General features: G+C 36.6%; 1 long non-coding RNA gene and 1 pseudogene across 1 annotated transcript; one reads left to right on the plus strand and one right to left on the minus strand.

The window, feature by feature from the left end:
* Positions 1 to 522: 522 nt before the first annotated feature.
* On the plus strand, positions 523 to 153,132 carry LOC117083159. The gene is made up of 4 exons (XR_004436975.1): positions 523 to 612; positions 66,398 to 66,616; positions 136,479 to 136,598; positions 152,978 to 153,132. It is a non-coding gene; the product is annotated as an uncharacterized LOC117083159 (long non-coding RNA).
* Positions 41,568 to 42,041, minus strand: LOC117083157 (annotated as a pseudogene).
* Positions 153,133 to 288,358: the final 135,226 nt, after the last annotated feature.

A 288,358-nucleotide genomic window follows, 5' to 3' on the forward strand; every position in this document is an offset into this window, starting at 1 on the left:
GAAAAGTCCTAAAGAAGTCTTGCAGTGAATTAAGCTATATTTAAAATATTTGCTATGCTAAAATGTAACAAATGCTTATTGGTCCAAATAATAATACTGGGATCAATGGATGGGGATCGGAGAGAAGGAGATTTTAGTGCAATATGAGCAGACACTTACAGAAAGTCAATGAGGTATAATAGGAAGTACACTGAACTTGGAAAGCAAACACTTTGGTTTGTATCTCTGCAACAACATGCTATTGTACTGGCTGTGTGGTATCAGAGAGATCAGTTACCCTCTTTAAATCTTAATTTCCTGACTCATAAAATGAGGATTATTAAAAACAATCTTCTCTTTCTACTATACAATCACATGACTATCAAAAGTAATGTCAATGAGACCCTTTTCTAAACTGTAATGTGCTGTTCAAATGTGAAATTATCACCTATTAGAACTTTATCTTAATGGAACTTTATCTTGCCAAGTAATAGGTTCTCTTTCACTTGAGTCACAGTGGCCATTCACACTGGGTCTTCCACTTTAGCTGGAGGTTAGGATGAGTGCTCTCAAGGGTCTCCTCAAACTGGGAGATCATCTGGTTTTATTCACGTGAAACTTTTCATTTTGCAGGTAAGGAAATCAGAGAAGTAAGGTAACTTACCCCAATGTAATTGCTAGAGCCAGAACTCTCTTATCATAAATGACATCATTTTTTTTTTTCTGGGATCATGTGGGCTTTGATCTTAGCTTTATCTTGGCTTCCTTTAGCACTTTCTGTCATCTTATTTTGATTGCTGTTTTCTTGCTTACTGACTCATGAGCACATGCTTTTGACTTCATACACAATAATTCCTCCACACTTTGAAGAGATCTAAGTAATAGATCTCTCAATATTCTGATGGCTCGACTGGTTTTTAGAAGAGATAAATCACTCAAATGACTGTTTCACTTGATACTGAAGCTCAGTATGTGTTCTAAGCTGAAGTTAAACTTGGTATGGTCATCTAGGAATTGAACTAGCATTGATACAATGTAACGACAGTACTAGCTATATGAAAGACTAAAACATTAGCGAATGATTTTATAATAATCCACAATGTCCGACTATATAAATTGAAATAAAGAAAAACATCATTACCCCTGTAACATCTATAAATATTAATAAGTTTAAATTTCAAAGAGTGGTATTTTCTAGTGTCTAAGGCAATATTTTTCAATGAAATAAGCTTTCAGTAGATATTTACTTTGATTGGTTTCTAATATGTAAAATAATTGAAGAGAAGATGGTTTTCTCACTCAAATTTAGCAGTCTAATATGATGGCAATGGAGTGGGAGAACAACAATAGACTTAATCAATTACCAATGACTTGGTCTCTAAGTTTGTCTCAATCAATATGTATCTTAGCATGACTCAAGTTACTTTATTTAAAAAGTCTGTGTTAGAGAAATGAAATTACTTGATTTTCTTTATTATTTGTTGGCCATCTTCACTGAGATTATCAAATCTGTTAAATTGGAAATATTTTTCTTTCTCTGAAATCTCACCATTAAAATACTGTGATTCTCAAACTCCCAATTTGGAAAAATTAATTTTCATATTATTCTAAATTTAGAGAGGACAATATTATGTAATTTTGATAGAACAAAAAGTCAGAAATATACAGTGAAATTATAATATATTGATCTGTTTTAACAACAAACCATACTTGCTAATATTGAGAAAAAATATAGTTAGAAAATGCTATTCCTTGCATATTGGAGAAAACATTTTATGTCTGTAGCCTTTATAGCCCTCTGTTTACTAGTCCATTGAAAACTTTCTCTGGGTATTGGAAAATGCAGGAAAAGACTGTTGACTGACTCATGTATCAATACTAGGCAGCCTTTTTAAATGGTTTATTACATTTCTTATACTTGTGATTAACAAGTATGTGAATGATATTGCTATCTACAAATTTTATAACTGGATAATGTTTCTTAAAGCTGAAGTTTTATTATAGTCACATGCTTGAAAATAACTTCATGAAATCTCAGCATTTTCTCCATCCATTGATGGCTTAGCATATAGTGTGGTCCTTAAATGTTAATTATTATTATCCCAGAAATGGGTGAGCTGAGTTAGACGTATGTAACAAGTCACAAGAGACCATGTTTGTTCTTTTCTTGAGTCTTTACTCAATATCTTGCAAGCTACATAAGGAATTTACTATTCTCATAGAGAAATTTTAACTTTTAAAATATTCTCCTTTTGTTCTTTATTCTTTAGAGTGCAAATGTTGGCTGTCACAACACAAAGTAGTTTATCACTTTCTCTCAGAGAAAGTATTCCTGTTTATCTGCACAGATGTGGGATTAATGACCAGTACTTTTGAGTTTGCCCACTTAAGCTATCTGATGCCCACAACAGCTGAAGTGCTCAAGGTTCCTGCAGCCAATATATAGGCAATTCTACACCCATCAAGCCTAGAATTGTTATCAGACTTTGAATTGAAGAAACTTTTGCTGCTCCAGTTTTTCATACAGAATTTCAGAAAATTATTATTGGAATTATCTTTGAATATTTTACTCATATTGCAAATAGGATGCTAGACATTGGGAACACAAATAAAATATAAATCTTAATTTCAAGGCAATTAAAATCAGAGAGAGATACAAACATATTACTATTTATTTGTAATATATTATTTACTATAGTGTCACATTATATCATCAATAACTTGATTAGACAGATGGAGAGCATCATATCATGAGATAGGTGAGTAGGAAGTTTTCAGTTAAAAGTTGCACTGTCAGCCGGGCGCAGTAGCTCACACCTGTAATCCCAGCACTTTGGTAGGGTGAGGTAGGTGGATCATCTGAGGTCAGGAGTTCCAGACCAGCCTGTCCAACATAGCAAAACCCGTCTCTACTAAAAGTACAAAAATTAGCTGGGCATGGTGGCACATGCCTGTAGTCCCAGCTCCTTAGGAGGCTGAGGCAGGAGATTTCACATGAACCCAGGAGGCGGGAGTTGCAGTGAGCCAAGATCATGCCACTGTGCTCCAGCCTGAGAGACAGGCTAAAAAAAAAAAAAAAAAAAGTTGCAGTTTAAAGAATAAGGTTGAATTTGAAGATGAAGAGAATGGAGAGGAAAAGAGGGAGAGATGTGAAGAGATAGAAAGGGACACTTTAAATATATAGGAGTCCAGGCAACATACAAATTATAAGATTTATGGGACACTGGGTAGCAAGCTTAGCAAGCCAGATAGCAGAAGCAAACAGTACTAGGTGATTAAATAATTTTCTTATAAGTTCTTAAACTTATAAGAAAGCCAAAATTCTAAAACTTATAAGAAAGCATTGGATGGTCTCACTCTGCAAGCTTACTTGAAAGCATTTGAAGTTCTCACTCTCACTACCCAACCTATAGGGACACTTATCCCTTTTCTGAACTCTGGCAGCTACATTAGTATTACATATTTAATTTATTATTGATACATGAAATTCCTTGTCATATCTTAAAAATTCCTTTGTCTTAAACTGCAAATTAAGCCTTATTGCTTTACTTTTCACATACATAAACTCTTTGAGGGCAGGGTTTGAATATAATAATATAATGTACACCCTACATTGCATACATGGATCACACGTAGTCACTATTTAATAGTACTTTGTTTGTTAAACTACATACTTTGTGTGGATATTTGTTTTGATTTATTATCCCCAAGTACTCTTGAATTTTGTTCCCTCCAAAAAAGACATGAGTTCTAACACCCAGTATCTCAGAATGTGGCCTTATTTGAAGACAGTCTTTAAAGGGGTTAATCAAATTAAAATAAAGTCATTAGGGTGGGTCCTAATCCAATATGACCAATATCTTCATAAAAAGAAGTGTAGCTACATCAAGGGAAGATGGAAGATGACCATCTGCCAGCCAGTGTCCCATAGAGCAGATTCTTCCTAGCAGCTCTCAAAAGGAACCAACCCTACCAACACCTTGATTTCAGATGCCAGCCTCCATATCCTCTAGACAATAAATTTCTGTTGTTGAAGCCACCCAGTCTGTGGAACTTTTTATGGCAAAAGCCCTAGTGAACTAATACATCCTCTAAAATGACTTCACAGTCCTGTTAAAATCTTTCAAGCATGCATTTTTTTTAAAGTCACTTAGGACTTAAAGTTTGTCAAATCCCCTCAATTCCCGATCTCACCAAATAATTGCTCAATCTCTGCTTCTATTGGCATTAGAAGACCGGACCTTACTGATACATAGGGAAAGTGTCACCACATACTTTACCATTTCAAATGCAGCTCACGCTCATGAAATAAGTTTTGTAAGTACCCTCAAAGGTTATTTGTCAAATTGCCAGCTGTCAATCATCTCTCAATTACCCACGTATGAATTATTCAGAGCTGGTTTAATCTCAAGCTGATTTCTTTTTGCCTCCAAGCACACATCTGATCTCACTCTCTGTTCTAGCAGTTGATATGTGCTTAGGGAATGCAGACTAATGTTAATATTAGCCTGAGCAAACACTTAAAAGGCTAAATCTGTGTCTAAAAGAAATTAATGCATTTCTCAAAGCAAACATGTATCATCTTTGCATTATCAGATGTTTTGGATTATTTAATACCACATCTTGTTTCCTTGATAATCAAGAGTCTAACAAGCCCTATGCTTACACTGTTTATAACTTTAGGTTATAAATCCTTAATCATCATGTGATTTTTATTTCAGTTTTCTACATGTTCAGGACAGCATTACAGTGCCTACTAATATAGGTTAGCAACATGATATGGTTTGACTGTGTCTCCACCCAAATCTCATCTTGAACTGTAGTTGCCATAATCCCCACATGTCGTGGGACAGACCTGGTGCGAGGTAATTGAATCCTGGGGGTGCTTATCCCCATGCTGGTATTCTTCTGATAGTGAGTTTCCATGAGATCTGATGGTTGAATAAGGGGCTTTTCCCCCTTTTGCTCCACACTTCTCCTTGCTGCCACCATGTGAAGAAGGATGTGTTTGCTTTCCTTTCCACCACGATTATAAGTTTCCTGAGGCCTCCCCAGCCATGTGGAACTGTGAGTCGATTAAACCTCTTTCTTTTATAAATTACATAGTCTAATAAATTACACAGTCTAATAAAAAAACAGCTAATGTTTTTATTAGCACGATGAGAACAGGCTGACTCACATTGCAAGACTGAATTCTATCCTGCAATCTTAATTACTTACATCGGAAGACCTTATTGTATTCTACTCTCAAGTCTGAACAACTCCTGTCTCTTTGGTGACTGCCCATCCTTGATGCACAAGTGAGTCCAAGTTGCCATTTCATGCAGCATTATCAACCATCTTCCCAGTCCTTATTTCTGGTCCGGGGATAGATAACGGATTCAAGATAGATGGCTATAATTTCTTTCCTAAGAATTTGGAATTGGGGCTCAGTGAATGAATCCATCTCTTCAGGTACTTAGATCTTATTATGTAAATTCAGAATCTGTGGATGGCAAAGTTGTCTGGCTTTTGAACTGAGAAGCAGACAGTGCAGGTCAACAAATAAGAGAAAAAGATGAGGTTTCCAGGCTCTGACTGGTTTCTTCCAGATGCCCTGTTGCAATTCTGGCCTTGAGTGTTGTGAAACTTCTCCATATCCTTATAAATTCTAACTGTTTGATAAAATGAAGCCTGGTTATGGTTGTGTTTCCCACAGCTAACAAAGCAATCATCCGGCCAAATCCCCTTCTTTTAAAAATGAGACCATTGGAGTACAGGAAAGCTAAGTTGTGGGTCCACATTCACAAATAATTTGTATTAGGACTAGGAAAAAGGCATGTAACTCCAAATTCCCAGGCAATAGTTTGTTTTGAGATAACTGTTCAATGCAGTTCTCAATCCTCAAAAATAGTAGAGTTAGAGCCGAATAATAAATTTATCTCTTACTAAAAATAACTCAATCGTTGTCTAGTATGCACGATTTACATTGTAGGCCCTTGAGATATAGCAGTGGACAAAACAGATGAGGTGCCTGATTTCATGAAGCTTATATTGTGAAAATTATACTCTATCATCCAGATGGTTGAGATCCTTTAAATTTTCCTATAAGCATGAGTACATTTGCAGAAATGCATCTTTTTGTGAAGTCTTCCCTGAGACAAAGTTTATGAATATGCAAAATGGCTGGCTGCAGCCACAGGTACAGTTTGTTCCCCATGGAACGCTGAGAAGCCAGCTGGTCCCCAGGATACAACAGGAAAGGGAAATACAACATAAGGCGTTGTAGGGCATATTTACAGTTTGTGCCCCATGGCTCAGTCCTATCCAATATGTCAGCAAACTGAGAAAGTTTAAGGAATTTTATCTCCTCAGAGAAAATAGTGGTTGTAAATATATACTAGACTTTTTGCGCTTTTTTTTTTTTTTTACTTTGGTCATGAGTCTTTCACTAATTGCTGTAGACCTCCTGGCATCAACCAACTGACATTTATGCCCTAGTATTTAGGATTCTCAGTATCTCAAAACTGTAAAAGCTACATTTGCAGGCACAATCATTTTAACTCCTTAACCTCACACTTAAGATTCCCCATGGTCAGGCTACAAGGTGCCTCGTATGTATTACAAGAATTTAGTAACTGGTAACTGAAAGAATGAATTATTTCACTGTTTTCCTCCAACTCCACACACTCAGGTCAAGCCAAAATATTTACTCTTCCTGCGTACTTCCACCACCACCACCCACCCCCATGGTTCCTTTCCACCTGGGCTTTTGATTCTGCCATTCAATGTCCTGAGAGTACCTGCCTCCTATCTCTGAGCTGTGACAACCTCTTCACCAGCTGCAGCTCTACCTGTCTTCACTGATGGTGAACTTGTTTAAAGAAGCTGAATAAGTGGCTCAAGCCTGTAATCCCAGCACTTTGGGAGGCCGAGACGGGCGGATCACGAGGTCAGGAGATCGAGACCATCCTGGCTAACACGGTGAAACTCCGTCTCTACTAAAGATACAAAAACTAGCCGGGCGAGGTGGCGGGCGCCTGTAGTCCCAGCTACTCGGGAGGCTGAGGCAGGAGAATGGCGTAAACCCGGGAGGCGGAGCTTGCAGTGAGCTGAGATCCGGCCACTGCACTCCAGTCCGGGCGACAGAGCGAGACTCCGCCTCAAAAAAAAAAAAAAAAAAAAGAAGAATTCAGACATGTGCTTGCCTTACATTAGTTATTCACTACAGCACATAGCTATGTGACCCTATTCTGACCAATGGGCTATGAAGGGACATTTGCTAAGAAAGAATTTTCCTTCATGATAAAATTAAAGTGTGCAAAGAAAGCCCCTTCCTTCCTGTTTTGTCTGTAGAAAATAATTACAGTGAGAGGTGAATTTGCTGAAGTCAACTTGCCACTCTGACTGGGAGGTTGAAACCATCTCTGGGAAACCCAATCAGAGTCCCACCATTATTTGGCTACTTGACTGATCTAGGATCCAGGTGCCAGGTGTGTCCAGACTTCTTGTTACAAGGGAAAAATGAATCTCCACTCTAAAACCACTTCCAATTGGGTATTTTGGCACTTGCACCAAACCCAAGTGCACCTTCTCTTTTTTTTTTTTTTTGAGACGGAGTCTCGCTCTGTTGCCTAGGCTGGAGTGTAGTGGCATGATCTCGGCTTACTGCAAGCTCCGCCTCCCGGGTTCACACCATTCTCCTGCCTCAGCCTCCCGAGTTGCTGGGACTACAGGAGTCCGCCACTATGCCCAGCTAATTTTTTTCGTGTTTTAGTAGAGACGGGGTTTCACCGTGGTCTCGATCTCCTGACCTCGTGATCCGCCCGTCTTGGCCTCCCAAAGTGCTGGGATTACAGGCGTGAGCCACCGTGCCCGGCCAAGTGTACCCTTTTATGTTTAGCCCTCTATATCTTTTATTAAAGTTATTTCCTTATAACTTACATTTATATCATACATTATAAATTACTAAAGTGTTGTTCTCCCCATGGTTAAAAAAAAGAACAAACTGAAGCTAGAAGCTATGTACTGTTTGAAGGCACACAGGTGGCAAAGAGCAAGGCTAACTTTAAACTCATAGCATCCTTGAGGTATGGCTTCTCTTGAATAGTTAGCCAGATGCTGGTGATTTTTACCAATCCTATATTTTCATGGATTGCTCTTTTGCAATTAGCCTTCCTTCCAGAAAGCTATATTTATGTCAATGTTTGTTCATTAATGACTTCATAATTCATATAATAACTATGCCTGGCTGTGGCTTCCCTGTGGAGATAATTCTATAAGTAGCCCACATATTAAGACAGTACAGTATTCCTCAGATACATAAGAAGCAGGATAGCTTAGTAGTTACACCTAGTATGTAGTAGGTATGAGTTAAAGTGTTGGATTCATACCCTGGCTCCACTTTAATTCACTATGGGGCAAAGAAAAGGTAATGGTAGAACATATGTTTGAATCAGCTCTTTCTCTAAAGCCCACTGTAACACCCTATTAGCTGTTATTGTTGCATAAAACCATTTAATAATTGATGTTTTTCTAACCCCAAAATCTGGCAGACATGGCACAGTATCTTAGGTATAGTTGATATTCAAAATGTGTTCAAATGAATGAAATTTGTTAAGTAAAAGTCACCCAACCTTTCTTGTACTGAGATTAGTACTTAGTAATCCAAGTTGCCTCAAGAGAATATACAAAGGCGAATAGTAAATACTGAGTTCTTTATTTTTAGCAGTCTGGCCTTGTTATAATTCTCACCTCTCTCTCCCCAAATCATAGGAATTATGGTTAAGGTAAAATATCTTTTGTAGCCCCCCAAATGTTATAGCACAAGAGGTTTAATTGAGTTTTTAGTAATATAAAAACGCATGATTGCCCACAGCATTTCTTTCAGGCCTTAATCCCATGGGCTCAATCTAACAAGTTTTAAGTTTTTTGTTTTTGTTTTTGTTTTTTCACTGTGTTAAAGCTCATCTTAGCAGGTTTCTTTGCTCTATCTCTACATATACTTTTGAGTGTGTGGGGCCACAGTTACTTTCAGAGTCTTATTTGCTCAAGAAGACATAAGAATCCAGTTCTTTCAAGAAAAAAGCAAATTAAAAAGTTATTAAAGCATGTATCGCCACTTGACAAGCCCCTCTGGATCCATTTGAGCTTATGACCATGGTGAGTCTTCAGAAAGGGTTTTATTTCACAAACCACTGAGCCCTTTCAAGCCACATGCTGTTTGATAATTAGGGACTATATTATCTGTGATAGAAACCCAGTACTGAAGAAAACAGTGAAAGAGACTAATATAGACAACCAGCTGTTGTTTTCCTGCCACTGTACTGGTTGACTTAAACTATGTTGCCATCCAAATTTATTTTGAGCTAAAACTCTTTTACTCACAGTAATGCAATGGCAAACAGAATATTGTGACGTCTAGGCTATACTGCCATATCAATAGCCAACATTTGTGTGGTCTTTGCAATTTACAATGTACTTTTACATCATTTATCTTATTTAAACTTCACAATATCCTTGTGAACTAGGAAAATGTGACCTCCTTTTGGAGGTTAAACAGATAAACAGACTACATGACTTGTATAAGGTCTGAGGGTGGATCTGGAACTATCTGGCTTCTACTTTCTTCTTCATTGTCATCCTCATTATCATCTATGCTTCAGGATTTGGGTACTGTAGAAACTTCAGGTGGATTTTTCTTATTTTTTTATGTGACCTGTGCTGAAGTTTCTACCTTTGCCTATAGCAGAGTCATTTGAATAACACTACCCAGAGCTCCTCCTCTAACTACGTTTGACTGAAGACCATTGGTCCTTTGACCCTTTGTACATGGGGTCAGCTCAAGTTAATTGGCAATTCAAAACCGTCATTCTCTGAGCTAATAGGAACAAAAGGATCTTATGGAAGCAATTCCTAGGAGATACTTCAAAGCAAGGCAACATGGCTGTTTTAGAAATTTCTCCCTTGGTAATTGCCTTCTCACCATATTTCACTAGCTTTAAATTTGGAGACTGAAAGATGAAGTTTTACCAACTGAAAACACATCTAGGAAATTTTTAGGAATCACCTCTCTAATAGTTTATTTAGGAAAGTTCTCAGTTTTATTAATCTTTGTGTTGCCTTTGAAGCCAAACCTGCTATTATTGCAGATCCTGCTTCCTGGCAGTTGGAACACGTGTTTATAATCATTACTTCCATTTCTTTTTTTTTTTTTTGAGACGGGAGTCTCGCTCTGTCGCCCAGGCTGGAGTGCAGGGGCCGGATCTCAGCTCACTGCAAGCTCCGCCTCCCGGGTTCCCGCCATTCTCCTGCCTCAGCCTCCGGAGTAGCTGGGACTACAGGCGCCCGCCACCTCGCCCGGCTAGTTTTTTGTATTTTTTAGTAGAGACGGGGTTTCACTGTGTTAGCCAGGATGGTCTCGATCTCCTGACCTCGTGATCCACCCGTCTCGGCCTCCCAAAGTGCTGGGATTACAGGCTTGAGCCACCGCGCCCGGCCTACTTCCATTTCTTGAAGACAACCTTTGGACTTTACTGATTGCTTTATCTTAGTTAATACTCACCTGACATCCCTGAGTTGTCATTTATGACACTGGCAGACAATTTTAGCATCATTGTCTTTAACACATTCAGAAAATGAAGAATATGTGATTATTTAGTGAAAATATGAGTACTGGTATTTTTAGTGTTTCTGATGCTTCCTTTATGTTCATAAGGACTATAGAGAGATTGCTGTTGATTTTTTTTCTTTCTTTTTTTCTCTTTTGAGATGGAGTCTCGCTCTGTTGCCCAGGCTGGAGTGCAGTGACGCCTCAGCTCATGCAAACTCCGCCTCATGGGTTTAGGCCATTCTCCTCCCTCAGCCTCCTGAGTAGCTGGGACTACAGGTGCCCGCCACCTCGCCCGGCTTGTTTTTTGTATTTTTTAGTAGAGATGGGGTTTCACCGTGTTAGCGAGGATGGTCTTCATCTCCCGACCTCGTGATCCGCCCCTCTCGGCCCCCCAAAGTGCTGGGATTACAGGCTTGAGCCACTGCGCCGGGCCGAGATTGCTGTTTTTACACTGTTACCTTCCCCCACTTCTTGAAAAGGCAAAGACAAGATAAGTATCATAGGCAATACTGAGAAATATATTTCCAAGTAAATATTTTTCCTTAATTCTATCCCTGTTGTTTCTTCTCTTGCTTTCCTTCCTTTCTTGTTTTCTATCTTTCTCCCTCTAATTCTTCCTGGTATTGGCTCTGATGCTGTACAGAAACCTAAAAAAATGTGGCACTAATTTCAGAGAAAACGTGGTTCAATTAAAAATCTTGATTCCAAGTTTAAACTAAGATTATAAGCTACAGTGTGGCAGAAATGATCTAAAAACCAAGAATATTTCTCTTACAATATATGTGCTTCATTAATACTTCACAAATCTAGGGTCTTTTTTAAACCAGTTTTTTGCAGGGATTTCTTAAGTTTGGAATGTATGCTTTGGAAGAAATTCTGAAAGTTTACTAAAGATACTTAGGACAGCTGTAAAAGGAAGGCCTCAGCCCGGAAAATTAAAGTGAAATAATGAGTGTAGAATCAGTCTCATGTGTGTTGCTGCTAGACATATAGTCACAATGACTTTCTCTCCATTTCTGGAACATGCCTAGCATGTTCTCATTTGTCAAACCTTACTACTTTCTAGCCTTATACCTGCTATTTTCTTTTCTGCTATCTTTGTGTAAATTACTGTTTCTCAAACATCAAGGCTCAACTCAAATGTCATCTCAGAGAAGCCTTTCTTTGGTCAGTCTAATGTAGATACCTTTGTTATTCTCAATCACCATATTTTATATGTCATTCATTGCAATTATTTTAATTTTTACTTGATTTTGTCTTTCCCAAGGTTGGGATTCAGAAACTGATATCCCCAGATATGGTGCTTTGACAGGTGGTTTGACATGGGGAACTGAAGAAGCCTCAAGTTCTCTCCGACCTCCTCCCAGCCCCCATCTCTCCCAGGGCACAGCATGAAGTTGTTCTCTGACGTTCCCTTATCTTCCTGGACCCACCAAAGAAGAAAACAACTAGCCTTGGTCCCCTCCTTGAGTTTTCATTGCCTAAACTCATACTGCAGGGAGACAGATCAAAGTCCATCAATGCACCTGGACAGACTTTGTCATAGGCCATTGTCTGTTTTGCAAACCCACAGATTTTGTGCCAAACCATTGTATATTCTTCAAGTCCACTGAACTCTCTGAAAAATCATTTACTGCCCCCACCCCCCAAAATCATCCACATCTCCCCATCTCCCTTTCCCCTAAGAAGGGTATATAGCTAGCTGTGTCCCGTTGTGGTGGGGTAATTACTCTGTGATCCTCCTCTGTGTACATTAACATTTGCATGCCTTTTCTTCCAATAATCTGAGTGAAGGGAGGTTTTCCCTTGGCCCCTACACCCTCAAAATGTAATTTTCATGAGGCTAGATACACCGTTTATATTGTTTCTATTTTATTCCAGCAACCAAATTGGAAACAAGCACATGGCAGGAACCCAATAAATATTTGTTGAATAAATGAGTGAAGTATTTCCTCACAATTATTCTGAATTATTGGTATTACTGGTGGGGAGTTGGGCTAGGGAATACAAGGAGATGTAAAATGCTGGAGCTGTTCTCATGTCTGCTTAAACTTGGGAGGTTTTTTTAAAATAAAATTTAAAAATTTTATGTTTTGCTTAAAAATTGGCTTATTGGGTTTTGCTTAAGTATTGGTTTAATTTTTTGGTATTAATGGTCTATTGAGGTATAATTAACCAGTAATAATCTGCTTCATATATAAAGTGTATACATTGACAAGTTTTGACATATGTATATGTCAAATACATGTATACACATGTATACAGATATCATCATTACAATTAAGATCATGAACATAACAATCACACCTTGCAAAAGTTTCCCCTGTCACACTGTCTCACTCCCTCTTTCCTGCCCTCCCCACACAGCTAGGAAGACATTGCTATGTTTTTCTATCATTAAAAATTAAGTTTCTTTTCTGAAATTTTATATGAATGGAATTATTGAGTATGTAGTTGTTTGGGGCCTGACTTTTTGCCTTCAATATAATTATTTTTTAATCCATCCATGTTATTGCATATGTCAATGGTTTATTCAGGTTTGCTGCTGAGTAACATCCTGATTTATGAATATACCACAATTTGTTTATCCATTCACTGTTGATGGGCTTTTGGGTTCCAGTTGAAACCATGACAAAACTGCTATAAACATTCATCTACATGTTTTTACATGAACATACTTTTATTTACACTGGGTAAAAACCTCACAGTATAATGGCTAAGTCATATGGGAGACATATGTTTAAGTTTTTGAGAAATTGAGAAATCATTTTCCAAGCAGTTGTACCAGTTTACATTCCCATCAGTGTGGTATGAGAATTCCAGTTCTTTTACATTTTTGACAACCCTTATTATAGTCAACCTTTTCAATTAGTCATTCAGGTAGAAATGTACAGGTATCTCATTGTGGCTTGAATTTGTATCTCTCTAATGATTAATGATGTTGAGAATATTTTATGTACTTATTTGCCATCTGTATATTTTCTTTGGTGATGTGTCTATTCAAGCTATTTTCCATTTTTTGACATTGTATCTCTTTTTGTTATTGACTGACTTGCAAAAGCTCTTTATATACTATACCTATGAGTGTTGTCAGATATACATTGTGCAAATATGTTTTCTCAGCCTGTGACTTGTCTTTTTATATTTATAACAGTGTCTTTTGAAAAGCAAAGGTTTTAAATTTTAATGAAGTCCCATATATTGTTTCCACTTTATATATCTTTCTATTTTTGTTACGTTTAAGAAATCTTTGCCAAACCCAAGAAACTAAGATGTTTCCTTGTTTTCTTCTGGAAATTATATAGTTTTAGCTGGCATGTTTAGAACTATGGTACAGTTGGTTTATTTGAAGTAAGTTTTTGTATATGGTATAGTTTTAATTTTGTACATGATATAGTGTTAATTTTTATATGGTTAACTGATTGCAAATGGCTATTTAATTGTTCTAGAAGTATTTGTTGAAATGATTACAATTTTTCCATTGATTTTCTTTAGCATATGTATCAAAATAATTGGCCATATGTGCTTGGCTCTATTTCTGAACTCTCTATTCTGTTCTATTAATCCATTTGTCTTTACATCAATGCTATACTGCCTGGATTACTATAGTTTTCAACAAGTCAAAATTTAGTAGTGTAAGTTTTACTTTGTTTTGTTTCCAGCATTGTTGGCCTTTTAATTTTCATATGGATTTTAGAATCTGTTAATTTCTATAAATAATCATGTTAGGATATGGCTTGAGATTTAATTAAATCAATAATGAATTTGGGGAGAAGTAAAATTGTTGACAATATTGATTCATGTGATACGTGAACATTTATTCAGATCTTATCTAATTTCTCTGAGCAATATTTTGAGGTTTACGTTGCACAAGTCTTTCACAATTTTTGTCAAATTTTTCCCTATTTACATTTCTGATACTAATAAATGGTATTTCACCATTAAGTATAGCGTTAACTAGCGGTTAATCATTTTTATTGGCCATTTCAAAGAATCAATCTTTAGTCTGATTGATTTTTCTCTATTTTTGATGTTTTCTGTTTGGTTACTTTATGTTCCTTTTTCTTATTTTAGGTATAATTTGTTCTTTTTTAGTTTCTTAAGATGATACTTTGGGTCATTTATTTGAAACTTCTTTTCTTTTGTAACATAGGGGTTTAGAGCTATAAAATTTTCTTTAAACACTGGTTTAGTGTATCCCACAAATTTTGATATGTTACTTTTTCATTTTTATCCAAATTACAATAAATTCTAGTTTTTCTTTTTTTTTTTTTTTTTTTTTGAGATGGGTCTTGCTCTTTTGCCCAGTGCAGCAGCATGATCATGGTTCATTTCAGGCTTAAACTCCTGGGCTCAAGTGATCTTCCCACCTCAATCTCCAATATATCAAAGTAGCTGTGCTAATTTTCTAAAAATATAGTTGGAGTCATGGGGTCTCAGTATGTTGTCCATATAGGTCTCAAACTTCTGGGCCCAAGCAGTCTTCCTGGCTTGGCCTCCTAAAGTGCTGAGATTACAGATGTAAGCCATGGCCTGGCATTAATATTTCTTCGACCCATGAGACAGTAGAAATAATAATTTTTTGGCTCCATGAATTTGGAGATTTTGAAAATAGCTTGATTGGTTTCTAATTTAATTTAAATATTGTCTTTGAACATATTTTGTATTATTTGAATCAGATCAAATATACTGGTGACTTGTCCGTCACTGAGAATGTGGTCTGTCCTGGTGTACTTCAAAATAATGTATATTCTACTATTTGTTGGGTAGAATTTTCTAGTAATTTCAAATTGGTCAATTAGTTCAAATTGATTGATATCACTGTTCAATATGCTTTCTAACTTTTTGTCTATTTGTTTTATAACTTATTAATAGAAAGACATACAGATTTTCAACTATGACTGCAGATTTGTCCATTGCTTCTGTCTGGTCAGTTTTTGTCATGAATGTTGAAGCTCTGTCACTAGATACATAAATGTTTGGTTTGTTGTCTCATCTTACTGAATTGATCTTTCATCATCATCCAATAACCCTTTTTATTTCAGGTAGTGTTCATTGTTCTGAAATCTATTTGATCTGATATCAATATAGGTCCACCTGTTTGGTGTGGATTAATGTGGGAATAGTCTGTTTTCATCCTTTTATCGTTAAGTTTTTTGTATATTGGAGATGTGTTTAAAATAGTATATCTACTTTCAGCCAAGGTATGTTTACCCTGTCTACCACAAACAATTAGAAAACTGGACAAAACATATGAAACAGTTATTTCCAACATAGAACATCATGCAGTGCAGAGCAGTAACTCCCGAAATAGTGGAAACAAGTCAAGTGAGTTCTTCAGTTAAAGCAGCTTACTGCATGGAGACTGTTTCCAGGCAGCAGTAGAGAAGCAGAGAACTAATACGGAACTCAAAGGACACACTCTGAGCTGCAGAAATGGAGTTGAAAGTGAAAGGTTGATGAACCTATAGAAATAGAATTAGACACTGTTTAAAATGAAACAGAAAAAAAAAAACTAAAAAATAAGCAGAATATTATTGAACTGTGGGATAACTTTAAGTGACCTAATATATGGGCAACTGTAGTTCCTGAAGGAGAACAAGGAGAGTGAGAACAAAACAGAACAAATTTTAAAGATATAATGTCTGAATTTTTCAAAATTTGAAGGAAACTAGAAATAAAGAGATCTGAAAATTCATATACATCCCAAGCACAAGACACATTAAAAAAACTACATTAAGCCACATTGAAATCAAATTTCTGGAAGCAACTGATAAAGACACTGTGCTAACAGCAGTCAGAAAAAGAAAAAAGACACGTTACATACTGAGGAGTAAGATAAGAATGGCAGAAGAGTTCTCATAAGAAACAAAGTGAGCCAGAAGACAGCGGAATAGCATCTTCAAAGTACAGAAAGAATAATCTGTCAACCCAGCATTCATAGCGGGAATATCTTTCACTAATGAAGACAAAATAAAGACTCTTCAAGCATAATCATTCAAGAAGCATTTATCACCAGCAGACCTACCCTTGAGGAAATGTTAAATAAACTCCTACAGGCAGAAGGGAAAAGATTCCATACGAAAATCTAGATCTTCACAGAGGAATGAAAAACCATGCAAACAGGAAATTGATGTATAAATATATGAGGTTTTTTCCCCCTATTTTTAAAGTATATTAAACATATGACTATGTAAAGCAAACATAATAACAATGTATACGCTAGTTTATAACACATGTAAAAATAAAATATACAAATAATAGCACCAAGGATGGAAAAGGAAGCATAACATTATTATCTGTTTTTAAAATTACATCCTTAAAATGGTATAATATACCTTATTACATTAAAGGTATATCCTATTAACTCTAAAACAACTACTAAAAAGGAATTATTGATCTACCAAAGAGATAAAATGAAATTATAAAAGCATAAATAATCCAAAAGGCAGTAAATGAGGAAAAGTAGATTAATAATATTTCACAAATAGAAAAATAGATTGTAAGATGATACATTGTAACCCAACAATGTCAATAATCATAGTAAATGTAAATGGTCAAAGCACCTCTATTATAAAGACGGAGACTGTCAGAGCAGATTAAAAAGTAAAACAAGCAAGATTCAAGTACAGTAATGTCTCCTTCAATAATAGAGGTACATTATGAGAAATACATCACTAGGGAATTAAGTCATTGTGCAAACATTATAGAGTGTACAGTCATTTTGCAGTAAAAGGAGATGGGTTCCAGGATTCCTCATAGATACCAAAATCCATGGATTCTGAAATCCCTTATATTAAATGTCACATGATTCATATAGAAACCATGTATATTCCCTGTATACTTTAAATTATCTGTAGATTACTTATAACACCTAATACATTGTAAATTCTATGCAAATAGTTGTTATATTGTAGTTTAAATTGGTATTGTTTTTATTGTTGTGTTGATTTAGCTTTCCAAATATTCTTTATCTGTGTTTGGTTGAATCTATGGATGCAGAACCTATGGATATTGGAGGACTGGCTCTGCTTACACAAATCTAGGTGATATAGCCTATGACATTTCTATTCTATATGGTAGCCTTTTGCTCCTGGGCTACAAACTTGTACAGCATCTTATTCTACTCAATACGGTAGGCAATTGTAACACAAAGGTGATCATGTATGTATCTAAATATAGAAAAAGGACAGTAAAAATGCAGGATTATAATCTTACGAGACTGCCATTCTATACATGGTCAGTCATTGACTGAAACATCGTTACTCAGCACATGACTGTGCATGCTGCTTACAGCTATATTGCCAAGGTATTCCTTTTACATCTTTAAATGTTCAAATAAAATTATTAACTGTAGAAAAATAAAACACCAAAAAAAATACTAGATTTGAATTGTGCACCTTGCTCAAAATAAAACTAATGAATTAAAAATTTGAGGATAAGATTTGAGCACAATTTTGCAAAATTAGCTTAAAGTAGTGGGCATGGGATAAAGACAGTTTCTAACCCCCACCTACTTCTCTATCTCTTGCTCATTATTTCTTCTGAATTTACCCTACAGTCTTGTTAATTTGCACTCAATTCTTCAATTTTCCCTTTACCTGTCTTTACCATTCCTTTGTGCCTTTGCATATACTGTTCTATCTGCCTGAAACCTGCTTTCTACACTTCTATATCTAGGTAAGTTGTGCTCATCTTTCAAGACTTCGTTCATATCTTCTCTTTGAAGACTTTTTGATTTCTCCAAGCTATGTGATTTATATTTATACTTACATAACGATACATGGCTTTAAACAAAGCATTCTCTTTTAACCCTTGATACAGCCCCTGAGTCACGCATTACTTTTTTTACCATGAAAAAAACTTGGGACGAGAAATTAGATGAATTGTAAAAAATCTTATGTACAACATATGACAGAATCAAGACTTGAATAGCAGCCTTATCACTCATTGTAGTGTAACACAGTAGGTTCACAATAATGGACAGGATATATGTTGTCACAATGTTCTTTCTCACTGAAGTTCTTATATATTCAATAAGCAAATGGAAATACTCTCTGAGCTTCTTACAGGGCTTATGGTAGGTATGTAAACAATGCTTGCTTCAGTCTCCATTAAATCACTTTAAATGAGATAATGTGAGTATACAGAATAATGCTATTCAAATGCTAAATGCTTTTGTGAGCAAATGAGATTTTCTGCTTAAATTCTTCTATCATATTTTTCCTATTTTCAGAAAGAAAATAGGGGCAATTACAATAATGGAAATGCTAGTGACTGGATTTGTCAATAGCATTGTTGAACTAAGTTAACAAACATCTTAACTTTTCATGAGCAATTATATAACTAAACTGGTTTACATAGAATGATATCAGAATTACCTCATCACATTCATTTTTCTTTTCATCAGGAGTGACACTGTTGTAGCAGAGCAGTTATTTTCTAGCTGGTGTCTATCATCACATATAAGATTATAACTGTGAAACTGATTTTTTCCCATTATAATAGAGTGGATGTACCCTGCTTAGGTTTGAATGTAGGGCATTCCATGAACCTCAGGAAAAAATAGCTGGTAAGGAAAGGGAGGAACAAATAGGCCAGAACTAAGAGGTATACATTGGCTATGGGACTGGCTTTTCCAAAGATTCAGATGAACAGAGCAAGTCACAAATTCCAGTTGGTAGACTTAGCTACAATTTTTCCTGGTGTAGACTTTCAAGGGGAAATGATGAGATTGTAGAAGCATGTCAAAAACGATTGTAGGCACCGATGATGCTCATCAAGTAAATGGCAACACTTTCATTTGGTTCAGATTCCCATTAACCACTTTGTGATGGCTAACTGTTTGGACTGGATGTAAAACAGGATTCTACCCAACAATTAGAAACATGGAGAGAGCTACAATGTACATCTGACAAGCAGTTCATCTCTAGACATATTATAGACTTCAAATTAAGAGCCTAACTTCTTAAGTTTGAGCTCTTCATGTTTAAGGTATGGTCCTAATTGGGTTTAATGGAGCAGAAACTGCTAATTCAAGGACTTAAGTACTTACTGATGATATAGTATAGATAGGCAGCAGGCAATAATTGGTCATGCTATTTAATTATTTACATTTTTGGAGAAAAATAATGTAAGTTCTTGTCCTAAGTAAAGACAGTCTCTGTGTAGTTTTCATCTTTCAAATCAACTGACAATAAAAAAGAGAAAGAGTAAAAGAAAAAATGAATATTTTTCATAAACTAGAAAATAGAAATAATGCCAAATCACAATTAAGAAAAGCCTAAAAATGCATTGAAAATTAAAACTAGACACAGGAAAACACAATGATGTTTGTAAATATTTCAGAACAACTATTCAGAGTTGTCCAAAAGTATATTTCATACCCTGAGGAGGAAAATAAATTCCTCTCTTTGAATATCATCATACTAGTTGTGTAAGATGTGCTGCTAGAGCCTTCCTAATCTCTGCCCTCCACAATATCATAACACGTGAGTGGCAGGGCCAAATAAGGAAATGCACAGAAAAGCCACATGGCAGAAGTCAGAATGTCATTGTGACAGTGCCAATTAAACCTGGATGGGATTCGGTTTACATCATTAGAAGGACTCATGACAAATCAGTTTCCACTCGGAGCAAGGCCAGAATACAGACATGCCATGGAGCAGGTTATTTCTGAGAATGTGTTCTGAAGCAATGGACTAACATCCTAGAGGCTGGCTGATCCACCCCACATTCCCAACTACTTCCTGACACCATTCTTCAAAGATTATCTGGTCTAGAAAAAAAGTACTCCTATTTAAAAATGAGTAACCATTGAAATAAAAGAGGACACAAACAAATGGAAGAACATACCATGCTCATGGATAGGAAGAATCAATATCGTGAAAATGGCCATACTGCCCAAGGTTATTGAGATTCAATGCCATCCCCATCAAGCTACCAATGACTTTCTTCACAGAATTGGAAAAAACGGCTTTAAAGTTCATATGGAACCAAAAAAGAGCCTGCATTGCCAAGACAATCCTAAGTCAAAAGGACAAAGCTGGAGGCATCACGCTACCTGACTTCAAACTATACTACAAGGCTACAGTAACCAAAACAGCATGGTACTGGTACCACAACAGAGATATAGACCAATGGAACAGAACAGAGTCCTCAGAATAATACCACACATCTACAGCCATCTGATCTTGACAAATCTGAGAGAAACAAGAAATGGGGAAAGGATTCCCTATTTAATAAATGGTGCTGGAAAAATTGGCTAGCCATAAGTAGAAAGCTGAAACTGGATCCTTTCCTTACTCCTTATACGAAGATTAATTCAAGATGGATTAGAGACTTAAATGTTAGACCTAATACCATAAAAACCCTAGAAGAAAACCTAGGTAGTACCATTCAGGACATAGGCATGGGCAAGGACTTCATGTCTAAAACACCAAAAGCAATGGCAGCAAAAGCCAAAATTGACAAATGGGATCTAATTAAACTAAAGAGCTTCTGCACGGCAAAAGAAACTACCATCAGAGTGAACAGGCAACCTACAGAATGGGAGAACATTTTTGCAATCTACTCATCTGACAAAGGGCTAATATCCAGAATCTACAAAGAACTCAAACAAATATATAAGAAAAAAACAAACAACCCCATCAAAAAGTGGGCAAAGGATATGAACAGACATTTCTCAAAAGAAGACATTCATACAGCCAACAGACACATGAAAAAATGCTCATCATCACTGGCCATCAGAGAAACGCAAATCAAAACCACAATGAGATACCATCTCACACTAGTTAGAATGGCAATCATTAAAAAGTCAGGAAACAACAGGTGTTGGAGAGGATGTGGAGAAATAGGAACACTTTTACACTGTTGGTGGGATTGTAAACTAGTTCAACCATTATGGAAAACAGTATGGCGATTCCTCAAGGATCTAGAACTAGATATACCATATGACCCAGCCATCCCACTACTGGGTATATACCCAAAGGATTATAAATCATGCTGCTATAAAGACACATGCACACGTATGTTTATTGCGGCACTATTCACAATAGCAAAGACTTGGAATCAACCCAAACGTCCATCTGTGACAGACTGGATTAAGAAAATGTGGCATATATACACCATGGAATACTATGCAGCCATAAAAAAGGATGAGTTTGCGTCTTTTGTAGGGACATGGATGCAGCTGGAAACCATCATTCTTAGCAAACTATCACGAGAACAGAAAACCAATCACCGCATGTTCTCACTCATAGGTGGGAACTGAACAATAAGATCACTTGGACTCCGGAAGGAGAACATCACACACCGGGGCCTATCATGGGGAGGGGGTAGGGGGGAGGGATTGCATTGGGAGTTATACCTGATATAAATGATGAATTGATGGGTGTTGACGAGTTGATGGGTGCAGCACATCAACATGGCACAAGTATACATATGTAACAAACCTGCACATTATGCACATGTACCCTAGAACTTAAAGTATTAAAAAAAAAAAAAAAAGAGTAACCACAGCAACAAACGCTATGGAAGCTACAGAATCATCTGCATAAGACTTAAGAGGGATGAAAAACAGCCAGGAGAAAAATAATTCAAGCCATAAAAGTTATACAGCAAAGCAAATTTAAATTATGAGTTATACATAAGTGCTACTGGAAATACAAAAAAAAAAAAAGTCAAATTTCAATGTTTCAAGGAGTTTAAACAAGATAAGAAAAACAACAAAATTATGAACTAAAAAATAAGCTGAAAGGCCTTAGTGAAGACATGGAAGAGATAAACACTAACATTGGGAAAGCAAAAGTCACATTTGCAGGAATAAAATGAAAATCAGTTACTCTTTAAAGCACAGCAAGGGTGAGTAAGATCAGCTCCTGAAAACTGAGTGGAATGAAATTGAAAAGAAGATGTGCTTAACATGTTTGAGAAAAATAATAGATATAGAAGATAAAGGAAAGTCACATACAAATAGTTTAGGGATAAATTGAAGAGAAAATAATCAGTTACATGTATAGAGGAAGCAAGAATAAGGGTGAAACCAATCAAAGTATGTGGTAGAGGCCAGGGTCGGGAATAGGGGAGATAAACAGACATTGTATAGACACCATATCAACCAGGGAACAATCACAGAAGTAGAGTCATTGAGCCAGATTTATTGTATGGATTGGACCATCTACAATTGTGGAAGCTAAGTCATGTATGTAAAACCGTTGCTTCTGTGCTTCTTGCTAGAGCCTGAAATACCCACAGGGAAGATAGTTGGGAGGAAAGCCAAACATGATGTAGGAAAAGCAAGGACAAAGGGGGAATCTCTGAGAATGGATTGGAATCGACACTAGCCTCTCACCACCTCCAGTCCTCTGGCTTTGATAAGGTGGGGGTGGCCTGTAGGAGAAACTGATGTTCTTCATCTCAGAGCTGAGCACACACCTGGCCTGGGATTTAGAGGAGCTGAAGGTGGGAATGTGGCACAAACTTAAGAAGCTAAACTTCAGCTTCTGTCCCACAGCAAAAAGGTAAGATGGAAAAGATGCAACAGCTCGGGAGAGCCACCGTGTCTAATTCCCTGCACCAATCTTCCGTGTGTAAAAATATATGTATATATGGCTACTGCTTCAACGTAAAATGTCTGTGGTGTCCCATGCTAACCAGATACTACATACAGCACAGGGATCCAGAAAATATTGTTCCAGGTTGGTTAAGCGGATACAGTATAAATCCACCATGACCTATTGGAGTACTAATTGCCATGTATAAATAGGTATCTTTAAAAGCTGATGAATCAAGAATTCCAAGTACCAACACATTTTTTCAAAAGTTAAATTTTATAAAGATATCCAGATGAAGTTACAAAATGTAAAGAAAATCTTTCCAAATATTAGGAAGAGGAAAAAATTTTCCCTCTTTTCTCTCTGTTTCTTTCTCTCTCTCTCTCTCTCTCTCTCTCTCTCTCTCTCTCACACACACACACACACACACACACACACACAGACACACATACATACACACACAGAGAGACATACAAATCTTTAATCATGGCAATAACATATATTGGGAAGAGGAGAGCTATAAAATCAGATTTACCAAAGTTAGATTCCTGGCTCTTCTTCTCATTATTTATGTGAATTTAGGAAAATCAATACATACAAACTCAGTTTACGCACTCCTAAAATGGTAATAATAGTACCTTCTTCAGGATGAGAGAGTGAGTTAATACATGCATGATACCAGATAACGTTGGATCATTCTCCTCACTAAATTTATGGAAACTTTTACCAAAATTACTAAGTTGTGCAATTTGGGGAGTAGCACAGACAAGCCCTACAGCAACTGGGTGAGAGAGTCATTGCTGAACCTCTGTGGCAGGAATTATTATGACGTTGAAGCCTTTTTACTGAACTCCATGAGTGTCAGTTGAGTTCCCAACCATTTCCAGATCATCAAGAAAAGTCTAGTTTTTAAAAAGATACGGCAAGAAAGCTCACAGTCAGGAATCTGAGAATTGTGCTCAGGCCAGTGTCATAAATGTTTCTCAGAAGTAGAAAAGCAGAGAGAAAAATGTTTCCCTCAAGAATCACGAGATGATCTCCACTTCCTCCATGGAAAATAGTCCTCTTCAACCTGTATTTTATTGCTTAGTTTCTATTTTGATTTTGAAGCCACAGATTAATCACGCAATTTTGGCAGAAAATGAACGACTAGTATGCTTGCTGCAACACAGGACTTGAATGTAGCAAGTACATGGGCTAGTTTTAGTTAAGTTTTAGGCTCTAGAAAATGCATTTGAATCTGAGGAGAAAAAAGTAAGTATATATGTGGCTTTAATTTCAACCATTCCTTGGAAGACTTTCTACAATGTTGGCTGCATTTATGAAATAGTTATATTTATTTCTTTTTGGAATACATATTTTTTCTCTTATAAACAACTATATATAATGTAAGGGCAATCATAATTTACCAGAGAAAGCCACATGATGCAATAAACCATCGGAGCACTCTTTTGGCCTCTGTTATGATTTACTGTATTCAAAGCTTTTGGTGAATTGTGTGGGTGGTAACATTATGAGTTTTTCAATATATCACTAAGTATATTTAGAATGCTTAATTGAAGCTTAACCTTTATTTTGTTCAGTACACGTTGTTTCTAGCTAATAGTTTTGGGGAAAAGAATCCCCTAGGTCAAAGTCTTATATTTAGCTGCTTCTGTTTTCTTTTAAAGCTAGAAAAATGAAGGGTGTGAATGAATTGATATAACTGGAAATCAACAGGGTAAAGAATAATTTTGATGATTTCTTCTTGCCATTGCAATTATATCTAGTACACTTGATGATGAAATAAACAAATAGTTCAAACAAAGCCATTAATTTTCTTCCTATCTACACAATTTTAATTAGAAACATTTAATTAGACTTGGCTAAAATTTCTCAAGAAGATTGCAAAATGCATATTTAAGCTACTTGTACACCAGGAAAAGTGTTTTTTGGCATTTACTAAGTACAAGAAATAGCTGCCATGATCGTAGGTATTTCATGGAAAACATTCTTATCAAAATTATCTTTTATCCCAAAAAGCTTTCACTGGAAAACAAAGTTCTCTGAGTTTATTAGTTATTAAGCTTTGATATTTTAATTGTTATAATAAATAAGATGCCTTTTTAATATATTAACTGCATTTTATATTATGTCATTTTTATGGCAAGCAATAAATGTGTTTGATGTTCTTGATACTATTTCACCACTGAATTTTTTAAACTTTCATTATCATGAGCATTTCTGACATGAATTAAAATGACATGCAAATCTGTAAGCTCATTTCACTGAAGCAAAAATGCTAAATTGTTGAATTCATAGAGCCTTTTAATCTTTAGGGGCAAACATGGTTTTCAACTAAATTTGATAGAACTCAACCAATTGTTTTAAGTAGTTCTCTTTTATTTCTCTCATTCTATAACCATTTGTGTGTAGAAAATATACAAACAGTTGCTTTTCAACTTAAAAAATAATAAACATTATTTCCACTAGCATGTTGAATTATTTGACGACACTGTACTAGGCTTTCTAGTTAAAGAAACTTATATTACCTAATTACACCCAAGAGGTAAGGTCCTTATATGACTCACCAAATATTTACTAAAAAATTGTTAAATATGGTTATTTTGAGATGTCTGTGTTTCTAATTGCAGTTAATAATAAATTAAATAAAAATTTATATTTTATCTTTAACAATCACATATCAGTACTATATTCTTATTCTCAACATCTTGGGAAAGATGTTTAAGTTTAACCAGGGTGACAGTCATTTTGGCATTTAAGAGTACAGCTTATTAATATTTAAATCTATGCAATTAGGTTTCACTTTTTTCAAATGCTTTTTGTTATTAGGACACAGTCGAATTTTTAATTTTTTTCTGAATTTATAAAAGTATCTATATGGTTGTTTAAAATGTACTTCAGAAACCTATAGCAATGGGAATAAATCCCATATAATTGCCCCAAAAGGTACAAAATGTTAAATACTTTGATGCATATTTTAACAGATTTTTACCCTACATATGTTTAATTTTTCAATAACATAGTGAAACTACATGTACATATTCATTTGCAACTGGTTCTTTTTATTCAATAAAGTATTTTAATCATGAATGAATTCAATATATAATGGATTTAAAGAAAAAATACATGGTTAGTCTGAAAACTGCCTAAGAATTACATGGTTTAGGCCGAGACGGGCGGATCACGAGGTCAGGAGATCGAGACCATCCTGGCTAACACGGTGAAACCCCGTCTCTACTAAAAAAATACAAAAAAAATTAGCCGGGCGAGGTGGCGAGCGCCTGTAGTCCCAGCTACTCGGGAGGCTGAGGCAGGAGAATGGCGTGAACCCGGGAGGCGGAGCTTGCAGTGAGCTGAGATCTGGCCACAGTACTCCAGCCTGGGCGGCAGAGCGAGACTCCGTCTCAAAAAAAAAAAAAAAAAAAAAAAAAAAAAAGAATTACATGGTTATTCTAAAACTGAAAAAGTCAGCTTTGTTCTCTTTTTTACTTCTTCAGTTTATCATCGTAGACACACAGAGGAAGCAAATCTCAATTCACTCCTATGGAGTGAGCATCACTTTTATCTTCATTTTACAGCTGGGGAGTCAGAGACAGATTTGTCTGATCCCATACTTTCAGGAAGATAAGGAGCCAGGATTTGGAAAGCGGCAGCTATGGTGTTGCCAGTCCATTTTCCTAAGTACTATGTTCCTTACCACTCGTATAAAACAACCCTTTCCACAATAACTGAGCTCTGCTAAGGTCACTAACTAGGTAAATGAATAATATGTGCCTACACTTTACCCCACCCACCGACCTGTTTAAGACACACAGTACAACTTCATGCCTGGAAACATAACCATTTACTTAAGTCCCAAAACATCACAGATGCTCGTTGATGACTGCCCTTCTTAAAGTTAATTCTGTAAATGTTAAAGTATTATCATCTACTAAGCCTTTCCCAAAGTGTGTGTTCCATGAATAGTCTATGGAAATCAAAGAGCTGTTATTTACTCAGAAGTTATTTGTAGGGAGAGGAGGAGAACTCATGAAAATATACATTGTGAGACTCTAAAAAAGGCATCAAATATACTGATCTTCATTTTGTCTTTAAAATACTTAATAATATATCACTTTTCTTTTTCAGAAAATTCCTAGGTACAATGGTTCCGGGAAAAAGATTTTGGGAAATGCTTATCTAATCTGTAATCACCAAAGAACGTAAATTTAGAGTTAGAAGAGAATACAATAAAATAGATGCAAATCACTGCTTCATGCTTTTTATATATTTTAACTTGCTTGTCTCAGTTTGGCATTTGGAAAGTGAGAATAATCATAAAAAATATTCCATAACATTTTGTGAAGATAAAATAGCTAATGTATTATGGCAGATTTATGGAGTACCACAAATTCATTGGTACTCCTTCATTAAGAGATAGAAACTATTTAGTGTGGGTTAGTCTGTACCCACATTTATCAATAGACTATGGTAGAAATGATGCTATTTCCTGTAATAAGGCTGGCAGTTTTTAACTTGGTCTCATGAAAAAATCAAGCTATCATTTACAAAATACTGTGATACCACCATGCTGTGAGGCAGCCCCAGACATGTGGGGAGGCTCTGGAGCATGAAAAAGCATGTGAAGAAAGAAATAGAGCAGTCATGATATACCCCAGTGCCAGACCAATAAGTGAAGAAGATGTCTTGGAAGTGGATATACTCCAGGCCCAAATGCTAGAAATGAAACTATTTGGATTAAAATTGAACTATCCTGAGAAGTGATGTCAGCAGAAGTTTTAAACTATGAAGCTGGGGAAACATACTCCTCCATAACAGCAATGAGTACTAACAAAAATTGTCAAAATCAAATCTGGAAATTAAACAAAGGCTTACAACTATCTGGTAGCAGTCATTCAAGAAAAATGGATGTATCTGAGTAACAACAATGACTTTTGTGCCATTGTAATTTGTCGTATTCCTATCCCCCACTCTCCTGCTCCACAGTTCACTTGCAAATGAGCAGCCTTGGAATTATTGTAGTCATAAAAAACAGAATCAAGGGACAATTAAGATACCTGACAAAAGAAACAGCTTGGAGGCTGGGCACAGTGGCTTACGCCTGTAATCCCAGCACTTTGGGAGGCCAAGGTTGGAGGATCACCTAAGTTTGGGAATTCGAGACCAGCCTGACCAACATGGAGAAACTCCATCTCTACTAAAAATACAAAAAATTAGGCAGGCGTGGTGGCGCATGCCGGTAATCCCAGCTACTTCAGAGGCTGAGGCAGGAGAATCACTTGAACCTGGGAGGTAGAGGTTGCAGTGAGCCAAGACAGTGCCATTGCATTCCAGCCTGGGCGACAGAGCGAGAATCCATCTCAAAAAAAAAAAAACAACAACAAACAGCTTGGAAACACTTCTCCTGCCAAAAGAACCCAAAACCTTCACACTTTGAACAGATCTTTTGAGGGGAAAAACTGAAAGTTGGTACAGAGAATATACAGACACTGTGGATAAAGAGGGAGGAATCTGGGAACTCTGGAGTCACCAAGCTCCAGGATCAGCTGTCAGTACTGAACAGGTCCTAAGGAAAGGGTGAGTGAAGGAGCTCCAAGGGACCACAATCCTGCTAGGCCCTCTGCGATCCTAGCTACAAGAGATCCCTAGACCTCCATAGACATTTGAATTTGCAGGGGGAATTGACCAGAGAGCAGGCAGAGATACAGCTAGAATCTTGGCAGAGCCCAGAAAGTTTCCTGGTGTGCAGTGCGACTGCAGCAAAAGGCAGCCAGAGACCCCCATCTCCCAAGGCTCTCCATCTTGCTCTGAGTGACTCCAGTCCCTGCTGACTGTTGGGCTGGGAGAGAGAGGGGCTGCCTCTCCCACAAGTTCAAGGTACATCTGATCCAGGCAACCTCTTGTCTGCAGGCCCCTCCCAGACTGACTGCCTGGACACTCCTACAGGAGGGGCGCCCACAGCAGCCCTCCCCGGCCTGCCTGAGTGTTTTGCAGGTAACCTGAGAGCAGTTAGGCATGCCCAGCACAGCCTGCACTTGACCTTAGGAGGACAGAGGGCAAAACTGCAGGTCTGGTCCCAATTCCCTAGGATTTGAGCACACTACCCAGAGGTATCAAGCTGAGATCTGCAGCCTGAGTTCAAGTTGGGGAGGAGCCTCCACTCACAGAACATCAAGCAGAGTGTAGCATGGGTTCATGTGTGCTGGTGCAGGAGCTGAGTGTCCCTCCCTCCACAACATTAGTCTGGGAAAGAGCCTGCTAGCCAGCCACAGCCCCTTTCCCAGGGAGATCCATGGCCTGGAACACCAGGAACATCCCAGTAATCTGGGCACAGAGGCATGAGACAAGTTTAGCTGGTTGGGCCTGCTCCTGGAGTCATTGCTGGAAGGGGACTCGGTGAACAGGGTGCAAGCAGGGCAGTCCCCACAGCTGTCTGCTGGGACAACAGCCCCAGACCACAGGTGCCACACCAGCTGCACATTTACAGTACTGGCCGTACTGATCACGAGGTCAGGAGATTGAGACTATCCTGGCCAACACAGTGAAACCCTGTCTCTACTAAAAATATAAAAAATTAGCCAGGCATGCTAGCAGGCACCTGTAGTCCCAGCTATTCAGAAGGCTGAGGTAGGAGAATGGTGTGAACCCAGGAGGCAGAGCTTGCAGTGAGTCAAGATTGCATCACTGCACTCCAGCCTGGTCAACAGAGCGAGACTCCATCTCTTAAAAAAAAAACAGTACTGCTGCCCTGCCATGGGATCCTCCAACCTTGACACACTTCATCACTAGACCACCCTCAAACATATCCCACAACACACTCTGACTTTGCCAAGCTCAGAGAACCAGCAGGTCCCCAGGGACTTGCAGGTCTCCTGGTGACCTAAACTTAGACTCATGTTCCTGTGGGACATGAGAACACAGACCGTCAAAGCCCCATGTGGGCCTAAGGAAACATGAGCAGGGCACCAGCAATTGCAGGGGCTCCACCAAAGCCTGGGAACAAACTTGGTGAGGGACTCATCTCTCATCCTCCATGTCCCTTCTCCTGAGCACTGCTGGGTATGCACTGGAATACAAAAGAAATGTGTGGTTAAGAGCCCACCTACTGGCCCTACTCTTCAGCACTATCTGCTGGATCACAGTATGAATGATGACACCAAAAATTCTTTCAGCACAGTTGAATGCCTGTGAAACCCAACATGGGAAACTACCCACAATTAAGGAAACTTTAGAGAACCTTGACCCTCTACAAGCACTCAGAAACAAAGCCAATTGATTACCCACAATATACACTGCAGCCAAATCCTCAAGGTAAAAAAAAGAATATGAAAATAAAAGGTCCCATCTAAATGATAGCAATTTCAAAAAGAAAAAGAAACACCAGAACCCTCAGGTGTTTAGGAATTAGTGCAAGAACGCTGACAATTCATAAAGTCAGAGTATTTTCTTACCTTTAAAAGATTATAGTAGCTCCCTAGAAATGGATAGTAATAAGATTGAAATATCTGAAATGACAAACACAGAATTCAGAATTTGGATGTCAAGAAAGCGCAGCAAGATTCAAAAAAGTTGAAATCCAATCCAAAGAACACAGAAAAATGATTGAAGACTTGAAAGATGACATAGTCATTTTAAGAAATAACCAAACTAAACTTCTGGAATTGACAAATTCAGTACAGGAACACAGTTGGAAGCCTAGCAATTGACTAGACCAAGTTGAGGAAGGAATTTCAGAACTGAAGACCAGTCCTTAAAATCAACTTAGTAAGACAGAAATAAAGAAAAAGGAATCTTTTAAAAAATGAACAAAGTATCCAAGAAATATAAGATTATGTAAAGGGACCAAACACTTGAATCATTGACATTCCTGAGAGAGAAGGAAGAGTAAGCAAACTGGAAAACATATTTGAGGACATATTCCACAAAAATTTTCCCAATCTCGCCAAAGAGGTTGACATGCAAATTCAAGAAATTTAGAGAATCCCTGTGAGACACTATACAAGAAGACAATCCCTAAGACACATTCACCAAGGTCAATGCAAATGAAAAACTCTTAAAGGAAGCTACAGAAAAGGGTCAGATCCTATATGAAGGGAACACGAACTGGCTAACCGTGAACTTCCCAGAAGAAACCTTACAATCTGTAAGAGACTGTGGACCCATTTTCAGCATTCTTGAAGAGAAGAAATTCCAACCAAGAATTTCATATACCATCAAACTAAGTTTCATAAGTGAAGGAGTGATAAAATATTTTTCCAGAGAAGCAATCACTAGAGGAATTTGCTACCACTAGATGAGTCTTACGAGAGATCTTGAAGGGAGTTCTAAACATGGAAGCAAAATAAAGATACCTGCTACCACAAAAACACACATGAGTGTATAGCTCACTGATACTCCAAAGCAACTACACAATCAAGATTACAAAGCAACCAGGTACCAACACTGCGATAGGATGAAAACCTCATACATCAATAGTAACCTTAGATGTAAACAGTCTAAATACACCACTTAAAAGGCACGGAGTGACAAGTCAGATAAGAAAAAAAAAAAAATAAGAGCCAGCCTTCTACTGCCTTCAAGAGACCCATTTCACATCTCACACGTAGTGACACCCATGGGCTCAGAGAAGCGATGAAAACAGAAAACATGCAAACAGAAAACAAAAATGTACATAGGTCACTATCATTATATCAAATAAAACAGATTTTAAATCAACCACATTGAAAAAAAGGACAAAAAGTTCATTACATATTAATAAAGGGTTCTATTCAACAAGAAGACTTAACTATCCTAAATGTGTACTTACCTAACATTGGAACACACAGATTCATAAAACAAGACGTAGGTGGCCTTACAATAATAGTAGGAGACTTCAACACACCACTGACAGTGTTAGATCACTGAGGCATAAAATAAATTTTGAACTTAAATTAGTCACTTTGCCAATAGACCTGATAGAAATGTATAGAATACTTCACCAAAAAAACACAGAATATACATTTTTCTCATCTGCACATGGAGCATATATTAAGATCAACCACATGCTAGGTCATGAACCTAGTCTTGATAAGTTTTAGAAAAATCAAAATCATACTAAGCATACTCTCAGACCACAGTGGAATAAAAATAGAAATCAATGCCAAAAAGATTTTGCAAAACCACACAATTACATGGAAACTAAACAACTTCCTCCTGAATGACTTTTGGTAAACAACAAAATTAAGGCAGAAATAAAAAAAATCCTTTTAAGTAAATGAAAATGGAGAGAAGTTAGAAAGATTGCAAATTAACAGTCAAACATCACATCTCTAAAAACTAGAAAAAAACACTATTTCTATCAAACTATCAACATCATCTTTCACAGAATTAGAAAAAAAGTATTCTAAAATTCATATGGAACAAAAAAGAGGTCAAATAACCAAGGTGATCCTATGGGAGAAAAAAAAAAAAAAGCTGGAGACATCATATTACCTGACTTCAAACTGTTCTACAAGGCTGCAATAACCAAAACAGCATAATACTGGTACAAAAACAGACACATAGTGTTGCGGGAAGTCAGGGACCGCAAACGGAGGGACTGGATGGAACCGTGGCAGAGGAACATAAATTATGAAGATTTCATTTTAATGTGGACATCTATCAGTTCCCAAATAATACTTTTATAATTTCTTATGCCTATCTTTACTTTACTCTCTTAATCTTGTTATCTTCGTAAGCTGAGGATGTACGTCACTTCAGGACCGCTGTGATAATTGTGTTAACTGTACAAACTGATTGTAAAACATGTGTATTTGAACAATGTGAAATCAGTGCACCTTGAAAAAGAACAGAATAACAGTGATATTTTATGGAACAAGAGAAGACAACCATAAGTTCTGGTTGCCTGTAGAGTCAGGCAAAAAGAGCCATATTTTTCTTCTTGCAGAAAGCCTATAAATGGACGTGCAAGTAGGAGAGATATCGCTAAATTATTTTCCTAGCAAGGAATATTAATATTAATACCCTGGGAAAGGAATGCATTCCTGGGGGAAGGTCTATAAATGGCTGCTCTGGGAATGTCTGTCTTGTACAGTTGAGATAAGGACTGAGATATGCCCTGGTCTCCTGCAGAACCATCAGGCTTACTGGGTGGGGAAAAACTGCACCCTGGTAAATTTGTGGTCAGACTGGTTCTCTGCTCTTGAACCCTGTTTTCTATTGTTTAAGATGTTTATGAAGACAATACATGCACTGCTGAACATAGACCCTTATCAGTTGTTCTACTTTTTCCCTTTGTCCTGTTCCCTCAGAAGCATGCAATCTTTGTTAGACCCTTATTAGTAGTTCTTCTTTTTGCCCTTTGAAGTATGTGATCTTTGTACCTACTCCCTGTTCTTACACCCCCTTCCCTTTTGAAACCCTTAATAAAAACTTGCTGGTTTGAGGTTCAGGCAGGCATCATGGTCCTACCGATATTTGATGTCACTCCCAGTGGCCCAGCTGTAAAATTCTTCTCTTTATACTGTCTCTCTTTATTTCTCAGCCTGCTGACACTTATGGAAAATTGAAAGAATCTATGTTGAAATATTGGGGACAGGATCCCCCAATAACATAGACCAATGGAACAGAATAGAGAACCCAGAAATAGAGTCACACTCTTACAAGCAACTGATCTTTGACAAAGTCAACACAAATAAGCAATGGGGAAAGACTCCCTATTCAATAAATAATGTGGCAAAAACTGGCTATCCCATGCAGAAGCATGAAACTTGACACCTACATCTCATCCTATACAAAAATTTACTCAACATGGATTAAAGTCTTAAATTTAATACCTGGAACTATAAAAAATCCTAGAAGAAAATCTAGGAAACACCATTCTGGACATTAGCTTTGGGAAGGAATTTATGACTAAGTCCTCAAAAGCAATTGCAACAAAAACAAAAATTGACAAGTGGGACTAAAGAGTTTCTGCACAGCAAAAGAGACTATCTATGACCAGAAACTATAAACAGACAATCTATAGAATGGGAGAAAATATTCACAAACTGTGCATCTGATAAATATGTAACATAGAGAATTTATAAGGAATTTAAACACATCAACAAGAAAAAAGGAAATAATCCCATTAAAAAGTGAGCAAACTGAGAAGATAGGAAGTGAAAATGTGAGCAAACTGAGAAGATAGGTAGTGATATATAATTTTTTTTAAAAAAGGGAGCAAAGGACCTGAAGAGTCACATGTCAAAAGAAGACATACAAGCAGCCAACAAACACTGAAAAAATGCTGAACATCACTCATCATCAGAGAAATGAAAATCAAAGTCACAATGAGATACCAGTCAGAATGACTATGATTAAAAATTCAAAAAACAACAGATGCTGTTGACTTTGGAGAGAAAAGGTAATGTTTATATACTGTTGGTAGGAATTTAAATTAGTTCAGCCACTGCAGAAAGCAGTTTAAAGATTCCTCAGAGAACTAAAAAGAGAACACAGTAACCCAACAATCCCATTACTGTATATATATATATATCAAAAGGAAAATGAACAATTCTATCAAAAATACACTTGCACTCCTATTTTCATCACAGTACTACTCACAATAGCAAAATACATGAAATCACCCTAGGTGCCCGTTGATGGTGGATTGGATAAAGAAAATGTGGTACATATACACCATGGAATATTATGTAGCCATAAAAAAAAAAAAGAATGAAATCATGTCATCTGCAACAACCTGGGTGCAGCTGAAGGCCATGCCAAAAACCATATGTCCTCATGTATAGGTAGAAACTAAACACTGGGGACACATGGACATAAAGAAGGGAACTGGTTAATACAAGAGCAGGAAGGGAGGGAGCAGTGCAAGGGTCGAAAACTTGCTTATTGGGTACTATGCTTGTTATCTCGGTGATGGATACAATCATACATCAAACTTCAGCATTACATGAGATACCCCTGTAACAAACACTCACATGTACCCCTGGAACCTAAAATAAAAGTTTAAATTAGAAAAAAATTGAGAATTATATCAACCACTAGGATAAATAATTTGGAGTTCTCCCAAAGCCCTATTCTCCAAAAAAATTGTCATGATTTGACCTGTTTTGCAGTTCCCTGGAAACCACCACTCAGTGTTTGTCTTTTTTGATCTATTTCAAAACTTACTGATGGCAAGCAGCTTTTTTGGGGATGGGCATTTATAAAAACAATGTCATTGCAGTTGTCTAAAGTGCTGATAACAGTTGGAGCAATCAAAAAGCTTACCAAAATCTGAAAAGAAAAAAAATTGGTGAACAATATGCCCATAGAAGTCTATGAAAAGCTACAAAATAATGGAATCTAGTAGGCCATCCTGCATATGTGTAGGACTGTCCATATGCCTGGAAAAGACCTGAGAAGTCCTACTCTCATACCTTTAGCTGACCTTGAGGCTCTGTGCAAGGAAGAAGTAAAAGCTGAAGCAGAATTACAAACTGACTTCTTTATCCTTGAAGGCATACCCAAATAAGATGAAGTCCCTGGAAAATAATGGTAGATTTATGGTTCCATGCATTTAAGAAAATGTCTGTCCAATCACTAGTTGACCACTAAGCTAACTGAGCAGAGATTTCAGAGGCTCCACATGACAAAACGTATAAAATTAGTTTAGAAAGTCACTAAACAGACCAAAAGTATGAAAAAGAAGCAACAACAACAATAACAAATAGTAATAAGGGGCAGATTCTGATTTTGAAACTTACCACATTGTATTATTTATGATATCCAGGTTTTGTTAAACAATATGAGACATGCAAGGAAACAAGAAAGTATGTTGATATACAAAACAACAACAACAACAACAAAAACGCAATCAAAGAAAGTGTCACGGATGAGCCCAGCTACTGGGCTTATTACAAAGACTTTAAATTTGCTATTTTAAATATTCACAAAGAACTAAAGCAAGCCATGTCTAAACAGTCAAAAGAAAGTATGAGAATGATACTCACCAAACAGATAATGTGAATAAGGAGACAGGAATTTTGTTTTAAGAAAATAATCAAATAAAAATTCTGGAGTTGAAAAGTATATTAACTGAAATAAAAATTCAATAACAGGGACTCATCAAGGAATTTTTTTTTCTGGCATAAGAAAACAATAGCAAATTTGAACAAAGTTAATTTTATTATCTAGTCTATAAAAAAAAAAGAAGAAACATGAACAAGACCTTAAAGACTTCTGGGACAAAAATCTGGCATACAAATGAACATAGGCATAATGGAATTCACAGAAGAGGGAGAGGGAAAGGAACAGAAAACATATTTGAAGGAATAATATTTAAAAATGTTTCAAATTGATGAAAAAATCAATCTACACAACTAGGAGTTCATTATTTCCAAGAAAGATAAACCCAAAAAGATCAATGGCCAACCATACAATAATTAATCTGTCCAAAGTCATAGACAAACAAAATTTTGAAAGCAGCAAGAGAGAAGTGACCTTACTCTGCACATGGCATTCTCAATAAGATTGTTTATTTCTCTTCAGAACCATAGAGGCCAGAAGACAGTGGTATGACATGGTCAAATGCATGATCAAAGAACTCTATATCTGGCAAAATTGTCTTTCAAAATTAACAGAAAAATTAAGGCATTCTCAGACACATAAAAAGACTTTAGGGATAGAAGACCCTCCCTATAATAAATATAATAAGGGGACTTCTTCAGGTTGAAATGAAAAGACTTTAGATAGTTACTTGATTCCAAATGAAAAAGAAAACATCACCAGTAAGGGTAACTATATAGATAAATATAAAGAGCAGTATAAATTTATATTTATTTGAAATACTTTTATTTAGAAGATAACATTATAAAGCATATAAAACTATGCTGATGAGATTACAGTATATCAAATATAGTTTGTATGACAAAATAGCACAAGGAAAGTGGAATGGAATTGTTGATGGCTGTTGGGAAACCTCTGTTCTTCTCTTCTTGTTTGAAATAATTTCAGCAAGCGACACACAGCAAAAGAGATTGCAGCATAGAGCAGTTTATTGAAAAGGAGAAATAATGCTCTGAAAGTTAGGTCCAGAATACACAATACACCCTGAGAGATGATTCGAATTGTACTGCTTGTGAGGATGAGAGAGTGTTGACTGTTACTGGAGAAACTCCCTTTATGGGAGTCTTATATGATTATTCATAAGGGGATTGGAAGAGGTGTTACTAGTAAGCATGTTCTGGGTAGTCCTCTGGGTGCACATGTGCAGTAGCTGTACATGCTTGTTCATACATCATATGTCTCATTAGCACCTTAAATCTCCACATGGGGTGTGCTTTTTACTATCATAGTGAGCAAAGGGTCAGTCTGAGGACAGGTAAAATCAAAATATGCATGTTGTCTACAGGGGAAATTCCCTACTGTAGATAGTTGTGCTTGAATGAGTTTGACTACAATGTGAATGCTGCAGTTTATTGTATTGACTGTGCAGTCACTATAGTTGCCACATAGCAAGGACATGTTTACTTCCTTTACTACTTATCCTGCCTCAGAATGAAGCTGTATAGGAATAAAATTTATACTATTGAAGTCAACTTGGTACTAATCCAAACAAGATGTATATAAATCAAGATGTTAATTTTAATTTTCAGGGTAACCACTAACAAAATAACTCAAATATAGTGAAAGAAAAAATAAAGGTATTTAAATTATACATGAGAAAATATATCTACTTAATACAAAAGAAAAAAGTGATAGAAAATGGAGGAGGAAAAAGATATAAGACATACAGAAAATAAATAGAAAAATGGAAGATATACATCTTTCTTTTAAGTAATTATATTAAACATAAATGGATTAAATACTCCAATTCAAAGGCAGGTTGGCAAAATGAAAAAAAATAAAAGAAAGAATGAGCCACCTATGTGTTATCTATAAGATAAATATTTTAGATTAGAGACACAAATAAGTTGAAGTTAAAAGATACATGAAGATATGTCATGCAAACAGTACCCCAGAAAAAGCTGGAGGACTTGTATTGCTATCAGGCAAAATATTAAGTTTGTGACATAACTATGTATTACTTTATGACAAAAAATATTACTATAAGCAAAGAGGACATTTTATAATAATAAAAAGTTTAGTCTTTTTAGAAGACATAACAAATTTAAATAACTGAGATCATACAAAGTATGTACTCTAACCACAGTAGAATAAAATTTTAAATCAATAACAAAAGAAAATTTGGAAAATTACAATTAGTTTGAACTTAAGCTATAAGCTCCTAAATAACCAATAGATCAAAGGAGAAATCATAAAGAAAATAGAAAGTACTTCAAGATGAAAAAAAAAACACAACTAAAATTTATGGGATACAGCTAAAGCAGTGCTTAAGAGGAAATTTATAGTTGCAAATGCTTGTATTTTAAAAAATTAAAAGTCTTAAATCAATAATCTAAACTTCCACCTTAAGAAACTACAAAAAAAGAGCAACTAAATCCAAAGTTAGCAGAAAGAATAAAGTAAAAGAACTATAGTGGAAATAAATAAAATACAGTATAAAAAAGAGAGGAAAGAAAAACAAAAGTTGACCGAAATAATCAAAAAAGTTGACAAACTTTTAGCTAGACTGATTAAGAAAAAAAGAGAGGACTTAAACTGACAAAATAAGGAATGAAAAGATGTACATTATCACTGTCCTTACAGAACTAGTATTTTACAAAGGAATACCATGAACACCTCTATGGCAACAAATTAGATAACCTCGATGAAATGAACAAATTCCTGGGAAGACACAAACTAATGAAGCTTACGCAGTAAGAAATCAAAAATCTGAATAGATCTACAACAAGTAAAAAATAAAATTAAAAGGTAATAAACAAGAAATCTCACAAAGAAAAACACAGGACCAGATGGCATCACTGATTAATTCTACCAAATGATTAAAGAATTATCATCAATCCTTCACACACTGTTCTGCAAAGTAGAAAAGGAAGAACTAGTTCCCAATTCATTCCATTAAGCTATTCTCTGCCACCAAACCCAGACAAAGACATCACAAGAATAATAAAACAGAACATAGACCATATCCCTTATGAATTGAAATGTAAATATCCTAAAAAGTAAACTGAATTTGAACTGCCCATGGGAGACTTTCCTAAAATCTTGACCCACAATATCATGAACACAACATTTTTTATACCATTATATTTAGGGCTATAGTAGAATAGCAGCAAGTAAGTTTATATGTATGCATGTGTGTATTATATATAACTATACTATATTATTATGTATTATACATGTAACAATTATAGAAGATTAGACAAATCTAGTAATATCTAATTAATATTTAATTTATTGCAAATCTAATAACAGTTAATTTGTTGTTTTTATTTAACAGTAATGGGAGTTGAGACCAAAATATATGTGAGTTGTTGAAAGTCATTTAACCCCTACATGATCAAGTCTGAATTTGAACCCAAATATCCTAGACAATACTTCTCTGGAAGCTGGTATTAGGTGGATATTGAACCAGTTCTTCATTTGTTTCAGATCTCAGAAAATGTAAAACTTTAGAAAAGGATATGAATATTGTACATAAAATAAGGGGCAGACATTTCTTTTTCTTCATTTTATAATCTAGAAATAAAACCAACATAGGAAATTTATATGCATGTTTGTATGTTTGTGTTAAAGTATAGGAACATATATTTTATTTTCAAGGAAGAAATTATTTTCTAAACAAGGACAAATCTCCAATCCTCCAAGTATCCATCAGAATGTGATTCAATAGGTTTTACATAATCCTAGTTCAGATGTAACTTAATCACTAGTCATTATTTTGATGTGGGCCATACGTAGGACTCAGCTGCTCAGAATTCTTAGCCAACAAGATAAGTCCTTGACAGGTTGCAATGGACTTGTCTATTTTATTTTGTTTTTTTAAAACAAAACCAGTGTTGAAAAGAGAAACTTGGTTAGAATTTCCATCTTTTTTTATAACGGATACTTTGCAAGAAAAGGAAACAAAAGGCTGTGAATAAGGAAGATTGTTAAGTTATACTTCTATGCATTTTATCCTTCCCTTCATTACACAATATTTATTGAACATCTATTACTTGTTAGGCATGCTGGAGACAGGCAGTAAACAAGACAGCCAAGTTCTCTATCCTTATTTTATTGCAGGAGAGAGAACCAATCAAAGATCACAAGGAGACAGGATGAAAGAAGGAAACCAGCCAAGTTACTACTAAGTAGCGCAACTGAGAGATATCTGTATTATCTACTGACCTTATGATGGCATCAGTAGAGATGGAAGGATGCGAATAAATATGAGAAATGCTTGGAGGCTGAACACAAGTAGTGCAATTTGTGTATTATGTTTGTTTGTGTTATATTGTTTTATGTTTCATATCAGTGATATTACTTAAAATATGCTTAACCACATATCTCTATTAAAACCAAATATAATTTGCTCTTCATCATTGTACATTTTTAAGTATTTTAGTGATAATACATTTTAATAAGTTTATTAAATCATTTTCAAAGATTTTCTCAAACATAAACTTAATGGAACTTACTTTGTAGATTATTAACTTTCAAAGTCACAGAAAACAAAATGGAGAGAAAAAAATCTCAGGTTTGGTAAGTTGCTAGATACGGAGAACTTTGGTTCTCTCTTGTTGCCCTAAACACAAGTGGCTGAACATTTTTAAACTTAATGCCTAATAATGGAAATGAAAGTGATACCATTGGCATTGGCCGTTGTTTGTATTTCTGCTAGATAAGTCACTTGAATGAAATGGCCAAATCAAGTTTGTGATATGGACACAGATAACACCACCCATGGTATCAAAGATGAGTACCTAAAAGAGTTTGTAAAAATTACTGATAGGCTGAATTTATATTTTTCAAATGATATGCATATAATAAATTAAAATGTCAATATTTTAAAATAGTCATAAATTTTTGTTTATTTATTTTTATTATGATTGTTTTTTCCGCTGAAGTCCTTGTCCTTTATTGGGCAAGGGGTGAGGGAAGCAGACAGACTGGTTGGAGGTAGTAGACGGGTATGTGAGGACAAAATGCTACCCGAAAGCTAGCCAACCCATACTCCACTGAAATGGATGCTAATGCCCTTCAAACTATGGGCATTGGTTTCACACACATCATCTTCCAGGGATAAAAGAAGGGGTTCTTGTAAAGCTTCTTGTTACCCTCAACCATGGAGGCAAGTTCTGAGTTCTGGTTTTCCTAGGACACTAACTCTAGTCACAAAGATCTCTGGAGTGATCAAGCATGGTGGAGTGGCAGCGTGAGTGTTTCAAAAGTATAAGTAGAACCAGAGAGTCCTGCCCAAGCCCTGTTACATCAGGGCCTGCGTATGGCCTCCCAGCCCAACCAGAAATTGACAGAGAGGCATGTATATGGTGAAAAGATATACACATATTTAGAATTAGCCAACTGGACTCAGTTTAGATGATCCCAATTTTGTTTGCAACATCCAAAGCATCGTAATCAGGCAGTCGAACACAAGCCTTCTTCTCTCTATCAGGCCGAATCAGGGTGTTGACCTGACCTTGGCCACATCAATGTCATAGAGCTTCTTCACAGTCTGTTTGATCTGGTGCTTGTTGGCTTTAACATCCACAATGAACACAAGTGTGTTGTTGTCTTCTATCTTATTCATGGCCAACTCAGTGATCAGAGGAAACTTAAAGATAGCATCGTGATTAAACTTGTTTCTCCTGGGAGTGCTCTTCCGAGGATATTTGGGCAGCCTCCAGAGTCGCAGTGTCTTGGGCTTCCGGAAGGTGGGTAATGTGTGGATCTTCTTTTTTTGTGTGGCTGTGGACACCTTTCAACACTGCCTTCTTGGCCTTTAAAGCCTTCGCTTTGTTTTCGGCTTTAGGAGGAGCAGGAGCCTCCTTCTTTGCTTTCGGCGCCATCTTGTGAAAAGGGTATTTGTTTATTTTAAATAATTAGTTTCTCTCTTTGCACCTACTTGAAATTATCAGAGAATGGAAATAAGATGAAATAAATTTAAATTATAAAACTAACATTTTAAAGTATATTTTGATTGTTGCATCCCGCTTGTAAGTATTGAAGAGCTGTAAGTTATCTAGTTCTACACAAAGCTCTGTGAATAAAAAGCATAAGGCAAAGTACAACTTTTCAATGTATCAGAAAAAAATATATATTCAAAATGCCATATGCGAAGTGTATGCTCAATTCAAGGTGTTGAAACCATCAAGCCTCATGCAAGCTTTTTCTTAGCTTCTGTAATATCAAATAAGCCCTGCTATATGTCTTGATTTACCATGAAAGTTAAGTGTCACATTTTAGGCAAATAAAAATTATTAAAATTTGACAGCTGGCAAATTATGCTAACATCTGGTAACAAATCATTCTTGACAGTTCAATAGTACACTTCTTATTCCATAGCTATTAATATTATAAACAGCAAAATGCAAAAATTATAGCACCCAACTAACATATTCCCTGAAGTGATAGAAGGAATGCACTGTTTATCTTAATGTGTAAGAAATGTCATCTTTTCACGTCTGAGGTTTGAAGTAGATTGGAACTAAATAACTATAAACATGGGTGGCATCATGCAGTGCCACAAGCTAAAAAGAGATTTGAAAATTTCTGAATTTGGAGTGACATGATGATACATTTGCAGTATGTGGGGGGAGTAAAGTAGTAAGAATAGACTGTAACCAATAATAGTAACAATAAAATGACATTACATGCTTATTCATCACTCATCTGGTATAATACCACTTTCTTGGTTAAGTTGGCTAATAGTTATATATAACGGAATTTCTAACTGGTACTTTAACAAAATCAAGTTGTAGAATCTAGTAAGTGGTTAATTCCTGTCTGGCTCAAATACCTGGTGTTGGGATATGGATGTTCCTTGCTCTCACTCAATTTCTTAAAGAGGGAAAGGAATTTTACTTTCAGCTTTTATTTTGATAGTGGTGGTTTGACCCATAAGTCAGTCTCATTCACTTAGAAGTGTTACAAAAAAAGGAATATAACACATAAAAATATAAACTTAACCAAAACTTAAATTGTGTTTACAAAATAAAAGCTGAACTGGGATGTGGGCATCTGGATTGTAGTTCTGGCTTGGTGGTCTAAAAATCTCTGTCCCTCCATGAATGCAATTTTTTTTCTTTTTCTTTTTAACTTTTATTTTAAGATCAAGGGCACATGTGGAGTCTTCTTATATAGGTAAGCTCATGTCACAAGGGTTTATTGTACAGATGTTTTTGTCACCCAGGTATTAAGCCTACTATCCATTACTTAGTTTTCTTGATCCTTTCCCTCCTCCTATGCTCCACCCTCCAGTAGGCCCCAGGGTCTACTGTTCCACTCCACATGTCCATGTGTTCTCATCATTTAGCTCCCACTTATAAATGAGAACACGCAGTTATTTGGTTTTCTGTTCCTGTGTTAGTTTGCTCAGGTTAATGGCCTCAGAGCTCCATTCATGTTCCTGCAAAGGACATGATTTCATTCCTTTTATGGCTGTGTAGTATTTCATGGTGTATATGTGCCACCTTTTCTTTATCCATTCCACCATTGATGGGCATATATGTTGATTCCTTGTCTTTGCTCTCGTGAATAGTGCTGCTGCGAACATACGCATGCATGTGTCTTTACGATAGAATGATTTATATTCCTTGGGTATATACCCAGGAAAGGGATTTCTGGGTCGAATGTTATGTCTGTTTTTGGGCCTTTGAGGAATTGCCACACTGTTTTCCAGATGGTTGAACTAATTTACACTCCCACCAACAGTGTATAAGCATTCATTTTTCTCCACAACCTCAACAGCACCTGTTAGTTTTTGACTTTTTAATAATTGCCATTCTGATTGGTGTGAGATGGTATCTCACTGTGGTTTTGATTTGCATTTCTCTAATGATCAATGATGTAGAGCTTTGTTTTCGTATGTGTTTTGGCTGCATGTGTGTCTTCTTTTGAAAACTGTCTGTTCATGTCCTTTGCTCACTTTTTAATAGGGTTATTTGTTTTTGTTTTTTCTTGTAAATCTGTTTAAGTTCCTTATAGATGCTGGATATCAGACCTTTACCAGATGTATAGTTTGGAAATATTTTCCCCCATTCTGTAAGTTGTCTGTTTATTCTGTCAGTAGTTTATTTTACTGTGCAGAAGCTCTATAGTTTAACTAGATCCCATTTGTCAATTTTTGCTTTTGTTACGATTGCTTTTGCTGTCTTCATCATGAAATCTTTGCCCATTTCTATCTCCAGAATGTTTTTATTGCCTAGATTGTCTTGCAGGGTTTTTACAGTTTTGGGTTCTACATTTAAGTCTTTAATCCATTTTGAGTTGATTTTTGTATATGATACAATTTTCTTACTGTAAAATTAGAAGATTTAAGGAACATAAATTCTATAGTCATTTCTAACTATGGAATGCATGTGCTCTTAACTTAGATCAAACTCCAATTGAATTTAGAAAATCTAGTCAACCAGGAACTAATTGATTAAACTTGCTGAATGATAAATGTAGAGAATTTTACTCACTCATACTTTTGTGTGTATCAGTCACTAAGATCATATAATTAAGCAAAAGCAATGGTAGCTCTATTTTTCAATATACATACAATTTTTAAAGAAAAATACAGCACCAAGTACAATATGAATTAACATAAGCATTTTATACCTTGATGAGAGACCCCAAGTATAAAATAACACTTCTAAAATGGTATCCTAAAAAACTATTTTATATATAGATATATTTTAGGAAGCTCCTGTGTTTTGTTTCTTCTTTGGCTGTAAGATTGCAGAGTTGAACATTCTAAAAATAATCAATGACTGAGAATTCATTTGCTTTACCACATTTATAGATAATTTATGGATGGTTTTTCACTTCTCTAACACTCAAGCCTTAATTCATTTTCAAATACATCAAGTGTCATTTTAAGTATACAGTGGGCTCTTAATGAAATTTTCTGTGTCTTATCTTTTAAATGTTTCAGAGATTTTTATTTTAAACTTGGTAAAAAAATCAGAGTAACCTTCATACATTTTTTATATTCTATAAGCTGAAATTAAACCACAGTTTTTAAAAAAGAATTTAAATTCCAAACCATATTGCTTTATTACAGCAACAGAAACTTGTGCCCTAAATCAAATGCCCTATAATAATATAAAAATGTTGTATTTTCACTTTTTGCAATTTTAACAAAAGCTGTTCATTTGAGTTAAAATGTCATTTTATTAGTAGTTTTTCACTATGCATACTTGTCATTCTTTTTCCTTTTCTCTTTTTTTTGTGGAAAATTTAAGATTTGCAGAGGAGAAATTATAAAAACTATACTCTTTTGTTGTTGCAGTTGAATGCTAGATTAATAGAATAGTGAATCTTCATAGTTGATGACTGCATACTTAAACATTAGACTGTAGGGTCGGTAAATTTAGTTTTATTTTACAATAAAGTTTATTTAGATTGACTGTTTATGAAGAATAGCATCCTACTTTCTCTAAAAGTTTTTTTCTTTGACTGAGGAGGTTACTAAATTAAGCTGCTCACTTGTGAGGAAGATCTGCTGGTTCAAATGCCGGAGCAATGGGCCACCTGCTATAACAGAGAAACCTCATTGTTTTAAAGAGGTTAGCAAGCCTAATAGAAACTTGGTTACTGCCATGCTCTCATAGACTTGAGATTTTCTCTTGCTTCCTTCTGATATCCACCTTTGCTTCTGGCCTGATACATTTAAAGAATTTGGGAAAGAGAATCACTGAGAAGCAGGGGTTCCACTGCCACTACTATTTCAATAGCGGAGATGGTGTGCTATAGAAACTTGGAGGATGGGTTATGTTATTAGTCCACATTCTTTATCCCTTCGTTATAGGATCTTTGAGGTGCCCCCTTTCCGGCCAGAAAGTTCTGTGGCCAGTGGTGCCTTTGCCTGAGTTTTGCTTGAGCCTGCTGGGCTCATTCTGCCTACTCAGCCTGGCAGGCTGTGCTCAGCTCATGCTACCAGCCTGGATCCCATGCCTCCACAGAAGACTGAGTCAGGCGTGGAATGGTGAGAGATGTGTGAGCAAGCATTGGGTCTGGTCACACTGTGCAGCCAGGCAAACCAGCTGCTGCCACAGGGTGGGCAGCTCCAGGTGCTGGCATGGGCTTGGGCTCTCTGCAAGGCTGCAGCTGGACCAGGCACATAGCAAGCAGTTTCTCTTGACTGGCACTAGGGAATGTGGTGGTGCCTGGAAGCTTGGAAATGTCAAAAACTGCAGGGCTTCAAAGAGGTAGTCACAGCCCTGGTTTGGGGAGTTCCCAGGTCTGGGCTCCCCGAAGGGCTGCAGCTTTTCTCTCCTCTTCCCCGTCAACACGGAGAGCAAGAAGTATGTTTCAGACCGGTTTGTGTTACCGCAATTTTCGCCTTGCCATTTGGCAGGTCCTGAATTTTTGTCCTGCAACCAGGAAGAATGAGTTCTGCAGACAAGCGAAGGGTGAGCAAGATGAAGAGGAGCTTTATTGAGCTATAGAACAACTCAGTCTCTCGCAGGGGGCATCTCCTTTCCACAGCCAGGGTGTCCCCTGAAGTATTCCGCTCCCAGCAGAGAGGGTAGCTCCTCTCTGCAGCCAGTCCTTCCGATGTCTGTAGCTCTTAGCAGAGAGGAGCCCCTGGAGTGTGTAGCTCCATTCTGCAGCTAGTTGTCTCCACATCTGCTCAGCTCTGGTTGAGCTGGGGCTTTTACTGTGCAGAAGCTCTTTAGTTTAACTAGATCCCATTTGTCAATTTTTGTTTTTGTTACAATTGCTTTTGCTGTCTTCCTCCCCTTCCTGGAGGAAGTGTGTGCTGACTGGTCTACAAGCAGCAATGGGCGGGGCCAGAAAAGGCACCACAAATTCCCATTCCAGTCCAGGGGACTGGCAGCCTGGACCCCAGCCTTCAGGCCCTCTGTGGCCTGAAGGTGGAGCCTCGCTAGGGATCCACCCCCTTCCACCCAGGAATCTGTCTGCTTCCTGCTGCCTTTCATGGTACCCAGGCTGCAGGTGCCAAGGGGCAGCCAAGGTATTCAGCTTTATGGGACAAGCTAGAGCAATGTAGTGAGGAATGGAGATGTAATAGTTGAGGGTTTAGCAATTTTAAATAGGGCGATATTGACAGACCTCAATGAGAAGAGGGTGTCAGGGTGAAAAATCAGAAGTGAGGAGACTTCTGGTTTCAGCTCTGACATGTAAAGGACTTGGAAGTCATTACTGTCATCCTTAACAACAAGAGAAAGGCTGAATGAACTGAAAATCAGTTACTTTTCTTGGACCCATCAGATAAGTAAGGTTAAAGGGAAACCTGCCACCCTGAAATATGAAGATAGATGTGAATCCAGAGAGTTACAGAAGAGACCTACTCATCTGGAGTAGCAGCTGCTAGAGACATAAATTAACATCAACCAAATAAATGGTAATTTTGTTAGATTGCTGGAGGCTGAGTGTGAACTAACATGCTTATGGTGTTGGGTCTAAAAACAAACCAACAAAGCAAGGTCACCTAGATTTTCTCCCATGTTATCTTCTAGGAGTTTTATAGTTTTGCATTTTGCACTTAAGTCTCTGTCTAGAATCTTTTTATTTTCATATGGACATTCAAATCTTACAATACCTAGTTTTGGAATCTGTTCTCTTTTCTCCATTGAATAATTGCCTTTGCTTCTTTGCCAAAGATCGGTTGACTATATTTGTTTAGGTCTATATCTGGGCCCACTCTATTCTATTCTGTTGATCTACTTTTTCTATTCCTCTGGTAACATTGTGCTGTCTTGATTACTGTAGCTATATGGTAAGCCTGGAAGTCAGATAGTGTCAGTCTTCTTCTTTGTTCTTCTTCAGTATTGTATTGACTATTGCAGGAGGTTTTTCAGTTGTTGATTCTTTTAGATTTTATACTTACACAACCATGTCATCTGTGAACAAAGACAGATGATTTATTTCTTCGCCATTTATATTTATATATACTTTAATTTTCTTTTCTTATTTTACCAGTTATGACATTTGGTACAATGCTGATAGGAGTGGTAAGAGAGAATGTGCTTGGCTTGTTCTTATTCTTAGTAGAAAAGCATACTGTTGCCCATCATGAAGTATAATGTTTGCTCTGGGTTTTACGTAGATACTGTTTGTCAAAATGAGGAAGTTCCCCATTATCTTAGCTTGCTGAGAATTTTTATCTTGAGTGAGTGTTAGATTTCATTAAATGCTATTTCAGCATATGTTGGTATGGCTATATGATTTTCCTTTTAGTCTGTTGATGTGATGGGTTACATTGATTTTCAAATGTTGAAACAATCTTTCCTATCTGGGATAAATCTTTACTGATGGGGGGGGAGTTTAATACATGATTGGATTCATTTTGCTAATACTTGTGGAGGATTTTTGCATCTATTTTCATGACAGACATTGGTTTGTAGTTTTCCATTCTTGTAAGGTCTAAATGGCTTTAATATGGAGTAATACTGACCCCATAAAATGAGTTAGTAAGTTTTGCCTATGTTTCTATTTTTTTGGAAAATATTGTAGACAATCAATATGATTTCTTCCTTAGGTATTAGAATTCATCAGTGAAGCCATCTGGGCTTGGTGCCGCGATACTATTATTTGGAAGGTTATTAAATATTAATTCAATATCTCAAGGCCTATTAACATTACCTACTTCTCCTTGTGTGAGTTTTGTAGTTTGTTTCAAGAAATTCATCCATTTTATCAAAGTTATCAAATTTGTGTGTAGAAAGTTGTTCATAATACTCCTTTATTATTCTTTTAATGTCCATGGAATTAGCAGTGATGCCCCTATTTCATTTTGGCTATGAGTAATTTTGTCTTCTCTCTTTTCTTGTTTTGTTAGACTTGCTAGAAGTTTATCAGTTTTATTGATCTTTTCAAAAACACAGTTTGTAGTTTATTGAGTTTCTCTATTGTTTTCCTGTTTTAAACTTCAATGGTGTCTGCTATAGTTTTTATCTCTTGTTTTTTCTGGTTGCTTCAAGTTTATATTTGTCTTCTTTCTCCACTTACCTAAGGTGAAGCTTAGATTATAGATTTATATTTTTGTTTTTTTCCTAACACATGGATTCAGTGCTACAGATACTCTTCTAAGTACTTTTGCTGCATTACACAAAATAAGGAATTATAACTTATGTTATTTTTATTTAGTTCAAAATATCTTTGATTTCTCTTGAGACTTTTTTTTTGCCCCATGTGTTCTTTACATGTTGTATGATCTCCAAACATTTCACTATTTTCCATCTTTCTGTTAATAATTTCTAGTTTAATTGCTACTGATTTCTAGCATATTTTGTATGATTTTTATTCTTTCAAATTTGTTCAGGGTTTGTTTTACGGATCAGAATGTGGTCCACCTTGGTGAATGCCCCTTGTGAGCTTGAAAAAAATATGTATTTTGTTGTTGGATGGAGTATTCTATAATTGTCAGCTAGATTAAGTTGATCAAAAGTGTTCTTCAGGTCAGCTCTATTCGAACTTTTGTTCTGTGACATTGTTAAAAATGAATGAAAAGGCAAGCCACAGACTGTGTGAAAATATTTGCAAAACATATGTTTTATAAAGAACTTGCATCTAAAATATACAAATAACTTTTCATATATAACAATCTAAAAAATCCAATTAAAACATAGGCAAAGATCCGAACAGGCACTTTATCAAAGAAAGTACACAGATGGAAAATGAACATATGAAAATATGTTTAACATGATTGCCATTAGGAAAATGCAAATTAAAGTAATAATGAGGTACTAGTCCACACCTATTAAAATAGCTAAAAAAAGAAATTCATGACAATACCAGTTTCTGGTGAAGATGGTGAGCAAGAGGACCTCTTGTTCATTGCTAGTGGGAATGTAAAGTAGTGTGACTGCTTTGGAAGACAGTTTGGTAGTTTTTACGATTAACATAATCTGAACACGATTGAACAATTATTCTCCTGGATATTTCCCCAATTGACTTGAAAAAGAATGTCCATAAAAATCTGCACATATAATTATCGTAGCTTTATTCATAACATCAAAAGCTACAAGCACCCCAAATGCCATTCAATATATGAATGGATAAACAAACTGTGGTACATTCATACAATGAAACATTACTTAGTGATTGAAAAGAAATGACCTATTAAGCCATGAGAAGACTAAGAAATCTTAAATAAATGTTTGTAATGAAAGAAGTTTGTAAAAGTTACATACTGTATAATTCCAATTATGTAACATCCTGAAAAAGGCAAGACTATACAGATAATTAAAAGATCATGCCTGAAAGTTGGGAGAGTGAGACAGGAGTAAATATAGGAATCACAGGCAATGTTTTAGGATGGTGAAACTATTCTGTATGATAATATAATTGTGAATATATGCATTTGTCATAACCCATTGAAATTTACAGTGCAAAGAGTGAACATATCTTAATGTGTGCAATTTTTAAGAAAATCATTTAAAGGGGCAAGAAAATCCCAGGACAGCATGCAAAATGTAATAAAATAAAACTGGATTACTTACATATGAAGCAACATCTTATATCAATGATATTAATACAGTTGGATTTATATCTGCCATTTTATGTTTTGTTGTTTTCTGTACATTTCCTAAATTTTTGTCCCTCTATTCCTACTATAATCCTTTCTTTTGCATTCAGTGAATGCTTTCTAAACTAACATTTTAACTCCTTGAATAATTTTTTACTATTTTTTGAGAGATTTTAAAAAATGATGGCTCTTTGATTTACCATACACAACTTATCAAAATCAGCTCCACTTTTACGCTAGCATGTTTCCAGAGGCATATAAAAATATCACTCCTAGCTCTCGCTCTATTCCCTTTCTTCATTTTTTGTGTTATTGTTATACATTTTACATCTATTAATGCTAATCCAACAACAAACACATTGTTATAATTTCTTTTTGTTTTATTTTTGCCTTTTTAAAAGTTTTAGATTCAGGGGTACCTGTGCAGGTTTGTTGTATGGGTATATTGTGTGATGCTGAGGTTTGGGGTACAGAAGGCCCTGTCACCCAGGTGGTGAGCATAGTGCCCAATAGGTAGTTTTTCAGCCCATGCTTCCACACTCCCAGTAGTCCCCAGTGTCTACTGTTCCCATCTCCATGTCCATGTGTATCCAATACTTAGCTCTCACTTATTAGGGAGAACATGCAGTATTTGGTTTTCCGTTCTTGTGTTAATTTGCTTAGGATAATAATAATTATTATTTTAAAATCTGTAGTCATTTTTAGGCCAGTATAGTTGTGCTTCCATCCACCTACTTTGTACTATTACTAATTATTTGCAAATATATTACACTTCTGTATGTTATGCCCTATAATGCATTGTATACATATTGCTTGATGCAATTACTTTTTAAATCATTTAGAAAAGAAAGCAGAAATATGCATTTGTACCATCTTTTATAATTACATAATTACATTTACTGGTACTCTTTGTTTCTTCATGTGGATTTGAATTACCATCTGGGGTCACTTACTTTCAGCCCAAAGACCTTTCTTTAGTATTTCTTGTAAGGCTAGTCTAATAGGCTTGATATGATGTGATGAAAATGGCACTTTACCTCAATGGGTCTTCCTCTCAAAAAGTTGTAACACAAGTCAAATCATAAGAAATGTCAGATAAATCCCAATAGAGGCATATTATACAAAATATAAATTTTTTAAACTGTCAAGGTCATTAAAAACATGTAGTGTCCTGAGAATTGTCACAGCCAAGAGGAGCAGGAGTGGACATTGTTACTAACTGTAATGTGGTATTCTGGATGAAACCCTGAAAAAGAAAAGCATACTTAAGTAAAAACTAAAGAAATATGGATAAAGTATGGGCTTTAGTTAATTATACTATATCATTGCTGGTTCATACATTATGACAAACATACCATACTCATGTTAAGATGTTAATAATAGGAGAAAATGAATGTAGGGTGTATGGGAACACTCTGTACTACTGTCACAATTGGACAATACATTTTAAACTATTCTTAAACATAAACTTTATTTTTAAAAAACAAATAAGATAGGGATTCTTCAGTAGGTTAGCTATCTCTGGATAAGACATCCCTAAGTGATAGATCAGCTGGTGTTAAGACGGAAATGTGTCTAGGGTGTCTGGGGCACAATGAAGAGACCAGTGTGACTGGAGTGGCATGAACATGAGGGAAAGTCGTATTGGAAGTTAGAGAGGTAACAGAGGATAGGAAGAAACATCTTTTCATGTTTAGAGGCCACTTCAAGGACTTAGATTTTATTGTAACTGAAATAAAGAATCATATATGGGTTTTGAAAGGGTTACTGGCAGTTTTATTTGAAATAAACAGCAGAGAGGGAAAGAATGCAAGGGTGGAAGCAGAGATACTGGTTGGAAGTCTTACAGTAATCTGGAAGGAGTTGGTTGTTAGCAGTGGGAACAATAAGAAACACTTGACTCTGGATATATTTTGAATATGGAGGCAGTAGGATATTCTGACTAGCTGTGGGGTGTGAGAGAAAGACATATATCAAGAATGACTATAAAATTTTGGGGGTATCTGCAAGGTTAGAATTGCCATTAGCTGTGATCCAATTGGAGAATGTTTGGGAGAAAGGTTGGAGGCTCAGATTTGAGCTTGTTTGGCTTGAGATGTATATTTAACATCTAAGTAAAAGGTATCAGGAAGCAGAGGGGCAAAGAAACCTGTAATTCAGTAGTGAGATCCAGGTTATAGTTATAAATTTCTAAGTAGTTAACATGTAGATAGTGTCTAATGCCATTAGATTGGATCAGGTCACAAAGGGAATAAATAAGGAAGTCCAAGAAGTAATTTATTAGAACATACACTATAAAGAGGTCAGGAAAAAGAGAAAAAGATGCAGAAAGAGCTGTCAATGACGTAGGAAAAGGAGGAGGAGGGGAGGAGGGGCAGCTGGAGAGAGGTAAGAAGAAAGAAAGAGAAGAAAGAGGAAAAAAAAATATTTCCAGGAAGAGAAATGTCTGCTGCAGCAAATGCTACCGCTGGATTAATAAGAAGACTGAGGGTTGGCTTTGAGTTCAGTAATATGAAAGTCACAGCTTGGGAAGGGGGTGGTAGAGTATACACCTCACCGATCACAGAGAATATAAACCATTTCAAATAGCTTTACTGAATATAGGAGCAAATAAAATGACAAGAACTAGAACAAGGAAAGTGTAGTAAAGATAGTTTTGTGTAGATGAAAAGGATTGCTGTCTCCTATACAAGTAGAGGACTGGTCTTGGGTAGGAGTGTGGACAGTGCACCTATAGTAAGAAATGTGAAGGCGAACCAGGTTGGTACTGGTGCTGCTGAGGTGGGTGGACGTGATGGTGAGAGTCTATGCAAGATCTCAGTCAATGGTTTTCATTTTCTACCACTGCATTATTAATGCATTACTATTTCCTCCCTAATTTATTTGAGCATCAAAACAATGTTGTAAAATATATATATATATATATATATATATTTTTTTTTTTTTGAGACTGATTCTTGCTCTCTTGCCCAGGCTGGAGTGCAGTGGCACAATCTCAGTTCACAGAAATCTCTGCCTCCCAGGCTCAAGCAATTCTCATGCCTCAGCCTACCTTGTAGCTGGGATTACAGGCATGCACCACCATGCCCACCTAATATTGTGTGTGTGTATTTTTTGAAGAGACAGGGTATCACTATGTTGGCCAGTCTAGTCTCGAACTCCTGACCTCAAGCAACTCGCCTGCCTTGACCCCCCAAAGTGTTGGGGTTACAGGCATGAGCCACAGCGTCCAGTCTCAGATAAGATTATAATTGTAAATTACCGTGTGAAAAAGGTGATTAACCTTTATACCACATTCCATTTTTGATACATTCAGACAATGAATAGATATCATGATGTCACAGACAATAACATCTCCTCTAAATTGAACACTTCCTAAGAGCAGTGTTCTCTTTAAATTAGCAATTCTTAGACTTTTTTCTTTCGGCAAAACATTATAATGAGATGACAGATTCAAATTACTCTTTCTTCAGTGGAAAAACAGATCATTGGAATTAATGGCAAAACCAATCCTCTCTGAATGAAATATCTTAATAAAATATTATCAGGGCTCCCTGGAATGTAAATAAATCATTGGCTGCTTCTGGAACATACAACTAAAAACAGACACAAAATCCATTGCCAGCAAGGCAGTTACTGATCATCAGTAATGCCTGTGAATCATCACTTGATCCCTAACCAATGCTCAACATAAGGTAATCAATTAATGATTTGATGAGCACATGAATGGATGGAACTAAATCTCATGGTACCCTAAATAGTGACCTACAGTCAAGATTCTCTAATGTAGTTAATTGAAAGAGAATAAGGAGAAAATATCTATTTATAAGAAAAGTTATTGTAAAGGCTTGCCTGTAGAATGCACCTTTCTCATCAAAGCAAAGGAGATAGAAATTTCCTAATCAATGTAACCCCTCCCCCAACCAAAACAAATAGAGAATAGGAAAGAGGGAAGTGGGAGGGAAAAGTAATTGAAGAAATCATGTGGTTTCCTGTAACTATTTGTCAATTGTCAGATTTCCCCTCGCCTTTGACTTGACTTGCATTTGTCTACACGGACCCGAGACAGTGACTTACTACTGCATAATTGATAATGCTAGGTCTCCATCTGTAGGGGCTTCTAGATTAAGGAGCGATATAGATTAAATTCTCACATGTGGTATTTGTATACTCACCTACAAACATACACATCCATGAGTGCTTGCTTAAACAGTCACTGATTTTCTTTACATTCCCATAACATATTGATAAATGTCTATAATAAGATCAAAATAGTTCTAAATCCTGGGAAAATCTTATGGGGGAAAAATGCATTTGCATTGTCTCCCTGGATAGAGGAATGTTTAGCCAGAAGTTTCTTGCTGATCTGTACCATTTGGCAGATCAGAACTATTTCTAGAGGAGTATGTGACATAATATTAGGCAACTCGGAGTGTAACCAACAAAACAAAATCAGATATTTGGAGAAGTTAATAAAGCTGTCCCTGGGCTCCTTCTTGTACCCCAGGAGTCCTCACAATCTGTGCTGTGAGCATGTGTTCCTGTGACATGTGGCACAGCTCACTTCTGTGGTTATTACAGTGACAATAGCAACTGGGTGAATGTTACTGTACGCACAGCTGCTTCCACTAATTCTAAAACTCCAAACCACAGAGAGATGTCTCCCAGGGATTGTGGAATGAAGAGCAACCATTCTAGTGGGTATAATTGAAAACAGAATGTCCTTTTGCACTTTAAAATCAAAAGCTGTGATAACAGATCCACCTAAAAATGACCTGGAAAATTGAATGTATAGATTCAGACGCACATGGCAGGAAAGCAGGAAAAGGACTTAATTGAAGAGATTGAAATAGATGAGGGAGGTAGCCTTGGACCCAGGATGCGTGGTCCTCTCTTCTTGGAAGCAAAGAATAATATAGAGAAGAGGGTGTTCCTTCTTAGCAAAGCGAAGAGACATAGGTGTTCCACAAATGAGCCACTTTCCTCTAAACTTCAATCCTGATGGCTTGGCTTGAGGATAACGTAGGTGCAATGTAATGCACTGCACATCCAGGAACATTGACTTCAGAGAGCAGTAATTATTATTACTAATGGGAGGCATTACTTTTTTTCTATTTTTTTTTTTTTAGCAGCAACGACATTTCACTTCTCCCCTAATCTAGGTGAAAAAATATATATAGAATATGGTTCGTTTGTTTAAAAAAAAAAAAAAGAATGACTCCTTGGGAAAATGCTTTCTGTTGCTGCATCCCAGTTCTGGGAAGAGTTTCAGGGGTAAGGTACTCTGCACATACTTTTTTCATCTTGCCTCCCAGTCTTTATTATTTCTGCATCATCAAATTCCTTCTTTCATTTTAAATTAGTTGGTCTGAGGAAAACATATTCTTCATGCTAAAAGTCTATGAGAATTTCCATTTTATTTCACTATGTTGAGCTAGGGTATATATTCTTGAGCAAAGGTATTATTTTCTACTTTTAAATTAGGTTTAAGCATGTTGATTGAACTAATAGCTAACCAAGTTCTACTATGTTCCAAAGTACCATGCTGAATACTGGAACATGCACTATAATTAAATATAAATATATACTCACAGTCCCTAAAATCTATAGCATCATCACATTTAAATGAGAAGGTAGCATATGTAGAATAGGGTAGCGTTAAAATAATGGTTTCTTTTGAAAATAAGGCCAGCAAGATGCCTCTAAAAGATCAAATTGTGGAGAAAAATGACTCTTTTTTTACATCAAGAATTACTTCAAATTTTTATTCAAGCTCTCTTAACTTTCCCTAAGCTGATAGAGCAGTAGACAACAATCGGTAAAAGCTATTTCCTGAAGCTCGTGCTTGTTATGAACAACAATCTACCTTGTAACTGTTCAGTATTCTTGCTCTGTGGACCAGCTACCCAGTGGGGCTGCCTGGATGGCCCATTAACTGTGCTCAGTGCATGCTTTATCATTACTAAACGGCCTCAATTCCCAATTACAGGGTAACGGCATCATTAGTTTTTCCATCGTTATTTAGTCATAATGATAAGAAACAGAAAATATTGTAGAAAACTGGGTAGAATTTGGACACTTTACAGCCCTGGTTTTTATGAACATATCCATATGCACCTGCACACCTCAGTTCATTAACAGAGACAGAAACTCTTTTTCCGATGCTCACGGTTACTAATAAAAATCAATTGCAATTGAAGGAGAAAGCAATGGGGAATGATCATGTTACCTTTTCTGTTTGTTGTGACTCTAAACAGAAGCTGTATCTAGGAAAGTTCAGATTTAAAATATTTTTTTTTCTTTCCTACAGGGTTTCTAACATCTAAGAAGCAGATCCTTAAGAAGAAAAAAAGTCACTTTTCAACAGAGTTATATCTCAGAAAAACTCATATTCACCTTCCATTTACTGGAATATTATCTTCTTATGTTAAATTTAAAAACAAAAATATTTGGACATCTGGTCCTGATTAGATCAACATCAAAAACCAATCTAGGAAGAAAATTGTTAAAGTTTATTTCTCCCTGCTTTGTAAGAGATGTCATTTCTAATAAAACTATGGCTAGTATTTATGATTGGTTAATACATTTTTCAACTAACTGATTTCACTTTGGATTTATGCCACCATCATAACTCAACTTTTTAGAAAGTGTTTTATGTTCTATGGTGAACACTTCCCATCAGTGTGGCATATTTTAATAATCATAGTTATAAACTAATACTTTTGTAACAGTTTGCAATTTTCAGATATGCAATTTGCAAATATGAGATAAGACCTCATATTATTCTCAAAAACACTCCATCTGTAGTGTAGACATAGTAGATATTGTTTCTATCTTCAGATGAGGAAATGAAGCCTTTTGACTTCTTCATTCAGTCTTTGAACTTAGTCTTTTTAGTATCATTCTATCAGAGCTTTATCTATCCATGTCTATATATTTGCCATCAAATTTTTGTTTCAGTTTTTGGAAAGTTTCTTTAGATTATTATTTTCTTTTTTCTAAATTCACACTCTTCCTGTCTCTGGCTGTAGAGGGCCTCCTTAGATGTGGTGGACTTTTTTTTTCCCCAAGGGCTTGTGTACCTGGCAGGTATACAGATAACTTTCCCAGTACCAAGAAGCATCTTTATGGATGTCAGTCAACAACCTCTCTACCAGCCCCAGAATGGACCTACTCAATTCAAACCTTGTTTTGAGTTCCTGTCTCCTATTGGTAGCCAGGGAGAACAAACTCACATTTACCAATTATTATACCAAAATGCAGTTTTAAAATTATAGTGGCTAATTGTATTAAATTTTTCTCTTCTTTCTTGATTTCAGACTACTGGTCTAATTGCTTATGACAATCATTTTCTGACTTATAAATTAATAATAAATTGTTTTTATAAATTAATTCTAATAATTAATATATAAAATATCCAAGATTTAAAGGAGCTTTAAAGAGTGTGATAGGTTTTTTTTTTTTTTTTTTTTTTTTAGGTAGAGTGATTCATTCTTTGTTTATTGGTTTTGAGCTTGTATTTTGCTGTTAAAACATTTTATTTTCTGCTATTTTTACATTTTCAATTACATTCATGACATTTGAGATTACTAATTATTTTCTGAACACATGAAGAATTACTCTAAATGAAGCATTACTGTGTGACTTTTGGTTAGTTTGATGTACATGCTATCATCATTTCTAGTTTTACTCTTCTAGTGAGATTTTGATTCAAAAGAAAAAGAACTACTTTAACACAATCATTGACCCTTATGTCTTATTCAAAGTTCAACAAGATTCTCTTTAAAAAGGTAAAATTTGCAATATTGCTCTCTCACTTCGCCCTTTATTCTATAAAGCTTCACAAAGATGTTTTTAACAGCATGACCAGCTTCATTCCCAGGTATGCTCAGAAACATCTAGTTTTGTCTATAAGATGTAGAAACCTTTCTATATTTATGAGTTACAATGAAATAGTTCACCTCATTGAGGAATTGTGATGAATTATTTCTGATTTTACACATGAGCATTGATAGCGTTAAATTTAGAAGGCAGTATCTTCGGAATTGACTTTTACATCACAAAGTGCCCATTTGGTTCACATATGAGACTTATTTAAAGACAAGTCTCCACATTGTTACTGAATATTCTTAGAAAATATGTAAATCACAGGTCTATAACTGGGGCTGAGTAGTATCACAAGTTCTCTTCAGAATAATATTGGGTTCCATGCTCCATTTATTTATGTTTCCTTTAGAGGAACATTACAGAACAAGGAATAACAATAGTATAAATAATAAAACAGGCGTAATGATTAAGTTCGCAAAAATGTGAGTTAAAATTCTAGCTCTGCTACTTACCAGCTATGTGCCCTGTCAAATCTCCAAATCTCATTCTATCTACCCAACAGGCCACTGGGGTAAAATAAAGGAAAGTTGTGTAAAGCACTTAGTACCTGATGTATATTTATTGAATGTGCTCAACATATGGTAAATTATATTGTTATGGTTTTTGCTGCTGTGGTTAGATATTTAGTTATGCATTTTGATGTTGACAGCATGATATATATGAATACGATTGTCTTATGGAGATAAAACTTTAAAACTCTTAAAGTCTTTGGAAAATGCACATAAACTCAAAGAGAAATTCCATTTAGAATAGATAAGAATATTCTATTTCTATCAGCTTAGCCTCTTCAATCTAAAATTCTCGAGAATACTCAGGATTTCTAGTCCTTCAGAATTATTCCCCCTTCAATCTTGCTTCTCTTTTATTCTTACTAAACATTTTAACTGCGTTCAGGTACTCAGCAATCCACAATGCTCATCCTTCCTTCTTAGGATGTCTGATACGTAGAAAATGCCTTCTCTGTTTCAATCATGCTCTTTCTTGCTTCACTTAATTGAGTCTAGTTCTATGTCATGAAAGTTATGCAAGATGAATTTAAACTCAGTTCTATCTAATAATACTTTTGATATGTTTTTGTAAACAGCTATTATGTATCTCTTCCCCTTCGTGTCCTCTCCTCTTTATAAGACATACTTCCTAAGTTAAGATGGTTTCTCATCAATTCAGTATCTCAGTAACTCTTTGCCAAGGTTCTTCATGTTTTCACATAAGTAGACACAATACCTGACTAGCTCATGATAAAGAACCTCATCTGGCAGCCATCGTTGCATCACTGCTTCTTTTCTTGTATGTTTGTCATCACTACATACTACCAAACACAGTGTGCCATTGGCCAATAAAAAAGAGTTACAATTTCTTATCTATTTAAGTTACATTCTACTCAAACCTTATCCCCACCATGAATTCAATGGTCTTATTGCTGATCTCACAGACAAAACATTATAGTTACCTATTTCATTTTTTCATTATTACATTTGGTCAGTTGAAATCTCTTTCAGATTTTGATCTTTTCATGTAAAGTATTTGATATAGTAGAACAGATTACTGTCTATAAGTGACATTACAGCCTAAACCTCTATCTAGTTGATGCTTATTATCATCAATACTCCTTTTGATTAATAAAGTGGCTGCAAATTCACCTGATTAAAGAGGAATAGGATTTAATAATGAGTAAGAGTTTTTTTTCTCCCTATCCCTTCACCTCAGCTTCTATCATCTTCCAACCTCCATTTAAGAGAATTTTATCTTTGCAGATAGTCTCTGATCTGTGATGTAAAATCAGGAAAAAAGGCATTGTAAATGTGGGAAGAAAGGGAAAGAGCAGAATTGATCTGAGACTAGAGTGGCATATAAAAGAAAGAGTATGGACTGATGGAAATATAGATTGGAAATCATTTTTAATTACTTTTGTTGGTTGAGCTGCTCTTATATAAATCTTAGAGAAACTGGTATTTGTGGATGGCAAGTTGTACAATTATCCTGCATGCATTGTTCCATTTTATCTTTAGAAAATAATTTTTAAATATTTTCAAATGCACATCTATCTTCCAAAATTTTGTAAATATTTTTATTTCATAAAATGTAAATTTTATGTAAAAATTTTACCTCTAATAAACATGTAATACGTAAAAACAATTTCAAATGGTTTTCTAGGTCAGAAAAACCCATATCTGCTGTACTTAGTTGTTGTTTTGTAAGTTTTTTTTTTTTTTTTAAGTTACAGATCCATGGACTTGTTTGTACCAACAAATAAGAACATCATACTGTCTGATGAATTGTGGATCATTTAGTCTGTGCTTTCACTTTCGAACAAAGGTCCATCTAAACTTGCATATAAACTAAGTTTACTATAGTTTATGCCTTTGTCTTTTCTTATTTCAAAATGCAAAATGGTTTCAATAAATTTGCAAATAAAGTTCAGAGACATTTGTAAAAAACTGATTTGAGAATAGAGACTACTTTAATATAAAAGTACTTCATAAATGGATAAATCTCAATGAACTTTTTATGACATATTCAACAGTTAATTCTTAGCTGTAAGGGGGTAAGTTTTGCAACAAAATTGCAAAACTTAAACCTATTTACTTTTATAGAATGCTCAAATATAAATGTTAATATCATTAACAGATTTCACCTGGGTGGTCTCACCTACTGCAGACCATCACACACATGATACAGAACTTTTGCACATTGTTGAGTGAACTGGGAAACTGAAAAAATAACTTGGGATTTAGATCACATAAATGATTTCTTAAATATTGATCAACACCTCCATCTTCATTTGTGTATGTTGATACAACAACATTATCATTGCTTTTCTTTCTTTCATGATGGAATATATTAATGGAAATATGCAAGCATTATACTTTTATATATACTATAGGCATGTATTGTATAAAATTTCCAATTGAGCTGATTTCTAATTCTTATATGAATACACTATGAGCAACTTAGTTCCCTAAAAGATGTCACATCTGCTATCATGTCTCAAGCTACCTTTGTCACCTCTGGGTTTCAGTTATTATGGCCCTGGGCAAGTTACTTCACATCTCTGTGTCTTCATTGCTCAGATGAGATGACTGGTCTAAATGATCACTTCTTGCTTTAATGTTTTATTATTGGATGATATCACAGTGAGTATCTAGTTCTTCCTAGCAGCTGGGACTTAACCAAGACAGGGCAAGTATTTTAAAAAATGACAAAAACAAAATAAAATACTATGCTTTCACTGCCACTTTTTCAAAGTGGCATCCTGTTCTTGGGAATGAGAATTGATGATGGCAATTTAAATATGAAGAAAAACAAAACAATAGAATTCTCTGATGTTAATTGACCCATTGGGTGTATTAGCATAATTTTGTTATGGGCATTTTGGAAGAATGTCAGCATTAACTCCTGAAGAAAAGGGGCCTAGGGCAGGATATGACAAAGAAAAGAAACTACAGGTAGTTTAATTGTGAAAGGATCAGCAGGTGCCAAGGAAGAAAACCAAATTATTCCTAATATAAGCAAGATATAGTAGAAATAAATGAGACATAGGAAAATAAGAGCTACTTAGAGTAAATTGCTCAAAGACCTTAGAGCCATCATAACCAGCTTAACGTAATACAGAAGAAATAGTTTTGCAATAAATCTCCTCTATTAATTTTATTGCAAGCCAAATGTAAATCTTCAGTTAAGTTCCTTAGGATGAAAATCATCTTTAGGATATATTTCTATTCATCATCTTCACACTATTATAAAGGAATAATTTTGGTGACTAGAAATTAAGAAAAGAAAATGGGGCAAATTGTTTGCCATTTCAAATGATCATGAACATGTAGATTTGTTTATAAGAACAGCAAGAGCTGATATTGGGCAAAATTGCAAATGAGCAATGCCTTTTTTATCCCTGATATTTGCCCCTCTATTTCTTTTCACCCCCACTGTACCAGTATTTTTATGACAACTACACTCCATATGCATTTATTTGCACAACCTAAGCTCCACGGGCCTTGTGTGACCTTCCCTCGCCTTCCAGACTTTACAATATGGCTCACATGGTTTCATGTTACATTTTCATGCTCATAAAAGTAAGGCTGATTCAACAGATAGTTTTAGGCATGTAGTATTAGCTGGGCAAAGATTCAGTGCCTGGATATAGTGAAGAATGAAACAGCCCAGGTCCTCAAGGACCTTATAAGAATAACAGCTTGTAGATTATAGGACTATAGACAATATTCAAATAACCATAATTGTATATTAGATGGCAATAATGCTGCAGGAAGACATAAGCCAAAAAGAATAAAGGGGCAGAAGGAATAGTCTCTAATGTAAAGTAGCATTTTAGAGGGTACCCAAATGAAGAGAGAAAGCAAGCCAGGAAATACATGGAGAAAGAGCAAAAAAGCCAAGGGGATCATAATTTCAAATGTATTTGAATGACATGGAAAAGCAGGAGACCAGAAAGGCTAAATCAAAGTGGGCAAAGTATAGGAAGTAAGAACGTTAGAGAGGTAGCCAAGGCCAGATCTTATAAGATGATGTTGTAGTCCATGGTGAGAAGTTAGGATTTTTGGGGTGAAGCTACTACAGGGTTTTGGACAGAATATTGACAAGATCTCATCACATGATGATGTATATGAATGGACTGCATAAGAATCAGGGTGAAGTAAGTAAACCAATTAGGAGGTTACTGCAATCGTCCAGGCAGGAAATAGCGTGGCTTGGATTAAGGTGTTAACAGTGGAGGTGGTTAGAGGGAGTCAGATTTTGTATATATTTTAATGGAAGACCAATATTTTATGTTGTTTTATTGTATTGTATTGTATTGTATTGTATTGTATTGTATTGTATTGTATTTTAGAAGTGGGGGTGAAGGCTAAGGGTGTGAGAGAGATTGGGAAATCAAAGATATCTTCAAATATTTGTCCTGAGAAAGTGGAAACCAGAGTTTACTGCTTATTGAAAGGAGAAGTACTATGTAGTCATCAAGCAGATTTAAGCAGGGATGGGGTGGATAGAGAAAACCATGCCTCAAGCTAGCTCTCAGGTTTTTTCTCCCTCTCTTGACTTAAGTTTGTCTCAACAAAATAGGCTTTCTTGCTGTCACTTGAAAGTAATATGCATTTTACCTCTTTAAAGCCTTTATACTTGTTCAATCTGGGGAACGTTATTCTCAGAATGCCTATAAGACATCCATGTGTAGATGTTGAATGGACATTTGAATATATGAGATGGGTTCCAGGAGAGGTCTGAACAGCAGGTACACATTTAGGAGAAAACAGATCATGATAACAAGACCACAGAAACACAACCAGTTACATAAGAGGGGAATAAAGGAAGAGCAATGACCAGGAAACTAACAAAGGGATTTAAAAGGAAAGGGCTGAACGTGTCAAATTCTTCTAATAGGTTCAGATAAACACTGAGAATTTACCATGAATTTGGCCACTGTCTCTTTGATATATTTTCTATAATTTCTGTTTTACTCCTCTGCCTCCAAAAAAGAGATTATAATTTTTCTAAATGACTGGCTTGTTTTTTATGTTCTTCCTTTAAAAAATAATCATATTGCTCCTATATCATAGCAAACACCTAGTATATTTTAGGTGTTTATTATATAAAATTTTAGACAAAAGGAAAAGCGAAGGAGGAACATAGGGAAGGAGGGAGGGAGGGAGGGAGGGAGGAAGGAAAGTTCCTGGCCTGAAATGTTTTTCTAAGTACCATTCCTTTTCTTCTAGGATATTGCTAGTTGACTAATACAAAAAATTAATTTTGAGTAAGTCATTAATGCCCAATAATGGTTCACTGTGTTTTATTTTTCTTCTCAAGTTCACGCAACTTTTAGCAGGAGAATTTCTGAAAATAAGGATTTTTTTAAACATAAAAAATTAAATCTATGATTGTGTAGCATTTATTTATTTATTATTTACTTATTTATTTATTTAATCACAGAAACATGTTCTCCCTATGTTGCCCAGGCTGGTCTTGGACTTCTAGGCTCAAGTGATCCTCCTATCCTGGCCTCCCAAAGTACTGGAATGAGCCACTGCACCTGGCCCATGTAGCATTTTAATAAACTAGAAAGACTTTTGTTTTCATATCTTATAACGTTTATGAAGATATCCACTGACCTTTTTATGCATTTGTTATTGGTCCTTCTTGCAAACTATGATGCTGTGTAATTTCTGAGCCATACTCTGATAGTTGTTTGCCTCAACTAAATTATAGCTGAAAAATATTACAGAACAGGAGTGAGAAGATGATTATTACAACACTAGACTTCAAGATTAAACAAAACAAAATTTAGTACTTTATAAAGTATTTATAAATACTTAAATAAGTTTTCTGACTTTTAAATCTAGGAAATACTTTAAAAAATAAATTTAGATGTCATTTGTCACCACTTGAGGAGCTTCATTTCTTTTCTGAACAAGTAGAAACAACTCAAAATGATGCTTTTTACACCACCAAGTCATTGTCAGAAAGCTTCATACTACCACGATATCAGGAGAACCCACTCCCGATGTTTAACATGGGTTCTTTTCTATTTCCTAAGTGTCTCTGCTGGTTTGAGAAATAAAAGGAAAGAGTACAAGAGAGAGAAATTTAGAACTGGGTGTCCCAGGGAGACATCACATGTCGGTAGGATCCGTGATGTTCCCTGAGCCATAAAACCAGCAAGTTTTTATTAGTGATTTCCAAAAGAGGAGGGAGTGCACGAATAGGGCGTGGGTCACAGAGATCACATACTTCACAAGGTAATAAAATATCACAAAGCAAATGGAGGCAGGGCGAGATCACTGGACCGAGATCACAGGACCACCAGATGGGGCGAAATTAAAATTGCTAATGAAGTTTCAGGCACCCATTGTCATTGATAACATCTTATCAGGAAACAGGGTCTGAGAGCAGACAACCTGTCTGACCAAAATTTATTAGGTGGGAATTTTCCTCCTAATAAGCCTGGGAGCACTGCAGGAGACTGGGGCTTATTTCATCCCTTCGACTTCGACTGTAAAAGGTAGCATGTCTTAAAGGGGCCGTCTATAGGCCTACCTTCAGGGTGCATTCTCTTTCTCAGGGATGTTCCTTGCTGAGAAAAAGAATTCAGCGATATTTCTCCTATTTGATTTTGAAAGAGGAGAAATATAGCTCTATTCTGTCCGGCCCACCGGCAGCCAGTTCAAAGTTACCTCCTTTGTTACCTGAACATCGCTGTTATCCTGTTCTTTTTTCAAGATAAACAGATTTCATATTGTTCAAGCACACATGCTCTACAAACAATTTGTACAGTTGACACAATCCTCACAGGGTCCTGAGGTGACATTCATCCTCCTCAGTTTACAAAGAAGAAGACGGGATTAAGAGATTAAAGTAAAGACAGGCATAGGAAATCACAAGGGTATTGACTGGGGAAGTGATAAGTGTTCATGAAATCTTCACAATTTATGTTCACAGATTGCAGTAAAGACAGGCATAAGAAATTATAAAAGTATTAATTTGGGGAACTAATATATGTCCATGAAATCTTCACAATTTATGTTCTTCTGCTGTGGTTTCAGCCAGTTCCTCTGTTTGGGGTCCCTGACTTCCCACAACACCACGCAACTTCTAACTTGGAAAAAAATTTTCAAATATTTTCATACATGCAATGAAAGTAATCATTAGCATGACCCTAGAAAGGGTCAGCTTTGCCGAAATTACTGGTAAATTGATCCACATTTACTTTGGTTTCCTATATTATATGCTTCTGTTCAGATTGTCTGAAGCCTAGATAAAACACAGTGATGCCTGCTGTCCATTAAATGCTAGCCAGTGGAATTTGTGCTATGGTGTTTATTATTCTAGGAACAGAAACAATCTAAGAAGCATAAAGGCAGAAAAGTGAGAAAGGTTGTGATGCCTTGAAGAGTTGACTTAGAGCATATCAAGATGTACTGTGGTGTCATAGAGTCATGGGAAAGAAACTGATGTCACAATGGAATAGTAGGCTAAGATCACCATGAAAAAGATCCAGTGCACTCTCCTAAAGAGACTGAATGATGATCCCAGGAACCAACGTGGCAGGTAAGTTTCTTTTCCTTTACCAACTCTGCTTTGTAGTGGTTGCCTGCTGATCTCTGTTGAGAATTTCCAACATACTTTCTGTTCAGCAGTAAAAATTGCTGTTAGTAATCAGAAAATCTGTTGGTCAATGGCTTGATATCTGCTGTATATGCCAAGTTCACTGTATATAACAGGAACCATCTATCTTTTTTTAACCAAATAATGAAATATTAAGGATTTGCTCTTTGGAAGGACACTGCTGGGAATGACTAGATGGAATGGAGGAGACAGATATTAGAAATAGAAAAGAAAGATTGGACGATACAGCACTTCAGTTTGAGAAATACAAAGGTGAAAAAAGATGTCAGAGATCAGGGGAATGAAATTTATATATTAAATACATTATAATAGATATCCATTCAAGGAATATTTGACAAGGTCACATTGTATTAATCTAATAGATTTTCCTGGAGAAAAGGTTGAATGTTTTCCCAAAATCCATTGATTCCCCTATACCTCTAGACTAGTAGTTCTTATTTTTCCCAGCGTCCATGTTTTCAGTAAGAATAGTAATCCTCAACAAGCATAGGTGAGACAATGGACTACATGGACCACCTGTCTCCCAAGTTTCCACTTTCTAGTGGGAATTAAAAGTGAGTTATAACAAAGAATAGAGAGGGTTGAAATCGCAATTCAGGTAATCATAGCACATCATTTAGAAGCAAATGACAAACAAAGATTGATCCATGAATAACGGTTGTTGAAAATTAAGACCAAATCAGCATAGCAATGATAATAAAGTATGTCACTGAAATTTTCAAATGCTTATGTAAGGGTCAGTTTGCAATAATGCTAAGCAATGTGTGGCGATAGAAATTCTAAAGGAAGATGGAAAGAAGACCTGCGAAAATGCTAGTGACTCCTTAATTTTAAATAGTCAAGATATTTGGATAATTCTGATAATTAAGAGGGGTTACTTACAGGTGGCAATGTGCTAGCAGCCCTCACTCTCAGTGCCTCCTCAGCCTCAGCATCCACTCTGGCTGTGCTTGAGGAGCCCTTCAGCCCGCCACGGCACCACGGGAGCCCCTCTCTGGGCTGGTTGAGGCTGGAACTGCCTCACTCTGCTTGTGGGGAGGTGTGGAGGGAGGCGCCAGTGGCAACCCCGACTGCGAGTTCTGCTCGCGGGCCAGTGCGAGTTGTGGCAGGCACAGGTGTGGCCAGGTACATGGAGCAACCGGCTGGAGCTGCCGGCCCAGGGCAGTGAGGGCTTAGCACCCGAGCCAGCAGCTGCCGAGGTTGTGCTGGGTCCCCCAGCAGTGCCGCCCGGCATTGCACTCAAATTCTTGCCAGGCCTTAGCTGCCTCCCCACGGGGCTCGGGACCTGCAGCCTGCCATGTCTGAGCTCCCCTGTCTGCAGTGGGCTCCCGGGTGACCTGAGCTTCCCTGATGGGTGCCGACCCCTGCTCCATGGCATCTGGTACCATCGACCACCTAAGGGCTGCAAAGTGCAGGCGCAGCCCGGGACTGGCGGGCAGCTTTGCCCGCAGCCAAGGTGCAGGATCCACTAGGTGAAGCCAGCTGGGCTCCTGAGGCAGATGGGGACTTAGAGAACTTTTATATAAGTCTAGCTAGAGGATTGTAAACACACCAATCAGCACTCTGTGTCTAGCTCAGGGTTTGTAAATACACCAGTTGGTACTCTGTATCTAGCTAACTCTGTCTAGCTAACCTAGCGGGACTTGGAGAACTTTTCTGTCTAGCACTCTGTGTCTAGCTCAAGGATTGTAAACGCACCAATCAGCACTCTATCAAAACGGACCAATCAGCTCTCTGTAAAATAGACCAACTTAGCTCTCTGTAAAATGGACCAACCAGCAGGATGTGGGTGGGGTCACATAAGGGAATAAAAGCAGGCTGCCTGAGTCAGCTAGCAGCAAACCAGTGAGATCACCCTCCACACTGTGGAAGCTTTGTTGTTTTGCTCTTTGCAGTAAATGTTGCTGCTGCTCACTGTTTGGGCCCAGGTTGCCTTAATGAGCTGTAACACTCACCGCGAAGATCTGTAGCTTTTCTCCTGATAGTGAGACCACGAACCCACCAGAAGGAAGAAGCTCCAGACACATGTGAACGTCTGAAGGAACAAACTCCAGAGGCACTATCTTTAAGAACTGTAACACTCACTGCGAGGGTCCATGGCTTCATTCTTGAAGTCAGTGAGACCAAGAACCCACCAATTCTAGACACATTATTAGAAGTATTCCTTAGCCATAGATAATTATATAATAATACAACCACCACCACCATCACTGCTACTAAGTGGCATTTATTAAGAAATTATTATGTTTCAGGCATAGCCTTCACTCTTAATCAATGCTCTGTTTTGCATCCTGTGTCTTCCCGAACAAAGGTATTGTTTTTCAATCACTTTGTGAATCAGTTTAGGATCTACTAGGAGGAGCCGGATAACTGCAGTTCCTACTTGGGAAACACTGCTTGAAAATCCCATTCACACTCCAGTCATGGATGTCTCATAAATGGAGTTCAGTGGGTTTGAATTCCTGCCTGCCGAAAGCCCTACTTTTGCCACTGAGAGAGTCCTAATTTAATTTTACCTGACAAATAATAACCATTGCTTTATTTTTATCTGAAATGCATATGAATTCTTGATGATATATATATTAAGCTTTCCAAGAGGAGAGGATTAATGTTGAGGTTATTTTCTCATGTATGGGGCTAGACTGAAAAAAAAAAATCCTTTTAATCACCATTTTACTGTCATTTCTTCAACTTCCTGTAGCTATCTAATAGAACCTATCCAGAAGAATAAATGAAGCCATTTTTATATCACATGATGATTGCTTTCATAATTTCCAGGAGGAAACGGAGAAGCTATTTATTGGTCTCTGGAATTTAAACATTTAAAAGGAACCTACTGTTATATGTATCATCCTTTACAGGAAATGCAAAGCTCTTTAAGACAGACAATGAACAGATAGCTTCATAAAAGACACTGCAAATTTAATAAGCTACGCTATCTTTTGCTGATTCCTATTTACTATTCATGAAAATGGGATTTGGGTGACTTCTCTTTTTACATCTTGTAACAGGAATTTCAAGAGAATGAGGAACAAACAGTATGAGCTCCATGTCTCAAGACATTATATTTTTAAATTAATTTTCAGCCTCTTTTAGCACTGTATTCATGAATCACAGCTCCTTTAGGTGTTTTGCAGCATGACTACCTTTGTAGTTGAGTCAGATAATACACGTGTGTCTATTTGTTTGTACAACGATAAAAATTATAGTCATACCTTGAGTCTATAAATTTATGTCCATATATACCTTCACATATATCTCTTTATATATGTGGGGGAGATAAATATATTTATAAATTTATTTTATATATAATATATTTACATATATTTATATATATAAATTTATTTTATATAATATATTTACATATATTTATATATAAATGTATTTTATTTGTAAATATATTTATATATAAATTTATTTTATTTATATATATATAATAGTATATATATTAGGAAGCTAAAAATAAATGAGGATATATATATGTATATATATCCCTCCCCAAAAGGAGTTAAAACCATTCCACCTACAAATAAACCTATGTTTTCTGATTCAGTCTCATGGATAATGATCAGTCTTTGGGTATTTACATAATTCTTTGGTTCTGGTCCCTTTGAAGCTAGGATATTACAATGAATTTCCAGAGAGCCATTTTAATATATCAGTAACAATTGATATCAATGCATATTTCATTTCTAAATATTTTAGCACACAGAAATTTATTTTCTGTTTAATGTTTCTTTTTGCATAGATACTAATGGTTTTATCAGCAACATCCTGGAACATCTCTGACTTACATTCTTTTATTCTTACATTCAAATCATGTATCCCTTATTATTTATGCATAAAACCCTGACTAATACTTCTGATAAGACATTTTCTTTAAATTTGTCTTCTTAGTAGCTTTTTCTCATATTAAACACTCAAAATTATTTTAACCATATTTTTTCTTAACTGTTATATTCTTTATGAAATAATGTTCCTAAAAAGTGAATCAGTTGTCACTTCAAATTTCCCTAAAATTGATCAGCTAAATTATTAACATTAAAAACAATGGTCATAGTATAAAGTTTTTAAATTTTATAATCTGATCTATCAATCATTTTCATTATGGCTTCTGGGTCATAAATTATTCTAGTACCTATCCTTGCAATGCTAAAATAATATCATAAGTTTTACTCATTAATACAGTGTGACTAGGGGTTTGAGATAAAAAGCTGAAAATAAATGAGATTCATATTCATCAACATGGCCAAAATGATACTTATATGTATATGTATTTAACAATTTTAAAGTATATACTACAATTACTAAAGAAAATTTTGATGAAATGGAAGGGAAATCACTCACATTCCTCTGAGAAAATTTTAGAAATAAAGTTCAATGTGATAGATAGATTAGATTGTGATTTCTATTCATTTGAATGGGTGACACATGGCTGAATCTGAACTACATGTTCCGAAAATTTACCCCTTCCTGGTTTAACAAAGGAGAGAGTGGTAACTACCATAATTACCAGCTATTTAAACTAATCATTTCCATTTTGTTCATGTGGCACTTTTATTGACTGGACTGCTTTAGGAAAACAGATCATCTGCAAGTGGATTGTAAAACCATGGCAGTTTTTGTGGCTAGTGAAGGTGGCATTCGGCAGGTGGTAAACAAAAAATTAAGGATTTTGCTTGGAGAAATACTTATTTTGCTTGTTTTAGCGTGTTTGTGATTTTTATTTCCATTGAGTGTGTGTGTATGTGTGTGTGTGTGTGTGTGTGTATATATACACATAGTGAATTGAGTGTTTGTTAATATCTATCTTCCTCATGAAATAAACATGAAGCTTAAGCATTGGGCCCAAAAGAGTACTTTTTAATAGCAGAAACCAGTAAGTTGAATCTCACAGAATAATGAAATTTGAGACATGCCTAGAAATTTAGAGATCATTTATTCAGGAACTAGATATGTTTAAGAAAATTCTCAAAACCACACACCTTAATAATAATGTTCATTTTGATCATTATTAATAATATTGGTATTATTATTGTTGTTAATATTATTGTTAATAATGATATTGTTGTTAATGTTCACTTTGATCATTATTATTAATATTCAAAATGAATCTTAAAATAGCAACCTCAAGCTTTGGTGAGATAGCAATTTATGGCAAAAGGGTAGATTTTCTGCATCTGTAATTTTTCCGGCCTCCCGCAATTATTGACAATGATTCCATTCAAACTAGATAAGTTGGGTTAGATGAGATTACATTTGGAAACATTCACTTTCAATACAAACTTCCTGGTTGAATCAGTAGTTAGCAGAAGTGCTTTGCTATAAAGCAATTCTGACACAAACTTTTAAGCAGTGAGTAATAACACTTTTTAATAACATGAATTTCTCGTTATCACCAACATTGATGGTGCACAAATCACGCTGTTTAGGTACAATCAGTTATTTTATGGCCAGCAATCAAAGCGCCACCATTTTTTGCCCACAGAGAAATGTTTCATTGCTCGACAAAAATGCTACAAGGATTAATGATAAATCAATGATAAATAAGATTGATATGAAGTATTTCCCGTAGTATGAAAGAAATATGCCTTATGGAAAGGAATCATTATTAGAGAGGCTGACTCTGCACTAATGTATGTCACTGCCCCAAAAGATAGTTACTACTTCGCAAGACATAAAGGAGTCACTCAGATATTTTCATATTGAATAGTCCCTTTTCCCTTCTTTGATGATGGAGAATGGATGAAGGAAGCCTTAATTGATATCAAAGAGAATAGCAAATCAATGAAATAGAGAACAGTGATCCTTGTACCACAGCAATAGTGGTGGATATATTTTATCTTATCTCATTGATAACCAGATTCAACCTTTCTGACACACACTATTAGAGCCTGAAGCATCCTTTCTATGAGATAATGAATCCCAGGGTTGGTAGAAATCATAACGAGAGGAATCCCCAACTGTTTGTGCTGCTTCCTTCTGGCTGAGAGGAGGTGTGAATTGTCTTCCCTCCTTGGGGATGTAAAATTCTTGTAGAGTTTGTCACCACTCTGGAAAAAATGAAGAAAGCTCAGAGAGTGGAGAAAGTTCGGGTTCAAGTTGCTTTTCTCTCTTTCTTTCTTTCTTTCTTTCATCTTTCTTTCAGAACTTATTGTGTTAAGAAAATCTCACCTCTCATTTATTTTTTATTGTAATCTAAAGTAATGTTGCATTAAAGGAAAAAAAAGGTGGAAATATTTTAATAGTCCCACAGGAAGTGTTTACATTCCTGAGGAAATGTTGTAATTTGCAGAGATTATTTAGTTTCTGATTAATTTGTACAGGGATAAAACAAGTTTCATGAGTGCCACTGCAACAATTACATGAACATCTAGAAAACAAAGCAAGATTCTTGCTACCTCAGAGAGGAACAAAGATTGAATATTGAATTTGTACAAAGAAATCCCCTCTTCTTAACTAGGATTGTCACGTGATTTTCAAATTAAAGAATGGAAGAAAATGGCATTAAAATGGAAATAGAAGCTCCTTAGTTCTGAAGACGAATTCTGAAAGAGTATAACCTGTGTTTTCCAGTCCTTCAGAATGACCTTAAACATACCCAAGAGACTTGAGTTTGATAGAGGAAAGCTTGGTGATGTTGAGCTCTCTTAAACACAGGGATGGAGTATGAAAGATAAATAGAAAATCTCCTTCTTCAAAGAGTTTCCAAAACAGTTCAAGTGGTGATGACAGTGTTTTTGCAAAAAGCAGACACTAATTAGAAAACCTTCTAGGTCTTTCTTTGATGTGTAGCTGTAATTATTCTAAAGATCTGGAAACTCGCAGAGTTAAAGGGGAAAGTCTAAATAACTTTTACTCTATTCAGACATAGAAGACGTATGTTATTTTGCTGTAGATAAGAAAATACAAACATGGGCCGGGCGCGGTGGCTCAAGCCTGTAATCCCAGCACTTTGGGAGGCCGAGACGGGCGGATCACGAGGTCAGGAGATCGAGACCATCCTGGCTAACACGGTGAAACTCCGTCTCTACTAAAAATACAAAAAACTAGCCGGGCGAGGTGGCGGGCGCCTGTAGTCCCAGCTACTCGGGAGGCTGAGGCAGGAGAATGGCGTGAACCCGGGAGGCGGAGCTTGCAGTGAGCTGAGATCCGGCCACTGCACTCCAGCCTGGGCGACAGAGCGAGACTCCGTCTCAACAACAACAACAAAAAAAAAAAAAAAAAAAGAAAATACAAACATAAAAGTAGTTATTATTTAGTAGCAATTGTTTTAATATAAGGATGCTATTGTAACCTAGGTTTCCCGGGTTTTGGGGTGCACACTGTGAAGAAGTGTTCACTTACAACTGTTGCAACTTGAGCTTTTGTTGTTTCAAAGAAATTCCACGAAGCTCAGCCCTGATAGAACTTTACCTGTAGCCAATATCATTAATTATTTTCCTAAGCAAAAACAGTCCCTTCCTTGAACGAAAAGTGAGGATATTTTCCTCCAGTTCACACTTACTTACCTGTCAAAAGAGTCTATAATTTTTCTTTTTCTTCTCCTTTGGTTTTAACTTCAGCTCCAAGTCTCATCTCAAATTCTTTAGGCTGTTACATTCAGTGAGAGGCTGATTATTTTTATTTTCTTTTCTCCTAAATTTCAAATAACGTCTTACTACTACAATTCCTAGCTAAAATTCTGCAATGTCTCTGGAAAGCTCCATGCCTTACTATCTTGATTTAGAGTTAGTTTTTTATTGGTTTCCAATTTTTCGTGAACTTTCTGGGACTTGCCACCTTTATCTCTTGCTCCTCTTCTTTCCCAAGTGGCTTAATAATGACTAGGGACCTTAACAGAACCAAATTTATCCATTTTAGTGAAGGCACATATACAATAACAACAAAACAGAGACAAAATGGGTCTCTGACTCATTGAGAGTGTAAAAATGCACATTTTTGATAAATTTGGCAATTTGAAAACATTTGGCAATTTTTGAACAATGTTTAACAATTGGAGCGGTAACTCTACTTTTTAGGACTTAGCCTATGAATGCATAGTTGTGCAAAATTAAAAAGCAATGATACTGCCTATTGAGAATCAGTTAAAATGATGAGACACTGGAAATAACCTGACTGCCCATAATTGGGACATTTGTTTCCTAACATTCATTGTATCTAAAATGAAAGATCATCAAACTATGTCTTAGGAAAACTTTAGCCAAATGTCCTTTGATAGATCTTAAACCTCTGAAAATAAAAAATTTTGACAACAGTAGTTCTCAAATGTTACCAAAAAATGTAGACATCATAAATCACAAAAACAAATTAAACATTAATCATAGTAAATGGTAATAAGAAAAATATCCAAAACACAGGAGAAAAAGCAAAAGGATAATGATAAGTCCTTTCCATCGCATACTAGGCCATTTCCTTGTAAGCCTATACCAAAGATTCATCTATAGCTTCAGAGGAATGGAACGCAATAGCATAGGGCTCAGAAAATTTACATTCTGTGAAACTTATTAGATGCTACGATTTTACCAAAGTTTTATGGCTGGTTCATTGTGTATGTTTGTTTGTTTTACTCTCTTGTAGACATTAACCTGATATGTATTTCAGTAGTTTTATTTGTTTGTTTGTTTGTTTCTCCCACAGACTATGGAAAGCGCATTTCTGATTCTTTTTTCTTTTAACCTGCTTTTTCACCCTGCTGGCTCCCTCATCAATAAGTAAAATAAAACAAGCTTGAGGTGAGATAATAGAGCTCTGAGAGGCAACTATGATTCCCAACCATCACTGCAAATGGTATCTTCCTAGGAAAGGATGTCAGTGATTCAAAATAACTCCCATTTTGAAACAAACATGCAAGTATAAGCAAAACTTATGTGCTTACCTCCTATAATGTTGAAAGTTCAGATATGGTAATACATTTTTAACATCTCAGAAGCCTTACTTAATAATCTAAATGTTATACTATACTTTCAGTGGAGGATAAAGTTGCAAAATCCCTCTCAGTCTCTACATGGGAAGAGAGTCAAGATGCATTGTTACGTAGAAAAATATTATTTCAAATAGCCATTCTATCATGATCTAAATCTTAGAAAATATATATAAAAACAAGACTAGAGAAAACACACTAAATTTCACATAGACACATATGCATCCCCAACCCCGGAAAATATATATCCAACCACTACAGTGGTTATCTATAGGATCAAGGATTAAATGAAATTTCTCACTTTTTTTATTATACTTTTCTACAAGATATAAATTTTATAAAGGAATGGAGGAAAAATATTTCAAATAAGAGCAGGCAGAAGGATAAGAAAAAAATCCTGAAAAGCCGTATATATTAGACAGGAGAAGCTTCTCTACCTGTCTCCCTCTGCCCATTAATCTCCAGCCTATGTTTTATTAGATAGTGGAGAAAAATGTTTCTTTTTAGCTGTAATAGTACAGCATATTCTTAGTCAGAATTATTTAAATTCTACCAGTATTTTGTAAATTTTGTATCTTTAAAACTAAGTAGTGTACAAACAAGATTTTTTAATCAACTCATTTACCTTTCTTGTAAAATTTAATTCAAACATAATATGATTAATGTCTCATGTAAGTATCATTTCTGAATTATTGGAATAGATAAAATATAAAATATCACAGTATTTACTTTTATCATGGAAATAAAAATTAATTTTTCTACTTGGTTTGTAAAATATAGATTGATAAATATATGAGAAAGTTAGGAGCCACCTGACCAAAGAAAAGACTGTTATTAAAACTAACTCCTGACTCATAGCTAAAGTTGGTTTTACTCATCACCTCATTCTGCCTATATAATCATGTTTATTATTGTTGCTAATTTAGGGAAGTAAAGACAGTGCATTTGTCTGAAAATCTTGTGTTAAATGGTAAATTAGAATCATTACACCAATCATTATGGAATAGGAATGGACTTTGGCATTTTAAGTGGAGTCGTGTCTATTTTACAAAGAGGATCTCTTATCTGAAGTGTCACATTGATTTTTAAGAGAAATTCAGATGCATGGTCAAACATTTAGCTGTTCTACAAAGTGACAAAATGATTCTCAGCAACTAAGCAGAAAACAGTCATTTATTGTCAGATTTAATGGAAATTTTATTTGAGGCTAGAAAAACACCTGATGTATGCAGTAAATCCAAAAGCAAATATTTCTACTTGTTTCTCTAATAAGCCTCATTACCACAGTTTATAAATATTACAACCATGGAGCAATTATCTGTAAATTATTGTGAGCAGAAGCAATGGTTTTTGAAAAGGATTTCTAGAATATCCAATTCCTAAAAAACCTCAGTACTGGTGGGCAGCACGTAAGAATTTGAGAGTAAAGAAGAAAAAATTATTTGTATCCCTGGGAAAGCCCTGGCGTTGTCTCCTTAATAAGATCACAGGGGGATCCAATAGTTGCCCTTGAATCTTGCTCCTCTTTCCACATGTCTGTTCTCTGTACCATCCCTGTGGAGCAAAACTAACTGTGCAGACCAGATTTCCCCCCTGGCAAGCAGACATGTGACCAACATACACCTATATTATGAGCCTAGACCATTTAAAATCCTGAAAACATTTTTTTTTTCTCTTCATGGAACACATAATTTTTGGGCTTGACTTTGAAGACTGATTTAAGATTTGAACACTGTAACACTATTTTTCAATCCATAATACCCTCTTTTCTAGAGGCTGACTTCAAGGATATTGTTATAGGTTAAATTGTGTCCCCCCCAAAAAAGATATTTTAAAATCCTAATCCCTAGCACCTCATATTTGGAAATAGGGCCATGAGTTTAAAATCCTAATCCCTAGCACCTCATATTTGGAAATAGGGTCATGGCAGATGTAATTAGTTATATTAAGAAGATGTCATTCAGGAGTAGGTGGACCCCGAATTCAACATGACTGATGTCCTTATAGGACACATACATGGGGAGATGAAGGTAGAGATTGGAGTTATGCAGCTGCTGGCCAGGGAACACCAAAGGTTGCCAGCAAACCATCAGAAGCTAGGAAGAGGCAAGAAAGGATTCTTTTATAGGTTTGAGAGGGAGCACGGCCCTGCTGCCACCTTAAGCTCAGACTTCTTGCCTTCAGTACTAGGAGCAATACATTTCTATTGTTTTCAGCCACCCAATTTGTGAAACTTTGACATAGCAGTCCTGGGAGATTAATACAGAACTGTAATATAAATAAGTCAGTACTAGATTTAGCTCTGGTTATTACATCACAAAGTTTAATGTTCTGAACCTTCTTCAGTGAATAGGATCTAGATAATCTACAAATTCAAACTAACTTATTACTCTAATTAAACTCTTTATTACAAAAATCTAACTTATCCTTTAGCTCTATCATCCATTCCTTCATTTTACTCGGCTGAGCACCTGCTCTGTGCCTAGTTCTTGGGTGTACCATCTTGGACAGGAAGTCTGCCCTGTCTTTACAGAGCTGAGATCCTAGAGAGAGAGATTTAGTCAGTGCCAATTCTTTTCCCCACACTTATTATTCTCAAGCACAGACAAGTTCTATGATGATATGCTTGAGATATTTTTCGGGTAGTCACAAAGTGCTGGAGCCTACTTGGCCCCTGAACCATTGGGGATGAACTCTTAATCAGTGAGATAGGATATGGTGTATAAATATCCCAGCTCTCTTGCCCCACTCTGAAGCATGTTACACTGTTGCCTAGACTTCCCTTTTCAGATTGCGCTTCAGTTGTCCCTAACAATAGTCTGCCCAATGAAGTATCTGAATTAATTTCCTTCCTTCACTTCTCCACTTTCTTCCTGGTGTTTTCGGGGGTAATATCCAAAATAAGCTACTTGAATTTCCATGCTTGACACAGGATCAGCTTCAGGGAATCCCCTGAACTAAGGTAACTGGCAAATAATTTTAAAAGGCACAAAATTGAATTAATTGCATACTTTCCAACTGTAATGGGTGCTATAAGGTAACAAATAAGAGCTTTCAATAGATGATGATGAGAATGGGAGTGTGTTCCTTTCTTCAGTCAGGGTGATCAGGGAAGTTTCTCTGAACTGGTGACCATTAAGACCTGAGGGAAGGAAAGAAGTGGCCATTTGAAGAGAGGGAGCAAAGGCATTACAGGAAGCTCTATCAACAAGTGCAAAGGCTCTTACATTACCGAAGAGCTCATCATCTTCAAAGAACTGAAAGAAGTAGGGAGTAGAGCATACATTAGAAGGAGGAATACAGTCTAAGATAAGAAGACTTTTGTTTTCCGTATGCAGTGGGAGTCATAGAATAGTTTATGGCAATGCAGGAACAGAATTGAATTTACATTTTGAAATCACTTTTACCACTGGTGGCAAACCCATTGCAGACTGGTCAAAGTAGAGGTAGGGAGAGAGAAATCAGTTAAAATAAGAGGTGCTAGTGAAAAATATGAAGAAGGTGGCAATCAAGATGGAAAAGTGAGAGAAGTGTAACTCACACATTCTCTCAAATGTGGGTAATACTGTGCATAATACTTTGAAATGAAGTGATATTTTTGTAATCATATATCTCAGACCTCTTTTTATATCAGCCTGCAACATTCTTTTTAACTGTTTTGGAGGTTTTCTGAAATTGAGTGAAGATTTAAGATATAATTTTTAAGAAGTGACACGATTTTCTGATGGATTTAAGAGGGCAGAGAATACATTTAAGGAAACAAGGGTTATTAACAAATTTCTAGCTTCTGTGGTAACTGTGGTGTCCTTCAATCTAGTAGCATGAATATGAGAATAGGAAAGACAAATGGAGAAGATAACAGAATAGAATGCAGGCAAGTCACCAAAGGGGAGTTTAGAGCTCTATAGTTTTATGCACATCATCTACAAATTGTAGTGCCTTATACATAGTACATAACATTTTTTTGATTTTTAATTTTTTTAGTGAATGAAGATAGGAGTGCTCTCTGAGGAGCTTAGACATGTTAACAAGTAAAACAGACACATACACAGTTAGGATTTATTAAAAACTTACAATATGTCAGAGGGTTTACAGGTATTATCTTTTTCATATGCCACAAAACTACATGAAGTACCACTAAAAATCCTGAGGAAGTTAAAGAATGCCAAACACTCTACCTAAGGTATTCTAATGTAAAATAATTACTATCAATTGATGAATGAATAAAGTACCATCAATGAGAGCACAAATGAGAGAACTATGAATTCTGACTGAGAAATGACAGGAAGTTGTATATATGAAAATTTAAAGATGACATGAGGTTTTCAACAGAGAAGGAAAGGGTATTTTAGGGAAAGGAAATTATTTCTGTAATGGAAGAGAACAAGAGCCATCATCAGATTTCTATTTCAAATACATTTTCTGGCTTAGCATTTATTCCCATTACATAATTTTTTGAGTAAATTCACTTTAATGTTTGCCCCTTACTAAACTGCATGCTTCATAAGTGCCTGGATTTCATCTGAGTTGTACAACATGAGAAATAGGTAAAAGTCAGTAATCATTCATTAAATGTACACGTATGTGAATGAGTGTAAAATAAGTCAATGAGTGATTAAAATAACAAATAAAGTAATCAAGGAGTCAGCCGTGGTGAATATGCTGTAGTTACCATAAACTCCTCCAGGTGGGAAGAGTGGGGCAGAGTACAGTGCGGAAGGTCAGAATACAAGCCTGGAAGGAGACTGGCTTGTGTGAATAGCTGCTCTGTCTCTTAATTTCTGAGTAACTTTGGAAAAGTTACTTAAAAGTTAGTTGAAGCTTGTGAACTTTAATTCCTTAAAAATTGATAGTGATATAGGAGTTAAGAAGAAATTACTTAGATAATGAGGGTACGGTGGTCCTCAGTAAGGTTTTCCATTTAATGAAAAGCAACCCCCAAATCATTTTCTTTTCAAATAAAGAGCAGCCTATAAAATTGAACTGCAGTCATAGATAATAAAGCTGGAAGCTTGCACGAGTGAATACTGGCAGTTGGGCCAATACGAAAAGGCTACCTGGGACTAGGCATGTTCAAAATGGCAGCCCCATCTTCTCTTCTTTTTGTTAAACCAAGTGTAGGGTAAGAAGAAGACAATATGGCGCTGGCCAGGCAAAGACCCTATTTGCATAATAAGATTAGAGTGAGGCAACCAGCATTCCCCACAGTGCTATGTAAACGTCACACCTGATGAAATCAATCTGTGGACCCTACGTAAATCAGATACTGCCTCCTCAAGCCCGCCTATAAAATCTAGTGCAGTCTACCCAGGCCAGATTCTCCTTTCAGAAGCCCCTCTCTCTCAAAAGGGAAAGAACTGTTCTCCTTCTCTTTCTTCTGCCTATTAAACCTCTGCCCCTAAACTCACTCCTCAAGCGTGTCCGTGTCATTAGTCTTCTTGATGTGATGTCAAACCCCAGGTATGTACCCCAGACAATGATGCTGCTGCAATAGTAATAATAGTACTCTACTCACTGGATTATGTTGAGGATTACAGGAGACAGGACATTTAAAATATTGAGTATAGTATAGGTATTAAATAAATTTAAGTTAATTAACAGAGGGGAAGGGTTATCTAAATTCGGGTGACTAAATAAAGAGATCAGTGAGAGCAATGACAAAGACAAGGAAATGATAAGGAGAAGTTGGAGGCTTCTATTAAATATAATCTGTAAGACTTGAGGTATAACTACCGTATAAGGTATAGAGTATAAGGATGTCATGAGAACTATGTTTTCCAACTTACAACCCTGAGTGGATGTGTACCATGCATTGAGATTGGAAATTTAGGCGGACAAGCATGTTCTGGGAAAAAGAAAGTAATTCCATTTGGAATATGCTAACCTGGAGATCACCTTGTAATTTATATGCCAAACATACAGAGCACCTACTCTAGATCAGGTACTACCTATTGAGCATTTACTTTAGGTCAGGTAATACCTACTGAGCGTTTACTCTGAGTCAGGCTCTACCTACCAAGCATTTACTGTGGGTCAGGTACTACCTGCTGAGCAATTACCCTGGGTCAGGTACTGCCTACTGAGCATTTACCCGGCCAGGTACTACCTGCTGAGCATTTACTCTGGGTCAGGTTCGACCTGCTGAGCATTTACTCTGGGCCAGGTACTGCCTGCTGAGCATTTACTCTGGGCCAGGTACTGCCTACTGAGCATTTACTCGGCCAGGTACTACCTGCTGAACATTTACTCTGGGTCAGGTTCTACCTGCGGAGCATTTACTCTGGGTCAGGTTCTACCTGCTGAGCATTTACTCTGGGCCAGGTACTGCCTGCTGAGCATTTACTCTGGGCCAGGTACTGCCTGCTGAGCATTTACTCTGGGTCAGGTACTGCCTGCTGAGCATTTACTCTGGGTCAGGTACTGCCTGCTGAGCATTTACTCTGGGTCAGGTTCTACCTGCTGAGCATTTACTCTGGATCAGGTACTGCCTGCTGAGCATTTACTCTGGGTCAGGTTCTACCTGCGGAGCATTTACTCTGGGTCAGGTACTGCCTGCTGAGAATTTACTCTGGGTCAGGTTCTACCTGCGGAGCATTTACTCTGGGTCAGGTACTGCCTGCTGAGCATTTACTCTGGGTCAGGTACTACCTGCTGAGTATTTACTCTAGGTCAGGCACTCTGCTTTATACCTAGAAGGGTAGAGAACAGTTTATATAAAGGGAGGAGGTAAGTGATGGAACAACCATGCTTCAAGGGGTTTCACTCTAAAAGGAGAGATAAATACACACAGATTAATATCAAAACGGCAGATTTAGAATTTGAAGCTTAGCATTTTGACTTCTGTAACCTATTTCTATGGTTGTAAACGGTGATCCTCATAGGTTTTTTGCAAAATAACCAAATGTGTATTTTCTAAGTTAAAGCCTTCTGTTTACTTCTCTCTGCTGCTAAACCCTGAATACTTGACCTGGCCTATCAGGCCCTAATTACCTCTCCTGGCTCATCCAGTATCATTCACCACCCCACCCCACCATCAATCCTTGAATTCACTCACAGTGTTCCTCTTGTGGTTTGTTACACCAGTGGTCCTCAAACATTTTTTACTCTGCATGCCTTGCAATAAAAATTTTTGAGCAATAAAAATATAAATAAATTATATATTTATAGCACACTTTATATGCAAATGTAGCTGAACTAATATTGTATGTGTCTTATAAGACTACAGAAAATAATCATATTAAAGGTTGAAATAAATAAATGTAAATAGAAGTTCTAACACTCAATGAATATATTGTTTTTGAGAGCACTATTTTAACCATGCTGAACTCCTCCCTCAAGGCTGCACACTCTCCTCTGCCTAGAATGCTCTTGCTTTGTGGGTAAGATTAATTCCTGCTCATCTTTGAGTTTAAATGTGACTTCTGTCTGCCCCATTCATCCCGGTCTAGATTAAATGCCCAATTATGTATTTTTTCTAGCACTCAGTAGTTTCCCTCCCCACAACATTTATCATAATTGTAACTTAATCTGTATGTAATTTTTGATTAATGTCTGCTTCCTCACTACACTTCAAGAGATCCATTTGCTTAGGGTACCTTACACACGATTGCATCCCCTACCTCGTTGGTTATTCAGTCCCACCCACTCTTTAGTGAGTTTTGATGACTGAAACTAATGTCATGCACTTTACAACATCATTACCCTTTATTCAGTATCACCTTGTGTTCTCCCATAAGAAGATCATCAAAGCTTCTGCAATGCAAGAAAATTATGTATAAGGCATTCTTTCAGCTTTTTCTCCTAACGAGACTTTGAGTCAGAAACTAGTGAAATAACAATTCTGTCCAAGTAATTCTAATAATTACTTTTATGGAAGCATTAATTCTAGGGCAGTATACCACAGGAGATAAGAGCAAGGGCTCTGGAGCTCTGATTGCATGGGTCAAAATCTGGGTAGCAGAACTTACAAACTGTATGACTTTGTGTATGTCACTTAACCTCTCCCTGTTCAGCTGCCTCATTTCTAGAGTTGGTATTATTGGGTTACCTTTGGAGTACATTATTATGTCTAAAATTCTCAGAGATGTGTCTAAAAATAGAAATCACTCAATAAATGTTCACCTTTATTAATATACACTAAACAGCCTATTCCATAAATATCTGGAGTTTTGATTTAATTGTATATCAACAGCAGCTTCACTTTGCGTGTATAATCCCCATCTAAATTTTCCGATCATGGATATGTAAAGCACTTTAAAAGGTATTTCAAAAAATTAATTTAAAGAAGTTACATGGTATTTACATTTCAAAATTTGGGTAGAGTACATTTGAACTCATTGTGAATACAAGCCATTCCCTGGGCTGTGACATGGGGACATTTTATTAAAAGAAGCAGAGACTTTTATTTATTGCTCATTTCTCTTCATGGTTCACAGCTTGTAATGATTTGAACCAACAAAGTATCCATTATCAGTGTGTGTGCATAAGCATATAGTAAGTACGAAAGATATATATTCCAGTATTAAAGTCTCCCTTTTCTTTCTTGCTCATAATTGATGCACTCTTTCTGAAGAGGAGTTTGCAGTGGTCTGAACAAAGATCACAATACAAAAATAAATTATAATATGTATCCCTTGGTGTCTCACTCATAAATTATTTCTCTCCAGTGATGCTCTTTCATACCCAGTGGTAGATTTAAAATTTCCTTCCTGGATATTATTCATATAGGACATTGTAGTTAAGGAGCTTGCCTTTTATAGCTGACAGGCTAGTAGAGTCCAGGCTTCAGATGAGGGAGGAGAGGGTGAAAACAGAGACCCTCTCTTCTTCCTTTCCCTATTTACTGTCACTCATTACATGTTTTTGACATGACTTCTATAAATATTATCAATGAGTGATCTGGGGAGTGGAAAAAGAGGAAAAAGAGACTGTGGAAGAAAAGTTGAAGAGGATACAATACAACTGCAATTCTTATCCTTTTAAACAGGGACTCTAACTGTGCTCCAACTCTGCATGTTTCATGTTTAATTTGGAAGCAATTGTTCTCAACAGAGGTCATACATTTCATCATTTGAGAACTTTAAAAAATGATCATGGCTGAGATACTGATATATTCTTCTTAAAACTTTTTCAAGATCCCCCCGGTAATTCTAACTTATAGCCAAAGTTAAGAACCACTACTCTAAATCATCAGATCCATTCAGTGAATTCAATCAATTCAGTCCAATGAAATGCAGTCAGTTATAGAAATGCAGATGACCTACAGAACAGAGGTACTCCTGGGGTTAAAGAAATGCAGGAAAGGTATAGAACAAGTCTGGGCCTGAGAAGAGTGCCCTGAAGCCAATGCACAAGCTATCCCTAGTGTTGTGAGTCTAAGAACAAGAGGTGTGCTGGAATAAGAAACTGAACAGGTTTCTGGAGAGTGCATTCTAGTACCTAATTTGAGCAAACATTTCAAAAGTCACAAGAGATGGGCAGGAAGAGACATAGAAATGAAAATCAAAGTATAATAATAAGCTCAATATTGGGATCACAGACAAAAACCAGGAAATCCAATGGAACTGAAAAAAATGATTTAAGACAATAAGCTTAATTAATCTAGGCAGAAAACTTTCTGAGCCATGAAGGACAATTTGGAACAGAGACTGTGCTTCTGAATCACTTTTTCTAAGGGTTTGAGCAATGCAGAATCTGTAGGCAGAAAATGGCTACAGGAAGACTTTCCTAAATCTGTTTTCTTAAATTATTTTGCAGTCAAAATGTCAGAGGTATTTGAACTAGAGTGACTCTGTCTTGAATAGGGGTTAGATAAAATAAGGCTGAGACCTACTGAGTTGTATTCCAAGGAAGATGGGCACTCTAAGTCATAGGATGAGATAGTAGGTCAGTGCAAGATACAGGTCATAAAGACCTTGCTGATAAAACAGGTTCCAGTAAAGAAGTCAGTCAAGGCCAGGCATGGTGACTCATGTCTATAATCCCAGCACTCTGGGAGGCCCAGGTGGGCAGATCATTTGAGGTCAGGAGTTTCAGACCAGCCTGACCAACATGGTGAAGTCCCATCTCTACGAAAAATACAAACATATATATATATATATATGTATGTATGTATATTATATATATGTTCAAGACATATATATATGTATATTAGCCCAGTGTGGTGGCATGCGCCACAGTCCCAGGTACTTGGGAGGCTGAGGAGGAAAATCACTTGAACCCAGGAAGCAGACAGAGGGAGACCACGTCTCAAAAAAATAAAATAAAAGCTGGCCAAATCACACCAAATCCAAGATGGCAATGACAGTGACCTCTGGTCATCGTCACTGCCTATTATATACTAATTATAATACATTAGGATGCTAAAAGACACTCCAACCAACCCATTAATAGTTTACAAATGCCATGGTAATGTCCGGAAGTTACTCTATATGCTCTAAGATGGGGAGGAAATCTCAGTTCCAGGAATTGCCCATCACTTTCTTAGAAAACTCATGAATACTTAATCATTTACATTTTATTTAGCATATAATCAAGAAATAACCACAAGTATACTCAGTTGGCAGCCCATGCCCCTGCTCTGCCTATGGAGTAACCATTCTCTTGTTTCTTTACTTTCTTAATAAACTTGCTTTTACTTTACAGTATGGACTCATCCCGAATTCTTTCTTGCACAAGGTCCAAGAATCCTCTCTTGAAGTCTGGATCAGACCCCTTTCTGGTAATAAAAACACCCATATAATTGATTATGTCTTAGCCTAAATACACTAGCTAACAAAATGTTTGGCATTAAATAAACAATAGACCCTTCAGTGAACTTAATTCTTCCTTGATTAACTTGAGAGCCTGATTGGCAACTGTTCTCATAATGTCGAAAATTAAGCAGATTCATGAAGAATGGACAATAATATCACTTAAGAATTGGCAAGTAAAAAATAGAGTATTTGCTCTTTGATGTTGTCAACAACAAGCAGGACATAAAGAATTTAAAATATACTTTGTGACTGTTTATTATAAGTGAATAGCTTTGAACTACAGAAAGTTACTAATAGTATAAAAATCATCATAACTATACAGTGTCACATAAGAGAGGCAATGTAAAGAAAATAAAGACACTTTAAGAGAAAGATCTCACAAACAATTTTTAAGATCCTCATTATTAAACAAAGATAATGATAGAAGGAAAATTGAATCAATAATCTAAAATATTAGTAAATAATGCTACCCCCTGGTTAGAAGTAACAATAAAGCTCCCTTTCAAATCCCGTAAGTTTTATTTTAATTTTACTAAGGGATATAATAGATGGCAATAGCAGATACTGCAGCTGTTTATCCAAACTCCTCTTTCCCATACCCTTGCCAGTAGTTGCACCCTGATATGGTTTGGCCATGTCCCCACTCAAATCTTATCTTGAATTGTAGCTCCCATAATCCCCACATGCTGTGGGAGAGACCTGGTGGGACGTAATTGAATCATGGGGGCAGGTCTTTCCCCTGCTGTTCTTGTGACAGTGAATAAGTCTCACAAGATCTGCTGGTTTTATAAAAGGCAGTTCCCCTGCACATGTTTTCTTGCCTGCCATTATGTAAGATGTGCCTTTGCCCCCCCTTCACCTTCTGCCAAGAGGCCATCCCAGCCATGTGGAACTGTGAGTCCATTAAACCTCTTTTTCTTTATAAATTACCCCGTCTCGGGAATTTCTTCATAGCAGTATGAAAATGGACTAATACATAACCCCACCTCCTAGCCTCACCACTGTGTTTCAGAAGCTGACCCACCCTTAGAACAAAGTCAGGATTGTCTAGGCCAATCATGACTCTCACAACTCTATGTGGCACTTTGAATGGAAGCTGCCATATCACTACCAGCTTCAGGATAAAGGTAACAGATGGAGGACTGGAGAGTAAGAGAACTACAAAGAGTATGAGGTGGAGCCCAGCTTAATGATAATGTAAGCTAATAAGTGCTTTACTTATAAAATGTGACATAAAGAATGTAATTTTGCAATGAAAATCATATACAATTATCTGTGTTAAGGTTATTAAAAATTCATCATATACAGCTGGCACTTTAAGGACTATTGTGTATGGCTGCAAAATATTAGGTTAAATTATCACTTGTCTTTGGAGACCCATGATTTACCCACTGAGGCTGAAGAATTAGGATAAAATAGTAAGAAAAGTCACACCATTGGGGTGTGGTGGCTCCTTACAGGAGTGTTGGGTAAAGATCTAAAGGTAAGAGATGGGCTCAGACTGAAGATGACCCACCTGAAAGCAGAAAGGCAAAATCATATAGTTTTTGAAAGTGGAAACTTTCTTCCTCTACACCTCCCCACACAAAAAAAATGAAAATTGTCTGAGAATATAATCTTTGGAGTCCTACAGAGTTTTTTTTTAAAGGCAGTCTTGTCTACTTCAAGGTAGTCAGTGCAGAAACTGGGTAATACCAAAGGCCTGTTCTTTAAAATGGTTTATAGAATGATCAAAATTTGACAAGTCTTATTCAAGACAAAAAGAAGTTGCAAAAAATTTTAATGAATGAAAAAGTGGACATATTTAAATAATGTCACAATTTAAAACTCTGTGACAACGAAATGTCTATGACAAAGACAACATGACATACTATTTATGACGCAGTCTGTAAATTTAGATGAAATGAATGATTGAGACTATTTGTTGTTTTAAAAGGCTTTATTAAAAACACATAAGATAAATTGATCAATAGTGAATTTAAAATACTAGGAAACATAGTAGCATCTACCTCTGAAAATTGCATAATATCTAAATTGACAATATGTTAAACAGATGTTAAACAAAATTCCCACATTATATAAACTTTTTAGACCACACATGAATACATAATACTCCAAGTTCATTTTACAGAAATGGAAAAAGAAAAAAGTCATTTGTAGACAAAACAGAGCAAAGATAGCAGAATAAATAAATGTATAGACCAATCTCACTAATGAACACAAATGTATTCTAATTAAAATATTAGCAAATAAATTCCTATGGAGCCAGAAAATAATAATATATCATCACTAAGTGTGCTCTGTTCAAGAAATGCAGGGTTTGTTCAGCATTAGAAAATCTACCAAGTGAATTTACTACATTAAATACCTACATGGGAGAAAAAAATAAGACTGTGTTAAAAAAAAAATGTATCACCAAATCCTGATTTAAAAAATTAACAAGTAAAACTTTTACCATACGAGAAATAGAATGGAATTTCCTTGATAGCTATCAGAAAACTATAGAGCAAGCATCTCATTGAGTAAACATTGGAAATACTCTCTTTAAAATCAGTAACAAGAAAAAAGTACTTACTATCGCATTGTTAATAAGCATTGTATACAGCCCCTAATCAATTCACCAAGTCAAGAAACAAAAAAAATTATATAAATATTGGAAACAAGTAATAAGAAATAAATTGCATACTTTATTTATTGTAAAGGATAAAGAAAATCCCATTACTTTTAGAAAACAGTAAAGATGAAATTTTCTGTGCTTTATTGCATGCTAGCAATGATAGAACGTATAATAGATGATAAGATCTGCTTCACAGTAGCCACAAAACTATAAAATGCATAAAGATAACCCTAATAAAAATAAGTATAAAGCCTATAGGAAAAAAACTATAAAATTTTACTGAAGGACATAAAAGAAGATTTGAATAAAATGTGAACTAAGCCATATTCAGAATAGGATGACTCAGTATTGTAAAGTTAAGAATACTCCCTCAAATTAATCTGTAAATCTACCACAATATAGTAAAAACTTCTATTAACATTATTCATGAAACTCAAAATGTTTCTTATAAATTTCATTTAGAAGGGGAAATATGCCAAGAGAAGTTTGTATAAGACAAATGGGGAAGGAAGACAGAGATTTGCCTACTATATTTTAAAACTTATAAAAATATAATAAGAAAATGTAATATTGGTATAAAAATAGAAAAAGAGACCCTGGTTCAGCAACAAACCCGTGGAAATTTAGTGCATGGAAGAGTAGAACTTTGAATTGTTGAGAAAAAGATGCACTAGCAATAAACAGTGCTGGGTAAATTGTCTACCAATAGGAAGAAAGAAAATTCAATTCTTATCTCCCATAATTTACCAAAATAAATTCGATTATATATAAATTTCCAAATGTAAGAAACAAAGTTACGAATATATTAGAAGAAAATATAGAAATATAAGAACATATTATTATGACTTAGTGTTAAAATAGGAAAGGTCTTCTCAAAGAAGACATAAATGCATGTGTATATATATACAATATAACACAAATGTCATAAGAAATGAATCAGTAAGTTTAACTATGTGATATTTAAATCATTCTACCATAAAAGACATTAAACCATGTTAAAGGCAACAGTAGCAGAGGAAATAATGTTTGTAAAAATATATACATATTTTTGTGTAAGTATCTTTGGGTGATTATGTGTGCGTGGGGGGGTGCATATGCAAATGTATGTTTATATGTAATGTATGTGTTTACTATTTAAATACAGACAATATATATTCATCTTGTGTGTGTATATATACTTACGCACACATAAATCAATAAAAACTATATAAAAATCCAAAAGAATAATGGGTAAAAGATTTGAACAGACCAAACAAAGAGTTAGAAAAACAAACCAAAGATACTTAATTTTGTCTGGGCGTGGTGGCTCACGCCTGTAATCCCAGCACTTTGGGAGGCAGAGGCAGGCAGATCATGAGGTCAGGAGATCGAGACCATCCTGGCTAACACGGTGAAACCCCATCTCTACTAAAAATACAAAAAATTAGCAGGGCATGGTGACACGCCCCTGTAGTCCCAGCTACTTGGAAGGCTGAGGCAGGAGAATCCCTTGAACCTGGGAGGCGGAGGTTACAGTCAGCTGAGATCATGCCACTGCACTCCAGCCTGGGCAACAGAGTAAGATTCCGTCTCAAAGAAAAAGAAAAGAAAAGATAAAAGAAAAAAAAATGATACTTAACTTCACTACGAGCAGAAAAATGTAAATTAAAATAACAAAGAGATGACACATCCATTATATTTCCTACTAAATGGGCAAAAATTAAAAGCCTAACATCACATTTTGCCATATATATCAGGAAAGTTCCATCTAAGGAATCTCCTTTGGCAATATATTAAAACTTTTAAATATACGTAATTTTTTACTGCAATTTCATTTCTTATAGCATATTACAGAGACCACACATTTACCCAGGTGAACATGGAAGCACGGATGTGTTCATGATAACACTGTTTGCAAGAGAGAAACAATGAACACAAAATAATGCTGCAGTTTAACAGGGAGGAAAGTTTTCCAAACGTATTATATGAACAAATAAGTTTGTAGAACAATATACACAGAACTTTTGATTTTTACAAGAATGTAAATATATATGTACATATATTTATGTAACTATGCAGCCAGGTACTGTACCCCTTTTCTCTATCACGCTTGTCAATTTGGCCTGAAATATATTCCTCATCACATGTTCCTTTGAGATTTTATCTTTCTATTTGCTTACTATCCAATGACTCTCTCTTCTGACCAGAATATAGGTTCCATGACAGCAGGATTTATATCAATTTCATCACTAGTATCCCCTCAGTAACTGGAATAGCAGTTGACTCATAAGAGGCTCAGCAAGGGTTTTTCAAATAAATGGAGAAAGTTACATGGCATTAATGAACTAATTGATTACACAGCTGGTGAGCAACTAGGATTGGTGACACTCTAATGAAATATTTGTTATGCTCAATAAAAACCACAATGTCTATTAACATGCACTTATACCTTTAACCACATATTTACAAATCAGAATATATGAATACATATCACATGCTCTTTGGGCACTAAAACTTGTAGTAGCCTTTAGAATAAAGAATGTACCTATCCATGCTTGACAAGTATTTTTTTTTTTTCAAAACAGCTTTTTGGGAAAGAACACAGCTGAAACAGTGTTTAGAATTTCCAAAAAGCAAAAAGGTGATTTTTTTTTTCCTAATGAAACAAAAATTCTGGCAAGTATATAAGATGACAAAATCATTTTGTTTTACAAACTAAGAGAATTGTACTTCTTGAAAGCCATCAAGCATAAGGAAGTTAATATCAATTTAAGAACAAATGTATCATTGGTCCCTACAGAAGAAATACAGTATTTCTTCTGTATTGATTGTATTGATGTATTGATTGATGACAAGTATGTTATAACTTTGGTGGGGTGGAGGGAAGGATTTCTAAAAAGGATTCAAAGAATTAACACTTTTTTTATGATTCCAAGATAAGAATTTGCACATTTTTTACTCACTGCCATATATGTGGATTTTGCTGATCTAAAATAATCAACACACATATCTTTGTTGAAATATTACCTATTACTGTCTAAAATTGTTTGTAATTATCCAGAATAAGTGATAGTTTGTGTTTTTGCATGTGTTATTGACTCTTCGAAAAAGCCATGTCTCTTAGATTTCACTAGCATGACAGGTAATTGCTTTAAGGAATATGTTACATTCTATATTTCAGTTTCTTAGAAATGATATTAGGTACATAGCACTTACCCTGGCTGTAAGGATTTGTGGCCATTTGATTATTTTGAGGCCAAGCATTCGGAATAGCACACCATGCATGCCATGCACCCCTTTTTTTATTTAACTATATTTAAAGGATTTTTACCATTTTTTTACTTTTTGAAATTATAACTACTTAGTAGAATGCCTTTGTTGCATAAATCTCTAGAATCTGTCCTGAGACTCCTGAAATGCACTGATGTCATCTCAAATAAACCAGTTAATGAGATGGCAAATCTTGCTTGCTGATTGCTGTTCTTGTTTATTCTTCAAATAATTTTTAAATTCTTTGTTCACCACTTTTTAAGGGATAGTGTTGATTATATTCTTCAATAAGCAATGCTTTTATTCTTGCTTTCTAAAAGAGATACAGATGAGCTTTGTTTTAATCTCATTATTATGCCTCTGTAAAGCAATTATTTAGAGACTAAGAAGAAGTAATCTGAAAGGAATTGTGATATTTTCCAAACCTTGGAATTCTTTTGTTTATGGTAGTAATCATAGCTATCATTTATTGTGCAGTAACTATGTACCACACATTGTGATAAAAGCCTTGCCTTTTTGTGTTTACAGCAATTCTAAGGTATTATTAAGTATTGTTACCCCTATTTTGTTGATGAAAAAATGAGGTACAGAGAGGTTAACTGACTCTCCTATGGAATTACAGTCAGCTAGAGGTGGAATCAAGATGTTATCCAATTCTATGATAGAATTGTAATAGTATTCCTCAAAAGAAGATTGTTTCTGTTCCAAATTAGCTTGAAGAATGTGTGGAAATTTTATGTCTAGGTGGAGGTTTGAGGGGATTATGAACTTTTAAAACTACGGAGGAACTTGTCAGTTCACATTGAACTCTGCCATCGTTTTTGTATAATCAGCTGTGAGTTTTACTTTCTCTAGCCTAGAGATACACAAAAGTTCCCAAAGATGGTAATCCTTTCTAGTTAGGAGTCATTTCTCTCATCTTCTACAGCAACTAAAGAAACTCTTGTCATAATTGCTTGTCATAATTTCTTGCCATTATAAAGAGCCAATAATGCATTTTTATTTTACTTAATATATTTTACTTTAGTTTATAAAGCACAAGCAGTGTGCAAAATGCAGGGAATGCTTAGGTACAAGGTCTAGCACTGCCCTCAAAGTAGCTCACAATCAAGTGGGGAAGAAAGACCTATGCACAAATAATGCCGAAGAATAAACAAAGTCAAGGTGAATTTCTGGCAAGCAGAGTGTGTGTGTGTGTGACAAGAACAGCAAAGGGATGATGAGTATAAGATTAGTATGGATTCATCATCATCTCACTTTCAAATAAGAATACCAAGATTTGCGTGGTGAAGGAGGAGGTGTTTTAGCTCAAGTCTGAAGTCCTTGGCTAAGGTTATAGCAGAAGATGACCTTGGGTGTGTCTTAGGCTGGGTGTGGATTAGGCTTTGGGTGTGGGTTAGGGTGTGCCACTTTGTATCTTCTGATTTAGAATGTTCTCTGACTATATGAATGTTCTCTGCCTACATTATAAAAGCTACATGAAGGAGTCACATACATATCACATCCTACTATGAAAATAATCTCATAAATCCATAATTTTAGGTAATTTTCCAAATATTTTGCAGTGATATTACGTAGTGATTGAAGCATAAGGAGTGCAATGCATGCTTGAGGTAGGAGTATATGAGCCTCAGGTGGGAAAACATTTGGAGATGAATGTAATATGTATTGATTTTGATGTTTTAAATCTGTTTGCCACTACACATCTGTAATGATGTAATAAATATAATGAAACTTCTATGTGAACCACGTCTCTCCAGGATATGATAAAGATTTACAATGGAAGAACTTATCCTTTAGAGGAGTTAGAAAACCACAAGATTTTGCAGTGTACTTTTAAATGATAGGAAAGTATTTTATAGTCACAAAATCATAGAGTGATGACAGTGTTGCTTGGAGACTGGGTTTGAAATTTTGTCTGAATAGCCATTTATCTCTGTTCCAGCCATGTGCTTGATTTGTGTTTTGCACACTGAAATAACATGTGCACGAAACTGATCACCATAACTGGTGATTTGGAAATTCTGTGTGTGTATGTATGTGTATATGTGTGTGTGTGTGTGTATAGCATAGACTTACATACACACACACACATGCACATCTTCTAACAAGTACACATTATTACAGGAGGTGATCTCATCTAAAAGAAATAGCCATGGAATGAACATAAGACTTTAGACAGATATTCCTGATATACATGCAAAAACATGGCACTTAAAATTACGTTAGTGGATTAATCGCCAGCTTTGTAAAATTTAATGCCAAATGATAGGGAAAACAGCACCAGGTTTGGCAGGCAGATGGAGAATGAACTGTTACGTCTCATCCGTCTCCAGTTCCTATGATTATATGATTAAATATTAGTGTCCAGAGACAAGGGAAATGCCAGCTCTTGAAATACCAAGTGTAGGCCAGAAAAGACTGAATAAATACTTCATTGAGACAAATCCAGAAGATTAATAAAGAGGTCAAAAAATGGGGTAGGAGAAGACTCTTTCCCAGGTAGCTAATTAGAAATGACTCAGGAACTGGAGTTGAATCAATTGGAAGAAAAAGGTTACTCAGGAAAAATAATTTTGAAATATAATTCAATAGCAAGAAGTAATTTTTGTGAACAAATATTATTTCCTGCCACTTATATTTTATTTATTACTATGCTGAGACAAAGTAGACCAAAGAAAAATGGATAGATAAGCAAAAAGTCTCCTTCTAAGGGACTTTATAAGAGTATTACAAAATTATAGACTCCATCCCACCTGATAGTGAAAAATTATTTATAGCAGTCTTCTCAAGGGAAGAGACAGACAGAGGGCAAGAATAATAGGGAAGCTTTGTCAAACTATATGTATCTTCTGTCCAAAATGTTAATACACATCTTAGTGGCAAGGAGTGTTTTCCCTTCTCTTTTTCATTTTGAGAACCTGTATTATAAATATAGTAGCATGCTGGATACCTGAGCAAATGCAAACTGTCATCATTTCCCCTATCTCAGGGACTATGTATGGCAATTTATATATGGTGTTAATGTCTGCATTAGCAGTAGAAAGTAGGTAATATAATTAACACAATTTTACAGTCACAGTAACTGATGCTTACACAGCTTAAAGAATCTGACCAAGATAACAGGTTTAGAAAGTTGTGGAGAAACTAGGACTAGAACCATTGTCATTCTGACTTCAAAGTCTATGCTTTTATCCATTATCTATTAAACTATACTAAGTGTTGATAGAGGAAAAACAAAGATAGATATTGAACTGAAAAATTTACTTTAAACAGTGTTCATTTATACCCCTCCAACACACATACACTCATTTTATTGTAAAATTTTTAAACTTTATATATTCCTGATGCCACAATATCCCCACAAACAGCTGTGAGGGGACCTAGTGACTTTCAAACACAGCAATGAAATCCCCTCATGTTTTTTGTTCTTCCACCCTAAACCCTAATGAAGGCACTTGGCTTCCTGTCCTCACTGTGTGCATCCCCACCTGCTTGGTTGATCCCTCTGCTTGGGAGCTGCTTCCATATGGCCCTGCATGGCTTGCCTTGCCTCCTGTCCCTAGCACCTGTGAATATAATAAATTCTTTAATTGAATATGCCTCTCTGAGTGTAATTTCCTCAACTGTGCTGGAATGATCTTTTACAAAATTTATTTATTTAGAAACAGGGCATTGCTCTGTTGCCCAGGCTGGAGTGCAGTGGCATGATCATGGCTCACTGTAACCTCGACCTCCCAGGTTCAAGCAATCCTTCCAATTCAGCCTCCCAAAGTGCTAGGATGACAAGCATGAGTCATCACGCCTGGTCTGGAATAATTTTCAAAGAACACAGAAGGGGGACCTATATATACGTAATTTCGTATGTTTTATATATTTATAGTATATGTATAATTAAGTTACATTTATATATTTTATATATTATATGTAAATAGAAATAAATAGAATTTCTATTCAAGTTCATAAGAAACATGGCCTCTTTCTAAATATTGTTATTTATTCACATATGCCTCCACAATACTCCCAGAATAATTGTATAGATGGAATGCTAATGTTTTTATCAGATTTAAATTCCAATGCCTCTATTTGCAGCTAGACCTAGATAAAAGGAAGTCAGTTACATTTTTAAGGCACAAAACTTTAATTATCTTAAACTTTGTAGTAATAAATTTTTAGAAATTCATAAAATCATAGAAAAAGCTGACAATGTTCTTATTACTATTACCAGGAACTGATGAGGCTTTACATCGTAAGATACTTGCTTTAATATTCCATTGTAAGAAGTGGAGAAGTTCTTTCATTTTTGTTCCCATACTTTTTATGTATTTGTTGCCTCTCTAAGAGATAAAAATATTAATACTATCATACTTTTCCTCAGCTTCCCTTACTCTAACTCCAGATTTTTAATTCGTGTTAAAATTATGATGTTAATTTCACATTATACATGTTTATAGCCCTTATATTGTGTTCTGTAAAAATCCTTCTCAGAGTCATTTGGTGTTATTTCTATATTTAAATAAATCCAAATGCTAATTGCAAGCGAGTTTATCATGTTGTCTTTATTGTTGAGTTTTTGTCTTGATTTACCACCTAACTGATTGGATTTGTTGTGCAGCAGGTTGGCTTTTTCTAAAAAAGACTGTTACAAAGTTTCCTGAATATTTTGTATTAGATAATTTCTGCCTACTTTTTTTTTTTTTAAGATGGAGTCTCCCTCTGTCACCCAGGCTGGAGTGCAAAGGTGTGAGATCAGCTCACTGCATCTCCGCCTCTTGGGTTCAAGCGATTCTCCTGCCTCGCCCTCCCGGGTAGCTAGGATTACACGTGTGCCCCATATCCAGCTATTTTTTTTTTTTTTGTATTTTTAGTAAAGATGGGGGTTTCACCCTGTTGGCCAGGCTGGCCTTGAACTCCTGACCTCAAGTGATCAGCCCTCCTCAGCCTCCCAAAGTGCTGGGATTACAAGCCAGAGTCACTGCACCTAACTATTGACAGTGGGGTGTTAAAGTTTCCCACTATTATTGTGTGAGAGTCTAAGTCTCTTTGTAGGTATCTAAGAACTTGCTTTCTGAATCTGGGTGCTCCTGTATTGGGTGCATGTATATTTAGGATAGTTAGTTCTTCTTGCTGCATTGATCCCTTTACAATTATGTAATGCCCTTCTTTGACTTTTTTGACCTGTGTTGGTTTAAAGTCTGTTTTTATCAGAGACTAGGATTGCAAACCCTGCTTTTATTTTCTTTTGCATTTGCTTGGTAAATATTCTTCTATCCTTTTATTTTGAGCATACGTTTGTCTTTGCATGTGAGATGGGTCTCCTGAATACAGCACTCTGATGGGTCTTGACTCTACCCCATTTGCCAGTCTGTGTATTTTAATTGGGGCATTTAACCCATTTACATTTAAAGTTAATATTGTTATGTGTGAATTTGATCCTGTCATTATGATGCTAGCTGGTTATTTTGCCCATTAGTTGATGCAGTTTCTTCATAGAGTTGATGGTCTTTACAATTTGGTATGTTTTTGCATTGGCTGGTACTGGTTTTTCCTTTCACATTTAGTGTGTCCTTCAGGAGCTCTTGTAAGGCAGGCCTGGTGATGACAAAATCTCTCAGCATTTGTTTGTCTGTAAAGGATTTTATTTCTCCTTCATTTGTGATGCGTAATTTGGCTGGATATGAAATTCTCTGTTGAAAATTCTTTTCTTTAAGAATGTTGAAGATTGGCCCCCACTGTCTTCTGGCTTGTAGGATTTCTGCAGAGAGCTACGCTGTTAGTCTTATGGGCTTCCCTTTGTGGGTAACCCAAGCTTTCTCTCTGTCTTAATGTTTTCTCCTTCATTCCAACCTTGGTGAATCTGACAAATATGTGTCTTGGGGTTGCTCTTGTCAAGAAATATCTTAGTGATGTTCTCTGTATTTCCTGAATTTGAATGTTGGCCTGTCTTGTTAGGTTGGGGATGTTCTCCTGGATAATATACTGAAGTGTGTTTTCCACCTTGGTTCCATTCTCCCCATCACTTTCAGGTACACCAATCAATCATAGGTTTCGTCTTTTCACATAGTCCCATATTTCTTGAAGGCTTTGCCCATTCTTTTTCATTATTTATTCTCTAACCTTGTCTTCATGCTTTATATCATTAAGTTGATCTTTAATCTCTGATATCCTTTCTTCCACTTGATCAATTTGATTATTGATACTTGTGTATGCTTCATGAAGTTCTTATGCTGTGTTTTTCAGCTCCATCAGGTCATTTATATTCTTACCTAAACTGGTTATTCTATTTAGCAATTCCTCTAACCCTTTCTCTAGGTTCTTAGCTTCCCTGCATTGTGTTAGGACATGCTCCTTTAGCTCGGAGGAGTTTGTTATCATCCACCTTCTGAAGCCTACTTCTATCAATTCATCAAACTCATTCTCTGTTCAGTTTTGTTCCCTTGCTCGCAAGGAGTTGTGATCCTTTGGAGGAGAAAAGGCATTCTGGTTTTTGGAATTTTCAGGCTTGTTGCGCTGGTTTTTCCTCATCTTTGTGTATTTCTCTACCTCTGGTCTTTGATATTGGTGACCTTCAGATGGAGTTTTTGTGTGGTCGTCCTTTTTGTTGATGTTGATGCTATTGCTTTCTGTTTGTTAGTTTTCCTTGAAGAGTCAGGCACCTCTTCTGCAGGTCTGCTGGAGTTCACTGGAGGTCCACTGCAGACCCTGTTTGCCTGGGTATCACCAGCAGAGGCTGAAGAACAGCAAAGTTTGCTGCCTGCCCCTTCCTCTGAAACCTTCATCCCAGAGGGGCATCTGCCAGATTCCAACTGGAGCTCTCCTGTATGAGATGTCTGTCAACCCAGAATGCCTCTTCTCCTCCAAGTATCACAACTCCTCACCAGCAAGGGAACAAACTGGATGGAGCATGAGTTTGACAAACTGACAAAATTCTACCAGAGGTGCAAAGAGGAGCTGGTACCATTCTTTCTGAAGCTATTCCAAACAATAGAAAAAGAAGGACTCCTCCCTAACTCATTTTATGAGGCCAGCATCATCCTGATACCAAAACCTGGCAGAGACACAACAAACAAAGAAAATTTCAGGCCAGTATCCCTGATGAACACGGATGTGAAAATGCTCAGAAAAATACTGGTAAACAGAATCCAGCAGCACATCAAAAAGCTTATCCACCATGATCAAGTCAACTTCATCCCTGGGATGCAAGGCTGGTTCAACATATGCAAATCAATAAACATAATCCACCACATAAATGGAACCAAGGACCAAAACTTCATGATTATCTCAATAGATGCAGAAAAGGCCTTCAATAAAATTCAACAACCCTTCATGCTAAAAACTCTAAATAAACTAGGTATTGATGAAATGTATCTCAAAATAATAAGAGCTATTTATGACAAACCCACAGCCAGTATCATACTGAATGGGCAAAAGCTGGAAGCATTCCCTTTGAACACCAGGACAAGACAAGAATGCCCTCTCTCACCACTCCTATTCAACACAGTACTGGAAGTTTTGGCCAGGGAAATCAGGCAAGAGAAAGAAATAAAGGGTATTCAAATAGGAAGGGAGGAAATCAAATTGTCTCTGTTTGCAGATGACATGATTGTATATTTAGAAAACCTTATCATCTTAGCCCAGAATCTCCTTAATCTGATAAGCAACTTCAGCAAAGCCTCAGCGTACAAAATCAACGTGCAAAAATCACAAGCATTCCTATACACCAATAATAGACAGAGAGCCAAATCATGAGTGAACTCCCACTCACAATTGCTACAAAGAGAATAAAATATCAAGAAATATAACTCACAAGGGATGTGAAGGACCTCTTCACAGAGAACTACAAACCACTGCTCAAGGAAATAAGACAGGATGGACACAAACAAATGGAAACACATTCCATGCTCATAGATAGGAAGACTCAAGATCGTGAAAATGGTCATACTGCCCAAAGTAATTTACAGATTCAATGCTATCCCATCAAGCTACCACTGACTTTCTTCATGGAATTAGAAAAAACTACTTTAAATTTTATATTGAACCAAAAAAAAAAAAAAAAAGCCCGTATAGTCAAGGCAATCCTAAACCAAAAGAACAAAACAACATTTTTTTTTTTTTTTTTTTTGAGACGGAGTCTCGCTCTGTCACCCAGGCTGGAGTGCAGTGGCCGGATCTCAGCTCACTGCAAGCTCCGCCTCCCGGGTTCACGCCATTCTCCTGCCTCAGCCTCCCGAGTAGCTGGGACTACAGGCGCCGCCATCTCGCCCAGCTAGTTTTTTGTATTTTCAGTAGAGACGGGGTTTCACCGTGTTAGCCAGGATGGTCTCGATCTCCTGACCTCGTGATTTGCCCGTCTCAGCCTCCCAAAGTGCTGGGATTACAGGCTTGAGCCACCGCGCCTGGCCAAAACAACGTATTTTTAAACTGACTGTTGATAATTTTGCTTCTGTAGTTGCCTATAGCTAATTTTTTTCTTATTTTTAATAGTGTTGTATTTTACTATTATAAACAGCATGTTATGAAGATCTCTGTATATGCATACTATTATACATAATTGAATATAAATTTAAAGTTAATTTTAGAAGTCTTATTACCTGAATAGTGCATATGCATTACAAATATTTACAGATATTACAAGTTGCTTTCTATAGGGGTATAATTTTCAACTCCCATTATCAATGTATAATTGTATGTGTTGCCCCACCCAAATAAATACGGTGTATTAATTTTTCAGCATTATAGATCTGCTGAGTAAAATGTAGTATCTTGTTTAATTTTCATTGTTCCTATTACGAGTGAAGTTTAGCCCCTGTCTATATTTAAGGGTGTTTTACATTCTTTTTTTAGTTTGAGTTTCATACTCTTTATGCATTTTTATTGAATATTTTCTATTTGATATTTAGGTATTACTTATATGTTAAGAAAAATAATACTCCCAATGCTTGCAATTTCTCATAAAAATATTTTCCCCATTTATCAGTTGTCCACCAGCTTTCTGCATAGTATTTTGTGATGCAAATATTTAATTTTTATATCTAATTTTATCAAACATTTTCATGGCTGCTGGGATTCTGTCATGGCTAAGAAAACTGTTTTCCATTCCTATATTATAACCTTTTTCCATTTTTTCTTTTAGGTATTTTTATGGTTTCATGTGAGACCTTGGACAAGTTACCTAACATTTCTGTGCTCCAATGTCCTTATTGATAGTGGGGACAGTATCAACAATACATGCCTCATAGAATTCTGTGGTTTACATTACTTCATAAATGGAAAATAAACAATTATTAGCCAGACATGGTAGCTCAGAGCTGTAATCCCAACACTTTGGAAGGCTGAGGCAGGAGGACTGCTTACAGTCAGGAGTTTGAGACCAACCTGGGCAACAAAAGTGAGACCTTGTCTCTACATTATAAAATAAATTAGCCAGGTATGATCTTATATACCTATAATTCCAGCTATTCAAGAGGCTGAGGCAGGAGAATAGAACTCTCTCTTCAAATCTTCAAAAAAGAGATAAAAATAAGATTCAAAAACGTGCACACTGTGAGAACTTAAAAAGGGATAGCTATTTTACTGTTATTGAATAATCCTGTTTTCATCACTGGTATGCACAATGTCATCTTTATCATATATTAAAATCTTAAAACTATTTAGCTCCATTTCTACACCTTTCACAAGACAAAATCAGTGGTGTTTCTCCAAGCTCCTATATTATCTTCCTATTATGGCCCTGATAATATTATTTTGTATCTATTGTTTGTCTAGATTACCATTAAACTACAAATTTTTTGAGGAGGAGGATTTTATTGCTTTCTTTGTATACTCACTGCCTATAAACTAACATAGTAAATTTACAGTAAATACTTTTTAAAAATTCAGGTTTATAAAGGCATATATAATAGAATTCACCCAAAATATTTCAATTTGATGTAGCCAAATTTATCAAATTATCTATTTGAGTTTTTCCCTTCTGTGTCCTAAGAAATCTTTGTATAAGCCAAGGTCACAGAGATTTTTTTCCTTTGTATAGACATTTTGTTGTTTTATCTAATGTTTAAGTCTATGACACATTTCAATTTATACTTGGTATGCGGTAAGAGTAAAGGCTGAGGTTCATTTTATTTTGGATATATTGTTATTCAATTATTCTAGCACCACTTTTTATAAGACAGTCCTTTCCCTAATGAATTACCTTATAGTAAATAAACTGTGCATCATTAGACTTACGTATTTCAGATCTTTGTACCTTTTTGTAAACCATTTGAAAGTACATTCAAATGGAATGGTTTTTAAATGGAGATAAATATTTTTTAAATTCACCTCAATGTTTTCGTTATTTTCTCATTGTCTTTTCAGTTATTTTAATTCAACTTTTTTTTATTTAATAGTGATTCATAGACTGGCAGTAAGATGTAAAAAGAGAAAACCCATTGAAATCAGAAAGTCTTAGGTTCAAATGCTCACTGTGCCATTTACTACCTGTTTGTGGGTTATTTATATAAGAACCTGTAACCTCAGTTTCTTTAATTATAAAATGTAGATAATTTCTATTTCCTAAAGTTATATGGAAGATTACTTAAGATTACAAATGTGGAGATGGGGTTTACTTACTAAGCATACATGCTCAATTATATTATGGGATTCTAATAAAAGAAATCCTGCCATGGCTTGTATGCATTTTTTTCCACCAAGATTAGGCACTGATCCAGCCTACAATTTTCTTACTTATTTAAAGACACTTAGCAATGAGAACTTGCAATTTCTCTATTCTTATATTGCTTTACTTTTGCCTTGTCCCTAACTGAAATGATGATTGATATAATTTTGGTGTCCATGTACTCTAACTTCTGTTGTTGAGCATGGAAACAAAACACTAGAGATATCCTCAGACATAAGATAATTAGGGACCCTACATCCATTTACAAAGTTTTTAGTATATAAAGATAGAACCATGCCAAAAAGACCAAGAGTAAAGTTACAAAATAAAAATACAGATTCCATCGTATTTCTCCAGATTCCATTGGTGGCATTCAGCACATAAGGTTTCCATATTGTTGGGGGCACAATTAGAAAGCAAACAGGTGGTCCTGGGATCTACTGTCAGCTACCCTGTAAGTGTAAGTGCTCTGGGGTCTGGGTGGCTGCACATTGATCAGCTGAATGAATTAAAAGAGCTATAAAACTCTTGGGTCCAGGCACATTTGCTCCTTCTTGTCTGATCATAACACACAGAAAGAGGGTATGTTCTCATTATCATTTCAAAATGGACTAAACACTGTGAAAGCACTAAGAAAATTAGGATGGTGGAGACCACAGAAAATTTCTTGAACAAGGAGGCTTAAAGCCAGTGATTGTGAAATCTGAGCTTAATGGGCCTATATCAGTTACTTTTTCCCCGGCAAGTAGGGAAGGCAATCAGGATTACTTCACAGGGAAAAAGATGATTCATGCATTCATAACCATGGGAACTGTCATACATTTTGGTAGAGGCAAAATACTGGAATGCTGCTTGGTCTTCAAGGAAATTATCTTATCCAAGCCCTCTAAACAGTTAAGCTACATCCGAAGATGAAATGGCTTTTAATTAATAATCAGTATTTTCTAGATAAAGCGTGCTTGAGCCAAACTTTCAAAATAGGTCTGGGGGAATCTGTCAAAAATATTTTAAAAAGAGCCCATGTTGATTTTTAAGAGAATGGCAACATTCTTATGATTAAGTATGATCCATAGTAATACCTACAAGAGAAAAATGTATAGCAAGGAGACATTTGGAACTATTACTTAAAATTATAAATTATTATGATAATTTTTGAAGATAATTGTAGATTCATATACAGTTGAAAGAAATAATACAAAGTGATCCCATGGACTATATGCCTATGATAACAGCACTCACCAAAGTAGAAATAGAAGAAAAACTCCTCAATCTGATAAAAGCCATCTCAAACACCAGCTGATATCATACTTACTGGCGAAAGACTGAATGTGTTCCCACCTTAGACTTGGAACAAAGCAAAGATACGTGTTCTCATCATTCTTAAAGATAGGACTAGAAGTTCTAACCACTTGCAATGAGGCAATAATAGAAATGAAAAGCAATAAAATTGGAAAATAAGTAGTAAAACTGTTTCTATTTCCAGGTAACATGATTTTTTTAATATAGGAAATCCTTAGGATACACACACACACACACACACACACACACACACACAGAAAAAGACAGAGGGAGAGAGAGAGAAAACCAATAAATGACTTCACCAAGATTGCAAGATATAAGATCAATATATAAAAATCAATGATAATTCTATACTAGCAATGAACAATCTGAAAATGAAATTAAGAAAATAATTCCTTTTCTAACAGTATAAAAAAGAACAAAACATTTAGAAATAAATTCAACAAAAGTGCAAACTTATGCTCTTAAAACTATAAAACATAATTGACAGAAATTAAAAATCTAAATAGTTGGAGAAACATCTCATATTCATGAATCAGAAGACTAAACATTGTTAAGATAGCAGTATTTCCCACAGTAGATCTACAGATTCAATGCAATTCCCATCAGAATCCCAGCTGACTTCTCCATAGAAACTAATAAAGTGATTCTAAATTCAAATGAATTGCAATGGGCCAGAACAGCCAAACAATCTTGAAAAAGAACAAAACAAGAAGAGTCAGACTTCTTGGTTTTAAAACCTACTACAAAGAAATATTGATCAAGACAATGTGATAGTGGCATAGGATAGACATATAGATCAAAGGAATAGAACTGAGAGATTCAGAGTCCAAAAATAAACTTACATATATTTGGTCAAGTGATTTTCACTAAGATTACTAAGACCCTCCATTCACTGGCAATAGGATAGTCTTCTCAGCAAATGGTGCTGGGACAACTATATAGCTAATGTAAAAGAATGAAGTTGGACCACTACCTCCTCCCATATGTAAAATTAACTTGAAATGGAACAAAGACCTAAATGTAAGAGCTAAAACAATAAAACACTTTGAAGAAAAAATAGAAACAAATCTTACAAACCTTGGATCAATTAATTAGTTTATTACCTATGACAATAAAAGCACAAGCGACAAAAGAAAAAAATAAATTATACTCCATCAAACTTTAAAATATTTGTGCTGAAAAAAACACCATAAATAAAACGAAAAGAAAACCCAGAGAATGAGAGAAAAATCTTTGCAAATCATATCTCTGATAAAGGACTTATATCTAGAATATATAAAGAACTCTTCCAACTCAACAATAAAAGACAAGCCAACTGTAAAGCGGGGAAATAGTTTGAATAGCCATTTCTTCAAAGACGTGGATAGTAAGCAAAAGAAAAGATTTGCAATATCATGAGTCATTAGGGAAATGTAAGCCAAAACAACGAGATAGCACTTGAAAAATAAAAAGGGTTGGCAAGAATTTGAAGATGTTGGAACCCTAACACATTGCTGATGAAAATGTAAATGAGTGAAACCAATTTGAAAAGCAATTTGGCATTCATCAAAAGTTAAACATACAGTTACCATATGACCTAGCAATTCTACTTCTAGATATATAAGAGAATTGAAAATGCTATGTCCACACAAAAACTTCCATGTGAATTTTCATGCAACATTTTTCTGAGTGGTCAAAAAAGTGAAAACAACCCTAATGTTCATCCACTCATAAGCAGATAAAAAAGTGTGATCATATATTCCAGAACAGCCATGAAAAGAAATCAACTACTGATACATTCTATTGATACAGCATAGGTAAATGTAAAAAATATGCTAAGTGACAACATTCAGACACAAAAGGTCACATATTTTATAATTCCACTTATATGAACTATCCAGAATATGCAAATCTATAAAGATAGAAAGTAAATGAATGGTTGCCAGGGATTGGGAAGTGTGAAGAATGTATAGTGACTACTAATGAGTATGGTTTTGTTTTGTTTTGTTTCTTTAAGGACAAAAAAGTTCTCAAATAGATTGTGGTGATGGTTGCACAACCCTGTGAATATGTAAAGAAAACTGAATTGTTCATGTTAATAAGGTGTATTCTATGGCATATGAATTATATCTCAATAAAACTGTTATTAAAGAAATGAAGTAGTAATAAGTGGTAATAGAATTAATTAGTATGTTTTCAGTTAAGCATATTTGTATGGGAAAATATATTTTCAATAAACATATGGCTTTATTTTATCCAATGGTTTTCAATATCTTCTTTATACTCTACCTTATTTATATACACAACAAACTTCTGTAATATTTCTCATATTCTATTAATTGCAAAAGACTGATTTAGTCTGCTTTATATGATAAATCAAGCTAGAAAATTATCTTGAAAATATTATGCAGAAGTAGCTTTTACTACAAATGGCTAGATAATTGAAGCATATTTTGTCTATAAATATAATTTTATTTTTCTATTTGATCTTGCATCTGTATTTAATGCATTTTTTATAAAATACTGAAAATTGAAGAATTAAATATGATGACAAGACACAATTTTGTTGAAGGGAAAAATCTCTCTCAGATTTAACATTTAGTACATTTAAAATATGAATGCAGCCAGATACAGTGGCTCATGCCTGTAATCCCAGCACCTTGGGAGGCTGAAGTGGGCAGATCACCTGAGGTCAGGAGTTTGAAACCAGTCTGGCCAACATGGTAAAACCTCACCTCTACTAAAAATTCAAAAATTAGCAGAACATGGTGGCAGGTGCCTGTGATCCCAGGAACACAGGAGGCTGAGGCAAAAGAATCGCTTGAACCCAGGAGGCAGAGGTTGCAGTGAGCCAAGATCATGCTATTGTACTCCAGCTTGGGTGACAAGGACAAGACTGTGTCTCAAAATAAATAAATAAATAAAGTAAAATAGAATAATAAAATATGAATGCATTCTACACATATACAAATTCCTCTATGAGCCTTTAGGTTCTAAAAATATGTGGGTACATGTTGTCCCTATGCCCTTTAAGGCATACAGAAGCTATAGACATAGGCATATTCATGAACAGCTAAATTTCTTAAATGTATGAATTTTGATGGCATTGAATTTGTTTTGTTTTCTCTTTTAGTTGTAATTATAAAGATTAGCTTATCAGCAACTTCAACAATCTCACAGCTTTTGCACTTACTAGGAAAGATAAAATTGGTAGTCATAAATTATTATAAATTTGGTACAAACGTAGCAAAAATGCTACAGACTGATAAAAGGAAGACCAACATTACAATGACATACACAACTACTGACACCATCTCTGGTGTCAGGAAGAGTTGACTTGCTTTAGTTATGGAGGGGTGATTAGATATAGAATTTTATTTTCCTATAGAGCTTCAAAGTACACGAAATTCTGTAGACCTTTTGATACCATAGTTATATATCGTGCCAATAATGTGCTAGTCAGTAAAAAACGAAAAATCAAACTTTCTAATTGAGTCATATACTGAATTTGTCTTTGTCAATTGATGTTTATGCTATAGAGATTTATTTAGAATGGAATATTCCAATCTGCTAAAACAATTTCTTATTTCTGTTATGTGTATATCTGTGGCAAAAATCAAAGCTTAGTGTGTCTGCATGCGGCCGAAAGCTGCCATTGTGACAGCTTGTCTTTCATTTTGTAGCATCCAACCACTTATTGTACACCAGCTGATTTTGTTATCCTGACCTGCCTGAGAAGTGGATATTACTCCTTAGTCCAAATGCATTCTACACCATGGGGCCTCAATTGGCACTATAAACTTAATTAAATATTGTCATTGAAACCAGCTGTAAACTAAGTAATAAAAGCATTTTTATTTTTCTAGTTGGAGCCCAGACAATTTGACAAAATTTGGATCAGAGTAATAGACATATTTTGGGCATGCCTGCCCATAAAATGTCACTGCTGAAGGAGTGGACTTACAGAGCCTGTTCAAATCTATGACCCCACCTCCCTAACTACCTTCGGCCAACTGGGCTATGGTTTTTACCTGATCTGCATTAAACTGGTCAGATTCATCTGGGATGTGGAAGGACAATGGGTAGCTGAGCTAATAGCACTGAAGATTGAAGGGCTTAGGCTGTGTTTTTATGGTAGGCCATAATGAACCATGTCCAAATAGATGAGGGAGAGTAAGAAGCAATTCGCATAGAGATAAAAAATAAAACAGAAAGAAGAAAGGGTTGTGTGGCATGAAAAAAGTTATGCGCAGTTTTGAGAAATGAGAAATAGAAACAGGTAGTCTTTTGTTTTTTTCCAATGATGTTTTCTGCACTTGTTGCCCTCCATACATTTCTAGATTTCTCTATATCCTTTATTTAAAATATCACTAGGTGAGTTTCTTTTAGTCCTTGCAGCTCAAAGGTATTTATCCAGAATAGTCAATAAAATAGTACATTAGAGTTAGTATATTTAAATTAAAAGTTTCAAAAAGTTCTCCTGTTCAAAAAAGTTTAGACACATTTCTTTTCTTTCTTCATAAAAAACTGTAATAGAATCTTTTTTATCTCAGTAGGGAAATATCTTCTCTCTCCTTAGAATTCAAGCAATAACAGTTCTGTGGGGTAATGATTATTCTAGATGCATTGTACCATGTAAATTAATCTTTGCTTTGGTAGCACTGTTCCAAAAAACAGTGCTGATGCTGAGTGAACAGAATGAACAAATTAATTAGCCAGACTGCAAAATCAAATCTCACAGTGGTGACCTTTGTGTAGTAGAATAAAGAAAAGCATTAAGTTCATGTAGCAACTTTGGTTGAAGTAAAACCAAGCTTAAATAGGGCCAAGTGTTCTTATAATTTATACTGGATTGTATAGTCCAGGCCCACAAGAAAGTCCTGGCAGACAGAGTTGATCTTAAGGGTCTGGTCAATAGCAAACTGTTGGTCTTTGACTAAAAGGCAGTCTTCTTCATTAATGTTCCAAGAAAAAAAACAACACAGAGAAAATAAACACACTGATTTCTTCTCCTGTACAAATTATCTCCCTGTACTAGGTTAAGCCACAGAACATGAGGCAGTTCATCTTGTTGCTCTGAGCTTTCACCACTGCAGTTCATCTTAGGCCTGCAGCTGATACTCATCATCTTTCACCTCTACTTCTCATTCTAGATTTTTCTCACATTCCGCAGGTTCTGCTACTGTGCACGGTGTCTTTGCTAATGGACTGACACAGAACTTCATCACCAAGGGGTCTGAGATCACAGTCAGTACAGAGTTCTCAGGTTGTGGCTGCTTTCTTGGTCCATTTACCATTAATATTGGCCAGCAGAGTACCAAGAAAAGTACCTAAGCATCAAACTTCTTCTTCCCTGCAAACCCCTCCCCGTCGTGTGTCATAATAGCTCTATTTCCTTTTGATGGTCAGAGTCAACTATCCCTACCATTGTAGTGATTCCTTTGTTGCCTGAGAGTTCCTTGGTATATAAGGAGCCTAAATGAAAAGACGGCAGACAAAGCTCAAAGCTTGTACTTAAATAGGATTCTAACCCTATCTCTTGTAGAACAAACAAGACCTATAGGGCACAGAACCTAAGCTTGTGGAGAAGAAAGCACTTCTGTCTCCCCTCTGGGCCCTAATGTCATGTATTCTACTTAATGGGCACAGGGTGACAGAATCTGTGGACCCCATGGTTATGTGTCCACTGCCAGAGCTACTTTGCTGTAAAATGAGTCCGTGGCTGTGTTTTATTGCTATGAAGGAATTAGTCCATTTGCACTGAGCAAATGGTAAGCCCTCCTAAGCTGTTTTTCCATGTGAGGACTTGTGTGAAGAGACCAGCAGACATTCTTGCTCTTTTCTTTTCTTCTTCTTCTTCTTTTGACTCAGGGTCTCTCGCTCTGTTGCCCAGGCTAGAGTGCAGTGACATGATCACAGCTCACTACAGCCTTGAACTTCTGGCATGAGGAAATCCTCTCTGAGCCCATTTATGTTACTATAAAGCAATACCTAAGACTGAGTACTTTATAAAGAAAAGAGGTTTATTTGGCTCACAGTTCTACAGACTGTACAAAAAGTGTGACACCAGCATCTGCTTCTGGTGAGGGCTACAGGAAGCCTCCACTCATGGTGGAAGGTGAAGAGAGAAAACGTGCATCACACGGCAGAGAGCAGAAGCGAGAAAGAGAGGGGAGAGGTCTCCAACTCTTTTTAACAACCAGATCTCGCATGAACTCAGAGTGAGAACTTACTCATTGCAGATAAGAGGGCACCAAGCCATTCATGAGGGATGTGTCCAGAAAGCCCAAACACCTCCCACCAGGCCCCACCTTCTAAATTGGGGATCACATTTCAACATGAGATTTGAAGGGGTAAAATATCCATACTATATCAATCGGTCTGAGAAAATATTATGCACAATTTCATGTTGATGGATTGAATACTCTGTAAGTGCTCAGATGGTGGTTCTGTTTCTATTCCCGCAGGCGACAAATGCAGATCTGTACCCTCGAAATCTGACAATCACCATCAAAACTAATCCCTGCCCCTTCCAAAATAAAGGGGTTTAATGTATTTAACCTGCCACTAAATGATTTGTTAGTCTCCTCTGGAGACGGTGTCATATCAGAGGTGTTCGCAGTTGGTTCCTGTATTGGCAGATTGAATATTCAGCTTCCACGCTAGTTAAAATAGCATTATTGTAAGGAAGCTCATGATGTTAGATCCATACAGAGCCTCCAACTCTGCTAGCATGACCACTCCCTTCAGGAACTCATTGTGCTGGCAGGGAGGTGGTCTGTAACAAAGGCCGCCAAAGTTAGCTGGCCAAGTCTTCAGTCTAATTGATTTTTTACTGCCTCCTACATGGTGCATTGTCCCAGATGGGTGCTAAAATGGGATACAAAGAGTTTTCTACTATGTGCTCACTCCATTCACAGGTCTTTTCCTCAAATCTCCTTGTTCTCCGTTTTTTAATCTTTCTTCTTCCAAGTTCTAGACTAAATAGATAAGCTATTTGGCACTGTCCATGAATCCATGGATGGATATTCTTACTTTAGGCGATTTCTCTTTTTATATAAAATGAATGACTAGAATAACATGGATGACCAGAGCAAAGCACAGTCTACTGGGGGTATGTCTCTTACTGCTGTCTTTCAAGGCCTTGACCAAGTGGGGACCATAGTACAGCACCAATCCCTTTTTGGCTACACTCAAAATACTTAGGTAACTTATTCATACCAAATTGTTCCTCATTCATCAGTCTGTCACAAGGGACTCCCAAGAAGGAATGAGGGTGTGCTAAGGGAGAGGGATCAGTACAATAGTTGTAAACTGCATATCTTTCTTGGTAACCAACTCATCTAACTTACTTGTGTTCTCTGGCATTGCTAGTGCCCTATCCTGGTTGTTACCTTTGGATGCCATCATGTTTTAATCTTTATATCCTACTCTCTGAAGAACACTTATCTCACCTCAAACCTATTTTATACTTCTTGCTCATTAGTCAAATTGATAGGGTGCCATTGATATAGTGGAGTGATGTGCTGCTCAGTCAATGGTTACTTCTGAGTGAATTTAGGATTGGAAACCTTTATTAAGGCAGTTAACATGAGCCTCTGATGATAAATTTTTAATTTCTTTTGGCTGCATAGACAACATAACACTCTAGTGACAACATATTTTATAACCATCTCTATAGCTCCTCATGGGTCAGGTCTCCTGGTAGTCACTCCAACCCTTTCTAACCTAGCCACTCATGAAGATAATTTGCACTCATCTTACTTCCACCAGATAACTACTAGTTTGGATTTCTATAAGCCCCTTAGCAACCACATAATTCCATTCAATAACGGTGTCTCCTACAGTCAGCCATGCCTAGAAAGGATATCTACCAAAGCTTCTCATTGACGCTACTGCCCTATCAGCAATGCATTCCTTATTACATTGGTAAACATAATATGTGACAGGCTTGTATTAATTTGGGTTTAGATTTTTTGCTGTTGCTCAGCATGTTTTTGAGATTCACCTATGTTGTTGTATGCAACATATACCAGTATTTCTTTTTGTTTTTATTGATGAATAGTATTCCATTCTATGTAAATAGCACAATTTGTATCCATTCACTTGTTTATTAATTGGTGGGTGATTTCCAGTTGTAAGGTATTAAAACTAAGCATCTATGAATCCTATATATATGTGTGTATATATATATCTTTTGTGTATACATGTTTGCATTTCTCTTAAGGAAACACCAAGGAGTGTTACTGCCAGTTCATATGACAAGTGGTATATATTTAACTTTTTATAAAAATAAAACTGGAAAACAGTTTCTCAAATAAATTTTACTATTATACATTCTCAGCAGCAATGTATGAATACTCCAGGAACTGCATATTCTCACCAGCACTTGCTACTGTAAGCCTTTTTAATTGTAGTCATTCTCATGAGTATGTGGTACTATTTCATTTTAGTTTTCATAGAATTTCCTGGATGATTCATGATATTGAGCATAGTTGCATGTACCTATTGGCTATATGTATATTTTATTTTGTGAAGTATTTGTTCAAATTTTTGCCCATTGTGGTGGGGAGAGTAATTTTTCTATTGAGGTATAAGGGTTGTTTATGTATACTGAATATAAAATACTTGAGATACACACACATACACACAGTACACACAGATGTATATATAATTTGCTTTATATTTTCTACATGATGTCTTTTAAAGAACAGATGTTGTTAATTTTGAAGATGTGAAACACATCAATTTATCTCTTATAGTTTGTGTCCTATGTGAGAAAACTCTGCCTAATCCAAAGTCACAAAGATTGTCTCTTACAATTTCTTTTAGAAGCTGTAGCTTTAGATTTTACGTTCAGGATTATAATCCATTTTAAATTCATTTTTGTTCATTGCCTGAGGAAAGTGTTGAAGTTCATTTTTCCATATCAACACCCAGTTGTCTCATAACCATTTGTTAAAAAATCTATTCCTCACTACACCCCACCCTCCCAATGCCTTTGCCACTGAATGCCATGGTTACTTTTTAGGAACTCAATTGAACATATCTGTGTGGTCTAGTTTGGGAAAGTCTATTCTGTTCCTTCCATGTATGTGTCTGTCTACCTTAGATCTCGATTACCATAGCATAACAGAAAGTCTTGAAATCAAGTAGCATAAGGCCTCTAACTTTGTCCTTTTTCAAAAAAAATTTAGGCCACTGTAGATCCTTTGTATTCCTTGACAAATTTTATAATAGTTTCTCAATTTCTTCCCCAAATATAAAGCCTGTTAGAATATTGATTAAAGTTGTATTGAAGGTACAGACCCATTTTGGAGAATATCTTAATAATATTGAATCTTCCAATATATAGTTATGGTTTATCTCTCTCTTTTTAAAAAGATTTCCTTTCATTTCTCACAACATTTTGTACTTTTAAGTGTATATATCTTATAGATTATATTTAAATTATCTCTAATCAGTGTTTTGTAATTTTTGAGCTATCAAAAATGGCATTAGCTAGGAGTGGTGGCTCACATCTGTAATCCCAGCACTTTGGAAGGCCAAGGTGGGTAGATCGCTTGAGCACAGCCTGGGCAATACAGTGAATCCTCATCTCCACAAAAAATAAACAAAAAATAGGCATGGTGGCATGCTCCTGTAGTCCCAGCTACTCGGGAGGATTGGTTGAGCCCAGGAGGCAGAGGTTTCAGTGAGCTGAGATTGCACCACTACACTCCAGCCTGTATGACAAAGTGAGAATCTGTCTCAAAAACAAAACAATACAAAACAAAAAACAGGAAAAGACAAAATATATTTTAAAAAATAAATTATAAAAAATGACATTGCGATTTAAATTTAGTTTCCTAAATATATACATTATACATAAAAATACGATTGTTTCTACATCTTGACCATGTATCCTGAAATGTTTCTAAATTCACTTATTAGTTTTAATGGCTTTTCATATTACGGATTCCTTTTTGCATAGCAATCATGCTGTCTATCAATAAAGTTTTACATCTTCTTACTTGCCTTACTTCTTACAACTTACTTGCCTATGGACCCCATCCCCAACCCCTCAACCCCTTTAAGTCATCCAGTAAAAATGTTGTATATTAAAGCAGTGGGAATAGGCATCCTTGTCTTTTTCCCAAACTTAAGAGAAAAATAATTTAATCTTTCGTCATTAAACTGTGGTGACATATTAGCCTTTATTGCATTGTGGAAGTTTTCTTTTATCTCTAGTTCACTGAAAGTTTCTATCATAAATGGATATTGAATTTTATCAAAATTCTTTACTTTGCCTGTTCCTATTGAGATGACTATACCATTTGTCTCTACTCTGTAAATATAGTGAATTACACTGATTGATTTTCAAATGTTAAACTCAATTTGCAGTCCTGGGGCAAACCCCACTTGGCCATTTTATAATATTTTCTTTATGTATTACTGGATTATACTTTCTAATATTTTGTTAAATATTTTTGCATGTTTATTCTCAAGCAATATTGATCTGTAGCTTTCTTGTCCTTTTCTGTGTGGTTTTTATATAACTGGGAATAATCTGATTTTTATGTAACCAGAAATTAATATTCCTCAATGATCCCCCTTCATCATTCAATTCAAACAATTTCTTTAGAAGAAAGACATCTTTTTGACATGAGAGAAATTATTTCATAGTAATATTAGCCCTAAATTTTTTGTTCCAACAAATTTCGAATTTAGAGCATGCCTACATTTTCGGCTTGTAACTCAGAAGTGAAAGATCAAAAAGGTAGGGGAAGATGAATATTGACTCTTTCCTAATCTGAATGGTTTTTTAATCTAAGTGCTTGAAATATTTTTACTATGTGATTATACACACACACACCACACACACACACTCTTATTCTCTTCAATCTTCTCCAGCTGATCCTGACGTTCTGTGAAAGAAAACAGTACCGGTTATTGTGCCCAAGAGGATACGAGAGAGATTTCTTTCCTATCCCCTTGTGACTTGTAGGAAGTACAGAGAAGCATCTAAATTGCTTACTCTCGCAAATAGAATCCTGTAACTTTTATCCATGATTGATTTTCCTTTCTCTGTTATTGCAGCTCGGAGTGGGAAAGTCATTGGTGTACCAGCACTAGGCAGTGCAGCTGCAGACACACAGTGATACCAAGTAATGTGGCAGGCCTCCTTTTAAGTGCATCAAGTGGAGGCCTAGACAGCAGGGGCACAATTCAAATAAAATCTTCCTGATGCAACACTTTTCAGACTCTGAAAAAGGCCCTGTTTTAGGAGGTGTGACACTCATATTACATAAGGCAATCATAACTGTAAACAAGGCATACTCGAGAGGACTGACAATGCTTTTTAAAAATCCAATTACATGTTCTTATTTGGTGTTAGTGCAAACAGAAGAATAACAAGCCAACTTATTTCATCCCCACCGTGATTTCCTCAAGGCTAATTAAAGTGCACTCTGCTGATGCCTAAATCGTTCAACACCAGGCAAGCCAAAGATTTAAAGGGACACACACCCAATCAATGTGTGGCTGTCAGTAAATGGCATTGTGTTTGGAAATGGGCACAACAAATTCCTTCATTAACTTGAATGCTGGAAATTTCCTGTGAAAAGAAATTGGTCTAACAAATTTACTGCCATAGATTTATGAACTAGACTTCATCACTCTGCATGAAGTATTGGTAAGTTAAGTGATCAATGATTCTTCACAACATATGGCATAATCAATATGAATTTGGGGAAGAGCTAGAAAGACATTAATAATGCATATTTTATGTACAGGGCTGTTCCTAAAGATTAAGAGCTCTATAAATCACACAGGAGCTGAGTAAAGCTAGAATAAAAATAATTAGTAAATGTAGTAAATTTTAAAATTAGAAAAAATATCTATATTATCTTGGGTGGCTTTAAAAATATTTTAAAATATTTATAAGGTTTTTATTTTGGCCGGGCGCGGTGGCTCAAGCCTGTCATCCCAGCACTTTGGGAGACCGAGATGGGGGGATCACGAGGTCAGCAGATAGAAACCATCCTGGCCTACATGGTGAAACCCCGTCTCTACTAAAAAATACAAAAAACTAGCTGGGCGAGGTGGCGGGCGCCTGTAGTCCCAGCTACTTGGGAGGCTGAGGCAGGAGAATGGCGTCAACCCAGGAGGCAGAGTTTGCAGTGAGCTGAGATCCAGTCACTGCACTCCAGCCTGGGCGACAGAGCGAGACTCCGTCTCAAAAAAAAAAAAAAAAAAGGTTTTTATTTCATGGTAAGGTTTTGGGGGATGTTGTTGGTGGCTTTTTCCCCCAGTCATTTTGCTTGTCACTTTATTAATAATTACAAATAATGACAAAGAAATATATTTGTGTATCTAAATTACTCAGAACTATTTTCAGGAAAAAAACAATATTAGCCACGCCCTAGGGCATACTGTTAGGACCCCTTGATTCCATTATCAAGTAGTCTGTTTAGCTCTCCTTGTTCATTACTGAAGGTCAGAATTTATGAATAACCCTTCTGTATTACCATAAAATGTGCACTCCAGATTTGTGCCAGAGATTAAAATCTTAATCTCATAACGCCTCTTCAAAGCTTAGATCTGAAAATTAGAACACCTAACTGATCGGCTGCCCAGCATTCACTTTTCTTAGAACATATCCTCACAAAGAAGCACATTCAAATTGTGCTACTATGTGCTTCTTGTAGACCTTTTTTTACTGAATGAGGTTTGATAGTATGATATTTGCTTGCAATGAGGAATAATGCATAACAATGCTCACTACATCACATAGGGTCTTCTCTGTGAACACTATGGGAGAATTTTCTATCATTCTAGTAGCAAGAAAAGTTCATTTTCTCCTGAAAAAAATGGTTTATATTTGTTGTAAGAACACTCTATCACAACAGAAAGAGTTTTTTAAAATCATGGACTTACAGATCAAAGCCATGAGTTTTAGAAGCATGTTGTAAAATTACAGTGTTATAACATTAATATGATATTGTTATAAAATTATAACATTGTAATATTATCAAATTATTATAACACTGTTATACATAAATTTTTAGCTATACCATTATTCAAATAAAGGTTCATTGCTAAAGTGAATTACTAAAGTCCAGAGATCTCCAATGAGTTTTCAGACTTAGAAAAAAAAAAGACCAGGTGCAGTGGTTCACACCTGTAACCCCAGCACATTGAGACATCAAGATGAGACAATGGCTTGAACCCAGGGGTTGAAGACCAGCCTGGGAAACATAGTGAGATGCCATCTCTACAATAAAATAAAATAAATTAGCTGGGTGTGGAGGCACACATCTGTAGTCCCAGCTACTCAGGAGAGTGAGGTGAAAGAATTGCTTGAGCCCAGAAGTTGAGAGCTTGAAGCTGCAGTGAGCCATGATTGTGTCACTGCACTCTAGCCTGGGCAACAGGGTGAGACACTTTCTCAAACAAACAAAAAGAAAAAAAAAAAAGAAAAGAAAAATGATCATTAGTTGTTACTTCAGAGCTTCTGGTTTAAAATAGCATCTAGTTAGCAATTATGCATTCAGATTTTCCATATATTTGACTAAACTATTTATTACACTACATGAAAAGAGAAAATTTAAAACCACCTAGAAAACATGATTATTATATCCTTTTTTTCACTTCTTTAGAGTTTTTGGATGTAATTCAAAATTATAGTGTTGCCTTACCTAAACTGTTGAAAGAACTATTTTCTTTATACATTCCATTATCTCCTCATTCCCACCAACGAACAGCCATTAAAAAATAGTACATCTGTATCTACTAACATACCTAGACATTCCATTTTGATGAGTGAGTGCTTGTTTTTGAGGAAACCCAAACCTTTCCTTCTGTATGTGGTTAGAGATGGCTATATCTAGAAGAACTATGTTTCAATAAAGGCAAAAAGTTATGGCTTAATGCATCAGGCAAAGGATATTCCCACAAATAAAGCTATGTATGCAGGAGTGGAGACAGCCTCAATATTCATGAATTCTGGAACTTAATCTGTACAGAGCAATAGAGAGTGAGGCAGAGGATATACATCTTAGTTCATTTTGTGCTAATATAACAGAATACCTGAGACTGGATCATTTATAAACAATAGAAATGTATGTTTTCACAGTTCTGGAGGCTGGGAAGTCCAAAGTCAAGGGGCCATACCTGGTGAGGGCCTTCTTACTGCATCATAATATGGCAGAAGACATCAGATGGGTGAAAGAAAGAGAGAGAGAGAGAGAGAAAGGGGGTGAACTCCTCCTTTTGTAAGGACTCCACTATTGTGATAATGGCATTTATCCATTCATGAGGGCAGAGCCCTGATGACCTTATCACCTCTTTTATGTCCCACTTCTCAACACTGTTGCACTGGGATTAAGTGTTCAACACATGACCTTTGGGGACACATTCAAACCACAGCAGCACAGGAGAAGATCAGTCAGAACAGAATTGGGCCAAAAGATGAGGACAACAGTCTCTGAGAAGGGGTTTCAAACAGAATTTGTGAAAGAGTGAGGCAAATCCATACTCACCCTTTGGCAAACACTGAGTTTTGGTGGAGTTTTCTGCATTAGATAGTGAAAAAACAACAATAACAAGAATAGTAAAATTAACATAACATTTTTATATAAACAGAAAGGAAAATGAAAGGGCGTTCTAATAATCCATATTTTGAAAGAGACTTCTGAATTAAGAACACAGAAGAAAGAATTCCAAGTAACAATATAGTATGTGTTTAAAAACAGAAGATTATTTTTGAGATATTCCACATTTTTATTAGCTTTTGTTGCAAGTAAAAAGGAAGAATTTTATTTGTTTCATTTGGAATTTAATTATTGAAATGACCAACTGTCCAGCTTTCATTGTTAACATTAGTAGTTTTAGTAGACTTTTGCTTGTGTTTGGTTCTATGAAATAATGGTATGATTTTTATGATATAACTAGTTGTATAATTAGAATTTTTCTTATTTTATGAACTATATTGTCTTAAACAGTATGTACTTTGGAACACAGAGCTACTGATTAATTAGAATTTTGCTTTCTTAAAGCACTAATTACCTAATAAAAAATATCTTTTCAGCATGGTTCAAAAGCTGCTCAGAATAAACTAGCAAGGAAATACAAAAAAATTGACTGAATTGTAAAAGATATTGTAAATTAGAACAACAAATCCAATATGGCTCTTACATTTGTGCTTACTTGCATATATTAGCACTTAACCAGAGATAAAATTAGGAAATTCTTAGTTGTAATAATACTTGAAAATGATTGTATAATATAGTTTTGTGGTGGTTGTTTTCTTTCCAACTTCTATTTTAGCTTTAAGGGGTACATGTGCAAGTTTGTTACATGGGTAAATTGCATGTGATGGGGGTTTGATGTACAGATTATTTTGCACCCAGGTAATCAGCATAATATCTGACAGGTAGTTTTTCAATCCTCATCCTCCTCCCACCCTCTACCCTCAAGTAGGTCCCAGAGTCTATTGTTCACTTCTTTGTGTCCATGTGTACTCAGTGTTTAGCTCCCAGTAATCATGGGTGGAATATGGTTAATGATTTTGATGAAGCACTCATCAAAATCAATCATAAAACAGAACATGTAGTATTTGGTTTTCTGTCCCTACAATTATTTGTTTAGAATAATGGCCTCTGGCTCCATCCATGTTGCTGCAAAGGACATGATTTCATTCTCTTTTATGGCCGTAGAGTATTTCATGGTGTATATGTACCACATTTTATTTATCCAGTCCATCACTGATGGGAATCTAGGCTGATTTCATGTCTTTGCAATTGTGAATAGTGCTGCAATGAACATACATATGTATGGAGACACAATAGCTAAATTAGACAAATCTCTATTATAATCTCAATCATATTATGTACTAAATTAACAGTATCATCTTAAGCATATAATTTAATACGTTTATGCTCAGTTTACAATTTTGGAAAGCAGGAATAAAAATGATTACCTCATAGTTTCTTGCATTTATAAGTTCAAGTGCCATATACTTGATAAATGGTAATTAATATTTTGGTTTAAAACCTTTTATAAAAACCTTCTTGCATCTTTATAAGTTCAAAGAAACATGGCCTCTTTGAAATAGAAGGAAGCAATTCGTTAAGAACTACCTGAGACTATAAAGAACAAAAATAAAGAAGAAAAGTAGATAAGAATTAAAGTGAACTAAAAATGTAATTCTAGGACAAATTTATATTAGACCGCTTATTCTGATTAGAAAGTGAAAAAACTACATGTGAATAATATCCACCAAAACAACGACAATAAGCCATATAAGTGACAAAATCATAGTTTAAAGAAAATCCAAGAGTTAGAAGACTAACAAGCCTAAATAACCTCAATTTCAGAAAGTGACAACACTACCAAGAGAAAAATAAACTCATTTTTAAATCTCTGCCAGAGTGTTGAAAATAATATATAATCACAAACTGAAGGTAAGTGAAAGAGAGAAATTAAAGATCAGTCAGGCTTTTAACAGTGTTATAACTACATGTGGCTGAAATGAAGAAGAGATTCCTAAAAAGCCCTTACCATTGAGGATTTCTGCCTTACTGCCAATTCCTCTCATCAACCATAAGCAAGTACCTCAAGGTGGTTTGCCAACAACTAGGGTCAAGGAATTAAAGCTGAGAGAGATGTGGCGACTACAGTCACAGAAGAAAAGCTGAGAGAGATGTAGTGCACAGATAGGATAGCAAGAGAAATTTCATCATGGCAAGCTGAACCTTAGCAAGTGCAAAGCAGGCTATCAAAGACTGAGTGCAGGGCAGCAGAAGAGTTGATACCCCTCAGTGGAATTCTGAGCCTTCATTTTGTGCATTACAGCCACACTCCAAGGACTAAGGTCATGACATAATAGCGGAGATAACTTCCTTCAAAACTCTCTTAGTCTTTACTGGGTACACCGAAGTGACCCACAAAAGGCTGGAGGCAGCACAGCAGGGTGGCAAGAAATATTTTAAGGCAGAGAAATTTGGTGAAAGAACTGGGGAAAAAATCCACAGTGACTAAAAAATCTGGGATACAGGCTGAAAAGCAGGGAGAAATCTCAGACAGTTTAGAAACGGACCCACTAAACTATAAACCATGAAGAAAGTTCTGGAATCTTGTCAATGCTCAGATCCAAAGTCCCACTGAAGGGGATTTTTTTTTTCTCTGTACCTTAAAATATGTGAAGTAGTGAACTGAATATGATTAAAACTACAACAAAGACTAGATCAAGTTCCATTTTAAGCGAAATTGTAGTTCCCCATATTGACATCAAATAGAATAATGGTTGTCATTTGGGGGAAACAAATATCACTTATTGATTCTGTACTATTCGTACACACAGAATATCCAATATATAACCAAAAATTACATGGCACACAAAGAAGGAAGAAAATAGATTACACATGGTCAAAAGGGAAAGTATTCCATTGAAAACTACTGAGAAATGACGTAGAAGTTGAAACTATCAGACAAAGACTAAAATAAATATAATACATATGGTAAATAATCTAGTGGAAAGGATGGCTCACTTGTGTACCTAGCTGAAGAATTTTCTCTGAGGGATGGAAAGTGTAAAAGAAAAAAGGAAATATTTTTGAAATAACAAAAATCAATAAATTAGAAAAAAGTCAAAAAGAACATCAACAAAGTTAAAAGTTTGTCTTTCTAAAGAACAAAAAATTATAAAAGCATAGCAAGACTAGTGAAAAAACAAGAGAGTAAACACAAAATTTTAATATCAGGAAAAAAAGGAAACATTTCATAGCTTATAGACACAAAAAAGAATAGGGAAAGTAATGCACATGTTCAGACAGTAAGTATGACAATTTTGATTATATGAACAAATTCACTAAATTTGGATTTGTCTTCTTGATTTCTTTCTTGGCTAAATCATTACTAGTGAATAGAAACACTGCTGATTTTTATATGTTGATTTTTGTATCCCACAACTTTACTGAATACATTTATCAAGTCTAAGAGTTTTTAGTACATTCTTTGGTTTTCTCTAGATATAAGATCAAACCATCTATCACCAAAGAGGAAGAACTTAACTTCCTCTTTTGTAATATTTCTTTCTCTTGCCTGATTGCTCTGGCTAGCACTTCCAGTACCATGTTGATTACGAGTGTTGAAAGTGAGTATCCTTGTCTTGTTCCAGTTCTTAGAAAAAAGACTTACAACTTTTCCCCATTCAGTAGGATGTAACCTGTAGGTTTCACATATATGTCCTTCATTATTTTGAGATATGTTCCTTCCTTGCCTAGTTTGTTAAGAGTTTTTATCATGAAGAGATGTTGAATTTTATCAAATGCTTTTTCTGTATTTATTTAGATGATGATAGTTTTTGTCCTTCATTCTGTTGATGTGATGCATCACATTTATTGATTTGCATGTGTTGACCCAGCCTTCCATTCCTGCTGTAAATCCCATTTGATCATGTTTTATTATCTTTTTGATGTGCTGTTGAATTTGGTTTGCTAGTATTTTGTTGAGGACTTTTGTATCTCTATTCATCATGGACACTGGTCTGTAGTTTTGTGTTGTTGTTGTGACTTTGTCTGGTTTGAGTATCCAGGCAATGCAGTAATTCTGGCCTCACAAAACGAGTTATGGAGAATTTCTTCCTCTTTAATTTTTGGAAACAGTTCCTGGAAGATTGGTATTAGTTCATTTTGTATATTTAGTAGAATTTAGCTGTGAATTTATCCAGTCCTGGGCTTTTGTTATGGTTTTGGGGAGACTTTTTATTGCTGATTCAATCTCACTACTCAATGATCTGTTCAGGTTATATATTTCTTTCTGATTCAATCTCAGTAGGTTTTATGTATCCAAAAATTTATCCACTTAACTCTAAGTGTTTCAGTTTATCAGCATATAGTTCTTCATAATAGTCCCTGACGATGTTTTGTATTTCTGTGGTATCAGTGGTATCAGTCATAACGTCCTGTTTTTAATTTTTTATTTTGTTCATCTGGGTATTTGTTCTTTTTTTCTTGGCTAGTCTAGCTAATGGTTTATCAATTTTGCTTATGTTTTTGAAAAACCAATTTTTCGTTTTGTTAACCTTTTGTATTGTTTAAGCTTCTATTTTATTTCTGTTCTGATCATTATTTCTTTTCTTATAATTTTTGGTTTGGTTTGCTTTTGCTTTTCCAGTTCCTTGAGTATATTATTAGACTGTTAGTTTGTAATCTTTCTACTTTTTTAATGTAGGGATTTATTTCTATAAATATTCTTAGCATTATTTTTGCTGTCTCCCATCTATTTTAGTATGTTGTGTTTCTATTTTGATTTGTTGCAAGAATTTTTTTAAATGTCCATCTTAATTTCTTCGACTCAGTTATCATTTGGGAGCATGTTGTTTAATTTCCATGTAACTGTATAGTTCCTGGAGTCTTTCTTGGTATTAGTTTCTGGTTTTATTCCACCATGATCAGAGAAGATACTTGATAGGATTTCAATTTTCAAAAATTTGTTAAGACTTTTTTTTTATAGCCTACAATATAGTCTATCCTGGAGAATGCTGCATGTGCTGATGAAAAGAATGTATATCCTGTAGTTATTGGAGAGATGTTCTGTACGTATCTGTTAGGTCTGTTTGGTCTAAAGTTCACTTTAAATCCAATATTTCTTGTTGATGTTCTGTCTAGATTGTCTACTGCTGAGAGTGGGATGTTGAAGTCTCTGGCTATTGTTATATTGTACTTTTGCTATCTCTTTTGCTCTAGTAATACTTGTTTTATGAATCTGAGTGTTCTAGTATCAGGTGTATATATATTTGTAATTACTATACTCTCTTCCTAGATTGATCCCTTTTATCATAATATAATGACCTTCTTTGTCCTTTTTTTAAAGTTGTTTTTGACTTAAAGTTTGTTTTATTTAAGTATAGTTATTCCTGCTCACCTTTCCTTTCCATTTGTGTGAAATATCTTTTTCCATTGATAGAGGAGTTAAGATGAAATCACTTAGGCAGATAGTGAGGGTATGGGAGTCCTCGGTAAGGCTTTTTTTTTTAATGAAAAGCAGCCCCAAATCATTTTCTAACAAGAGCAGCCTGTGAAGTTGAGCTGCAGGCACAGACAAGCAAGCTGGCAGCTTGCACAGATTAATGCTGACAGGAAATAGGGACTAGACATGTTCAAGATGATGGCTCCACCTTCCCTTCTCTTTGTCACCCACATGGACAGTAGGAAACAGACAAGATGGCAACAGCCAAGAAGTGAGTTCGTTTGCATAATAAGATTAGGGTGGAGTGACCAGACTTCCCCATGCTCTATGTAAATGTCCTAACTCATGGAACCAACCTTCCAGTCCTATGTAAATCAGACACCACCTTCTCAAACCAGACTATAAAATCTGGCACAACTGTTGCCAGCAGCTCCTTTCCACTTGGGGATCCCTCTCTCTATAGAGGGAGCTGTTTATCTTTCTTTTCTCTTCTGCCTATTAAACCTCTGTTCATAAGCATCTCATGTGTGTCCACGTCCTAAATTTTCCTGGTGGGCAAGGACAAACCCAGGGTATATACCACAGACAACGTAGCCACTTTACCATTACTTTACTTTTTAGTCTATATGTGTTTTTATGGGTAAGGTGAGTTTCTGTAAGCAGCATATTATTGGATCAGGTTTTTTGTTTGTTTGTTTGTTTGTTTGTGTTTTTTTAAAAATCCATTCAGCTTCTCTGTATATTTTCAGCAGAGAATGTAATCCATTTATGTTCAAGGTTAGTCTTCATATGTGAGGCTTTGTTCCTATCATATTGTTCATTAGGTTTTTGTTGTTGTTTTATGAATATTTTGGTCCTTTCTTTTTCTCTTACTGTTTGACCTTGTAGTTTGTTCACTACTGAATTCTTTCAATAACACAAAAATTAACTCTTATACAATCTCTTTTAAAAAACAGCAGATGAGGTTAACTTTCTCAACATATTTTAGTAGGCCAGCATTTCTCTAATGCCAAATGCTAACAAAAATATTATTAGAAAGGAAGATTATAAAGTAATTGTCCTCATGGACTCAGGTGCAAATTATTTAATAAATTTTTAATGGAGTCTATTACTGTACAAAAAGTTAGCACATTATAACTAAGTAGATTTTATTCTATAAATATACGTCTGGTTTAATAACTAAAACTCAGTCACTATAATACACCACATTAGTAGAACAAAAGAGAAAAACATATGGTGATCTCAACAGGTAAAAGAAAAGCATTTGACAAAATTCAACATCCATTAATAACAAGCTCATAGCAAACTCGTAATAAAATGATGATTTATGAATCTTACAAAGGCCATCTAAAAAAAACCTACAAGTATCCTTGGACCCCTCTACTTTGTGAAGAAAGACTGAATGTTTATCTCGTAAAATTCCTCTATTGTATCCTCTAGCCTTTACAATGATGTAAGAAATAAATAAAGCATAAAGAATTTTAAAAAGAAACAATATTTTCTTTAATGAAAATATTGAATTCATTAAGAATCAAAATGAATCTACAAGCAAACTAGTAGAACTAAATTAATTTAGTAAAGTTATAAGGTATGGTTAGCAGGCAAAAATCAATCATATTATTACATAATGGAAATAAAAAATTATAAATGATATTTAAAAATAATACTATTCAAAAACTTTAAGACACCATAAATTCCTAATAGTATGTCTTTCAAAAAGAAAAAGATAGCATGGGCCTTTACATAAGAAGCTACAGATAATTGATAGAATTGAAGAAGACCTACATAAATGTAGATATAAACTATATTTATTAATTGACAATATAAATATTGTTAAGGCAGTTATTCTCCCTAAATGGATATATAGATGCACTGCAATCCATAAGGAACCTTCGGCAGAATATTTTTTAAAAACTTAACAACTTAACCCTGAAACTGAGATGGAAATTCAAGAGAATCTAAAAACAGTACTATCTAATAAAAATATATTGTGAGATACACATAATTTTAAATTTTCTACTAACCACTTTATAAAAGTAAAAATGAACTGTAAAATTAATTTTAATGATGCATCATATTAAGCCAATAAAATCAAAATATTATAATTTCAACAGGGATCAATATTCTAAAATTATTGAGATATTTTACATTTTTTAATCTATGTTTTGAAATCAGTGTATATTTTATACTTGCATCACATCTCAATCAGGATAGCTGCATTTTAAGTGCTCAAAACCACATTGGGCAGATGGCTAACATATTGGACAGCATAGATCTATAATATGCAAAACAATCTTGAGAGAGGAGGAGGAGAAAGAGTAGGAAGTGGGGAAGAAGAGCAAGATGGAGAAGAAGAAGATAGATAAAGAGAACAGATGTGAGAAGGAGAAGGAAAACAAGAACAACAGGAAAAGATGTGATGGCCTATCCCACCCCATTCTGAGAGTAGCATTAGCATAAGGAGAGACAAATAATTGAAAGATAATCAAGGCTTGAGAAACACAAAATATTCCCACACATATATGATCAGTTGACTTTCAGCCAAGATGACAAGTCCATTCAGTGGGAAAGGAAAACTTATATTAAATAACTTTGGAACAAATGGATAGTCATATGATTTTTTTTAAGCCTCGAGTTCTAACTCTGTACACAAGAATTATTTTTAAGATGGATCATAGCCCCAAATATAAAACCCAGAAATATAAATCTTTCTAAAGGAAACAGAAGGTTATCTTCACAACTTGGAATAGGCAAATATTTCTTGGACAGAACATAAAGCACTAAAAATAGAAAAGAATTTGATAAATTGGACATTGTCAAAATTAAAATAAATGTTAAAATTAAAAGCACACTGTTTAGAAAATAAGAAGGCAAACTAAGGACTGAGAGAAAATATTCTCAATACATTGATATGACAAGGGATTCAGTGACACTGAGGGGGCAGGAAACAAACAGGAAGGAACAAGTCTCTTCTTCCTCCTCAGCCTTCCTGTCTCCCCATAGCAACTCCTGCTGGGTGATCCCAACAGGGAGCCATCTAGCAAAGGAGAAATGTGGGCTGAGAGTCCCAGCACCAATATGACAAAGCAGAACATGAAAGGATAGATCTGAAGCTGAAAGACAAGAGCTTCACATCTAGCACAGATATACATAAAATAATGGTGCATCCTATAAGTGATGACATCTTAGATGCAACAAAAAAGCTGTATATAATTATATACTGTATTGCTGTCATTACATTATAAACTGGATATAATTATAATTTGTCTAGAATGTGCATATAATCTTTTTTCTAATAATTAAGAATAAGGAAAGTATTGTATTGTGGTTTGGAACAAAACTCAGTATAATATAAAATGGGTATTTCTGCCCTCTATTTCAGAGTATGTTTTCTTGAGATAATTGGAACTAGTGAGGTTCAAGACAGTAAGCTCCTGACCTGGTTATCTACTCTTACTATTCTTATCGCTATATTCTTATGTTTCTCATTAACCCAAGAAACAAAGCCCATGCTGCCACTTTGGCTGGTCAATAAGCATCATTAACCGACCAGTCGTTTCTCCTTCTTCACTTCCCATGTCTTTCCCCTCTTTTCTGTGTTTGTACTTTCTTCTTAGAAATGGAATTAGAGATGAACCAAGAGGATATATGTGATTCCCACAGGCTGTGAGTCAGTCTTTTATGAAGTCGTCTAAATTTCTTCTTTCCTCAGTAAAACACAGTGCAAAAATTTAACAGATAACTTCCTATGCAAATATAATTGTGAAACATCAAAACCAGCCATGATGAAAGGCAAGAACATTGTTGGCTGAACATTTTAATCTATCAATAAAAACAAAGAAATTTTTAAGAGACTGCTGGGGAAAGGAAGGATGTGAGAATCTCTCTTTCTATCCCTTTGTCATTCTAGTCAGTGTGTACCCATGTGCCTTACACCAGTTTTGGCAGCTGACTAATAGAATTGTACAAATGTTGGAGAAAATCCAGAAACTAATGATGAAAGTATTTTCTAGTGATAAAAGGGTAAAGAAGAATAAAACTATTGATTGGAAAGATAATCTAGAATGAAAAGCAGACAATCCAAGATACAAAGCTGAGAATGGCATGAATGTTATTAGCAAAGTAGAAAAGTACCAGAAAGATCCAACAGACTAAAGTTCATGGTGAGTTAGCACTGCAATGCTTCTCCTTTCTACTGGCAGTAACATAAATACATAAGTGTGATTTGAAATTATAAGTGTGTCATCTACTTACATATGACAAATTTGTCTCATCCCTAACTTATTTTCTGCCTAATAATTGAGATGGCATTAGAAATTGTGTCCATTTTTAATGTATTTTAATAAGACTACTGTAAGCAAAATGGAAAATTGAACTGCAATGAAAAGCCTTCATCCCTACAACAAACATATACAATTGACAAAGTATATATTTTTTTCAAAATATGTAAATAAAGATTTAAGTTCAAAAATCATAATATGAAATGTCCAGGTGCCAGAACAAAAGGAAATTTCCACTCTAAGAAGGATGTGAATCATGTCCATGCTGCTGTATACCAGGATGTAAGGTCTGCCTGTGTAAGCCTAGGAATTGAGGCTATGCATCTCTTGGTCAGGAAAAGATAAATCTGCGTTTTCTGTACAAGTGATCCTCTGGATATGAAGGGAAAGAGGCATCCAAGGGAATTCAGAACCCTTACCTTGCACCATTCCACATGTGGAAATTCACATTCTTGCACTACCTATGAAATCAATACCTAATATAAAAATCTATAAGAGACTCCCAGTTTCCTTTTTAAAAATTTATAATTCACATTTTATTTATTTATTAAGACAAGGTCTGGTTCTGTCACCCAGGTTGGAGTGCTGTGGCATGATCTTGGCTCACAGTAGCCTCTGCCTCCTGGGCTCAATCCATCCTCCCACCTCAGCCTCCCAAGTAGCTGGGCATACACCAGGCATGCACCACCATGCCCGACAAATTTTTGTATTTTTTGTAGCAACAGGGTCTTCCCATGTTGCTCAGGCGAGTCATAAACTCATGAGCTCAACCTATCTGCCCACCTTGGCCTTCCAAAGTGCTGGGATTATGGGCCTGAGCCACTGAGTCTGGCTATATTTATATTTATTTCTATTTGCTCCATAAAAAAAATGCACTAGAGTGACTGGAAGTATGTACGTGTATGTATGTGTATCCTTTCATTGTCACTGTGTCACAAAGTGAAGAATCACACACACAAAAAAGAGAAAATGGGAAAGGTGGTAACAGTGAAAATTAACTAATTAATAATTTTTAATTTGAGAAGCAGAATGATCAATGGTTCCACTCCAGGAGGGAGACAGGGAAGTAGATCAATCTCAAACTGGTTGTAGGGACAGGAGACCACCTGATTTGTACCATAAATTATCAAAAATACTCAGGAATTTGCAGCACTAGTTTCCTATTCCTATTACGCCTATTCCTGAACAACACATTGAAGGTCTCTAAAAGTATTTACATCATGAAGTACGTCTACCTCATGAATGTTTATCCCCTCAGACTCCTCAATTTCTGGAATACTGTGAGTCAGCCAGGAAACTCGGGAACCTGACCAACCCAAAGAATAGACGTAAGGTAACATTCATTTAGAGGGCTCCACAAAATGGCTCAGTCAGATCATCCTTTGTAGATGCCCAAAATAGGCAAGTCTCAATTCCCTGCACCAAGTTTACAAAGACCTTTCAAGTGCCTCACGTTACTTTGAGTAGAAAAACAAGGATTGTCAGACACTTGAAACAAGCCACAAACACAGAGAAAATATAAACACAGAAAACTGAGACTACGAAGAAAAAAAATGATAAAAACAGAGGAAAATGGTAAATACCATAATTAATATACTTATATAGAATAAAGTAATACATCTAGGAATCAAGATGTTTAAATATTGCATATTTATAGGGAACAGAGAGCGTAACTAAACAAGTTGTATGACAGAATGAATTGTAAACAGAACATAACATCAAGGAAATCTTGAGAAAGGTCTGGCATGCACCAGAATTTGTCGTTGTTCATAAGCGAGGGAGCTATGGCAGTACACAGTTATTTTCAAAAAATTTATATTGTTGAGGGGCTATCAAGAATGGGTAAAAACTGTAAATACTTACATAGATTCTATGAACCACCATTCCACTCTAAAGGTAATTGTATTCATACATTATTTTATAAAGTCTTGTTTTGAATCTTTTACTGTCTTCACATGAACCAAAAATAATTTGAAAATAATTTGAAATTCTGTACCAGAAACACAGAACTTTTGAGAACATCTAGCATAAATTGAGGTTTCTCATTACCTACAAACAGTATCACAACTTTGATGGCAGTGGCGGCCAGTCTGGAGCAGCAGATGCAAAGACCCCAGCTGCAGTATGGGAGGCCCAGCCAGTTGGGAACAAGTGGGAGTCCCGCCCCCTTCCAAATTGGCAGGACAGGAGCCCCACCCTCCTGGGCACACCTGCAGCTGCCCAGCGTGGCTGTGGACCTGTGCATCCCTGTGCTCCCGGGGGCCAGGGAAGACTCCTGCCTCTGCAGGCTCAGAAGTGCCTGCTGCCGCTGCCTGACCCCTCCCTGCTCCCAGAGTTTGCTCCAATTTTCGAATAAAGTTGAGGCTGAGCCCAGGTACTGCTGCAACCCAGTTGGGTGTGCCCACGTTTGGGGCAGTGCTGACACGCCAGCCCCCTGCCTCCTCACCCCCTCTGCACTTTGGGTGCTAATGAACATGGAAGGGAGGCCAAGGAGGAGGGGCTGAGAGCAGCTTGTCACTGGCCTGCAGGCACCCCTTGGCGTGAACAGCCTGGGTACATTGGACAGCATGTTGATGGTGGGAGGCAGACAGGTCCCTGGGAGGAAAGGGGTGGGTCCCCGATGAAACACCACCTTCAAGCCAGGGACGGCCTGATGCCTGGGGGCCAGGTTACTAATTCTGGGTAGAATCCGCTGCTGAAAGTAAGACCTTAAGATGCTTTTTCCAGGTCCACTCATACCGCCTATGGACCAATCAGCACGCACTTCCTCCCTTCCGAACCCATAAAAAACCCCAGCATAGCTAGATCTACACAGATAGGCGGAAGATCTGCGTGCAGAAGGGAGCTAACCACTGCTCGCCTCCTTTCCACTGAGAGCTGGACAGATGTCTCGACAACCTGTCTGAAGAAGGGAGCTACCTACTGTGGGTCTCCTTACCACTGACAGCTGGACAGATGTCCTGACGACCTGCCTGAGGAAGAGAGCTACCCATTGCAGGTCTCCTCTCTGCTGAGAACTGGATAGATGTCGTGACAACCTGCCTGAGGAAGGGAGCTACTCACTGCAGATTCCCTCTCCACAGAGAGCTGGACACACGTCATGACAACCTGCCTTCAGAGAGGAGCTACCCAATGCAGGTCTCCTGAGAGCTGTTCTGTCTCTCAGTGAAGTCCCTCTTCTCCTTGTTCACCCTCCAGTTGTCCATATACCTCATACATTCTGGACTTGGTACCAGAATTGTGGGACTGAAAGAGCTGTAACACAAACAGGGTTGAAACACATCCCCCTGCTCACCATGTTGCTGGCAAGGAAAAGGAGACAACAGCTGCAGCCCTTCAAGGAGCCCACACGTAGGGGATCCCCGAGCCAGGGCTCTGACACTCTCTTTGGGGCTCTGTGGTTCCTGGCATCTCCAAGCTTCCAGGCTCCACTGCATCCCCTTCATCCAGATGTGGTGACCAGCAGTGGAAGCCACATGCAGTACAACTGGTCCAGCCACAGCTTCACATGGAGCTGGCACCTGTGCAGGTGTCTGGAGCTACCTGCCCTGGTGCAGCAGCCAGTGTGCTTGGCTGTGCACAGTGGCCAGATGTCACACTCACTCATCTACACACCTGTTGCTGCTCCTTGCCTGTCTCGCCCTTGGCAGCTGTGGGATCTGGGCTGGTAGTGTAAGCCAAGCACAGCTTGCTAGGCTTAGTGGGCAGATCGAGCCCAGTGGGCACAAGCAATACTCAGACAAAAGGCACCACTAGCCACAGAGGTTTCCAGCTGGTGAAGCAGCACCCCAAGACAACTTCAAGACACCCTATGACAATTTCACTGTTTGTTATTCACAATATTCTATGTCTTGTTCGCAGAGCAAATTTTGTGCATTAATCTTCACTCTTTTCCTGCCTTATTCATGGATGACTCAAAATTACTGACTGTTCTTTATGTATCTTTGTATTATCTCCTAATTATCAAGTAAAATATCTTTATGTATATTATACACAACTTTTCATGAATAAATAAATATTTATGAATAAACAAATGAGTCAAACTGGGTTAACCCAATTTAAGTCCATAAGTTAATTTTGTTGTCTGTGTAAAGCATTGGCTAAAGACAATCTCTACAGAGTAGCAAACTTATTATGAAATCTATTCTGTGCCTATGTGTAAGACATTATCTATGTTATCCACGTTATATCATTTCAGTCATGGGCTGATCACGGTAGTGTTTAACTTCTGTGGTTTTGAATGGAGAAGAGCAATAGAGAATTTGTTCTAGAGTATCTGGGTCATAAAAATGGGTTTCTAAGGAGGGGTATCACTAAAGAAATGTAAAATGCAAGCTTGGTTTTCAAAAGTCTTTCCTGATTCTGAAAAAACACTGTGTTAAGCTTTAAAAATCAACTCATGCATCATAGAAAACAGAAGTAAAAAGCTAAAGATTCTACCAGAACATGGAATTTGAGTATGTACTCTTTTGTGTAAATGAATATGATAAGTGTTATTAAAGATGTTTTACTTAAAACAATTGAAAAACCTCATCTGTATCATGGAATAATCACTTTTGAAATTATGAGAAGTTTAAGTCATTTGGAATAAAATTATTTGTTAAAATTGATTTCACTCATCTTTGGGACTAGGAGAAAAGGTGGCATCTAAAATGATTTCTATCAAAATCCAAACTACGGAGATTACATATAGTCAGTTGTCTGTAAAGTGAAGCTATTCATAAAAATGGAAATTCTAAGTATCTTCAACCTTAAGAATTTTGATGCTATCAAATTTTGTTGAAATAAACACAGAGACTTATTCCAAGTATTTAAATATATTCATTAAAGAGCTCAGTAGGATAAAGAGAATACTGAGACTCTCCTGTGGTTTCTGTTTTCTCTAAATGTTAATACTTGTCACAGTTTATATCCTGCCTACTATAAATACTACGGTTTTCAATCATTTCCTGGAATATCACTTACCAGTGGATCCAAGCTTTCTCATTGTTTTTAGGAAAATGTAGCTCAATTTGCTTTTGATTGCTTTCTTCAGTATTTTAATAATAATTATTATTATTATGTAATATTTGTTATAAAAGTAATCAGATCAATAGCAATGACCATTATTGATTCTTTCACTGTGCAGGGAATTGGACTTAGCACTTCACACCTATGTCATTTAATCTTCAAAACAACCATACTCTGAATATATCCAGTTGCCAAATGTATTGGTTTCTTATTGCTACTCTAACTAAAGTTACCAAAAAAATAGTGGATTAAAACAATACAAGTTTATTATCATACAGATCATACAGTTCTGGAGGCCAGAAGTCCAAAGTCATCTTACTGGGCTAAAATCGAAGTGTGAACAGAGCTGTGTTTCTTCCAGGAGGCTCTAGGAGAGAATCTGTTTCTTTGTTCAATCTCTAGAAACTGTGCGCAGTTTCTAGAGATTGCCCGCAATACTTTTACTCATGGCCTCTTCCTCTATCCCCAAAGCCAGTGACATTAGACAGAGCTCTTCTCAAGTGGCTGTCTCTTTGATTCTTCATAGACACACCTTCCTCTAACTCTTTTAAGGATTCCGTGATTACATTGACTCTGCCCAGTTAATCCAGGAGTCTCTCCATCACCAGGTCAGCTGATTAGCAACCTTAATTCTATCTGCAACTTTAATTCCCTTTGCCATGTAACCTAACATATGAAAAGGCTGTGGGGATTAGGACATAGAGATTTTGGGGGAGCCATTATTCTGGCTATCACAGCAGACAGGAAAGATAAGGCATCATAATTAGTCCCAAGGCCAACAGCAAGCAAGTGGCCATGTCAGGAATCAAACCTAGCTCTGATCCTATAAATTCACCCTCCATATTATCTCAAATACAGTTTACTGAATGACCAATTGAAATTTCAAAAGAAATAAAAGGAAAAAAAAAAGAAATATAGAAAAGCTCAATCAGCCTTCGGGCAATTATTAAACATTTAGAAACATCCAGTTACTTAACTATAGTATTTTTCACTTCTCATTCAGTTGTTTGGGACGATATAGATCACAACCTCTGAGGAAGTCCCATTTGCTTCTCTTCCTTATTTACACATCTTGAACCACCAGCATGGCAGATGTTCTTCCATTAATATGTGGTGTAAGCAATTAAAAATTGTCATTGATGATGAAATTAGCTGTTATAAACTGGCTAGACTCATACTTTAAAAAAAAATCTGTGGGTTTTCAATGTTAACATCTTTTATAAAGCAGTTTCCTACCATGACCTACAATACTACAAAAATTGTTGCTGCCTGACATGGATTTACTTGAGGCATTGCAATAAGTAGGATTGTTCTCTACTGTGGCTCTGCCACTTGCCAGTCACGAGAATGTGGGCAATTGACTTAACTTTCCTAAATGTTGGATTCTGTATCTGTTAAACAAGGATCATTATGGTGTCATCGGTTAGAGATAATAAATGTACATTACAATATACACTTCACTGCATGTCCTCTGACACAATATAAGTACCAAATAAATGTCATCCAAATTATTTTTGCCAATTTTTAGCCACTTATTTGGATACATAATAAATCACGTTAATTGTAGTTATTTTTTTCAATAGCAACATTTACTCATCCAAACCAGACCTTCTTGAATGGCTTATATTTCAGTATCATTTCTTGCGTAATTTTCAAACCTCATATAGTTTGTAAAGGAAAAGGAATATATATAAATGAATTACAGGACAGCATCATTATTTCCTTTCTCTTATTTTTTATTCAGCATCTATTGACTTTACAAATCCATTTTGAGGCATAAATCTAAATGAGTGGCATTTTCACATATTAGATAATGAAAGCTTATTTGACCTAAAGACTCGTGGTCATTGTTCTCTGGTAGCAGTTTTGACTTTCTGCCCCATAGCCTTCACTAAACTGCAAAACTCATAAAAGTTATTACTGTGATGATTCAATGCATTTATTTTCTGGATGATGAAACTCCAAATTCCAGATGGCATTATTCTCTATTTTATGCCTGTCCAGCTCTGGAATTTCTATAGTCATTATCAATGTAAATTAATTGCAGTTGATTTTAAGGTTACAAGTGACATAAAGCTCAATATTCTCTTGTCCAAAATTACTGTTATTGAGATAGGAAATGCCCTCTTTGTAACAATATTTTGGAGCCTAGCCTCCATTTCCCTGGACTCATGATACCATGTATTAGGTTGGCATAAAAGCAATTGCTTTTGTACCAACCTAATAAAAGGACATTGGCTCTGTTTCAACTCCATGGCTTGGTTTTGTTTTTGTTGTTTGTTTGTGTTTTTTTTTTTGACATGAAGTTTCACTCTTACTGCTCAGGCTGGAGTGCGGTGGTACCATCTTGGCTCACTGCAACCTCCATCTCCCGGGTTCAAGTGATTCTCCTGCCTCAGCCTCCCAATAGCTGGGATTACAGATGCATGCCACCATGCCCGGCTACTTCTTATACTTTTAGTAGAGATGAGGTTTCACCATATTGGCCAGGCTGGTCTTGAACTCCTAACCTCAAGTGATCCGTCTGCCTCGGTCTCCCAAAGTGCTGGGATTACAGGCATGAGCCACATGCTGGGCCTGTTTTTAATTCTTAAAGAGAAAGTATGTCCTCACTATTTATTACCACCATTGTAAGAGCTACTTGTCCTGTAGGAAAGCACTAGTTGCCCTGGAGAAAATTAAGATATTTGTAAAAATCATTGTTGATCCCAAATTAGAAAAAATTGTAAGTCCCAAAGAGAAATATATGTATACATATATTAGGATGATTACATATAATATATATATAATCTTAAAGTAATATACTGTTAGATGATATTTTAATTCTAAATATCAAAGGAAGGGGAAAACATCATTAATTTCATTTTTTGTATCTTTCCCATGCCTCCATTATTGTCTCTATTTTTCTCTAAAAGAACTGTCTCAGAAACAGAAGTCCTCTAAACTCAAAATTGTCACATTCATATTTTTTCACACATTGTTGTATTTTATAGCAACATTTTATATAAAAACATTGTGCATATTAGTAAAAATACCTCTTTTTTATACCCTCTGTAATAGTCACTACATAAAGAAATGAACTGAATGGGGATTCAAGATGGCCGATTAGGAACACCACCAGTCTGCAGCTCCCAGCGAGATCAATGAGGAAGGCGGGTGATTTCTGTATTTCCAACTGAGGTACCTGGTTCATCTCATTGGGACTGGTTGGACAGTGGGTACAGCCCATGGAGCGTGAACCAAAGCAGGGTGGAGCATCATCTCACCCGGGAAGAGCAATGGGTTTGGGAATTTTCTCTCCTACCCAAGAGAAGCCATGAGGGTCTGACCCAGAGGAACTCCAGCACAGATACTGCACTGGTCCCATGGTCTTCACAACCCAAAAACCAGGAAATCCCCTCCAGTGCCTACCCCACCAGGGCCCTGGGTTTCAAGCACAAAACTGTGCAGCCAGTTGGGCAGACAACAAACTCTCTGCAGGAGCTCTTTTTTTCCCCATACCCCAGTGAGGCCTGGAATGCCAACAAGACAGAACAATTCACTCCCCTGGAAAAGGGGGCTGAAGCCAGGGAGTCAAGTGGTCTGGCTTAGCAGTTCCCACCCCCATGGAACCCAGGAAACTAAGATCCACTGGCTTGAAATTCTCACTGCCAGCACAGCAGCAATCTGAAATCCACCTGGGACATTCAAGCTTGGCTGGGGGAGGGGTGTCCTCCATTGCTGAGGCTTGAGTAGGTGGTTTTACGGTCACAGTGTAAACAAAGCTGCTGGGAATATTGAACTGGGCAGAGCCCACTGCAGCTCAACAAGGCTGCTGTGGCCAGACTGCCAGATTTCTCCTCTCTGGACAGGGCATCTCTGTAAAAAAGGCAGCAGCCCCAGTCAGGGGCTTATAGCAGACTTAAACATCCCTGCCTGAAGGCTCTGAAGAGAGCAGTGGACTTCCCAGCACAGCATTTGGGCTCTGCTAAGGGTCAAATTGCCTCCTCAAGTGGGTCCCTGACCCCCATGTACACTGACTGGGAGACATCTCCCAGTAGGGGCCGATAGATACCTCATACAGGAGAGCTCTGATTGGCATCTGCCAGACGCCTCTCCTCCTCCAAAAGATAACAACTCCTCACCAGCAGGGGAACAAAACTGAACAGAGAATGAGTTTGACAAACGGACAGAAGTAAGCTGCAGAAGGTGGGTAATAACAAACTCCTTCAAGCTAAAGGAGCATGTTCTAACCCAATGCAAGGAAGCTAAGAACCTTGATAAAAGATTAGTTGAATTGCAAAGTAGAATAACCAATACAGAGAAGAACATAAACGACCTGATGGAGCCGAAAAACACAGCATGAGAACTTCATGAAGAATACACAACTATCAATAACCAAAATGATTAAGCAGAAGAAAATAGATCAGTGACTGAAGATCAACTTAATTAAATACAGCATGAAGATAAGATTAGAGAAAAAAAATTAAAAGGAATGAACAAAGCTTCTAAGAAATATGGAACTAAGTGAAAAGACCAAATCTACATTTGATTGGTGTACCTGAAAGTGACCAGGAGAATAGAATTGAGTTGGAAAACACTCTTCAGGATATTATCCAGGGGAACTTCCCCAACCTAGCAAGACAAGCCAACACTCAAATTCAGGAAATACAGAGAACACTACAAAGATTCTCCTCAAGAATAACAATCCCAAGACACATAATCATCAGATTCACCAACATTGAAATGAAGGAGAAAATGTTAAGGGCAGCCAGAGAGAAAGGTCGTGTTACCCACAAAGGGAAATCCATCAGACTAACAGAGGATCTCTCTGCAGAAACCCTACAAGCCAGAAGAGAGTGGAGGCTGATTTCAACATTCTCGAAGAAAAGCATGTTCAACCCAGAATTTCATATCCAGCCAAACTAAGCTTCATAAGCGAAAGAGAAATAAAATCCTTCACAGACAAGCAAATGCTGAGGGATTTTGTCACCTCCAGACCAGCCCTACAAGAACTCCTGAAGGAAGCACTAAACATGGAAACGAACAACCAGTACCAGCCACTGTAAAAGCATACCAAATTGTAAAGAACATCGACATTATGAAGAAACTGCATTAGCTAACAGGCAAAACAACCAGCTAGCATCATAATGACACAATCAAATTCACACATAACAATATTAACCTGGCAGGGCATGGTGGCTCAAGCCTGTAATCCCAGCACTTTGGGAGGCCGAGGCGGGCGAATCACGAGGTCAGGAGATCAAGAACATTCTGGCTAACACGGTGAAACCCTGTCTCTACTAAAAATCCAAAAAAAGTACCCGGGCATGGTGGCAGGTGCCTGTAGTCCCAGCTACTCAGGAGGCTGAGGCAGGAGAATGGCATGAACCTGGGAGGCGGAGCTTGCAGTGAGCTGAGATCGTGCCACTGCACTCCAGCCTGAGTGACACAGCAAGACACCATCTCAAAAAAAGTCAAAAAATAAAAAAAAAAATAATAATATTAACATTAAATGTAAATGGGCTAAAAGCCCCAGTTAAAAGACACAGACTGGCAAATTGGATAAAGAGTCAAGACCCATCAGTGTACTGTATTCAGGATATCCATCTCACATGCAAAAACACACATAGGCTCAAAATAAAGGGGTGGAGGAATATTTACCAAGGAAATGGAAAGCAAAAGAAAGAAGGAGTTGCGATCCTAATCTCTTATAAAACAGACTTTGAACCAACGAAGATCAAAAGACACAAAGAAGGGCATTACATAATGGTTAAGGAAGCAATGCAGCAAGAAGAACTAACTATTCCTAAATATACATGCATCCAATACAGGAGCACCCAGATTCATAAAGCAAGCCCTTAGAGACCTACAAAGAGACTTAGACTCCTACACAAGAATAGTGGGAGATTTTAACACCCCACTGTCAATATTAGACAGATCAACGAGACAGAAAATTAACAAGGATATTCAGGACTTGAACACAGCTCTGGACCAAGCAGACCTAGTAGACATCTACAGACCTCTCCACCCCAAATCAACAGAATATACATTCTTCTCAGCACCTCATCACACTTCTTTTAAAATTGACCACATAATTGAAAGTAAAAGACTCCTCAGCAAATGCAAAAGAATGGAAATCATAACAAACAGTCTCTCAGACCACAGTGCAATCAAATGAGAACTCAAGATTAAGAAACTCACTCAAAACTGCACAACTACATGGAAACTGAACCACCTGCTCCCGAATGACTACTGGGTGAACAATGAAATGAAGGCAGAAATAAAGATGTTCTTTGAAACCAATGAGAACAAAGACACAACGTACCAGAATCTCGGGAACACTTAAAGCAGTGTTTAGAGGGAAATGTATAGCACTAAATGCCCACAAGAGATAGCAGGAAAGATCTAAAATTGACACTCTACCATCAAAATTAAAAGAACTAGAGAAGCAACAGCAAAAAAAAAAAAAAAAAAATCCAGAAGCTAGCAGAAGACGTGAAACAACCAAGATCAGAGAAGACAAGAAAGAAATAGAGACATAGCCACATTTTGGGGTGAAATTCCTTGTGCTCCTTCAGAAGAAAACTTTAGAAAACAAAACAATATGTGGAATTTCATAACTAGCTTCAGTTCATCCTTGGCTCTTCCCCTTTGTCTATGGATATTAGGTATAAATCCCCTCAAGCTAGCTTCTCCTTTCATTTTTGAGGTATTTGACAGTTTTCCATCCCGTGCCTTAATTTCAGACCAAGAGAAAACTTAAGAGTCCAAGCCCAGCAGCTTGCAAACAAGGAAACTGGTTGTAGCCCAAGTGACTTAGCCAAGAAAAGAGCAGAAGGAATATCATAGCCAAGGTTTCTGCATAGTGAAACTTTTTGGCTTTGAATGCTGGCTTCACCCACTACAGAAAATATAGACTTACACTTTACTTTAGGTACTTATTGTGCTTAACTTTACAAAGCCTCAGTTTTATCAACCATAAATTAGGATTAATAATCAAAATACCATCCTGCTAAGGGTCTTATGAGAACTCAATGAAGAAATATATTTTATATGTTTTTTAGATTTATGTTTATTTACATTTTTACTCCCTTCCAAAACCCCACTAATGGTGGCTGCCCTCCACCAGGTAGAAATGTAATTTTTAGAAAACATAATTGCACAAAAGCTAATATACATATACATATATATATATACACACACACAGAAAGATAGCAGACCTATATCATCTATCTATCTATCTATCTACCTATCAAAAGTGAATGAAGGATCCATAATTTACTTGATAGTGAGGAATAAACTAAACACAAGACTTGGAGTAATCAGCTACCACAGACTGAGAGGGTGAGAATACAGCCAAAATGGTGACCAATTGTTACATAAACCACAGAGAAGAGAAGAAGAAAAAAATCCCAAGGGTTTTCAGACCCAATGTCATGAACTAGATGGCAATCTATATAAAAAGACAGAACCACAAATTTTCACTGCTTTCACCTGTAGCTGGCAATTACCCATAGAAATGGAGGTTGATTCTCTGGATAAATTGATGCAGGATATTTTCTTCACCACTTCATGGGAGTCACCAGAGGGGTGCCTCATTTATTCATCCTACCCCACGCAACCCCTCACGGAGGGAGTGTGCAAGCGAATAAGTGTAGGAACCAGAGCAAGCAAGTGCAGGAACCAGCTACTTTAGCACCTGCAGGAGTGAACTCTATTCACTCGGGTCCACTGGGCTCCACTCCTTGCAGGAGGGAGCCCACAGACAAGTGAGTACAGGAACTGGCCACTTTGGCGCTGGCAGAAGTGAACTCCATGCAGGTCCTGCGAGAGCATCCAGGTGGGGTGCCTGCAACCCCAAGGCCCCAGAGGGAGTGGTACAATGCTCTTTTAGCTCTGCCATCTGCAGAAAGCACTGTGTTACCAGCTCAGCTGGCCCTTTGCCTCATCACATGGGGTGGCTGCCCTCCATCAGCAAAGGCAAAGGGTCAGTATGACAGCCTTTTGGGTACTCACACCCGGTGCATCCTGAATTCTTATTCAGTGACCAGAGGTCACATGGACAAACTGAAGGATAATGAGTGTGGAGAATTTCACTGAGTGATGAAAGCAGTTCTCAGCAGAGAGGGGAGCTGGAAAGGAGACAGGAAGGGAAGCTCAATCTCCCCTGAAGTCAAATTGCTTTTCTGCCTCTCTCTTCCAAAGGCAAGTTGCCTCATCCAGACACTGTCACAAAGTTACCTCTTCTCTACATCCAACTGCTTCTTCCTGACATCCAGCCACTTCTCTCTACCAGCTGAGTCTGGGATCTTTATACGCACAGGATGGGGGTGGGGTGGGCTATAGGTAGTTTTGGAAAAGGCAGCATTTGGTAAAAAGACATTATTCAAAAAGAACCAATCAGGAGAGAGCAGGCATACAGTGATGGAAGTTCTGACTTTGGGTCACAGGTTTCAGTCTCTTCGACTCAAAGGTGGGGTTTTGCCAGAGACCTGCCCCTGTCTGCCTAGAATCTCTCTGCCTCCTGCCTCTATCAAAATGAGCCTACATAATGATAGGAGGTGGGGCTTAGAAATGAAATAGTAGTGTAGCAAGTTCACCTTAATGATAAAGACTGAGGCAGGAAGGGGAACTAAGATGTGTGAAAAGAGAAGGGGAAGAGGGAAATAGCAAATGCAAACTTTCAACTGTGATGTGTGTAGTACAATATCGAACCTAATAAATTAAAAATTTCATTTTATTAGCCCTGGAAAAGCTGCACAAAATATTTTTTGAAGGAGCTGTAAACCAAAGATAAAATTCTTAGCCCTCAGAACCATCTGAGCCGATCCCTTCTCTTCACCAAGAACATTGCAAAGTTAACCTGAAAAACTAGTTCAGGCCATGATGGGATGGGGGGATCAGACATACATCATTATACACTCCTCTACTTTTGGAATTCAGGAAAGGCTCACTATCATTAACATCAACCAGACCTTAAGTCTGATAAGAAACATTTATTCTCCCTGAAGGCTACTGCCTTTATCTGCATAATAAAACTTTGGTCTCCACAACCACTAATTGTAACCCAGAAATTCCTTTCTGTTGATTCCAGGTCTTTATATTACTTAACTCTTTCAACTAATTGCCAATTAGAATAGCTTTAAATTTACCTCAGTGGCCTGGAAGCCCCCCACTTTGAGTTGTCCCACCTTTCACGGTCTAACCAATGTATATCTTACATGTACTGATTGATATATCATGTCTCCCTAAAATGGACAAAAGCAAGCTGTAATACCCCAACCACCTGGGACACATGTCATCAGAACCTCTTGAGGCTGTGTCACAGGTGTGTCCTTAACCTTGGCAAAATAAGCTTTCTAATTTCATTGAGACCGCTTTTAGATAGTTTTGTGTTCACAGAGTATAACTGTTTAACCCTTTTAAAAAATGACTAAAACTGTTTTACATTGTTAATTTAGTAGATGAGCACATGACCAAGATATTTCTGTCTTTTTGTTTTTTGTTTTGAGACGGAGTCTCTCTCTTGTCGCCCAGGCTGTAGTGTAGTGGAGTGATCTTGGCTCACTGCAACCTCTGCCTCCTTGGTTGAAGTGATTCTCCTGCCTCAGCCTCCCAAGTAGCTGGGATTACAGGTGCCTACCACCATGCCCAGGTAATTTTTTAATTTTTGTACTTTTAGTAGAGATAGGGTTTCATCATTTGGGCCAGACGGGTCTTGAACTCCTGATCTCAGGTGATCCGCCTGTCTCAACCTCCTAAAGTTCTGGGATTACAGAAGTGAGCCACCATGCCTGGCTGTGATATTTCTTATATAATTTCCACTCTCGGGAGTTTTCTTTGAGGCCAAATATATGATTTCTTTTCAATATTTATTTATTTACTAAGTGTTTGATGAAGATAAGGGAGGAATCTATATCCTCTACAGAGGATAACACCACAAATATGTATTTGTAGGTATGTTTATGTGTACAAAACATCAAGAGGGTTGATTCTCTTATCCAAATCATTGTGTGTGCGTGTGTGTGTGTGTGTGTGTGTTCTTATTTTTTATTTGCTTGATATTTTAGCTACTGGAAGGCATGGATTAGAAAATTCCTCTACATTGTATTTTTTCATCAAGTAAAATGACAAAGTAAATACCTGTCATTGGGTGAGTCCTTAAATAAATCATGATTAAATAATTACATATTATAATCATTAAAGACCATGAGATCTGCAGTGAGGGAATGGGAGAGTTTCATTTCCTATAATAAAAACAACCTGCAGACTGGTGAGATAGAGCCTCCAATGGAAAACAAAAACCGGCTCCAAGGGGAGTTAAGTGTTAGAGATTATCAAGGCAAAAAGCACAAGGCAGGGGAGGGAGGCAGGGGAATGAGGAACAGAGACTTGATTGGAGGACCTTTAGGCTAAAAAATCACCAGTCTCTCTCAGTCGACTGGTTCCAGGTGGTTTGCTGCCGGTGAGTTGGGAAATTTCCAGTAGGAATTTGTTTGGTTTGGACCGCCTGTAACACTTTTACCAAGTGTCTGACACTAGCTACCTGGAGATAGCATCGGATCCCACTTTTACCAAGGGTCACAGGCAGTCCAAACCAAACCAAGTGTCACAAAGTACATGACTGCTCCTTCACTAAGCTGTGGCCCCCTGATTTTGTCTTAACTTTGAACACCTCAGTTAGCCACATGGAATCCATTTTTTCTACTGACTGCGGGCATACTTTAACATAGCAATGTAATATAAAGTATGTAGTATATAGTTTAGTCATTATAAACTTTTATATGCACAGTATATGACTAAACAATTGTATCCAACTATAATGAAATATAAAGTAGCCAATAGCAAAATAGACATAGATCTTTTATTAATAAGGATGATGTCAAAAATATAAAAATAAATATAAACATAAAGGTAAAAATAAAGTTACAAAATAGAATTATAGCTATTGTATAATTTTTATACTTAAGTAAATATATTTACATGCATGTATATGGTTGCACAGTTATGCACAGAAATAAATTTGGATGGATATGCCCTAACATATTAACACTGGTTGATAAGGGGGATATAAGTGATTGTCACTTTTTCCTTTCTTCTCCTTTGAGTTGGTCTGACTTCTATAAGTATACTTTACTTTAAATGTAAACAAAAAATAATAAAACTGGGCTGGGCACGGTGGTTCATACCTGTAATCCCAGCACTTTGGGAGGCCAAGGCAGGTGGATTACCTGAGGCCAACCTGGTGAATCTCCATCTCTATAAAAATACAAAAATTAGCTGGGTGTGGTGGCGGGCACCTGTAATCCCACCTACTTGGGAGGCTGAGGCAGGAGAATTGCTTGAACTCGGGAGGCAGAGGTTGCAGTGAGCCAAGATTGCGCCACTGCACATCAGCCTGGGCAACAAGAGTGAAACTCCATCTCAAAAATAATAGTAATAATAACTACTTTCATTTTGAAAAGAAATCACTAGGTAAATTGGCTGTCATGAATCATGTTCCAAAGATAATAACTACTTATTAAATTTACTCTTGTGTAGCCAAAGTTTCATAAATTAAACAGAATTAAACGTAAAACAGAAAAACTACTCATATGCATTTGCTCTTGAAGGTTGCTCAATTGCCAAACACAAAAGTCAAAATGTCATTATAAAAGATAGGAAAAACCGAAGTGCTTTCCTACTCTCACACAACTCAACACAACACTTCTGACACATCAGATGTGTGGGAGTTGTTTCTCTACACACCAAGCAAGTCTGCAGGGGACACCAGCTGGGTATTGTCTAATTCAATTCAATTCTGACACTAGCTTCCTGGAGATACAGTCAGATTCCACAAGTTAAAGGCTCAGTCCTACAAGAGTTCTCCCTTATTTCATATGCCAGTTGCAAGTACCAGCTTGTTTTACCTGTGCTTCTGACCAACAGGTTAGGGCTATGATTTAGAAGGTTCCCAATCTCCTTCTCAGGTTCCATTAATTTGCTATTGGAAAATAAAAATAAAATCCCAAGCGGCCAGGAGTGGTGGCTCACACCCATAATCCCAGCACTTTGGGAGACAGAGGTGGGCAGATCACAAGGTCAGGAGAATCGAGACCATCCTGGCTAACACGGTGAAACCCCGTCTCTACTAAAAATACAAAAAAATTAGCCAGGCGTGGTGGCAGGTGCCTCTATTCCCAGCTACTCAGGATGCTGAGGCAGGAGAACCGCGTGAACCGGGGAGGCGGAGCTTGCAGTGAGCCGAAATCGCACCACCGCACTGCACTCCAGCCTGGGTGACAGAGTGAGATTCCGTCTCAAAAACAAAAACAAAAACAAAAACAAAAACAAAAACAAAAAAAACCAAGCACCCCAATCAACTGAGCACACCCCTTGTGTCTTGGTCAACAGGACACCAGGGAAACTAAAAACTGAGTTCTAGGCGGGGCGTGGTGGCTCACGCCTGTAATCGCAGCATTTTGGGAGGCCAAGGCCGAGGTGGGCGGATCACGACGTCAGGAGATCAAGACCATCCTGGCTAACATGGTGAAACCTCGTCTCTATTAAAAATACAAAAATTAGCCGGGCGTGGTGGCCGATGCTTGTAGTCCCAACTGCTTGGGAGGCTGAGGCAGGAGAATGGCATGAACCTGGGAGGCGGAGCTTGCAGTGAGCCAAGATCCCTCCACTGCACTCCAGCCTGGGCAACAGAGCCAGACTCCATCTCAAAAAAAAAAAAAAAAAAAAAAAAAAAAGAGTTCTAGCCAGACTCCATCTCAAAAAAAAAAAAAAAAAAAAAAGTTCTAGGCTATAGACAGGACAGGAGGTTGATGACACCTAGTATGTCCCTTCCTTATTAACCTTTAGCCAGAATCTTTTCCTAAGGCATGAGCAGAAGCCAGCTCTGGAAAACAAGAAAAGGAGGACACATTCCTTTACTGCCTTCAGCCCATCATCTGAGGTTACCACCGAACTCCCGCTCCTCTTTGCAGTTTCAACTTCACAGCTCACCAGTTTCACAATGAATCCCTTCCTGAAAACTGACAACCATCCCAGATAGGTTTTGGCAGATTTTAGGAAGTTGCTCAGTGAGGGTTTTATGTCACCTTTTGATATCAGAAGACCCAAAAGTCCACCGTCAGATTACACTAATGCTACAATTTTTAAACAAGCAATCCGTGAAGAGGCGTGAAGCTCCATCGAGCATGTTCATATTTCTCATTTCATAAATATTCAGGAGTCCTCTTATAGCTTATAGAATATGTACACTTAGCCACCCTGCTCAGCATAAATTCCTGTCTTACGCTTCCCTCCCTTGAAGCACTTTCACTGGATGCTATACTTCCCAGCCTATCAGAAAGGCCACCCTACAGGCTGCAACCCTTTATGATAAATAAAGCTCTCCTTTCCAAATTTATGAACCTCATGATGATTCAGCTGACACTAGGAAGATTCATAAGTCTCAGTGGAATCACATAGACTTTCTCAAAGGTTACAGAGTATGGAGTTGAAACTCCCAACTCCCTAATCATGCCTTGGTCTTTCTGCTGACCAGCCCCCATCCTGAAGCTATCTAGGGGACCCTAGCCACCAGTCATCTCATTAGCATGCAAAAGACACTCATCACTTTGGAGTTTCCAGAGGGTTTAAGAGCTCTGTACCAGGAACCAGAAGCAGGCAGAGACCAAAAAAAATTTCATATTACATCACAATATCACAGGAGTCTATACCTCAGAACTCTGTAAAATACCATTGCAAATTCTGTTAGTTCTTGCAAAGTACTTGTGTTATTTAGTTAAATAATCCAATAAGCACATTCTCAAGCTGTAGCTTTGTTTATATTTTCTCTAAAGATATGTTCCCAAGTAATAAAATATATTTACTGTTATATTTGCCAAGTTGATCCTTAGAAATAAGTAGTTTTTTTTTTCTTTCTTAAAATGCATTAGAGACTATAGATATTTGGAAATAGCTTTTGTTTAGCTTATGTGGGTATTACCTGATGCAATAAATTAATATACTCTTTTCACAGAGGAGTTTTAATTCTATAAGTTGTTTGCTTTGGGATAAAGATTTATTAAGTCATGAAAGTGTATATTAGCGTTATGCTACATTTTTGATGACAAAACATATAATAAATTGTATTATTTATATGATTTTTATTTTCATAAATGAGGAATTTAATTTGAAATTTGTTCACAGACTTATATTTCACTACTGAGGCTATATTACCTACTGGAAAGGGGATAAGACATATGTTTTTAATTTAATTTTCTGAGTTTTTGATGGAGAATGCTTTGTAACTTTTACATGACACATATCAGATCAAAATTTACTATTCACATTCCATTCAGTAAAAGTGCCCAAGCCATATGGTTTCTAGGTTCTAGTCTTATTACCACATAATATGTTCTTTTTATATCTTCTTTAGCACTCAAAACAAAAATGCAGAAATCCTAGACTCTGAGGTTCTCTGACCTTGTATGGTGAAGGGCCCATTCCTATTTTTCTTAAAGTTTTTAAACAGTCCTAGAAAATAGGTTTTCATACAATAGATCACCATTTCAGATTTTTTTTTAATGTCAATATTCGTTTTCTCAAGCAGAGAGTTCTGTTTTAGTGCATTTAGTTGATTTACAAATGACTTGTACTGACTAACGTATAAAACATCTTAATAAGAGCAAGAGTTTTATCATGAAAACTGTGCCAAAGTCCTAAGTCCAATATCTATCATAAAGGGATTAAAGTCTTAAGTATTACACTGTCCTCTAAATTAAGGAAGTTGTCTCAGCTCAATTTCCACCAGTTTCTGAATGTGATTTAACTGGATATGCAGTGATTAAATATCTTGTTGCTATCCATTTCTGGGAGGATTAACTCCATTTAAATGAATTCTCTTTCTCAATATTTATTTCAAATAATTCCCTAGACTGTCTTAGCTTATGTTTAAATAACTCAGGAAGTTATTTCATGTGGAAAATCAAAAAACTTAAACTTCAAATTTCAGTGTTATTAAGCTTTTCTTCTTGAGCAATCTAATGATAGGGTGTCAGTGCTGGGATGCTACCAACAATGAGAACACTTAATAAGTGTGAATGAATATGCAAGATACAATAGAGAGTGCTGATTTAGAAATCCTGAGACTCTACCTGATCTGCTTTTCCTTAATTCCAGAAACAATTTCTCCAATGCCTACTTTGTAAAATAACCTCATCAAAGATTAATTTAAAACATCTCTATATATTGGATATATTATATTAATAAATTGATCATATCATCCTTATTTATCATGTTGCTGATATGCAGAGAATCCAGGAAAGATAGTTATGAAAGATGGGTACTTGCGAGTACCTTCCTTCAAATATTCTAAGTCAATTGAGAGATTTAAATTTTTATTGACATTCTATTGTTATTGTCTTCTTACTGATACTTTTAAATGGTTTCAAATATGGCAAAATAGACGTAACATTAGATTTACCATTTTTCCCATTTTTAAGTGTATACTTCAGTGGTATTAATTATATTCATACTGTTGTCCAATCCTTACCACTATCCATCTCTAGAACTCCTGTTACGTTTCCAACTAAAATTCAGTACCCATCAGATGATAACTCCCTATCTTCCCCCTCCCCTAGTCCTTGGACAGAACCACTATTCTACTTTCTGTCTCTATGAATTTAACCACTCTAAGTACCTCATATAAGAAAAATCATAGAATGTTTACCTTTTGTGACTGGCTCATATCATTTATATAATGACCCCAAGGATCATGCATGTTGTAGTGTGTCTGCAGTTGGTCCCTTCTAATGGGTTCATGGTCTCACTGATTTCAAGAATGGAGCCACCGACCTTCGCGGTGAGTGTTACAGCTCCTAAAGACGGCTCAGACCCAAAGAGTGAGCAGCAGCAAGATTTATTGTGAAGGGCAAAAGAACAAAGCTTCCATAGCATGGAAGGGGACCTTAGTGGGTTGCTGCTGCTGGCTGGGGTGGCCAGCTTTTATTCCCTTATTTGTCCCCTCCCCACATCCTGTTTCTGTACTATCAGAATGCCCTTTTCTCAATCCTCCAATCTTGCTGATTGGTCCATTTTACAAAGTGCTGATTGGTGCATTTTACAATCCCCTTAACTGATTGGTGCGTTTTACAATCCTCTTGTAAGAAAAGTTCTCCAAGTCCCCACTCGACCCAGGAAGTTCAGCTGGTTTCACCTCTCAGTAGCATATGTCAGAATGCCCTTTTTTAAGGGGGGATAATATATCATTGTTTTAATATACTACATTTTGCTCATCTATTTATTCATTGATGGTTACTTGGGTGGCATCTGTCTTTTATTATTAATAATGCTGCTATGAATACAGTGCACAAATATCTCTTTGTGTTCTTGGGTCAACTCTTTTGGGTATTTACCCAGAATGGAATTGCTGGATCATATGGCAATTCTATCTCTAATCTTTCAAGGACTTGCCATACTGTTTTTGACAGTGGCTGTAGCATTTTACATTTCCACCAGTAATGCACAAGCGTTCCAATTTCTCCACATCCTTGACAACATTTGTTATTTCCTTTTTTGTTCTTTATAATAGCTATTCTAATGAGTATGAAGTGGTGTTATTGTCCTTTTGAGGCTGAACATATGGAGATGATTCTGTTAAAAAATACACCTGGTCAGCCTTAGAACTTTAAATAAGAAACAATTTCTCAGGTTTTTATTATATGTATCATGGAAAATAGCACACAGACCTACTTACGGAATGCCACAGTTATTCTGAACCTCAGATCAGTTCATTCATTCTTTCAACAAGTTGTATTAAATACTTTTACTATTTTCCTACCATTGTGCCAGGCAATAGCAAGGGTGCTCACGGTCTGGTATAAAAAATCAACAACTAAACAAACAAGATTGCCATTATAGGGAAAGTGTTTACAGTTGGACAGCATGAGAGCAAATTAAGTAGCCCAGTCTGAAAATCAGGAACAACTTTCTCCAGGAGGTAGAACTAAGTTAACACTTGAGTGAATAGAAGGCAGCAAGAAGGAAGAGGAAACTAGAACATATTCCAGACATTAGGAACCAACTTCAAAATTTCATTCGGCCTTTCTTGGTAGATTCTAGTAGCTCAGAGTTCATTTGCTGCCTAGCACAATAAACCAGGTAGTAAGTTGGAAAAATGACTTACTGGTTGCCTCAGAAGCTCACTTTTATGAATAAAGGAAATTTGTGGAAATGTACTTGATCTTGTTGATTTGGGCATCCACATGTTTATCTGGAATTTTCTGGCATAGGTGTCATATGCCCACATACAGAATTACATGCTCTCTCTCCCAATACATGCTTGCCTAGAGTTTTCAATGAAAGAGGATCCCATAGCTAATGTGGTACCAGAAACTGTATTTTCCCCCTTTCTGCAGCTTAGAAACACAAGGATCCTAAACCTTCTGGGGCACAGACATGCAGGCATTGCAGAGGCAGAACCAAGTATGTCTCCAAGGTGGGGATGGTGTTTTTCCTAGGTGCCCCTGAAAGATGAATGCTGGAGATCACACAGAACACACAATACACACAATGTATCACAAAGGGTTTTCATGCAAGTACCAGGTGTGGAGGAGACAGCCTGGGCAAAACCCTCAAAATAAAAGATAGCTCAACTCACTAAGGAACATAAAATAACAAAGTACCATAATGTGTTGGCTTAATATAACCTACATTTATTTTCTTACTCTTCTGGAGGCTGGAAGTCCAAAATCAAGGTGTTAGCAGGAATACATTCCCTCCAAAGGCACTAGGGAAGAATCGTTTGCCTCTTTTCAGCTTCTGGTGGTTTCCAGCAATCCCTGGCCTTCCCTGTCTTGTGGCAGCATGACTCTAATCTCCACCTTCACTACCACTGTGTTCTTCCTTGTGTCTGTGTGTCTCCAAATGACCTTCTTATAGGGACACCAGTACTACTGGATTTAGGACCCAGTCTAACATAGCATTGCCTCAACTTGCCTCATTTCATCAGCAACAACCACATTTTTAAATAAAGTCATATTCTGATGTTCCAAGTAGCCATGAATTGGGGAGGGATGTTATTCAACTGGTACAAATATAACCATGGAACTTCAGGCTGGACTATGACTTTTAATTTCTTTATTCATCAAAAGGAAACTAAGGAAACCACTGAGGGAGCTATTTGGTTGTGGTGCTGTATCAAATGTTATGATCTGATGTGCAATATCCGAAGATTATTCTAGCTATATAGTAAGAAGAGATTTAAATTGGGGAAATCTGTCACGATAAGCCTTGGGACAGATGCTATGTGAAAAGTCTTATTTATGCTCTTTTCATCCTAGGCATTTTTTTAAAAAAAATGCAAACAGAACTCATACCTAGTAATTTTGTAGTTCACTGAAAAATTTATATTTCCAAAAATAATGAATTTTCTATATTCAGATACAGTAACAGAAATATCCCATGTTTATTTATTTGTGTGCTTATTTTGCTTCTCATTTAATAGATATGTGCTAAGCACCTATCACATGTTAATCAATAATGATAGGCATCGAGGGTGCAATGGTGAGGAAAACAATAGACATGTTCTTACAGTCAAATGGGTATACAGTAATTATAATCAACCACAAAAACTAAATGCTTAATTAAGAACAGGGACAAGATCTATGAAGAAAAGGTACAAACATTTTCATAAGTGCATTTCAAGCACTTATGAAATGCAAATAGTTTACTTCATTTGGTTTGTGACATTGTCTTATAATAGCAATTGGGCAAGAAAGTTTGATCCAAGCAAGTGTGGTAAGCAGAATTGTAAGGATGGCTTTCCGAGTCATTCAGACAAACACAAATCTAGCATTGCTATGAATGGATTTCAAAGATGTAATTAAGATCCCAAGTCAGTGAACTTAAAATAAGAGATTATGTAGATGGTGCTAACCTAGGCAGGTAAGTTCTTTAGAATCAGATAATTTTCTCTGGCTAGCATCAGAGGAGGAAGTCAGGGAGATCAGAAGCACCAGATGGATTTGACACAGTGTTGCTGACTTCAGAAATAAAGAGGACCATGTGATGAGAAATACAGGTCATCTCTAAAATACCAAAGTGCCCCCAGGTCAAGATCCAGCAAACGAGGACCTTAGTCCTACAGCCACTAGATGTGAATTCTGTTGACAATCTAAATGAGCTTGGAGTAGATCCTTCCTCACAGCCTCCAGAGAAGAGTTCAGTCAGACAACACATTGATTTTGGACTTTTCAGACCCTCAGCAGAGTGCTGAACCATGCTGCACTTCTGACTTATGAAAACTATAGATAATGAGTGTGTTTTGTGTTAGGCCACTTTGTGGTCATTTGATGTACAACACTAGAAAAGTAATTCAGCAGGTAATTGGGATGGAAGTGAATCATAGGTAACTAATCTAAAGAATTAATGTGCTGAGTGGTCTTAGAAATTGATTTAGAGTAGCATCCCTTGAAAGGATTTGAAGTTTCTACTTCATTTTTGGGAATTCACTGCAAACCAAAGCATATGCATTTTAAGATGACACAACTACAAATTTCTTCCTTATAATGAGTTGACATATATCTTTCTTTGGTTTCCAGGTCTGGATCCTTGTTCTAAGCTTGAAGATTGCTGAAAGATAACACTCATAAAAGCTGTGGACTGATGTGACCTACTTATAGTAAAAATCAGTTTAATATCATCTGTAAACAATGACAGAGGCAATGAAGAGATCTGCATTGGCTACACTACATTGTGCAAGTCACGTCTTATAAAATAACTCATTTGGTCTTTACAAGGTAACAATGTCCATTTTACATTTGAGGAAATCAGCTGGGAAGGGTTAAGTAAGCTGCCCCAAATCAAAGAGCTATTAAGTGGTAGAAAGAGAATGCAATGCTCATTTGAGTTGCCCGTTACTAAACTTGTCCTTCTAGAAAAGGTTATAGTTACCTAGTTGAGTAGTTTGGGGGGCATTAGATAAAGTGGCCCATTTAATCAATGATCGGAACTCCTATATAGAGGGATCAGTATTTAAAAGGGTTTTGTTATTTCCGTATTCGTATTTGCATCTAGTTAAAAACGTTGTTATCTTAAGAGGATATGTATATTGCAGCAAAGGTTAAGTTACGCTATTGAGGTCCACTGAACAGAAGAACATTTCCCAGTCATAGAAGGTCAGCAATTCCAAAATAGAAAGACATCTGGCAACCATTTTATAAATTGATTTTTTCAAATGAAGAAGATAAGTAATGCATTCAATTTTATACATAGTGCTGATCCCCTAATTACTCTCTAGATTGCTCTGGTAACAGGAGTGCAAACCTGAGTCTTTTGATATTTGGGGGCCATATTTTTGGAAGGTTCATTATTCTTCTTCATAACTATTATCACTCCCCATTTTACATTTCTTAAATTGTGTCCTACTCTCACCAGTTAGTGTTAACCTTATTGTTTGGCCAGTTCCATTGGGTCAGACACTATTGACATTTATCCCGTTTTCTTTCTTTTAATTCCCTGGGTATAACAGTTTTGTCATTTTTTAATAATTTTCAAGAATTGTTACTTACCTGGAGATTGGGTACTTTGAAAAACTGAAATTATCTTCTCCTGTGGAGTAATTTTAGTCAGCTTCTATTTAAGTAGATATAAAATGCCCAATCATTTGCTGTGAAATTTGCTCCTAACATGTATGCATGTGATGTGTTAATTTATTTCATTACAATGGAGCAAAAACAAAAGGAAGTATCACCTTTGTTGAACTTACAGGATCATCTTCCCCTTTAAAAATAAAGCTCATGTTATTTACAGCAGGCAATGCTAGATAAGTCTTAGTAAAGAGGAGAACCATGCATCTGATATTTGGCATACCTTTGGAATGAAACATAGTATATGTTTAAACATATATTCCTTTGTAGCTGTTTCTCTTCTCTATTCCTCTCCCTAGACAAGAGATGAAAAATAGATTTTACTCTGCATACCACTTCCAATCCATTGACTAGGAATGACCTTCAAACAAAAATCTGAGAATCATTTTGAGTTCAGGGCCTTGTTCAGGAGTGAAGAATGTCATGACTCATTATCAAGACCACCAGAGACACAAAGGGAAGTGTTGGCATGTATACTGTGTACTCACAACCTCATCTTTTCATCTCATGGTTTGGAAGGAGGAAATTGGGTGTGGGTGTTGTGAAAAGCCCTGGCTTTTGCCAACCTAAAATCAAAATAAAAATAAAATTTAAAGAGAGTTTATTTAAGCACAAAGTTTGAGGACAGCCCACCCAGAAACACCAACTCTTAAAGACTGGAATCAGCATCCCAAAGTAGGGAAATTAAGGCTTCCTTTATATAGGCAAAGACAGGGGAGTTTTTAGCAGGATTACAACATTTTTAATACAAGGTTGGCACACAGTTGTAGCAATTTAATTGGTGATTGGCAGTGTTTCTTTTGAGGAAGGGCAACTTTAACAAATTTTAATAGAGGCTGTAATAGTCATGGACTTTCTGTCATCTAGTCTAAGCAAAGAAGAACAACAAAGGGGAAATTAACCTATATCAAGGATCATTAATTAAGAAGGCAGGAGGTTTTTGTCCCTGACTTCGTTTAATTCTCTCTAGTCATTCTATAGAACAAGAAAAATAAGAAAGTGACTTAATACGTAATCTGAGAAACAGAAATTATCACCATATGTTATAATTTCTCAGATCACAGTCAGATCTCTCTCGAGGCTTAAAGTTTTGAGGGGTTCCAACATCTTTTAAATTCTATTTATTTTCACAATTTTTAAGTTTCCTAGTCTGAAATGGGAAGATCCTTACCATATTAAAACCTTCAGGTTTCCAGCTAATGTACTGAGTGATTTGCATAAACAAATCCAATTAATCCTTCCTATACCCCATAAGACATGTACCATTTTTACTTTATTTTATAAATAAGGAAACAAAGCACAGAAGTTAAGTAACTTGTTCAACATAACACTGCTAGGAAGAAACAGAGCTAATATTTGAACCCACACAGTTTGAGACTTGCATCCTCAATCACCCCCACTAAACTGAATGTGTTCAGTTTTTCAATGGTTATTCAGATTGTTATCATTAGAAGACATTAAAAAAGATCAAGTTGGTTTTAAATGCAATTTTGGTAAGAACCTCATTTAAATGAATGCTGTTGTACCATTTCAAAACAATCATAAACATTTCATAGAACATTTTATCCCAGTATAGCCACAGGGATCAATTTCATAGCTTTCCTTTGTCAGTTAACGTCAGCATTGTTGAACTTGAAGAACTAACTTCAAACTCTGCCACTGTATTGTTAATCCTCCACCCTCAATTCAGTATCCTTCTCGTGACTGTAGTTATTATATTACTTTGCCTTGGCTTATAGTGTATGATTTTATGATGATCATCAAATACTCTTCATTGAGACCTCTCATTTTTGATATCCTAAAGTAAATAGGGGAAACAGGCACAGTTCTTGTCTTTTTGAAACATGGATGCTTTGGTTTACTTAATTTTCACTTTAATTTTGTAAAGGACCATTCAAAATGTATTAAAGCATAATGATATTTTCCCTTAATTTGAGAACTCTTTGCAAAGATAGGGCAGCTATGTATTCCACTGGACTATGTGTTTGGATGTGGAACCCATGTATGCAAAAGGTCAACTGTATTTTCTCTGTTTACTCTCAGGTAAAGAAACTGAGTAATCAAATAACCTGTCCAGAATCAAATAACTAGAGAAGTTAGAGCCAAGCTTCAGTCACAGACAGTGTGACTCAAAAGTCCAAATTCTAAGCCACTATTCTACATTCTCTCTTAACTCTGTATGTATTAGTCCATTTTCACACTGCTATAAGGATACTACCTTAGACTGGGTAATTTATAAATAAAAGAGGTTTCATTGACTCACAGTTCTGCATGGTGAGGGAGGCCTTAGGAAACTTGCCATCACGGTGGAAGGTCAAGGAGAAGCAAACACCTTCTTCACGAGGAGGAAGGAGGAGAGAGAGAGAGAGGAAGTGCCACACTTCAAAACCATCAGCTCTCATGAGAACTCACTATCACAAGAACAGCATGGGGGAAACCATCCATATGATCCAATAATCTCCCACCAGGTACCTCCCTCGAAACATAGGGATTACAATTTGAGATGAGATTTGGGTGGGGACACACAATCAAACCATATCACCATACTTTATTTCTCTGCCTTCAAAATAATAATCAGACAGAAATACTTAAAGATTGCAGAATCAGAAAATATACCAAAAACAGTAGTAAGAAAATTGTATAGCAATCGAGGTACACATGGGGAAAAAATATTGGGTATCTGGGAAATGTTAAGACTGCTGATCAGGGTGAAACAGGAAATGATTGCAAGTTTTTGATAAGGGGCCACGTGCAAGAGGGACTTTAAGTACAAGATAGTATGAACAGGAGCACACAGTCTAAAGTAGAAGAAATTGTGGTGTCATTAAAATATAATTATGTCTCCAGATGAGTGGTGGTATCGAAGTTTTTCATCCAAACTTTCTTTCTGAGCAACTGTTAAAGAAAACTAGATGTGGACGTTAATTAAAGTGGTAAAAACAGGCTTTAGTTCCAATGGGGGAAAGATGTCTCAGTATAGACTTGGGCTCAATTTCAAATACAGAGTGGATAAGTAGGAATCTACAGCTAAGGAACAAGGTGGGGTCAGCAGATGAAACACTACTAAGAAAAAACATTAGGGATAGGGGAAGATAATAGTTAAACAGACCTAACCTGATTCTTGCTGAGGGCAAGCCCCATTGATCAGATATCACCTGGTGGGTGCTGGGGGGATTCTCTCTAAATTGGCTTAGCAGGATTATTGCCAAAGTTGAATGATGCAAAGACAAACATCGAAGCCCAAAGGTTAAAGTCTAGTTGGAAGAGGGTTCTGAGGAGCCTCACCAATGTTTGATCAAGGAGAGAGACTTGTTACTATCTTGATTAAGAATCAAGTTTCTTGCGGCTGGGCGTGGTGGCTCAAGCCTGTAATCCCAGCACTTTGAGAGGCCGAGACGGGCGGATCACGAGGTCAGGAGATCGAGACCATCCTGGCTAACACGGTGAAACCCCATCTCTACTAAAAACTACAAAAAACTAGCCGGGCGAGGTGGTGGCGCCTGTAGCTGGGAGGCTGAGGCAGGAGAATGGCGTGAACCCAGGAGGCGGAGCTTGCAGTGAGCTGAGATCTGGCCACAGCACTCCAACCTGGGTGACAGAGTGACATTCCGTCTCAAAAAAAAAAAAGAATCAAGTTTCTTAATTATCTTTTTTTCTAAAGGTGGATTCTTGGTTTGCATTCATTTTTTTCTACTAGATTCTTAGTCGGCTTTCCATTTTTGTAATGTCTTATAGAGAAAAACTTAAAACTAGGAAAAATATGCAATATTGGGGCTCAGAAATGATATCCCAAAACATGGCATCTTGGCATTTGAGAAAAAAGCAAAAACAGGAAGGTCTTTCTGACTTTCCCCTCACCCTTCTTTCCTGAAGCAAATTGTAAGATCTTTTCCTTCACTTCTTTCCTAAAGACCCTCATGTGACAGGTGTTCTACTCTACAACCAGAGGATAAAGTGTCACACAGTAGGCCAAGAACAATCTGAACAAATAGACCATGCTGAATTCCTGTCAATTTGTTACCATTAGATTATACCCTGGTGTTCTCCAATTATATTTTTGCATGACTGTCCATAAAAATATACTTTTTCCTGGGTCTTTTGGTCTTCATTTCTGAAAGCTGTCATGTCATGCAAATTTTAAGTTCATTCATTTATATGCTTTTCAATTGTTATTCTGTTTTGTTATAGATATGTCATTCATTTATATGCTTTTCAATTGTTATTCTGTTTTGTTATAGGTGTGTCAGCCACACGCCTTGCAAGGGGTAATGGAAATACAGTACTTTTTCTCCCCTATAATTTTTGGCACCCATCACGAGGCCCAAACCCACCACCCCACCCAGAGATGGAGTGTTATGCTCTACCACTCAGCTAGGTTGACCTTTAGCATTTTCCCCTCTATAGCAGTTATATAAAAACACCTTTAAAAGTTTGCCAAAATATTTTATTCCATATCATACTTGGTGATATTAGAAAAATATGCTTGATATATAATAGCTTTCTTTACAAATGACAATATTTTACAGATGATGCATATTTTACATATACCATCAAAGATTTTAGCATGATACCAAATATATCTGAGCCACTGTGTTAGAAATTAGAATTGAGGAGCTAATTTCCAATAGATTTCTTGGCATAGTTTTAACTATTTTTAAGTGAACTGAAATCATTTTGAAATCTAATCTCACTCTCCAACACATTTACCTACGTAATCTTTTAAAATTTCTGTTTTTAATATGGATTTATAAAGTCCTGAGTATTATATAAAAACTAGTCTTTGACTAAAGTTGATGATCTTATACTCTGTACAAACATATCTTCAAACTCTTTGAGAGAAGACTCCCATTAATGCAGTTGTCACTGACCAACAATAAAGTTGAATAGAAAGTACAGTTATATGATTGGTGCAAAAAAAAGCAAAGAAAAAGAAAAAATTGTACAGTATTACATATCTCGTCTAAAATGCACTTGATTAATAGAAGCAACATACTCAAATATTTCTCTAATTTGTAACAAAGAAGTTTACAACAACCATTCTTGCTCATTTAAAAATTAAATTCAAAAGAAGTGGAAAAAAAACAAGAATAAAAATGACACCAGGGAAAGAAAATGGAGAAGTCATTTATTAGGAAGATAATAATAGTTACCACTTTTATGGTGCTTTATGCCTGTGAATTTGAAAGCTCTTCATTAAATGTTAGCCCAAAGGACTTCACACATGTTGATTCACTTAGTCCTTTTCTGCTGGGACAATTAAAGGCCATAAAGGCATAAAATGCAATAAAAGTCACCACTGCAGGGGGGCAAGAACACAATGGGTATATTCTGTGCCAGACCATATTCCCAATAAGCAGGATTTAATTGTGAAATATATATGCCAGGTTGTCTCTCCACAGTCGTCACCTGGGCAGTGATGATCACCCTGGTAAATCTGGGGCTGACAATGGGAAGAAACTCAACGAAGATAAAAAAAGAAGTCACAGGCAAGTATTAAGGATACTAAATGAACGGGTCTGTTGGGGGCATTACTTCCTCTTGTACATCCATTAAATATGAAAGCAGTAGACCAACGTAGTTTGGAGTGGCCCCTTTTGAATTCTTACTCTTTGTGAATACAGTTACAAAAGAGGATCTCCGAGGAAGAGTACTTCTCTTTGACTGAGATCATTAACTCCCAGCGCAGCGGTTAGGAGAAAAGAGGATTTAGATTTGGACTCCAAAGATAATTTAAAAGTACATCCAATTTCGAACTCCCCCTGGGTGGCTTTGAGCGATGAAAAACTGTGGAGTTTTACAATGTCAGTAAGTATTAATAAGCTTAAATGTTCACTGAACTAAAAAAAGTCAAATATTAGGGCTCTTCAGAGTAGGGCTTAGATAGTGCACTTGAAGCGCATGCTAAAATCACTTTGAAAGTTTACTGTCTGGTAAGGAAAACACAAAGCTAACAAACACATATCACGTGCTAATGAATATAATTTGGGAAAAGGTATAAGATATTCTATTGGCAGTAACATCTCTGGGACAGTTCTTACATGGAATTTACATCTAAAAGCTTCAACAATTAATTCTTGTCAAAAACATCTAGGAAGCTTGAAATTGGATATTTCTATAATCAAGTTCCATTTAACTCCTCCCTGAAGCTACACCACCTTCTATGCCCTTTATTCATTTATATACATGGAATCATCCCAGACTTTATTTATTCATTTATTTATAACTTTTTATGTTAAAAAACAAGGTCTTGCTCTGTTACCCAGGCTGGTGTGCAGTGGTGTGATCATAGCTCACTGTAAAACCTCAAACGCCTGAGCTCAAGCGATCCTTCCCACTTCAGCCTCTCAAAGCACTGTGATTCCAGGTGTGAGGCGCCAATCCTGGCCTTTTTCATCACTGATAGTTATTTTTTAAAAATGTTATTTAGTCAGCTGGAAGGATATAATTACTTTATGCCATAACAAAAAGCAGTAACCTCATTGTAAAGAGAACGGTTAAAAAGATGTTCTTTGAAACCAATGAGAACAAAGATACAACATACCAGAATCTCTGGGACACATTTAAAGCAGTGTGTACAGGGAAATTTATAGCACTAAATGCCCACAAGAGAAAGCAGGAAAGATCTAAAATTGACACTCTAACATCACAATTAAAAGAACTAGAGAGGCAAGAGCAAACACATTCAAAAGCTAGCAGAAGGCAAGAAATAACTAAGATCAGAGCAGAACTGAAGGAGATAGAGACACAAAAAACCCTCCAAAAAATCAATGAATCCAGGAGTTGGTTTTTTGAAAAGATCAACAAAATTGACAGACCGCTAGCAAGACTAATAAAGAAGAAAAGAGAGAGGAATCAAATAGACGCAATAAAAAATGATAAAGGGGATATCACCACCGACCCCACAGAAATACAAACAACCATCAGAGAATACTATAAATGCCTCTACGCAAATCAACTAGAAAATCTAGAAGAAATGGATAATTTCCTGGACACTTACACTCTTCCAAGACTAAACAAGAAGAAGTTGAATCCCTGAATAGACCAATAGCAGGCTCTGAAATTGAGGCAACAATTAATAGCCTACCCACCAAAAAAAGTCCAGGACCAGATGGATTCACAGCTGAATTCTACCAGAGGTACAAGGAGGAGCTGGTACCATTCCTTCTGAAACTATTCCAATCAATAGAAAAAGAGGGAATCCTCCCTAACTCATTTTATGAGGCCAACATCATCCTGATACCAAAGCCTGGCAGAGACACAACAAAAAAAGAGAATTTTAGACCAATATCCCTGATGAACATCCATGCAAAAATCCTCAATAAAATACTGGCAAACCGGATTCAGCAGCACATCAAAAAGCTTATCCACCACGATCAAGTGATCTTCATCCCTGGGATGCAAGGCTGGTTCAACATTCGCAAATCAATAAATGTAATCCAGCATATAAACAGAACCAAAGACAAGAACCACATGATTATCTCAATAGATGCAGAAAAGGCTTTTGACAAAATTCAACAGCCCTTCATGCTAAAAACGCTCAATAAATTCGGTATTGATGGAACGTACCTCAAAATAATAAGAGCTATTTATGACAAACCCACAGCTAATATCATACTGAATGGGCAAAAACTGGAAAAATTCCCTTTGAAAACTGGCACAAGACAGGGATGCCCTCTCCACCACTCCTATTCAACATAGTGTTGGAAGTTCTGGCTAGGGCAATCAGGCAAGAGAAAGAAATAAAGGGTATTCAGTTAGCAAAAGAAGAAGTCAAATTGTCCCTGTTTGCAGATGACATGATTGTATATTTAGAAAACCCCATTGTCTCAGCCAAAAGCTCCTGAAGCTGATAAGCAACTTCAGCAAAGTCTCAGGATACAAAATTAATGTGTAAAAATCACAAGCATTCTTATACACCAGTAACAGACAAGCAGAGAGCCAAATCAGGAATGAACTTCCATTCACAATTGCTTCAAAGAGAATAAAATACCTAGGAATCCAACTTACAAGGGATGTAAAGGACCTCTTCAATGAGAACTACAAACCACTGCTCAGTGAAATCAAAGAGGACACAAACAAATGGAAGAACATACCATGCTCATGGATAGGAAGAATCAATATCGTGAAAATGGCCATACTGCCCAAGGTTTTTGATAGATTCAATGCCATCCCCATCAAGCTACCAATGAGTTTCTTCAGAGAATTGGAAAAAACTGCTTTAAAGTTCATATGGAACCAAAAAAGTGCCCGCATTGCCAAGACAATCCTAAGTCAAAAGGACAAAGCTGGAGGCGTCACGCTACCTGACTTCAAACTATACTACAAGGCTACAGTAACCAAAACAGCACGGTACTGGTACCAAAACAGAGATATAGACCAATGGAACAGAACAGAGTCCTCAGAAATAATACCACACATCTACAGCCATCTGATCTTTGAAAACCTGAGAGAAACAAGAAAGGGGAAAGGATTCCCTGTTCAATAAATGGTGCTGGGAAAATTGGCTAGCCATAAGTAGAAAGCTGAAACTGGATCCTTTCCTTACCCCTTATACGAAGATTAATTCAAGATGGATTAGAGACTTAAATGTGAGACCTAATACCATAAAAACCCTAGAAGAAAATCTAGGTAGTACCATTCAGGACATAGGCATGGGCAAGGACTTCATGTCTAAAACACCAAAAGCAATGGCAGCAAAAGCCAAAATTGACAAATGGGATCTAATTAAAGAGCTTCTGCACAGCAAAAGAAACTACCATCAGAGTGAATAGGCAACCTACAGAATGGGAGAAAATTTTTGCAATCTACTCATCTGACAAAGGGCTAATATCCAGAATCTACAAAGAACTCAAACAAATATACAAGAAAAAAACAAACAACCCCATAAAAAGTGGGCAAAGGATATGAACAGACATTTCTCAAAAGAAGACATTCATACAGCCAACAGACACATGAAAAAATGCTCATCATCACTGGCCATCAGAGAAATGCAAATCAAAACCACAATGAGATACCATCTCACACCAGTTAGAATGGCAATCATTAAGAAGTCAGGAAACAATAGATGTTGGAGAGGATGTGGAGAAATAGAACACTTTTACACTGTTGGTGGGATTGTAAACTAGTTCAACCATTATGGAAAACAGTATGGCAATTCCTCAAGGATCTAGAACTAGATGTACCATATGACCCAGCCATCCCACTACTGGGTATATACCCAAAGGATTATCAATTACTCTACTACAAAGACACATGCACACGTATGTTTATTGCGGCACTATTCACAATAGCAAAGACTTGGAATCAACCCAAATGTCCATCTGTGACAGACTGGATTAAGAAAATGTGGCACATATACACCATGGAATACTATGCAGCCATAAAAAAGGATGAGTTTGCGTCCTTTGTAGGGACATGGATGCAGCTGGAAACCATCATTCTTAGCAAACTATCACAAGAAGAGAAAACCAAACACCGCATGTTCTCACTCATAGGTGGGAACTGAACAATGAGATCACTTGGACTCGGAAGGGGAACATCACACACTGGGGCCTATCAGGGGAGGGGGGAGGAGGGAGGGATTGCATTGGGGAGTTATACATGATATAAATGATGAATTGATGAGTGCTGACCAGTTGATGGGTGCAGCACACCAACATGGCATAAGTATACATATGTAACAAACCTGCACGTTATGCACATGTACCCTAGAACTTAAAGTATAATTAAAAAAAAAAAAAGATACAATCACTGAATATTTTCCTAGCTAGCAGACTAAGAAAAATATAAAATGATAAAAAATAAAAAATAATTGTTGAATAACCAAAAAAAAAAAAGTTGGTGGCAATAGCCTCAAGTTTCCCAACTGCTACCCTTATTTCCTCAATAGTCTATTCTTAGCCCAGCTCCCAGGGTGTCCTTTCTAATGTCCTAACGGTCAGAGTCCCCCACTACAGGTCTTGAGCATGAAAGTGTCCACTTTCTGAATCCCACAACCTTGGTTTTTTTCCTTCTCTTCCAGCTCCTAAGCCTCCCAAAGCCAAAGCCAAAGGCTTTGAAGGCCAAGAAGGCAATACTGAAAGGTGTCCACAGCCACAAATCCAAGAAGATTCACACGCCACTCACCTCCTGGGGTCCAAGACACTGAGGCACTGCAGACAGCCCAAATATCCTCGGAAGAGCACCTCCAGAAGAAGCACCAGTCCTGGAGAAACATCCCCCTGACCACTGAGTTCATGGTGAAGAAGACAGAAGACAACAGCACACTTGTGTTCACTGTGGATGTCAAAACCAACAAGCAAAGGATCAAACTGGCTGTGGAGAAGTTCTCTGACATTGACGTGGCCAAGGTCAACACCGTGATCAGGCCTGATGGAGAGAAGACTTATGTTCCACTGGCTCCTGCTATGAGGCTTTGGATGCTGCCAGAAAAATTGGAATCATCTCATGTACTCGGCTGGCTAATTCTAAATATATATCTTTTCACCATTAAAAATATATATTTATAATGTCATGTCCTATTTCTCCTCAGCTCAAAACCCTTCAATGGCACACCATTTTATTGGTGTCAAAGCCAAAGTCCTTTCAATGCTCTACAAAACACTGTTTGGCCAGGCCACCAACTACCTTGCTAGTTTTTTCTAGTTATATTCTCTCACTTGGCTTCAGTCACACTGACCTCCCTGCCATTCCTTCAGTGCATGGGAATATCCCACCTTCAGACCGTTGCTCCATCTCTTCTCATTTTGGAAATGTTCTTTACCCAGATAATAGCTTGACTAACTCCTTTTATTTCTGACTTGGCTCAACATTTTAATCTCAATGAGACTTACCTGACCACCCCATTTCATAGTTCCAACCTGGATTCCAGCTTTCCTAATCTGCTTACTCTGCATGACTTCTTTTTTACCCATGGTACTTAACACCTTCTAACTCATTAGGTCATTTATTTAGTCCTTGACTATTTATTATCTGCCTGCCCAGTATAATATAAGATCCTCAAAGGCAGGAACTTGTCTCTTTTGTTCACTGGTATATCCCCAGCTCCTAGAACAGTGCCGGGGACATAGGAATGCCTCATAAATATTTGCTGAATGGGTAAGTGAATGAAAATAATCTGAAATAAATATATCAGCATTTAACTCTTACTTCACCCTTTAATCAAAGGAGCACCAGCCACATCCTGTCTATTGAGTATCATTGGGATTGATAATCTGATGATTTGAACTTTCTAGGTTTCCATGTCTACATACCAATAAGCACTCACAGGGCATATTCATTGTAAATGACTTTTTCAGCTTGGATTTGTGAGAGATAATCATGTTATAGGATTCATTGTCTCTAGGGGAAAAAAAAGCCATTGAATTACGTGATGATCCCTGCCTATTTATCTATTTGTTAGGGTTGACATTTATATTTCTTTGTACTTTATTGTGCTTAAGCTGTTATTTAAAACCAAAAATAACAGGCTAAAAGAAGCTATTAAAAAGCAAAGGCATAATGACATAATTTGGTATGCCCATAAATCATAGTTCTGATGGTGATCTACTCAAAGTTTTGTTTACAATGGGGGGAGATTTTCTTTTAACAGGAAAATGGTCCATGTGCTGGCTATGTAATTTTAATTAGGCTATAATTATTCTTAATTTTTCTGTAAATCTGAAAATAAAAAGAAACATGGGCAAGACTTCCCACTGGGGATCACTACTGGATTCTTTATTCGAAACTACTGATATTGTGTGATCAGGCATGGGTTTAATGGCTTGAGATAATAAGTAGGTCACCCACACACACACATGCTTTAGGTATCTGGGAAGTTATGAGTATAAAAATACATGAAGGTGCTGATGTTTATTATAAACCAGATAAACAATATTATACAAGAATATAAATTATTGTTTTCTAATACACATACACAGATGTATACTATTGTGTGTAGTAAGACAAAATTTTTTTGACATTCAAAACCTAACCTTATAACTTGTAACTCGCACTAAGGAGTGCCTCCCTCTCAGCATGGACAAATCCAAACTCACGTTCTTTACTATCAAAACTGTCCACTGATTTCTCAGGCCCTGTTAAGAGTTTTCAACAGAAAAACTAAGCCTGATTATTCCTTAATTTTTTTCCTCTTCTCATTTTGTAACAGTTAATTTTCCCTCAAATCTTTTGCAGCTTTCCCTTCTCTCTGTGTTGGTTCTGCTTCATAGCCTTGCTTTGTAAGACTTTCTCCCATACAGAATTCCTATCTCCAGCCTCTCCCCCATCTATCCAACCATCCCATTATCACGGAAGTTATCTTTCCAAAGCTAAAATCTGAGCATGTCCTGCTCCATGCTCTATACTCACTGGTGCAACATACAATTATTTATTCTTATTTATTCTCAGAACCCAACTTATCTTTTTTCTCTTGCTCCCTCCATCTTCCTGTTTTCCCTTGTCACAGTATGCTATCCCCAGAATGGTTTGTGATGTCTCTTGTCTGAGTGTTTGTGTAGGCTTTTCCTCTGTCCCAGAAAGCCTACCTCTCATTCATCTCCCAAGCATGCCTCAAATATCACCTCTTATCTTAAGCCGGCTTTATTCCAACTGCCACTGACAGGGCTTGCCTGTATTCCCATTCAGGGTGCGCTTCTCGCCTTAGGTTTCACACTTCTGTGTGTGTGTGTATAAGAATATGTATACCAAACCTTGAAACTGCTTATTTATACACACACACAGATCTCTAGAGCTCCAGATCTATATCCAATCTATCAGTATGTAATAGATCTTCTTTATTCACAGATGCCACATTTGCAAATTCACCTGTATTGAAATTCATTTGTAAACCCAAAATCAATGCTCGCTGAACTCTTTCAAGGCCATTCCCAAAATGAGCAAAGAGGTGAAACATTCGAGTCACTCATCATGCACATTCCCAGCTGAGGTGGAATAAGGTAACACTCCACTTTCTTGTTTTGGGTCTCATACTGCAAACAAGTGTTTCTTTCCTGGTACATCTAGTGTTCCATTTTTTTTTTCTTTTTACATTTTTGTGATTTTTCTTGGTGATTTACATGTTTAAAATGGCTCCCAAGCATAGTGCTGAAGTGCTGTCTAATGTTCCTAACCTTAAGAAGACTGTCATGTATCTTACAGAGAAAACATGTGTGTTAGGTAAGCATCATTTAAGCGTGAATCACAGCACCGATGGCAATACATTAAATGTTAACATAAACATTTAAATACATATGAAATTATGTATTATATAATCTATCTGTAAGCAGAAACACACATACATAAGGTTATATATTGATCAACTGATGAAAATGTTATAACTGGAGACTCATAAAAACTTAATCCCATATTTTCCCTAGAGGCAAGGATCAGTATTTACTGTTTTCAGAGACTTTATAATAATTATAACTAATGTGAATAACAAAAATCAACTGTGTACATATGTATATGATCGTCCCTTTGTATTGGCAGGGGTTAGTTCCAGAATTCCTGCAAATACTAAAATCTGCAGATGCTCAAGTCCCTTATACAAATTGGCATAGTATTTGCATATAACCTATGCACATCTTCCCAAATACTTTATATAATCTCTAGTTTACTTATAGTACCTAATACAATGCAGGCGTTGTGGAAATAGTTGTTACACTGCATTTTTTATCATTTTCTTATTGCTGTATTGTTACTTTTTATTTTGTTCTTGTTCTACTTGTTGTTGTTTTGGTTTTTTTGCCTGAATATTTTTGGTCTGAAGTTGATTGAATCTTTGAATGTGGAACCCAGGGATATGGAAAGCTGCCTGTATATCCTTTGCAAGCAACTGGTCCTCACTCTTCTCTTTATTTCTAGAGTCCAGCAGGGTGCCTGACATGTAGCAGATATTCGATACATCTTTGAGAACTAAATAAACAAAGGAAAATGGGACATGAAGACATTTTAGTTGCAAATAAGAAACTTGCCTTTATTGATTTAAGCAAGAATCATGTTTATAAGAAGGCAATTGTCAGTTCAGAGGAAAGCTAGGAAGGCTCAAAATGAGGCAGGTAAAATAAGCAGGAGAAAATGAAGGATAATCAGCCAGAGACCAGCCAGAATTGTGCCCCAGAAACAGCATGGTGGGGCTACCAGCGTTACAACCACTAAATATGGCACTCCACAGCTTATACCACTTCCATCACCAGAATGAAATGTGACCATTCATATCTCCCTGCTGATGTCCCCCAGAAGTGGGATTTTTCACAATCCCTGCTCTTGTGTTTTATTATATCTAGATTTAAATTACCATATGGGTAAGATTGATGGTTGAGCCTGGTCGCATACTCATACCCCAGCTGGCTTTTTAACTTTCATAGTAAAAAGAGGACGGCCTTCTACTAGAACCCATTCAGAAATTTCCAAAGTATCAGAAATATATGGAGTGTTTCAGATGCTGGTCAATGAAAACAATAGAACATAATGCAGATTTTTTATCTTCAAATACCCTTGCATTAGTCCTCCGTCTCCAATAATGCTGAAAAATAAAAATGCTCCAGAATATAGTGGCTCCCAACAATAGGCATTTAAGGCCCACTCCTGGTTCTGTGGATCAGCTGTGACTCACAGGGAGCTGGCTGGGGGTTTGGGTTCAGATCTGTTCCACGTGTCTCTCATTCTGACATCATTGATTACCTGGGGCAAAATCTTCTCAAAACTGATAGCAGAAGTAAAAAGGCTAATCAGAACCCTAGATGTGCAATTAAAGCCTCTGGCTGCATGAACATAGTCAGTAAAGTTCACTGGCTAAAGCAAATCACACACCAAGCCCAACATTTGTAGGCAGGACATATTATTCACCTGCTCTGGTGGAGGTGCTGCAATTTCACAAGGCAAAGGTCTTGGATGTTTGATTCTATCACGGGAAGGAAATAAATGGGGAATAATAAGCCTATCTACTACTGTAGTAACAGAAGTGTTCCAATTTTGTCTAAAACAATTGGAATGCTGCTGTTGATGATGTCAATATTACTGAAATCATTTTGGTTTATAACACTGATGTACTAACATTCACTGTCCCAAGTGATCTTCCCTTTCTGTCCTAATTGTATCTAATATCTTTTTCATGACAACCTCTCTCCACCAAATACAACTCCTGTTTTCCAGTCTCTCCAGCTTGCTAAAAATCAAGTTGAATATTAAGGAAAAGGAAATTCTATACTTTGTAGTTTGAAGCATGACCTAATTTTCAATGCTTTTTCTAAAGGGCAAGCGAGGTTTATAGGGGACATAGCCATACAGGCTCTAAATGGGGGTTGCAACCAGGGTTCCACATTACAATCACATAAGAATCACCCATAAGATATTTTTTAAATGCTTTCGCTGGAGGGCTACTCCATATCAACTATATCAGACACTGAGGTAGGCTCCAAGTATTTTAACAACATCTCCAAGTAATTTGTAAGCACATTAAAGTTTGAAAAGCACTGCTCTACAGTAAAACTGGAATTTTAAGCCCAATGTAGCCACATGTCTGTGGGCCCCAAGCCATGTTGCTTGACATTTATAAGTTATTTTCTCATTTCAGAAATGAGAATAATCAAATGTTTACCTTGCATACTAGTTTAATGATTATCAAATGTAACAATAATGTAAAACATGGAATGAGAGGCATGTAATAAGTACAGGATAAAAAATAGTAGCTTACTAGTATTATTATCTCAATTTTGGTTGAGACCTTAGGCAAATTAAGTTTCCTCCCTGGGGGAAATTTTATCATGTAAAATGATGAATGAAAATTTTCTGATTTTCCTCTCTTTTCTAACATTCAGTGATTCCCTGGTATCCCTTAGAAGTTATTATTCCATTATTGTAGAAATAGGTTATTTCTTTGCTTGTATGTTTTAACATAAGGATTAAAAATAATAGCAAAGAAAATGTATGATATCTCTTTTCCTTGAGCTATCTTTTGTGATTTTTTTTTTTTCTGTGTCATGGAATATATGTTTAGAGACATGCAATGTTTAAATGTGATTTGGACAGACAGGCAAAAGGAAAAAAGCAGTTTCAATGTGTATTAGTCTGGGTTCTCTAGAGAAATAGAATGTATATACATATAAGTATATATGTATAAGTCATAAGGAATTGGCTTATGCGGTAATCATGGAAGCTGAGAAGAACTGTGATCTCCAGTTAGCAAACTAAAGACCCAAGAAAGCCAGTGGTACACTTGCAGTGTGAGTCTGAGGGCCTGAGAATCAGGAGAGCCAATCGTGTAAGTTTCAGCCCCAGTTTGAGTCAAAACCTAGGAGAAGACCAATGTCCAGTGCAAAGACAGGCAGAGAGAATGGATTCTTTCTTCCTCTGCTTCTTTGTTCTATTCAGGCCTCTAATAAATTGGATGCATCCCACTCACAGAGGGGAGGAAATCTAATTTACTGTCTACAGATTCAAATGTTAGTCTCATCCAGAAACATCCTTACAGAAACACAAGAATGATATTTAACCAAATACAGTCATGCATTACTTAAGGATGGGATATATTCTCATAAATGCTTAATTAGGTGATTTTGTTGTTGTGTGGACATCACTGAGTGTATATACACAAACCTAGATGGTACAGTTTACTACGCACCCAGGCTATATGGTGTAGAGACTGTTGCTACTAGGCTATGAACTTGTATAGCATTTGACTGCATTGGACCCTGTCAGCAATTGTAACACAATGGTAAGTATTTGCATATCTGAACATACCTAAACATATAAAAGGTACAAGAAAAATACAGTATTATAATCTTATGAGACCACCATCATATATGCAGACCACCATCCTTGACTGAAATCCTTTACTGAAATGTCGTTTTTTTCCTTCCAAATTTTACTTTAAGGGGACATATGTGCATGTTTATTACATGGGTAAATTGTGCATAACCAAGGTTTGCTGTGCACATTATTTTGCCACCCAAATAGTCAGCATAATACCTGATAGGCAGTTTTTCAATCCTCATCCTCCTCCCCCTCTCCACTCTCAAGTAGGCAGGGCCTAGTGTCTGTTGTTCACTTCTTTGTGTTCATGTGTACTCAATGTTTAGCTCCCACTTAGAAGTGAGAACATGTAGTATTCGGTTTTCTGTTCCTGTGTTAATTTGCTTAGGATAACGGTCTCTTGCTCCATCCACGTTGCTGCAAAGGACATGATTTTGTTCTTTTTTATGCCTGTGTAGTATATTATGGTGTATATCTACCACATTTTCTTTCTCCAGTCCACCATTGATGGGCATCTAGGCTGATTCTGTGTTTTTGCTATTGTGAATAGTGCTGCAATGAATATTTGTGTGCATGTCTTTATAGTAAAATTATTTCTATTCCTTTGGGTTTATACCCAGTAATGGGATTGCAGGGTTGAATGGTAGTTCTGTTGTAACTTTTAGAGAAATCTCCAAATTGCTTTCCACAGTAGATGAGCTAATTTACGTTCCCACCAGCATTGTATAAGTGTTCCCTTTTTTCTGCAACCCCATCAGCACCTATTTTTGTTTTTGTTTTGTTTTGCTTTGTTTTTGACTTTTTAGTAACAGCCATTTTGACTGATGTGAGACGCTATCTCATTGTGGTTTTTCATTGCATTTCTCTAACGACTGGTGGTACAGAGCATTTTTTCATATGCTTGTTGGCTATGTGCATACATTTCTTCTTTTGAGAAATGTCTGTTCACACCCTTTGCCCATTTTTAAATGAGGTTCTTTTCTGCTTGTTGATTTAAGTTCCTTATAAATTTTGGACATTAGACCTTTGTCAGAAGCATAGTTTGCAAATATTTTCTTCCATTCTGTAGGTTGTTTCTTTACTCTATTAATAGTTTATTTTGCTGTGCAGAAGCTCTTTAGTTTAACTAGGTCGCACTTGTCAAGTTTTGTTTTTGTTGCAATTGCTTTTACCATCTTTGTCATGAAACATTTGCCAGGGACTATATCCAGAATGGTATTTCCTAGTTTTTATTTTTCTTTTTTTCTAGAATTTTAATAGGTTTAGGTTTTACAGTGAAGTCTTTAATCCATCTTGAGAAAGGAAAGAGCCCAGTTTTAGTCTTATGCATATGGCTAGCCAGTTATCCCAGCACCATTTATTTAATGGGAAGTCCTTTCCCCATTGTGTATTTTTGTCCACTTTGTCAAAGGTTAAATGGTTACAAGTATATGGCATTGTTTCTGGGCTCTCTATTGTGTTCCATTGCTCTATGTGTCTGTTTTTGTACCAGTATCATGCTGTTTTGGTTACTGTAGCCCTGTAGTATAGTTTGAAGCCACATAGTATGATTGAGGTCTCTGGCTTTGTTTTGGGCTCATTCTTTGTTCCATGTGAATATTAAACTAGTATTTTCTAACTCTGTGAAAAATGTCATTGATAGGTTGATAGAAATAGCATTGAATCTGTAGATTGCTTTGGGCAGGATGGCCATTTTGACAATATTTATTCTTCTTATCCATGAGCATGGAATATTCTCCCATTTGTGTAATCTCTGATTTCTTTGAGCAGTGCTTTGTAATTCTCATTGTAGAGATCTTTCACCTCCCTGATTAACTATATTCCTAGGTATTTTATTCTTTTTGTGGCTATTGTGAATGGGATTGTGTTCTTGATTTAGATCTCAGCTTGGACGTTATTCAGGTATAGAAACGCTACTGATTTTTGTACATTGATTTTGTATCCTGAAACTTTCTTGAAGTTGTTTATCATATCTAGGAGCATTTGGGCAGAGACTATGGAGTTTTCTAAGTACTGAATCATATCATCAGCAAAGAGATAGTTTGACTTCCTCTCTTCCTATTTGGATGTCTTTTATCTCTTTCTCTTTCCTGACTGCTCTTGCTAGGACTTCCTGAAATGTTGATACCCCATGCAGGACTGCATCTGGACACACCATAGACCAGTCAAGTTGAAATATAAAATTAACCCTCACACTACATGATATCATTAAATCAAACTTACTCCATCTTGAAGCTTCTCAGACTTCCAAACCTGCAGAGAAACATTTGCTAAGTTCAAGACATATGTTTTGCCTTATGTTGCAATTTTCTTCATTTTTTATCTGTTTCTGTACAAGTTGCTTATTATTGAAAATTTTTATCCACAAAGGTAGTTATTAGGTATCCAATTTTCATGCTGTATTATAGTTCTCACTTTATGTTTGCCATCCTTCGTGGTATCAACATGCAATAGAATTACTAACATAAATTAGTAATGGATTTTTACATGTTGCTAGTAATTATCTTATTTCTTACTATGATTGTCATGTCATAAATAACATATTGAATATTGAAATACATACAACAACTAGAATTTGATCTCCCAAATGACAGAAAACTTGCCTCTCTTATCCTTCAAGCTTATAGCAAAGGACCTTGTTGATAGTAGGCAGTTAATATCCTTAAATGAATAAATTTAATTTTTCCATCTCTATGGAAGAGGCCATATGAAATTTACCAATATGAAAATTGTATCAATTCTCTATTACTACAATAATGTTGTGTAATAAAACAATCACTGTATCTGAGTAGCAAACAATGTACATTGATTCCTCACATATGTGCAGGTTAGCCAGTCAATTTATGCAGGATAGATTGAGCGGGAACAGCTCTGCTTCTCAGGCATTGATCATAGGACTCAGGATCAAAGAGAAGCAACTACCCAGGCAACATTTTCTCTTGGTAGTGACAGAATGCAAGATAGTAAGCTAAAACACAGAAGGCCTCTTAAGACCTAAGTTTAAAAATGGCAGGCTGTCCTCCATCCACATTTCTTTGGCTGAAACAAGGCCCACAGTCAAGCCCAAAGTGAAGGACAAAAGTAATACACTCTATCCACAATTAGTCCATGACAGTGGTGCAGATACAAGAGAGGGGAGAAGAAAAGAATGAGAGTTAGCAATTTAATCTGCTTAAAAAGCTGAAGTTAAGAGAGGTCATTTAAAGTTGGGCACAGTGGCTCTTGCCCATAGTCCCAGCTATTTATGAGGCTGAAGTGAGGAGACGGTTTGAGCCCAGGAGTTCAAGGCAGCAGTGAGCTATGATTGTGCCACTGTACTACAGACTGGGTGACAGAGTGAGACTCTGTTTCTAAAAGAAAAAAAAAATTAAGAGATTCCATTTAACGTCACAAGATCATAGAATGAGTTGTTCCTACAGCCAATACTTGACCCCATATTGCTGCTGACTCTAAAGTTTTTAAACACTTCACTATACTGTGATCAAGAATCCATAAAGAAGTCATTTTTGGTAACTTGGTAAATATTATACCCTCTTTTTTTGCAGTGAGTTTAGTACAAGAAAGATAACTAAATTAAAATACAATGCATTTATCACCTTGTTGAGTATGGGGATCTTACAGCTGCAAAGGATTTAATTAAAAGTTGATGATTTAATAGGCAGGTTCCATCTATTGTTTACTCTGGAGGGTGAGATTCAATTTAAAATTGGGTTCGAAATTTCATTTTGGAACAGCATCCTTGTCATCGGCTGGCAGAAAATATCCCAAAGGAAACAGACATGTCCCTGCATAGGGAGCACTGAATCAGACAGCCAAGAGCAACTAAAAAGTTAAACAACAAAGATTTTATGTATTTTGGTTCTGGTTCTAGGAAGGTCTAGGCATTCAGTTGTAGATATTTAATTGCATTTTTTTTGCCCACTTTTCTCATACCAGTTGTTCTTAAAACATACATTTCTTTGGATAAATAAGATTTCTGTATCTATTTTTAAATGATGCCATCATTCCTTGAAGCAACAAGATACAGGCTAATAAATAGTGCAAAGCTAAAACCCCCTGTAATTTTTAGTCAACTACAGGTTGAGAATGAGAAACGAAGACGGGATCATTACTTAGGGTTAAAATCTCAAAGTACCATGAGGTTTGGGCCTTGAATTGATCTCAGAAATGCTCTCACCTTTTAAAATGCTCTTTCTCTTAGCATTAACTATATTATGTGGTAAGTGTCCTATACTTTCAGATTTATTGTCTGCCTGACATTGGTACACACTTATGAAACCATTATTCTGGCTGCCTGATCTACAGGAAAGTAGGGATCATTAACTACCCCTAGTAGCTGATTTTTGGCTTCCTTTCTTATCATGAAATATCCTTAAATTATAAAGGGTTTGAGTTTATAGATAGAAATTTGTCAATCTCCACTCCTTTCCAAAGAATAAAAATCACAATAAATATGTTAAATTAATATTAGCGTATTTGTTTGTGGATGCACACTCACATGCACCATTACATCCTTAAGTGTATACAATACATCTAGAGAATAACTACCAATATTTTAAAATTAGGACTTTGTCTTCCTTTTCACTCAATTTTTGACGAGTATTAAAAATGTGGATTGTCTACAAACCTAAAGTGTATTTGTTTTATTGCCAGAGAAATGTGCAAGTTATATTAGAGGCAAAAGATTAAGACAATGTCTTTTAAAAATAGGCCAATGAGATTGCCGTGCTGGGATAGGCTCATTTCCAAAGGCTGTGCCATCATTGACGACGGCTATGATCTGCCTGTGCTGACTGCCACCTATCACGCTGCCAAGTGTTCCCTGGGCCAAACCATCACCACCAATGCTGAAAATCAAGTTTTAGTCTTCCTAACTTCCAAATTTCCATAATTAGTGTCAACATTTTAAAATCTCTCCAAATAAAATGATCTTGCATGTGTGAAATCATAGAGTCAGAAAGAGCTTTATGATGTTGCTTTCACTGAACCAGATGCAAATTAACCTGGCATTGCTCTTAAAATGTAATGGTTGCTTCCAGTGCTGTGGCCTACAATTTGCTTCCCAAATGGAAGCTTCAAGGGCTCCTACTGTGAACACCAGCCACATGTCAAAATAACTGAGGTGACCTTTCAAAGCCACCAATTTTGTTTTCTTTTAAAAAATAAAAAAAGGCTTTTACTCATGCAGTATGACTATTAGTCAAGCCATTAGCTAATAAAAAAGTCCTGAAAGAATATATAAATAGGAATCCAGAATTATCAATAGAATCAAATCATTCTGTATTCAAAATTTGCTTTTGCCACTTACAAGCTGTAGACCCATGTGCAGAGACTGTTAATGTTTAATTCCTTTTCTGTTAAATACAGTATGAATTCTGGAGGTTAGCATTTATTGCACACTTACTATACTGACCCATATGCAGAGTGATTAGTAGGTATTTTCTTATTTACTCCATTCAATGATTATAGACTATTAACACTTTCCCCATTGTTTACAAAAATGGGCTTACATAAGTTAAGCTAGGCAAAAGCAGAGGCAGAATTAAATAGTAAATGCATAGTATAGTATATGAGTCAGTTCTCACACTGCTATAAAGAACTACCTGAGACTGGGTAATTTATAAAGAGGTTTATAATTGACTCACAGTTCCGCATGGCTGGGGAGGCCTCAGGAAACTTACCATCATGGTAGAAGGCAAAAGTGGAACAAAGTACATTCTCCTACGGCAAAGCAGGAGAAAGAGAGAGAAAAGAGAAGTGCCACACACTTTTATACAAACAGATGTCCTGAGAACTCACTATCATGAGAATAGCAACTGGGAAGTCTGCCCCCATAATTCAATCACCTCCTACCAGGCCCCTCCCCTGACACACGGGAATTATAATTTGACATGAGATCTGAGTGACACAGAGCCAAACCCTATCCTTCCACTCTGGCCCCTCCCAAATCTTATGCCTTTCTCACGTTTCAAAACCAATCATGCCTTTCCAACAGTCCCCCAAAGTCTTAATTCATCCCAACATTAACTCAAAAGTCCAGGTCCAAAGTCTCATCTGAGACAAGGCAAATCACTTTTGCCTACGATCTGATAAAATAAAAAACAAGTCAGTTGCTTCTAAGATACAGTGAGGGTACAGGTATTGGGTAAATGCTCCTATTCCAAATGGGAGAAATTGGCCTAAACATAGAGGCTTTAGGCCCTATGCAAATCAAAAACCCAGCAAGGCAGTCAATTCTTAAAGATCCAAAATAATCTCCTTTGACTCCATGTCTCACAACCAGGGCATGCTGATGCAAAAGGTGGGCTCCCAAGGCCTTAGACAGCTCTGCCCCTGTGGCTCTGCAGGGTAAAGCCCTGCTTTCACAGGCTAGCATTGAGTGCCGGTGGCTTTTCTAGGCACACAGTGCAAGCTGTCCATGGATCTACCATTCTGGGGTCTGGAGGTCAGTGGCCCTCTTCCCACAGCTCCACTAGGCAGTGCCCCAGTGGAGATTCTGTGTGGGGGCTCCAACCTCACATTTCCCCCGACATTGCCTTAGTAGAGGTTCTCCATGAGGGCTCCAGACCTACCACAGACTTTAGCCTGGTCATCCAGGCATTTCCACACATCCTCTGAAACCTAGGCAGAGGTTCCCAAACCTCAGTTCTTGCCTTCTGCACACCCACAGGCCCAACACCACATGGAAGCCACCAAGGCTTGGGGCTTGCATCCTCTGAAGCCACAGCCTGAGATGCACCTTGGCTCCTTTTAGCCACAACTAGAGCTGTAGCGTCTAGGACACAGGGTGCTATGTCCTGAGGCAGCATGGAGCAGTAAAGCCCTGGGCCTGGCCCACAAACCCATTTTTCCCTTTTAGGCCTCCAGGCCTATGATAGGAAGGACTGCCATGAAGATTTCTCACATGCCCTGCAGACATTTTCTCCATTGTCTTGGCTATTAACACTTGGCTCCTCTTTGGCAAATTTCTTTAGTTGGCTTGAATTTCTTTCCCAGAAAATTTGTTTTTCTTTTCTACCAAATAGTCAGGATGCAAATTTACCAAACTTCTATGCTCTGCTTCCCTTTTAAACATAAGTTCCAATATCAGATCTTCTCTTTGTGAATACATAGGACTGTATGCTGTCAGGACCAACCAAGTCACCTCTTGAATGCTTTGCTGCTTAGACATTTCTTTCACCAGATACCCTAAATTATCTCTCTTAAGTTCGAAGTTCCACAAATCTCTATGGTAGGGGGAAAATGCCGCCAGTCTCTTTGCTAAAGCATAGCAAGAGTGAGCTTTTCTCCAGTTCCCAATATGTTTGTCATCTCCATCTGAGACCACCTCAACCTGGATTTCATTGTCCATATTACTATCAGTATTCTGGTGAAAGCCATTCAACAAGCCTCTAAGAAGTTCCAAACTTTCCCACATCTTTTTATCTTTTTCTTAGCTCTCCAAACGGTTCTAACCTCTGCGTGTTACCCAGTTCCAAAATCACTTTCACATTTTCAGGTATCTTTATAAAGCAGTACCCCATTCCCAGTACCAATTTTCTGTATTAGTCCATTTTCACATCACTATAAAGAACTATCTGAGACTGGCTAATTTATAAAGAAAAGAGGTTCAATTGACTCACAGTTCTACACGGCTGGGGAGGATTCAGCAAACTTATTGTGATGGAAGGCAAAGGGGAAGCAAGTCATATCTTACATGGCGGAGCAGAAGAGAGAGAGGGAAAGAAATAGGAAGTGCCACACACTTTCAAACAACCAGATCTCATGAGAACTCACCCACTATCATGAGAATAGCAAGGGGAAGTTCGTCCCCATGATTCAATCTCCTCCCACCAGATCCCTCCCCTGACGATGGAGACTACAATTCGACATGAGATTTGGGTGGGGACACAGAGCCAAGCCATATTATATAGCAACTGGTTCATAGCAGGTGTTCAGGAAATACTAGTTTAGGAGATTCCATTCTTCCATTACTTAAAATTCTTCTTAACCTGCTCATATTAATGTCATTCAGTGTTGGTCTTCTAAAAATATTAATTCAGCCATCCTTAGCTTATGGATCTGACTATTCCGGTTACTTTCAATTTCTAGGAGTCTGATATATGTTGCAAAACCAAACCCTTTGCACATTAATTTATTACAAAATATTTATTGATCATCTGTGGTATGTTATGCAAGGGAAACAGAGTAGAGCAAAAAACAGTTGAGCTCCTTGCTCTCATGGAACTTAATTCTAGCAGGGAAAATGGAAAACAAATGAAAGAAATGAGACATAACAAGGTTGAATGATGACAATTGGAGAGCGTGCCACTTTAGATACATGGCCAGGGAAGACTTCATTTAGGGGTGTATTATTAGTTTGCCAAGGCTATACAGGAAAGCAGCACAAACTGGGTGGCTTAAAAAACAGAAATTTATTGTCTTACAGTTCTGGAGGTTAGAAGTCCTAGATCAAGCCATCATCCTGCATGGTTGGTTTCTTCTGAGGGCTGTGATGAAGACTGTTCCAGGTCTCTCTCCTAGCTTCTGGCAGCCTCAGGCACTCGACCTGTAGACTACACCCTCCATGTGTCTTCACTGTCTTTCTTCTATCCTTATACCCATGTCCCAGTCTCCCTTTTTATAAGGATACCATTCACATTGAGTTAGAGTCCACCCTAATGGCCTCATTTTAACCTCATCATCTGTAAAGACCCCATTTCCAAATTAGGTCACATCCACAAATACTGGGGGTTAGGACTTCAACATCTTTGGTCGGGGGCGGATAAAATCCAATTCATAACAGAAGGTGAGATTTAAAATATGTGCCAAAGAATGAATACCTGTTTGGTGAGGGAGAAGCATGCTAGGTAGAGAAGGAGCAAAAAGGACTTAAAATTACTCACCAAAAACATGTAACAAAATGTTCCCGTAGCACTAATAAGAAACCCAGATTGGAAACTAACCAAATGCTTATCAGCAACTGGATGAATACACTGTAGTACAGTCACACAGTGGAAAACTATACAGCAAGAGTCAGCAAACCACAGACCATGGGCCAAATATAGACCACTGCCTGTTTTTGTAAATAAAGTTGTATTGGAACACAGTTGCTACATCAGTTCATTTATACATTGTCTATGGCTGTTTTCACTCTATAACTGAGTTGAGCAGCTGTGGCAGACACCACATGACCCACAAAACTGAAATTATTTACTATCTGCCCCTTTTTAAGAAAACATAGTTTTCTTACCTCTACTTATAGCAGATAAATGATAATTTAGGAATATACACAATAACATGAATGAATCTCACAGGCAGATATAATTTCATGCCAAACAAGTTCAACACAGAAGATTAGATAATATACAACCTATTTTATAATAGAAAAATAAACAGGCAAAAGTAATTTCTGTGGTTAGAAGTCACAATGGTGATTATTCTTGCTGGGATAAAGTGACTAGAAGGGAGGTAGTGACAGGAGATTGTAGGGTAGTGGGGTGGGAGAGCAGGGGACAGGTGATTTAGGGTTTCCAGGAATGATTGGTCTGTTTCTTTATCCAGGTGCTTATTACATGGATGTGTTCCATTTCAGTTTGTGAAAATTCATGGAGATTTGTGGTTATGCTCAATTTTGTGTCCCTATATGAAAAAACATTGTTTTTATATATTAAATGTTAAAACTAAATAAAGATAGCAAGCTTTGTATATTTCTAGAACTAAAAAGAGGCTGACCAGGGATATTTGAAACATTAGATATACTGGAATTAAGATTTTAATTTATATGATTGCTGTACTTTATTCAGAGATGAAAAAAAGAACTTTCTGCAATGATGGACATGTTCTACTTGGTGCTGTCTAATTCAGCAACCACTAGTCATATGTGTCTACTGAGCACTTGAAACGTAACTGGTGTAACTGAGCAACTAAATTTAAATTTTATTTAGTTATTTTAATTAGTTCAATTTTAATTCATTTAAATTTAATTAGTTTAATTTAGCCCCATGTGGATGGTGGCTACTGTATCGCAGGCACAGCTGTCTTTATCCTATGCCACGACTCTCTATATCCCATGCATTCTCCTCACCTTGATCTAACCCCCATGTCCTTTCTCAGGTTCATGCTGTGTAACATCTAGAAAAATAAAAAGAATCTCAGGTTCCATCATACTCCAAATACAAGTGCATCTAATGTTTTTAGGAACTCTAAAATTGCTTTTCTTATTTGTGCATGTTTTATTTTGGTAGGGTATAAACTGAATGACTAATAAAGAGCATAGATTTAATGGCTCTTTGGGTTTATTAGCTGACACACTTGACTTTAAGATTCTCTTGCCTATTACAACTTTATAAAGCGTTTTAATAGGGTGTTGTTTTAATGTTGTGTATCTGTACAGATATAGGAAACGGAAAAAAAATTACCTTCTGAATCAGTTGTGTCTTCAATTGCAGTAGTGTTAATTTGAGGCATCTTCTCTTTGGTGCCAAGCAAATAACAGATAACAGATATTGTACATTGAAAATAAAGCTATGGCGCTCAGAAAGGCCAAATCAATGGAAAATTCTAAGCTTTATGTGGATAATATACCTCAAACACACCTTTTATGGACATTTGTAAAAGTATTTTAATGATATTTTTAGGTGTTTTATGTTTCCAAAACACATACAGTAATCCTAAAATGTTCATTCAAACATCATTTCTAATATAGATACAAACACATTTATAAAAACAAGGAAAGAGAGTTATTCAAATTTGGAATAGCTAATCATGTTACTATGAGGGTTTACCACTTTGAAGTTGTCAGCTTAAAGATACACTTCTGATTTGGGACAGATTTTTTTAATATAAAAGTTTAAATGAAGATAATCTATTAAATTTTAACTTTCATTGAATCAAATAATAATAATAATCAAATGAAATCACCTTTGGAAGAGTTCATTTTTGAGATTAAAGGTGAATGACAAAAATAAAGAAGCTAACACCATGAAAATATCTAAATAACCCTTATTGTCTTATATATGTCTATAAATATATAGTGATATATGAAAATCAGTTGGTAATTCTTTTTCTGATACTCTAAGTTATTTATGTCAGGCCTCTGAGCCCAAGCCAAGCCATCACATCCCCTGTGACTTGCACATATATGCCCAGGTGGCCTGAAGTAAATGAAGAATCACAAAAGAAGTGCAAATGCCCTGCCTCAACTTAACTGATGACATTCCACCACAAAAGAAGTGAAAATGGCCAGTCCTTGCCTTAAGCGATGACATAATCTTGTGAAATTCCTTTTCCTGGCTCATCCTGGCTCAGAAAGCTCCCCCAATGAGCACCTTGAGACCCCCACTCCTGCCTGCCAGAGAACAACCCCCCTTTGACTGTAATTTTCCTTTACCTACCCAAATCCTATAAAACGGCCCCACCCTTACCTCCCTTCGCTGACTCTCTTTTTGGACCCGCCTGCACCCACGTGATTAAAAAGCTTTATTGCTCACACAAAGCCTGTTTGGTGGTCTCTTCACACGGACGTGCATGACAATTTAAGTGTCCTCTGAGCAAAAAGATTAAAATGTTGCTTTATAAAGTTTGTTATAGGAGTCATATTGTGCTTAAGTTTTTAAAAATCAGCTTGTTTCTGTGTGCTCATTATGGATGAAAATTTTATATTGTGTCAAATTCATTAACCATGTCCTGACCACCATGTACTAACAGGAAAGTGGAGGGTTGGCGGGGAGTGCGCATGCAAGTTCATGTTCACTCATGGGACAACATGTACATATTTATGGTTATGTGTAAACAGTGATTACTCTCTGTATTTTAGGTGTGGTGGGGAAAACTGATGAATGATCTGTCTCCAGAAGTTCTGATAATACAGGCAGTCTATTGATAGAGAAGGACTTCCCAGATACACTGAAGCATTTTTTAGCATCAGTTTACAAATCTCTGACTCCATCTTCAAGCACACTTATAATAGACTGGATGCAGTTGGATCCCATTATATAATCCATTCGTGATTAAAAATGGGTTAGCAGGCCAGGTGTGGTGGCTCATACCTGTAATCACAGCACTTTGGATGCTGAGGTGGGTGGATCACTTGAGGTCAGGAGTTAGAGACCAGCCTGGCCAACATGGTGAAACCCTGTCTCTACCAAAAATACAAAAATTAGTCAGGCATGATGGCAGGTGCCTGTAATCCCAGCTACTCAGGAGGCTGAGGCAGGAGAATCCCTTGACCCAACGGGCAGAGGCTGCAGTGAGCTGAGATCACACCACTGCACTCCAGCCTGGGCAACAGAGCAAGACTGTGTCTCAAAAAATAATAAACAAATAAAAGGGTTGAAAGTCTTTATTTTTTTCTGAAGTGATCAATTTACTGTTATGAACCATTAAAGAAGTGCTGGTGAATATCACAGAGCCAGTGGACATGCCAAAGACATAAATGTGTCAGAGTGGGGACTGCTTAAGAGTGTGGATGCACTAGCAAGCTAATTACAGCATTTATTTTTTAAATGTAGTTTCCTATATTTTCCTAGAGCCATCAAAGCACACACACAGGAATTCCAACTAATACAGTGATTCCTAGTTTACTCCCTATAATGTCAAAATAAAAGGCAGATTCTGATATATGCACAACTTTGTTACATAATTCAGTTATTTATCTTGTTTTGGTAATATGTTTCATTCAGATATTTGGCACATGTTAAGGCCCATTTCCCAAACAACTCAGAAAAGTAAAATTACAGGTAGACGCATTTGAGCTGATGAATGATACGGAATTGAAATGTTGTATACGGCAGCACACTGAGACCATGCTACTTACTATAAAGATTCATATATACTTTGTTGTAGTCTGAATTAATTAGTCTAAAAGTAGAGATGTTTGCCTGGACCATTCTCTTCTGAGAGAAGATTCCAAGCTTTCCTTTCTGAAGGTGAATTCACTTGGACTATCCCATACACTCTTTCTCTGTGGCATGACTTGCTCTCTTCCTTTAACCTCTTCAACTTTTATCCACACTTGCATCTCAAGTGAATATTACTAAAAGTGTTTTGTGATCTTTTGCCTTCTTGATCTCTTACTTTTATTACATACTTTAGGCATGCAATCTAATTCATGCATTATTTTCTGGGAAATTATTCTGTAAACATCAGATTTCTCTTGCATACCAAATTATAAACTTTACTGAGAGTTGTATACTAAAAGTGATCCTTATCTGATACATGTGTAAGTCTGGTTAGTTATTTTTATTTTTTAATTATCTCCATTTTTTTGTCTACAGAAATCAGGTATGACCACAATATTTACTTGTGCTCTTTCACAGCACTTGGAGTGGTGCTAGGATCATAGCAGCAATCAATAAAAGACAATAATATTTCCATGGAGAGAAACAGGAGTAAAATATCAGCACCAAAATCCCTCCAGGCTTCATCCGTGACAAGTCATTGGAGATAGCATGGCCCAATGGAGAAATTTATGACAAACATAAAGTATTTGCACTGTGCAGAAATGCCCTAGTCCCTTTCTGCTGAATGGAGATGTGAATAATTTACATAATCATCATATAACAACTTATTGACTTCAAGATTGTAAAGTACCCTATTAATGTTTTAAGCATTTCCCTCTATTTTAACACAAGTAAATTATTTAGGCAATGTTAAAACGTTTTATGCTTTGACTAATGAGTAGAGAAAGTATATATCATATCTTATTTTAATTAGCTGTTTACCTTATCCTGTGGAAATTATACATTTATTATTTCAGACATAATTAACTATGCATATACTCCCTGACAGATCTATATGCCATTTTTACACTTGGTCTAATCATTAAGACACACAACTGTGCAGATAATTGTTACTTGGAAATTGTTACTTTTTCTTCAGCTATGTTTCCAACAAGAGGCAATGCCAAATTTTTAACTGTCTATTTCCTTCATGTAATTCACTTTGTTCTTTCTAGAGAAGCCTTGTCATAGGTTTCTCACCACCTTACATTCTCAGACAACATGTTCTACTAGTATAAAGTAGATCACAACAATAATAAGTTCATGGCTGAAATTCATAAACTAATATCTTTCCAGTCAAGCTTTGTCTTCCACAGCTGTGTGGACTCTCCAGGAAAGCAATATCCCATGTATCATCCTCATAATGTATCTCAATTCCATCCTATCAATTAAATGTATTTCCTATGATAAACTGGATTTTGATTCAGGGGTTCCAACTATTTTTTAGAGTTGTATTAATTGCATATAAAATGAAAGCTCATTCACTGCTTCCTTCTATCTTTGTGTAGCATATCCTATTTGTGTAGTTCATAAAGGTTTACTTAGTAAATGTAGTCCTCACAACACTGGTGTGAAGTGGGTAGAATAAGAGTAGCTCTATTTTCCACAAGATTCAAATCAAAATGATGTCTTCAAGGTCCTATATAACTTTTTGGAAGACAATACACAGAAAAAGAAGTAATTTCACCTACAAAGAAAAACATTCTGCAACTCCTACAGGCAACTAATGAAAGTCAAGAGTTTTCATTTCAAGGGTCTTAAGACTATAGTTTCTTGATACTATAAATAATTAATTCATGAATTAAAATAACTATAATACATGTATAAAAATATTTTTCCTTCTTAGATGGAAAACATCTCTCTCCTACTGTGAAATACACAAAATCCTCTTTAGTTATTGTAGTTAAATCTCAAATGCCTAAAAAAGGTCACATAAAAAAGTAAGAGGGTTGGGTATAATACAGCAGAGGGTACATGCATTTATAGTTATCCAGGGCAAACAAATCTCATTTAAGAGTTTTCAGAGCTACATTTCTTAAAAACACTACACAATCATGCTCCCAGGTATTTACTCAAATGAGTTGAAAACACATGTTCACACAAAAACCTGGACATGGATATCCATAGAAGCTTTATTCATAATTGCCAAAACTCGAAAGCAAGCAAAATGTTCTTCAGTATGTGAATACACAAGTAAACTAGGACACACAGACAATGGAATATTATTCAGCACTCAAAAGAAATGAGCTATCAAGCCATGAAAAAACATGGACAAGCTCAAATATATATTTCGGAGTGAAAGAAGCCAATGAGAAAGGCTACACATCAATGATTCCAACTAGATGACACTCTGGAAAATACAAAACTATGGAGACAGTAAAAAGATAAGCGGTCACCAGAGGTTAGGGGCTAAGAATGGATGAACAGGAGAAGAGGACATGATTTTTAGGGCAGTGAAACGCCTCTGTATGATGCTGTAATTGTTATAGTGGGTGGCTAGTTGGGTATGAGTAAGATAGGAAAGGGCTCCCCAACCCACCCACATACATACCAGAAGTGTTGGGTGACTGTTGGGTGATGATCAGGCGGTTAACTGTCTCTCTAAAGTAATAACTGGTCACAGGTGGCACCAGGGAAAGGCAGTCTCCTAATAGAAGACATCTGAAACTGGGGATCAGCAACTTCCCAATAAGATCTCCAGAGTTGGGAGAAGTCACACAAACCCTAGAAGTATGCCACCATATAAAACCCCAAGTCAAAAGGTCAAATCACACAGTTGTCTTTCAAGTTGCCTACTTGGTGATCTTCCACGTGTACTTTCCTTTCTTTGATTCTTGCTTTAAAACTTTTTAATAAACTTTCTCTCCTGCTCTAAAACTTGCCTCGGTCTCTCCTTCTGCCTTATGCCCCTCAGTCAAATTCTTTCTTCTTAGGAGGCAAGAACTGAGGTTGCTGCAGACCTGTATGGATACAGATATGTTCTACCGCTAACATGCCGTGTGACTCAGGTAAGTTCCATTGCTAACATAATGGTGGAAGCATGACATTATTTATTTGTTCAGACCCATAGAATGTATACATCATGAGTAAATCCTAAGGTGTGCTATGGACATTGGGTGATAATGACATTTCTGTGTAGGTTCAATAAGTGTGACAAATATATCATTCTGGTGAGGGGTATTGATAGATAGGCTGTGGGTGATCAGGGAAAGATATATGGGAAATCTTTGTAATTTAGCCCAACTTTTCTGTGAACTTAAAACTGCTCTATAAATAAAATTTATTCAAAATTAAAATAAAAAACATGGTAGTCACCAAAGAGAACCTACAAGCTCTCTGGTGTTTAACCTCTAGCTAGAATCTAAGTGAAAATTCATTTCTGTCTTACCTCAGGATAGAAGAATCCACCTTTCTCTTGTATTTAATGGGCATAAAATTACTTGAGAAATAGCTTATGAAATTTTAGAAAAACAACTTATAGCAGGTAGAGTTATCATTTGGGAGTAAAACTGAGTGGCTTTCAAGAACTACAAAAGCTCTCTTTTCAGCCTTTTGGCTAAGATCAAGTGAAGAACTACAAAAGGCTTAAAATTCTTTCCAGGTATTTTAGGAGTCACTAAAGTGCAGAAGGACAAGACTTTTATTTTTCAAAAGGAAGAACAAAAAAAAAAACATCAATTCCTTGTACCTGCTTAGGGAGAATAAATCTCTCAGTGTTAAATTAAATCTAGCTTGTATCAGAAGTTTTTGCAGATATTTAACCTTACAATTTAAATGTTCACTGAAGGACTTCTTGAAACATTAGAAGGAAGAGATCTCTCCTTGCCCCGAAGTCCAATTTCTTTGGAGGTTATATAGAGTTTCATGTTTCTATGAATGCGAAACTCAATTTGGAAAAACAAAATAATTCAATTTTGAAAAATAAAATGAATATTGAATTAAGCATAAATAGTCAAATGTGAGAGAGTTAAAGGTGCACATGGTGTGATATCTCTGTATAGCACCGAGGGTGATATCATGGTATTTGCATTCAAACAAATATGGGCTCAAATTCAGCCTCTCCTCCTTGCTTATACTGTAACACTGGGTAACTTACCCACCCATGCAAAGCCTCCTTAACCTCCACTGGAACACCGTGAACACAATCCTGCATATAATACAATACATACAGTTGGAATGAAGATTCAATGTGAAATGCCGCCCTAAGTGCTGGGCTTATGCATGCATGGCTGATGGGTAATATGGTAGTGACTGCATTGAGTATGATGAGGCATCCCAAAGTAAACTTCATTTTGTTTGGAATATTGAGGCCTGAAGGAGAGGTATGTTCCATAAGAAGTGGCAAACTGGATGCTGGCACTGGTGGTGCATTGCTTCAGAATAAAAGAATTGACATTTTCATTTCCTGAATTAATATGAATCCACTCCTAAAGCATGATGCCTGGAACATCTATAAATGTTGGTTGGGTGGCCTGTTACTGAATGGAATTGGTAGAACCTCTCCAGGGATGAAAAGCCACTCTTTCTTGCCACTGTAGATCCCTGTTCAATTCCTGGCATTTTGTGCCCATCTAGTCCTTCACTCAGGTGGGCCTCATAGAAGTCATCATGGTTTATGTTAACTTTTAATGCTGTTAAAATTTAATCCTCTGACGATGTTATTAAACATTTATTAACTGGATACCAAATCCCATTTTATTTTTTATTTTTAAAATATTTATTGCTAAGCTTTCTCATCATTTCCTATTTCTTTTATCCATTTGAATAGGTGTTAATTTTGTATATCTCCATTTATATTGATACACAGTGAAAGATATGAGGAAGTATCCAGCCGTCTATGTGACATTTTTATTCTTTAAGCAACAGGTAAAGCATATATCAATTGCATTATCCACATCTGAGATTATAACAGGTCTTTACCATTGTATATATAAACTGGATGAATTATATTACAATAATTACCTTTAATTTTCTAAGCTAACACATATTAAAATACATGTATACACATATAATGGTGAATTTAACAGGCAAAATAGTATTTTATTATTAATTGCTTTATTGGTTAGATTTAAACTTATTTTATTCAGAATTCAGATGGGGCCAGGCGTGGTGGCTCACACCTGTAATCCCAGCACTTTGGGAGGCCAAGGTGGGTGGGTAGTCTGAGGTCAGGAGTTTGAGACCAGCCTGACCAATATGGTGAAACCCTGTCTCTAATAAAAATACAAAAATTAGCTGGGAATGATAGCGGGCACCTGTAATCCCAGCTACTCAGGAGGCTGAGATAGGAGAATTGCTTGAACCCGGGAGGTGGCAGTTGCAGTGAGCCGAGATTGTGCCACTGCACTCCAGCTTGGATGACAGAGAAAGACTCCATCTCAAAAAAAAAAAAATTCAGATGGGAATCAGCTAGCCCCCAAGTTAGCTCCAAGGCTTGGGAGAAAGAAACAAAGTACTCTCTGTAGCCTCAAAAACAAAATTTTTTTTTTTTTGAGATGAAGAATTAGAGGCTTTCAGCATTCCTAAGCCACTTGGAAAGAGCAAGACAGTGCATAAAGATCAATTCTGTGAGCCTTAATTCAAGAAGGAAAATGAGATTTCACCGGAATGGTAAAAAACATACCAGACCCCAAAGAGGAGAATGCCAGCAAACAGCCCCTCTGATGGCATCTGGCTGATAAAAGTGAATGAAGCCCCAGTATATGAGAGGGGAACAGAGCTTCACTCTGTGACTCATCTTATTACTGACCATCCAAGCAACCCAGGGCTATGGAGAGCTCTTTCTTTCTCCCAAGGCTTGGAGCTAACTTGGGGCAAGGTTTGGAGACATTGTGAGAGAAAGACACCTGGAAAACCTCAGTCATCTCTCCAGACCTGGGACAGAGAGCAGGACACCATATTTAATCTGGTCGCATACAAACTCAGCCATTTTTTGGTGACTTGGCAGCATGGCCATGTAGGCATTTTTGTCTCGGGCCAGAGATGGAAGTGCCCACTCTGGAATGGGTAGGAGCCTCCACAGTCAGAACTTTTGAAAGTACCTCAGAAGTAGGGGCTGGAATTGTGCTCTCCCCCAACACAAGCCTAGACCAGGAGAGCTGCTAAAGCTGCCATTGTTCCTGGGTGGTGATAAACCAGGGCCAGATTGGCGACCTGAAACCAGTCTTCATGTGCCATTCCTAGATTCCCCAGCCTGCCCCCCTGAGATCACAGTGCAGTGGGTCACTCTCCACTCCACCCCCTGGCAGAAATCGAAGCATTTGGAGCACCCATTTGCCTGGATCACCACCTTAAGCTGCCTCATCCATCCTGTACAGAGATCCTGGTACAGGGAGGCCCCCTCTCTTCACACCCAGGCAGGTCTCCAGGCACTCAGTGCACCCACTGATCTGGTTCAGCAACCCAAGCCATCCCACACCTCCTGGACATGGATTGTCATTAATCAAGGCCCTCTTCGCTCCATGCCCAGGCAGATCTCCAGGTGACTGGAGTACCAGCTCTCCTAGATCTGTAGCATGAGGAGGCCCGCCCTTCCTGTGCACAGATGCTGGTCCAGGAGGGCCCTCTCTGCTACATAGCCAGGCATATCTTGAGGCATTCAAAGCATTTGCTTGCATGGTTCAGTAGCCTAAGTCACCTTATCCCTGCTGTGCAGGGGTTGTGGCACAGGGCAGTACTCTCCATTCTATGCCCAGATGGATCTCCAGGTGTTTGGAGCACCCATTATCCTGGATTAGCAGTTTAGGCCACTCCTCACCCCTGTGCAAAGAGCTTGGAGTTGAGGACATTTCCCAGCTCCACATGTAGGCACATTTCTGGTTGTCTGGTGGCTGTTCACTGGATTCTCCCTTAGTGCAGGTGTTTGTGCCTGCCACTGGGTGACCTTTGGGCAGCCCTGCCCCATCCAGCCCTGCTCATCATGGCGCCAGCCGCCCAGGAGTTGAGTAGGGAGTTTAGGACACTGTGCATTGTAGTAAGTAGTCCATTGCCTGAGCAACAGAGAGCTTCTGACAGTAAACAAGGATCAAGTATATATACCTAGCCCCACTGGATGCAGCCAGTTCTTATCTATAAACACCACTTATAGGCTTGTAGGTCAAACTGCATAGCCCAATATAAGGCCAGCCAAAAGAAGTGTATAGGGCTATAGAAGCAAAGCCAAAAAAATCCCTATTCTATATTCTCTACAGTCATACTCACTGGGGAGAGGGAGGGGTGCAGAGAGAAAAGGAAATTAAAAAACACTATTATAAGGAAAGAAAGAAAATGAAATAACACCCCATCTACGTGAAAATAATTACAAAAATTAGAAGTGCCAGCATCTCCAGATGGGAAAAAAAACAAACACAGAAATTTATACCATAAACAGTTTCCATGTAGTGACATCACCAAATGATTACACTAGCTCTCAGCAATGGTCTCTAGCCAAAATGGAAATGAAGAAATGACAGTTAAAGAATTTGAAGTATGGATTGCAAGGAAGCTCAGAAGATGCAAGACAAGGCTGAAAATCAACATAAAGAAACTTCTAAAGCAATCCAGGAAATGGAGAAAGAGATAAGCATCTTAAAATGAAATCAGAGCTTCTAAAATTAAAAAACTCACTTAAGGAATTTAAAAATATAATTGAAAGCCTTATCAATACACTAGACCAAGCAGAAGAACAAATTTAGAGTGTGAAGCCCACTCTTTTGAACTAACTCAATCAGACAAAAATTTTTAAAAGAATTTTAAAAAATAAAGTCTTTGAGTAATGTGGGATTATATAAAGCAACCAAACCTACAGCTTATTGGTATTCCTGAGAAACAAGAGGAACAAGCAAAGGGAATAATTCGAGAAACTTTCCCCAATCTTGCTAAAGATATCCAGATACAAGAAATTTAGAGAAGACCTGTAAGATACAACAAAAAATGAACATTAAAAGGCATATAGTCACTAGACTGTTCAAGGTCAGTGCTAAAGAAAAACCCTTAAAGGCAGTTAGGGAAAAAGTTCAGATCATGTACAAAGAGAATACCATTTGGTTAACAGTGGACTTCTCAGCAGAAACATTATAAGCTAGGAGAGTCTGAGGACCTATTTTCATCATTCATAAAGAAAAGAAATTCCAGTAAAGAAGTTCGTATTCCTCCAAACTAAGCTTTATAAGCGAAGGAGTGATAAAAATGTTCCACACAAGCAAGCACTAGGGGAATTCATTACCACTAGACTATCCTTACAAGAGATCCTCATGGGAATTCTAAACATGGAAATGAAACAACAATATCTGCTACCACAAAAACACACTTAAGTACATAGTTCACAGATGCCATAAAGCAACCATGCAATCCAAACAAGAAAGCAACCAGTTAACTATTTCATGATAGTATCAAAAGCTCACAAACCAATACTAACTTTGAATATAAATAGCTTAAATGCCCCACTTAAAAAACAAGAGTGACAAGTGGGATAAAACAACAAGACCCATCCATCTGCTGTCTTCAGAGACCCATCTCACACATATCAACGCCTATATGATCAAAGCAAGGGGTTGAAGAAAGATCTACCATGCAAACAGAAAATGAAAAGGAGCAGGGATTGCTATTATTATTTCAGATAAAACAGATTTTAAGTCAACAACAGTAAAAAAATAAAAAAGACAAATAAGGTCATTACATGATGGTAAAGGAGTTCAAGTCAACAAGAAGACAAGTATTCTAAATATAAAGTGCACCCAACACTGGAGCACCCAGATTCATAAAACAAGTTCTTCTAGACCTATGACAAAACTTAGATAGCCACATAATAATAGTGGGGTATTTGAACACCCCACTATCAGCATTAGACAGATCATAGAGGCAGAAAACTGACAAAGAAATTCTTGACTTAAACTCAACACTTGACCAATTGGACCTACTAGACATCTACATCCATCAACCACAGAGTATACATTCTTCTCATCTGCACAGCAAACATACTGTAAGATCGACCACGTGCCCAGCCGTATAACAAGTCTCAATAAATTCAAAAAAATAGAAATGATACCAAACATATACTCTTGGACTATATAAAAATAGAAATCAGTAACAATAAGATCTCTCAAGACCAAACAGTTACATGGAAATTAATAATTGTCTCCTGAATGACTTTTGGGTAAACAATGACATTAAGGAAGAAATCAAAAAATTATTTAAAATAAATGAAAACAGAGACACAACATACCAAACTCTCTTGGATGGAGCAAAAGCACTGTTAAGAGGAAAGTTCATAGCATGAAATGCCTACCTCAAAATCTTAGAAAGATCTCATATTAACAATCTAACATCAAACCTAGAAGAATTTGAAAAGCAAGAATAAACCAACCCCAAAGCTAGAAGAAGAAAATAAATAACTAAAATCAGAGTGGAACTGAATGAAATTGAAAACCAAAATACATACAAAGAATCAATAAAACCAAAACTTTATACTTTGAAAGGATAAACAAGATCTATAGAGCACTAGCTAGATTAAAAAAGAAAAAAAAAAGAGAGAAAATCCAAATAACCTGCAATCAGAAATAACAAAGGTGACATTACAAAAGAAATACAAAAGATTCTCAGAAACTATTATGAATACCTCTAAGCACATAAACTAGAAAATCTAAAGGAAACAGGTAATTTCCTGGAAACACACCATCCCCCAAGAATCAGGAAGAAACCCTTAACTGACCAATATTGAGTATCAAAATTAAATCAGTAATAAAAAATCTACCAACCAAAAAAGCCCCGGACCAGATGGATTCACAACCAAATTCTACCACACATACAAATAAGAGCTAGTACCAATTCTACTGAAACTACTCCAGAAAACTGAAGAGGAGCTCTTTCCTAACTCATTCTATGAAACGATCATCACCCTTATACAAAAAACAGGCAAAGTCAATGAAAAAGAAAAGTACAGGCCAATATCCCTAAAGAACATAGATGCAAAAATCCTCCACAAAATACTAGCAAACCAAATTCAATGCATATCAAAAAATTAATTCAACACAATCAAGTAGGCTTCTTTCCTAGGATGCAATTTTGGTTCAATATATACAACTAAATAAATGTGATACTCCACATAAAGAGAATTAAAAGCAAAAATCATGTGATCATCTCAGTAGAGGTTGAAGAAGCTTCTGATAAAATCCCAACATCTCTTCATGATAAAAACCCTCAACAATCTGGGCATGAAAAGAACATTATCTCAAAATAACAAGAGTCGTCTATGACAAACCCACAGCCAACGTCATGCTGAATAGGCAACAACTGGATGCATTTCCCCAAAACTGGAACAAGACAAAGATGTCCACTCTCACCACTCCTATTCAGTATAGTACTGGAAGTGTTCCTCAGAGTAATTGGGCAAGAGAAAGAAATTAAAAGCACTCAAATAGGAAAAGAAGAAGTCAAAATCTCTCTCTTCATGGAGGGTATGACTGTATACCTAGAAAATCCTAAAGATTTTGCCTAAATTAGGCACCTGGAACTGACAAACAACTTCAGTAAAGTTTCAGGATACAAAATCAATATACAAAAATCAATAGCACTCCTGTACACCAATAATGTTCAAGCTGAGGACCAAATCAAGAATGTAATGTCATTTATAATGAGCCAAACCAAAAAAAAAAAAAAAAAAAAGTCCAGGAATACATCTAACCAAGGAGGTGAACGATCTCTAAAAGCGGAACTATAAATCACTGCTAAAAGAAATCACAGACAACACGACCAATGGAAAAAACATTTTATACTCATGAATAGAAAGAATCAATATTGTTAAAATGGCCATACTGCAGCAACCATTCTACATATTCAAAGCTATTCTTATCAAACTATTGTCATGGAACTAGAAAAAACCTAACCTAAAATTCATATGGAACCAAAAAAAAGCCCCAAATAGCCGAAGCAATCCTAGGCAAAAAGAACAAAGCCAAAAGCATCACATAACCCACCTTTAAACTATACTACATGGCTATGGTAACCAAAACAGCATGGTACTAGTACTGGTACTGGTACAAAGACACATAGACCAATGGAACAGAATAGGGAACCTGGAAGTAAAGCCACACACCTACAGCCATCTGATCTTTGACAAACGTGACAAAAATAAGCAAGGGGGAAAGGACTCCCTATTGAATAAATGGTGCAGGAAAAACTGGCAAGCCATATGTAGAAGAAGAAAACTAGACCCCTACTTGTCACCACATACAAAAATCAACTCAAGATAGACCAAATATTTAAATGTAAGACCTCAAGGTATAAAAATCATAGGAGAAAACTTAGGAACACCATTCTGGACACTGGCCTTGGGAAGGAATTTATGACTAAGTCCTCAAAAGCAATTGCAACAAAAACAAAAATTGACCAGTAGCACTTAACTAAAGAGCTTCTGCACAGCAAAATAAATGATCAACAGACTAAACAGAAAACCTACAGAACAGAAGAAAATATTTATAAACTATGCATGCAAGAAAGATCTAACATCCAGAATCTATAAGGAACTTAAACAACTGAAAAAGCAAATAATCCCATTTAAAGAATGGGCAAATTACTTGAACAGATGCTTCTCAAAAGAAGACGTGCAAACTGCCAACATGCATATGAAAATATGCCTCACATCACTAGTTATCAGAGAAATGCAAATCAAAACCACAATAAGGTACCATCTCACACCAATCAGAATGACTATTATTAAAAAGTCAGTAAACAACAGATGCTGACAAGGCTGCAGAGGAAAGGGAATGCTTATACACTATTGATTGGAGTGTAAATTAGTTCAGCCACTGTGGAATGCAGTTTGGAGATTTTGCAAAGAAGTTCCATCAGAATTTCCATTAAATCCAGCAACACTATTACTGGTATGCATCCAAAAAAAGTAATAAATCATTCTACCAAAAAGACATATGCACCCTCATGTTCATCATAGTACTATTCATAATAGCAAAGATAGTGAATTAAGCTAGGCGCCCATCAATGGCCAATAGGATAAAGAAAATATGGAACACATACACCATGGATTACAACACAGCCATAAAAAGAATGAAGTCATGTGCTTTGCAACAATATGGATGCCACTGGAGGTCATTATCCTAAGCAAATTAATGCTTAGGAACAGAAAACCAAATGCTATTTGTTGTCACTTATAAGTATGAGCTAAACATTGAGTACTCATGGACATAAAGATGGCAACAATAGAATCTGGGGACTACTTAGAGTGGGGAGGGAGAGAGGGGAGGAAGCTTTGAATAACTGTTGGGTACTATGCTCAGTACCTGGGTGATGGAACCATTCATACCCCAAACCTCAGCATCACACAATATACCCAGATAACAAACCTGCACATGTACCCCTGAATCTACAATAAATGTTGAAAAAAATAAGAATTCAATTTTTTTCAAACCTTTATTGCCCTAAAATTATGTTGTGAATTAGTTTATGCATTTTATGATATTTAATTCTTTTCCTAAATGTAATTTATTTTACGCTATAGTGTAAAATGAAAAATTAGATTTGGCTCATTTATTTGTTCCAATTTTGCAAGCATCATTAGATGAATATTTTACTCTTATTCACTGTAATTTGATGCTCCTTTATCACATACTTTATTTGTGCATGGGTATGTCTTTGTGTGTCTCTGTGTGTGTATCAAGTTACTTTTTAGGTTATCAATTATTATTTCTATGTTCATCTGTATGTTTATCACTATGTCAATATACTCCCTAAATTTCTGTGGTTTTACAATATATTTCCTATTTATGTATGTATTTTGATATCAAATAAAAACTCATTTAATTTTAATTTTTAATATTAAAAATTCTTCCATTTTGTCTGTCTGAATACTAAAATCATGGTGTCAGATAATCTTCCCAAATCTCAATATATTCATAAAATTGAATTAAACTATGTATTTGAGAATTTATATTTTTAAAATTTATTATAAAATATTATAATATACCAAAGAAAAGAAAAGATAAGGTAATACTCATTTACCCATTATCTAGATTCAACAATTATTAGCAATTTGGCATAAATATATATATATTTTTTTGAGAGAGAGTCTCGCTCAGTCGCCCAGGCTGGAGTGCAGTGGTGTGATCTCGGCTCACTGTAGGCTCCACCTGCTGGGTTCACTCCGTTCTCCTGCCTCAGCCTCCCGAGTAGCTGGGACTACAGGTGCACGCCACCACGCCTAGCTAATTTTTTGTATTTTTAGTAGAGATGGAGTTTCACCATGTTAGCCAGGATGGCCTAGATATTCTGACCTCATGATCCACCCGCCTCAGCCTCCCAAAGTGTTGGGATTACAGGCATAAGCCACCGCACAAATACATATTTTCAAAATTTTGTTTATAATATATATTTATATGCGTCATACACACACCCATACATATATATACACAGTGTACATACTATATATACCTTTTATTCACACATACCCTAAAATATCTAAATCATGACATTTCCCTCTTAAAAACTATAGCATGTGTCCCCCAAAATTACAACATTCTCTTATTTGACCATTATTATGGGCAGTTTCAATAATAATAATGCTACTTATATCTTGAGTTCTTTCAGATTTCGAGGTAAATGCCAATATACTAAATATTTCATGTATCTCTATAAATACTGATATAAAGATAGAGATATAAATGACTGCATTTTGTGATCAGAATTCTATGTGACTTTCTTTAATCCCATTGAGAAATGGTATTGACATACATCGGTTGCATTTTCTACATCTGAGCTTACTACTTAGTTTTGAATATTGTTTCTACAATTAGATGTTTTTTGTAAATAACCTTTACTTTCCTGAGCTAACACCTGTGTTGTGGTGGTAGGTGATTTGTTTATTGTTCTAGAGAGCTAATACCGATATTTTATATAGACTTTTGCATCCAAATTCATAAGAGAATGGCCTTTGGTATTTGTCCTCTTCATGCTACATTGGGCAAATTTTGGGCTCAGCAATTCATTTAATTCACAAAACATATATGGTAGCTTTATTTCTTACGTATTTTAGATTCATTTGTGGAGTGTCAGAATTATATTCTTTATATTATCTAGAAACCTGCCTGCAAATATCTATCTGTCCATCTATCTATCTATCTCAAGATGTCACCAACAGATACACATACACATATATATGTACATATACATATATGAGATATATGTGTGTGTATATTTCAACATAAAACTTGACATCTTTATATGTGCATATACATGCATGCACAAATACCTCTCACATTTCTGCAATCTGGGGCATTTTATGAATAACAATTTTTTTCATTTTTGAGGTTGCCTTTTCAGATTTTCTACTTCTTCCAAAGTTCATTTTGACCATATATGTCTCCTATAATGTCATGCATCATTTTAAAATGAGATTACCTTATATCAACAAGTATTTTCATATACTCATTTATAATTCACTTTTAGCTCCTTGTATGTTCTCATTCCCTCTTCATCCCTGGTTTATTTAGTCACAAGTTCATATATACAGATACTTCCCAGATGTGAATACACTCTCAAAACACAAAATTTTTTAAAAATGAGCTGTTACTGGAGAATACTTTAACTAAGAAAAACATTAAAAGCATATTAAGCATAACTTAATGTCTAATAATTCCCCATATCTAGGAAATTATATACTGTGTAACAATTTTCAACAAATTATATATTATGTGTCTCCCTGTTTTCAGGCTGCCACAACAACATACTATTGTCTGGGGAGCTTATTAAGATCAGAAATTTGTTTCTGACAGTTATGGAGGCTGGAAAATCCAAGATCAGGGTGCCAAGAAAGTCTGCTTTTAGCAAGGTCCCCCTTCCAGGTTGCAGACTGCCTATTTTTCAGTGGGCTCTCACGTGGTGGAAGGAACAAATGAGCTCCTTAGGGCCTATTTTACAAAGAGACTAATCACATTTATGAGGGCTCTCGTCTCATAACCTAATCACCTCCAAGGGCCCACCTCCTAATACCATCACCATAGGGGTTAGGATTTTAATACACGAATTTGGGGGGCACACATTTAGACCACAGCACTATGTAAGCAGGATATACACATATGGTGGCCCATTTCCTGCCACAATGTCTTATATTGAAGATACCACCTAAACAGATGCTTGCTTTCTAAATACCTCCTATTGATATTGGAGGATATTCTAGTTTTAATAGCAGATTATTTTAAGTATTTTCATAGTGATTCTGAACCATAAAATAAATGAATCTGGGATTGTTAAGTTTTGTTGGTGAATGTTAAAACAAATGACAGAGCTTTACAATAAATACCTGGGCAGCAAAAGCGTATGCAAAGAATGAGACAAAGTGGGGGGTCAGTAAGTGGGGGGAAGAGCTCATAAAAACTCAAATAAAGAGAGGCTGTCTTTATGTTCTCTCTTTTAGTTGCACTCCCAGATCTTACCACATTTTATGGACCCTGAAATCCTAATGTGAGGACATCTGTTTAATAGCCAATGAATCAAACAAATGATTCCCAAAGGGCTCTAACAGCTCAAAGTTTGCCTTGCAATTTGTATCAAGTGATTTTAAGTAGATTCGCTATCTAAACATGAACCCCCGTAAGAAAGCATTGCTTATACCTACAGGGGGCATTTTTGCTGTCATGACCCTAGGACCAAATACTATCTTAACCACAGAGCCAACTGGACAATTTTGGACAGTTGTAGAAAGAAAGTAGAACGGTTTTGCAACAAATTTGATTAGTCTAAATTTAAACCTTACCATATAATAATAATAAGGGCTTTCTTTAGATTAGTGGTCAGCAACTTTTTTTATATATAAAGGTCCAGATAATAAATACTTTCAGCTTTGCCAGTCCTGTGGTCTCTACCCAAACTACTTAACTCTGCTCCTAGCATGAACGCAACCACAAACAGTATGTTAACAAATGAATGTGACTGTATTCCAAGAAAACTTTACTTTAAAAAGACAGGCAGTCGGCTGCATTTGACCCAGAGCTATAGTATACTTCCCCACCTACTTTCCCACTCCCACCTCCCCACCCCCACCCCGTTTCAAGCATAGTCTGGGTGGTTTATTTACAAGCAAAGTCAATTAAAATTGGAATAACTGCAGTAAAACGTACAACCACAGAAAAGAAAAGGTGTTTTAACTTGTCTTACTCAGGTTCCAAATCTGTCCTTCTCAACATTCCCTCTCCCTTACATATGTAAAGTCAGACAGCATGGTTCCTCAAGAAGGACAAGGAGGAAGAGAAGTGGCAGCAACTATGCTGTCTTGTATTTGATTAGAAATAAAGACTCCCCAAAGTATGTGTTTATGGACCAATATATCTACTGCATTTTATATAAATAAAGCACTGGTTTCCCCAGAACATCTCTAATTCTGGGGATAGTTCAACAATATTTAAAAACTCTTTCTAAGATATTTTCTAGTAATTTATATAGCCCACCAGTATTTGTATGTTCTTTTGTCCTACCAATTGTTTCCATAAACATTGCCTAATTATGTCTGTCTTAGCAAAGTTCTCACGTTGCTAAGAGGTAAATATTTGTACCTTTGCAACCTATAACTGTACTAGAGGCAATGGGCCCTTTCTAACTACCTTCGCCTTCTATTATCTTAACCTCTTTATCCCTATAAACAACGACTGTAGGCCATTCCCACAGTAAATAAATTTTACTGTGGCACTAAAATCAGACTGACTGGGGTTCAAGTACAAACTCCATCACTTACGAGGTGTGAATAAAAGACCATCCATCAGCAATGGTGAAGGCACAGAAAACTACTGTCTGTTGCAGTCACTTTAGAAATAGATGATAGTGATTTGGACCATACCTCAAGAGTGCTGGTAGAAATTGGTCATAATATGGCTATATTAAAAAATACAACTTAATAGGTTTTCCCAGTGCATTGGATGCAAGGTGTAAGAGAACAAAATGATTGATGAACACACTACAGTTTCTGGTCAGAGGAACAGGTAAAAAGGAAGTGACATGACCTGAGCTGGTGTAGGTTATGTGAGGGTAAATCTTAAGCATTAGGGATAAAGGAAGTAGGATATAGTGAATATGATGGTTTTATGTTTCAACTTGACTTGGATACAGTTCCCAGCTAGTCAATTGAACACGAATCCAGGTATTCCTGTGAAGGCATTTTGCAGATGTGATTAAAGTTCAAAATCAGTTACATTTAAGTGACAAAGATTATCCTACCTAACCTGGGTGGGTCTGATTCAATCAGTTGGGGGTCAGAACTGAGACTTCCATGAAGAAAAACAAATTGCTTCAGCAGACAGTAGCTTGTGCCCTTGCCTGAGAGTTCCAGCCTTCCCTGTGATATCTGATTTTCCTATCCAGGCCTCCCATCATGTAAGCCAATTCCATGCAATAAAATTTCTAAAAGACATCTCTTACTGATTTTGCTTCTCTTGTTTGAGGCTGATTGATACATGATTCAGTGAAGACTTAGATATCTATCAGTCTTGAGTTGGAGAAGAGGTCTGGGCTGGAGATAAAGATTTGGGACTCATGAGTGTATACAGGTTAATTATAGTCTTGAGATTGGATGTGATAATCTGTATAATGAGTGGGGAGAGAAAAGAAAGACTGAGAATAGAGCTCTGGAGCACACTGAGACATGGAACTGAAGATATCAAAAAGAAATTAAAGGACTCAGGACTACCCAGAGATGTTTAAAATGAGCTCAAATAAAGTAGAGTTCTGGAAGCCAAATGAACAAGTTGAGCTACTTGGGAGGCTGAGGCAGGAGAATTGCTTGAACCTGGGAGGCAGAGGTTGTAGTGAGCTGAGATCGTGCCACTGCACTCCAGCCCAGGTGACAGTAAGAGACTCCATCTCAAAAACAAAAACAAAAACAAAAAACCCAGAAAAGAAAAAGAATAAATGATGAAGTGAAAAATGTATGGATTTGACCAGATCAAAATTATGGATTTTCTTCTATGTGGGACACCTTGGACAATATTAGTCCGGAGGAATAGAGTTTTCAATATCTAAAGCCAACGTCAAGGTGGAATACATTAATGAATGGCTTTAAATCACACCACCAACAACAAAGATATCAAATTTGAAAGAAAAATGTATTTTAAAAAGTAATTTGCTAAACAACATACTGTATATAAGGAGAGATTCTATGTTTCTAATAGTCAGGGAGAAATGAATATTAAAACAACCATGAAGTATAACTGTACATCTATCACACTGATAACAATTAGGATGTGAGATCATTTTAACTGCCAGTGATGGGCAAACAAATGAAAACACTCAGGACCCAGCTGGTGAGATACAAAGCGGCACAGACTTCCTAGAGAACAATCCATCAGAAATTAATGAAATTAAGTATGCATTAATGTAATCTCACTCCTGGTGTTATTCCCCAGCCCCCTAACTTGCCAGCTGAAGAAAAACTCACGCATAGATTAATATGGTGGCAAGTACAGGATGTGCTTTGCAGCATTGTTTTATGCAAGCAGAGAAATGAAAACAATCTAGACGCCTTGCAAAGGTGATAAATAAAACACAGTGGATTCTTTCAGTTGGCTATAATGCAAGAGAAACAATGAATGAGAATTATATACAGTGAAATGAATAAATCAAAAACATAACATCTAATGGACAAAAATAAAGATGCTAGTTCAATGTTCTTTATGTGAATTTGCACAAGGAAAATCATATGTTTTTAAGAAACTCCACAGATCTCAGGTCATGTATTAAACACTCTCTAGTGGCTGCTTCTGTATGGATAGATAGATGGATAGATGAAAACAGTAATTTTAAAAAATAATGAGAAGAAATAAATCTTGCAGAGATGATGATTATGGTTTCTCATGAACTTCAGAATATCTGAGTTTAAAAATGGTTTTAAATTTTTTAAGAACACACCCACAATCACCATTCCAAATCTTCTCACTCTACCATTATTTATGTGATTATCCTATGTACTCTCATTGAAAAGAACCTTTAGTTTTTCTTCCTTATTGGTAAAAGACTCCTCTGTTCAGCTGGTAAGAATAACACACTTCCCAGTAACCTCCATGCTAATCTTTGTTTACTCTCTGATCATTAAACAGGAGCTTTCTCTTTCTAATTAAAGCTTTCCCTGACAGAGTTGCCTTAGAGCAGGTGTATTGAAGTGCCTTTGAAATGATGAAATGGGAGAAGCAAGTGAGTCTTTATAGTTTTAAGTTGTCACTGTGCTCTCATATTATTAGATGGCAATGCCTCAAAATCTCTGTATTTTAACTAATTTATAATTTCAAGTAATAGACAAAACTACTAAGTGTAAAGGCAAAACTCTAAAGCAATTCCACGCAATCTGATAAAAATCTAGTGCCAATTTCTCTAGGTAAATGATGGTTCCTTTACCACCATAATTTATAAATATTTTATATTTCCAATATGCAATAAACTAAGCACATAATGCTAAACTTGGTATAGGAGGAAATGTAGTTTTAAAAAATATTGACCTACTCAGAAAACTGTCATGTAACATTCCTTTCCCAGTGACCTCTAAAAGTCTTTTTCTAAACTCATTTGATTTGTGTTATCTAAAATGTTGCTTCCTTCCTCTGGCCTTCTTTCTTAGCTTTCTGACTGTCATGGGGGGATTTACTTTGAATGTCTCTACAAGTTGATTGATTAATACGACAATATAGTCTAGGTCACAAACTGCCACCAAGGCTGATGTATTGATTGCACTATCAACTGAAATACTACTGAAATAACATTATGTAGAAAAACCCAGTTAGATTTTTTTTAAAATCTGAAAACATTACCGTGAAAGCAACAGAGGTAGGAAGGAGCATCTCTCCCTTGACCTAGCAAGCCTTATTTAATACATGTCAAAATAAATGATACAGTCAAGTGCATCCAGTAGGCAAAACTTGAAGCCAAAGAATATATATGTGTACATTTTTTTGAGTACGTTCACTCCCATTGCCCAGGCTGGAATACAGTGGCACAATCTCAGCTCACTGCAGCCTTGGTCTCCCAAATGATCTCAAGTGATCTCACATCAGTCTCTCAAGTAGCTGGTACTACAGGTGTTGGACACCACTTGTGGCTAATATTCTGTATTTTTAGTAGAGACGAGGTTTCACCGTGTTGCTGAGGCTGGTGTCAAACTCCTGGGCTCAAACAATGCACCTGCCCTGGCCTCCCAAAGTGAGTAGGTCACAAGCTTGAGCCACCATACCTGGCCCAAAGATTATATCTTGAGATTTAAGGTTTAATGTTATTTCCCCTGTTAGGTTCTGGGGGCTGTCCCTCCTTTCTTCTTTCCTATTTCTTCATTTGGAGTGGGAATATCTATCCTGGGCTTGTTCCACCATTTATTTTGGAAGCACATAACATGTTTGATTTCACCAGTTCACAGCCGGAGAGGAATTTGCCACCGGGTGAATCCTCATATCTTGAGTCTCACCCACATCTGATTTAAACAATATTAAGATGAAATTGTTTACTTTAGGCTTTGGAGTAGATGATGGAAGAAGAGAAGACTTTGGGGACTGTTGGGATATAATGTATATATTTTGCACTTGAGGACATAAATTTTGGAGAGAGGTGGAATGCCACAAATAGAATGTTTGTATCTCCCCTAATTTGATTATGTTGAAATCCTACTTTTCAGTGTGAGGTATTTGAAAGTGGAGCCTTTTGAGAGGTGATCAGTTTGTGAGGGCAGAGCCTTCATGGATGAGATTAGTGCCATTATAAAAAAGACACACACCCCACCCTCTTTTGCTTTGTAAGGACACAGCCATCTATACACTGGAAAACAGGCCCTTACCATACACCAAATCTGTAAACAACTTTATCTTGAACTTCTCAGCCTCCAGAATTGTGATAAATGTCTGTTAATTATAAATTATGCAGTCTTTGGTAGTTTTCTGTAGCAGTCTGAACAGACATACCCCAATTTCAAAATTTCATAGAAACCATTAATAATATGCAACAAATTTAAAATTCCTTCAGGGTCAAGAATATCTTTACCAGAAAAGTATGGAGTATCTACATCTCACTATCTTTCTTCTCAATTTTTACAGGAAACAGAGAAACAACAAACTAACTTAGTAGGATGATTTTTTTTCCTACCACTTAGTTTATTTAAAATATGATTTTAACTCTACTAGTTTCACAATTTTTTTTTTTTTTTTTTTTTTTTGAGACGGAGTCTCGCTCTGTCGCCCAGGCTGGAGTGCAGTGGCCGGATCTCAGCTCACTGCAAGCTCTGTCCCCCGGGTTTTACGCCATTCTCCGGCCTCAGCCTCCGAAGTAGCTGGGACTACAGGCGCCCGCCACCTCGCCTGGCTCGTTTTTTGTATTTTTTAGTAAAGACGGGGTTTCACCGTGTTAGCCAGGATGGCCTCGATCTCCTGACCTCGTGATCCGCCCGTCTCGGCCTCCCAAAGTGCTGGGATTACAGGCTTGAGCCACCGCGCCCGGCCAGTTTCACAATAATTTAAAACTCAGAATTAGAAAGAGGACTCAGCTTCACACTACTTAGTTCTTGCCCTAAGACATTATTAACACTTAGGGCCAAATACATATAATATCTAGGCTAGTTTTTTTTTTTTTTTTTTTTTAATGTGGTATAGATATGGAATTCTACTGCACAAAAGAAGTATGAGGCAGAAGCCAAAATGTATACAGAAGAGCATAGTAGTGCTGTGGGCAGGGCAGGGAGGGTATATTAGTCCGTTTTCACGCTGCTGATAAAGACATACCAGAGAGTGGATATGTCTTTATAAAATTTATAAAGGTTCATGCTGCTGGTAAAGACATACCGGAGACTGGGTAATTTGTAAATGAAAGAGGTTTAACTAACTCACAGTTCCACATGGCTGGGGAGGCCTCACAATTATAGTGGAAGGCAAGGAGGAGCAAGTCACATCTTACATGGTGACAGAGAAGAGACAGAATGAAAGCCAATCGAAGGGGAAACCCCTTATAAAAACATCACCTCTTGCATGACTTATTCACTACCATGAGAACAGTATGGGGGAAACCACTGGTTTAACCATAAGTTAAACCATGATTAACTTATCTCCCACCAGGTCTCTCCCACAACACATGGGAATTATGGGAGCTACAATACAAGACGAGACTTGGATGGGAACACAGCCAAACTGTATCAGAGGGATAGGATCTGGTCTGTAAGCTGCTTGGCCCATTCACTCTTCCTCTGCTCTAACTCCTCCCCCAACAAATGGAATCTCAAGATCTTTACAGACCATATTTTTCAAATTGCTGGTTTGAATTTATTAGATATGAATTAAATACCCCCAAAATACTCACTCCTTCTATTTCCTAAAATGCTAATTCATATTTGTTTATCTTAAAGGATATAGAATCAAGAATCTTTGTTTAGATGGAACACTAAAAACATACAGTGCATGATATTTTATTCTATCAATCACCCAACAATTTTTGTAATAGGTCTAGAGCTTATACAAATAAATGACAGGGAATTTTCTGGTAAGGTTTTTTTGACAGGGAATTTTCTGGTAAGATTTTTTCCCATGACAGAGTAACCTTGTTCGTGTACAAACCAGATTCAAGAGAGTCTCTTGTATGATGTGGTTCTTGTCACAAACGGCATCTTCATGCCCCGTCCAGACCTAGTGCCTGCAGAGGAGGCAGTCTCTTAGTCCCCAAACAGTTGGCTAGTTGTCTCTCATTCCCTAAAGGGGATTATCTGTATGTGTTTGTTTGTATATATATTTCCAGAAGTCTTCATCACTGTGTTGAACGCAAGTTTAATTTCATGACTACAAATTCTGACTTGGGAAAAAAATATTATTTTTAGATATCAGTATTAAAAACTATGGTGTTATGTGAGGAGGTTGATATTAGCTTACTGTGGATGCCAAAATAATTTATCACAAATTTAGGGGCATAAGACAATAGAGAATTGCTGTGTCATGATTCAGGAGACCAGAAGTTCTAAGTCAAGGTGCTGGCAGAAACTTGCATTCCCTGGTGACTCTAAGAGAGAATCTGTTCTTTGCCTCTTCTAACTTCCAATGGCTGCCCTGGCATTCTGACTCATCCAATCTCTTCCTTCTGTGTCTTCTCCTTTTATGTGTTTCAATTATCCTTTTGCCTTTCTTTTACAAAGAAACATTTTTGCATTTAGCACTCACCCAAATAGCCCAGAATGATCTCCTCATCTCAAGACTCTTAATTATATCTGCAAGACCCTTTATCCAAATCAGGTAACATTCATGGGTACCTGACATTAGGGTATGAACATATCTGTTTTGGGGATCTCTGGTCAACCTGCTATAGTCTGCCTCTCTCTGTTCCTGAAAAAAATCACATTCATTCTATCTGCAAAACACATTCACCCTATCCCATCATCCTCAAAAGCCTCAACCCATTAGAGCATGTACCTTAAGTTTAAAATCTCATCAAAATATCATCTGCTAGAAAGGCCCAAATCTCATCATCTAAATCACCTAAATAATCTATGAGTGAGACTTTGGGTATGACCCATACTGGGACAAGATTTCTCTCCATCTGTGGACTTACAGAACGGGAAAATAAGTTATCCGCTTCAAAAATACAGTTGTGGGATAGGCATAGAATAGACATCCCCTTCTTTAAGGGAGAAATTCGAATGAATAAAGAGATTGTCAGTCCCAAGCAAGTTTGAAATCCAGCAAGATAAATTTTATTAGATTTCAAGGCCAATAATATTTCTCTGTGGCTTTTCTACCTTCTGGGCCTGTAACTCTGCCACCCTCTGTCTCTGCTCTGGCAGCTTTACACTCAGAGTCATTCTTTGTCTTGAGGAGTATCACATGTTTGTAACCAAGTAGCTCTATTAGCCAATTTCTGGCCTGTGGTATTCCAAAAGTCCAAGAGCCTTTCTTCATTTCATCCCCTGTACTACTGTGCCATCGAGGCTGGCAGGGTTTCTCCTGATATCATATTTTCAAAACCCATGTGGCTCTTCTACATATGTCAAGAGGATCCACTCCATTAGACAAGAGAGTTCTCCACAGCTCATTTCTGGGTAACCTCATTTCAATTCCTGGCTTCTGCTGACATAGTTCAGTGAATCCATGAATTTCACTCCTAATTTCTTCAGTAAAACACTGTCCACCCACACCCTCGGGCACTAATTCTAGAACATGCTTTCGCAAGAGTAAATGTTCTCATTTTAATATCATTTTAATCAGGATAGGACAAAAACCTCCTAAAACATGAAGTGTTGCTTTCTTTTTGCTTAATCGTTTTTTCCTCAATTTACCTCTTTCCTCTCATATTTTACTGTAAGCAGCAAGGAGAAAGCGGGGCACAACCTTCAACACTTTACTTGGAAATCTCCTTGCCTAAATATTGACATTCATTACTATAAATTCTATTTTCCATATAAAATTAAATTTAGGCAAGTAAATTACAATTCAACCAAGTTTTCCATCACACTATACACACTTTGTCTTATTGTATTTCACTTGATTGTGCTTCGCAGATACTGCATTATTCACAAATTGAAGGTTTGTGGCAAAGATGGGTCAAACAAGTCTCTCAGCACTATTTTCCCAAAGCACGTGCTCATTTTGTGTCTCTGTGTCACGTGTCACATTTTTTGTAATTTTTGCAACATTAAAAACTTTATTTTTATATATGTTAGGGTGATCTGTGATCAGTGATCTTTGATTCCAATTCACTGAAGACTTATTAGCATTTTTTAGCAATAAGTTTTAATTAAGAGGTGTACATTGTTTTCACTGACATAATGCTATTGCATATCTTATAGGCTATAGTATAAACATAACTTGTGTATGTACTGGAAAACCACAAAATTCATGTGACTTGCTTTATTGTGATATTAGCTTTAAATTTGTTGGCAGTCTTGAAGGAAATCTGTCACATCTCTGAGGTATGCCTGTAATAAAGATTGCCTTTCCTCCAGTTTCCAATCATGTGTTTCTCATTTCTATCTCAATCCTTACCAGCAAGGTCTTTAATATTCATATTTCTACCAACATTGTGCTCATGAAAAGATATGTATTCTCTACGATAACAGAAATTTTGTCTACCATTCTTCTCAATTCCTTCATAGTCCCCACCAGAATCTTCTTTAATATCTGTATTTCTACTAACCATCTCTTCAAGGCAATCTAGTTTTTTCTATGTTCCTTCCCCAAATTCTTCCATTCTTTACTCATTATTCAATTCCAATACCACCTCCACATTTATAGGCATTTAGTACAGTTGTACTCTACTTCCCAATACCAAGATCTGCTAGTTTCCTAAGGCTGCTATTGGTAATAAATTACCACCGACTTGGTAGCTTAAAAACAACAGAAATTTATGGGCGCGTGATTCAGGAGGCCAGAAATCCTAAATCAAGGTATCAGTGGGGGCCACAATTTTCTGGGGGATCTAGGAGAATCCATTCTTTACCTCTCTTAGCTCCCAGTAATTACCCTGGCTCTCCACATTCCTCCAGTCTCTGCCTCCACAATCACGTTGCCTCCTCTTATTCTGCCTGTGTTATCTTCTCTTCTGTCTTTGTCAAATCTCCCTCTGTTTCCCCTTATAAAGGCATTTATCTTTGAGTTAGGACACAGGTAAATAATCCAGGATGAGTTCCTTATCTCAGGATTCACAGTCTAATTACCTAATAGTCACAGATTTTGAGGATTTGGATCAGGACATATTCTTTTTGGGGACACCTATGGTAACTATTACAAAGGTCAAGTTGCTTAATTTTTACTCTGAAATAACTGGACTTTGAACATGTGAAATTCCTCTGGAGTTTGGCTATCATATGTTTAATAAAGGTATTCATGAGAAAAATAGGGAACATGTGAAGTATACACACCACATACCAGAGTTAAGGTTAAAGTTCTGAATGAATCAAAATATTATGTTAAATCTGCCCCTAGATTTGAAATGTTCATTATATGAGACAAAATAAAAGACCTGAATCACTGTTGTATTTACAGAAGCCAAATAATTTCTATAAGGAACATACATATTTCAATGACTGCGTGAATATGTGTGTATGGATGATGGCACACATCATGCCCATTGTCCAGGATTAGAAGTATTTGAACCAGAATGCCCAGTGATAACTGGAGTATATGTGGAGCGGGATATACCTTTAAGACATTGTTGTTACTTACTCCTTTCTTTTTTCTCAGTTTGAATCAAGGCCTGATTGACCTTATTCAAAGTAAAAGGATTTGTGATTGAATAGTAATATTCCCATTAATCCTTTTATGATTCAACTAACTTATTATAATCAGGTCCCATGTCTCATATGTAAAATTTAGAAAACTTCAGGAGTTAAGACCAGCCTGACCCACATGGTGAAACCCCATCTCTACAGAAAGTTTGATTTAATCATAATTAAGACTCATTATTTGATGAGTCAGACTTGATGCCTTCCACAGAGTCGTGCTTATTTGTCCTCTCTTGGGGTGCTCTAGGTCTATGCTAACTGCTACTGAACACATAAAATATGTTTATTGGCCACTTGGTGTATTTAGGGCATTCTTGAAATGATGATCAAAGATGCTTATTGGAAGAGTCTGAAATCCAAAGACATAGAAAAGATGTAAAGTGTTAGTTATACAGGAGCTGAAAAGAAATTATATAGGCAGCTAGTGAGGGTAAGAGAGTCCTTGGTAAGGTTTCCCTTTCAATAAAAAGCAGACCCCAAATCATATTTTTCTAACAAAGAACACCCTGAAAAATCAAGATGCAGACATAGAACAGCAAGCTAGAAGCTTACACGGGTGAATGCCAGGGGAAAAGACTACATGGGGGCCAGGTATGTTCAACATGGAGGCTCCATTTTCCCTTTTCTTCATCATCAGGTGTACAGTAAGGAACAGACAACAGGTAGAGAACCTATCTGCATAATAAAAGATTAGGATGGGGTGACCAGCTTCTCTGCATGCTATGCAAATGGCACAACTGGTCTGACCAATCTCTCGTCCCCTATGTAAATCAGACACTGCTTCCCCAAGCTCATCTATAAAACCCCATCCATTTCACCACAGAACCAGAAGACCCACTTGGGAGCCCTTCTCTCTCTGCAAGAGAGAGAGCTTTTTCTCTTTTGCCTATTAAACCTCCGCTCTCAACCTCATTCCTTGTGTGCCTGAGTCCTTGATTTCCTTGCCAGTGAACCTCAGGTATTACTCTAGATGAATGATACTGCTTCATTAGAGCTAAATTCAAGAATTAATATCCTAAAAAGGATATTCAGAAAAAGTCAGTATGGTGAACTCAAGGAGAGCTTCATATCTCTGAATTAAATAATATGAATATTTAAATTTATGTAATTATGTGTGTATTATTCCACATTTCATTAACAGATCCTTCAGTCCACTGATCCTCAGAGATATGAGATGGTCTCATTGGGTTAGTAATTCAGTATAGTTATATAGACTCTGAATAATATATAGACAGAGTTCTCCATAATACAAAAGTAAATACATGTCAATATAATGAGTCTTGAAAAGTAATCCAAATGATACAGTAAACTTAAATGAATGAAACCACATTTAAGTCACAGAGCTTCATATTAACCTATTTTCATAAATTTACCAAAGTGCTCAAACCAATTACATAACTAGAGGAAAAATGCATATTTACTGTTGCATCACCTAAAATGTGTGTAGCCCTATTGAGTCTGAGTACAAAGAATAATGCTTCCTCCTCCAATTAATATTATGAAATACAAAACATGCATTCATTTTCTCTGACTGACAGTCCCAATTTTGGATATATATTCTAACTAATGGAATAAATACTGCAATACATGAATCAATTACAGTTGTTCAATTGTCTATTTTGTAAAGTGAGAATAGTTTAAATTATATATTATTTTATTGTGCATGTGTCCTGGTATCTTAACTGACAACACTACCACTGGTAAATTTGGCTGTAATGAGAAACTTATCTACATGCATATAACCCTACCCAGTTGCTCATTTCCTGTCTATTGTTATTTGTGGAAGAAATGAATCTTTATTAATATTCAAATGCCTTCATACTTGCGTTTGACACAAGAGTATATTTAAAATTGAATACGGTCTCAAACCAATGGCATATAGGCCACATCTATGCAGTACTAAAGAAACAAATAATCCCTCTACCCCTAAACTCTATCCCTAAAATAATCTTTCTCCACCCCAAAAAATTATTTAAAGAGGGGAAAAAACAAAACAACGCTGGTTTCTGATTTAATATAACCAATGAGATGCTCCCAAATATTTCATTTTAGCCTTGTCCAAATTTGTGGATAATGCCATATTTTATATGACAGTTTTCAGCAAACTAAAGTGAGTTGACAGATTTCAGTTCTTCCATGTGTCTAATTGTTCATGCCAACTGACATGAATTAGGCAAGCCCAAAGATAAATACTACACAAATGCTACTGGCCAGCTTTCAGTTAATGAAATAGCAATACAAAGGCAGGCTTGGACTTAATTATTTATCTAAAGAGTCTCAAAATGTTTCACTGCCTAACATTTTCCTATAGTTGGGGTAGCAAGCACTATAGAGAAGAGAACAAAAGAGTATTGAGATGCTTGTTGAAGACTAGATTTTTTTATAGTAATTGGTGTTGTCGCACTACTTAGCTATATGAATGTATGCAACTTAACCTCTTGGGGCTCAGTTTCCTCATATCTAAAATGAAGAGGTCAAATATAATGATCACCAGCATTCTTGAAGCTCTAACATTACCTGGATATATTGATCAGTCTTTCTGCTACCTTATTAAAGCTGACTCTTCATTTCTTGTGTCATTCTAGCAACTTCTCAGATACTTGAGGAACATAAATTATAACCTAATATTTTTCCAGGCACAATAATCAATATCATGAATTGATATTTACATAGCATTTTGAAACTAGGAAAAATCAAGTAAGTTCCATTAATAAAGATTGGTTCAGGTTTACACAGATATAGATTGAAAGGGATGTTATTCCAAGATTCTGTGACCTCGTGCTATTTCTACTACACCACACTGCCTCTTCTTTCATGAAAGAAAACAAGTACCAAGCACTACCCGAATATTCTTTATTTTTGCACTTTTTTCAAACTTGAGGTTAATTAGAAAAATATTATTCCTCTTGTTTGGGACAAAGGGTTGAGCTACAATGGCATTTTAAAAAATGAAATAAGATATTTTGGACTTAATGGTTTTTATCTAGTTTTCTAGTAGGCAATCACAAAATCCCTTCAAAGATTGTTCAGAAATCCATTCGTGTATGCATGCAATTTGCTGCTGTGCATAGGCAAATTGATTTTTCTATATTCACAGTGATGCATAGTTTGCCATTTTATAAGTAAGCTGCATTGCTGAATTGATATAACCAATAATCAGAAGGATTCATTGGCTACCTTTTGTTTTCATAATGCAGTATCTGCAATGAATAACTTGATAGATCGTAACTAGTGAAAATATTTGCCATATATATGAAAAACCATATGTTCTTCTGAAAATTAGTATTCATCATTAATATTCAGACTTAAACATGGTGGGCCAACAGTCAGAAAAATATTATACAGAGCACAGCTATTTAAAGATGCCTATGAGAACATGCCATTTTGGTGTATTTCAGAAACCCAAATGCATGGAAAAACCTCTGACCAATGCTATTTTTCAACATATCTATCCTCTCTGGCAATCACCTAACACGAATTCATATAGACAAATGGAATGCTTTTGAGAGTTAAGCATGATAGAAATTACTTACAAAAGTCTTATTTCATATTGAGAAGGAACTTTAAATTTGACTAAAACACCTGTTAATTTAGCCACATTTAAGTTGCTTTACAAGTGAGTTTTATTTACTTTTCCTAAGTCATTAAATAAAGTGAAATTATAATGAAAGGGTTTTTACAATTCTTTAAAATGATTTCATATATTCCTTTCATCATTTTTAGTTTATTCCTGTTAGTGCAACTTAGTATCAAATATAAAATGAAAAATAGCTTTATGTTATATTGACTATATTATTTATGACATGAAAATAGTATCTGCTTGCAATAAAAATTCATTCATATTATGCAAAACCATTTATTAATTCATTCAGTTGTATTCATTCATTGATTCATTTATTTATTCAATCGTGCTTATTCAACCAATAAATAAATTGATTCATTTATTTATTCAATATTAATGAGTATTTATGAGCATCAACTATGTGTCAGATTTTATCCTAAACACAAAGGTAGGAGTGAACAAGAGTCAAAATCCTAATTCTTATGGAATTTACAATCTAGTGGAAGAACACAGAAAATAAGAGTATCATGAGGTAATAAACTTTGTCAATATAAATAAAGCAGAGTAAGAGCAGAGGGAGTGATGTAGTGGGGATGTGCTATTTTTCATAAGGAGGCAAAAGAAGGCATTTCTGATAAGATGATACTTGAAAAGAGATCCGGATGAAGTGAGAGAGCAGGAGATAACTAAACTGCATTTTTTTGGTATAATGCTGCTAATCCTCTAATCAGCTTAATATATTGTCTAAATTATACTCGGTAATTAGTAAAAATTAATTTTTGTTGATCAACAGGATGAATGAATTGATTCACTATTATGAGATTCTGTAAATTAGAAAATGAGGTTGGGTGTTTACATGTACTTCACCTCCTTGATTCTTTAATATTTTTATAATATATAGTTTATTCAGATTAAAATATAATGAAACAATAAAAATGTCATTTTGCATCATAATTAAGTGAATATTATTAAATAAATGAATGGATATGAGTGAATTACTAGATACTAGAGTTGGAAGGGTCTATCAGGAATTATGTAAGAATCATACAAACTCTTCAGTAACAGTGATCATTCCAATTTTATTTTTATTTATTATTTATTTATTTATTTATTTATTTATTTTTGTGACAGAGTCTCACTCTGTCACCCAGGCTGGAGTGCAGTGGTGCGATCTCAGCTCATTGCAACCTCTGCCTCTTGGGTTCAAGCAATTCTCCTGCCTCAGCCTCCCAAGTAGCTGGGACTACAGGCATGGGCCACCACACCCAGCTATTTTTGTATTTTTAGTAGAGACAGGGTTTCACCGTGTTGGCCAGGCTGGTCTCAAACTCTTGATCTCTAGTGATCCGCCCATTTTGACCTCCTGAAGTGCTGGGATTATAGGCATGAGCCACTTCGCCTGGCCTCAGTGCTTTTTTAAAAAAGTTTTTTTTAATTGTCCAGGAACCATGAATTTATATCGTAAAATAACCCATTTAGTTTTTCAACAGCTTCATTAAATAGATTACTACCCCTTTAATTAAACTGATATTTACTTCTCTTAAAAGTAGAGAGAATGTCTACCCTTTGGATTTATACAAATATAATTCTGGTGAGCTAGGTAAGGAATGCTCACCCCTAGGATAGTGACATTCCTAAAGCTGATAATACATGCTACCTGCTGTCATTAGTATTCCTGGACTCTCTGGCAAGCAGTATGGGATATTTGAGAAGTAGGTGGTTCACCAAATTAAGCTGCAGCTCTCATTTGCCTCTGGTTCATATTCCATTATAATTCTCAGTAGGTCAATTCCAACTATCCTCATTATGTGTCAAATACCTTTCGATGCCAATAACATCAAGGCTAAAATGATGGCAGGTCAACCCGGTTCATGACAGTACACTTGAAAAGGACATTTTCCACCTTGTTTTTTTTCTGCCTTCTTGATTTCAATCCTGAAAGGTCCAATGCCATATCGCTCATTCATAAACATAATGTCTCTTTCACTCACCCTACAACAAGCAAGCAGGTGCTTTACAGTGATGAACCCTGATTTTGCTTTGAAAAGTAATGTAGTTACGCTTTATTTTTACCTCATACAAGTGAGGAACTGATGCATATGTTAAGATTTTCTATAACACTAAGGCTGTGGCCCATAAAAATATGATTTTAAATGTCAAAAACTTTTTTATAAATAGCATTTTTAAATGGAGTCCATAAATACGATCTTTCTTTCTTAAAGTGTAATGATTTTACTGCGACGTTCCTGTTGAGCACACTTTTGATACAACTATGCCTGTGGACTCCTATACTGTTTATTCAGTTCTGCTGTCTTGTTCTATTGTGAGATACTTGGAAAGATAGTGAATTCCTCATCCCTGGAGGCATTTTTTAATACTTGGTGAAATCACAGTAGAAGAAGCTCAAGCATCAGATGGAGGATTGAACCCAATGACATTTAATTTCACTGATAACCCAAGATGGTAACATACTCTGCTGTCACTGTATCCTAATATCTGTTGAGAGGGAGGGGATAAGGGTTTCTAGGCTTTATGTAGAGTTTGTGGCAATCCTTTGACCTCTCAGAGACCTATTTATGTTTCAAACCTATTTTACTTGTTTCCCTAGCTTAGTTTCATTACATTGAGACTGTCTGTATCACTGAGACCAGGTCTCATCTGCAGGTAAACAAACTGAGGGTCTCTCAGGGCTTCAGTCTACTCTGCCAGCATGAGTTCATTATCATAATGTTTTTCATTCATGATGGACACATTTCATAGGCGTTAGATCCATTGATTTCACTGGCAAATAATCATTCATATTATTGATTTTGTAACTCACAGGTTCTGACCATTATCCTTGGGAAAATAAACAGCATCGATAGTTATCTGTCAATTGAAGAACATGGAGGTTTTACTCTATCAAATACTGACTAACTCATCTTAAAATAATTGCCAGTGTTAGCACTCCTTCAGGTAGAAACTCTTAGAAACTAATTTGAAAGAAAAATGAGTAATGGGATCTTTTTGCATAAATACAAATTGCTCTGTATGTTGCCATCTCAGTGAAATGTAGCAATTTACAGCTTTGTTTTTAAGAAAGATCACAGAAAGCAATGAGCAAGAAATTGTTTCCCAAAATGGTCAGTAAGCATTGTTCCCACTTTGATTTTCCAGGGTAATGAGTAACATAACTTTTAATCAAAGATTTGCCAGCCAGTCATATTGACAAACATATCCTCTCTGTGTTCAATTCTTCAAAACAGAATATAGGCTGTTCTGTATGCTAACGAGGGAGAGAAGGCAATATGAACAAGATCGAAATCCATAAAGAAAGAGAGATAACCAAATTCTGCAATAAAGGTGATGAATGTATGGTATAAATCTCTTTGATTTGAGGGCCTGTTGAGCAGGAAGCAGGATTCTGTGGGAAAACAAGACGGGTGGTGCGTGCATTATATGCTTTAGAATGTGGTGAGAATAAAGTACATAGGGACATTAGCCTATTCAGCCATCCCTGCTACCTCTGGTCCTCTGAGAATTCTAACTGCCTTTGCCAATTGATTTTGACTTTCAATAATGTCTCTTCATGAACAATGGGAAAATGCAACACAGTGGTCAGCTCATTCCTGGCAAACCAATGGAAGACTGTTAATGACACAGTACACCAATGACGAGGTTTAGATAGTTACATAAAGCTGAGGTCTCCTGTTACACTCTGACTGAAGAAATGCAAAAATAAGGCCACTATGAAAATGACCAAATAAAACATGTTGAAAGTGAGGAAGGCAACTTCTCTCCTAGATGACATTAAAAAGCATAAAGAGAAGTTACTGGAATCAACTGACCATAGATTATCCTAGTGTTGGGCCCTGATAGACAGCTTTGATGTTGAATGGCAAGAAGGGAAAGGAATATGGGTAGTATGACCAGGTCAAGAGCACGAAGTCATTCCCCATTTTTGGGCAAACTGTTTAGAGATGAAGTGAGAAGAAAGAACGAAAATAGTTGAACAAATAACTCTCCACAAATTTCTTCCTCTTTTCAGAATTCTGGTATTTCTTTCTCTTCTTAACCATATTACTCTCCCATACCCATGTATTTACTCATTTCAGTATATAATCTGGCCTAAAAGAGAATTTTGCATTGGCTTTCAGCTATGGGAGTTTGGTTTATACATATTGTTCACACAGAAAGTATGAAAAGAGAGAAATATAGGATGAAGAAATATGACAGTATGCACAATAATAAATATAATAACACATTGTGGTATCACTGAAGGTATAGGGTTAACAGGTGCAGAGAGACAGAATAACGTTCAGCCAAAGTGCACCTGCTATGGAGTCTCACTACCCTATCTTGAATACTGGATTCATCATTATATATGTGTTTGATTGGTAACAAGTTCTTTATATTCTTTGAGCTTCAACCTTCTCATCTGTAAAATTGTGATAACAATCATGTTTTGCAAGATTAAATGAGATATGTAAAGCTTTCTTAAAGTGCTTGTACTTTTTAGGCTCTCCATCAATGGTAACTGCCATTAGTTGTAGGGGTAGTAGTAGTAATAGTAGCAGCAGCAGTAGCAGCAGTTGAAGGAGGAGCAAAAGGTAGAAACATTTTCTTGCAGGATGTAGTAAGCTACTTTCATGTTGCAGTTTTAGCATCCAGAATTAAAAGTGGAACAACCTAGCCAAAAATACATAGGAAGATGACAAATTACGAGGTTGAGCTTAAGGGCTGCCAAATTGCCTTGCCTCTAGGAAAGGACAACAATATAAAAGACTATATCCTGCAGCAGCCAGTAGACTGGGAAAGCCAGAACCGAACCATCAATGCCTTCTGCCACAGGTCAGCCAATTCGCCAGGTACCAGAAGCATGTTCCTCTGCAACCACTGGGTCATAAATAACAGGAACAAGGAGTATAATTTTGATATCAGATTGGACCACAAACACACATAATGTATACAAATTAAAAATGGTAATTTAATACTGTTATCTGTCATCCAACAAAACAAAGAAAACTGCTGGATTGTTTCTATATAATCCAATGGTTGATTTTTCAAATACTATTACTCTCTTTTCTATCACTAACAAACAGAGGAATTTATTTTGCTGATTTTTTTTTAGGCTTCACAGTATTTGATATTTTCCTATTTTTTTCTTTAACAAATGTTCATACCACTTTTGATGTCCTCTGCCACATTGCATGTACAATATTTTTTTTTCACTTCTGCAATGAGCTAAAAATATACTCATCAGCAAAATACACTGAGCTTTAACTTCATGTATCTGTTTTATCCTGAGGAATACAGAAATTGTTGAAAATAAATAAGATGCTTTCATCCTAAGGTGAAATTTATCTGTTTCCTTTTTAAAGAAATAGGTGTGACATCCATCTTTTGGAGAAAAGTAAAGCAGAAAGGTAAGATAAAATGGCCCTTGCTGGCTTAGTTATTTATTCAGGAAACGTATGGGGATGGAGTCGCATAAACTAGCACCTTAACAGTCTGTATTGTTGCATAAGAGGCAAACTCAGAATCCAAGGTAGTAAGAGAAAAAATAAGAGGATGGGGATAGATTTTAACCTGTTCTTCAAAAATAAGTTCTCTATCTCAAAAGTGATGTATTTATCTCCATTTAAAAGGTGAAGGGTGAGTCTGAGTATGTGACCTTGGGAAACATCCTGAATAACTTCTAATGTTCACAGTATATAGCATATCAACAATAGCTTCATTTGAATTATCAAGAAAAAAATAGCAGCTGAATCCATATATCAAAGAATGACTCATCCTGGATTTTCTTACTATACTTTCCATTAAACACCCTCAGCTTCATGTAATCAAACTCTCTCCATCAAATGAGGATGCTTTTTTAGAACACTTTCCCCAAAAATAGATACCCCCTCTCTGAACCTCCAGTTTTGGGGAAATAGTTATGTTCTACTTTGTATAGCTCATGTATTTTTTTGGTTTTTGTTGTGTTTTTTTCTTTCTTTTTCTTTTGAGACAGAGTCTCATTCTTGTCACCCACACTGGAGTGCAATGGCACGATTTCGGCTCACTGCCACCTCAGCCTTCTGGGTTCAAGCAATTTGCTTGGCTCAATCTCCGAAGTAGCTGAGATTACAGGCACCCACCAACATGCCCTGCTAATTTTTGTATTCTCAGTAGAGACAGGGTTTCACCATGTTGGCCAGGCTGGTGTTGAACCCCTGACCACAGGTGATCCACCCACCTTGGCTCCCAAAGTGCTAGGATTACTGGCGTCAGCCACATTGCCCAGCCAGCTCATGTTTTTAATAGGCTGTTTGTATTCGTTTCCTACGGCTACTATATATAGTTACCACAAACTTAGTGGGTTAAAACAACATAAATTTGTTATCCTCTAGTTCTGGCAGTCAGAGTCTGCACTGGAGTTCACCGGACTAAAATAAAGATGTTGGCTGAGCTGCTTTTTTTTCTGGAGATTTTGGAGGAAAATCTATTTTCTCTGCTTTTCCAGATTCTAGAGGCCATCCTCATTTTTTGGTTCATGATCCTGTTCCACAGTCAGAGCCTGCAATGGCTGTTCAAGTCTATCTCACAACACACAACTCTCACACAGATTCTTCTCTTTATTCTTCCACATTTAAGGACCCTTGGGATTCCATTGGGCTCATATGGATAATGCAGGATAATTGCCCCATCTTAAGGTCAGCTAATTAGCAACTTTAATTCCATCTGATCTGCTACCTAAATTCCCAGCCGTATAATACAGCATAGTCACAGGTGATAGGGATTGAGGTGTGGCCAACCTTGAGAAACCATTATTCTGTCTGCTGCACTATTCCAGATGTTAGGCCCAGTGTTTCTCTCAGTTAAACTTCACCCAATACTGCTTATTATTCTCCCTAGAACTACAGGTAAGAGGTCTCATTCATCTTCCACAAGGCACTCTGGAACGGGTAAACACATCTCCCATGTTTCCTTAGTCTCCAAGCATATCAGGTATTTTAATCACTTCGTGGATCATGCAGTTTTGCATCTTCTCTACATTAGTAAATGTAGACACACATTTACTCATTTGCAAGATTTTCACATTGAACTATCACAACACAATGGATTTTGTGTTCCTATTTTCTGCATTGTATAAATGCAAGCCCTGTGAGATTCAGAGGGGCAATGTCACTCACCCAAGATTACAAAGAGAGAAAAAATCAGAGTTGCAACTTGAGCTCAGGTTTGCCTTACTATAGAAGATGCTCATTTAACCATATGCTATACTCAGGGATATATCCTATTTTGACAGTGCTCCTCTAAAATTATAGTTCCTAGCACTGAATGTCATGTCTCAGACATTTTCTCTCCAATGTATGAAACAATGTTGTCCTAGAAATAGGTCAACAAACCACTGAATGTTGAATAGCAGAAACATAGAAATAGAGACTTGGTCTGCTCAAAAACAGTTCTGCTAGGAAAAATAATATTAAACTTCTCTATAAAACCAAAGGTTCATGGAGTGGGCAGGGAGAAAAAATATATGTATCTCTGAACAGTTCAGCTTTTACATTAAGTATGTAGAAGTATAATTATCCTTCTTAACCACAATCTTAAGCAAATTATTTCAGTCACAACATTTTCAATGCTGAATTTGGCTAACCTATAAAAGCCTATATACAGAACTTTATGAAAGAGTCAAATTCAATATAAATATTAGATTTTAAAATGTTAATAGCATAATTAATTCTTGCCAAAACTCACTTGCACTTAGAAGCAATTCATCTTAACCAGCTCTACTCAGTTTCTTAAGAGCAGAAATAAAACGTGGGTATTTTTTTTTATAATTCTTACTCCCTAGTAAGACAAAACACATTTGTTTTATCATTATATGTGAAATATTTCAGGTAGATTCTTAAGACTATAATAAACCTGGAAATTAGGAGGGAGATTTGCCTTCTGATCCTCTTTCCTTAGCAGAAAAATAATTGTGGGAAATATTTTTGCCAATAATTTATTTTCTCTGATGTATAAAAAAGTAAATGGAGGCAGTAAGGGGGTGGTCCTAATACTTAGTATATATAATTTGGCTCTAGGCATGTAGAAATTAAAAGGGAGCATAAATATCATCTCTGACATCGAAGCTCTATTATGAAAGGACACAAATTTAAAGCTAGTGATGATATAATTCAGGGAAAGAAGCCCATAACCTCCAAAAATCAGTTCAAGTCTTTCCTCCTGTAACATTTGAATAAATACTCTGCATTTCATTCAGTTTATTTAAACATAGGTATTGAGTACCTACTGTGTGCCAGGTACTATGCTAGGTACCGAGGATTTAACCAAATTGTTTTTTAGGGATACAATTTTTCTCTCATTATGAAAAGTATAGTCTAGTAAGTTAAGGAAAATAAGTAAAATATATCTTATATAGTACATGGTCTTAAGTGTTAAGAAAAAAAAAAGGGGGAAGGAAGTGTAGATTGAAGGAATTCAATTTTTGAAAGGATGACCTGGAAAGGCCTTCCTGAAAAGAAAGCATCTGAGCAAAGACCTAAAGGAGCTGAGGGGTTATACCATGTGAATAACTGGGGAGAAAGAATAGTTAGTAGAAATGCCACTGAGTGGGTGCGTGCTTGAGGTCTTCAAGGGAAAGCAAGAAGACAAGTATGGTTGGAACAAAGAATGAGATCCAAAAGGAAATGGTTAGGTTGATGGGTTGGATCACATAAGGCTTTGTAGATATTTGTAAGGACTTCGGCTTTTAGTCTATATAAGATAAAATTCACTGGAAATATTTTGACCAGGGAGTGAACTTTATGACTTATATCTTAACAACATCACCATAGCTGAATGGGAGAACAGGGTGGGATCAGAGGCTGCCATAATCTAGGGAAGAAACCATGATGGCATAAACCAAGGTGACAGAGGTGGAAGTGGTGAGAGTTTTTGACTTAAGTGTAGATTTAAGGTTAGAGCCCATGTGATTTTTCTATGCATTTGGACATGAAGCATGAGAGAAAATAGTGAAGCATGACTTTAAGAATTGGGGTTTCAGGGCAGGAACGGTGGCTCACGCCTGTAATCCCAGCACTTTGGGAGGCTGAGGTGGCTGGATCACGAGGTCAGGAGATCAAGACCACCCTGGCCAACATGGTGAAACCCCATCTCTACTAAAAATACAAAAATTAGCCAGGCGTGGTGGCATTCGCCTGTAGTCCCAGCTACTCAGGAGGCTGAGGCAGGAGAATCGCTTGAACCCGGGAGGTGGAGGTTGCAATGAGCCGAGATCATGCCACTGCACTCCAGCCTGGGTGACAGAGCAAGACTCTGTTTCAAAAAAAAAAAAAAAAAAATTGGGGTTTCAGAAACTGAGAGGATTTAGTAAATGTCTATGTAAATGAGGAATGCAATCGGTGGCACAGATGTTGGATTGGACAAGTATGAGCTCAACTTTGGGACAGGTTAAGTTTGAGATGCCCATGACACATCTAAGTTGACATATCAAGTAGGCATTGATATATATTAGTCACAAGTTCAAGGGAAAGGGTCCAGACTTAAGATACACATTCGGTATTGTCAGTTTGTGTAAAGAGTTGGTATTAAAAGTCATGCGGTTGGGTATCTTCCTGCAGAAGTGGGTTATTTAGCTCCAGGGCTCTGTTTTTGATGTTGAGGAGGAACCAGCAATGAAGGCAGAGTACAATCAGCCAAAGAATTAGGAAGAAAATTAGGAGGAAGTGAAGGACGTTTTATATACAGGATAATCAACTGTGTCAAATGCTAAACTGACATAAAAATATTTCATGGATTTATCCATGCAACATGCATTGGTGAAGAGGACAAGAAGCATTTTGATTAAGTGGTGGGAGCAAAGGTCAATTGGAATAGGTTTAAGAGAGAATGGATAAGCAGAAATGGAAACAATTTTTTTGTTTTTTGTCAAAAGTTTTCTTAAAAAGGGGGAGTACAGAAATGAGGCAGCCATGGAGGGTAAAAGAAAGCCAGATGTTTTCTTTATAAGTTTACTTTTTAAAAAGAAGTTGTTTTATTTTTAAAGTTTGTAGCGATAAAAGTGTATGTGTCCTAATAAAAAATGACATTTGAAGTTATAGGAGAGAATGGGAAGATTTTCTGTCAACATAACTTGAGTAAGCAAGAGGGTTTAGAAACTACTGCCAAGTGGATTAGCCTTGGCCAGGAGCAGGGACAGTTCATTCATTATAAAAGGAGAGGAGGCATAATATACAGACACTGATGTTGATAAAGTTGTACATGTGGAGTAGAGACTGTGGAAGTTCCCTCTGATGGTTTTTATTTTCTCATTGTTAAAGACCAAAGTAATTAGATGGAGGTTGAAGATGGAGGATGAGGTGACAAAAGGTAAATGAGAGAGGGTAGAAATTATGATACAAAAGATTGTGAGCATGGATGGAGTCGGGAAATGTGCTATAATTGTCAGTCTTGAAGACTCATTTAAGGTTAATAATCATGAACTTAAAGTGATAAGATTTAGGATGGTTCTGTGTTTTCTAGTTATGTTCAACTGTAAGATGTAGGTGGGAGTAAATGGCAGATTGGATTTATTATGTGTAGTAAAGTGGGAAAAGCCAAGAAAGTTGAGGATGCATGTAATAGAATGTTATAAAAATTCACCATGGGTTATATTCCAAGTAATAGATTCTCAATGTGGATCTAATTGCACTGCAGTGGTCATTTGGTAATGTCTGGAGACATCCTTGGTTGTCACAACCGGGTGACGGTGGTACCAATTATTTAATGGGTAGCTTTTGGGGATACTTCTTAAACATGTTAAAACACACAAGTCAGTCCCTACAACAAAGAAATGCCCAATCTACTATATAAGTGTTGCAAGGATGAGAAAGCTTGAGCAAAGGAAAAGGAAGTGAAGATATTAGGAGAGGGACAAATGAAGTAGATCCTGGTGAGACAGAAGAATTGCTGGACTTGGGTTAGTAAAATGAGTAAACTGCAAGTAGAATAGTTTTGTGGTCAAAGAATAGAATACTTGAAATTGAGTTTATATAGAAGATGTACATATTGGTGATGACAATATCACCAAGTGACTAAAGTAGGGTGGAAGACAATATGATTAGAATAGACAAAAACAAGGAAATAAGAAGCAAGGGTAGAGGAGGGACCACTTTTGCAGCTATTGACTTCATGGAGAATAATAACAGAGATAGTGTGGGAGACACTGACAGTGAGTCAGGGGTAAAATCTTGAGGAAATAAGGAAATAACCCAGAACTTCCAGATGACTGACAAGGTTGGTTGAATTAGAAGATAAGAAATTAAAAGCTGGAAAGTTTAGAGAGAAAAATTATCCAGAAGTAGCAATGAAGAACAAGAAGGTCATCAATTCCACTTTTATTTTTTATTTTTGTAGAGATGAAGTCTTGCTTTTTTGGCCAAGCTGTTCTCAACTCCTGTCTTCAAGCGATCCTCCCACCTCAGCAACCACACTTTTAAGCTTAAGAATAATGGGTGCATAAAGAATATAGCCACTATTATCATAAGGCTTCAGGGGAAAAAGGATTCTGGGGAATGGGGGATGAGGAAGTTTGAGTAAAGGAGTGAAAAGCAAACATGAAAGACAATATAGGGGATTTTACTAATGATTGATTGTAAGGTTTCAGAAGTTAGGAAATTAAAGATAGGGTCAAAAGCTGAATGAATGTGCAACGCAGTGTGGAGAGGAAAGGACATGAAGGATGATTTGGGAGTGGTGGATTTCTTTTTGTGACTTATATAATAAGCAGGGGAAAACTGTAGATAGTTACAATTATTTCAAAGCAGAAAATGGGGGAGGGGTTGAAATGGGAAAGTATAAGAAATTTGCCAAGATTTGCAGAGTTCTGAGCTCCCTCTTGACACTGCCACTGGCGATGTGGAGTCTTATCCCTCCAGTTCACATGCTGTTGACACAGCACCATATTAGAAACTGTCAATTTTCTGGATTAGGAAATAATTCACTCTAGTAACCCTTACTCTTTGAGCTGAAAGAAATTTGTAAATTTTAATGGCTAGGATTTCAACAATAGAATGGCTTAGTTACTCTGAAAGATCTTTCTTCTTCACAAACATTGAATCCTTAATAGAAGTCTCTTTAATCATTTCTGGGTTCACAATATGTAAGAAAGGTGCACTGAAACCAAAGTGAAAAATTGTGAGCAGCAAGGAAACAGCAAGCTTGAGACTGAAACAAGGAAAATGGTAATATCAAGAGTGCAAACTATTGGGAGAACAAAACTCAGACAAGCATCAAGGTGAAGGTGAAAGTTAAACTACCATGGAAGTTCAGGAGATAATTAAGGTATTTGATTAACATTTTAGTTAAGAAGCATGGTAAAGATTTTAATGGTAACTACTAAAAGAATGTTCGCATCTGGGACGCCAGGCCCATCCTTGCCAGGCCCCAGCTTCAGGGCCTCGCTGCGCTCTAGGCCGGGCACGGTGGCTCATGCCTGTAATCCAGCACTATGGGAGACTGAGGCACGTGGATCACGAGGTCAGGAGATCAAGACCATCCTGGCCAACACAGTGAAATCTCGTCTCTACCAAAACTACAAAACATTAGCCGGGTATGCTGGCAGATGCCTGTAGTCCCAGCTACTTGGGAGGCTGAGGCAGGAGAATCACTTGAGCCTGGGAGGCAGAGATTGCAGTGAGCCAAGATCCTGCCACTGCACTCCAGCCTGGGCGACAGAGTGAGACTCCATCTCAAAAAATAAAAAAAGAAAAAGAAAAAAAGAATAGACACAGAAAATGTAATTTCTAAAACTTTGGGAGTAGAGAAGAAAATGGAAAAACAAAACAAGGAAACAATAGCTCAATAAATCAAAACAAATGAATATCCAATGGGGTCTATTCCCCACGTCTTTTATTTTCTGTAATTTGATGCTTTGACATCTGAGGCTTTGCTACCCCTGAAGGGACTGCCCCCTCCAGGGTTAACCAATTCCCAGAGATAGTAAATAATTCACCCATGAATGTGCTCTTCAAATGCAAACCAACCAGTCTAGAGTCTAAAACCCAACCACCTCCGTTACTGGGCTTCCATATTATGGGTCACCATCCACCTGCCATAATCACCCAAGGATCAGACAATTAGCTAGAGCCCCTAATTATTCAGAATAGCCAATCTTAAACCTGATTAACCTGCCTCACTTGTTCCTTCTTATGGACACCACATTGAAGGCTCTTGCCAACAATTTTCCCCTCTCTGCCTCTTCACCAATCCTAGTACATCCCTGCTTGGCCTCTCATGCCATAGCACAGCCCTTCCTCTTGGGATCTGAGTAACAAACTATCTCTTCAATAGCAGTCATCTCCTGATCTCTTGGGTTAACCATACATAAGTAATCATAAGACCTACATTTTAAAACAAAAGGAAATAATAAAATAAAAATAAAAAAGCAAAAAAAATCAGGCTTTAGTAACAAATCCAGATATATTCACAATCATAATGAATAAATCTTATAGTGAAAAGAAGACAAATTGGATAAAAGAAAAGTAAATCTAGCTCTGTGCTCTTTGCAAAAGTAGATCAAAAGCATATGGGTCAGCCAGGTGTGGTGGTGCATGCCTGTAATCCCAGCTACTCAGGAGGCTGAGGCAGGATGATCCCTTGAAGCCGGGAGGTGGAGGCTCCAGTGAGCCAAGATTGTTTCACTGCACTCCAGCCTGGGCAACAGAACAAGAGTCCGTTCTCAAAAAAAAAAAAAAAAAAAATATATATATATATATATATAAGGCTATGGAGCTGTTAATGGTAAAAGAATGAAGGAGGCCGGGCGCGGTGGCTCAAGCCTGTAATCCCAGCACTTTGGGAGGCCGAGACGGGCGGATCACGAGGTCAGGAGATCGAGACCATCCTGGCGAACATGGTGAAACCCCATCTCTACTAAAAATACAAAAACTAGCCGGGCGAGGTGGCGGGCGCCTGTAGTCCCAGCTACTCGGGAGGCTGAGGCAGGAGAATGGCCTAAACCCGGGAGGCGGAGCTTGCAGTGAGCTGAGATCCGGCCACTGCACTCCAGTCCGGGCGACAGAGTGAGACTCCGCCTCAAAAAAAAAAAAAAAAAAAAAAAAAAGAATGAAGGAAAAAAATATGTACATATATATACATATACACACATGCAGCAGGCAGGCAAGTATTATCCAAAAGAAAGCTCAGGTATGTATCAATACAAGACTAAAAGTTAAGGCAGAAATTTTATAGGATTGTAGAAAGTTAATAGTTAACTAGAAAAACAATTCTAAACATCTATGCCCCTAGTAAGACAGTTTCAAAATATAAAAAGCAAAACTTAATGTTTTATATACATGTTTTATATATATATATACACACACACAAACATATAGATATATGTGTGTATATATAATTTTTTTTGGAATATGCCTGTAAAGCCCACATAATAATTATTATTGGTCAGCAGATACTGTATACTACGTTACCACTTCCAAGTGTGGTTCACAGAGCAGCAACATTAGCATCACCTATGAGCTTACTAGAACTATAGATTGACACTTGCCCTAGATTTGCTGAATCAGATTATATGCACATAAATACTTGGGAAGCAATTATCTGTCACATGGTATTTTTTAAAATTATTTTTCTTCCTCTGAGTAACTCCGTTTTTTTTTACTTTATTTTTACCTATAAAATCTTATGTAAGACTTCTGATTTTCCCTCCCACACATAAGGAGTTTGAAAGTTATCACTTCACCCTAACAAATAAAAAGTTGAACTAACTAAAACTCAACAACTCTTTTTACATCAAGCAGAGAACTGTGATCATAGGGTAAACCACTGCCTCTCCCCATAATCAGAGGAGCAGACAGGCAGATTCAGGTACTCACAGCTTATCAGAGTTGAGACCCATGAACATAACTTTTGCAAAAGCTAGTAACGTGATAGGAAAACCTGAAATGCAACTGACAAACTGCTGGATATTCAGTGTGGATACAAAATTGTTATCTGATATATACAAGAAGTCTTAAAACTTAGCCATAAGAAAATGAATAATGCTGCTGTGGTCTGAGTGCTTGTGTGTCCCCCACTCCCATCCACCTAAATTCATATGTTGAAAAACTAATCACCAATGTGATCATAGGAGGTGAGGTCTTTTGGGGGTGATTAAGTCATGTGGACAGAGACTACACGACTGGATTGGTACCCTCAAAAAAGAGACCACAGACAGCTAATTAGTCTCTTCCACAATGTGAGACAGTGAAAAGTTGCGGGCCAGGAAGTGGGCCCTTACCAAACACCAAATCTGCTATGCCCTTAATCTTGAACATTGTAACTGCCAAAACGGTGAGAAATAAATTTCTGTTGTTTATAACTCACCCAGTCTATGGTATTTTGTTATAGCAGCCCAAATGGACAAAGACAATCCTCATTTTATTGTTTTTTTTTTTTTTTTTTTTTTTTTTTGAGACGGAGTCTCGCTCTGTCACCCAGGCTGGAGTACACTGGCGCGATCTCGGCTCACTGCAAGCTCCACTTCCCGGGTTTACGCCATTCTCCTGCCTCAGCCTCCCGAGTAACTGGGACTACAGGTGCCCGCCACCTCGCCCGGCTAGTTTTTTTGTATTTTTTTAGTAGAGACGGGGTTTCACCGTGTTAGCCAGGATGGTCTCGATCTCCTGACCTCGTGATCCGCCCATCTCAGCCTCCCAAAGTGCTGGGATTACAGGCTTGAGCCACCGCGCCCGGCGACAAACCTAATTTTAAAACAGGCAAAAGACCCAGACACCTTACTGAAGAAAATACATAGATAGCAAAGAAGCATCTAAAAAGATACACAACATTACATGTCATTAGAGAACTGCAAGTTAAAACAACAATGAAATAACACTACACAGCTATTAGAATGGCCAAAATCCAAAACACTGACCACACTAACTGCTGGTAAGGATATGGAGCAACAGCAATTCTCATTCATTGCCGGTGAAAATGCAAAAAGGTATTGCCACTTTGAAGATAGTTTGGCTGTTTCTTACAGAAGTAAACATACTCTTACTATATAATCCAGTAATGGCACTCCTTGGTATTTACCCAAATGAGTTGAAAACTTACATTCACACATAAGCCTACACGTGAATGTTTATAGCAGGTGTATTCAGAATTGACAAAACTTGGAAGCAACCAAGATGTCCTTTGGTAGGTGAGTGGAGAAATAAACTTGGTATATCCAGACAAGGGAATATCATTCAGTGCTAAAAAATAAATAAACTATGAAGCTATGAAAAGACATGGGAAAACCTTGGATGCATATTGCTAAGTAATGGACGTTAATGTAAAAAGGTTACCTACTATATGATTCCAACTGTGTGCCAGTCTGGAACAGACAAAACTATGAAGATAGTTAAAAAAGGTCAGCTGTTGCCAGGAGTTAGAGGAAAGCAGGAATGAATATGGAAGAACATAGAGTATTTTTAGTGAAGTGAAAATACACTGTTTGAAACTATAATGGTGGTTACATGTCAAAAGCCATAGATTTTTTTAAACTCATAGACTTTATAACACTGAGAGTGAAAACTTAATGTGAACTATGGACTTTGGGTGAGAATGATATGTCAATGTAGGTTCATTGATTGTAACAAATGAACCAACCACTCCACTGTAGGATGATGATATGGAAGAGGCTGTGTGTGGGAGGGGAGAGGACAGGGAATATATGGGAACAGCTTATACTTTTCATGCAATCTTGCTGTGAATTTAAAACTCCTCTAAAAAATAAAGTCTAGTTAAAAAGTCTTGTGTAAGATTTAATCAACTATTATCTTTTTAAATGTATTTATAAATAAGTCAGTTAGGATGTATCAGTGTTAATTGTTCAAATAACAAAACTAAGAAATAGGAAAATAAAAGAGCCATGAAGTCATTGGTTTTGGCATCTGAGCAAGAAAAATATTATAATAGTAAAGACAGTTAACGTATATGTAAGTCTCATGTTCGTAGTTGATAATGGTGACATTCACTTTAACCTTACTTCATTAACACTGTCTATGAGTTACACAGATAATCAAATGTTGTTTGTTTATTTCAAGGTAAAGAAACGGAGGCTCAGTGACTTGTCCAAAATGCGAAAATAATAGAAGAATTGAAAAATCTCTACAATATGTTCATTATTTTTTTACTATACAAGATAGCAGATAGAAGACAAGCTCAAAACACCTAAGACTGTAATTATTCCTAGGGTTCTTTTGACAGTAAAGGATGATTTGTATAAAATAATTATTTTTAAAAATGTTTAAGTTTATATTTACTAGTGGGAATATTTAGCTACCAACTGTAATACATAATGTAAAATGATTATTTGGATGTTCTTGGTAGGAAAATCATAGTCACATTAAAAATCAGGCCTGAATTTAATTTTGAAGTCATATAATGGAAGCTAAATGGTAGCACAAAGAGCATTCAATATTGACCTAAGAGCTTACAAATTCACAGTCGGATTCATCAATTCACAGTCTGGCATCCATCATATGCCTCAGTTTCTACTCTGTAAAATGACAAGATTAAGAGTAAATGATCCCAAGGTTTCCTTCCAGCTCTAAAAATTCTCTATTCTGCACACATATGGTAGTATATTTTAAAGCACATATGCCTCCTGTGAAGTGAAATAAAGTGAGTAAGCACACGGAAATGGTACGGTGATTACATTTACTCAGAGCTAAAAATCGTGGCGTATTAGCCTTACATATGGAAAAAAAAAAAACTTGACTAATGAATCAAACTTGAAGGATCTGTCAGTGTGCAGTTGTTTGACAGAGACTAAGGACTGTGAAATTGCTGATTTTATCCTAGTGATTCTCGTATGGGTCACACACAGCAAAAAGGGGTCAGTAAGTTTCACACTAATATACATAAACTTGTAAAAGGAAAGAAAAAGGAGTTTCTTTTGACATTGCAATGAACTATAAGAGTCTTAATGAACATTACTGCTAAGGCACCCAAGCAAATTAGCATTTCCCCATATTCCTTAGCTTGAAAGAAATTAAATTTGGCCTAAATGAATTAAAGCACTGGACCTGAGACATCTGATCATTTCTACCTCTCAATTATTTTCCCTTTGGTCAGGTTTTCTTGGAAGTAATTATTCATTTTGAAATGTTGATATTCTGGCTGGATCTATCTCTATGCTATATTTTTGCAGCTGGAGAAGCTATGGGCTGTGGATTTCAAGTGTGACACTCACTATGAAACCCAAGGAATCAAGACTATTATTGCATTCGTGGGGATAATTTCAGAATCAGGTTTATCCTGAACCTGGATATTAATACCATAACTAAGAAGTGTTGCAATTCATTTAGGTATGATGAGAAGGCTTTTAATTATAATGGAATCCAGGAGTCAGTGGAAAACTGAAGGAATTTGTGGAAGTTGTCCAAAGATAATACACTACAAAGTAATGACATGTAACAATAATCAGATTAAAATTTAAAGTGAAATCATATATATAACTGAAATATTAATTATGTCCTGCATGATACTTAGCAAAACAAATGTCAATGTTTATGATTACGGTGAACATTTGTCAACACTCTACAGAACCTTGCCAGCCAAATGAGTGAACATATGCAAAATAAAATGGCATAAACCAGCATTTCTCAATCTTGGCGCTATTGATATTTTGGGCCAGATAATATTTTGTGCAATGTTGGATGCTTAGCAGCATCCCTGGCCCCTATCCATTAGATGAAAATAGCACCACTACCTCTGAGTTGTGAAAACCAAAACTATCTACAGACATTGCCAAATGTCCTGAAGAGGGCAAAATCGTCCCTAGCTGGAAACCACTGCATAAACAAAGATTCCAGAGAACTGAGGTAATCACCCCTAATAGGAAGCTTCCTGCATCATATGTGTCAATTAGGCAATGAGATGTAGCTAACCTGACACTGTGGCTGACACTAACACTAATGACTAAGGAAGCGTATATTGAAATATACTGGTATGTTGTTTGTTCCTGTTGCTCCTTGTCCTGAGCTCCAACATTTTAAATGAGAGTGGTGGTTTTATTTATTTTGAGCTTGCCTTTGTTTTGACACCATCCATAAAAATGCACAGTGAAAAGCCTTAGAATTTCAGACCCGTAATTCTCACTTGTATACCTAGCCGATTGGCGCAATACATAATGTAGAGTGGTTCATTGCACACTTAAGGAAGCATAACCTATATAGGAGGTGGTAAGGGGCATGCCACATTGTTACTGTAAGGATAGATAGTATAAATCTTTCCTCACCAGATTCTGCCAACAGGATAAATAAAGGTACAGATAAGAAACAAAGGGATAGCTGTCAATTATTGGGTTTTGTGAGTCTTTGGCAATGTATTAGACTCTCTTGTACATTTACTAAATGTAATCTCCCTCCACTCAAGAACTAAACATTAAAGGGCAGAGATTTTAATGAATACATACTTGAGGCAGAGAAGGAAAACAAAGGGAAGGGATAGCTTATCAATATTAAGGATGGAGAAGTGTTTGTAGTAAGGTACCTGGGAATAAGTGTTGTGTCTGGATTTGCTTCACATTTTGATAAAGTAATTCAGGTTCTCGCATAATAACTGGTCTAAAAGAAATCACGTAAAATGGAATATGCAAGTTTGCAGATTACATTGAGTTCTTCTGGATAGTAACAGGCAAATGAGGATAAGCTGTGGAAAGAACTCACAAGGATATAAGGGAGAGCTTAGAAGCAACATATAAGCCTTGTTACTGCAGTTGTTAAGTGGTACATTTAAAGAAAAATTGAAATAATTCTTATGAAATAATACTAAGCTATCCATTTTCACTATGGAGATGAGCTAATATGATTTTTAAAATTTGAAATTATTGGACCAATGATTTCCAAAGACAGAAAATATCAAGAAGGATATTTTTAAATGGAATAAAATACAGATAATAATAACAATACCAAAAAAAAAATACAACCAAAACCAGTATTCTCTTAACCTCCAACAGAATTATGTTAAATCTAAACCTGTAAGATTTTATTCCTGTGACTGTCTCTTGTAAAAGGCATAATGAAATTTATGATATTTTTGCATTAAACAATAAATATGACCAAGAAATTTAAGAATATTTACACACAAATAGACTACAAATAAGAATTCTTTCCATCTGCATAGAAGGATTTATTCCCCACTTATAAAGTCATAGAAAATATGATAAAAATAGATACGGATTTTTCAATAAGGCCTAGAATAAAAGAACTTGAAGATACTCATTTTAGCTTAGAAGAGGTAACAAAGGAAAACAATATCAGATCTGACATTATACCTAACACATTGTGTAGCCTGGAAAATGCCCTAATTCAATGTACATCAAACATACATTTATTCTTTCATTCACTTATTAGACTGTTAAGTTATCCATGGTCACACTGAATTTTGTATTAGGGAGAACAATTATGTCTTCCTGCAAAGTAAATATGAGATATTTATAAAAAACAAATGAGATAATAGAGGTGATACATGGCTAAACTGTAAAATGCAATGCAAATATGAGCTACACTGTGATTGCTTATGGGTCTGAACTTGACTTTGCCTATAGTAGATTATTCAATGACTACCAATTATTCTCTACTCTCCCTGCATCCACACCCTTCAGGAGGTACTCCTACACTGACTTGGAGCTTGGCCTTGTGACTTGCTTTGACCAATGGGACAACAGCAAGTGGAGACTTGGCAAGCACTTTGCATTGAGGCTTGCCTTCTTTTTGTTCTGCTTGGAATTCTTCCACTACCATGTAAAGAAGCCTGGGCTAGCCTGCTGACAAAAGACATGTGGCTCCACTCCTTGTCATACCAGCCACAAACAACAATGGTAAGACATGTGAGTGAGAACATGTGAAATCTTCCAAACCTAATAAGTGATCATAGACACATTTGCAGATCCAGTAGACAATTGTCAAGGTAGCCAAAATCAGAATGTTCCAATTTGCCCAAAGAATCATGAGTTGAATAGATGATTTTTGCAAGCTAGTAAGTTTTGTTTTGTTTTACAGTAAAAGTTGTTTTTTAACCTTCTTACTACCTGAAAGTGAGGTGTCTTTAAAGACAATTCAAAGCTTTTGAATTTTATCTTGTGGAGAAGAATTATAGCTTTTTTAATTTTTATAGGTACATAGTAGATCCATATATTTATGGGGTACATATTTTGATGCAGCCATGCAATCTGTAATAATCACATCAGAATAAATAGGGCATCCATCACCTCAAGCATTCACCATTCGTGTTTCAAACAATTCAATTATACTTTTGTTTTTCAATGCACAATGAAATTGTTTTTTACTATAATCACCCTGTTGTGCTAGCAAATACTAGGTCTTATTCATTCTATCTTTTTGTATCTATTAACCTTCCTCCACTTCCCTCCCCAACCCCCTGCCACCTTTACTACACTTCCCAGCCTCTGATAACCATCCTTCTACTCTCTATCTTCATGAATTCCATTGTTTTAACTTTTAGCCCCCCAGAATAACGGAGAAATGCAATGTTTATCTTTCTGTACCTGCCTTATTGCACTTAATGATCTCCAATTCCAACCACGCTGTTGCAAATAACAGGATCTCATTCTCTTTATGGCTTAAGAGTACTACATTGTGTATATGCACCACATTTTATTTAATTTGTCTGTTGATAGACTGTTAGGTTGTTTGCAGATCTTGGCAATTGTGAATAGTGCTGCAATAAACGTAGGAGCACAGATACCTCTTCAACATACTGATATTCTTGCTTTTGAGTATATACCTAGGAGTGGAATGGGATTGCTCGATCATATGAGGACCCTCCAAACTGTTCTTCATAGTGGTTATACTAATTTACATTTCCATCAAGAGTGTACCAGAATTCTCTTCTCTCCATATCCTCACCAGTATTTGTTATCACCTGTCTTTTGGATAAAAGCCATTTTAACTGGGGTGAAATATCTCATTGTAGTTTTGGTTTGCATTTCTCTGATGATCAGTTTTGAGTACCTTTTTATATACCAGTTTGCCATTTGTATGTCTTGTTTTGAGAAATGACTATTCAGATATTTTGCCCATTTTTAAAAACAGATTAGATTTTTTTTTTTTCTGTCAAGTTGAGATCTTTATATGTTCTGGTTATTAATCCCTTGTCAGAGGGGTAGTTTGCAAATATTTTCTCTAATTGTATGGGTTTTCTATTCACTTTGTTAATCGCTTCTTTTGCTGTACAGAAGATTTTTAACTTAATGTGATCTCATTTGTCTATTTCTACTTCAGTTGCTTGTACCTGTGGGGTATTACTCAAGAAGTCTTTGCCCACTCCAATGTCCTGGAGAGTTTCCCCAATGTTTTCTTGTGGTAGTTTTATAGTTTCAGGTCTTAGATTTCAATTTTTAATCTATCTTGATTAGATTTTTGTATATGGCAAGAGATAGGGGTCTAGTTTTATTCTTCTGCTTATGCATATCCAGTTGTCCCAGCACAATTTATTGAAGACACTGTCCTTTCCCCAATGTACGTTCTTGGAATCTTGGTCAAAAATGAATTCACTGTAGATGTATGGATTTAGTTCTGGGTTCTCTTTTCTGTTCCACTGATCTATGTGTCTGTTCTTATGCTAGTACTATGCCATTTTGTTTACTATAGTTCGGTAGTATAATTTGAAGTCAAGTAATGGGATTCCTCCAGTTTTCTTCATTTTGCTTAGAATAGCTTTGTCTACTCTGGGTCTTTCATGGTTTTAAATAAATTTCAGAATTGTGTTTTCTATTTCTGTGAAGAATGTCACTGGCATTTTGAAATGAATTGTAGATTAAGTCTGATCTGTTTCTTTGTTGTTTTTCTGTCTGGAAGATCTGTCCAATGCTGAAAGTGGGGTGTTGAAATCTCCAGCTATTTCTGTTTTAGGGTCTATTGCTCTTTTTAGCTCTAATAATATTTGCTTTATACATCTGAGTGTTGGAGTGTTGGGTGGGCCTATATATATTTAAAATTGTTATATTCTCTTGCTTGGCTGACCCTTTTGTCATTATATAATGACCTTCTTTGTCTCTTCTTACAGTTTTTGTCTCAAAATCAATTTTGCCTGATGTAAGTATAGCTACTCCTCCACTTTATTGGTTCCCATTGGCATGAGATGTCTTTTTCCATCTCTTTATTTTCAGTCTATGTGTGTCTTTATAAGTAAAGTGTGTTTCTTGTAGTCAACAGATCACTGGGTCTGTTTTACTAATCCATTCAGCCATTCTATGTCTTTTGATTAGAGAGTTTAATCCATTTACATTAAATGTTATTATTGCTAAGTAAGGACTTATTCCTGTCATTTTGTTATTTGTTTTCTGTTTTCTGGTTTTTTGTTGTTGTTTGTTTTTATGGTCTTATCTTTCTTCCTTCTTTCCTTTCTTTCTTCTTTTTTTTTTTTTTTTTTTTTTTTTGAGGCGGAGTCTCGCTCTGTCGCCCAGGCTGGAGTGCAGTGGCCGGATCTCAGCTCACTGCAAGCTCCGCCTCCCGGGTTTACGCCATTCTCCTGCCTCAGCCTCCCGAGTAGCTGGGACTACAGGCGCCTGCCACGTCGCCCGGCTAGTTTTTGTATTTTTAGTAGAGACGGGGTTTCACCGTGTTCGCCAGGATGGTCTCGATCTCCTGACCTCGTGATCCGCGATCCGCCCGTCTCGGCCTCCCAAAGTGCTGGGATTACAGGCTTGAGCCACCGCGCCCGGCTCCTTTCTGTCTTTCTTCTAATGAAACTAATTTTCTCTGGTGATATGATTTAGTTTCTTACTTTTGATTTTGTTGGCATCCATTGTATGTTTGTTGATTTGAGGTTACCATAAGGCTTGCAAATACTATCTTATAATGCATTGTTTAAAGCCGATAACAACTTAACATTATTTACATAAAAAACAAGCAAGCAAAAATAAAACTAATGAATACTCTATGCTTCAACTTCATCCCTCAACTTTTAACATTTTTGTTTCTATTTATATCATATTGTACCATGTCTTGAAAAGTTGTAGTTTTCGTTTTTGATTGGTTCATCATTTAGTCTTTCTACTGAAGAGTAGTTTACACACCACACATATAGTGCTCCAATATTCTGTGTTCTTATGTATGCTTACTACCACCAGTGAGTTTAAGGCCTTCAGATGATTACTTATTGCTCATGAACGTTCCTTTTTTTTTCTGATTGTAGTAATCCCTGTAGCATTTCTTGTAGGACAGATTTGGTTTTGATGAAACCCTGCAGCTTTTGGTTTGGGAAAGCCTTTATTTCTCCTTCATGTTTGAAGAATATTTCTGCCAGATATACTATTATAGGATATATAGATATATTTTTTCTTTCAGCACTTTATCATTCCACTGTCTTCTGGCCTATAAGTTTGCACTGAAAAGTTTGCAGCCAGACATATTGGAGCTTCATTGTATGATGTTTCTTTTCTCTTGCTACATTTAGGATCTTTTCTTTATCCTTGCCCTTTGGGAGTTTGATTACTAAATGCCTTGGGGTACTCTTCGTTGGGTTAAATCTGCTTGGTGTTCTATAACCTTCTTGTTCTTGGATATTTTTACCTTGGTTTTGGAAGTTCTCTGTTATTATCACTTTGAATAAACTTTCTACCCCTAACTCTTTCTGTGTCCTCTTTAACGCCAATAACTTATATTTGCCTTTTTGAGGCTATTTTCTAGACCCTGTAGGTGTGCTTCATTGTTTTTTATTCTTTTTACTTTTGTCTCTTTGGATATGTATTTTCAAATAGCTGTCTTCAAGCTCACTATTTTTTTTCTGCTGGACAAATTTTGCTCTTAAAAGACTCTGGTACATTCTTCAGTATGTCAATTGCATCGTTCAGCTCCAGAATTTCTGCTTCATTCTTCTTAATTACGTAAATCTCTTTGTTAAATTTATCTGATAGAATTCAGAATTCCTTCCCTGTGTTATCTTGAATTTCTTTGAGTTTTCTCAACAAAGCTATTTTGAATTCTCTGTCTGAAAGGTCACATATCTCTCTTTCTCCAGGATTAGTCTCTGGTGCCTTATTTAGTACATTTGATGAGGTCATGTTTTACTGGATGATCTTGATACTTGTGGATGGTCACCTGTGTCTAGGCATTGACAACTTAAGTATTTATTGTAGTCTTCACAGTCTAGGCTTGTTTGTACCCTTCCTTCTTGGAAAGGCTTTCTAGATATTCTAAAGGACTTGGACATTGTGATCTAAGCTGTATGTGCATTAGGGGGCACCCCAGACCCAATAATGCCATGGTTCTTATAGACTACAGGCACCACTTTGATGGGCATGGACAAGATCTGGGAGAATTCTCTGGATTATCTACCTAGCAGAGACTCTTGTTCTCTTTCCTTCCTTTCTCCTAAACAGAGTCTCTCTGAGCTGCCTAGAGCTGGGAGCAGAGTGACACAAGCATGCCTGTGACCACCACTAGTATTGCACTGAGTCAGACCTGAAGACAGCACAGCACTGGGTTTCAACCAAGGCCTGCTGTAACCACTCCCTGGCTACTGCCTATGTCTGCTCAAAGCCCTGAGGCTCTATAATCAGCAAGTGACAAAGCCAGCCAGTTCGGTCTTTCCCTTCAGGTTGGCAAGTTTCCCCAGGCCCTGGGCAGGTCCAGAGGTACCATCCATCCAGGAGCCAAAGACTAGACTCAAAAACTTTAGAAATCTACCTGGTGTTCCACCGGGGCTAAGCTGGCACTCAAACCACAAAATGCAGTCTTTCCCCTTTCCAAAGGCAGAGGAACCTCAACCCATGGCCACTGCCACCACAGGCCCACAGGGTACTGTCAGGCTACCAACAATATTCCCTTAAGGGCCAGGGGCTCTTCAGTCAGCTGTGGTGAATGCTGGCTGGCCTGAGACTCACCCTTCAGAGAAGTGGGCTCCACTCTGGCCTAGGACAGGTCCAGAAATGCCTTTCAAGAGCCAAAGCCTGGAATCGGAGACCTAAGAGCCTGCTTGGTGCTCTACCACCCTGTGGTCAACCTGGTACCTAAGATGCAAGACAAAGTCTCCTTTACATTTCCCTCCACTTTTCTCAAGCAGAAGGAATCTCTCCCCATAGTCACCAAAGCTGACAATGTGCTGAGTCTCACCTGAAGACAGCAAGTTTCAGAGTCCCCCCAAGGCCCACAACATACTACTTGGGTATCACTATTGGTTATTCAAGGCCCAAGGTCTCTTCAGTTATCCAGTGATCAAATCTGCCAGGACTGAGTCCTTCCCTTCAAGGCAGCAGTTTCTCTTCTGCTTCCAGGTATGTCTAGAAATATTGTCCATGAGCCAGGGCCTTGAAAGGGGGCTTCATGACTCTAACCAGTGCCCTATCCTGCTGTGGCTGAGCTGGGATCTGAGATGCAGAACAAAGTCCTCCTCACTCTTCCCTCTCCTGTTCTCAAGTAGAAGGAAAGGGTCTCTTTTAGTACCATGAGCTGTGCAGCCCAGAGCTAGGGGAGGCATGGCACCAGCACTCCCCTAGACATCCCAGCTAGTAGATGGGGATCTCAGTAGATTATATGTCCCCCAAGTCCCCTGGGTCTGAGCCCAGGTCAGCACTAAGACTACCTAGGAATGGCAGTCCTTGTGGCCCATACTGCCTTTTAAGCTTATTTAGAGTCCCATAGCACTTTAGCCTGCAGTGGCAAGACTTGCAAGACCTCAAGTTCCAACTTCTAGGATGAGTGATTCCCCTCTGGCTAGGGCTGGCTTAAATACTCCCTCCATGGGCAGGCATCAGCTGAGTTCACTCCAGTTTTGCTTTCTATTATAACAGGGCAGCAATAAATGCAATGCAATGTCTCACAATTACTTCCCTCTCTCTCCCCCAAGCACTCAAATTCTCTCTCTGCACCAAGTATCACTGCTGAGAGGTGGGAGACGGGTGGCATCAGTGATTCGAGACTGTTTTTCCTACCTCTTCAGTGCCTCTTTCAGTAATATGAAGTTAAAACAATGTACTGTGAGTGCACACCTGATTTTTGGTTCTTATGAAGACGCTTTTATGTATGTAGCTATTAAATTGGTGTTCTTGCAGGGGGGATAATCAGTTAAATCTTTTATTCTGCCATCTTTTTATGCCTCTTCCCAAGTTACACCTTCTTTTTTTTTTTTTTTTGAGACGGAGTCTTGCTCTGTCGCCGGGGCTGGAGTGCAGTGGCCGGATCTCAGCTCACTGCAAGCTCCGACTCCCGGGTTCACGCCATTCTCCTGCCTCAGCCTCCCGAGTAGCTGGGACTACAGACGCCCGCCACCTCGCCCGGCTAGTTTTTTGTATTTTTTAGTAGAGACGGGGTTTCACAGTGTTCACCAGGATGGTCTCGATCTCCTGACCTCGTGATCCGCCCGTCTCGGCCTCCCAAAGTGCTGGGATTACAGGCTTGAGCCACCGCGCCCGGCCCCAAGTTACACCTTCTTAAAAGCAACCTCCAACAGGGCTTTGTGAGAAACTAAGATGATAGACATGAAAGTGTATTGAAAACTGTAAACATTAGTTCTAGGGACAAAATGACATAGACTTAATTTTCTCTGTTCCTCCCCTCTAAATACATCTAAATACTCTGAAAATAATTTAACAGCCAATCATAAAAAGACTGACATGGTGGAAAGAATACATTAAACTATAAAAGATCCTCAAGACTTGAGGAATAACACCACAGTGAATTTCCTGGATTTTTTTCTTTATATCTCATATATCTTAGACTGGGTACCAGAGAGGGCTGCAATCTGGAACTGTCAACAGAAATAGAAAAAGAAAAGAAAAGAAATGAAAACAAAAGAAAAGAGAACGAAAGAGGAAAGGAAAGGAAGAAAGAGGCAAAGCTTGCTCTCTCTGGGAAAAGGACTATGAAAGGATAAGCTTAGCTTTCCTTCCTTGGAGGCATCAGCAGAGACAGAATGTGACACCCACTGGCACTAGGTACCTGGAGAACAGGTCAAGGGAGATGTTTTCCAATCATCCTCCACACAATGGCCTATAGAAGAACTCTCCATCCTCAAAGCAAACCAGCAAATATTTAGTGGGCATTCAGACAGAGCCAGAAGAGCCAAGCAAACCAGATTTGCACTGCAAGGAATTTGAAAACTAAGTTCTTATTGGGATACAACGCAGAAAAGTAGCTCACAACCTACATGCTGAACCTAAACAGAAACTTCCTATTAAAATAAAAGATTTAAATAGGATCAAAATACCCTAATTTAATATATATAATATCCAAGATACAATTAAAAAATCACTCATTATATCAACAACCAAGAAAAGTGAAGTCTGAATGAGAAAAGACTATGAGCTGATGGCAATACTGAGATGAATCAAATGTTGAAAGAATCTGATGAACACTTTAAAGCATTCATCATAAATTATTTTCAACTAGTAATTAAAATTTCCCCTGAGAGAAATGAAAAAAAAGATAAAACATCAGCAAAAACCAGGAATTATAAAAAAGAACCAAACAGGAATGTAAAACTAAAAAATACACTAACCAAAACAGAAAACGTATTAGATAGGCTCAATAGTTAAAAGAAGACAGAATCAAGGAATTTGAGGACAGAACAATGGAATTCACTCAATCTGAATAATAAAGAGAAAATAGAAGCACACACTTTCCCACCACAATTACCATCCCCAAAATGAACAGAGCCTCAGAAAACTGGCAATTAATAAAAGAGCTAACATTTATATTATTGGAGTTTCAGAAAGGGAGGACAAAGAATTTGGGGCTGAAAAGGTATTCAAAGAAATAATGGCTGAAACTTCCCAAATTTGTGGAATAAATAAGACTACAGCGTCAAAACCCAGGCAAACACAAATAGGGTAAACACAAAGGAATCCACACCAAAACACATATAATTGAACTTCTGAAAATAAAGAAAAAAATATTTAAACCCACCAGAAACAGAACATATCAAATGAACAGATCTCTCATCTGAAACTATAGAGGTTAGAAGGAATTAGCATAACATTTTCATGTGCTGAAAGAATTGCCATATGTAAATTCTATATCTGGAAAAATAGCTTTCAGAAATAAATGAAAAACAAAGGCATTTTCAGTTGAAGGAAAACTAAGGAATTTGTTGCAAATAGACATACCTTTAAAGGATATCTAAAAGAAACTCTCCAAACAGGAAGGAAATGATAGCAGAAGAAGGCAAAGAACTTCAGAAAGGTAAGAACAATAGAGTGGTAAAATCAGGGGTAAATATAATAGACTACTGTTCTCTTGATGAGTCTCCTAAATCATATTTGATGATAGAAATAAAAATTAAAATAACATCTGTTGTGTCACTTAATGTATGCAGAGAAAATACTTGAAACAACTCTCTTTTTTCAAGTTTGGAATTTAAAGGGACCTAAAGGGAAGTTGATGCTCCACTTGAAGGTGTTAAAGGATGATACCAGCAGATTGTCATAACTCATATTCATCTATTGTTATACTCAGGAAATTATAGAAAACTATATAAAGCAATACACTCAAATAAATCAAGATCAAAGCCTTAAACATAAGCACTAGAAGGAAATATATGAAAAACAGAGGAAAGAGAAACAGAAGAAATGAACAGAAAACAAATCATAAGATGTCAGTAATGCAAATTTAATGCAAATGTGCTTCTAGAATGCAATTGTTTATGAAACAGAACCTGAATGTGGGCAACTACTTTAGGAACATATCAATGTCTGAATTTGCATTTTGCTTAAATTTTGCTCTATGATTTAAATGATTTTTGGTGACTTACAAGTGTTGTTTATTATGGTAAGAACATTCCCTTATTTAGACATGAGCGAGAGATTTTTGATGGAAAATGTCATAACAAAATTTAATTTACTTCCAAATATATAGAAACAAATGATGGCTTTCAGGTTTCAGGGTTCTTATAGATAGATATAGGACTATATACTATAGTAATTTTAGGCTCATTCCCATGAAGAAGCACAATGATGCAGAAGAAAATGTGATAAAACAGTTAATTGAGATTAAAATGATGGGATTTTATTTTTTATCCAATGAATTAGCAAACACTTAAAAGGTTCATAATACTGTGTCCATGTGGGTCTGGGGAAACAGGACTCTCCCCCACTATTAGTACAGTTATCCCAGAGGGGAATTTATTAGTAGCTATTAAAATTTCAAACATGCAGGTCCTGTGACCCAACATATCTACTGCTCCTCTATCCTAGAACAACAAGTGTTTATGATGTTCACAGATGTCCATTGAAGAACTATTTATAAAAACAAGCATTTTGAAACAACCTAGATGTTCATGAATAGGATGGCGACTAAATATTGATATATCTGGATTATAGGATAATATATAATAGTTTTAAAAATGATGAAGACCTATAAACACTAATATGGAAAGGTATTGGAGCGAATAAAACAAATAGCAAGACAAAATATACAGTTAAGATACTATTTATATTGTTAAAACACATAGAAATTATATATTTCTTTATAGATATATGTAGATAGTTTCATAGAAAGAGGTCTGTAATGATACATCCCAAACTGAGATGGTTAGTAACTCTAGGGATGGAAAAAGAAACCAATATTAAAGATGGCAGCCAAAGACAGATTTTTTTTTTTGCCTTATTGTTAATAATTTAATTTATGCTAGAAGATTATACTAATAAATAGTTTGTAAATTTTAAAAATGTGTTCAGGTACAAAATACATAGTTTTTAAATGTACTCAAACAATACAAATTTTAAAGAGCTGCAAATAATCTTTAAAGTCTCAAATATGAGCTGCCTGTATAAATCTAACTTCGAGTATTTTTAAATTCCTCTCTTTGTTTTCAGGACACAAACTTCTTGACAGCAGACTACTAGGACACTGCTAGCAGGGACTAGGTCACTTTCAGGGAGGCCCTGCTATGCCTGTAGGGGTTGCCATAGGCACAGTCCATGAGGCTAACCTAGAAAAGTATTATTAGGAAACAATACAACTCTGCTGAAGGATTCGTTTGGAAGGAGAGAAGACAGAAAATAGGGCACTGAGTCAAAGGTTAGAAAAGCAGGTAAACTGAAACTTAAGAATGAACTGAAAGTGACAGGTTACCAGAGATGTGGAACCATATGGAATAGAGCAGAGAAACAAGGAGATAAAGATGCAGACCACAGCCTATTCAGAGTGACTTACAAATGCACTGTTCTAGATAGGACGCCATAGGGCAGCCTCTCAGCACACATACCAGCTACGTTAATTATACGTTAATTGTAGTTATTTATCCTGGTTTTATAATTTAATTTCTCTGGAAATTGTTAGAATTTTTACCCTAACTTTCATGTTCTGAAAGTTCATATATATGGAATAAATTGCTTTGGATTTTTGTTTTATTTTCCATTTGATTTAATTTGGTTTTGTAAATCCTGCTTAACACTGAATGGGCTCTTTTTTCTAATCTCGTAACTTTATTTCTTTATGGAGGAATATTCTCTATTATCTCTTAAAATATTGGCGGCTCTGTATTATGACTAATCTTTTGCAACTCTGTTTAGATGATTTTTTGGAACTTCTGGGTCCGTTCTCCAATTCTCTTCCCTTTTATTATTTCTCTCTCTTTAGTTTCAGCTAATTAATTCTACTGCCATATATGTTTTGCACTTTGGCCTATAAATTTCACCAATTTTTTTTTTTTTTTAATTTTTATAGTTCTAGTTGGTTCTTCTTTATATCCACCTAGTCATGTTGTGGAATAAAATACCGTGGCTCCAAAGACAAAAAAGACTGTCTCTTTTATTCTTTGCACAACTTACCAGCTCCAACTGTGGCCTGAACTTCTGCCATTTACCAGTAAGAAGTGAGAAGATATAGAATTAGTCCCACTGACTGAACACTAGTTTCCTGTAATGCTCTTCATTGCTCTCTGACATTCATTGCCAGATAACCAAGGCATGTCCCGGAGTATCTAAGGTATACTCACATGTTCACTGTTCCATCCTGGGGCGAGGTCCGTAGATTTCTGCTGCCTGTCCAAAGAAGCAGACAGAGGTTGAACTATCAAATTGCTCCAATGACCCAGGGAATTAATTGCTCCTAAACCTCCTCCTACTTTTGTATACTGCAGAAATATCCCATCTAAAGTAACAATATTTCTTGATCTTTTGTGCTGCAATTATGCTCTTCAGCTTCTACTTCCAAAAGATTGCTCATAGTTTCTATTTACCAATAATTGCTCATAATTGCCATAATTCTCTTGCTTTTTTAATTTTTTTTCATTTTTTGCAACAAAGTCTTACTCTGTCGCCCAAGCTGGAGTATAGTGGTGTGATCTCGGCTCACTGCAACTTCCACCTCCCGGGTTCAAGTGATTCTCCTGCCTCAGCCTCCTAAGTAGCTGGGACTACAGGCATGCACTATCATGCCCAGCTAACTTTTTTTTCTTTTTTGTATTTTTAGTAGAGACGGGGTTTCACTATGTTGGCCAGGCTGGTCTTGAATAGCTGATCTCGTGACCCACCCACCTCGGCCTCCCAAAGTGCTGGGATTATAGGTGTGAGCCACCATGCCCAGCCGCCTTTTTTATTTTTATTTTTATTTTAAGAGTGTGACTTTTAGGGATCGAGTACTATGGAACTGCCAGGTGTGGCTGTTTTGCCACCTTGAAATGATCATCTATCATCTAATCTCTATTGATTGTAAGAGCTCAAGAACTAGAGCAACAGGGGTCTCAGCTTTTAACAGTGATGGCTTCTCTAGGGAATTTATTTAAAGCACTTAAACTGATGCAGTGTAATATGTGCAAAAATTTCAAATAATTATAAATTTTGACTCAGCAAATCCCTTCTGGGAATTTGACCAATATTGTTAATGATACCATTAAGTTAAGATGTTTAGTTAAAGATATTTATTGCAATATTATTTAAAATAGCAAAGTATTAGGAGCCATCTGGATGTTCTTTAAAATGGTTAAATATATTTTGGTCTATTTTTACTATGGAATATTATGCAACTATTATAAAGAATGAGGAAAACATGTACGTTGTCTTCTAGGTCTGAAAAAAATGCATTGTTCGGTAAAAATATCAAGTTATTGAGTAAGTTGAGTTACAACTCTGCCCCACAACCTGTAGCAGCCAGCCCAGGAAACCAACTCATTATTTAGCTATAGGCCGTGAGGCTGCTAGCTCTGTCACACTTAAAGAAGTTAGATTGCAATTTCTAGTTAGTAGTTACTAGTCCAGAAAGTCAACAATTACCGCTGTAACAATAGGCTCAAAACAGCTGGAGTTGACTAATAATTAACAATTATCCTCATTGTTTTCTTCATTTCCAAATTAGGACTACTCAGAGAAAGTCAAATATGCAGCCCTAATCAATCATTTAGGGTACCCTGCTTCTCATTAGTTTGCCTACAGTCTGCACATGCCAACAGCCTCCAATAAAGACACATTTGAAACCCTCCTTTTATTCTTCTCCCATTATAAAGCTTGCCCACTCCTCTGCCTGGCTTGGAGTCTACCAAAACATAAAAGATTGTGGCTCACACCCTTGCCATGACAAGTTCTGAATAAACAGTATTTCCTTGTTCTGATTTGGTTGGTCTTCATTTATTTCCAGTTCTAAATAGAACAATATTGTTTGTAAAAATAAAGAGTACATACACAATTGCATATGTTTAAATAAACAACATAAAAAGGCCACACACTGTTAAGAATGTATGCATCAGGGATATAGGACAGCATGTATTTTATTATTCAAATGACTAAAATAAAGATAACATGATACATTCATCTGTGCATTCATATAGTTTATTTCACATAGCAACCAATTCTAATAATTTTACTTAATACTACCTTTTTTTGGTTTTGTGTTTTGTTTTTGTTTTTGAGACAGAGTCTCCTTCTGTTGCCCAGGTTGGAGTGCAGTGGCCTGATCTCAGCTCACCGCAACCTCTGCCCCCCAGGTTCGAGCAATTGTCCTGCCTCATCCTCCTGAGTAGCTGGGACTACAGGCATGTGCCACCGTGCTCAACTAATTTTTGTATTTTTAGTAGAGACAGGGATTTCACTATGCTGGCTAGGCTGGTCTCGAACTCCTGACCTCGCGATCTGCCTACCTTGGCCTCCCAAAGTGCTGGGATTATAGGTATGAGCCACTGTGCCCAGCCAGTACTACAGATATTTGTTATATTGGGTGCTCCATGTGACTATTTTAGGAGTCATCTAACAATTGCTCTTCTATGTGAATGGCAGTTCAAAACTAAGAGTCCTTAATATGACTAGAAAATAATTTATTTTTGAACTAAAACTATTTAGCTTAGTGAGAAAAAAATTATATGCCTTCCTGCTGTTCTTTTCAATATTCACTGTGTGTTTTATTCTCAAGTTAGACTTGGACACACTCTAAAATATATTCTAGTTTTATCTTAAGTATTGCTATATCCAAAGGAACAAAGAATTTTTCTTATCAGCCCCTTCCTGCTGGACTTCCTAATGCATTTGATTCCCAGCTATTAACCCTGGAGACCTGTGCTCACAGTCACTTTGTGCTTAAGACCTTATAGGTTTAGTCATGTATAGACATTCTCATAAAGATTATTACTTTGTTTTGTACTGAACAATGTTTGCCAATATTCCCATGACTTGCGGCTAAAAGACGACTAGAAGATCAGACAGTCAAACCACTGGAGATTTCAACTATTCTCTGGAAATACTATTTGCTTATGGGCAGGGGAAACCACCCTGGGAATATGAACTTTTAACAGTATCTTGTAGTCTTTTCTTGAGAGAAAAAAAAAAGACCTATAGTTTAGTCAAACACCGAGCCTTAAATCACTTCAAAGTATTTTTCAATAGCTTTCGATAAAAGTGTGTTGTTATAACAAATTATAGTCAATTAAAATAGTTTTTGGTGAATTACTTAGGGAAACTCATAATTTTAGCACTTTGCCAAATCATTTGCTATCTACATGCATAACCAAAAAATGCTTAGTGTTGAGATAATAAAAAATGAGAAAATTGTTTCATTTTCACTCAAAATTATTTTTTTTCTCTCTTGGGAGTCGTTTAAACTAAGAATTATACCTTCTATAGATGAAATAAAACCAGTTCTACAGGGGTTTGCACCATCTTATCTCAAAGGTTTACTTAAGGTTTTCTAATCATTTTGGCAGAGAAACTATCAATAACATCATACAAATACATTTTTGATGGATAAATAGAACTCCACATTCTACTTATCTCTATAGAGATACAAGGTTTTAACTCCTCCTACAAGAATCTGGAAAACTCACTCAGCCACAGAATTCTGGTACTATTTAATCAGAATTTTATTATTAAAAATATCTTATTAAAAAGAAAAACTATGATGAAGAGATCTATATCAAATCCCACCATAACTCTTTGCAGTGACTTTGTTGGATCCCAACCACGAGAAACGTGTATTTTAGGTTCACATTTTCCTTCTTCCTTTCCTTTTTCTTTCTTATTTTTAGGACAGACTGTTTGGATTGGCTTCCATTTATGAGAATGGGAGGAATAGGAAAAGTTCCTGTCTGTAATGAAGGTGTTGCATAGATTGTGAATTTATCTTGTATTTGATTCTGTTCCAATTTAATCTATGCATTCCTATGTCATTTATTGTCATGGTAACTGGATACTCATCTAAAATCACATCACAATTGAGTGGGAAAATATGGAATACTTAACTGAATACAAATTCTTAACATGATAAGAAACACTCTAATAATAAATGCATATTTAAGCAAACATCCATATATGGTTATTGTCTCCCTATTCTTATAACATAAACATTGCCTCAGTTTTTTTTACATAACATTATTTTCTTCTGATTTTAAAAAGTAACATATGCAACTTTTAAAACACGTATAAAAAAGCTTGGAAAATACAGAATGCATAGGAAGAAAAAGCACCAATATTTCCCATGCACAAGTATAACTCTTGCCAAGATTTTGAGGCATTTCCTTCCAGCTTCGATAAACATATTTATTGATTTAGATTTATTTATTTGATGTGAAGAGCATTCCGAAGGGATGACAAAGAAGAACATGTGGTGAAAATATGGTTGACAAGAAAGAAAAGAGAGAGTAAAATAGAATAAGGTTTGTATTTATTTATTTCATTGGAGAAAGATTCTAAGAGGATATATCAGAACTATTGACTGCAGCTAACCAATGCCTAAACTAACAATGATTTTATATAAATATAAATATAAATATATATATATTTTGAGATGGAGTTTTGCTGTCTCCCAGGCTGGAGTGCAGTGGTGCAATCTCAGCTCACTGCAACCTCTACCTCCTGGGTTCAAGCGATTCTCCTACCTCAGCCTCCCCAGTAGCTGAGATTACAGGCACATGCTTCAACATCCAGCTAATTTTTCTAATTTTAGTAGGGACTGGGTTTCACCATGTTAGCTAGGCTGATCTCGAACTCCTGACCTCAGGTGATCCACCCACCTCAGCCTCCCAAAGTGCTGGGATTACAGGTGTGAGCCACTGTGCCTGGCCAATTTTTTATAATGAGAATTAATTTGTCCGGGCATGGTGGCTCACACTTGTAATCCCAGCACTTTGGGAGGCCGGGGGGGGGGGGGGGGCAGATCACGAGGTCAGGAGTTCGAGACCAGCCTGGCCAGCATGGTGAAACCACATCTCTACTAAAAATACAAGAAAAAAAAAAAATAGCTGGTCATGATGGTGCATGCTTGTAATCCCAGCTACTCAGGAGGCTGAGGCTGGAGAATTGCTTGAACCTGGGAGGCGGAGGTTGGAGTGAGCCAAGATTGCACCATTACACTCCAGCCTAGGCGACAGAGACTCTCAAAAAAAAAAAAAAAAAAAATTTTGCCTGCTTAATAAGGGTATTGTGGTAGTTAAGAAAACATTTCATGTAATTACTCAATGATGTTCTCATCAGTGTACAACAATGATGTTATATATTACCATGCCAACATCCTTAATGGGCTGACTTCTCACCCCATGCTGCCAAGGTGACTGCTGAAGCCCATTACTTACTATTTGGCTTAAGGCAATAAGACACAAGAAACAAAAGGAGCTAGTGGCATCTGATAGCTTTATCAGGAAATCAAAAGTTTTCCTTAAAGCTTTCCCAACAGGTTTCCCCATTCATGTTGCTAAATCAAGTTAAATTTACACTTATATCTATTAGACATCAATCATTGCTAATCAATATTGTCTTCCCTACCAAAATGAAGGTTATGAAAATGAGTATTAACTTCATGGGTTTACTGTTAATGTTGTTGTTTTCAGTATGTCTGGGGAAAATAAGCAAGGGAGAAAATGATTTGGAATTGTATCACCTTGCTAGGGCTACTGTAACAAAGTGCCACAGTTCTACATTGTAGAAGTCCAAAATCAAGGTGTGGACAGGGCTGGTTCCTCCTGAGGGCTGCGAGGGAAGGCTGTGTTTCACACCTCTCTCCTCTACTTGTAGATAGCCATCTTTTCTCCATGTCTCTTAATATCATCTTTCTTCCATGCTTATCTCTGCATCCTAATTTCCCCTTTTCATAAAGAAAACAGTCAGATGGACCAGGGCCCCCTGTAATGATGTCATTTAACTTCATTACCTCTGCAAATCGAGTAATAAATGAGGTCACATGATGAGGTACCAGGGGTTAGGATCCACAAATGAATTTTTCTCAGGGCATAATTCAACCCATGATAGGAAGTGTCAATGTGGCTAGGTGGGTTCCTTATTCTATCTTCTTGTGGAGACCACAGGCCCAGAAATGACCGAGCTGTCCACACTCTTCACTTATCCTGAGAGCATGCATGATGATAAAAATTTGGGATAAAGGGCTGGGATGGCCCCAGCCCATGAATCCAAGTTGAATCTGCTCTCCAGGGCCCTACCTCTGAATGCCATCTAGACTCTGTATTTACTCGTCCCTGCGGGTCTCCATGGGATACCTTGGTACAGCTGAATAAGGTACTTCCTGAACATTTGGGATTGCTTTTTTAATGATCCAAAGAATATCTAGTGAAAAGAATTCAATAATTAATTGTAAATGCCTCATTTGAATACTTACTGATCAAGAAAATCATGTTGAATATCCTAATGTGCCTATTATGAGTTTTGAATATTGTCCAAAAGGGAATGCTGTGGTTACTGGAGGTTGAGATAAGAAATTAAATTGGCAAATTTCTTTGTAATGCAAGAAATCTTCTCCTTCTAAAAAGAAATGAACATCCTCATTCTCTAAAGACAAATAGACAGTTGACATTAGGTGGTGGTATAGGATTTAAGTAATATATATATTTACATAGTCATGAATATGTAACTTAGAGTTATATCCTACATTTTACGTATTTTTAGGAGACTTATATAATGTATATATCAAGTAATTAAATATTGCTATCTGGAACATCAGAACTATCAGTTTTAAAAGTGAGTTATTGAGGTAAAATTCATATAACATAAAATTAACCATTTTTAATTGAACAATTCATTGTATTTAGTATATTCACAATGTTGTTCAACCACCACGTCAATCTATTAATAGCTCTAAAACATTTCCTTCACCTCAAAGCTAAACCCTTTATCTATTAAGCACTTTCTCTCCAACCTCTTCTTTCACCAGCCCCTGGTAACTGCCAACTACATTCTGTCTCTAGCAGTTTATTTATTCTGGATATTTCATATAAAATGGAATCATACAATATGTGACCTTTGGTGACTGCTTTCTTTAAGGTAACATAATGTTGCTGAAATTCATCCACGAATAGCATTTGGGCTGTTTCCACCTTTTTACTACTGTGAAAAGTGCTGCTGCTAAAAACATGTGTACATGTGCTTATTTAAGTATCTGCTTTCAGTTCTTTGTGGTATATATGTAAGAATAGAATCACAAGATCATGTGATAATTCTGTTTAACTTTTTGAGGAACTGCCACTGTTTTCCACAGCAGCTGACCCATTTTGCATTCCCATTAGCAATGAGGGCTCCAATTAGCCCACATCTTTGCCAACACATGTTATTGTCCGTTTTTATTATTGTTTTGGTTATTATAGTGATCCCAGTGTGTAAGAAGTGGCAGCTCACTCTGGTTTTGATATGTATCTTGCTGATGAATAATGATGTTGAGCATCTTTTCATCTGCTTGTTGGCCATTCTTATACCTTCTTTGGAGAAATGTTTATCCAAGGCATTTACTTATTTTTCCATTGGGTTGTCTTTCCGTTGTTGGAGTTTTAAGGGTTCTTTACATAACCTGGATATAAGACCTTTATAAGACACAAGACTTACAAATATTTTCTCCCATTCTGCAGGTTCCCTTTTCACTTTTTTTGTAATGTCCTTTGATGCACAAAAGTTTTAAATTTTGGTGTAGTCTAATTCATCCATTTTTTTCTCTTGGTGCATAAGTTTTTTTTGTTGTTGTTTTTTGTTGTTTTTTGTTTTTTGTTTTAATAACACACATACCACATTCATACAAATGGAAAACAGGCAGTCATTCCTGAAAATGGGATAATGGGATAATCCTTCAGAGTATCAGGACGGATATTCAGAAGCATATAATCAGTTTTTATTTTGCCTAAACATAGTCTTCATTAACTGAAAAAAATTTATAACGTTGTTACTTTTATCATATATTTGTAATCAAAATGAAATAAATATAGAAGGATATATAGTATCTCTCTCTAAGGTACATAACATAAAATATAAGAATCTTTTATTTATTCATTCATCAAATATTTTTGAGTACCTGAAATATACTATGCTGATTGTAAGACAGGAAATTTCCAACCCTCATTAAGCTTACATTCTAGTTAAATAAATGCAAACTAATGAAATAAATAAATTCAAGTAGTAAATACCATGAAAAAAATACAATAGGGTAATGACACAATAGGTGAACTATTTTTACTAGGGCTACTGAAAATGTAACAATTGAACTGAGATGTGTATTACCAGTAGAGAGACTTAAGAATCATTCCAGACTGAGGAAACTACAAATGCAAAGTTCTGAGATGTAAATGAACATTGAATTTTCCAGTGACAGAGAAAGGGCCACTATGGCTCATGGAGAACATGAAGTTTACCTTGGAAAATTTGGTGGAACTGATACGTAAAAGAAAAATGCCTGTCATTTGCTTAAATGGAGATTGCCTGCCATTTAAATAACTAGAGTTATTCAATAACCATTTATTGGGCAGGATGCTGGGCATTTAACACTCCGTTATTTGTTTAGAGTGAAGGAGAAGAATTGGGGGATGGGGAGTGGATCGGAGAAGAGATACATAAAATATAAAAGACACCACCTTTATTCTTTACGGAATTGTAATCCAGTAAGAATTTTCTAAAAACTCAGCTAACCATAATACAAGGCAGAGGAAAGTTCAATTAAATATGAAGGTTTAAATCAGAGAAGTTTCTTTTTTTTTTTTTTTTTTTTTTTTTGAGACGGAGTCTCGCTCTGTCGCCCGGACTGGAGTGCAGTGGCCAGATCTCAGCTCACTGCAAGCTCCGCCCCCCGGGTTTACGCCATTCTCCTGCCTCAGCCTCCCCAGTAGCTGGGACTACAGGCGCCCGCCACCTCGCCCAGCTAGTTTTTTTGTATTTTTAGTAGAGACGGGGTTTCACCGTGTTAGCCAGGATGGTCTCGATCTCCTGACCTCGTGATCCGCCCGTCTCGGCCTCCCAAAGTGCTGGGATTACAGGCTTGAGCCACCGCGCCCGGCCAGAAGTTTCTTAATCTAGTATTTGAAGTATAAGCAGGATTGCTATAGCTATAAGAAAATATTTAAATCAAAGGGAAATAAAGCCCAGAGACAAGAATTAGCAAGGCATGCCTGGGAAAGGGAGTCATGCACTGGAGATCAGAAGGTATGTGGAGAAATATGTAGGATATAAAGACAATAGCATTAAAGCTAGAACCTATGTATTTTATGACTTTTTCATTAAAACAGATGCAGCATTCATTTATTTCTTATTTCCCAAACAGAATCCAATTCTGAAGCTGAGATTTGCTTGAAAATCACCAAAGAAATATCGAGGACCAGTTCTCCATTCTAATCAGCTCTCTAAGACCAGGAGGCTCTCCTGGACACAAGCCAGTGGGACATTCAGTTTCATAGACTTTATGTCTATGAAGAGCCAGTTTCTGAAGATTCTCTAATAACTTGAATTCTCAAATTTAGATTATGAATTCTTATCCATAGGATTCTAATTCAACTATCAGACTGAGTCAAATCAAATCTGTATCTGTGGTAGGCAGAATTCTAATATGGTCCCCAAGATTCGGACTCTCCCGCATACATACCTTGTATAATTGTCTTCACTTGAGTGAGCCTCCAAGTTGTGAATATAATGGGATAGTCTCTCATTTGACTCTGTTACATTACATGGCAAATGGTGAGGGGATAGACATTTCTGTGATTATGTTATCTTATATAAGACTCTATTGTAGCCCATGAGATACAAGGAAGACAGAGAGATGTGCCACTGCCAGTCAGGAAAGAAGCAAACATCCATGTTGCCTACAGGGACCATGGAGCAGGGATCTGAATGTAGAATCCCGCTGACAGCTAGAAGAAGCTGGGGAGCTCAGTCACACAGCTACAAGGAAGTGAATCCTGCCAAAGTTTGTAAAGTTCAAAGAGAACCCCAAGCCTCAGATTAAGTGGCAGCCTAGGTGGACACCTTGATTTGAGCTATGTGGTTATGGGGCAAATTGTTGTACCTGGACTTCTCAGTTTCTGCAATAGGATTGGAGTCTTTTTTCTTTCAATATTAACATAGTGAAGAATTCCTAAACCTAGGAAGTGTGTTCCAATACTGGGTGTTATGGGCTGAATTTTGTCACCTCAAAATTCTGGTCATGAAGTCGTAATCCCCAGTATCTCAGAATGTGTCTCTATTCAAAGATAGGGTCTTTAAAAAGCTAACTGACTTAAAATAAGGTCATAAGAGTGAGCCCTAATGCAACATGTCTCATGTGTTCTAAGAGGAGATTAGGACACAGAAGCACACAGAGGAAAAAGCACGTAGAGAGACAGAGAGAAGACAACCACCCATCAACATGCCCCAAAGAGGCATCAGAAGAAATCAACCCTGCTAACATCTTGATCTCACATTTCCAGCCTCCACAGTTGTGAGAAAATAAATTTCTATTGTTTAGGCCACCCAGTCTGACATGGTTTGTTATGGCAGCCCTAGCAAACTAATACACTAGGCAGCTAAACAAGTGACAGTTATCCTCTGCATAATCCATATTAGAGATGAGGAGTTTGAAGTCCTGGAAAATGTGACTTAGTCAATGTCACATAAATTTTGCCAAAAAAAAAATGAAAGCATTGCGTTTTGAACTAGAGTAAGCATATAATCTATTATCCTAACTGGGATATTTTGGAGTGTTTTTGGTACTGTGAATAATTATAATGGGGCAAGTGTTATAAACCAGGTTGTACATCTAACAAAATGTATCCTAGGCACCCTGAAAAAGCAAGCATTTCCCTCTTCAGTGGGTTTTGTTTAAAATACTGTATTTTACCTGGAATTGAAGATGTATAACAAATTATTAACAGGATGTTGCCAAATCCTACATTGCCTCCTTTGTGCGTATCCACGGGAGAAATTTCTAATTTTAGTACCAAAAATAATTGTACTTCTCTGAATAATTAATTGGTTTGGTTTATCTTTTGTAGACTATGGAGCGTACAACTGACTTTATTTGACCTTGAAGTTAGGTTGCTGGGAAGCCTGGCCCAAATTTGCATACTGATGCAAATGTAAAGATCAGCACAATATGCCATTTTCTTAGTCTCATTTCCTGTTCTCATCTTTTTTTATCTTCCTTTCACCTCTGCCTTTTTATTTTTTTTTAATCTTTTAATGTTTTAGGTATCCTTGTAAGCCACCTTGAATCTTCTGGAATAAAATTACTTATATAAATCAATCAATCACTCAACAATCTGATCTCATTCACTATCACTGTTCAAACTTTCTTTTGCTGCTCAATTCCATTAACAAAATCTACAAATATATTCCCTCTCATTAGATCACCCTGTTTGTACCCTGCATGTTTATAGCTACTAGGTTTCCAAGCCTACATTCAGTCATGTGGAGTTTTCAAGGTTGGATACAAACGTAGAAATATAGGAACCACCTGGAAGAAGCCCATATTGAATTGTAATATCTGCACATAGTTTTTTGGTTAAAGTAAATGAAAAGTAATTTTTTCTCCAAAATAAAAACTGTACAATTATATGATTTTTAAAAAAAAAAAAAAAGAACTTTTCTAAACTATAACAACACTGTAGGTTGTCTGTAATTATAATGTGCCACTTTACTAAAATTATCCTGGATCAAAAAGAATAATTCTACATTTATTACATTGTACTCTGTGTACCATTACTAAATATAGAATTTCACATTGGTCTACTCCAAACATACAACTGTTGAAACATGGGAAAATGAGAGCAATTCATTGGCATGATTTCAACAAAGAGTTCTTGCTGTGTTATTCTTCCTGGTTACATTTTTTTCCCAGACATTTAATTGTAAAACACCTGCCTTATTTCTCAGAGATACATAGAAATAGGATCTCCTAGTGTGTTTGGTTTTGGACTAGGACTAAATGAGCATCAGCATTTCCATTGCAAGTCTACCTTGGATAGGTACCCCCTACTTCTAACTTTAGCTAGATAAAGAAAGAGAAGTAAACTTTGCTATATCCCTGCCTTCATTCGGCAATACACAGGTTTTGAGACTTTCTTATATTCAGTTTTTGGCGAAAATATGTGATGCTGTATGCCTGAATGTTAAGCACACACTGCAAAATATGAATAAGAAGGAAGGCATTATGGACTCAATTGTGTTTCTCCAAAATTCATGTGAAGAAGCTCTAACTTGCAATCTGACTATATTTGGAGATAGGGCCTTTAATTAATTTTAAATAAGGTCATAAGGGTAGAGCCCTAATTCCGTAGGATTTGTTATTACTCATACGAATTAGTTGTTGACTGGGACCTGCAAAGATTAAAAAAAAAAAAAGTCATCCTTCATGGATGTTCCTGATATTCCTACATGGTTTCTTTTAACTGCATATTTCAAAACAAACATTCAAATACACATGTACACTGGGAATGCTTAAGGACAGAGAAAAGGCCATGTGAGGGCATAGCGAGAAAATGACCACCTACAACTAAGGAGCGAGGACTCAGGAGAAATCAAATAGGCTGACACCTTGACCTTTGACTTCCAACCTCCAGAACTGTGAGAAATAAGCTTCTATTGTTTAAGCTACCCAGTCTGTGGTATTTTGTTATGGCAGCCTTAGCAGACTAATGCAGAGAGAAAAGAAGACTAATGAAATACACATTCATAATGATTTTATTTAATACTAATGCAAATCATCTTACATTTGAAATCTAATTACAGATCTAAGAGTAGGCAGGCTATGTCTTCTCAAATTCCTTTTATAAAGGAGACTATAGAGGCACAACCATTTATTTGTTATTACTCATATGAGTCAGTTGTTGACTGGAAGCTGCACAGATTGAAAAAAAAAAAAAGGCATCCTTCATGGATGTTCCTGGACATCCAACACGGTTTAACTGCATATTTCAAAACTCACATTCAAATACACATGTACATTTTATCTACATAGAACATGATTGATTTTATTGGGCCCTATGTGATTCTCCAGATAGTCTTTTGACCCAGATATAACATAGAACCATTGGCACTGGAAAATATCTTCATTCCTATGCTGTTTTGATAAGATAGACTTAAAATAATGGCAGATAACTGTCCCCTGTGATGTTACAGGGCCTTACTGCAAGGATTTAAGAGTACTCTGAGAATTACAGAGGTCTTTTTTTTTAATCCCCACAAAGTAGATGAAGAGTAACAATTAAACTTTTGTAATGGATCCAAGACAGGGAGATAAAAGTTGAAAACAATCAGTGCAACAGAGTAAAACAAAATGCCATATGATATATGTTGAACACACCAATCACTATAAGCAAGCACTAATTTACTTCCAGCCTTCTAGATGTATTTGTATTAATATATTCAAAACGAGTATGTTAAAAAGTGTAATTTAAACGCTGTTTTGGATGACCAGCCACTTGCTAATGATTTGATACATTTTGACACTTTTCATTTTTTATAACAATGTTCATGGAGCCATTTTTAATTGTACTCCAAAAAAGACATAATTTGGCCCAGACAGTGATGAAACACCACTTTCTGAGTAGGCAGAGTTCTTCTGTCCAGTTTTTGTATCTTATTTACCTCTGACAGGAGTTGCCAACCGGGGCAAACCAAATACATTAGAGGTGGCTGCTGTTGTGTCATCTTACATAGAGAATGAGACCTTTTTTTAAATGGAAAGTTTATTTGTGATAGTTCAGGGAAAAAGGTTATCAGTTATGTGAGAACTACTTGTATGTTCTATTTAAATATCAGAAGCAAAATGGAAGGATTTGACCAATTTTAACAACATTTCAAAAAGAAATGAGTTTATAAGTTGGAGTTTAATAGCAGCAAAGTGTTAAAAGTAGATTAGCCTTTAATGAGCATAAAGGACTAGGCACAGGAACCAGATTTGTATCCACTTTGACACTAAGAATCTTTAGAATCAAGTGAGAAGAGGCCTAGATTGCCTGGGGCATGGCAGCCCTGTTCTATGTGTTTTCCCTGGAAGGACGGAACCAGAAAACCAGGCATCATTTGTAACTCTTCCCTCTACTCCTCCCCTATATCTATTTCATCCAAAAATCTGGTTAGTTTCCATTTTCTCTGCCAGTTACCTGGACGTCTTCAAGAGCCATTTATTGGTCTCCTTACTTCCTCTCCTGTTTTTGCCTTAACCCACTACCAGACTGGAACCAGACTAAAGCACTAATCTGGTCATGGACTATTACAAGCTTTTCATAGGTTCCCAAAGGTCTTAGGACAAGCACTGAAACCTTTCACATGACCTACCTGGCCTGAGTGGTCCAGCACCTCCCCTCCTACCATGCTTCTTCCCCACTCTGTGACACAGCTACACAGGTTTCCTTTCAGTTCTTTGAATTAACTTTGCTTTCTTCTGCCATGGAACTTTTCACATCCAGTTCCTGCTCTTAAAACACTGCCCACCAGTTCCCTTCATCCAATTAACCTGAACTCTTAGTTCACATCTCTGTCCAATCATCATGTCCTCAGAATAATTTCATATTCAAACTAGGCCCATTTCTTCTTATCATATGCTCTCAAAGAACCTCGTACTTCTCGTTCCTACCAGTTTTCACAGCTACAATCTTGCTTTTACATGTATAACATGCATGCTCATCTATACCACTGTAGACCTGTAGACTCATGTATACTGTCCTATTCCAGAGCCTAGCATAGTAACTTGAACATAGTTGGTTCTTGGTCATTTCATTAAAAGTTAATAAATTTTATCTTGGTACGTTTGGTGACTCATTGAAAATTTAAAACCTTTAGCTTTGTTCCCTCTCACTCTAACATAATCCGGTACACATAGTAAGCACATGCAATTTTTAATGAAAATGTCTATACCCTAGGGAAACATGATACATTCTTAATTTACATCTTAAAGAATGTCATTGATATGAACTGTGGTACTTATATATGTCTTATGGTATTTAGATATTTGTGTATTTAATTATTATTTTACTTGTCTTTCTTATTGAGTCCCCTCTTAAGTGGAGTTTAAACTGTTATGCAGCTGTATTAATTAACAGATTATTTTGTCCCAAAAGTCAAAGCTTGAATTTTGCCAATAACCCTTTATTACACATGAAGTTCTAAGAAATAATCTTGCTTTAAGAGATGTGGCTTGTCAATTTAGCCCAGTTCCAGTGTTAGCAAATATTATATAAAGATGAGATTTTTTAAAAAGAAACAATGAGCATATCTATTTTGAAGTATGTAGTCTCATAGTGAAGAAGACAAAAAGTCAAAATATTGTTCTGAATATTAGCAGAAAAATAAATAGAAGAGATACGGCTTTAAACAGATTTTAGGTTTGCAGTCCTCGAAGGAAACGGAATGCGGTTATGGGTTTCACATTCATGTTGCACAAGCCAGGTTAACTTGTGTTGTCATTTAGTTTTCTCTGTTTTTATCTGCATCTTATACCATCTTCCTTATTTATATGGACCATATATGTTATTTATATGGTCCTTCTGTGATAAGTCACTTTTAAATCAAGTCATAAATTCTGTACTCATTTAATTATTTGACATTTGAGACATTTTCTTTTCTTACCTCCCTCCTTACAGAGTTCATAAAATGAGTGTTTTATTCATAAACTGTGGCAAAGAGAATAAATTATGATGTTACCATAATTTCACAAAGTAGTTACAATTTACAGACAAAATTTCACGATAACCCAACATTCTGATTTGTGTTTGAAATATAGGCCAGAATTTCGCTGTTTTTCGTTAGTGAAATATTCATTCCTCCATGTCCAGAGGAAAAATACATTTTCTCTTCCATGTAGAGCTTATGCTACTGAATTTAGTAATTCCAGATAAGTCAGAGAGTTCATTATAGCAAGCCCACCTTGCGCTGAGTTGGGTTAACTTAATTGTGGCTATCTTTCCCCATGTTAACAGCAACACTGAAAATAATTTAATACAGTCTGGGGCACTTTACCCATTCTGTGAACTCCAGATAAGTCCCATATGAGCTACAGAAAGGAAGCAATATATGATCAGGCAGGAGGTCTACACTTATTAACAGCAAGTTTTCAGACTGCTACAGGGTAGCAGAACCCAAGCTGCATAAATGATCCCTTCTCTCATTCATTTCCCGGCTGACTACGCCTGTTGTTCTGATGCACATGCAATGGCCACTTGTGTTGCCATAAAGCCCATTATTGTTGCTTATAACGGTTGACAATTTTTGATGTTTTTCATTTTGTAAGCATTTGTCTGCCTAAGAGGTGGACATTACTATTATCATTTTGTAAATAACACAAATAGGTTAATTTTGACCTATGCTAGATGCTAGCTATAGGATTCTTAACCTTGGATCTTGGGACTATAGACCTATAGGTGGTGGAGAGACCATGAATCTAAAGATTTAATTTCTTCTTCCTACTTGGTTACATGAGGGAGAGCAGGGCTTTTGACACTCAGTATTCATTCTCTCTTCTAAGTTTGTCCTCAGTGGTCCCTAAGACTCTTCTATTTTGAACATTCTCTGTTTCTATAAAGCAATTTTAAAAACTATCACACATGTGTAAATTTTTTTAGGTCTATAGGCTATTTCTGTACCATTAAGCCTTTGCTAACACATCCTTTCATTTGACCTCCTTTCAGAAAATAATCACTACCCTGCATCTTTTCTAATTGCTCCATTTGCCTTTTTAATGTTACAGGTAAACCAGCATTAAAGGAGCTGTAGTTTTCTCTTCATTTTTTTCCCCACTGCTATTGGAGACAGTTGTCTCAAAGGTCAAGTTAACTTCTAAATTAGTTGGGCAAACATCGTATCTACAGGCCATTTAAAAGAAGCACCAATATCTCTACCTGAAGAACAGAATTGGGTCATCAGCTACATTAGTGCATCATAGGCAATTTTTCTTTCACATGCTGGAAAAGGGGAAAGAGGCACTAGAAATGCAAAATCGTCCATGATTAGTTTGTGCTCTGGAAAGGAAAATGTGTACCTCTGAAGTGATTAGTTTGTGAAACATTACCTTTAAAAGCACTGTAAATCATGACAAATTTTGCAGATGCTCCTTAATTCTGATACCTGAAAATCATCATGGAAGTTACGGATTTTACAATACCTGAGCATTCAAGTGGAAACAATTCTCGAGGCTCACCACTGTGTGCCTCCAGAGCTGGCACATGCTTTGTCAAAGCCGTCAATGTCCTCCCTTCCCATGAAATATGAACAAGGAACTCCTAAATCTCATCATGACTCACTGTTGATGTTAAGCTGCTCAAAATTCAAATGCTAATGAGTTTCATAAAAATTTTTTAAAATTATAACATTAATAGGGCAAACTTAAGGTAGACTTCAGTTTTTGGAGATGCACATTATTTTCAGGTGTTTCATTTCTTCTCTGCATAATTTTATGAATTCCTTGTCTATTATCACCAAGGAGGACTAAGGCTACTGGAGAAAGCACCATTCTTCTCTGTACTCAGAGGAGAATAAATGACCAGTTTTAGAACCTACGGGATTTGAACAATGAGATCACTTGGACTCGGGAAGGGGAACATCACACACTGGGGCCTATCATGGGGAGGGGGAGGAGGGAGGGATTGCATTGGGGAGTTATACACGATATAAACGTTATGCACATGACCCTAGAACTTAAAGTATAATAAAAATAAAAAAATAAAAAAAAAAAAAATAAAAAAATAAATAAATAAAACAAAATATAAAAAAAAATAAATAAATAAATAAATAAATATTCAATAGATGTTTCCTACTTAAAAAAAAAAAAAAAAAAAAACTAGAAAGAAATACAGGTGGCTGGGTGCGGTGGCTCAAGCCTGTAATCCCAGCACTTTGGGAGGCCGAGACGGGCGGATCACGAGGTCAGGAGATCGAGACCATCCTGGCTAACACAGTGAAACCCCGTCTCTACTAAAAAATGCAAAAAACTAGCTGGGTGAGGTGGCGGGCGCCTGTAGTCCCAGCTACTGGGGAGGCTGAGGCAGGAGAATGGCGTGAACCCGGGAGATGGAGCTTGCAGTGAGCTGAGATCCGGCCACTGCACTCCAGCCTGGGTGACACAGCGAGACTCCGTCTCAAAAAAAAAAAAAAAAAAAGAAATACAGGCGAAATAAAGCAAAAGCAGTTAAAGGACAGTCTGAACTTAGGAAAGACCTAAAATTCTCCAACAAAAAATGAGACAGAATCCATTGGCACTACTCCTTTATTAGAAAACATGGCAAGATATAAAAGAGGAAAAATAGATAAACAGATAGATGATGGATAGAAAAATGCTGTAATAACATTTAAAAAGAGTTGTAAACAGGAAAACAGAAGCAAAACTAACCATTTTGAAATAAAGATCTAAATAAGATTTTGAAGCAAGATTCATTTAATTGATTTTAATTAAAATCAATTAAAATAAATCAATAAATTGATTCAATTTATTTTAATGTGCCTAGTAATTAGCTCAGTGCATGACTCATAGTTAAGGGTTAAATTGACACATGAATGATTAAAGAAACGAATGTTTCTAACCTAAGCTAAAGAGATCATTTATTTTAATAAGTTCTATGCCTTAAGAACAAAAAATACTTGCTTATAATGTTTTAAAAGTGTATACTCCTCTGTGTTTCCTAAAGTTTTCTACAACACACAAACCAAGAACTGTTGATATTTGTAGTAGAGAGTTTGTATATTTTGTTCATTAAATAAGAATGAGAGGAGGAAGGGTGATAGAGAGGGGTAAACATTCCACTGAGAATGGGAAGGTAGACATGAGGAATGTGAGGGCTGTTGCCCCAGGGTTTGCAGCCAACATAAACATTAAAACCATTTGCCACATTTTGACATTAAGCTCTTTAATTGCAGTGTCCAGAAAGGTGACGAAATGTGAGGCAAAATTTCTGCTGCTTTCTTCTCATAGAATATGCTACAGTTTTCCTTTATCAATCCTGTGTCAATTGGTGATCACTTAGCTCAAAATAAGACCAAACCAAAATAAATAAACCGCTTAGCTTGTTATGACCAGAACATTCTCTACCATAAAAAAAATTGACTCCAGATTGTAGCCTTTCCTCTTATAAGACAACGATCTGCTGATGAAGCTACATTTCTCAAAATATTTCACCTCAGCCACTGAGAAAATCCCTGCCCATCAGTGCTGTCATCACCATGCACAAGTGAGGCAGCATGGTGGCATGGGTGAAAGTGCTGACTCTAAAGCCAAACCTGTCACCAAGTTCCTGTGAGGAATACATGAATGACTAATGGAAATTATGTAGAGTGAGCTGCATGGCACATAGTAAGCATGCAATGAATGACAACATTTATTAATATTGTACTAACCCAGTCTTCATGTGCAATATCCAGTGATTAAATATATCACTTTATATGTTGGTGGTACTTTTATTCTAAAGAGCACTTTCACATGCATTGTTGAATTTGGGAGGCATGGATGCATCTAGTTAGCAGTCTAGCCTCAAACAGTCCTGTTTTGAACACTGATTCCATTTATCTGCATGACCATGGGTAACTCATTCAACTTCTCTGAACCTCAGTTTTCTAATAAATAAAATTGGGATCATAACAATTCTTTTTTTATATACTAGTTATAAGATACAAAGGAAATGTTTAGCATAATACCTGTATTTATCGTGGTATGTTGTCTTTATCTGTTCGGGCTGCTATAATAAAATGCCTTGGACTGGGAAATTTAGAAACAAAAGAAATTTATTGCTGACAGTTCTGGAGACTGAGAAGTCCAAGATCTAGGTGCCAGCAGATTTGGTGTCTGGTGAAGGCTTGCTCTCTACTTCATAAATGGTGCTTTCTTGCTGCATTCTCGCGTGGCAGAAAAAATGAACAAGATCACATAGGCCTCTTTTATAAGGGCAATTATAATGAATATTCTTACCTTTCATGGAGCCCTATGACCTAATCACCTCCTAAAGTCTCCACCTCTACTGAGTTGCAATGGGGCTTAGGTTTCAACATATGAATTTTGAGGTGGGAGGGCACAAACTTTCAGACAATGGCAACTGCATAAATTATTGTTGTTATTCTTGCGTTCAACCTTACAATCTCCACCCCCAAAACAATTCCTCTGCTTGGATATGTCAACATCTCTGTGACTCAACAAAGTAAACTGAGTGTATCCCGTAAGCGAACCTTCCTCCTAAATTGGTATTTTCATTATCTTTCCAAGTATACATATTTGATAAGATTTTATCTCGTCTATTATATTGACCTTTTATATCAATGAGGAAAAAATCAGAGAGTTTATGTGGGTTGCCTATGAACACACAGTGATAAGAGAGAAGTAAGCTGATTTCAGGACTGAATTCAGAGCTTTTTTTCCCTCCGCTGCTGCAGTTTCCTGTTACTTTTTAATGTTAAATAATTGCAATAGGTCATCTACCTTAGTCATCCTTTAACTTTGAGTGAAACAATAAGATTTACACATATTTTTCATCTTTTGCACTGACAAAGCATCCAGTCTAACAAAATCTATCCCATGGCCTTGTAATAAAATGTGCTTTAAAATGAGTACCACACAACCATTCATTTTGGGGTATGAAATAAACACAATGCTGGTACCTGCTGAGTAAATTGTTTTTCTTAATGCTATGCCTTTGTTACTTTTCTCTGGTAAACCCAAAGGTTGAATGTACTTTAATGCAATGATGCTGACCAAAATGTGCAAGTAAACAGCAAATGCAAAGCACACTGCTAAGTGGTACACATGCATTTTCTTATACTAGAATACAGTTACCTCCCCCACAAGACCAAGCATCCTCCCCATAAACTTCTTTCCTGTTTAAAGAGATTAGTTGCATTGATACCTAAAATGTATTTGTTATCTAGCACATAAACAAAATCTGTAACTTACACAAACACCACCTTTCCGATATACACACACACATATATACACAAGTCTCACAATGTAATGCTTGGGAAAGTAAAAATAATTCGCTCTACATATCACTCAAAGTGGCTTGATTGTTCCTTGTGAAATCAACATTTAAGCATTTGAGACAAAGCCCACTTTATGCAAGGACTGAATTAGTACGTTGAATTGTGTGTTGGAGTAGTGTTTCTTGGGTTTAATTAGAGTTTTTTAGAGTTTTTGAGGTTTTTTTCTAGTAAAGCATAAAGCTCCAAGAGTAACAATTTGCTGACAAAATGAAAATACTATCATGCCTATCCTAGATCCTAGATGTTATAGACCAGGAAAAAAAAAAGTTTTAAAATGATAGAATAAATACTCAAAACAAGAGACTGGAACCAAAAGGATGCTTTGCCAAAGGGTCTTATTTCTGCCCCTTCACATTTCCTCTGAATCTGTCTCTCAAAGGTCTGCAACGACCTGAACACAAAATGCCCTTTTGTCCTCAGACCTCATTTTCTCTCCCTCTGAGATGCTATTGCATACTGTTTACAAGTCCCTTTATCTTTAAACCCTCTCTTTTATACATTAGTTCATTCATAGAAAGTCCTATATCGAGACATTTTATGTGCCAGGCACAATGTTAGGTGTTAGGAATACAGCAGTGAACAAAACATGCAAAAATCTCAGCTTTCCCAAGCACTGTTTTGCCCTTTTAAACCTCTGTAATGTACTTGCCCCTCCAAGTTTCTACCCTTGGCCTCCTCCTTTCACTTGGCGCTATCTACCGATTTCACCTCATTCATCCATTCTCTCATTTCTCAAGGTTGCCTTTTTGCTAAAGACACCCAGAATTACATCTATATGTCCTTCATCTCTCAATATTCTCCACCTTCAAAATGGTGCCAATGTCTAGATACAGCTGCACCTCTGTAACTCAACTGAAATGAGCTCCAAACCGAACTTTTCCCCCATAAATTAAGCTTCTTGCAGAGTTTTCATTTCTGTTATCTTTCCAAATACCCATGTATAAGAGGACTCTGTCTCTCCTCTCCCATATCTAATCATGTATCATAGTTTTGGTTATATGTCTGTGATAACTTTAGAATTCATTTTCATTCTCTAGCCACATTTCAACTAATTTAATAATTTGCAGAGTAACTTCCCTATCTAAAATTGTTCATTTTTCCAGTCCAACCCATGCTCTTTTGCACACTAAATCATAGTCTGATAATTTTCTCAGGCTTCTCAAAATATTTCAATTGCTTCTTGTGACTTAATAGATATTTTATTGTCCCTGTAAGCTGGAATGTCAGATTTCCTACTGTCTTCATTAAAATTATCCATGTATACTATAGTAAAGATAGTATCCTCCCATTAAGATTTTCATCATTTTCGCCGGGCGCGGTGGCTCAAGCCTGTAATCCCAGCACTTTGGGAGGCCGAGATGGGCGGATCACGAGGTCAGGAGATCGAGACCATCCTGGCTAACACGGTGAAACCCCGTCTCTACTAAAAACTACAAAAAACTAGCTGGGCGAGGTGGCGGGCGCCTGTAGTCCCAGCTACTCGGGAGGCTGAGGCAGGAGAATGGCGTGAACCCAGGAGGCGGAGCTTGCGGTGAGCTGAGATCCGGCCACTGCACTCCAGCCTGGGTGACAGAGCAAGACTCCGTCTCAAAAAAAAAAAAAAAAAAAAAAAGATTTTCATCATTTTCCTAAATTACAAGTCATCTTTCCTTTTAAATTAATAATATCTATAGAATCTACATTAAGATTTATTATAATATCACCTACTCAATTGGACTAGAACCATACACCTGCATTTGAAAAATAATACACTTAATGGATTTGGAAGAATATATGAAGTTAAAGGCACAAAATGAGAAGAGGAGTACCAGAAATCAGAATCCTGATGCCAAGATTACACCAAAAATTTATTATTTTTGCTTTTATCATTAGTGTCTATTTGTATTGCTACCACTCTCATGTGGCAAAGACCATAATTAGTGGTAAGATGTCCTAATATATCTAGGACTAAAAAAAAATTGAATTTGCAGTGAAACTACCTACACTGAACTAATCAGAACCCATGACACTGCTTATAGAGTTTCTAAATAAATATACTTTCAGCAACATGGCAATGACCTTAAAGAGTTACTGCAGAGAAAAGGATTTCCAGAGATACACTGAGGAGTGGTACTACTTCCCATCATCTTTAAAAATGGAAATGGCCTTGCTGGTGTATATTATCAAGTTATTAACTGTTTACTATAAATAAAAATCTGAAAATACCTAAAATGTGAAGATAGAAGTCAAAATTATCTATAATCCCACCAGGCTGCTATAATCACTGTGAATATTTGATATATATTCCTAGGATATTTGTTCTGCATATACATATATAAATATTTTAAATAATAAATGAAGTCTAACAGTACCTGCTAATGTGGACCCTGCCTTTTTCATATAAACTATATTAGGAGCATATTCTCATATCAATATATATATATATAAATCTGAACCCTCATGTTCACACACTTACAGTGTATGACAACCGACAATTTAATTACTCATCTATTCATTAATGGACATTTAAGATGTTTATATTCCCTTTCAAAAGTTTTTTAAAAAATTCAGCTATTAAAACACTTCACTAAACATCCTGAACACTCATACTAGAAGGATAAAATACGAAAGTATAGAAATATGCGTAAGCTTTTATGAAACATTACGCATATTTTTAAGATGTTTGATAGGTTATTTTTTTCCCAAATAATCTAAATAATCTTGGTAGCTTACAATAGACACATTGTTATGTGCTTACTGACCATTTCAGGTTATTTTTTTTCTTTCCTTTTATAATTGCTTATTCTTATGCATAGCTCTTTTTCTTAGAGGGTTTTTTCTCTTTTTCTACTTGATTTATAAAAGCTCCTTATAGTGTCATTACTATTTAATTTTATTGCATATGTTTATCATTTGACTCAATTTGGTAATAGCAAAGGTATGGATAAATGTGTTGTCATATTAGTGCTTTAATTTCAAACCAGTTATGTCTCCTCATCTTATACATTTTTTTTTTTTCTTTTGAGACAGAATCTCACTCCTCCCAGGCTGGAGTACAGTGGCAGGATCAAGGTTCACTCCAGCCTTGACCTCCCAGGCTCACGTGATTCTCCCACCTCATCCTTCCGGGTAGCTGGGACTACAGGCACATACCACCATGGTCAGCTAACTTTTTGGGGGGCAGGGAAGATGGAGTTTTGCCATGTTGCCCAGGCTGTTCTCTAACTTCTAGGCTCAAGCGGTCCTCCCACCCTAGTCTCCCAAAGTGCTGGGATTACAGGCATGAGCTACCAGGCACGGCTAACCTTACACTTGAAGGTTTGCCCTGATGCCACCCTTAGAACAACTTTCCTTATGATTTCCCTGATTAATCCATATAGTATTCATTTTGGTAATAAACTACAGGGGAGACTATATCTTTGTTTGTTTCCAAATGATTAGCACATTGTCTCAAAGTTATTATGATACTAACCCAATCTTTCTCATTCTAGTTTAAAGTGTAGTATTTTATCATTTAAAAATATATATTTAGGCCCCTTTGTCAGCTATCAGTAGAGCTATGTTATAGTGGCATAGATACTGGAATGTTCAGTTATTTTATCTTTATAATACAGTGTAATATCTAATAGGGCAAATATCCTCACCTCCCTCTTTTAAAAACCATCCCATCTCTCCTAAGATTTTTGCTTGTTTCTAGATGTTTTATATCTATTTTGTTCTACAGTAAACCATCAACTTTTCAGAATGAGAACTGCTGATTAGTACCCTCAAGTGGAACTATGTCTCATGATCCCACATCAACCAAGACCATGATACTGACCAAAATGCCACTTTATTAATTTTTAATTAAAAGCTATTGTCAGAGGTATGGGAATAACTCACATTCTTTAATCAGCAGATTATCTTACTATGGTAAGTCAATGATTTCTTTTCAAAGGGAAATTCTCATCTTAATTATTTAAACTCCATTAGCTTCATTCTCTCCTTTTATGCAGTACATGGGAAATTATGATTGGAAAATTTCCTAGTGAGCAGAGAATCAGATGACAATGGAATAAATATATAAAAATGGTGAATTGTATCAGAGTTACCCTGATGCATCCATTACACAATACAGATGGTCGAAGTAATGGAACCAGAATGCTTGGAGTGTATTGCACAAGGTTCACTGGACAATAGACAATGAATGCTTAGATGGGCACTGGTGATATTAGTTGTAGTATTAAATCTGTGCTTCTTTGTCAAGTAAGACTTCCACTGGGTTTATTCACCAAACAGCCCAGTCTTGCTATTTCAGGGAGTGTTTTCTCTTTGCATGGCTTTGCTCACATAAGATTTAGTCCCCTGCTACTCAAACATGATCTATTGACCAGCAGCATCAGCATTATTTAGGAGGCTGTTAAGCTCTCAAGTACCACCCCTTATCTACTGAATCCAAATCCACATTTTCAAGTGACTCATTTGCACAATAAAGTTCAAGAAACACTGACTATTCCATAATGAAATGATCTTATAGTTTAACATCCAAAACAATAATCATAAAGCCCTAGTTTCAGATTAACAGGAGCACCTTACTGTGGCCTCCATGTTATGACAATAGTAAGTACCATGATTCATGAATAATAAATAGCAGTACCCCTTATTAAATAGTCAAAATGCGAACAGCCATCTATACCTAGCAACAGGTCCTACATTCTAGTTACCTGGTATGGTAAGGTTTTGTGTCCCCACCAAAATCTTATCTTGAATTGTAATCCCCAGGTATTGAGGGAGAGACCTGGTAGGAGGTGATCATAGCGGCAGTTCCCCTCTGCTGTTCTCGTGATAGTGAGTGAGTTCTCACAAGATCTTATGGTTTTATTAGTGTTTGGTAGTTCCTCTCTTGCTCACCTCTTCTTTCTCCTGCAGCTTTGTGAAGAAGGCCATGTTCGCTTCCCCTTCCATCTTGATTGTAAGTTTCCTGAGGCCTCCCCAGCCATGTAAAACTGTGACTCAATTAAACTTCTTTCCTTTATAAATTATCCAGTCTCACATATTTCTTTATAGCAGTGTGAAAACAGACTACTACATTACCCTTTTGAGTTATGGTACAAAAACATTATCAGTGTTAAGAAAATGATGACAATTCACAATTGTTCTATGTTTGTACATATCTTTTTTCTTATTTCTCCTAAAAATAGTTTAAGAAAGATTCTCATTTTGGATTTCATGTCAAGTTCTGAAGTTGCCATATTCCACTGTACAGCTTTCCTAAGCTTTGTGTGACTAATCCAACATATGTGACAACATTGGTTTCATTTTTAATAAGTTCTTAAGTCCTTAAAATGGGGAAGAAAAGAATAGCTAAAGAAAACAAGTCTTCTAGAGGAGAAAATGACATGATTCTTAAATAAGGTTTTGCTAGAATAACCTCCGTGTTATTTAGTGGATTTGGGACTCTGAAATTCTGCCAAAGAATTCTTTGTCTCTCTAATTCACTTGGTTAGCTTTCAGAAATGCTAACAACTATTGACTGGACTTCCACAGTATGGTCAGTCTTTCCAAATGAGGAAAATGGAGGGAAAGTGAGCTGAACGTGTTCTTTGCCTAGGGATGACTGTAGGATGTTTACTGACCAGTTATGTTGTTAATCACTTTTTATTTCAACTGACTAAGTTCTTCTATGGTATATGAGTTAAAAGCCAAAGTTGCTTAAAAGTATTGAGAGGAAGAAAAAAAAAAAAAAAACACAAGAAAAATGCCTAGAGGTAGTCTGCAGTTGAAGCTATTTCTGTCCTTACAGAGTAAAGCATATTATTTCAAAATGTTCGAGAAATATAGGTGCCATGGATTTTCTGCTAAAAATACAGGCACAGGAATCAGAGACTTTTGCAAACACTACACTTTGAACTGCCAAAACAAAAATAGCCACACAGCAACATCCTTGTCCTTTTATTATTGTCAGTGAATCTATCCTTGAAGAAAAAATGTCAGGTAAAATTCCAAAGGCCATCTGTGACATCACAACAGGGCTTTAGGGCAGAAGATAGATAGCAGTTCTGTGGATACAAGATATCTATATAAGTTATGTCACATTGGGTACCATATCTAACCCAACTTTCATTACACTCCATTAACCTAGCATTGTGATTTGCACATAGTAAGTGTTTAAATAATATTTTGTTGTAGGAAGAAAAAAGAATGAGGAAGGAAGGGGGTTAAAATGTTCTATTAAATAAATGTGAGTGCTCCTTGTAATACGAGAATGTCATTTCTACTTCCAAGACCCACTCTTTGTTCCCAGACACCATAAACTTTCTCAGTTGTTCACAGTTAATAGAGACTATTGACAGAGAATCATAGAAAAACTTACTGATATCATGAAGCTCACTGAGGTTGAAGAGCAAAATAATGAAATATCTCAAATCCTCTCAAAGGAGCAAAGTTATAAAAAGCTTCACATAGAGATGAAGATTACCCTCTTACCACATTGCACAATTTTCTTTAAGCTCTGCACATAACCTCCAACTTCCTCCTGCCCCCATCAGTAGCCATGATTGTGGAACACAGAATGAGCCTGACTGCGAAAATGAACTTTGCACTGAGTTCAGGATGTTTTTCCTGATGGTCTCACTCCATAGCTTCATCTTTTTGTTTTATGTCTTCTCGGCATATTTGTGTTACCCAGAACCTCCCCATTAAGGTTCCAAAATTCTCCAGAGGGATGTGGGCACTCTCATTTCCTTAGAATTAGGCAAGTTATATTGTGTTCTCCTCCATATCCTCATAGCCAGGAAAAAAAGTTAAATAAATTAAAAATTACACAAATGAAGCTCACATTTAACGTAACTTGAATTAAAGGAATGTAACTCTATATATAACTCTAACCATAAAGAAAGACAGATGAAATGTTGTAAGGCTGAAGAATGTATCAATGGCAAATAAATTAACCAACAAAAGATACTAACTCAAGGTTAATAAAAAGAAGTAGAAAGTCATATATTAAGGGCAGGATCTTGACCTATGCATACCTAATGTTTCTAATATTCATTTTTGTAGAAATAAACTTTTTCAGATTAAATACTTATTTTTATGAATAACTTTAATAATAGACACTAAGTTTTGCAAAGTAGTAAAACCTAAGAATAACCATAAAACTCCAATTAGCTTTTAGTCACTCATTTATTTCTATCATGGCTAGCACAAAACTTGCCTCTCATATTTATAATAATACTTTCTCAGTAACTTAAAGCCTTTCAGCATTTATGCAAACAAAGCATCGATTTAAAGCTGCCAGTATGCTATGCAAAGAGACCAGTTTTTTGCAATTTAATTCTGCAGACATGGTCTTCATCAACATATTATACACAACTATTAAGTGACTTGGTGTTTGCTTAACTATGTACTGATGATCAAAGTTCATGTCACTTCATGTCACCAGAATTGGAAAGATTTAAATTGTGCATGAAGGAATAACACCTACACTTTTGGAAGTTGGTTAATCAGATGTCCTCTCTTGGTACCTTATCCCATGGAATGCCCACCATATCCCAATATAACGCTCTCACAGATTAATGTTCACACACAAGCCTATGCCATGACCTTCAGAACCTCATATTTTTTATCTACCTGTATGTGGTAGACAATGCTAGCTCTCACCAGTGTTTTTAATTCTAGTATATAAAAAGTACGTTTCCCAGAAGCATTGCAGTGCCTGGTTCTAGAAAATTGGCTGGGAATGGCAGGATGTAGATGTCAATATGTGTCTCTCCAAGGCCCTCTTTTCCTGTCACAGCAAAATGTGACAGTCTCCTGCAAAATGGAGATGCTACAAACCTGGAATGTTGAGTGCCACATGGCAGAGAGTTGTCCTGGAGAGTCACCCAGACTCAGACTTTTAAAAAGATTTTTCGATTGTCTTAAGCCATTGCTATTTTCGTGATTATTACCCCAGTGCAACCTAGATTTTCCTGACTAAAGCAGTAATACAAATCTTTTATTTTACTATGTTGTATTCTTATATCTAGCCTCATAATGACAGACTTCTGCAAAGTAACTTGCTGGGATTTACAGAATAGTCTGTCTTGATAGAACATAAATTTTCTCTTATATGAAGGTAACTCTTTCACCCCTGACCTCTTTTCTAGGCTCTCAGCAATTGAGATAACCTGCCCAAATTGGAAGAATATTACAACCCGAAGGGGGAAGACATTTCTGGGTCCTAACCTGTGACATGTGAATATTTCAGAAATATTTCTGAATATTTCAATTCACATACTTACATGAGGGTCGTTTCCTTTGTCCAAGCAGGATTTTTGAGTTCAACACTTTACTGATATTGTTCCAACATAATTTTCTGCCTACTTGTGCTCTGCTGTAAAAATGGGTCACTCCCTAGGAACTCTAAGTTGAACCCTTTTTACTGCGTTTGATATTAGCAATTGGCTATTCCCTGCTCCTGTGACAGTATGACAGGTTTATTCTGGGATGATAAATTGAAGGGGTTCATTCGTATTTCACACACAAACCCCCTAATGAAAAGGTTAGCAATTCATTGTTTGAATGGAGGATGGATTGGAGAGAACACGTTTGTGTGTTTTTGAGGGTGCCTGTGCTTTAGATCCCTAAGAGAACACTCAGAATTGGATGTCAGCATTTATTCTGTGAACTCTTTGGGTGTTTTCTGTTGTTGTTGTTGTTTAATCATAGCTTAAAAGAAGTGGAATTCAGTTAGATCCTATTAGTAATTGCTAGTGACAACCTTCTTTCTCCTTTTTTCTAAGACTAAATTGATACTTAATATAATAATAATTATTTTTTGTATGGGTATGCAGGGGTGAATACTGGAAAAGGTGTTCTTTGAAGAGGAACATGCTGCCTATTATTGATCTGAGCCAGGTAAAATTATCCATAGAATCTTGCTCCCTCTAAACTTTGAAAGGCCATTTATTCCCAAGAAAGATCAGTTGACACAGACTTTTATCCCTCCAGGAGAAGCCAGCTTCACAGCCTAAAGAGAGAATTGTTCAGGATCTGGAAAGATGAGACCCTTGCTGTCTTTGTGTCCCTCTGTCCCAGCTTCTAACATTGCAGACACCTCACAGGAAAGAATAGAAAAAGAAGACTTGATCAAGCTCCAGGTATGGAAAATATTTTCACAATTGTAAGATGAGAAAGATGGACAAGATTGAAAACACATCCCTTTAATGTTTAGAAAATGATCTTCCTCTGAGATTAACCTTTACAATGTTTTCTGCATTTCTTCTCTAGTCTCACACTTGATCTCAGTTTGTATTTACCATGTTTTTAGCTTTATACACTCTAGCAGACACAATAATGGTTCCCCAAAGATGTTCAAGTCCTAATGCTGGAAACTGTTAATATGTTATGCTACTTTGCAAAAAGGACTAAGCAGGTAGGATGAAATTAAGGACTTTGACATGGAGAAATTATCCAGGATTATTCATTTGGGCCCAGTCTAACCACATGGGTCCTTACAATTTCAGAATCTTTCCTGGTTAGGGTGAGAGAGTAATCTGACTATGGAAAAATTGTCAGAGACATGCAACATTACTGTCTTGGAGACAGAGGGAGGAGGCCATGAGAGAAAGAATATGAGAGGTTTGTAGGAAATGGAATTGGCAAGGAAACAAATTTTTTCCTAGAGGTTCCAAAAAGGAACCAACCCTGACATCTTGATTTCAGACCAGTGAGACCTGTGTGCGATTTTGAATTACAAAACTCTAACATGATAAAATTGTGCTGCCTTAGGCCACTATGTATGTGGTAATTTGTTATATCAGCAATGGAAAACTAATACATATACCAAAACTGTGCAAAGAGTTCCTATTATTGTATCTTGAAAACATGGTCCTTTGGGCTATTTTGGTTAGTTATTTAGAAGATGAGATTCCAGTTTATCAGATTCCAAAGCCTATGTTTATTTCTTTTTGTTTTTGTTTTGTTTTCCCTACTTTACTGTGTTGTGTCTCATTTGGTATACAAAATTAATCACGCATTGGTTTCAGTAAGTCAGGCATCGTCATCCAGATCTGACACATTTGATCAGACAGCAAAGCAGAATAATGCTCAGATGAAGAGAAGATTTTGAATGTGGCAGACCTCTCTGGAACCCTGGCTCTGCCAATTACTATCTCTATGTCATTTGGCCACTCAAATTCTCTGAACTTCAGTTTCTTCATCTGTAAAATGAGAACAACATTTGTAGCTGTTTTGTAGGGTGAGTGTGAGAATTACTGCCTTAATACATGCTTTTGAGAATTCTTAGCACACAGCGCTCAATAATGTTAATTGTTTCTATGGTGGTGGTTATATGTCACGATTTGAGTCATCTCCCACACATAAGCAAATAAAAGGAAGATCTTTTTGATTAATCACAATTTTGTGGCTTCAGAGTGGATTCTCTTTTTCAAAACCAGCTTTTCCTATTATCCTGTCTGATCAGCGTTTTATGAGCCTCCAGATCACCCGCCTTGGGTGTTTCCAAGTTATTTTATGTTCACCATCCTCCTTTCCCATCACAAACCTTGTGCTACCAGTTTACGAAAGATTCCATGCTTTACCCTAAACATCTGATAATTGACTTGCAAAGAACTGCTACTTCTTAGTGAATCTCCACCCATCCAGGTAAACCCAGAACCCTCTATTAACACAACACTTATGATGTCTTTCTCCTATTTTGTACAGTTATATCGACCACAAATAATAACCAGGGTCCTTGTAACATTACAACAATTACAACCATCCTGAAAAACCTATAGGAAAAACGCCTGATTCCTCTCAGGGACAAATAAGTCCCAGACTCAGGACAACTTTGCTCACTTTGATCAGCATGGGAAATTTTTAAAATGGAAAAGCCAAACATCATCTCTGTGAGAAGTTAGAGACTCTGTAGACCTGACTTCTGTTTTAAAATCATATTAACAGACTCCTTTGACAGACAGCCTCAGGATGTGATCCATTTATTATAAGTCTCTTATCACTGTGCAGTACAATGATTAGCAAAGTCTTTGTAGCTAACAGGAGACAAAGATATCAGTGTGATGGCAAATTTAGAGAGCTGTGAACTTATTCTGGTTTTCCTTGTGGCACGGCCTGAGAGCACTCCCTTCTCTCCCCTGCTATTTAATTATATCTATCTCATACCAATTGTGCAATTTGGGCTGCAGAACAATTATACTTTTGCTGGTTAGGCCAGGCTGTATTTTGTTAAAAAAATTTAATGTAGTAATCTGAGTTCTATCTACAACAAAAAACTGAGCTTTAATAATCACAGAAAAGAAAAGAAGAAGAGGAAGAGGAGGAGGAGGAGGAGGAAGAAGGAGGAGGAGGAGGAGGAGGAGGAGCAGCAGCAGCAGCAGCAACAGCAGCAGTAGCAGAAGCAGCAGCAGCAAGCAAATTTTCTGAGCATATCCCATTTTTTATACTGGGAACTTTCTGCCCCCTTGTTGGCTTCTAGATATGGAGGAAGTTTCTAAGAAAAGGTAGGAATGATCTTTGGAAGAATGTGTAAGGAGAATGAATTTATTGGTTAATACATTAAACCTATGTACTTGCAAAAATGGAGATATTTGGCATGCTGGCCCAAAGAACTTGAGTTTGAATCTTTACAACACCACTTAGAAACTGTAAGTTTAGAAAACTTAAGTACCTTTTATGAGTTTCAGTAATTTCATCTGTAAAGAGAAAAACACTACCTGCTTTATTCAACAGGATTGGGAGAATACAATAATACAATGATCAGGAAAGTATTTTATGAAATATAAAGTAGTCATTTAATTTGAGGGATTTTTACTATATGTAAAAATAGATATCCTGTTTCTGGAACTGAAAGAGACATTTTAGTTTATCTAGACTTAATCCTTAATTTCACACTGCTAGAAATACCTAGAGATGAGATGAGTCCATCAGGATTGGAGAATAAGTCAGTGGCTGAAGGATTCAAGCACATTGACATTTTCAGCTAAAAGACACAAGCTCTGCCCTTACTACAGGCAGAAATAATACTTCCCAATTCATTTAGTAAAGCCAGCATTGCCCCAATAACAAAAAAAATTACAAGAAAACTACAGACTAATAACTTTATTGAATGTAGACACAAATATCCTGAACAAAATGTTAGGAAGTCAAACTCAGCAATATATTAAAAGGATAACAAAAACCAAGTAGAGTTCATGCAAGTAATGTAAGATTGGTTGAACATTTACAAGTCAATCAGTGTAACTCATCATATTAACAGAGTGAAAAACATAAAATCATACCAATACATGTAGTAAAGGAATCTGACAAAATTCAAACTCATTCATAACAACAACAAAAAAGGAAACCTTTCAAAGAAGTAGAAAGAGCAGGTGTAATCATGAGGGTGATTTTGGATGAGATTAACATTTAAATAGGTAGACTTTGAGTAAAGCAGATTATCCACAATGTGGGTGGGCTGCCTCCAATCAGTTGAAGGCCTTAATGTAACAAAGACTGACCTCCCCTGGGCAAGCTGTTGATGAAAGATAAACACATAGAAAAACAGAACAGAAAAAAGAACACCTAGAAATAGACCCACATAAATATAATCAATTGAACTTTGACAAAGACACAAAGGCAATCTGATGAAAAAGGACAGTCTTTTCAACAAATGCTGCTGAAAGTATTGGGTATCTATATGAAAAAAAAAAAAAAAAAACCTAGACACAGATCATACACTTTTTACAAAAATTAATTCAAAATGAATTATAGACTTAAATATATAATGCAAAATTGTAAAGCTTCAAGCAGAAACTCCATGACCTTGGGTGATGATGCATATTTAGATGCAATACAAAAGTCAGGTTTCATGAAAGAAACCATTCATAAGTTGGACTTTATTAAAATTAAAAATCCAGAGCCCATAAAAGATAATAAAAACAAGTCACAAATGTAAGAAAATATTTAAAAATCACATGTCTGATAAAGAACTTTTATCCCAAACAAACAAAGAACTCAAAATTTAATAATAAAAAAAAAGCAAACAATCCAAATTTTTAAATGGTCAAAAGATCTGAACAGACACCTCTCCAGAAAAAAAGTTATGACTAAAATCCAAAAAACTGACATTACCAATTGTTGGCAGGCATGCAGACCAGCAGGAATTCTCAATCATTGCTAGCAGTAATGTAAAATGGTAAAGCCAATTTAGAAGATGGTTTGATATTTTCTTACAAAGCTGAAATCGACTTACCAACAATTGCACTCCTAGGTATTCATCCCACCTATTTGAAAATTTATGTATATACAAAAATCTGCATGCAATATTTATAGCAGCTTTATTTATAATCACCAATACTAGCAGCAACCAAGATGTCACATTCAAGAGGAGAATGAATAAGCAAACTACAGTCTATGCATGCAGTGGAATGAGTTATCAAGCCAGACAAAAATATAATGAATTAACACAATTGTGAAGTGCAAGTCAGCCTGGAAAGCTACACACTATATGGTCTAATGTATATGACATTCTGGGAAAGCCAAAACTGTAGACAAAGTAAACAGATCAGTGCTTGTCAGGGTCACAGGGAGGGTTGAACAGGTTAAACACAAGGGAGGCAGATTTTTTAGGAAAATTAATGTACTCTATGATACTATAATGGTGGATACAGGAAAGAGTTCATTTTTCAAAATCAATAAAACTCTACAGTACAAAGAATGAAAATTAAAGAAAAAATTATTTAGGTGGCTAAGGGACTCCAAGATGGAATGCAGACTGAGCAAAAAAAAAAAAAAAAATTAACTGTATTTAAAAAGTATGGCATAACCTTACTAAAGAGGAGGAGAAAAGATACTGACTTAAGTAACTTTGTAAATAAGTAGAAACTATAAGACTAAAAGCAAAAAACTTTTCATAAGTACTGTACTCTGGGTAGTAAAATTGTTTTCTATGGGGGTTCAGTTTAACTATTCTGAAACCACTATATATGTACGCTGAAATGGAACAATTAAGTAAATTGCCTGCAGATGGTAGGAGATACATTTCTCATTGTTGGAAGGAAAGGCTACAGAGAAGCAAGGGGGAAGGCTAGAAAATTAATGTGATACTACATCAGTTTGAGACATCAGTATGAACTCACATTTACTTAATGTAAGTATAGATGGAAACATACACACATACACATACACACACACACACACACACACACACACACACACACACACACACACACTTGTCAATTGAAAGGGCCTGGAATCAACCACACCCTAGGAGCGACAATGAACCTAAGATTTTGGTTTCTAATATCAATTAAAGGGACTAGGGCTCTTTGAAGAAATGTCTGATTCTAGGGCCAGAACAGGGGCTATATAATCTGAACCCGGAGGGTTTTTGTAGGACTAGAAAGCAAGGCAGTACTAAAGCACACACACAACAAAGGGACACAGGAATCAACCTAAAGAACCACCAGTCGCCAAAGCTGGGACAATTTGAACAGAATAAATAACGTGGCATTATTTTATAACCCAAAGTATAAAATATCTGTAAGTCCATGCTGATATAAATAAATGATTGCATCACAAACAAATAGGGAAGACAAGGCGCCTCTCCCATATGGAAGAACCCCAAATGCTTTATGTGTAACTCTCATCAAGGGGATGATGCAGAACTCCTCACCCCTTATGTACAGCTTGAGCACAGTGACATCATTCCAGAGTGAACAATATGGAAAAGGCGGGTTGGAAGAGTAACTTTACAAGGGAGAAATCTGACAAACACTACTTCAGCCAGGTGGTCAAGTTCAAGTCGATGATGAACTTGACCATTAACAGTGATAAGTCATGTTGATAGCACATACCCTAATGTGATGTGAAGAGGGCATTTTACCTCTATAGTACTCCTCTATAAAACAATAACATCAATCTAACCACGAGAAAAACATTAGCTACATCAAAATTGAAGGTCATTCTATGTAATGCTTGACCAGCACTTCTCAAAACTGTTAAGGTCATCAAAATCAAGGAGAGACTGAGAAACTGTCACAGCCAAGATATTGGTGCATTAGTTCCACCAAGATTATTGGTGCCTCAGTACTGGTGCATGAGTTGACAAGTGTACTACACTAATACAAGGTGTTAAAAATAGGGGAACCTGGGTGTGGGGTATATGAATTTTCACAACTTTTCTGTAAATATAAAACCATTCAAAAATTAAAAGTTTATTTTAAAAATATACATGCTTTCCACCACTTAATAACTGTGATATCAACTCTGTTACTTTAAATTCTCTGAGAATCATTTTCCTATTTGTAAACTGGAATAATCCTGCTACGAGGATTATAATACACATAAATTCCCTATCACAGTGCATAGCACACAGTAGATGTTAACAAGCATTAGTTCTTTCTCCTTCTCTTTCCACACATAATACTATGCATTTCAAAATACATCTGTTCTATCTTTTTAAAGAAGGGTTCATTACTATTTTAAATAACATCATTTTCTCAAAAAGAATAATATTGTGGCACAATTTAAAAAATAGTTTTTGGAGATTCCTAGTATATCACAATAACACTAACTGCAAGGAGAAAATACAATCTGTCTCTACTTTATACCTTTTCTATAGTATAAAATAGACTGTTAATTGCATAACGTAAGTTTATCAAATTAAGCCATCAACATTAAGCCTATGACTGATTCTCTTTTTGAGGACTGGAGCAGGAAGATTTAAGGGCTTATTTAGAGTTGACTAAGCTAAGAAAGATATGGAGGAATTACATGTGGACGCAACATTTACAGAGACAGCTTCAATACAAGATATGCAAAGATGCAAATTTAAGCATTACCTGGAGAATTTCAGGGTGTAAGACCACATAACATTGTTTCAGCAAAGGGAGCAGTAACATGATACAGTTAAGTAACAGAACACTCTAATTATCTAGAAACAAGTTTGAAGTGCCTAAGGTAATAGTGCCTGCAAGATCATAGTATTACAGAAATAATTCCATTTTTCAAAATTAGCCACCAAATTTGCATGAGGAATATCCAAAGTTGAAAAAAATTGCCTGGTGTTGAAATATGGATTTTTATTTTGATATTAAATTTTCCTAACAACTGCTTTAACTAATTGTCTCCAGGTGAAGATGTATGTATGTTATATACGTATTTTATGTCATAAAACATTAGAAAAGGAATTATATTTGTAAAGTGACTAATATATATTGTGAGAATAACTTTTAACTTTTTAAAAGACTTCCGCATACATCACTTGTTTCTTCTCAACATCCCCATTTTGAGTCACATTTGGCTCCATTCCCATTTTTTTTTTTTTTTTTTTTTTTTTTGAGACGGAGTCTCGCTCTGTGGCCCGGGCTGGAGTGCAGTGGCCGGATCTCAGCTCACTGCAAGCTCCGCCTCCCGGATTCACGCCATTCTCCTGCCTCAGCATCCCGAGTAGCTGGGACTACAGGCGCCCACCACCTCGCCCGGCTAGTTTTTTGCATTTTTTAGTAGAGACGGGGTTTCACCATGTTAGCCAGGATGGTCTCGATCTCCTGACCTCGTGATCCGCCCGCCTCCCATTCCCATTTTATAGATAACTGAATGTAACAACTACTGCCATTCCACAGGCATTAATTGTGGAACTGCTAAATGCCAATGCAATATGCTGGCTGCCAGGTATGCATTGCTAAATAACACTGACTGGGAAACTCAACTCCAGATGACTTTATCATGTCGCAGACCACACTGACAGATTAGTGGCACTACCAGATTAGTGGCTACTGCACATCTGATAGGATCCACAGAAGAGGACGCTGTTCCCAAAGACTTGGGCATGTCAAGCTTGACCCTTCTAAAACATGTACGGCAACCTGATGACTGCACCCCAGAAAATGTTTTCTCATGCTCCCTGTTAATCTTTCTTATCCTCAAACAGGGGATCCCAGCAGTGCTCAAGCTCAGGATGAAAAGGGAGAAAGTAAATTTTCTTCTGTCTTCCACCATGCAAACTACCCACCAAATAACCCAGCTTTCTCAAATGTTTAGCATGGTAGTAAATTTATCTTCCATAATTTTAATATTTTGTTTGGAATGAAAGATTATCTTTTGGTCAATGGTTTAGGTCTATTATTTACAAAGAACTAACTTGACCAATATTTACAAAAGCCAGACAATGGCAAGTTGAAAGTAGTAATGAAATTATCCCCTTAAACCCTAAGATGAAAGAGAATAAATGCATTTTTTACATGAACACATTTCTTATTATGGTGTTTGAAGCTGAAACTTTTTATTTTAAAGCATATACTAAAATTGGAGAAAGTCATTTGAGCTTTGAAATAAACATTTCAGGACAACAGATGTACACCTGATAAAAAGCTGACCTTTGCAGTACATGTCTACATTCACAAAAAAAATGGAAAGATACTGAGAGTACAAACATTTTTAAACAGTCATTTAGCCTATCCATTATTCCAAATAATTAGGTTGGTGCAAAAGTAACTGCAGCTTTACCATTAAAAGTAATAACTGGTTTGATTCATTTCATTTATATTAGCTTGTCAGTTCACTCAAAATGTTTAAACTATTCCTGGTGTGCAAGCACAAAATGGTGTCATTGACTTATTTGGGTTCACAAGTGTATGGTAAACAACTGAAAATGGGCTTCATGGCCCTTTCACCAACTAGAGAATTAAGCCTCCACAGGGGAGAAAATCTTTGAAAACATAAAAGCACAGCCAAGCAAAAAATGTGTTTTGATTTTTAGTGCAAAGTCCAAATTTGTTTTCAGTTTGCCTCTAAACCTCTTTCAGAGTTTTCCTCCTAGAACCTCTCTTTCCCCTGTGGGATCATACTGAACAATGTTTTGATATCTCAGTCATTTCTACAACAACAGATTTCAGAAACAAGACAAGCAGTCAAACAAGTAAAATGGTTTGAATTTAAAAACAGCTCTGGATCACTACGAAGACAGACATGGAATTGTACCCTGCTTGTGGAGAGAAAAACTACTGATCTTTTTTTTTTTTTTTTTTTACTGTCAATAATTCATTGAAGGTAAAACCACTACGACTTCGAAATTTATTCTTCTTATGCTTTTTAAAAAAGTTATGCTGTGCCTGATATCTTTATACATTTTTAAATTCCTTTCCCACCTATCTTTTCTTCCTTCCATTCCATCCCCTTGTGCTTCCTGCTAAATTTGCCAGTTGGACTGTGAAGGTTAAAATATCAGTACTGACGTGTCAATTATCACTCAGAGGAAAAGGTGCCAATATTTCATCCTAGCAGTCATCATTCCCATAAGAAAACACACTTCATTGAAAACAAACTAGTTGATTATACAAAACTTCTACTAAGATAATTGGTTATTTACATTTACAAAAAATTCAATATAGCCAAAATATTAAGGAAGGCGAATGTTCAGCTGAATTTATTGAAGAGTTTATTCACAATGATTAACCCTGGTTGAGTGCGTATGCAGCCTCAGCGAGTTACTCATAATGGGAAGAGCATGGTTTCTGGAATGTAATAGAACAGGATTCAAATCCTCAGCCTAAAATGTCCATACTGATAGCCCCAACTATAAACAAAACTTATGTATAATCTCTTTGCGCCTTAATTACTCCATTGAGAAAATGAAAATAATACCACCAAAGGATATAATCATGTGCTGTTAAACCAAAAATTCGAAAAGCCCTGATTTGTAGCGTTTGTCAATTTCATGGTGTAATATTCATACCATGGTCAATTTCAAGCTAGCAATGTAACATCAATGAATGAGGACTTGGGAAGAGATGCACAGAATCAGCCCTCAAGAGCCAGGATGAATCAGTTCCAACATAGAAGGTTCTTAGAACTAACGAAATGATCCTTAAACTGGCACAGTAATAGTAACTCAATAGTTTTTATTTAGTATAATTATTAGCCAAATTCACAATAAGTAGCCTATCAATGCATACCTGATCCAAAAAACAATGAAATGTCTAGACAATAATTGAAGTTCTATATCATAGGTACATATGAAATATTACTGACCTTGGGCAACTCTGTCACCCTAAGCCTAAAATTATTTCACTTCTTTTGAATACAATGGAGGAGGTAAATCATGTGGATATCAGCTTTTCTCAGTTGATGTTTCCAAATTATTGGTCCCAGATTATCAAGACCCATTGAATTGAAATAATTGCAGTGGTGGAGTCAGATCCATTGGAATACTGAAGGTATGTTTCAATGGTTGATAGCTCCCTTACTTATTTCGACAGTGTGGCAGGCAATCCTTGCATATAGAATCAGCATGGCGTCAATGTGTATTGGTTTACCAAGTTTATGCACAGGTTATTATAAACCAGAGATTTATTATGGGAAGAAAGTAATATCCAAACAACTGTACATGGCTTGAGTGCTTTCCCCCTTTTATTGTGTGCTTGATAAATCATTATGCCAGTGAAGGTAAAGTAAAATTTACGTGTCCCTCAAGTGTTGTTGTCTGTAGTAAATAATGCTGATTGAACTATGCATCAAAAAATGAAAGTTTATAACCTCATGGAATACATGCAACTTTGTCTGAATGAAAAACGGAAAGTTATAAATCATAGATAACCACATTGTGAAATAAAATATGCAAGACCTCCCTTGCATTAGACGGAGCTCTGTCCTATTTATTTGCTTGACTGTATTTTGGCAACTATAATCTTTATGGCATAGTTGGTAAGGCCAATCATGAGGAAGTCAGCTCCAAATGTATATAAAGGATTCATTTTAGTCACCTATACTTCTCTCCTACTTGGGGAGGGGGACTCATAAATATGACCCACCCATACATTGAATTGCTTAGTGAGCCACAGATTTAAGCTGAGAAAAGGAAAAGCCAACTCATATATTATTAAATTCCATAAAATCTATTAAATCACCTAAGGAAGACAATAAAAGGAAATGAGTTTAAGAAAAACTGAGTTTTTGGTTTTGATTTCACTTGAGGAAGAAAATATAAATGCAAGAGCTGTTTTTGCTGGAAATGTTTCCATGTTGTATAAATATATAGAATAAAAAGGTAATTCTAAAGAAAGATAATGCATTTTAATCTTTAATCATCTTCTTGATTTTAATAGGCCCAAATCTGAATACTTAGATAATAAGCATTCATTAGGAGGTAAATATCAAATACCTGCTTTGTACGAAAATAAACAAAAAGAAAAATGAAAAAAAAAACTGCTGAAGAAATATAGGGTAAAATGGTAGATGAGACACAATCGCAAGTTTCAAGAAATATGCAATCAAGTTAGGGAGCAAGGGAATAAGGCAGTATATCTAAAACAAGGCAGAAGACAAGTGTTGCAGAGAGCTACAAACACTGCTGTACAAACTATCAAATTCGCTTGTGGAATCTGGTTAGAATTTTAAAAGAACTGACTGTTACTGGGCCATGAAAATAAGATAGAATTTTAACAGATGACAGTTGGGGTGGGAGAAGATCATTACAGTTGGAAGATATATCAAAAGAAAACTAAACACAGGACATGAAAGGAATTTTTTTTTAGAGTAAGAAATTTTCCAATAAGCACGAATTCCAAGCTACATTAGACTTCCAGGACTGGTTCAAGGTCGTGAATGTCAGGATAACAAATCAATAAACAGTTAACTTAAAGAGTAGGAGACCGGTCACGTGGAACATGACTGACAGAACTGAAAAGGAAGCCTGCCTAACATTTCTGTATTCCCCTTGGGCTTTCAGAAGTCCTTCTTGATCCCAGCTCTCTAACAAGTAGGTCAAGGGGTTCAGATGCCATAAAAAACTTAAGCAGGTTCATTGTTCACTTGAGTGAAACTCCGGCATACAGTCTGTAGGAAGTAATGAGAACCTCCTTACTCCAGTTATCATTATTCTCCCCATGTGAAAAAGCTTTCTTCCTCCTTGCCCAGAGCCTGTATTTCTGATGGAGTTTCCAACAGTGCCAAACAGCAAGGCATAATTCCATTACTCCTGGAACTATTCTTACATATTTATCCCTGCTGATATTTGTGATCTGAAAAAGGTAGTTTGAATACAGATGAGCCTATATGATATGAATATAGGTTTTCTTTGTTTTGCATCATTTGACTAAACTAAATTCTAACCAGAATAACAAAACTCCCTTTTCAAAGTGTACTCAAATGCGGATTTGGTCTAGTTATAATGTAGCTTGGCTCATGCTGTTCATAAATATGTGTAAACTGTTAATTATCTCATGCCTTCCTAAATCCCTGGCTTGTTAGAATAATCTAGTGAGATAAGATATACAAGAATTTTGTAAAATGTAAAATTCACCAGTATTAGGCTTGCTAGAGCCAAAAAAAAAAAAAAAAAAAAAATTCTTGGTTTGTAGATTCAGTGGCAAGATTACTGTAGGTTTTAATAAGGTAGATTCAGTGTGAAAATTCCAAATGAGAAGAAATGTAAAATTGTTATTATCTGTTTGCATATGATTTCAGTTTTTCCATGTAAATAAATGTGTGTGGTTTGCCCAAGTTCACACGACTAATTACGTATAGAACTGGGATCTGACTTTCTTTACACCAATTCATCAGATCACTTTTTCCTACCATAAAAATCTTACCTGGTTGATTATACAAAACACTGCTGTTTTTCTTGCTTCATCTAGGCTCAAGCTCCATAGTACTAGGTACCAAAATACCAGGGTAACTAGGTCATCCAAAAAATGGTCTTTATGGCAAAACCATATGTAAGCCTTCAAAATTTCAAAATGTATTTTAAACACTACTTACTGAATCATCTTGCAATTAACATGTACCATTCTGTTTGCAGTTCATAGCACTTTATTTTCCCTGAATGTTTTATAGAACTTTATAGAGCTTTAAAAAACTTCCATCATCTTGAGTGCAATATTCTTAGGGACCAATGATATTTGTTACTGGGTGAAATTCAATTGTCTACATTTTATTTTATTTTGCTAAGATAACCTCACACTGAGAATCACATGAATCTTGTTATTTTTAATATTATTCAGAGGAAAACTTGTTTTTTGTTGTTGTTTTGTTTTGTTTTTGCAAATGTGTTTTTTTTTTAAAATAAAAATAGCAAAATTCCATTTTGGACTATCCCTCCAGTGGTTATTTTCTTAGTTTCAACTGACTGCAGTATGCTTTCTGTATCACTTCCCAATTTTTATCTGTAAGATTAAAATGGTTGCTGTCACTTTAAAAGTGAATGCACCACTAGGGAATACAAAACTTTAACTATTAAGCTATGAAATGCATAATACCATTAAATAATTAGGTTGGTAATGATCATGCATAAACACATTATAATGATTTTATAATATAGTTGTATTTCACATTTATGAAAAATATATATTGAGATAACTAGAAATATGCAAATAGACAGAAATATATATTTATGTCTAGTAAATACAAAATAAGACTATGGAAAAGTATCCATATGTACCATATCATACATCAAAAAATTTGATATGATAAATATCAAAATAATGAATCAAACTATTTCCTAGAAAAATGTAATAAGTAAAATGCTCTTACATTTTTGAGGCAAAAATCTAAAATCATATTTTAATACAAAAAG

The sequence above is a fragment of the Trachypithecus francoisi genome, unplaced genomic scaffold, assembly GCF_009764315.1.
Source record: "Trachypithecus francoisi isolate TF-2019V2 unplaced genomic scaffold, Tfra_2.0 Lachesis_group0, whole genome shotgun sequence".
Taxonomy (NCBI): Eukaryota; Metazoa; Chordata; class Mammalia; order Primates; family Cercopithecidae; genus Trachypithecus; species Trachypithecus francoisi.